Source organism: Hyla sarda, chromosome 2 (assembly GCF_029499605.1).
Source record: "Hyla sarda isolate aHylSar1 chromosome 2, aHylSar1.hap1, whole genome shotgun sequence".
NCBI classification, from domain to species: domain Eukaryota; kingdom Metazoa; phylum Chordata; class Amphibia; order Anura; family Hylidae; genus Hyla; species Hyla sarda.
In genome coordinates, this window is record NC_079190.1 from 82,198,520 (window position 1) to 82,421,670 (window position 223,151).

The 223,151-nt window shown below is 45.1% G+C and overlaps 3 protein-coding genes and 1 long non-coding RNA gene across 9 annotated transcripts; 3 read left to right on the forward strand and 1 right to left on the reverse strand.

Moving 5' to 3' along the window:
• The first annotated feature begins 20,010 nt into the window (after positions 1–20,010).
• Positions 20,011–66,773, forward strand: CCDC65 (coiled-coil domain containing 65). 4 transcript variants are annotated; one of them, XM_056562253.1, is made up of 9 exons: positions 20,011–20,133; positions 27,202–27,353; positions 30,917–31,084; positions 32,887–33,056; positions 36,955–37,093; positions 42,287–42,484; positions 58,835–59,053; positions 61,943–62,095; positions 66,293–66,772. In XM_056562253.1, exons 2-9 carry the CDS (start codon positions 27,213–27,215, stop codon positions 66,608–66,610), a joined length of 1,506 nt encoding a protein of 501 aa, XP_056418228.1. In that variant the 5' UTR covers positions 20,011–20,133; positions 27,202–27,212; the 3' UTR covers positions 66,611–66,772. The 4 variants fall into 4 exon arrangements, with proteins under 4 accessions (XP_056418228.1, XP_056418229.1, XP_056418230.1 ...); XM_056562254.1 differs by having other exon boundaries at positions 20,127–20,250; positions 66,293–66,773; XM_056562255.1 differs by lacking the exon at positions 20,011–20,133 and adding an exon at positions 20,165–20,288 and having other exon boundaries at positions 66,293–66,773.
• A 12,409-nt stretch (positions 66,774–79,182) lies between these two features.
• On the reverse strand, positions 79,183–126,955 carry FKBP11 (FKBP prolyl isomerase 11). 2 transcript variants are annotated; one of them, XM_056562261.1, is made up of 6 exons: positions 126,610–126,955; positions 126,373–126,435; positions 102,416–102,503; positions 94,406–94,439; positions 86,956–87,026; positions 79,183–79,422 (listed from the first exon to the last, which is right to left on the reverse strand). In XM_056562261.1, exons 1-6 carry the CDS (start codon positions 126,853–126,855, stop codon positions 79,205–79,207), a joined length of 720 nt encoding a protein of 239 aa, XP_056418236.1. In that variant the 5' UTR covers positions 126,856–126,955; the 3' UTR covers positions 79,183–79,204. The 2 variants fall into 2 exon arrangements, with proteins under 2 accessions (XP_056418236.1, XP_056418237.1); XM_056562262.1 differs by lacking the exon at positions 102,416–102,503 and having other exon boundaries at positions 126,610–126,951.
• LOC130358690 (uncharacterized) lies at positions 93,379–94,374 on the forward strand. Its single transcript, XR_008889620.1, has 3 exons — positions 93,379–93,580; positions 93,773–93,811; positions 93,967–94,374. It is a non-coding gene; the product is annotated as an uncharacterized LOC130358690 (long non-coding RNA).
• ANKRD52 (ankyrin repeat domain 52) lies at positions 126,367–200,969 on the forward strand. 2 transcript variants are annotated; one of them, XM_056562258.1, is made up of 29 exons: positions 126,367–126,499; positions 167,833–167,916; positions 169,257–169,335; positions 169,443–169,513; positions 171,348–171,548; positions 174,141–174,228; positions 179,936–180,078; positions 180,910–181,122; positions 184,015–184,093; positions 184,183–184,297; positions 184,485–184,567; positions 185,222–185,339; positions 186,371–186,439; positions 187,184–187,324; positions 187,453–187,500; positions 188,798–188,878; positions 189,030–189,141; positions 189,931–190,002; positions 190,364–190,565; positions 190,703–190,790; positions 191,915–192,032; positions 192,142–192,361; positions 192,538–192,625; positions 192,710–192,793; positions 193,714–193,859; positions 193,949–194,031; positions 197,354–197,436; positions 197,618–197,712; positions 198,863–200,969. In XM_056562258.1, exons 1-29 carry the CDS (start codon positions 126,389–126,391, stop codon positions 199,096–199,098), a joined length of 3,351 nt encoding a protein of 1,116 aa, XP_056418233.1. In that variant the 5' UTR covers positions 126,367–126,388; the 3' UTR covers positions 199,099–200,969. The 2 variants fall into 2 exon arrangements, with proteins under 2 accessions (XP_056418233.1, XP_056418234.1); XM_056562259.1 differs by lacking the exon at positions 126,367–126,499 and adding an exon at positions 152,141–152,384.
• The last annotated feature ends 22,182 nt before the right edge of the window (positions 200,970–223,151 follow it).

Sequence of the window (223,151 nt, forward strand, 5' to 3'; positions counted from 1 at the left end):
CACTTTTTTTTTGTGTGCTGGTAATATTTGGGACCACCAAATTTATTAAATGGTCACATAGAATTTGATAAATTTTGTGCAGGTCACATTTTCTGAAATTTCACTCTTCACATTCACCAAAAAGCTAAGCTAAATCTAGGCTGGTGTAGTTTTAGAGACTTTTTAGTGGCTTTGCGCCTTTTTTGCGCCTTTTCACAAAAAGGTGCAGTTCATAAAACCCTTCCAGATCATGTGTATTGCCAAAATCAGTGGATTGCAACTCAAAATCAGCAGAAATGTGTAAACCAAAAGGCGCAAACAAAACCTGCTTGCGCCTTTTTTGCACCTTTTCTAGACACAAAAAACAGTCTAAAGACAATAATAAATGTCTATTTTAGTTATAGTGAAACCCTTAAAAAGGAACTTCGGTGGAAACAAGTAGAAAACAAATGTTTTCAAATCAACTGGTGCCTGAAAGTTAAACAGATATGTAAATTTGTGAATTTCTTTTCTGTCTGACAACAGTGCTCTCTGCTGACACCTCTGTCCATGTCAGGAACTGTCCAGATTAGAATCATATCCCCATAGAAAAGCTCTCCTGCTCTGGACAGCTCCTGACACGGACAGAGGTGTCAGACAGAAAAGAAATTCACACATTTCTCTGTAGTATATCTGTAGTATACAGCAGCTGACAAGTACTAGAAGGGTTAAGATTTTTAAATGGAAAGGATTTGCAAATCTGTTTAAACTTTCTGGCACAAGTTGATTTGAAAAAAAAAATGTTTCCACCTGAGTTCCCCTTTAAGACCTTGCTGCTTTGGTAATGTCTTCATTAGCAGTTTCCATGTTAAGCATGTGTAAAGTGGCAGTCAATGTGTGAAATGACTAGGCAATGAAGAGTGCAAGTGAGATTTACACATGGAAGTAATTACTCTGCTTCCTACTGACACATACACTTCCACTATATACTGAGAACTGAGAGCGTGCAGCTACAGGGAATCCCAGAAACCCCCTTGATAGAAACGTAATATTTCCAACAGATAAACAAGAATACACCATCTACTGGCTGCAAATTAAAGAAATCTGTTTATTTTAAACCTGCAACATTATTTCCCATTTGTCAATAAAATAAAATTTTATTTAATTCATATAAAGTTACTAACATATAAAAAAAAAAAAACCTTACCCCCAATAAGGAGAGAGTGGCACCATTACTTATGACTGATAATAGACATAGATTTGCACTATAATTTATGCCAGGTACTGGTGTCTATTATAGTAAATACAGTGGGCTGCAGTGTCCCTGCCTCCTTTGTCACGAAGCCCCACTCACTTTTTGTAAAGTGACAGGTTTGGCTTAAAGGGACCAACATTTTTTTTTTTTTTTTTTGCAAAAGCACTGTTGTACAAAAAAGTGGGATCTCTTTTTCTTTTTCTTTTTTCTTTCTTTTATACCAAGCTGCACTGTTCATGGCTTTAAAAATCCCCCCCCCCCCCCCCATATCCAAGTATTGTGTATGTATCACTTAAATAGCCATATATATATATATATATGAATATATATATATATATATATATATATATATATATATATATATATGTAGAAAAGTAGGACATCCTGCACTCACCGCTAAATGCAGGATTTGTTGCTCCTATGCAGACAAGCCAGAGGAGCAGGACGTGCGTGGGTGTTCTCTGAGCGCCCATGCACGTCTGCAGTCCTGGTCCTCCGGCTTGTCCGCATAGGAGCATCGAGTCCTGCATTTAGCGGTGAGTGCAGGATGTTCTATTTTTTGGGAGACTCACTGATATTGTTGTGTATCTGTCGCGCTTCCATTCGTCATTCCCACCTGTCTACTGAAATTGAGTGTATATCTAGTGGTGCCCTCCTATATCCTCCTACAGACACATATATATATATATATATATATATATATATATATACACACACACACAGTGGGCTTTGTTTACTAAGAGTGTAGTTTTCTTTGTGGATTTTGATTTTCGACAGGAATTTTCCAAAGGTATTTACTAAGGTTTCCCTACATTTTGCACTTTTCCCTACGTTTTGCTTTTGTTTGTTTTTTTCAACTGTTCTGATCTGTAGGGATTTCCTCAGCTCAAATCCACTACATTTTCTGTGGAAACCTTAGTAAATATGTTGAGATTTTTCAAAACTGTCGGGGACACGCCCCTTATGTCAGGCCCACTTTCTCCAGTGGACACGCCCCTTATGTCAGGCCCACTTTCTCCAGTGGACACGCCCCTTATGTCAGGCCCACTTTCTCCAGTGGACACGCCCCTTATGTCAGGCCCACTTTCTCCAGTGGACACGCCCCTTATGTCAGGCCCACTTTCTCCAGTGGACACGCCCCTTATGTCAGGCCCACTTTCTCCAGTGGACACGCCCGTTATGTCAGGCCCACTTTCTCCAGTGGACACGCCCCTTTCTGTTTTTTCTTGTAAAATGGAGGGTTTTGGTTTTTTGGTCGCAAATTGTGTCGCATGAAACATGCAACACAATTTGGGTGCAAAACCCGACAAAAAAGAGTCGGGATCACGATTGTAAATAAACCCCAGTATGAATACACTAATGCACTTTTGGTATTGTGCACTCCACTCTCTGTTTCATTGGGATGAGGGGTCATGGTACTAGTTGGCGTCACCACGTCCTCTCATTGTAGCTGACCATGTGAATGTTTGATTCCTGGCTGTCAGATAAAAAGAAGGGGTGCCATCAATGAAGGCCCAGTTTGGGATAGTTGTGTGTGCCACAGTACTGCTAAGAGGGGCAAAGAGGAGGAGAGTGTAGTCTGATCAAGAGAGCTTCCTGGAAAACCAGTTATTAGCCTAAGTATTGGTTAGGCCTGGGCCTGTCCATCGTGAGGGTTTTATGGTGCTGGAGCAGCTTCACAGAGGGTGACCTGGAGTTCTGAATGGACTTTGAACATTATAAAGCAGGATCATGTAGTAAGACCGGAGTGTTGTCACCAGTGTGTTTGAGTTGAGAGGGCTAATAAGAGACACTAGGTGGCAAGGGCTTAGAGGACTTAAAGGGGTACTAAGGTGGAAACATTTTTTTTTTTAAATCAACTGGTTATACAACCGATTTGTAAATTACTTCTATTAAAAAATCATAATCCTTCCAGTACTTATTAGCTGCTGAATACTACAGAGGGAATTATTTTCCTTTTGTAACACAGTACTCTCTGCTGACCTCTGCTGTCCATTTTAGGAACTGTCCAGAGCAGCATATGTTTGCTATGAAGATTTTTTCCTGCTCTTGACAGTTCCTAAAATGGACAGCAAAGGTCAGCAGAGAGCACTGTGGTCGTGACAGAAGAGAAATCCAGAAAGAAAAGCATTTCCTCTGTAGTATACAGCCGCCAATAAGTACTTGAAGGATTAAGATTTTTTTAATAAAAGTAATTTACTAATCTGTTTAACTTTCTGGTGCCAGTTGTTTAAAAAAAAAAAAAGTTTTCCACCAGAGTACCTTTAAAGGGCTATTCTGGTTTTTTTTTTTTTTTTCTGACTATGCTACAGGGGCTGTAAAGTTAGTGTAGTTCATAACATAGCGTCTGTACCTGTGTTGCATAGTAGTCTTGCAAGTCTCGTGATTTTTGCCCCGAGGTTTATTTTTAACAGCATTCAAAATGACTTCTCAGGTTTTCCCAGGTTGCAGTGTGGCCTAAAGTGTACCTTCAACACGTTTCCAGGGGAATCCCCTCCGGAAACACGTTGTCCTGCACATCCTGAATCTGTGTAACTAATATTGCCCGTGTATACTACTGGTACATTGGAAATAAAAACTTTACACAGCACTCCTGCAGAAATCGTCTCTTTCATTCCGGTGAAGGGCTTCATAACCAGTCAGATTTTGGGTCCGTCCCCTGCCACAGACACCCGCAACCTACTTCCAGCCCTTTAATAACAAGTTAGAGTTGCTGAGAAGGTGTCTACTGAAAGCACCTTCAGCAACAGCCAGTTTAGGTTGGCTGCACCCTGTGCGAGACTCTATTGCTACACTCCCTTACACTTTTATGGTCTATTTAGATGGTGCATTCAAATTGTAATTTATTACAATTGTTACCACAAATTTTCAGCGAATCTCTATGGGGGGCATTTACTAATCTTTTACTATGTAGTATGGTTTTTACCCTGTTTTTTTCTACTTCATTTTTGACTATGTGCGACAAATTTACTAAATTGCTGCACGGCATTAATAAATTTGGCACACATAGGCAAAAGTGGGAAATTTACTTCATGTAGTAGAAAAAATAGTCTGTTCCTTTTTCCTGCTGTCTGAATAGGTTTGGCTGCTGGTTTCCTTCTGGATCTTTTGTTTTTGAGTTTTTTTTTAGCTTTTTCACGACATCTAAATAATTCAATAACTACAGTGGTCCCTCAAGTTACAATATTAATTGGTTCCAGGAAAACCATTGTAAGTTGAAACCATTGTATGTTGAGACCATAACTCTATGGAAACAGGGTAATTGGTTCTAAAGGCACCAAAATGTCATCCAAAAATAGGAAAAAGTGACAAAGAAAAATAAGTAGATAACTGATATAGATAAAGCAAATCCTTACATATAAAAGTAAGAAAGATCTGCTGGGAGCTGTAAATCACTGTCTATGTCAGTGTTTCCCAAGCAGGGAGCCTCCAGCTGTTGCAAAACTATAACTCCCAGCATGCCTGGACAGCCAAAGGCTGTCCGGGCATGCTGGGAGTTGTAGTTTTGCAAAAAATGGGGCCACCCTGCTTGGCAAACACTGGTCTATGTAGAGGACAGGAGCTTCTTCAGGGGTCCTGTACAGTACAGGCAATGTCCAAAACAAGTAATGGAGTTGCCCTCACCTGGTGTCCAAAAGAGCAGCTAACCCTGATACAGGTAAAGTGTACAGAACATGTAATACCAGTCAGTGCATACACTTCAGTAATACAGGGGTTTTACCAGTGAATGCCCATTTTGATTGGTTGGTTCTTCCAGCCATTGACACGTTTTACAGATCTGGACTGTCTGTAGCATTGTATGTTGAGTCTGGTTTCAACTTACGATGGTCCAGAAAAGACCATTGTATGTTGAAACTATTGTATGTTGAGGCCATTGTAAGTTGAGGGATCACTGTAAATTGTAGTCATGGCTCAGAAGTGGTAAACGGCGTTTAGTGTGTGTGTGTGTGTGTGTGTTTATTACATTTTTTTAACACAGTTTTTTTCTCCCTAAATGTACTTACACTTTTTTTTTTTTTGGTTACTTCTTCTACAGATCTGTGTATCCTGTGGACTCCTTCGGATTCGGTGGACTACTTCGATGACCAGCGTTTTTCTTTGCTTGATGTTAATAAAATGGTTAACGAGGGCTTGTGGGGGAGTGTTTTTTGTAATAAATTATTTTTAAAACCTGTTGTGTTTTATTTTTATTTTACTTTACTAGACAGGCTTAGTAGTGGAAGCTGTCTTATAGACTGAGTCCATTACTAAACCGGGCTTAGCGTTAGCCACAAAAACAGCTAGCGCTAACCCCCAATTATTACCCCGGTACCCAACACCACAGGGGTGCCGGGAAGAGCCGGTACCAACAGGCCCGGAGCGTCAAAAATGGCGCTCCTGGGCCTAGGCGGTAACAGGCTGGCGTTATTTAGGTTGGGGAGGGCCAGTAACAATGGTCCTCGCCCACCCTGGTAACGTCAGGCTCTTACTGTTTGGTTGGTATTTGGTTGAGAATAAAAATAGGGGGACCCTATGCGTTTTTTTAATATATTTAATTATTTATTTAAAAAAAAAAAAACGCATAGGGTCCCCCCTATTTTCATTCTCAGCCAAATACCAACCAAACAGTAACAGCCTGACGTTCCCAGGGTGGGCGAGGACCATTGTTACTGGCCCTCCCCAGCCTAAATAACGCCAGCCTGTTACCGCCTAGGCCCAGGAGTGCCATTTTTGACGCTCCAGGCCTGTTGGTACCGGCTCTTCCCGGCACCCCTGTGGCGTTGGGTACCGGGGTAATAATAGGGGGTTAGCGCTAGCTGTTTTTGTGGCTAGCGCTAAGCCCAGGTTAGTAATGGACTCTGTCTATAAGACAGCTTCCACTACTAAGCCTGTCTAGTAAAGTAAGAAAAAAACACAACAGGTTTTAAAAAATTTTTATTACAAAAAACACTCCCCCACAAGCCCTCGTTAACCATTTTATTAAAATCAAACAAAGAAAAACGCTGGTCATCGAAGTAGTCCACCGAATCCGAAGGAGTCCACAGGATAAACGGATCTGAAATGAGAAGAAAACAAAAAAAATGGGTTAGTACATTTATTATCACCTGCTCACACATCTCCCGCCCCGCACGACTACAACTGCCAGCATGCCCTTACAGTAAGGACATGCTGGGAGTTGTAGTTGTGTGGTGCAGGAGATGTGTGAGCAGGTGATAATAAATGTGACAAGCTTGTCCCCTGCCCCCAGCTGCAGGACTACAACTCCCAGCATGCCCTTACAGTAAGGTGGGGCGGAGGCCGGGCACAGTGTTTCCCAACCTGGGACTTGTAGTTTTGCAACATCTGGAGGCACCCTGGTTGGGAAACACTGTTTTAGGCCAGTGTTTCCCAACCAGGGTGCCTCCAGATGTTGCAAAACTACAAGCCCCAGCATGCCTGGACAGTCAAAGGCTGTCTAGGCATGCTGGGAGTTGTAGTTTTGCAACATCTGGAGGCAACCTGGCTGGGAAACACTGGCCTAAAACAGTGTTTCCCAACCAGGGTGCCTCCAGATGTTGCAAAACTACAAGTCCCAGCATGCCTGGACAGTCAAAGGCTGTCTAGGCATGCTGGGAGTTGTAGTTTTGCAACATCTGGAGGCAACCTGGCTGGGAAACACTGGCCTAAAACAGTGTTTCCCAACCAGGGTGCCTCCAGATGTTGCAAAACTACAAGTCCCAGCATGCCTGGACAGTCAAAGGCTGTCTAGGCATGCTGGGAGTTGTAGTTTTGCAACATCTGGAGGCAACCTGGCTGGGAAACACTGGCCTAAAACAGTGTTTCCCAACCAGGGTGCCTCCAGATGTTGCAAAACTACAAGTCCCAGCATGCCTGGACAGTCAAAGGCTGTCTAGGCATGCTGGGAGTTGTAGTTTTGCAACATCTGGAGGCAACCTGGCTGGGAAACACTGGCCTAAAACAGTGTTTCCCAACCAGGGTGCCTCCAGATGTTGCAAAACTACAAGTCCCAGCATGCCTGGACAGTCAAAGGCTGTCTAGGCATGCTGGGAGTTGTAGTTTTGCAACATCTGGAGGCAACCTGGCTGGGAAACACTGGAATAAAACAGTGTTTCCCAACCAAGGTGCCTCCAGATGTTGCAAAACTACAAGTCCCAGCATGCCTGGACAGTCAAAGGCTGTCTAGGCATGCTGGGAGTTGTAGTTTTGCAACATCTGGAGGCAACCTGGCTGGGAAACACTGGCCTAAAACAGTGTTTCCCAACCAGGGTGCCTCCAGATGTTGCAAAACTACAAGCCCCAGCATGCCTGGACAGTCAAAGGCTGTCCAGGCATGCTGGGAGTTGTAGTCTTGCAACAACTGGAGGCACCCTGGTTGGGAAGCCTGCGCAACTTACCGGCTTCCGTAGGATCCAGCGCTGCACGACACTGCCGCGCGACGATCTCCGACAGCGATCGTCGCTGGAGCCTCGGAAGGGTAAGTGAACCTCTTCGCCGGTCCCCTTCAGCTGTTTAGTTTTGCAACAGCTGGAGGACTACAGTTTACAGACCACAAACCAGGGGTCTGCAAACTGTGGCCCTCCAGCTGTTGCAAAACTACAACTCCCAGCATGCCTGGACAGCCAATGGCTGTCCAGGCATGCTGGGAGTTGTAGTCTTGCAACATCTGGAGGCACCCTGGTTGGGAAACACTGTTTTAGGCCAGTGTTTCCCAGCAAGGGTGCCTCCAGCTGTTGCAAAACTACAACTCCCAGCATGCCCGGACAGCCAAAGGGTGTCCAGGCATGCTGGGAGTTGTAGTCTTGCAACATTTGGAGGCACCCTGGTTGGGAAGCTTGCGCAACTTACCGGCTTCCGTAGGATCCAGCGCTGCACGACACTGCCGCGCAACACTGCCGCGCGACAGTGCCGTGTGACGATCTCCGCCAGCGATCGTCGCTGGAGCCTCGGAAGGGTAAGTGAACTTCTTCGCCGGTCCCCTTCAGCTGTTTAGTTTTGCAACAGCTGGAGGACTACAGTTTACAGACCACACACCAGTGGTCTGCAAACTGTGGCCCTCCAGCTGTTGCAAAACTACAACACCCAGCATGCCCTGACAGCCAAAGCCTATGGCTCTCAGGGCAGGAGCCCGGGCTGACATTACAGTGCAGCCGCCCGGGCTCCTCATACGGTCTCCCCGCTACCCCCCTTGTCTCCCGTCCGGGCTCCTCACACGGCCTCCCCGCTACCCCCCCCCCCCCCCTTGTCTCCCGCCCGCGCCGCTCAGCTCCCGCTGCTCCAAGACTACAACTCCCAGCGTGTCCTCACTGTAAGGCCATGCTGGGACTTGTAGTCTTGCAACAGCAGACAGATGGGAGTTGTGTGGCGCTGGCAGGTGAGAGGGGTGGGATGTAAATCACTGTAGTGACTGTAGTGCCCCGGTAGCGCAGTGAGGGTAGCGGGGAGAAAGTATGTCGGAGCCCGGGCGGCAGCAGCTTTTCCTGCTCCATGTTGGAGCTGGAGTAAATTTAGTCAATTTTTACGGCCGTTGCGACAGTTTATTGCGCAACTGCGACTGTCTCAGTTAATAAATTCCTGACCACTGCAAGTCAAAACTGAAAACTTGCGTAAATTAAGCGGGAAAAAAAAATTTGACTTTCTAGCTCTTGCTAGGGAAAGTCGCACAATTTATAGGGTAGGCGCAATTGCGACAATTTTGCGCCAAAAATAGTCAGAAAAAAATGACTAAACCCCTTAGTAAATGCCCCCCTATATTTTTTTTTTCACTTTAGCATTTTGCAGCAATTGAATGAACATAAACTGAAATTCGGCTCCTACCCTAATGTACCATTAGGGTATATTCACATGTGACTTTCCTGCACACGTTTGTGAAAATCATGACAAAAACTGTGACTATACCACACAAACAGCTCATGTGAATACAGCGATACACATAATATGAGCTGTAGTGGAACTCATTTATTTAAAGATGGTTATTTATAGGTACTTTACACACAGTAAATCAAAACAGACCTAAACAGGTACATATACACACAATGAAGCAATATGATTGGTTGCTACAGGCATCTGGTCAACCTTTCGTCTGCACAGGTTTTAATAACTCTCCCCCACAGAGTGAATTTCCCCCCATCACTGGCTCGACAGGGGTTAGGAGGTGAGAGGCCATGTTTTGCTGTCTCCACTTTTGCCCTGTGTGTGAGTGGACAGGAGAAAAGAAGGTCAATAATGAGAGACCCTACTGTTGATGGCTTGTATGGGAGCAGGAGGTGAGCTGAATAGCAAGACTGGCAAACCTGTGTTCCACTTTTGGTGTTCCACTTTTGCATCAACAGAAATGACCAGCAGTCGCCAAGTATAATAGCTAGCAACATGTACAAATCCTCAGGCACTCTCTAATGGCGTATGACCTGCCTAGACAGCAACAACTGCAACTGCAAGCGGTGGTGATCTGTCTAAGTCGAACAGTTACTATCAGGTGCAATGTAAGATAGAAAGACAGCACTCACCAGTACTTGCAGAACTTCTTTCTTTTTATTGTTTAACGTGCATACAGACAGGTGGCGGGGAGCACAGGTATCGATGAAGGGGCTGTCATGTGTCTGGCAGCAGCTTTCGTATCTCTTCCTATTAAGAAAACATGGACAATCAGTCAAGCCAAGCATTTAAATGGGTTATCCAGGATTCCAAAAACAGTGCCACATCTGTCCTCAGGTTGTGTGTAGTATTACAGCTCTGCTCAATTTGCTTCAATAGAACTAAGATGCAATACTGCACACAATTTGAAGACAAATGTGGCGTTGTTTCTCGAAGAAAGCAACTATGTTTTTGGATAACCCCTATCAGAATATGGGAAAATCTGGGATGGGATATTCCAGATTTTGATAACTACTGGATATCCTTGCTTTTAGTCTTGCCACTTTTCCTACATAGCCAATTGCAGCTTTTTCATACTAAAAATCTGTTAACACATCAGACATCCATGAACACTTCTACACTCACAAACGCATGTGCTGGAAACACAGCCTATCTATAACCACAGATTTACTTAAACAGGGGCATCTATACAAACAAACACAAGCAGCGAAAGCAGGTGCGCAACACAAATAATGCACGTAACATACGGCTACCACCACCTGTCATGGTTTTATAGCCTCTTGTGAATAAAGCTTTTGACCCAGCACAGAAGGGGTCAGACATTTTCTCTTGTTACAACTACCATACAAGTCAATGGTCCTTAATCACTCATTCCCTCAGTGCTCTGTGAGCTTGGTGTAGTATTACAGAAAAAATACTGAAAGAACGGGCTAAAGCAGCATATACTCATAAAAGCAATTCTCCACGCACACAACTGGTAAAGCCATAAAGATTGCTGTTTACCACATTTACGTTTCCTAATTTGAAAACATATAACAACATTTTAAATTGTTAATGTTATTGTTTTACATGTTTTGTATCTACACTGGTCAATAAGTTATATTAACTATATAACTATAAAAATAATTGTAAAGGTCCAGGTAGGACCGAAACGTCATACTGTTTAACTATTGGATTGCTAATAAAATCTAAATCTACTTCACCGTGAGAAGTGGTGTGCGAAGTTTTTTCTTTTATATGTACGTAAGGATTGGGATTCCTAACTTCAGCACCCACAACATTTTTGAGAGTGACGTATTTCTGCATTGTATAAAAATAATTGTTACATATAAACAGGCCTTTACGCCAGGCGCACACATGATATATCTGTCATTTACAACTGTATTTCCTTACTGACAGCTACTTAAAGGGGTTTTCCTGGTTAAATGTATTGATGACCTGTTCTGAGCATATAAGATTGGTGGGGTGCTGAAAACTGACACCTCACCAATGAGCTTTTTGCCAGAACCACGGTACAGGCATTCACAAAAGAACAGAGCTTGAAGCAGACAGCTCCATCCCCTGTGTAGTGGCCATGCTAGGTTACTGCAGCTCAGCTTCCATTCACTTAAATGGGCACTGTTAGATACAAAACCTTTTGATATGTTGTAAAGCATGTATAACCAATAGGCTTTGCAATTGCTTTCATTAGAAAATTTTCAGTATTTCATTCTGAAAAAGCCAGTCAAACAACTGCCCCCCCCTGCCTGCTTGGATACATACTAGTCTTGCTGTGTCCATGCGTCATAACCTATGTCATGGACACACTTCCTTGATTGACAGCTGTGAGTGCAGGGCTCACAGCTGGAGGAAAAATCCTCCCACTGTCCGCTTGGGTCCCGCCACTGTCAGTGAGGACAAGCTGGGAGTTGTAGTTATGCTAATACTAGGGGAGATGTGAGCAGACAGCATACTGAGAGGGGAGACGGAGACCTGCACTGTGAGGCCATGCCCCCTCTCTTTGAGAGGAATTCAGTGAGCTAAATTAAAAGTGTAATAAAATTTTTTTTATAAAGGTGCTAGACATAAAAATTTGATGTACATGGTCAGGATTAGGTACTGAGTGATATATAAAAAAAAATTTTTTGTTGGATCTGACGGGTACACTTTAAATGGGTACTATCAAATATAAAAACGTATATGTTGTACATCTTGGCAAAACAAAAGTTTTTCTTTGCACTAATTTAGGAAGATGTAAGTGATACACTTACCATATTGTCTTTGGAGTACAAACAATCTCAATAATCATTGTGTGTGTGAAAGGGTTACAGAGCAGGGCTGCTATGCCCCTCCAAGAGCAGTGATTCAGCAGAGTGAGCGAGGGGGGAGGAGTCATCACATTACAGGCAAGAGATGGACATACCCCCTCCCTTTGGATTGATGAAAAAGACATTGAGCAGCTATAATATGCAATTTTTTTGTGACATACCGGTGATAGAGATGTAAATTACATGTTCATGATCAGGATGAGGTACTGAGTAATATAACAATTTTTTTTGTGAGATCTGACAGGTACACTTTAAAGGAGTATCCAAAGGAAAGGGGATAAGTTATAGTTAGCGGGGGGTCCGACTGCTGGGTCCCCCCGCAATCTCCTGAACGGGGGTGGAAGCGGCCACTCCAACCCCCGCAGGAAGCCGCGGACGACACGTCCCCTCCATGTATCTCTATGGCTGCCGCTCCGTGCAGGGGTCGGCACGCCCCCTTATAGCAGTCTGCCGGGGCCCCGTTCAGGAGATCGTGGGGGGGGGGTGTCCCCCGCAATCTATAACTTATAGGGGATAAGTTATCTTTCACTAAAGAACACCTTTAAATTGTGTATATTATTACAAACTAGGAGCCAGGTATGGTGTGATGTGCAATTAAAGGGGAAGTCCAGCAAATAACTTCTCTTGAAGGGTGCGTTCACACGCTAGTAACTAGCAACGGGTTTCCCGCTGCAGGAAACCCACTGTGAGTTCCGCTACCATTCATTTGAATAGGTCCACGGACAGTCCGCAAATCTGACACTATTGCCGACTGTCTGTGGACCCATTTAAATCAATGGTAGCGTAACTCGGGAAACCCGCTGCTAGTAATAGCATGTGAACGCACCCTAAAGGGGTTATCCATGATTAGAATAACAGCTCATTTCTGGAAAAATAAAAACAGCACCACACCTGTCCTCACTTTGTGTGTGGTATTGCAGCTCAGCTGCATTAAAGTAAATGTAGAAAAGTTGTAATACCACACAGAGCCTGAGGACAGTGTGGTGCTGTTTTGGAAGAACTTACCTCTGTTAATCTATTTCTGGATAACCCCATTAAAAAGCTGGTCAGCGAGAGGGTTAGTTGTAAAAAATAAAATAAAAAAAATAACTATCATTTACCTTTGTTACTTCTGGGTCAGCGGCTGCAGCGTTGTCCTGGTAATTGGCTGAGAAGGTGTGTGATTTAAAAAAAATAATTTTAGTAACCCCCTTCCTGTCTAAAATAATAATTCTACCTTGTCATTGCCGTGCTACTGTCACCTCTATCTGTCTTTCTATTCTGAAGCTAGGTCATGAATAAATTTAGCCCAGATCACATCTTTAAAGTGTTACTGTCGTAAAAAAAATAAAAAAATTAAAACTGTTGACATTTTTTGGAGACAAGTTAAAGGGTTACTCCGGTGAAAACCTTTTTTCTTTTAAATCAACTGGCTCCGGAAAGTTAAACAGATTTTTACATTACTTCTATTAAGAAAATGTTAATCCTTCCTGTACTTATTAGCTGCTGAATACCACAGAGGAAATTCTTTTCTTTTTGGAATGCTCTCTGCTGACGTTATTATAATAATAATAAATCTTTATTTATTTATTGTTGTCCTTAGTGGGACTTGAACCCAAGGCCCTAGCACCCAAGGCAGCAGTGCTAACCACTAAGCCACCATACTTCCCTTAGCATACATCTGCTATGCACGGTTGCTAAAATGGACAGAGATGTCAGCAGAGAGCACTGCGCTCGTGATGTCATCAGTGTTCCAAAAAGAAAGGAATTTCCTCTGTAGTATTCAGCAGCTAATAAGTACAGGAAGGATTAAGATTTTTTTATAGAAGTAATTTACAAATATATTTAACTTTCTGGCACCAGTTGATTTAAAAGAAAAAAGGTTTTCACCGGAGTACCCCTTTAAAAGTTTTGATTGGTGGGGTCTGAGCGCTGAGACCACCACCGATTGCAAGTAACACTTTATAGGTATATTTACACGTACTTAATCCACTGCGGATTTCATGCTGCAGATTTGATGCTGTTGATTTAATCTTTATAAATCCACCTAAAATTCACAGTGGATTACGTACGTATCAAAAGAAAAGCAACAGATAATCAGAGAAATGATCTGTTTAGGATTTTCCAGTCTATGATTTGTGGCTGACTGGGACACCCAAAATAATGTTATGTTTTATTGTATCTTTCTTTGTGCATGATTCTTTATGTATGTACTGCTATTGGCCAAAGGTCCTCTTGCCTACCTGGCAGTCACTTTCCATCTCATGTTTATAGCCAGATCCACTGATTACATGACTATAGGCATTCGATTTTTGGCAAATCCTATAACTATTGTCGGGATCTCGCCATAGGGCGTACACACAAGTGGGGTTTTACCAGGTCTCCCACCTTAAAGGGGTACTCCGGTGGAAAACATTTTTTCTTAAATCAACTGGTGCAAGAAAGTTAAACAGCTTTGTAAATTACTTCTATTAAAAAATCTTAAAGGGGTAGTCCAGTGGTGAAAAACTTATCCCCTATCCTAAGGATAGGGGATAAGTTTGAGATCGCGGGGGGTCCGACCGCTGGGGCCCCCTGCGATCTCTCTGTACGGGGCCCCGGCTCTCCGCCGAGATAGCGGGTGTCGACCCCCGCACGAGGCGGCGGCCGACACGCCCCCTCAATACATCTCAATGGCAGAGCCGGAGATTGCCGAAGGCAGCGCTTCGGCTCTGCCATAGAGTTGTATTGAGGGGGCGTGTCGGCCGCCGCCTCGTGCGGAGGTCGACACGCCCCCTTCCCGCGGGCTGTCGGGGCTCCTTACAGGAGATCGCAGGGGGCCCCAGCGGTCGGACCCCCCGCGATCTGCAACTTATCCCCTATCCTTAGGATAGGGGATAAGTTGCTCACCACTTAATCACCACTGGACTACTCCTTTAATCCTTCCAGTACTTATCAGCTGCTGTATAACAGAGAAAGTTCATTTATTTTTTTTATTTTTTTTCTGTCTGACCAAAGTGCTCTCTACTGACTCCTCTGTCCATGTCAGGAACTGTCCAGAGCAGGAACAATTCCCCATAGCAAACCTCTCCTGCTCTGGACAGTTCTTGACATGGACAGAGGTGTCAGTAGAGAGCATTGTGGCCAGACAGAAAATAAATTAAAAAAAGAAATGAACTTCCTCTGTATTATACAACAGCTGATAAGTACCGGAAGGATTAAGATTTTTTAATTGAAGTAATTAAAAAATCTGTTTAACTGTCTGGCACCAGTTGATTAAAAAAAAAAAAATAAAAAAAAAAAAATATATATATATATATATATATATATATATATATATATATATATATGTTTTCCAACGGAGTACCCCTTTAAAGGTAATCTAACAGCTAGTTCACCCACACAAAACACAATACATAAAATTATAGTGCGGATGAACCGGATTAAAATGAGATATAACTTACTCCGATCCGTGCCGATGTTCAGGAGATACAAGAAGTATTAGGGTCTGTTGCTAATATGTTACTCCCGTCCTTTGCACAATGGAGGCAGGAGCTGGTATACAGAACTTCCCTGCACCCCCTGCTTCCATATGCCTACCCACAGTGCACTCACATGGATGAAGGATCCTCCATGAATACTTATGAGGTGGGCGGACAGAGTGGACGGAGGAATGGAAACTCTGTATACTGGCTCCCGCCTCAATTGCGCAAAGGACAGCATTAGTATATTAACAACGGAGCCTAATACTACTTGTATCTTCTAAACAGTGGCACCGATTGGAGTAACTCATATCTCAATGGAATCCAGTTCATCTGCAGTATAACCATATGTATTGTTTATTGTGGATGACCAGATGTCAGTTTCCCTTTAAAGGAGTACTCCAGCGCAACATAACTTATCTCCTATCCAAAAGATAGGGAATAAGTTATAGATCGCTTGGGGTCCGAGCGCTGGGGCCCCCGGGATCTCCTGAACAGGGCCGCGGCAGTCTGCAGGAAGTGCAGTTTCGTCCCCAGCAGAAAACCGCAGCAGACACTCCCCCTCCATGGGCGTGTCAGCCGCCGTGCCATGCGGGAACGGAACGCCCCCTTTCCAGCATACTGCCGCGGCACCGTCCAGGAGATCTCGGGGGGCCCCAGCGCTTGGACCCCCAGTGATCTATAACGTATTCCCTATCTTTTGGATAGGGGATAAGTTATGTTGCGCTGGAGTACTCCTTTAAAGGGAAACTGACATCTGGTCACCCACAATAAACAATACATATGGTTATACTGCAGATGAACTGGATTCCATTAAGATATGAGTTACTCCAATCGGTGCCACTGTTTAGAAGATACAAGTAGTATTAGGCTCCATTGTTAATATGCTAATGCTGTCCTTTGCGCAATTGAGGCGGGAGCCAGTATACAGAGTTTCCATTCCTCCGTCCGCTCTGCCCGCCCACCTCATAAGTATTCACAGAGGATCCTTCAGATAGGGTGTAAGTTATATTGCACTGTGATAGCCTGAGGGAGTAGGGTATGGGGAGTGTAGCTGTGCAGCGACTAAAGGGTGCTTGTTAACCCTTGCTATTCGTGACGCCAGGGTGAGGGCTCCTCTGTAATGCTTGTCCTACCACCACCCTTCCCAAGAGCGATAGGGAGGTAGATAATAATGAAATGTCCACAACTGGAGAGTTTTCTGAAACAGTTGTAACTTTTACAGAAGATTTTATGCAAGCTTCATAACCGGAACATTTGCTATACATGCAAGCTTTCTTTGGAGATTGACAAAGGTTGGGACTTTAGCAGTTTAGAGCCTTTAGGTTAATATGCACTGTTCCACTGGATTTAGGGGAATTAGTTGCAGTCCAGTAGTCACGCTAGCTTTAGCGGGGGTAGATTCGAACTCACGGTTTAAGTTCCGCTGAGGCTGGTAGGTTTTAAGGCCTAGCGTGTCTTTGCAAGTTGCGCAGATCCGTCCTGCTAGTCCGGCATCCACGAGAGCAGCAACCCAAGAGAGCGATAATTGACAACAGGTCCCTTATATGAGCAGGGGCTGGACTAGAGCTAATTGGTCCAATGCTTGTGTCAATCACCATTACAAAGGTTTATGGGTAACACGTGACCCAAGGACCTCCAACATACCATAGAGGATATTAACATGGTCACATGACCGAAGGTCCTGTGATATCAAACAAGGTAAGTACTATACATATTATATTAAATATACATTATTACTAAATATATAAATGTGTTAACAGTATAGAATTAGAGTAGAGAAGAGGCGACTAGGGGCTGTCCCAACAGGGGGACCCTACCTGAGCGTAGTTACTTTGACTTTGGGGACCACCACACTAGGTACGGTACCGGGACACCACAGCACTACTGATGTCCTTTAAATGGCTTTGCCAAACTCATACAGCATGTCCTCAGGCAGCTGCAACTAGGACAGTCTTTCCAAACAGTGTGCTTCCAGCTGTTGCAAAACTACAACTCCCAGCATGCCCGGACAGCCAAAGGCTGTCTGGGCATGCTGGGAGTTGTAGTTTTTCAACAGCTGGAGACAAATTGTTTGGAAAACACTGAACTAGTGGGATCTCCTGGTAGGTATATTTATACAGTTCCCACTAAGTTCAATGTGAGCCTTATAAATCCATATGCAGTGAGCTCCCCCTAGTGTTCGCTATTAGAGGAAATGCTGTGTAAAGCGGTGGTTCCTCAGTGTTGCATGCTATAGCCCCACTCATGCCACAACCCACACAACCCACAATTTAGAAGTGTGAATGGGAGTGCGGAATCCCATAGAAGTCTATGGGCTTTCATTTGAGGCAGAATTCCGCAAGCGGAAGTTTTGACCGTGTGAATAGACCCTTTTCGTGTTAATAATATGAGTACTAGAGTGTGCTTCAGTGACAATGCAGAAGTGCACGCAAAAAAAAATGTTCTCTGCTAAACTTCCAGCATTTTGACGGAATTGCTGACAGTACTCCATATAGCAGAGCCTGACGGTAATTAAAAGAGGCCTAAAGGGGTATTTCCATCTCACCCAAAAAAGAAATCCCCTTTTCATAACAAGCTGATCAGCGGTCAGACCCTGCCAATGATCATTAAAACAGAGGTGAAATGTCCTCCTCATTAATGGAGTGCACCATACATTAAAGATCATTGCATCCTTAAAGGGGTACTCTGCCCCTAGACATCTTATCCCCTATCCAAGGGTAGGGGATAAGATGTTTGATCGTGGGGGTCCACTGCTGGGGACCCTAGTGATCTCTCCTGCAGCCCCCCGAGTCATCAGCTCTACGGAGCTAAGTTTGCTCCATGGCTGATGGCTCACGATACAGAGGCCGGCGGTTTGTGATGTCATGGCTCCGCCCCTCGTGACATCATGCCCCGCCCCTAGTGCAAGTCTATGTGAGGGGGCATGGCCACCGTCATGCCCCCTCCCATAAACTTGCATTAAGGGGCTGGGGCGTGATGTCACATGGGGCGGAGCCATGACGTCACGAACCGCTGGCCCCTTATGGTACATCTTTGGCTGGAGTTCTCCTTTAACCTGTTAAGGACAAAGGGTGGTCAGGTACACCCTTGCGTCCTGGTACTTAACGGGGTACTCCGCCCTTAGACATGTCAGATGTCAGATCGCCGGGGTCCCGCTGCTGGGGACCCCCGGGATCTCCACTGCGGCACAGCGCTATCATTACTGCATAGAGCTAACTCGCTCTGTGCGTAATGACCAGCGATACAAGGGCCGGATCATCGCGATGTCAAGGCTCCGCCCCTCGTGATGTCACAGCCCGCCCCCTTAATGCAAGTCTATGGGAGGGGGCGTGATGGCCGCCACACCCCCTCCCATAAACTTGTATTGAGGGGGCAGGCTGTGACATCACAAGGGGCGGAGCCGTGACTTAACGATGCTCCGGCCCGTCATTACGCACAGAGTGAGTGTGCTCTATGCAGTAATGATAGCGGGGTGCCGCAGCGGAGATCCCGGAGGTCCCCAGCAGCAAGACCCTGGCGATCTGACATCTTATCCCCTATCCTTTGGATAGGGAATAATATGTCTAGGGGCAGAGTACCCCTTTAAGTCTTTTATCACATAATAAATCAGAAAAAAATTAATAAAAAGCGATCAAAAAATCCCATCAAAGTAAAAATAGTACTGATAAAAACTACAGATCACGGCACAAAAAAATGAGTCCTCATACATCCCTGTATACGGAAAAATAAAAAAAGTTATAGGGGTCAGAAGAGGAAAATTTTATGCATATGACTTTTGTTAAAAAAAAAAGTTTTAAAGTAAAAAATTTTTTTAACTAGGACAATAATAGAAAAACTATATAAATTGGGTATTGTTTTAATCGCATTGACCTACAGAATAAAGGTAATGTATAATTTTTTACCATAAAGTGCACTGTGTAGAAAACCAAACCCCCCAAAGCATAGGGGATAACATGTCTGATTGCTGGGGGTCTGACCGCGGGGACCCACCGCGATCTCCAGCCCGGCAATGCGGCGTTATGATGACGGAAACCTGGGGATGTTCGCCAGTCATCCAGCACTGCACCGAATGAATGGGGTGTCGCGGCAGAGAACGTGGGGTCCCCAGTAACCGGACCCCCGTGATCAGACATGTTGTCTCCTATATTTTGGATAGGACTAACATGTCTAGCAGCGGAGTACCCCTTTAAGGCCAAAATGGGCTATGTCCAACCCTACTAGCCTGAACAGCTGTCAGTTTCCCTTTAGGGACTATTCACACATACAGTATCCTGCACATATTTGAAGCTGTATTCATTTATTCAGCCATTGAAATTTTCTGCATAAAATCAGCAGCATCAACTACAGGATACTGTAGGTATGAATAGACCCTACCAGTGTTTTCCAAACAGCGTCTCCAGCTGTTGCACAACTACAACTCCCAGCATGCCCGGACAGCCAACGGCTGTCCGGGCATGCTGGGAGTTGTAGTTTTGCAACAGCTGGAGGCACACTGTTTGGAAAACACTGCCCTAAAGGGTCACTTTAAACTTGTATCAGAACTTATTTTCTGAATACATCAATAAAACACAGCTAAAAATATATATTCTGCGTAAGAATCTGCCGCACAGAGCACTGCCTCACTCAGGTCTACTCTAAACCCCGCCGTCACCAGCGTTACGTCATCGCCCTCCGCACACCACGTGATCAACAAAAAAAAACTGCAGCGTTGAACTAACCACGTGACGTGCCCCGCTGCGTCTCCGCCCCCCTTCCGTGGTTAGAATGCCCTGTTGCTAGGAGACGGAGGAAACTTCTCAGAAAGCGCCGCCGTGGACAGGTATGAGGGGAGAAGGAACAGAACGGAGTGTCAGGGGGGATTCGGGCCAGACCATTGCATTCTCAGGGGTGTCATGATAAGACAGGCTGATGGCATAAAATAAGACTGTTATTTATGGTGTGTGCAGATGCTGAGCTATCACTGGGAGGCTCTATGTAAGGGATGTGCCTGGTGTTTAATATTGATGGGTGATGGTTTTCATTGGAATTTAACCTTTTTTTTTTTTTACTTTGGTGTCTTCTGTTTATTCCCAGTCTTCTGAATATTCCTATGCATGTCATTGGGATGCAAGACCTGTTATTACTGGGGTTCTCCAATATATGGTATACTAACAGAGTACCAAGCATTATCCGGTCATCCTACCTAAACCTTGTGGGAGACGAAAAGCAACAATAATGCTGTCATCCTCATATCCCGTCCTCATGTCCTGAACTCCTATCCCGTTCTCATGTCCTGAACTCATATCCCGTCCTCATGTCCTGAACTCCTATCTCGTCCTCATGGCCTGAACTCCTATCCCGTCCTCATGTCCTGAACTCATATCCCGTCCTCATGTCCTGAACTCCTATCCCGTCCTCATGTCCTCAACTCCTATCCCGTCCTCATGTCCTCAACTCCTATCCCGTCCTCATGTCCTCAACTCCTATCCCGTCCTCATGTCCTGAACTCTTATCCCGTCCTCATGCCCTGAACTCTTATCCCGTCCTCATGCCCTGAACTCTTATCCCGTCCTCATGCCCTGAACTCCCTATCCCGTCCTCATGTCCTGAACTCATATCCCGTCCTCATGCCCTGAACTCCTATCCCGTCCTCATGTCCTGAACTCTTATCCCGTCCTCATGCCCTGAACTCCCTATCCCGTCCTCATGCCCTGAACTCATATCCCGTCCTCATGCCCTGAACTCATATCCCGTCCTCATGCCCTGAACTCATATCCCGTCCTCATGCCCTGAACTCATATCCCGTCCTCATGCCCTGAACTCCTATCCCGTCCTCATGCCCTGAACTCCTATCCCGTCCTCATGTCCTGAACTCCTATCCCGTCCTCATGTCCTTAACTCCTATCCCGTCCTCATATCCTGAACTCCTATCCCGCCCTCATGTCCTGAACTCCTATCCCGCCCTCATGTCCTGAACTCCTATCCCGTCCTCATGTCCTGAACTCCTATCCCGTCCTCATGTCCTGAACTCCTATCCCGTCCTCATGTCCTGAACTCCTATCCCGTCCTCATGTCCTGAACTTCTATCCCGTCCTCATGTCCTGAACTCATATCCCGTCCTCATGTCCTGAACTCCTATCCCGTCCTCATGTCCTGAACTCCTATCCTGTCCTCATGTCCTGAACTCCTATCCCGTCCTCATGTCCTGAACTCCTATCCCGTCCTCATGTCCTGAACTCCTATCCCGTCCTCATGTCCTGAACTCCTATCCCGTCCTCATGTCCTGAACTCCTATCCCGTCCTCATGTCCTGAACTCCTATCCCGTCCTCATGTCCTGAACTCCTATCCCGTCCTCATGTCCTGAACTCCTATCCCGTCCTCATGTCCTGAACTCATATCCCGTCCTCATGTCCTGAACTCATATCCCGTCCTCATGCCCTGAACTCCCTATCCCGTCCTCATGCCCTGAACTCCTATCCCATCCTCATGTCCTGAACTCATATCCCGTCCTCATGCCCTGAACTCCCTATCCCGTCCTCATGCCCTGAACTCATATCCCATCCTCATGTCCTGAACTCATATCCCATCCTCGTCCTGAACTCATATCCCATCCTCATGTCCTGAACTCATATCCCATCCTCGTCCTGAACTCATATCCTGTCCTCATGTCCTGAACTCCTATCCCGTCCTCATGTCCTGAACTCATATCCCGTCCTCATGCCCTGAACTCCCTATCCCATCCTCATGCCCTGAACTCATATCCCATCCTCATGTCCTGAACTCATATCCCATCCTCGTCCTGAACTCATATCCTGTCCTCTTGTCCTGAACTCATATCCCGTCCTCATGTCCTGAACTCATATCTCGTCCTTATATCCGGTCCTCATATCTGTCCTCTTGTCCGGACCTTATATCCAATCTTCATATCCTGCCCTCTTATCCCAACCTCATATCCTGTCCTCATATCCTGTTCTTATGTCTCATCCTCATATCCCTTCTTCATATCCAGACCTCATATCCTGTCTTTATATCAAGACCTCATATCAAGGCCCAATATCCCGACCTCATAGTCCATCCTCATATGCAGTCCTCACATCCCGTTTTCATACCCTTTCCTCATATCCTGACCTTATTTCCTGACCTCATATCCCATCCTTATATCCAACCCTCACATCCCATCTTCACATCTCGTTCTCATATCCTGACCTCATATCCCATTCTTATATCTTGTCCTCATATGCCGTCCTCGCATTCAATCCCCCACACTGACTATTCTCTGCACCTTAAAGGGGTACTCCTGTGGAAAACGTTCTTTTTAAAAGAAAGTTAAACAGATTTGTAAATTACTTCTATTAAAAAAATCTTAATCCATCCAGTACTTATTAGCTGCTGAATACTACAGAGGAAATGGTTTTCTTTTTGGAACACAGAGCTCTCTGCTGACATCATGACCACAGTGCTCTCTGCTGACATCTCTGTCCATTTTAAGAACTGTCCAGAGTAGAAGAAAATCCCCATAACAAACATATGCTGCTCTGAACAGTTCCTAAAATGGACAGAGATGTCAGCAGAGAGCACTGTGCTTGTGATGTCAGCAGAGAGCTCTGTGTTCCAAAAAGAAAACCATTTCCCCTGTAGTATTCAGCAGCTAATTAGTACTGAAAGGATTAAGATTTTTTAATAGAAGTAATTTACAAATCTGTCTAACTTTCTGGCACCAATTGAGGTAAAAAAAAAAAAAAAAAGTTTCCCACGGGAGTACCCCTTTAACCCCTTAAGGACGCAGGACGTAAATGTACGTCCTGGTGAGGTGGTACTTAACGCACCAGGACGTACATTTACGTCCTAAGCATAACCGCGGGCATCGGAGCGATGCCCGTGTCATGCGCGGCTGATCCCGGCTGCTGATCGCAGCCAGGGACCCGCCGGCAATGGCCGACGCCCGCGATCTCGCGGGCGTCCGCCATTAACCCCTCAGGTGCCGGGATCAATACAGATCCCGGCATTTGCGGCAGTTCGCGATTAAAATGAACGATCGGATCGCCCGCAGCGCTGCTGCGGGGATCCGATCATTCATAACGCCGCACGGAGGTCCCCTCTCCTTCCTCCGTGCGGCTCCCGGCGTCTCCTGCTCTGGTCTGTGATCGAGCAGACCAGAGCAGGAGATGACCGATAATACTGATCTGTTCTATGTCCTATACATAGAACAGATCAGTATTAGCAATCATGGTATTGCTATGAATAGTCCCCTATGGGGACTATTCAAGTGTAAAAAAAAATGTAAAAAAATGTAAAAGTGAAAGTAAAAAAAAAGTGAAAAATCCCCTCCCCCAATAAAAAAGTAAAACGTCCGTTTTTTCCTATTTTACCCCCAAAAAGCGTAAAAAACATTTTTTATAGACATATTTGGTATCGCCGCGTGCGTAAATGTCCGAACTATTAAAATAAAATGTTAATGATCCCGTACGGTGAACGGCGTGAATGAAAAAAAATTTAAAAAGTCCAAAATTCCTACTTTTTTAATACATTTTATTAAAAAAAAAATTATAAAAAATGTATTAAAAGTTTTTTATATACAAATGTGGTATCAAAAAAAAGTACAGATCATGGCGCAAAAAATGAGCCCCCTTACCGCCGCTTATACGGAAAAATAAAAAAGTTATAGGTCATCAAAATAAAGGGATTATAAACGTACTAATTTGGTTAAAAAGTTTGTGATTTTTTTTAAGTGCAACAATAATATAAAAGTATATAATAATGGGTATCATTTTAATCGTATTGACCCTCAGAATAAAGAACACATGTCATTTTTACCAGAAATTGTACGGCGTGAAAACAAAACCTTCCAAAATTAGCAAAATTGCGTTTTTCGTTTTAATTTCCCCCAAAAAATAGTGTTTTTTGGTTGCGCCATACATTTTATGATATAATGAGTGATGTCATTACAAAGGACAACTGGTCGCGCAAAAAACAAGCCCTCATACTAGTCTGTGGATGAAAATATAAAAGAGTTATGATTTTTAGAAGGCGAGGAGGAAAAAATGAAAACGTAAAAATTAAATTGTCTGAGTCCTTAAGGCCAAAATGGGCTGAGTCCTTAAGGGGTTAACTCATACTTTACCATCACGTTGGTCCAGCGGCAGAATGTTTAAAGATAATCTGATAGCTATTACACCCATACTAAACTCAATATACTGGGTTATAGTGTGGATGAATAGCTGTAAAAAGAAGCGTTACTCACTTATTTACATTATGTATCTTCGGAATCATGCCCAATAGTACTGCCATTGCGCGCATTGGAGGTGTGGAGCCGGCTGGCCAAGCTCCCCTACCTCAAAAATATTCTGTCCCACCCCACCCCCTTCAGTGACGTGAGACCTGTGGACCAGACTTTAGCTAGGTAGCAGCATGCTCATACACGCCCCCCCCCCCCCCCTCTCCTCCACAGGTCTTTCGCATGGAAGAGGGTGGGTCTGGGCGAACTATTGACAAGGCAGGGGAACTGGACGGGCTGGCTCCCCGCCTCCACTGTGTGCTTGAAGAGCAGTGGTAGCGGACTTACTAATGGGCATAACTCTGGAGATAACTAATGTAAATATACGTTAGTTATCTCCAGAGTTATGCCTATTAGTAAGTAAAACTTATTTTTACAGCTCTTCACACGCACTATAACCCAGTATGTTGGATTTAGTGCGGGTGAAATAGCTGTCAGAAATCTCTGCAGCCCTAGAGTGACGGGATTAGGAGATGTGAAAAGGAAGAAGCGGATCCATATCGTCAGATGTTAAAATGGTAGGATTTATTCCAACATACCGACACACAGAGGAACAGATTGGCGGAAGTGATGCGTTTCAAGCGCAGGTGCGCTCTTAGTCATACGTATGGTATGACTAAGAGTGCACCAGCACTTGAAATGCATCACTTCCGCCAATCTGTTCCTCTGTGTGTAGGTATATTGGAAGAAATCCTACCATTTTAACATCTAATGAGCTGGATCCGCTTCTTCCTTTTCACATTGACACACTAGTGTTGTCCTGCACTTGGATCTGTGCTCTGGTTGTCTCGTACAGGGTGAGCTGGATGTACTGCATTTCTTGGGATTAGGAGATGTACCAGAAATTCCATAGAAAATGTTACTTCCCATTCACTTCAATGGGTAGCAAAATCTGTTGCAGCAAATCTGCAGCAGAAAATATGAACGTGTGAACGTACCCTTACTATATTTTTATTTGACATATATCTGTAGCTATTTGGAAATTATGCTGGAACATACATACCTAACTAGTTACCAACATACCTGACTATCTACCTGGCTACCTAACTACCTAGACAGCTACCTACATACTTGACTATTTACCTTGCTATCTAACTGCTTACCTTTATACCTGGCTACCTACCTACACAAGTAGCTACCTACATACCTGAACCAGAAGAATGCAGCAGCACACTGCCAGCACAAAGATATAGGTGAAACATGAATATGCAGTTAAAACATGGACATCTATACAGCTATTGTGTAATAGATGCAAATGTGAAACTATGAAATAGTGAGGCACTTAGCTCGCAAATTTGTCTCCGCCGGCGGTCAAATAGCTTAGACTGTCCCACCGCGATAAGGTGGCCTCATTGGGACGGACCCTACACTGTGAATATGCCTCTGTGTGAACAGTTCAGTAACATGGCAGGGTCTGGAACATCCAAGACACCTTATATACACACCTGATAGAGGTGGGTGGGGTGCAAGGCCAACATGGAGGTAGCCACTCCCCCGTATGTGCAATACAGACAAAGAATAAGTCAGCCAGCACTTTAGTTGATACCAAACTATCCTTGTGCTGGCAGTGTGCTGCTGCATTCTTCTGTTGCTGTATATCTAGCCTAGTAGCGTGCACCTGCAGGCCAGGTCCATATAATAGTTTGGTATCAACTAAAGTGCAGGCTGACTTATTCTTTGTCTGTACCTACATACCTGACTATCTACCTTGCTACCTAACTACTTACCCTTTTTCCTGGCTACCTATCTGCCATACTTACCACCTAGCTAGCTACCTACATACCTGACTATCTACCTGGCTACCTGACTAACTAGCTACATTTATATCTGGCTACCTAACTACCTACAAAGCTGACTATCTTCCTGGCTGCAGGATTACATGTAAATATATTTAATACAATAATTTTGCCAAGAATTGGCTTCTCTCCATCAGGACTATCTATAGACAGGAGTCTTCCTTCTTTCTTTCTATGCAAACTAAAGCAGTTCCCAGAGATGTTTTTGTTGATTATGCCCAATCTCAAGATAGGTCCTAAACATCAGATTAGTGCAGTCTGACACCAGACACCCCACGGATCAGCTTTTTGCCAGGGCCGCAACACCTGCATAAACAGAGATCAGAGACAAAAGCAAACAACCCTGTATACAGTGTATGGTGCTGTCTGCTTCTGTCTCTGTCCCCTATATATGCAGGTGCTGCAACTTTGACAAACAAGTGATCGGTGGGTTTCACTCCACCAGTCAGATCACTCATCAATAAATAACTCCTGGAAAACCCCTTTCAGGGTAGGGTCATACGTGCCGTATTTTGCCGCACATTTTCTGAAGTCAATGGGTAGCAAAATCAGCTGCAGAAAATATGCAGCAAAATATGGCACGTGTGACCCTACCCTTAAAGAATTTTTCATTGAGACCCCCAGTTACCCCAAGAACAGGAATTTTGGACCTGCCACTGGTAGCGATGGCAGTCTATTAATATTATCTGTCACTTACGTAAGTGAAGAGCGACCTTGCATGGACAGCCTCCATTGGTGTATGGGAATAAAACTGTCCCTTATTACTCTTTTATTTCATGTTGACACTAAGTCATGGGCTTTTACTTTTATTTATTTATTTATAAAAAATTTTTGCAGAAAACGCCACCATGCCGAAAAAAGGTGGAAAAAAGTCTGGCAAGTTAAGCCGTATGACTGAAGAGGAGCGATTACTCTACATGCAACAGAAGATGATGGCAGAAGAAGAACAGAATAAAAAGAAAGAAGATATGTTGATGCAGTTCCTGAAGGTATTTGTTCATATGTGTTATTCACAGTCCCTAATAATTGTGGCAGCTATTTGCTAAGATGGAGTCCGAAAATGTTAATTCCTTGTTAAGCTAAAATGAGCGTAGATCAGTCTCTTTGGACTCCCATCATGTTTGAAGAGTTTTCTCATAATCGATACCCCCTGCTCTACTGTCTGCTGCTTGCAGAAGTTGTCACGCCGTTCTGTATTGGGCAGCTTCTCTACATGCTTCTACAGCAGTGTTTCCCAACCAGGGTGCCTCCAGCTGTTGCAAAACTACAATTCCCAGCATGCCCGGACAGCCTTCGGCTGTCCGGGCATGCTGGGAGTTGTAGTTTCGCAACAGCTGGAGGCACCCTGGTTGGGAAACACTGTTCTACAGACTTCATATCCCAGCTGTATTTAGTGTGAGGGCCTCTCTCGCCCTCACAAATCTGCACCATAAGCAGGATACATATGTACTGTAGTGTTTAGCCGGCACTGATGGGCATATAATGAGCAGGAAACAAGCAAAGCCCCCAATGCCACGTGAACTGTGACGTGTTGTCACAGAAGGGAGGGGGTAGGAATGTGGACAGAATGGTGTAAAACAATATGTGAACTTGTCACAGGAAAACTACAGAACTTTCAAGCACTGGCAATTGCATTGAAAGCTACATAAGGTTCTGAAGGAAAGTAAAAAAGCATATTAGTCATATTTTTTATTCCAAAGGGACCCTGTCACCACCAAAACTCCCCAAAGCTACAGTAAATAGTTCAGAAGGCGGTGATTTAATTTAATATTTTTTTTTTTATCTTGCTACTCACTTGTGTCCCCCCCCAATGTAAGCCTGTAAATGTAGGAGTCTAAGTAGTCCCCTCCATTACATTACTGAGATTAAAGGGGGTATCCACCATAAGGTGATTTTAGTACGTACCTGGCAGACAGTGATGGACATGCTTAGGAAGGATCTGCGCTTGTCTTAGAGCTAAATGGCTATGTCATGAGATTACCATAACACGGTGGCTAGCTTTTTGTGAACTGATATTTCCTGTTTGACTTTTCTTTTTTGACTACAAATCCCACAATTCCATTTTCCTTCCTCCCACACATCAGCTTCCCCACCCATTGAAACATAAATGAGCTGCATCCATTCAAAAGACCTGTGGTTTTCAATCAGGGTGCCTACAGCTGTTGCATTAGTTGCAGATTGATCTCTCTCCCACCAAGCGATCGCTCCACCCATTGAAGCAGACAGGCTCCCTGTCATCAGCTGACTAGTGATGTCAGGTCTCGGCCACATTGCAACCTAGGAAAAATCTGAGACAACAGTCATTTTGTATAATGTTAAAAATATATAGTGGAGGGAAAATCACATAAGAAGTGTGAGAAAACCGTCACAAACAGGTACAGACACTATATTATGAACTACACTAACTTTACAGCCCCTGTAGCATAGTCAAATAAAAAAAATTCCTGTAATACCCCTTTAAGAAGTCCTCCTTATGAAACAGCAAGTCCTATTTGCAGGCTTGCAGTGGGTGAATGCAGGTAAGTAGAACGTTCACAATTACAAGAGCAAATGTAAGGTGTGCAGTGATGCATACAGTGTACATACAAGAATATACAATATGTACAGGAGCAGGGACTCCTGTCTATTGCCAAACTCCCTGTTCCTGCACAGTAGTAGTTGACAATGCATACACTGTATTGTAGTGTTCCATGGAAACAGAGTAGCATGCTGTCAATCATGTTGGCATCTGCTACATCTGTGTAGCCCGTTTGAGTGCTCTAATGCAGGATAAAGCCAGTCGGTAAAAAAGCGGAAAGCTAAAATAAGGCTACGATCACACTGCCGGCTGCCTCTGGCAGTGTGAAGCCCGTTATTTTAGGATCGAGAAAAGCCGGAGAAAAAATAGTGCTTGCACTGTTGTTTTTTCCTGGCCTAACACTGACACAAGGAACAGGGCTCATCTTATTTTTATTTTCAGCGAAAGTATTATTACTGCAGGGCGACTGCACTGAACAAAATCTGTCCTCTGTAATCTGTTGCAAGCCGTCCATTGGACTACTGCACTGCTCAGGTTCGGGGACAATACTTGCCTTGTCCCGGGTGTTGAAAACTCACACTGCACCACTGCACTCAGCCTCCTCTGGCCAGCATCCAGTTGCTGAAGTTAATTGAGAAGCGGAAAACAGACAAGACGGACGATGTAGTGGAGTTTGTTTAGCGTTTAATGGATGTTTAGAGCAGTGCTTTTTCTGTAACTCTGGTACAGTGGTCCCTCAAGTTACAATATTAATTGGTTCCAGGACGACCATTGTATGTTGAAACCATTGTATGTTGAGACCATAACTCTATGGAAACCTGGTAATTGGTTCTGAAGCCACCAAAATGTCATCCAAAAATAGGAAAAAGTGAGGATTAAAGAAAAATAAGTAGATAACTAATATAGATAAAGCAACATCGTACATATAAAAGTAAGAAAGATCTGCTGGGAGCTGTAAATCAATGTCTATGTCAGTGTTTCCCAACCAGGGTACCTCCAGCTGTTTCAAAACTACAACTCCCAGCATGCCCGGACAGCCGTTGGCTGTCCAGCCATGCTGGGAGTTGTAGTTTTGCAACAGCTGGAGGCACCCTGGTTGGGAAACAATGGTTTATGTAGAGGACAGGAGCTTCTTCAGGGTCCTATACAGTACACACAGTGTCCCAAATGGAGCCGCCCTCACTTGGTGTCCTAAGGAGCAACTAACCCTGGCACAGGTAAGGAGTAGTACAGAACTTGTAGTTCCTCCCTGTACTGTAGGGGGCGCTACCATTCAGTGCTTGTACTTCAGTAATAGAGGTGATATACCAGTGAATGCCCATTCTGATTGGTCAGTTCCTCCAGTTGTGACAGGTATCACAGATCTGGACTGTCCGTACATTGTATGGCGAGTCTGGTTTCAAGTTACGATGATCCAGAAAAAAACATTGTATGTTTAAACTATTGTATGTTGAGGCCATTGTAAGTTGAGGGATCGCTGTACAGTTAGAAGAAAGGCACTTATGCCCATGGGGTGTGCCTGGTGTATCAGTTTAGATGGGCTGCTCTGTTATAAGAATAGATTTGCAGTAATGCAAGTAAATTAAAGTTAAGAAAAACTTTGGCTACTGAGGGGATTGAGTTTTTTCAATGATTGAAACTATTATATGCACTGGATGATGTCATTCTCCTCACTGTAAGGTTTTAGTTCAGATGATTGATGTGTGATGTTGAGCTCCACAATATGAATCCATCATCCCTGCCATCTCTTATTGCTGTAGAAATCATTTGGCTCCATGCTGCCTGTGGACTATTGCGGCTCTGTGAGAGTCTACAATGAGAACTAGAAATAGCTGAATGATCATCTGATCAATGTCATCAATTGATATTTGCCTTTTTGCTCCATATTGTTCGGCCTTAATAGCGGATATAAAAGAGGAAGTCTTAAATGACTTACTGTAAATCAGGAGACCATTATGAATGTTGCTGAATGCTCTAATGTTGTCTTTGTGTTTCATTATTTGGTATTTTGTTACAATGGTTCCCCTTGTATAGGACAAACTTGCTAAAGAAGAGCAAAGCAGCAAAATGAATCTGAACAAGCTAAACGTACAGTGGCGTTCTGTACTACGAGAGGTGAAAGCCAAAGAGCTGCGCAAAGATATAGAGATTCTCCATCAAACATTTGAAAGAGTTGTGGACTGCAAAGATAATGTCATCAAGGTGAGAATCCGCTAACATTAGTCATTATTCCACAAAAATAGTCACCTCCGCTGTGTGTGCACTGTGAGGCCCTCACACAAACAGTTTGTACTTCACATAACACACTACACAATACTTTTAAAAGCAGTTCTTTATGAAAAATGGACGCGTTACATTTCTTAACAACACACAACATATGTGTCTTAGGCTAAGTTTCCACTTGGTTTTTTTCTGGCACTTTTTGGAATACTGCCGCTGCAGTTTATGAGCCAAAGCCAGAAATGTATTCAAAAGGAATAGGACATATAAAGGAAGCACTTACACTTCTCCTCCCTTATGTATCCACTTCTAACTTTGGCTCAAAAACTGCAGTGGCCGTATTCCAAAAACTGCCAGAAAAAAACCCAAGTGGAAACTTAGCCTTATAGAGTACGGTGCTGTTGATATGTATGAGTTTGCATTACAAGCAATCATTCGCAAGAGTTTGCAGATCAGGCATTGTTACCCTCCAGTCTAATTTCATGTTACCAAGCAGCAGTCCAAACATATTTGAGCTGCTGATCTATAAACAGCACAGTATAGGAATTATTTATTAGCTTGTCTGAAATTACAATGGGAAACAGAATTTACAACAGTTTTAGTTTTTGTAGGGCACATAGAAACACAGAAGGATGGTCCATCCAGTCCGCCCATATCTTATTTCTTTTTTTACTTTTATCTTGGGATAAATATATATTTAGTGTGGATTTTCCAACCACATCTACTGGAAGTTTGTGGGAACATGTGTATACAGTTAAGAACCATTTGGCTTATCTAGTCTGCCCAAAATTCTGAATCCTATGAATAGTCCCTGGCCCTATCTTATATGAAGGATAGCCTTATGCTTATCCCATTCATGCTTAAACTCCTTCACTGTATTTGCAGCGACCACTTCTGCAGGAAGGATATTTCATGCATCCACTACTCTCTCAGTAAAGTCATACTTATAACTGCATACACCCTTTCTCAAAGTTTTGGTTTGGCACTTTGCTGTTCCAGCATGACTGTGTCCCAGTGCACAAAGCAAGGTCCATAAAGACACGAGTGTGTGAGTTTGTGGAAAAACTTGATTGGTCAGAATAGAGCCCTGACCTCATTAAAGGAGTACTCCGCCCCTAGACATCTTATCTCCTATCCAAAGGATAGGGGATAAGATGTCTGATCGTGGGGGTCCCGCAGCTGGGACCCCCGCGATCTTTCCTGCAGCACCTGTCACGCCCCCTCCCATAGGCTTGCATTGAGCGGGCGGGGCATGACATCACAAGAGGCGGAGCCGTGATGTCACGATACCCCGACCCCTGTATCGCCCGTCATCAGCCACAGAGCGAACTTTGGTCCGTTCAGCTCATGAATGGGGGTGCTGCAGGAGAGATCGCAGGGGTCCCCAGCGGTGTCTGATCGCAGGGGTCCCCCGCGATAAGACATCTTATCTCCTATCCTTTGGATTGGGGATGAGATGTCTTTAAATGCCCCTTCAAATAAAGTTTTGTGAGCCAGACCCTCTTGTCCAGCATCAGTGTCTGACCTCACAAATGCTCTTCTGGATGAATGGGCAAAAATTCCCACAGACACCTCCAAAATCTTGTTAAAAGTCTTTGCAGAATAGTGGAGGCTGTTATAACTGCAAAGGGAACACAACTCCATATTAGTGCCTATGCATTTAGAATGTGATGTCCTAAAAACTCCTGTAGGTGTAATGTGCAGGTGTCCTTATACTTTTATCCATATAGTGTAATAATGTATATAAATACTGGATTCAAATAAAATATTATCTCTCCTTCCAGTCTCTAATAAAAGACGTAGATGAGGCAGAAGAGCAGTACACACATGCCCTGCGCAGTCACCTCCAGAACATTGACCAGTTATTGGAGCTGCAGAGAGAGCGCCTTGACCTGCTGCAGGAGGAGTACCAGCAGGAGTTGGATGCTGTACAGAAGGAATTTGATACGGAGAGGTTGGTATATTGCCTGCAGTATATTAATAAAATAAGAGGATACTATAAATGACATGATCCATGGCAAACGGGAAAACATTGTTCCCATAGTAGATTATTAAATCGGTATGTGCCGCTGTATTGGAATTGCGTTGACATTTTTAAGAATATATTTCTTCTAGCCTGCATAAATAGACATTGCTATTGCATCTTCTGAGACATAAAGTGAGCTGCTACACTTTAGTTTAGGTTCAGTCTATGTCATAAATGTATCTGCCCAACTCCCACGACAATGCCGGCTTCTCAGAGACGCCATCTAGAGCAGTGTTTCCCAACTAGTGTGCCTCCAGCTGTTGCAAAACTACAACTCCCAGCATCCCCGGACAGCCTTCGGCTGTCCGGGGATGCTAGGAGTTGTAGTTTTGCAACAGCTGGAGGCACACTAGTTGGGAAACACTGATCTAGAGTGTCATTCTGTTGCCTCGATGACCATCCTTTATGATGGCAGTGCTTCAGTGGGCAGAGATGCCACGCCAATCAGACTTGGTGTTGGCATCCCATGCTCTCTCAAGGCAAAATAAACAAATGGGCGGCTGCTGGCCGCAGCATCTTTCCCAGGACTCGGGTTCTTGAGCTATTGCTGTACTGTATGATCATCCGGACTCTGACTTTCTGCCTTCTGGATCCTGATTTGAACCTTGAGGCGACCTCCTGTTTTGACCTAGTTTCATGTATTGTTTGGATTTTGTCTTGGTTCTGATGCATGCCTGCTGATTCTGACCCCTGGCTTGTTTCTGTTTTTCCTCTGACATAGATGCGCTTGTTTGGCTCTGACATGGTCTGCTTTTGTTGAGCCCCTTAGTCAGTTTAGGGACCTTTTGTTGGGCCCCTTGCAATTGCCCAGTTGAGGGCCTACCGTTACAGAAGATCATTCAAGTAGGTACGCACTTGCCCTGTTTCTCCAGTGGAATTGTATTTCCTCCTATAAAGAAGTGTGTTTTGGAACAGAAGTTTGTTGTGTAAATGGTAAGCCCTCGCTTGCAGGGTCCTCTTTCCCTCTTCATCAGCCTGTCATTCACTTCACTCATGTCTATTGTACTTGATTTTATGTTATGATAATAATTAATAATAATAATAATAATAATAATATATGTTTGCATGTCCCTTGATGGCTTTCCTTCCAATGCTTAAGTGGTTCAGTTCACACTAGCATCATATATTCACCGCTGCAATCTCTTTTTCGATGGATCCATCATGGCATTAGTGTTTTTGATAGCAAGAATAACAGTGTTCAATGCACAGAAAACAGCTGAATAGTTCACTTTTACAGGAGTCGAGCTTTAGTAAATAGGCAAGCCTGTTACGCAGTGAATGGTGCAAACTGCTCCGAGTCCCATCCATAGAGCAATTCTGAAAAGAAAAGGAAAAAAGGGGCGCGCTCCTAGTGTGATACCGTTGGTGTATAGCGGGCACGTGCGAGTTAATGCACCTTACCGTAGTGGGTTGTGCTGCGGGCACAACACCTTTGTCTGCCTTCAGAATCGCATGAAGCCGTTGGTATCCCGAGTCTGAGATCCTAGCGTACGGCGGTGTTAGGTAGGTGGCTTCCTCTGCATCCTTAACCGTGACTGTCAGGTCCGGATTAAACGTGTAGAAAAACCACACCGGAGGAGGCGCCGTATCTCATCCCATTTTTTTCTCCCAATTTCTATAGAGCAATTCTGGACACAGCAGCCCTGCAGAACAGCTTATCGCTGGGGGCTCCGGGGTTTTCGGCACATCACCGATCGGTTACTGATGGTCTACCTGAAGCAGTGTTTCCCAATCAGGGTGCCTGCAGATGTGCCAAAACTACAACTCCCAGCTAAAGGCTGTCTGCGCATGCTGGGAGTTGTAGTTTTGCAACACCTGGAGGAACCCTGGTTGGGAAACACTGACCTGAAGGATAGGCCATCAGTTAATCTTGGATGGAAAAGCTGCTAAACCCCCGACAGGACTTCCTTATCATATTTCTACACCCCTAGCATTTTTAGTGTTCAAAATTTAAAAGACTTTTCTGTAGATAAATTGCTCCAACCCAAAAGGCCTAGAACATGTATCCATGCACTGTACACTTGCATATAGCTTGCATGTTTTATTTACTGCAGAGGCAATATAGTTAACCATTGTACTGTTTTACCACATTTCTATTCATTTATTGAAATATGATGATATAGCTCCTAGAATTAAGCAAGTATACACTAAGATGTGCTGTGGATTGTTCCGCAGTATTGATTCTTTTCTTTCGGGAAGGAGGCTCTTTAAATATTGCATTGCCTATGCATTTCCTGCTATATGACTACTAACATAATCTTTAATCTTCTAGTGAGAACTGTTTCCTAAAGCATTTACATACGTTGGCATTGTATATTGATTTTTAAGTGCAAAAGAACTTTCCTGAATTTATTTGATCGTGTGCTCATTTTATGCGATAAGCCAGCACCAAAGTTTGTGTATGTGCTGACATCTAGCGGGGAGGCAGTATTGTATTTTAGCGGTATCAATTATCTGAAGCTGTAAAATTTTTTTTTTTTAAATGCCACTTGTCTAATCTTGTGTAGGTCTCCCTCATACCATCTAAACAGATTTAAAGGGGTTATCCAGCATAAGGTGATTTTAGTACATACCTGGCAGACAGTAATGGACATGCTTAGGAAGGATCTGCGCTTGTCTTGGGGCTAAATGGCTATGTCATGAGATTACCGGAACACTATGGCTATCTTTTTGTGAATTGGCATTTCCTGTTTTCAGTTTTCTTGTTTGCCTACAAATCCCATGATACCATTTTCCTCCTTCCCACACATCAGCCACCTTACCCATTGAAACATAAATGATCTGCAGACCTGAGGTTTTCAATAAGGGTGCCTACAGCTGTTGCATTACTTGCAGATTGCTCTCTCCACCCATTGAAGCAGACAGGCTCCCTGTCATCAGCTGACTAGTGATGTCAGGTCTCGGCCGCATTGCAAGCTGGGAAAAATCTGAGACAACAGTCATTTTGTATGCTGTCAAAAAATAAATATTGGGGTGAAAATCACATAAGAATTGTGAGAACACTGTCACACACAGGTAAAGATACAATATTATGAACTACACTAACTTTACAGCCCCTGTAGCATAGTCAAATAAAAAAAATCCTGGAATACCCCTTTAATTCTTTGGGGCAGGTATTCCAGAAGACCTATGAAGGTGCTCTGTGGTATCTGTCACCAAGATTCCTTAAAGGGTACCTTTCATCAAAAAAAACTTTTGATATATTATAGATTAATGTATGCAGAATAACTTTCCAATAGCATGTTATTAAAAAATATGCTTCTTTCTATTTCATTTTCCACTCTGAAAAAATGTCCACCTGGGGTCTCCCTACCAGTCCTTTTATTATAGATTTCTGACTCATGCTGGAGTCCTAAATCTCAGACTGCAGCCGGAACACAGACAAACTCCCCACTGCTCCCTTCCATGTTTCTGACACTGCCACTGCCGGCCCGAAGATCACATGGGGGCTCCAGCGGTGGGACCCCCGCGATCTAACATCTTATCCCCTTTCCTTTGGATAGGGGATAAGATGTTTACAGCGGAGTACTCCTTAAGCACTTGACTTGCTTTCACCACTGCTTTCTCTGATGTGCTATGGACCAGATCATATATTTCATGATAAAAATAAATGCATGTATTCTTAAGAAAAAGGTGCTGCTCCATGTGACGGTATTATTAATGGTGCAAGACCATATGTAGACCATATTAGTACGTTTTTACATCCACCATAACAGTAGCTTTTTAGATTTGCCCTGAAAAAAAACAATTATGTTTCCATAGCTCAAAGGGATAATGTGCTCAGTGTGCTTGTCACTTCTTTACTACGTATTATTGTCTTCCACAGAAATCTGATCATTGAGCAGTCCGAGAAGGAAATCTCATATCTACAGAATGTGATGCTGGCCATGGATCAGAATACGCTTGAAAGTGAGAATGAAGCCAAACAAGAATTTCAGAGTATGAGGGATGATATCAAGAACAAGGTAACTGCTGGGATTCAGAGTATTATGTGGAATATAGCAGCTATTGACAGGTTGTAATTATCAGCTGAAGGAGATAGAGGTCTGAAGATTACACGTGGACTTTGCTTCATTTATTAATTTTTTGAAATCACAGTAATGTTTACCAAAACATGTAGCAAGGACGGCATGCCGTCAAGCTAAAATTGCAGTCTATTCTGAATGATACACTGCAAGAGGAGATGAGCAGATTTATTATAGTTTTGTGGACAAAGTTCCAGGATAAGTTGGGATTGATGTAAATCTGCTCATTGCATAGAATGTGTCAGCAGATAAGAACTTTTTTCCGCCTATCTAGTCTGCCCAATATTCTGAATACTATGAATATTCCCTGGCCCTATCTTATGCCTTTCCCATTCATGCTTACACTCCTTTGCTGTATTTGCAGCCACTACTTCTGCAGGAAGGATATTTCATGCATCCACTACTCTGATATGACTGCAGAAACCTTTGCTCCTCTAATATAAAAAGATGTCCTCTTGTAGTAGTTTTTCTTCTTTTAAATATTCTTTCCTCCTTTACCATTTCCACCTCTCACCAGTCCGGTATAATTTATCGGCTATCTCTCTCCCCCCCCCCCTGGCCAAGCAGAAGCCGCTGCAGATCAATGATTTAAAGCGGGCGCTTTAAATCAATGAACTGCAGTGGCTTTTGCAGGGCCTGAGACCGCCGCCGCCACCCGCTTCTCTCCCTTCCTGAGTCCAACCACCACCGCCGCTGCACCCCCCCCTGCCGGTCACTGTGCGCACTGACAGTGACGTCGCGTTGAGGACGTCACTCGTCATTGCGCACAGCAATAGTGCAGGACGCCGCAGGAGCCAGAAGTATCGTGGACCCCGGGAACAGGTCATTATATATTTTATATTATAAAACCGGGGATGGGGGAGGCAATGGGGTAGCGGCGGCGGCGGTCTCTGGTCGGGGGGGCGGGGCATTATCGGCATATCGGCAAGATAATTGCTGATACTGATAACGTCCAAAATCGTTAATATCGGCTGATAATATCGGCCAAACCGATAATCGGTCTATCCCTACTATACACCCATGAGCACTTCCCCCTCTACTGCTAATACCTATCCCTATACACCCAAGCTTTCTGCTAGCATTTCCTTCTGCTCTATTACATTGCCTATCTTTAAAGGGGTTATCCCACAAACATTGTAATTTTTCCTATATGCCCTGGCTGCCAGAATAAAAATATTAACTTACCTTCCGCCGCTCTTCCAGTGCTGCTGGAATTGCTTTCCTGTCATGTGACCCGTCCTTATTCATAGTTTTAGTGCCCGACACGTCACACTGTGGTTCAGCTTATCGCTGGCTGCAGTGATGTCCTGCCTCAGCCGGTGATAGACTGAGTGGCATTGTGATGTAACAGGCCACAGGGTCGGCCTTCTTCCTGTTGCCGTTACATCACACTGCAGCAAAAATACCATTAGTGTATGAACAGTATAAATGCCTGAGCATATGAACAGTATAAATGCCTGAGCATATGAACAGTATAAATGCCTGAGCGTATGAACCGTATACATGTCATGAACATATGAACTGGTAACAATGTCAAAGTGTATAAACAGTATAAATGCCATAAGCGTATGAACAGTATAAATGCCATAAGTGTAAGAACAGTATAAATACCATGAGCATATAAACAGTATAAATGCCATGAGCGTATGAATCGTATAAATGCCATGAAACGTATGAAATGGTATAAATGCCAAAGCGTATAAACAGTATAAATGCCATGAGCGTATAAACTGTATAAATTACATGAGCGTATAAACTGTAAAAATGTCATGAGCGTTTAAACAGTATGAATGCCATTAAGGTGTAAATAGCATAAATGCCATGAGCGTATGAACAATATAAATTCTATGAGCGTATAACAGTGTAAATATCATAAGCGTATGAACAGTGTAAATGCCATAAGCGTATTAAGAGTAAAATGCCATGAGCGTGTGAACAATATAAATGCCATGAGCGTATGAACAGTATAAATGCCATGAGCGTATGAACAGTATAAATGCCTTGAGCGTATGAACAATATAAATGCCATTAGCGTATGAACAATATAAATGCCATTAGCATATGAACAATATAAATGCCATGAGCTTATGAACAGTATAAATGCCATGAGCGTATAAACAGTATAAATGCCATGAGCGTATGAACAGTATAAATGCCACGAGCGTATGAACAGTATAAATGCCACGAGCGTATGAACAGTATAAATGCCACGAGCGTATGAACAATATAACTATGAGCGTATGAATAGTATAAATTGCCATGAGCGTATGAACCGTATACATGCCATGAGCGTATCAACAGTATATATGCCACGAGCGTATGAAACAAACAACAAAAAACGTGGTCTCAAATGGCTGGAGGTGCTCAACCCCAAATGCGGTTGTGCATTTATACTGGGGGAGCAGATCCTGCCCTTGTAGTCCGTTGCTAGGGGCGATCCCCAGCATAAAAATGCATACAATGGAGGATGCCTGCAGCGGACTACAAGTGCCACAATAGAATCCTACACCAGATAAACGGTGTGGATGTGTAACAATTAGAATACAATACAGGAATATGGGTGCACTACTGTGGTAGATGTAAACAATACATTGGCTATCCCTCAACACTGATGTTAAAATTGAGACATTCGCCAGTGTATCCTTATATGAAGGACACACCAGAGCCCGCACACCAACGCCAAGGTTTCTCAAATTGGTGCGAGACCTAACGCTAATCCTACCTGTGCTTGATAAGCAAAACAGGGGCCAGTGGGCAATTACGGCAGCATTCGGTTGACTCACAACTTCCTTCCAGATACCCTCCAGCGTGACTGAGCACACATGCAATGGGAGGAGGGAGGCAAGCTGCAAGCCCCACCTGAGTTGGCTAATATGGGTGCCTGGCCTCACAGGTGCTACCTTAATGCTGCCTTGTAGATATTCAAGGCGCATTAATGTTGGAGTTTACACACCTCCAAATATAAAATTTAAACAAACAACAAAAAAATTTGCCCACTGGCCCCTGTTTTGCTTATCAAGCACAGGTAGGATTAGCGTTAGGTCTCGCACCAATTTGAGAAACCTTGGCGTTGGTGTGCGGGCTCTGGTGTGTCCTTCATATAAGGATACACTGGCGAATGTCTCAATTTTAACATCAGTGTTGAGGGATAGCCAATGTATTGTTTACATCTACCACAGTAGTGCACCCATATTCCTGTATTGTATTCTGAGCGTATGAAACAGTATAAATGCTAAGAGCATAAGAACAATGGAAATGCCATGAGCGTGTGAACAAATAGCAATGCCATGATCGTATAAGCAGTATTAATGCCATGAGCAGTATGACTGCCACGAGCATATGAACTGTATAAAAGCCATGAGCATATGAGCAATATAAATTCTATAAATGTATAACTGTATGCACAGGTTAATATCAGATGTAAATGTGAGAATGTGCGAAAGATATGCTACAAAATTGTCTCATTGGCAGACAAGCCAAGGTGTGCCAACAAATGACATTAGCCTGTATAATAACGTGCCCCTCATAAGTAAATGAGTGACCAGTATATACACAATGCGTGAATCTATATCCTGTATTGTAAGAGCAACGAAGACACAGGGGATTAGACAACATCCTTAATTTTTTTTTTTTTTTAGCATGCCATAGTTAAATATACATGAGAATCGTAGCCACTGTATGCATGGTATAAGACTTGCCGTGACCGAACGCATGATACATGTGTTATGAAGTCTGTATACCCAGTATAAAAAAAACGTATGCAAGGTATATGTGTTGTAATGTCCGCATAATGTAGAGATGTATGCATGGAATAGTGATGTATGTTGTATGGTAGCGTGTCTAAGCTATGTGTACTAGTGAATGTGCCTGGTATATGTATGCATGTACGCTATATGTATGCAAAGTACGAATTATATAACATACCCAAGGTATGGCAACATATCGCAGCCATGTGACTACTTTATGGATGGAGTGATGGGAAAGTACTGTTGTCATGAGGATGCCCTTTGGCATGCCAGCAGCACAATGAAATTGAATATATATCATAGTGAAGAGCTTGTAAAGTATGCATGCATAACATGTTGTTAGGCAGTGTTACTATGAAGTGCCCTATGTGTTTATGACCCTGCAGGCCAAAAACACGTAAAATACAGAATGAAAAAATACTGTGCCCACATCCTGCGTGCTGTTAATGAGAGTCCCCTATGGAGCCAATAATCTGTAGAAGAAATAAAGAGAGTACCTACAGATTACTGACTCTTCGTGGACTGAACGCAAGAGCCAAACCAGCGCTCTGCCCGACACACCAAGGGCAGCACTGGAGCATGGCTAACCGATCACAAACCAACCCCCCCCCCCCCCCCCCCAGCAGAATCAAATACTGGTGACTGTCATCAGCCCCCCAGCAGGAGAAGGGCTGCAAGCAGATCGCAGAAACAGTCTGCTAAGAGGTAATGAATTTCCCTGCACACGGCTCCGGACACCGCAATGCAGCTACCCGGCTGACAGGAGCCTCTGTCACCCCAATCTGTATTTAAGAAAACAGTACACAAGCGGCAGCCTCAGTACTGGAGGACAGCCACGGTCTTACCACATGGGAGGTGGGCGGACAGGCATCACGCAGTGAGGCAGCCAGCGGGCTACGGGGGATGCCAAGACCGTGCCGCCCAACACAGCCCTCAGGAACAGCGAGGCAACGAGACGGGGAGCGGCTGTATGAAGTAGGGGTGTGGCGGGAGATTCAAACGCCAGCCGCAGCCATGCCCCCTTCATCCGCCAAACGGCACGTAAGGCCCCGCCAGTAGGTGCAGGGGTGTTATATACCCCCGCCCCCTACACACCACTCCTGAATGCCCCGCCTAAAAGTGCAGGGGGGTGGAAGATACCCACACCCCTCGCACAAATACAGCCTGATAGGCTTAACACTAGATCAGTGTTTCCCAACCAGTGTGCCTCCAGCTGTTGCAAAACTAAAATTCCCAGCATGTCCGGACAGCCAAAGGCTGTATAAATAAACAGTTGTGTAAACTGGGGGCTCTGGCTATGCTAAATGTGGTGCAATTAGCATTTTAAAAACTGTTGTACATGACTTGCACCACATTTTCAATGTGTTTCTACACTTTCTGTTCACAGAGTTTAGAGGAGAAACATTCCCTTCGTGTAATTCTGGAGGGAACAGTGGAGGACCTGTGGAAACAATTCCAGCAAGCCTTGAAGAACTACACAAACGCCACAGAGGACCGTAAAATTGCATTTGAAACCTTGAAAGCAAAAGATGAAAAAAGTGCTGAAGAAATTGCTTATCAGATGAAAAAGCTTCAGAAGATTCAGGTAGCTTGTTATTAGCTTTCTAGATTACATAGGCTTGTATTCAGCGACGTACTAAGGACATCAGGTCTTACTAAGATTTTACTGCATCAGATTCAAATTGCTAAAAAGAACTTTTTATGGGTTCTATGTCATTAGAAAAACATACTTGTTTTCTTTCAGAAAGAATGGCGGCCTTGTTTGTGAGCCCTGTGTTGTAGCTCCACTTCTTTTCAGTGTATGGAGCAGATCTGTAAGGCTGGAATTCCACTTGTTTTTTGGGGGGAAAAACGCCAAGAAAAACGCCAATTCTGACGCATGGCGTTTTTTGCCAAAAAACACTGCGACGAGATGTTAGCTGTAAATCAATGAAAAAACGCTAAATTATTTTTCCACTTAGCATTTTTCAGTTTGGCGTTTTTTAATCTTTTTGCCGTTTTTTTCACTCTTTTTCAGCTCCTTGTCGGTTTTGCTAAATTGCAGCATGTTGAGCCTATGGCATTTTTCTCCCTGAAATCGTGGTGTTTTTCTCCCATAGAAGTCTATGGGAGTAAAAAAACGCCAAGTAAAATGCCATGTGGGTTTTAACTTTGGCGTTTTTGCAGGCGGTTTTTATTTTTCTTTGGATTTTTGCGATCCAAAAAAGTGATGGAGATACCTTTTTTTAATAAGATTTCGTAGGGTACCATTAAAAAAATAATAATAAAAAAGACACAGTAGTGATGGAAAATATTGTATTTCATGAAATTTTTCTTTTTATAATGAAATTTTTATACATTTTTAAACAGGGATTAATTTATGTGGGCGGACAGGGCACTAAAAATGTACCTGACAATAATAAAAATGTAGTGTGTGTGTGTGTTTTTCACTTTTTATTCTTTATTTTTTACATTTTTAACGTAGTACTGCTACTCCCAGCATGGAACACACTGTTCGATGATGGGAGTAGTAGTACCTGTGCTAATTGACAGATTGCCTGGGTTCCGTTGCGATCCTCCTGTATAATGTATAGATGCGGTCGGCCGCTCTTCTCTGGTCCCCTGCACTGACGTATATATACACATATTCATATTTCCCGCAGAGAGCTGTGATTGGCCAGATGGTTTCAGCCAATCACAGCTCTCTGTGGGAAATAGGAATATGTGTATATATACGTCAGTGCAGGAGACCATAGAAGAGCAGCCGCCCGCATCTATACATTATACAGGAGGATCACAGCGGGTGTCAGGAGTGACATCTGCTGTGATCTTTCCTTAACTGCAGGTACTACTACTACCAACATGGAGTACAGTCTGCTCCATGCTGGTAGCTGTAGTACCTGCATTAATAGACAGATCACAACAGGTGTCAGAAGTTACACTCGCTGCGATCTGTCTATTTATGCAGGTACTACAGCTCCCAGCATGGAGCAGAGTGTGCTCCATATTGGGAGTAGTAGTACCTGCAGTTAAGGACAGACCACAGCAGGTATCACTACTGACACCCGATGCAATCGTCCTATCTATTGCAGAGATGCGGAGCGGCTTTCTCCTGCGCTCCGCATCTCTGCTCTGTACTCCGGCCAGTGATGTGAATAGAACATATTTCCCTCTGAGAGCTGTGATTGGCTGCAACCATCCTGCCAATCACAGCTCTGGGCAGAAAATATGAATGAGTGATGTTCTATTCACATCACTGGCTGGAGTACAGAGCAGAGATGTGAGCGCTATATAGAGCCGTTCCGCATCTCTGCTATATTATGGACGATCGCATCGGGTATCAGGAGTAAAATCCGGGGCGATATGTCTATAAGTACAGGTACTACCTAAAAAAAAAAAAAAGTGAAACACACACTTTATTACAAATTAAAATTCTGTTATAAAAATTTTTCGTTAAATCAATTTTTTCCCATCCCTACTGCATCCTTTTTTTTTCGTACCCAACACAAAAGCGCTAGAGGGGCAAAAAATGCAATTTCCACTGAAATGCAAAAACGCCAGAATATAAGCCGAGGCCCCTAATTTCACCCCAAAATCCCAGGAAAAGTTATTGACTTGAGTATAAGCCTAGGGTGAGAAATACATCATAACCCCTGTCATCATCCAGACCCCGTCATTAACACCCTCATCATCATCACCCTGTCATCATCCCCCCTTCATCATCACCGCCTGATACAGTGGTCTTCAACCTGCGGACCTCCAGATGTTTCAAAACTACCACTCCCAGCAAGCCCGGGCAGCCATCGGCTGTCCGGGCTTGCTGGGAGTTGTAGTTTTGAAACCTCCTGAGGTCCGCAGGTTGAAGACCACTGCGGCCTTCGACATCATCCAGCCCCCCCCCCCTCTCATCCCCTTTAGTTTTGTACTCACCTCCGCTCGTTGGGACGTTAGGGTGCGCTGGTCCGCTCGTTGGGACGTTAGGGTGCTGCAGGACTGTCCGGTGGGGAGGTTGTCCGGTGGTATAGTGGTTCCGGGCTGCCATCTTCACCGGGGAGGCCTCTTCTCCACGCTTCGGGCCCGGAATAGAGGCATTGCCTTGACAACGACGCAGAGGGACGTTGGTAATGAACGTCCCTCTGCGTCGTCGTCAAGGCAACGTGACTATTCCGGGGCCGGGCCCGAAGCGCGGAGAAGAAGTCCCCCGGTGAAGATGGCAGCCCGGAACCACTATCCCACCGCACGACCTCCCCACCGGACAGTCCTGCAGCACCGGACCAGCGCACCCTAACGTCCCGCCGAGCGGAGGTGAGTACAAAACTAAAGGGGGTGAGGGGGGGGGGCTGGATGATGTCGAAGGCCGCAGTGGTCTTCAACCTGTGGACCTCCAGAGGTTTCAAAACTACAACTCCCAGCAAGCCCGGACAGCCGATGGCTGCCTGGGCTTGCTGGGAGTTGTAGTTTTGAAACATCTGGAGGTCCGCAGGTTGAAGACCACTGAGGGCGGAGAGTTCACTCGAGTATAAGCCGAGGGGGGTGTTTTCAGCACGAAAAATCGTGCTGAAAAACTCTGCTTATACTCGAGTATATACGGTATACTTCTCCTTCCTCATGGATCCACTTCTGACTTTAGCTCATAAACAGCAGTGGCAGAAATCCCAAAAAATGCCACAAAAAACCTAGCCTAATAATGAAAGTAGCCGATGGAAAAAGGTGCCACTGTTTACAAAAGAAAATATGTATTAAATATGTATTGGCAGGTCTGGCTGGCAAAACCCTTTTAGGCCTATAAGGGTCTATGGACACATTCAGTGTATGAAAAACATTATTCCCCATTGCACGGGCAGATCATTTTAATTGGATTTTAGGTTTACCCATACACACACACACACACACACACACACACACACACATATATATATATATATATATATATATCCTCAAAAAAGTGGAAGCGGCACTCCAAGATCACATCAAAGTAGTGGTTTATTCACTCATCTGTGTAAGCGACGTTTCGGCTTATCAATAAAGCCTTTCTCAAGGCTTTATTGATAAGCCGAAACGTCGCTTACACAGATGAGTGAATAAACCACTACTTTGATGTGATCTTGGAGTGCCGCTTCCACTTTTTTGAGGATATTACGTTGGGGGTCGGTCTGCCCCTGAAGCTGAGCACCCAGACGGATCTAGAATCCTGTACCACGGTGCTTCTTCTTTGTTTTCCCTTTATATATATATATATATATATATATATATACAGGGATGTGAAAATCCTATCGCCCGACGCCCGGGACAAGTAGTTTTGGGCGCCGGGCAGGTGAATTTTTCATAGATTTAACCCTGTATCGGGCTAGCAGGGACAGACCTTCCCCCTTATTTTTCTTTAGTGCAGTCTGTCCTCCTTCACACAGAAATCCTCCCCAGCCCCGTGAAGTGCGTCCTCTCCTCTCTCCCCTCCCCCCTGCTCTGTGTTTTCCCCATGCAAACTTGCAGCCTCTCCGTGGTAGATGAGGTCCTGTGTGTACAGAGCAGGGGGATGGAGCTGTGTGCCGAGCTGTGTTCGTCCTCGCTCTCCCCCTGCTTCTTGTGTAATGTAGAGCGGGGGGTGTTAAGCTCAGGTGAGGAGGCCAAGCATGCAGGCGGCCGGAAGGGTGGTTGTATATGTATGTAATGTATGATTAGGGGGGGTGTATCAGCGTCGGGTGTATGTATGATGTGTGCAGATGTATGGTGTGAGTGTATGTGTGTATGATGTCTGTGTATATGTGGTGTCCCAGTACCGCATTCTATATGGTACCTATTTATGTATGGGTCTCCATAGCCAGAGTCCCTAGGACGTAGGGATCCCTGTCATCCAGTCTACCCCTAGTGGCCTCTATTCTAGTGTATAAATCACTAAGTTATTCAAAGGTTAATGTAAATAGAATAACATATGTAAATAAATGGTTAATTACTTGTTTCCATAGCGTTGCAGGACCTGCGGGTCATGTGACTAGGTGAACTCTATGGTATTGAGCTTAAGGACCTTTGGAGGTCTGTGGCGTAAGCAATCCCATTACACCATGTAATTGTGAATGGCAGATGTTCGGACAAATCAGATTCGCCACGCCCCCTGCCCATATAAGGGAGCAGCGGCCATGTTTCTCTCTCTTACCTCGTGGGCTGTCATGAGAGAAGGATCTGCGCAGCAATTATCGCAGTGAGTTAGGCCTGAGACTTGCGGCGACGGCTGAACAATCTAATTATAGAGTATATCAATTCCCAGACACTCTGCAGCATCACCGGACCTAATAGTTCCCCTAAATCCCGACGGATCTGCAAATCTCTCCTAAATTCGGAGACTATATCTAGCTCAAGGTCCGCTACAACTGCAAGTCACTAAGAAACCTAAGGACTGTTTGTATGAGACTGTTACTGTGCCGTGGATATTGCAAGCACTTCAGTAAAAAGTTGTTCAAGTTCAATCTCTTTGTGGACCTTCAGTTATTTTATGCACCTATCGTTACTGGGAAGGGCGGCGATAGGCCGGAACATTGATTCAGCATACCAGCCCTCAGCCTGGTGTCACGACTCTAGGGTTAACATTAACCCCTTATATACTTATATCATACCACCACTACCATACACCTCCCAAGGGCTACCACAAAGCCTTTTTGGCGTTGCGCGAACAGGATTCGGGTGTGTGCCTACCATTGCCACTAGTGAAAGTGTACTCCCCCCCCCAGAAAGCAAACTTTATTCATGTGTTGCTGTGTACAATAGCGGTGCTTGTAGTGCACCATACAAGGGTGCCAAGAGAAAAGTAAGGGGGGAGGCGAAGTTTTATCTACAGTTGAAATGTGTAAACTGCGCAACGAATTCATGCTGCAATCCTCTGGTACGGTCGGCACAGGCGGAACTGCTGCCGGAAAAGCGCGCGAAGAAAGCCCATGCTGCGCCACGCCCCGCCCCTGGGCGTGGACGCCAAGTTGCTGTATCCCAGCCGAAAGGGAACTCGGAGATGCAGGAGTAGTTTCTGGAGGGACCAGTAGTCGGGGCTGCACCGATAGCGTCCTTCCTGCCCAGCGCCATTTTGGAGAAGCCCACTATAAAAGACGCCACGCAGAGCAACCTCTTCAGTCTGCAGAGAGAGCCGGAGAGTGCAGACATGGCGGAGAGCAGCGTTCCACGTGGTCGAGTTGGCAAAATGGCGCCGGAAACACGAAAAGTTGTGGCAGTCGCAGCCCAACTTTTTCAAGAGCTTGCTGACCGTCTGCAGCGGTTGTCATTAGACTAAGAGGGGGCCTGCAATCTTCCCCCACTGCCTGATGATGATGACGATTGGCCAGAGACACCCCCAGCGAACAGTGCAGGGACACCTGGAGGTGCGTCACCGGTGAGATTGTCCCCTCACCACAGGACCTGGGGCTCGTGGGCCGAGATCCCGTCGGAGGAGTCTGCTGTGAGTACCCCGCCAGAGGCGGCCTATTCTTCCTCCTCCAGCCCTGAGGTCATTCCTCGATTAAGCTTGCCAAGTGCTCACCAAAATTACCGCAATGGGTGTTCGGAGATGAGCCGGAGCTGATCGAGTACATGCACAGAGTACTTCAACCGTTACCTGGGAAAACACTCCCAATCCCAACTGCAGAAAGGGAAAGGGCCCGTCAAGAAGCCGAGCTGGCCGAATTGATGGAAAAGTTAAAGGCCCGACACAAGAAACTCTCTGCTCCAAAGCACGTACACTTGCCTCATGAAGAAAGAGTTCGGTATCAAGAAAATACCAAAGAAATGGAGGCATTGTACATCCGTAAATGGGATCACCTCCGAGAAGGGGAGGAGCCATTAGAAAGGAGAAGAGCAACTGTGGCCAAGTTCGACAAGGTCAGAGGTTATGGGACACTCCTTGACTGCCACACTGGGCAGACCATCCTCGTAAACCGGCGAGCAGTGCAAAGGCCATATCGCCATAAGAAGTTCAACACCTTGGAGGTGGGTGAAATTGTGGAGCAGTGAGAGTTTGTCTAACCCTGGGGTACCCACAGATGTACCAAGGCCCTCTCGGAGCAGTGAGAGTTTGCCAGTTCTTAAGGTACCAACGAAAGGGTCATGGGTTGCTCCTAATTTGGAGATGGTGCTCAAGCACTATTGTCCCACTGTGATCCCAGCTAGTAAGCCTATAACCCCTTCTCAAGCTGCCTTCCACAACTCCATTCTCACCAATGTGGTGTGGCAAAGCTATGTCAAGTATGATCCTGCCCCTGATGTTGGCAGATATAGGGGAACCAAGAGAGGCACTACAAGAGTGAAGAAGAACATCTTCTGAAGAGACTCTAAAGTAATGTCTTATTGTTTTTTTTTTGTCTAACCATTTTGTCTTACAGTAACCAAGTTCAAGAAAAGTGCCTAGCAGGACTGTGCTAAGTTGTTCCAGTTTAAAGTTCAGCAACGTAACCACTAAGCTTGTGCCTGACTATTAAGTCAAGAGACTCCTAGCCTGTAGGAGATTCATCAAGGACTATACCCGGCTGAGTTGTGGTTAAGGCCGTGTTCACTTTTCAATTGGACTCCTAGTGTAGGTGGACTGCTGATCCTTACACGCCTGCTTCATGTATATACCACCAGCTTCATAAGAACTCTTATGATAAATGTTGCACTTATCGGGTGAATGCACCTGAAATATGTTGGAGTGTTGATAAATGTATAGTAAATTTGTATATGGTTCCGTACACAGAGGGATGTCCTTGTGTCTGTGTACATAAATAGTAAGTAAGGTTTTTACATAGAAAATATAGTCAAATGTCTATGTACATTAAAATAACTCAGAGTTGTACATGGAAAATATCGACGTACAGCACGTGTACACTCCACACTAAAAATATATATAATTTTTGTACATACGAATGTATCATAAACGAAAGGTGTTTAGTAGTAACTCAATAGGGGACACCTCGGCTCCTCTGAGGGTAGTATTACTGTTGTCGCCCATCGCTAGCACCTGTCTCAACCAAAAATTGATAGGGAGGATTCCCTTTCAAATAGTACTTGCACATAGTACCCTAGATTACTCACTTAATGTACTACCTCAAAATTTCTCTAGTACATAAATCAAAATAAATATCTCACTAAAGAAAACACTTAAGGAATTGTAGCATATTGATACCCAATTCCTGCAACAGTTAGGTACACTTCTTCTCTTCTTTATTCATTGCGAGTGTGAGATGCTCTGCCTGGCCAGTAGGTGCTCTTGCTAATACAAAAATAAACATGTAATTCTAGGAATAACCTGGTTGTTTTGAAAGTGCTCTAGGGGTAAGTATCGTGTAGTCGATAGACCCTAGCAGCCACCCTTACTGTGACCAAGCTTCCGGCTAGCCAGTATACCTTTGTGTACTAACTAACAGGTAACTTATTGTTGGCGAATAGAATGAGTGAGATAATACAAATGTCTAGTCAGCTTGAAGCTAACTGTATAGAGAGCTGTACTAATGTCTAGTTAGCCTTATGTACAGAAGTATGTGATAATGTTCCGTTTAGCCTCATCAAAATGTATAGAGAGCTAATAAAATTGTCTTAGGTAGCTATCTAATTGTCTAGAGAGACCAAATTGTCTAGTAAGCCTCAAAATGTATTATACATTTTATAAAGTTGTATAGGAATGTTACGCCGAGCGCTCCGGGTCCCTGCTCCTCCCCGGAGCGCTCGCAGCGTTCTCCTCTCTGCAGCGCCCCGGTCAGACCCGCTGACCGGGAGCGCTGCACTGACACTGCCGGCGGGGATGCGATTCGCATAGCGGGACGCGCCCGCTCGCGGATCGCATCCCAATCTAGTTACCTGTCCCAGTCCCCGCGCGCGCCAGCTCTCTAAGATTTATAGGGCCAGTGCACCGCTAATTGGTGCCTGGCCCAATCAGTGTAATTAGCTCACCTGCTCCAGGCCTATATTACCTCACTTCCCCTTCCCTGCATTGCCGGATCTTGTTGCCTTGTGCCTAGTGAAAGCGTTTCTGTGATTGCCTTACCAGTGTTACCAGACCTTCTGCCGTTACCCTTGACTACGAACCTTGACGCCTGCCTTGACCTTCTGCTACGTCTGACCTCGCCTTGGTCTAGTCCTTCTGTCCTACGCCACTCTCAGCAGTCAGCGAGGTTGAGCCATTACCGGTGGATACGACCTGGTTGCTACCGCCGCAGCAAGACCATCCCGCTTTGCGGCGGGCTCTGGTGAATACCAGTATCCAATCCCTCGCTGACACAGAGGATCCACCTCCAGCCTGCCGAATCATAACAGTAGATCTGGCCATGGATCCCTCTGAAGTGCCGCTGCCAAGTCTCGCTGACCTATCCACGGCGGTCGCCCAGCAATCCCAACAGATCGCCCAACAAGGACAGCAGCTGTCGCAGTTGACCACCATGCTACAGCAACTTCTGCCACAGCTACAGCAACCATCTCCTCCGCCAGCTCCTGCACCTCCTCCGCAGCGAGTGGCCGCTCCTAGCCTCCGCTTGTCCCTGCCGGACAAATTTGATGGGGACTCTAAACTCTGCCTTGGTTTCCTGTCTCAATGTTCCCTACACTTGGAGATGTTGTCGGACCAATTTCCTACAGAACGGTCTAAGGTGGCTTTCGTAGTTAGTCTTCTGTCTGGAAAGGCCTTGTCATGGGCCACACCACTCTGGGACCGCGATGATCCTGCCACAGCCACTGTCCAGTCCTTCTTCGCTGAAGTCCGTAGTGTCTTCGAGGAGCCAGCCCGGGCCTCCTCTGCCGAGACTGCTTTGCTGAACCTAGTCCAAGGAAGTTCTTCCGTAGGCGAATATGCCATACAGTTTCGTACCCTCGCCTCTGAGCTAGCCTGGAACAACTAGGCCCTCTGCGCGACCTTCAAGAAAGGCTTATCCAGCAACATCAAAGATGTACTGGCCGCACGAGAAATTCCTGCTAACCTGTCTGAACTTATCCATTTGGCCACCCGCATCGACATGCGTTTTTCTGAAAGACACTAGGAGCTCCGCCAGGAAAAGGACCTTGATCTCTGGGCACCTCTCTCCCGGAATCCTTTGCAATCTACCCCTGTGCCTCCCGCCGAGGAGGCTATGCAAGTGGATCGGTCTCGCCTGACCCATGAAGAGAGGTCTCGTCGCAGAGATAAAAATTTATGCCTGTACTGCGCTAGTACCGAACATTTCCTAGTGGACTGCCCTATTCGTCCTCCGCGTCTGGGTAACGCACGCACCCAGCTCACGTGGGAGTGGCGTCTCTTGGTGTGAAGTCTGCTTCTCCACGTCTCACTGTGCCCGTGCGGATTTCTCCTTGTGCCAACTCCTCCTTCTCAGCTGTGGCCTTCTTGGGCTCTGGTTCTGCAGGAAATTTTATTTTGGCCTCTTTTGTTAATAGGTTCAGCATCCCAGTGACCCGTCTCGTCAAGCCGCTCTACATTTCTTCTGTCAACGGAGTAAAATTGGACTGCATTGTTCGTTACCGCACAGAACCCCTGCTTATGAGCATTGGACTGCATCACGAAAAAATTGAATTTTTTGTTCTGCCCAACTGCACCTCTGAAGTCCTCCTCGGTCTGCCATGGCTCCAACGTCATTCTCCTACCCTTGACTGGACCACCAGGGAGATCAAAAATTGGGGTCCTTCTTGTCACAAACGATGCCTCACATCTGCTCCCACTTGTCTAACTCCTGAGGTTCCACCCATACCGGCCCCTCCCAAGACTTACCAGGATATTTTCGGCAAAAAGAAAGCTGAGATTTTGCCTCCTCATAGCCCCCTTCCTGGTAACACACTGCCCCGTGGCAAGCTTCACCCTCTGCCCCCCTCCCCATTCCCACTTCTTCTGGATTTCCTGCCGTTGATGAAGTTACCCAGGACTTCTCCATCATCCGGAAGGAAACTCAAGAATCGCTCCCAATGGCCTCGTCTCGTATGAAGGGACAAGCAGACAAAAAGAGGGGGAGACCTAAGGGGGGGGTACTGTTACGCCGAGCGCTCCGGGTCCCTGCTCCTCCCCGGAGCTCGCGGCGTTCTCCTCTCTGCAGGGCCGCGGTCAGACCCGCTGACCGGGAGTGCTGCACTGACACTGCCGGCGGGGATGCGATTTGCATAGCGGGACACGCCCGCTCGCGGATCGCATCCCAATCTAGTTACCTGTCCCGGTCCCCGGCTGTCACGTCCTGGTGCGCGCGGCTCCGCTTTCTAGGGCGCGCGCGCCAGCTCTCTAAGATTTATAGGGCCAGTGCACCGCTAATTGGTGCCTGGCCCAATCAGTGTAATTAGCTCACCTGCTCCAGGCCTATATTACCTCACTTCCCCTTCCCTGCATTGCCGGATCTTGTTGCCTTTGTGCCTAGTGAAAGCGTTTCTGTGATTGCCTTACCAGTGTTACCAGACCTTCTGCCGTTACCCTTGACTACGAACCTTGCCGCCTGCCTTGACCTTGTGCTACGTCTGACCTCGCCTCTGTCTAGTCCTTCTGTCCCACGCCACTCTCAGCAGTCAGCGAGGTTGAGCCGTTACCGGTGGATACGACCTGGTTGCTACCGCCGCAGCAAGACCATCCCGCTTTGCGGCGGGCTCTGGTGAATACCAGTAGCCAATCCCTCGCTGACACAGAGGATCCACCTCCAGCCTGCCGATTCATAACAAGGAAGCTAGAAACTAAAGTATAGATAGCTTCTTCAATTGTCTAGATAGCATTCAAATGTCTAGATAGTATTCAATTGTCTAGATAGCATCAAAGTGTGTTTAGTCTACCTAGGATGTGTAGCAAATGTTCAGATCATCCTGTTCTATATCATCCTGTTCTAGTCCTAGTCCCTAGTCTCAGGGGACAGACGTCGAGGCCGACTTATCTTTAGTAAGGGGGTTTGTGGTGTCCCAGTACCGCATTCTATTCGGTACCTATTTATGTATGGGTCCCCATAGCCAGAGTCCCTAGGATGTAGGGATCCCCGTCATCCAGTCTACCCCTAGTCGCCTCTATTCTAGTGTATAAATCACTAACTTATTCAAAGGTTAATGTAAATAGAATAACATATGTAAATAAATGGTTAATTACTTGTTTCCATAGCATTGCAGGACCTGCGGGTCATGTGACTAGGTGAACTCTATGGTATTGAGCTTAAGGACCTTTGGAGGCCCTGTGATGTAAGCAATCCCATTACACCATGTAATGGTGAATGGCAGATGTTTGGACCAATCAGATTCACCACGCCCCCTGCCCATATAAGGGAGCGGCAGCCATGTTTCTCTCTCTTACCTCGTGGGCTGTCATGAGAGAAGGATCTGCGCAGCAATTATCACAGTGAGTTAGGCCTGAGCCTTGCGGCGATGGCTTAACAATCTAATTATAGAGTGTATCAATTCCCAGACACTCTGCAGCATCACCGGACCTAATAGTTCCCCTAAATCCGGACAGATCTGCAAATCTCTCCCTAAATTCAGAGACTGTATATCTAGCTCAAGGTCCGCTACAACTGCCAGTCACTAAGCAACCTAAGGACTGTTTGTATGAGACTGTTACTGTGCCGTGGATATTGCAAGCACTTCAGTAAAAAGTTGTTCAAGTTCAATCTCTTTGTGGACCTTCAGTTATTTTATGCACCTATCGTTACTGGGAAGGGCAGCAATAGGCCGGAACATTGATTCAGCATACTAGTCCTCAGCCTGGCGTCACAAACTCTAGGGTTAACATTAACCCTTTATATACCTATACCATACCACCACTACCATACACCCCCAAGGGCTACAACATATATATGATGTGTGGATGATGTCTGTGTATATATGATGTGTGTATGATGTCTGTGTATATATGATGTGTGTATGATGTCTGTGTATATATGATGTGTGTATGATGTCTGTGTATATATGATGTGTGTATGATGTCTGTGTATATATGATGTGTGTATGATGATGTGTGCATGATGTCTGTGTATATATGATGTGTGTATGATGTCTGTGTATATATGATGTTTGTATGATGTCTGTGTATATATGATGTGTGTATGATGTCTGTGTATATAGGATGTGTGTATGATGTCTGTGTGTATGATGTCTGTGTATATATGATGTGTGTATGATGTCTGTGTATATGTGATGTGCATATGATGTGAGTATGATGTCTGTCTATATATGATGTGTGTATGATGTCTGTGTATATATGATGTGTGTATGATTGTGTATATATGATGTGTGTATGTGTATGATGTTTGTGTATGTGTGTATGTAATGTATGATGTGGGGGGGGGGGCAGCGGCGGGTGTATGTATGATGTGTGTATATGTATGGTTTGAGTGTATGTGTGTATGTGTATATATGATGTGTGTATGTGATGTATGATGGGGGGCAGCGGCGGGTGTATGTATGTATGATGTGTCTGTATGTATGATGTGTATATGTAATGTATGATATAGGGGGCAGTGGCCGGTGTATGTATATGTGTATGTATGATATGTGTGTGCATGTATGTTTTGTACAGGGGCAGACTGACAAGTGCTGCTGCCAGTTGTGCTAATTTTATTTTTTTATTTTTAGTGGTTTCTGGCCACCCGCACTATATTGCACCTCCAGAATCCCCCCCCCCTTCATACTCGCCCGACAACCAAGAGCCCCACGGATGCACGCAAACACGCCCGAACCAAAACTACAACTTCCAGCATGTTGCACTAAACTGTAGAACTATAAAGTGTAACATGCTGGGAGTTGTAGTTTTGGTTCGGGTCAGCTGCAGAGCCATAGGCTGTATCAGGGCATGCTGGGTGTTGTAGTTACTAACTGCAATTCCCAGTATTCCTTGACACAGCCTATGGCTCTGCAGCTGACACGAACCAAAACTACAACTCCCAGCATGTTCCACAATAACCTTAACTGGACTACTATACAGTGCAACATGCTGCAACACCCACAACCATAGGCTACATCAGGGCATGCTGGGAATTTTAGTTATCTAATAACTAAACTTCTAGCATTTTCTGACACATAAATTAGAATAAATAAAATGCATCACATAAACTGGAGAAGCAGAACACCCCCCCCCCCCCCCCAGTAACACAGTATTGTTCAGTGGTTTCCAATCAAAAGACTCCATATATAAGCCCCTATGGAAAAATAGTGATTAAAATATTTTAAAAAGTGCGTATATATGTGAATAAGCCCCTTTCCTAATAAAAGTTCCGATAATAAATGGTTCCGATAAAAACTACAGATCACGGCACATAAGATTACCCTCATACATTCCTGTATATGGAAAAATTGGAGTTATAGGGGTCAGATGGGGGGGGGGGGGCTTGCCTCGGGTGTAAAAGGATCTAGCTACAGCTCTCCCGCCGCTAATAGCCTGGCATGCTGCGATCACCGTGGTCGCTATTAAACCATTAGATCACCGCTGTCTAAGTTGACAGCAGTGTCTAAAGGGATCTTATATCCATCCCTGGTGGTCTAGTGGGGGGGATCGTACTATTTTGGTTGAAATTGTTTCATCTACCAGGACAAGTAGATTGTGTTCCGCTTTATTCCCTTGGACAAGTAGTTTTTTTTTTATTTCCACACCCCTGATATATATATAAAATGTGTGTCTGCATATACTGGTGTATGTGTATGCATATATATATATATATATTATTATTTTTTTGTATACAGTTACATAAACTGACTAAGACAGAAATCGCTTTCCTTATAGTAGCACAAGGCATACCCAGTCAGATATCCAGTGAAATCTCATATATCTTACACCATCATAAAAAAAATAACAGATTCTGTTATTTTTTTTCACTCACTAAAAGTTGACTCTTGAAAGGTGAAAATGTAAAAACAAAAAAAGTGCTTGGTTGTTAAAGGGAATCTATTAGCTGATAAGAGCTGCAGACATCATTTGATAACTGAAAGGTACAGCTGAGGCTATCCAGGTTGGGGCACTTAAGCAGCTCGGCGCCGATTCCTTGACACTTGGCTAAAAAAAAAAGACAATGGTATAAATTTGGCAACCACCATCCCCTCCAGGAAAGATACAGTTTGCTTTTATACCCTAACAGCTTTTATACTCTACATCTACAGATTCCTTGAAAGTATACAGTTAGGATATGTTCACACTACGTAATTAGTGCGGAATTCCGCGCGCTAAATTGCCCGTTGGAATTCTGCTGTGTAATCTCCTAACATTAGTGTGAAGGGGTCTTCCGCGGACCCGTTCACACTGCGGAATTTCAGCAGCGGACAGTTCCGTTGCTGATATTGATCCACACATAGAAAGAACATGTTCGTCAATGGTGACGGTGCAGTGCCGTGCGGTCCTCCAGATGGAATCTCCGCTCATGGAATTCTGCGAGCGGAGATTCCATTCAAAATACGTAGTCTGAACATACCCCTAGGGAATAAAAATTTATAAAAAATTCCTACATTTATAATTTACTGAATAGCTGAATGATTTAAGTACCGTATTTATCGGCGTATAACACGCACTTTTTAGGCTAAAATTTTTAGCCTAAAGTCTACCTGCGTGTTGTACGCCTATAAGCCGCTGCAGTTCAATGATTTAAAGCGGGCGCTTTAAATCAATGAACTGCAGCGGCTTTGCAGGTGCAGAGACCGCCAGCGCTGCCGGCTTCTCTGCCCCTGCCTGTCTTGGGGTCTAGAGCCCTGCTGCCGGCCCTTCTCTCCCCCTGGCTATCGGTGCCACTGCCCGTTCTCTCCCCCTGGCTATCGGCAATGGGGCAGCGGCGCCGACAGACAGGGGGAGAGAAGGGGCAGCGGCACCCATTGCCGGCGCCACTGCCCCGTTGCCTCCCCTATCCCCGGTTGTATAATTACCTGTTGCCAGGGTCGGGTCCGCGCTGCTTCAGGCCTCCGGTGTGCGTCCCCTGTGTCATTGCTATGCGCTGCGAGACGCAATGACGTCACTCGTCATTGCGCCACGCCATGCAGTGAATAGCAACGATGCATGGGACGCACACCGGAGGCCTGAAGCAGCGCGGACCCGACAACGGCAACAGGTAATTATACAACCGGGGATGGGGGAGGCAACGGGGCAGCGGCGCCGGCAATGGGTGCCGCTGCCCCTTCTCTCCCCCTGGCTATCGGCGCCGCTTCTCTCCCCCTGGCTATCAGCGCCGGCAATGGGGCGGCGGCACCGATAGTCAGGGGGAGAGAACGGTCAGCGGCGCCGATAGCCAGGGGGAGAGAAGGGGTGCCGGCACCGATAGTCAGGGGGAGAGAAGGGCCGGCAGCAGGGCTCTAGACCCCAGGAAAGGCAGGGGGAGAGAAACGGGCAGCAACGGCCTCTCTCCCCCTGCCTTTCCTGGGGGTGTATCGGGGTATACGCATGCACACACACGCACCCTCATTTTACCAAGGATATTTGGGTAAAAAACTTTTTTTACCCAAATATCCTTGGTAAAATGAGGGTGCGTGTTATAGGCCAGTGAATGGTATACCCCGATAAATACGGTACTAATCTTAATCCATGTAAGAAACGGAGCACTCACCTCGGACACTATAAGATGCCGAAAATCTTCTTTATTGAAGAAACATGTGAGGCGACATAGCAGGGAGGTGGAGGATGGTCAGGAACGGGAGGATGCTGCCGGTGGGCGACGGTCCGTTATCGCGCTTCTCGCGCTTCGTCAGGCCCCACGAAGTGCGAGAGGCGCGATAACGGACCGTCGCCCATCGGCAGCATCCTCCCGTTCCTGACCATCCTCCACCTCCCTGCTATGTCGCCTCACATGTTTCTTCAATAAAGAAGTTTTACTTCCTCTTATAGTGTCCGAGGTGAGTGCTCCATTTCTTACATGGATTAAGATTATATGGACTGGCTCTTTATCGTGAGCACCACAGACACAGATGCACATTGTTACTGTGTAGCTTGGACTCAATTGCCATATACAGATCTACAAGGGATGTATATACCTTAGCTGTGCCCAGTAACCCGCTCCTCTGAACTGAAATTTAAGTACTAACCACTCCTTCTTTTATATAGGAAACCATAACAACCTTGAGGAATAAGATAGCAACTCATACTCGTGAAAGTGAAGAGCAGAACCGGCAACTACGGGAGGATAAGGAAGTGGTGCACAAGCAGTTTCAAAAGTTAAAAAGCCAAATGAACCAAGCAAGAGGTGCAGAGCATAGCCGCCTCACCACCCTGACAGTGCAGAGCAATGCTGCGCTCAAGCAACTGAACAGAGTTATAGAGAAGGTATTGCCACATATGAATATATACATAAACATGCGACAGACAAAATTCACTATTAAAAGTAAAGTTTATTTATGTAAATACAATTTTTTATATTATTTATTCCACATTTTTTAGACACACTGGGGGAGATTAATCAAAACCTGTGCAGAGGAAAACTTGCCCAGTTGCCCATAGCAACCAATCAGATCGCTTCTTTAATTTTTAGAAAGGCTTGTGAAAAATGAAAGAAGTGATCTGATTGGTTGCTATGGGCAACTGGGCAAATTTTCCTCTGCACAGGTTTTGATTAATCTCCCCCACTAAGCAGCATCTAATATACATTTTCTGGTAGTTCTGTTTTACAACAAACAACACAGAAGGAAGAGATTATAGGGCTGTTCTTTTTATATGATTTGGGAGAGCTTTTTTGTTATACTTTGGACGTGTTTACATGGTGAAATTGTGTACAGATTTTGGCATGTATTCTGCATCAAATACAAATTCTGTTCCAATACCACATTCCGCTTGGGGAGATTTATTAAAACCTGTGAAGAGGAAAAGTGGAGAAGCTGCCCATAGCAACCAATCAGATCGCTTCTTTCATGTTTAAAAAGGCCTCTAAAAATAGAAGAAGCAATGTGATTGGTCGCCTTGGGAAACTGCACCACTCTTCATCTACAAAGGCTTTGATAAATCTCCAGGATCTGTGTGCAGTGGGAAAAAAAATAGAGGACATAAAGGTTAGCCTCATTGCCTGGGGGTAATCCGCATCCAAAATCTGTGCGGAATCCATGCCTGTCAAAATCTGCAGCAGAAATACAAGCATATGTCTTAGGATTTCTGATTTTAATAAGCAACAGATTTTTCTGATAGAACAATCTGCTGTCAGCACAGAGTCTTGGACCATGTTCAAGGGATTTTCCGAGCAGAATCTGGTGGAAAAATTTAGTCATTTGGGGAGATTTATCAAATCCTGTGCAAAGGAAAAGTTGTCCAGTTTCCCCTAGCAACCAATCAGATTGCTTCTTTTATTTTGCAGAGGCCTTGTTAAAAGAAGCGATCTGATTGGTTGCTATGGACAACTGGGCAACTTTTCCTCTGGACAGGTTTTGATAAATCTCCCCCATTGCTTTCAATGCAACGCTGAGCGGGAGAATTTCTGCTATAGAAACATCCGCCACGGAAATGCCAATTATGGCCTCCGCTGAAAGAATTGACATGTCAAATGTTTCGGCGATATCTGCTCGAAAATGCATTGCCGTCTATGGAGACAGTACATTACCAAACGGTCCCGCTAATTTGCGGAATCTCTGCCAAATTTCCACCTTGTGAACATGGCCTTATTGATGATATTTCAGACAACACTGATTTCTTATACACATAGGGGAGATATATCAAAACCTGTCCAGAGGAAAAGTTGCTGAGTTGCTCATAGCAACCAATCAGATCGCTTCTTTCACTTTTGAAAAGGCCTCTGAAAAATGAAAGAAGCGATCTGATTGGTTGCTATGGGCAACTCAGCAACTTTTCCTCTGGACAGGTTTTGATAAATCTCCTTCATAGACCTTATCATATTCTCTTGTAGGCATTTCTGGCCAATATCAGACAGCAACCTCATCCAAGTTTTATATGGATTCTGTACTGTGTGAAATGTATTATTTTGTAGTGGTGTAGCTGGCCTATACAGAATTATCTGTGCTAAGAGAATGCAATAAAAAAAACAATAATGAAAAGAACCTCAACTTCAGTCATTAAAAAGGTGCACAAGTTGAAGGGACATTTTGTTGCATATTTGCGGCTGCGTATTTTCTACCCATTAAAGTCAATAGGCAGCAAAATCAGCTGTAGAAAATACGCAGCAAAATATGGCAGGTATGGCTCTATCCTAAATAGGAGAAATGCAGCGAGAAAATGCAATGAATTAAAACACATTATTTTGGAAAACCACAACAAACATTGCATGAACATCACATGAAGCAAAATATGTAATTCTACAGTTTTTTTTTTTTTTTTTAAACTGTAAATTTTTATTAAAGTTTTACAAAAGTGACGAGAACATCATCCAACAGCTGATGAGGGAATGCAATCCCATAAATCAGTAAAAACAACTGGTCTTAAAGGGGTACTCTGGTGGAAAACTTTTTTTTCTTTTTTAATGAACTGGTGCCAGAAAGTTAAACAGATTTGTAAATGACTTCTATTAAAAAATCTTAATCCTTTTAGTACTTTTTAGCAACTGTATGCTACAGAGGAAATTCTTTACAGCATAGGTTTGCAATGGGGATTTTTCTCCTGCTCTGGACAGTTCCTGATACAGGCATCAGGTGTCAGCAGAGAGCACTGTGCACAACACAAAAAGAAATTAAAAAAATAAAGAATTTACTCTGTAGTATACCGCTGCTAAAGAGTACTAAAAGGATTAAGATTTTTTTTTAATAGAAGTAATTTACAAATCTGTTTAACTTTCTGGCACCAGTTCATTTAAAAAAAAAAGTTTTCCACCGGAGTACCCCTTTAATAGAGTGAAATATCAATGAGACAAGTCTCAATAAAGCAGAAAAAGCTAATAAAGCTAAAAAGATCAGAAGAAGAAAATTCAAGTTATAACACAGTTTGTGGGGGGGGGGGCGGAAACAGGAAGACGAACTGACAACAAAAGAAGAGAAAAAACAATGATTGGAGGAAAACCACAAATGGAAAAAAGAGGGAGGGAGAAACAGAGAAAAAAAAGAGGGGGGGGGGGGGATGAAGGAGTTCCGGATGGGGAGATGAAAAGAAACTCATGGGGGCTGTCTGTAAATTCTACAGTTTTTTGAGCTTTTTTGCAAAGAAAAAAGTATGTGTGAAGGCCCAATTTTTTTTATTTTTTATTTTTATAAAATAAGTTGTCATTGCTGCTTCTGTGTACAGGGAGAGCAGATTCTACGCTTGGCCGAAATGTGTCGTAAACTGGAAACTGAGGAAGAGAAAGTGTTGCCCTTCTACCCATCTTCCTTAAATGATGCAGAGAGAGAGGAAGCGGAGAGAGTCAGCATGGAGAAGCCTTCTGAGCAGCTGGCAGAGGTGAATAAATGTGGTTGCAACAATGTATTAATGGTTAGTTTATAGTGGTTAAGAAATCTCCACCAGCACCAGTAAAGATGTAACGTAAAGATGTAACACCACTGAGCACCAGTAAAGATGTAACAGACACAACATACACTTTTACAGTAATGAGCATTAGAGGGCCCCTGAAGGAAAATTTTCCACTTGGTTTTTGCCACTTGGTTTCCACACACTGTGCCATGATGGGAGTAGTAGTTTGTGTACTAATAGACAGATCGCCCTGGGTGTCAGGAGTGACACCCGATGCGATCGTCCTATCTATTGCAGAGATGCGGAGCGGCTCTATACAGCGCTCTCATCTCTGCTCTGTACTCCGACCAGTAATGTGAATAGAAATTCACATCATTCATTCATATTTTCCGCCCAGAGTGGTGATTGGCCGCATGGTGGCAGCCAATCCCCTCTCTCAGCGGGAAATATGAATCAGTGATGTGAATTTATATTCACATCACTGGCCGGCCAGTTTTGGACTTTGGAATTTTTTATACATTTACACCATTGACCGTGCGGTTTAATTAATGTTATATTTTTATAGTTCAGACTTTTACGCACGCGGCGATACCACATACCATATTTATCGGCGTATAATACGCATTTTTTAGGCTAAAATTTTTAGCCTAAAGTCTATCTGCGTGTTATACGCTGATAAGCCGCTGCAGTTCAATGATTTAAAGCGGGTGCTTTAAATCAATGAACTGCAGCGGCTTTTGCAGGTCCAGAGACCTGCTGTCGCTGCCCGATTCTCTGCCCCTGCCTATCCTGGGGTCCAGAGACTGCCAGCGCCGCTGCCCCATTGCCTCCCCCATCCCCGATTTTTCTGACCCCGCAGAGGCCCCCAGGAAAGGCAGGGGGAGAGAGGCCGTCACTGCCCGCTTCTCTCCCCCTGCCTTTCCTGCGATCTAGAGCCCTGCTGCCGCCACTGTCACTCGAATTTGGGAAAAGGGGGGTGTTTTAAACTTTTAATAAGGAAGGGGTTAATGTGTGTGTTTTTTTTTAACTGTTATTTAACTTTTTTTTTTACACTTTATTAGTCCCCTTGGGGGAATTTTAGGAGGAATCATTAGATTCCTCATACAGATCAATGTGGTTCCAAAGAACCACATTGATCTGTGTGTTCTGCGCTCCATTGATAAACCCTGGACCTGCCAAGCTTTATCAATGCAAAAGCCTGGACCTGCATGGAAGCAGCTCCGGCTACCTACATAGTGGATCGCCCCCCGTGATCGCCCTGCAGGGGGGCGAGCCACCCCACTGGACCACCAGGGAGTGTTTACAGGGTTCTTTAGACGCCGCTGTCAACTTTGACAGCGGCAATCTAAAAGGTTAATAGTCGATCGCAGTGATCGCAGCATGTCGGCTATTAAAGCCGGCCCTTAGCTACAAGAATCAGCTGAGGGCCGGCCGGTATGACCCGGGCTCGAGTCGGAAGCCCGCGCCATACCTGGTTAAAGGCACATGGACGAGTATACAGGTCTATTTTTCACCAAAAAAAAAAATAACATGCGTCAGAATGGGTGTTTTTGTTTTTGTTTTTTGGGGCGTTTTTGCTAAAAGCGGAACCCTAGCCTCACAGCTATGTATGCTCTGATGCCCCTGCAACTCTCAGCAATATTCAAAGGGGTAGTTCAAGGAACGGATATGGGTTAAGTGTCTGATTGGGGGTCCGACCGCTGGGACCCCTCCTGATCTTATCTGTGGACCCCAGTCTACTTACACATCCTTGAAGCAGAGCGGCCCCCTACCTTCCTGGATGAATGCAAATGGATGCACAAAGAAGAGCTACTGTAGCACATATGTCTGAAGTTACTGCTGGATATAATAGAAAGATGTCCCCCCTCGGCCAGTGATTGGCTGAATGGCAGGGTGATGCAATGGGCCTGGGCACTAGGAAGAAGACCAGTGCCAGGACTCAATACATCACACTGCTGCCCAGTCTATCTCTGGCAGAGGCGGGACACCGCTGCTGCTGGCGATGAGCCAAATAAATGGAGCTACTAAACTAGTACATGGATTGCAGGAGAAAACTTACCAGGAAAGGCTAAAGGACCTTAACATGTATTGAAGAAAGACGAGACAGAGGGGATATGATAGAGACTTTTAAATACATAAAGGGAATCAACACAGTAAAGGAGGAGAGTATGATAGAGACTTTTAAATACATAAAGGGAATCAACACAGTAAAGGAGGAGAGCATATTTAAAAGAAGAAAAACTACCACAAGAGGACATAGTTTTATATTAGGGGCAAAGGTTTATGTAGTAATATCTGGAAGTATTACTTAACTGAGAGTAATGGATGCTTGGAATATCCTTCTGTCGCTGCAAATACAGTGAAGGAGTTAAAAAATGCATGGGATAGACATAAGGCTATCCTTCATATAAGATAGGGCCAGGGACTATTCATAATATTTAGAATATTGGGCAGATTAGATGGACCATATACAGGCAAAAAATAAATGGAACACTAAGATAACACATCCTAGATCTGAATGAATGAACTAATCATATGAAATACTTTCGTCTTTACATAGTTGAATGTGCTGACAACAAAATCACACAAAAATTATCAATGGAAATCAAATTTATCAACCCATGGAGGTCTGGATATGGAGTTACACTCAAAATCAAAGTGGAAAAACACACTACAGGCTGATCCAACTGTAATGTAATGTCCTTAAAACAAGTCAAAATGAGGCTCAGTAGTGTGTGTAGCCTCCAAGTGCCCGTATGACCTCCCTACAATGCCTGGGCATGCTCCTGATGAGGTGGCGGATGGTCTCCTGAGGGATGTCCTCCCAGACCTGGACTAAAGCATCCGCCAACTCCTGGACAGTCTGTGGTGCAACGTGGCATTGGTGGATGGAGCGAGACATGATGTCCCAGATGTGCTCAATCTGATTCAGGTCTGGGGAACGGATGGGCCAGTCCATAGAATCAATGCCTTCCTCTTGCAGGAACTGCTGACACACTTTAGCCACATGAGGTCTAGCATTGTCTTGAATTAGGACGAACCCAGGGCCAACCTCACCAGCATATAGTCTCACAAGGCCTCTGGCAAGCACATGGAGGGCTGTGCAGCCTCCAAAAGAAATGCCACTCCACACCATTACTGAACCACCGCTAAACCGATTATGCTGAAGGATGTTGCAGGCAGCAGAACGTTCTCCACGGCATCTCCAGACTCTGTCACGTCTGTCACAAGTGCTCAGTGTGAACCTGTTTTAATCTGTGAAGAGCACAGGGCGCGAGTGGCGAATTTGCCAATCTTGGTGTTCTCTGGCAAATGCCAAACGTCCTGCACGGTGTTGGGCTGTAAGCACAACCCCCACCTGTGGACGTTGGGCCCTCATAGAGTCTGTTTCATGGAGTCTGTTTCTGACCGTTAGAGTGGACACATGCACATTTGTGGCCTGCTGGAGGTCATTTTGCAGGGCTCTGGCAGTGCTCCTCCTTGCACAAAGGCGGAGGTAGCGGTCCTGCTGCTGGGTTGTTGCCCTCTTGCGGCCACCTCCACTTCTCCTGATGTACTGGCCTGTCTCCTGGTAGCACCTCCATGCTCTGGACGCTTCGCTGACAGACACAGCAAACCTTCTTGCCACAGCTCGCATTGATGTGCCATCCAGGATGAGCTGCACTACCTGAGCCACTTGTGTGGGTTGTAGACTCCGTCTCATGCTACCACTAGAGTGAAACTACCGGCAGCATTCAAAAGTGACCAAAACATCATCCAGGAAGCATAGGAACTGAGAAGTGGTCTGTGGTCACCACCTTGCGGGTGTCTTGCTAATTGCCTATAATTTCCACCTGTTGTCTGTTCCATTTGCACAACAACATGTGAAATTGATTGTCAATCAGTGTTGCTTCCTGAGTGGACAGTGTGATTTCACAGAAGTGTGATTGACTTGGAGTTACATTGTGTTGTTTTAGTGTTCCCTTTATTTTTTTGATCAGTGTAGTTCTTTACTGCTGACACAATTTTTGTTTATTAAAGCTCAGAACATAAGTAACAAAGTTTACTTGTAGATATATTAGAGACAGGTGAAAAGATAAAATATATTATTTATTTATATTATATAATTTTTTTACTATATTTTTTGCTAAACCCATCTAGTTACAATAGCTCTAAAAATGCTTTGGTTTCTCCTTTCTCCTTCAGTTGATGCTGGACTACACTGCACTAGACCTGTTTTGGAAGCGATACAACAAGGTCCTCCTTGAACGCTGGGCACTTGATCGTGAGAAAGCCGTCCTTTCTCAAGACAACCAAAAACTGCGCATTTTGCTTAAGCAGTACTTGGATGGTATCTCTGTAAGCAATGAGGTCCTCACCCAGCACAACCCGCTACTAATTCTCAACAACCGCAGCAACCTGCCCCAGAAAGGTGCCCCACAAGTTCCTGTTACTGACAAGAGGGTCCAGCGTCCTGTACATAACATCATTGAAGCGGCTCATGTGGTCAGCCGTACACTGTGATAGGCATCTTCTCTACTCCTGACTTTGTATTGAGAATGGACTTGAACAAGAATTAAAATATAAATGGAGAAAGAAAAAACTATGTAGATATGTGCAGCTCACAACTATTACGCACCGAGGTCAAACGGGGCAAGCAACTATACCTTAATTGCTAGAAAAGGAAAACCAAAAAATACAGTGTAGCCCGGACCTTCTAGGTGAGTATAAAATGGATATACGTGGATCGTGCTTCAATAATAATTATTATTTATTTATAAAAATAAGATTTCAACACTTCTCACAGGGCCCTTGTGAGAAGAACATACATATTAAAAGACAACCTAACAATGTATTAGGCAATAGTATTAAAATTATAAACTTGGCATAGAGTAATAGAATAAAATAGCAGAGTAAGATCTGTACCATACAAATATATTAGAAAGTTGCTCTTCTAGATGTTTAGGGTAAATATGTCCCTTTTTAGATACAGTAGCAAACAGTCTGTATTATTAGAAATTGTTACCGGTCTGTAAATTGTAGCTCAGGCGGTGGATATTGCTCCCGCAATAGCTGAGTGTCCGTGGTGTGCACAGTTCACTGTGCGGTGCTTCCAATTGTGAGCCTGGTCCAGTAGGATCTGAGCGTGGTGGCAGTCGCTGTCGGATAAGGCGCTGGCAGGCGCCGAAGATCGTGATGGTGTCCGGGGACTGCTGGCGCTGGCGTGCGCTAGAGTTGGTATTCCTCACCGCTTTGTTAGTTGGTAGACAGGACCATATACTGGAAGGCTGGAAGTTCACCTCGTGGTGCCGGCGTCTGACGTCAGGGCCGGGATGGCTACACCAGGATAGTTGCACCGGGATGGATCTGAACTGCTGAACCGGGTAGGTAGCAGAGTGAGAGCACTAGTGATGGTACAGTTCATGAAGTGTAACTGGCCATAAAATTTGGGCACAGTTCAAGTACTGCTATGCCAGTAGATAACGACTAGACGCGTTTCAGGGTTGTATAGTATAACCCTTTCCTCAGTAGTGATGACTACTGAGGAAAGGGTTATACTATACAACCCTGAAACGCGTCTAGTCGTTATCTACTGGCATAGCAGTACTTGAACTGTGCCCAAATTTTATGGCCAGTTACACTTCATGAACTGTACCATCACTAGTGCTCTCACTCTGCTACCTACCCGGTTCAGCAGTTCAGATCCATCCCGGTGCAACTATCCTGGTGTAGCCATCCCGGCCCTGACGTCAGACGCCGGCACCACGAGGTGAACTTCCAGCCTTCCAGTATATGGTCCTGTCTACCAACTAACAAAGCGGTGAGGAATACCAACTCTAGCGCACGCCAGCGCCAGCAGTCCCCGGACACCACCACGATCTTCGGCGCCCGCCAGCGCCTTATCCGACAGCGACTGCCACCACGCTCAGACCCTACTGGACCAGGCTCACAATTGGAAGCACCGCACAGTGAACTGTGCACACCACGGACACTCAGCCATTGCGGGAGCAATATCCACCTCCTGAGCTACAATTTACAGACCGGTAACAATTTCTAATAATACAGACTGTTTGCTACTGTATCTAAAAAGGGACATATTTACCCTAAACATCTAGAAGAGCAACTTTCTAATATATTTGTATGGTACAGATCTTACTCTGCTATTTTATTCTATTACTCTATGCCAAGTTTATAATTTTAATACTATTGCCTAATACATTGTTAGGTTGCCTTTTAATATGTATGTTCTTCTCACAAGGGCCCTGTGAGAAGTGTTGAAATCTTATTTTTATAAATAAATAATAATTATTATTGAAGCACGATCCACGTATATCCATTTTATACTCACCTAGAAGGTCCGGGCTACGCTGTATTTTTTGGTTTAAAATATAAATGTGTTTACTAGAGATGAGCGAACTTACAGTAAATTTGATTCGTCACGAACTTCTCGGCTCGGCAGTTGATGACTTATCCTGCGTAAATTAGTTCAGCCTTCAGGTGCTCCCGTGGGCTGGAAAAGGTGGATACATTCATAGGAAAGAGTCTCCTAGGACTGTATCCACCTTTTCCAGCCCACGGGAACACCTGAAAGCTGAACTAATTTATGCAGGATAAGTCATCAACTGCCGAGCCGAGAAGTTTGTGACGAATTGAATTTATTGTAAGTTCGCTCATCTCTAGTGTTTACTTTTGGGATTGTATGATTCATAATAGATCTGTGAATCCTACAAATTCTGGAAAACTACAGGAAATAAAAATAATGAAAATCACTTCTTAGTATTTGTATTTTATATTACCATCTTCTGGTCCCATCTCTCCCTGGGTCAGGAGGAAAAAAGTAAGTTAGCTGCAAGGAGGAAAGTATTGTTATTGATATGTGGCGTGGTTGGTTGTATATGGGTGTTTATGCCAGTCACTGGTAGATATGAAACTTTTTCTTTCACTTTACTAAAAAGTTATGTAGCTGTTGCAATTTGTATGATGCAATACAGTAATCCAGCAAGCAGAGGCTTCTTCATAGGAATAAAGTCCAGAAGGAAATCAATGAAGGTAGAAAAATGTATTTGATACTTTTACAGCGTAAAGCTCTGCCTAAAATAGCAGAACGGCCCCCCTAATAAGACCCCCTATTAGGGCAGAAGTTCTCTTCTGTTAGGCAGAGCCTTATCACCTAATAGGGCATTCTTGGTACTCCTTGTTATCCTTTTCTTTGGGATTTTTCAACTATAAGTAAGCGACCTCTATATCCCTATAAGGAGAAGCATCATAGATTCCACTAAACCTCTAAATATATCAATGCACATCTCTATATCCATTAATATTCTACACCCTAAAACCTATTAAAGGGGTACTCCACCCCTAGACATCTTATCCCCTATCCAAAGGGGGCGTGAGCGTGACATCACGAACCTCCGGCGCGGCATCGCAAGTGATCTGGCACGGAGCGAAGTTTGCTCCGTGCACTTGATGACCGTGACCCAGGGCAGGACCCCCGCGATCTCCGCTGCAGCACCACAGTCATCAAGTGCACGGAGCATACTTCGCTCCGTGCCAGATCACTTGTGATGCCGCGCCGGAGGTTCGTGATGTCACGCTCACGCCCCCTCAATGCAAGTCTATGTGAGGGGGCGTGGCGCCCATCACGCCCCCTCCCATTAACTTGCATTGAGGGGGCGTGGCCATGATGTCACAAGCCTCCTGTGCTGCACCCGACGTTCTAAACGAATGCCAGCAGGGTGATCGCAGGGGTCCCAGAGGTGGGACCCCCACGATTAGACATCTTATTCCCTTTGGATAGGGGATAAGATGTCTAGGGGCGGAGTACCCCTTTAACTGTTTATTTTGAATAGGGATTACTAGGGTGTCTAGGAGGTTCCAGCACAGGAGTCCTGCAGATATCAGGCAGGGACATTACACAGGGACTACAAAGGATTTCTAGCACCTGCTTTGTATTCCCCTTTTTTTGACAATACATGATTCACCTGTTATTTGTTTAGACGATTTTATGTGGAAGTAATAAAGGTTATGTTTTAAACGTTGGATGGTTCAATTGTATTTGTTTGTATAGTGGCCAGAGGTTTAACCGATAAAACTATAACTGCCTGCAGTCACCACTCTTAGGGCAATGTGAGGCATTTCATTTCCCACCACTGCCCCCTCTATCAATTGAATTAGAGGGAACAAGTGAAATAAATTATTAGAAATGGCCTGAAAATGTTATGTTCTAATATATACTTTTAATTTTATAGCCACATAATTGTTCTCAGCCTCAGTCCTGTGTAAAACCTGTACGGGAAGAATGAGAACTGTTCATCTTGAGGCCTTTCCAAAGGTTTAAAATAAAGATGAAGAAGCCTTTCAGGTAAGCCACTAATAAAATGGCAGAGACAGTAATCTGTTAATACAGGCTTTTCCAAAATGACTATGAATCATAATAAGGTGCCCCATTTTTTTTATTAGGTGAAGACTAAAGAAGATGCAAACATATTAAACTTATTTGATTGAGCAACTTAACCCTTAATACTGACACTGCACAGTCTGCATTATGAGAATCCATTTCAATAACAAAAAACAGGGTACCTGTCAGATGCCACAAAAAAAAAAAAATTGCTATTCAGTACCTAATCCTGATCATGTACATCTAATTTTCATCTGCCTCTATCACCTATATTCATTATAAAAATACCTCTTTTCTTTAGCTCACAGTGTTAGAAATCCTCATTGGTGCATCTGCTCATGCAGCCTTGTCTATGAGTCATCTCTTGTCTATGACTCATGGACAAGCCTGATGCTGCTGCAGGACTGGTTAGTGTCCCAGTAGGCATGGGGACCCCTAGTGGTGGGATTTTCAGGAGCCGTTTTCTTTATTAAATATTCAAAAATATAAACATATTACAAAAGGTGTTTTTCAGTAACAACATACATGTGATTTTGTAGGTGTGCAAAAGAAACCTTTGGAATAACCAGAATTTCTGCATTGTTTTTTAGTTAAATTTGGTCTGATTATACTCTGTGTCACAATTATAGATAAACACAATCAAAGTAACGTAATACCACTAAAACAGTGGTGTTGCTTATATCATTTATGGAGCAGACGGCCACAGAAAAAGTGAAACCGGAATATTATTTAGAATTTTTCGGCTTCATCCAGTCAAATGGGTCAGGGATGTCAATAGCATTTGGTTCTTCAGATCTCTATGCGAATGCCACATATAGACGCAGATGCAGCTGAATGCGATGATGACGCATATTGCTGTCAGTTCCCTGCTCTGCCATTCACACAGAAAAGCTGTAGGTACTGCAGCCTTTGAATTGGATCCCTAGATAATTACCCTTTGTGCACCCCAATGCCAAGCCTTACTGTAACCACTTATAACAGGTGTTTAATGTGATAATATTCAAGAGCATTAGTGTAGTGGTGTTATGTGACTGTTATATGGGCACTGCGTGGTGATATTATTTGTTATTTTGGTCTTTATGGTACATATACAGTATATGGTCTTGGCATAATATTGTATTATTTACTAGACATTAGTATTTATTACAGAACAGTTATTTTGGGGGCCCACACCCCTGATGTTTTTTTTTAGATCATTAGCAATGCCCCATGCAAATGTTTAACTCACTTCTCTCTTAATTCCACTCCCTTCTCTCCTAATTCCTCGTAATCTTCCATGTTAGAACTTTAAAGGGGCTGTCCAACATGTGGTCCTTTTGAAATAATGGGACCTAGCTATTGTAATCCTGGCAAATAGGTTGTTATCATAGGGGGAGTTCTGGAAGGGCACACAGGAAAGACAGAATTTAATGGTGTCTATTCAAAGAAAAGGGGACTATCTTGTATATTACAAGGCAAAGCTACAGTCTCTGGATCAGGAGATGCATTTTACAGGGGTTCTCCCATAAGAACATTTTAAAATATTCTTACAATACACTAATTGGGAACTTTCCCACTATTTCTGAAAAGTTGGATAGGTACAGTACTGTGAAAATGTTTTAGGCAGGTGTGAAAAAATTGTTGAAAAGTAAGTACGCTTTCAATAAGAAGTGTAAATAATAAAATGCAAAGTAAATGAGCAGAAAAAAATGTAAATTTCATTAATATTTGGTATGACCATCCTTTGCCTTCAAAACAGCATTCATTTTTAGGTACACTTGCACAATAAGGGATTTTGTAGGATTATAGTCATATGTAGGTTGAAACACAGTCAATAGCTCACACAGAAACAGCAGAGTAGGAGGCTTTAAAGGGGTACTCCACCCCTAGACATCTTATCCCCTATCCAAAGGATAGGGGATAAGATGTCTGATCGCGGGGGTCCCGCCGCTGGGGACCCCCGCAATATAGCATGCAGCACCCACCTGTATCTGCTTCCAGCAGGGCTGGAGGTTCTGGCTCCTGACCACGGGAACGGAAGATCGTGACGTCACGACTCCGCCCCCGTGTGACGTCACGACCCGCCCCCTCAATGCCAGTCTATGGGAGGGGGCGTGACGTCACGATCTTCCGTTCCCGAGGTCGGGAGCCAGAACCTCCAGCCCTGCCGGAAGCAGATACAGGTGGGTGCTGCATGCTATATTGCGGGGTCCCCAGCGGCGGGACCCCCGCGATCAGACATCTTATCCCCTATCCTTTGCATTACAAATTTTGGGGGTCTTTTTTTTCTTTTTACCACTTGGGAAAATAAAAAGTATGGGGCAACACCAGCATGTTAGTGTAAAAAAAATTTTTTTTTTACACTAACAGGCTGGTATAACCTCCAACTTTTCCTTTTCATAAAGGGTAACGGGAGAAAAAGCCCCCCAAAATTTGTAGTGCAATTTCTCCCGAGTACGGAAATACCCCATATATGGCCCTAAACTGTTTCCTTGAAATACGACAGGGCTCTGAAGTGAGAGAGCGCCATGCACATTTGAGGACTAAATTAGGGATCGCATAGGGGTGGACATAGGGGTATTCTACACCAGTGATTCCCAATCAGGGTGCCTCCAGCTGTTGCTAAACTCCCAGCATGCCTGGACAGTCAGTGGCTGTCTGGAAATGCTGGGAGTTGTTGTGCAACAGCTGGAGGCTCCGTTTTGGAAACACTGCCGTACAATATGTTTTTCATTTTTATTTGGGGTGGGGGGGGGGGGGACAGTGTAAGGGGGTGTATATGTAGTGTTTTACCATTTATTATTTGTTAGTGTAGTGTAGTGTTTCTAGAGTACATTCACACTGGCAGGTTCCGGTGAGTTTCCCGCTAGGAGTTTGCGCTGTGGCGAAAAATTTGCCGCAGCTCAAACTGCAAGCAGGAAACTTACTGTAAATCTGCCCCTGTGAATGTACCCTGTACATTCACATGGGGGGCAAACCTCCAGCTGTTTCAAAACTACAACTCCCAGCATGTACTGACAGATCGTGCATGCTGGGAGTTGTACTTTTGCAACAGCTCGAGGCACACTGGTTGGAAAACCTTCATTTAGGTTCTGTTACCTAACTAAGTATTTTCCAACCAGTGTACCTCCAGCTGTTGCAAAACTACAACTCCCAGCATGTAGTGATCGCCGCATGCTGGGAGATGTAGTTATCCAACAGCTGGAGGTACGCAACTACAACTCCCAGCATGCCGAGACAGCGGTTTGGGCATGCTGGGATTTGCAGTTTTGCAACATCTGGAGAGCTACAGTTTAGAAACCACTGCACAGTGATCTCCAAACTGTGGCCCTCCAGATGTTGCAAAACTACAAATCCCAGCATGCCCAAACAGCAAACAGCTGTGTGGCATGCAAGGAGTTGTAGTTTTGCAAGATCTGGAGAGCTACAGTTTAGAGACCACTGTATAGTGGTCTCAAACTGTAGCCCTCCAGCTGTTGCAAAATTACAAATCCCAGTATGCCCAAACAGCTGCCTGGACATGCTGGGAGTTGTAGTTTTGCAACATCTGGAGGGCTACAGTTTAGAGACCACTGTATAGTGGTCTCAAACTGTAGCACTCCAGATGTTGCTAGGCATCTCACCGGCTTCCGTAGGATTCAGGGAGCCGCATAGCCGTCCTCTTCTGCCGCTGATCTCCGCCACCGATCAGCGCTCCGCCGCCAAGGATGGGTAAGTGGACTTTTTCGCCAGTCCTCTGTCAGTTTCCCCGTCCTTCCCCACCTATTGTGGGTGGGCAGGAAGGGGAAACCGAAAGTTAACCCACCCCACCCACGATCTGCTATTGGTCGTTGCTTCTGGCAACCAATATCAGGGATAGGAGGGGTGGCACCCCTGCCACCTCACTCCTATCCCTTCAGGGGGATCATGGGTGTCTTGGCAACCCCGATCCCCCTTATTTTCCAGGTCACCACAGACCCGTTGTTAGAACATATGGGCCAGAATTATTTTAAACAATCATACTGTATGGCGTCATGTATATGAAAATACTTTTCCTTATATTCTTAATAGTAATTAGGTATGATTTATCTATCAATATTATTGTGATTATTATTAGTGGCATGTTTATGTTATGTGGTCAGTATACCATTTATAACCTATTTAGTTTTCCTGCATCTATAAGTTAGTATGTATGTAATTTGGTGGTCTGATTTCATCCCATGAATGGAGTCTACAGTTATTTCTTATCTGATAGATTTATAATTGTAAGAATAGACAGGACTGAGATTCTATTCATTATTTTAAACTTGGGAGAGACCATTAATGTCAGATTCAGATTGAAGACTTGGGAAATCCTGAAATGTCTGCTAGGTGTATATGCTACATGTCGAAATCTGATCCAGCTAATTATATTTATTGCCCATTAGTTGGAGAGATGACTTGACATGATATATCTATATCTTAGGTAATGTCTGCTAATTTTTAGGAGAATATTTTTGCAACTCATGGACAAGAGTGCCCTCTCTGGTCAGTGAAATAGTTACATCTGGATGAGACAAGTGCCTAGCACGTTTTTGTTCTAAAGACGTGATTGGTTGGTTTCTTATCTGATCAAGATAAGAAACTTTGTTTTAAACTGAAGTGTAAAGGGAGAGTGGACAATTCTTTGTTCCTTCTTTTTGGAGAGATTCCTGGATCATCTTTCTGCTGAGTGAACAGGCTCATCTTATCCAATCTGCATATACCCACTGGCATTTCAACTTTGTGGTAACTATAAAAGAACTGTAATATCTTTTTGATTATTGTTGGCTATTCTATAGTAGGGAGAGTTTGTACTTAAGGTAATTTATATCTTCCCATCCACAAATTTTGGATGAATTTATAGATTTCTGTCCAGGTACAACTTTAGTGAATCTGCAGACACTAACATCTATCTGAACAGAATAATTTTAATTATATTTGTGATTCACATTTTCCAAAATAAATAGTCTCAAATTATAGAATTAGTAGGGACATTCCCCTCTGCATAGCCATCAATAATTTATATGTTATCATTTATCAAGGCAAAGTTTCATTCATAATATCTGTAAGCGGGAAAATCACTGTTGCATGTATTAACATATCTTGTATTTCATATACTCATTTCTTATGTAGACCAACTGCATATATGCTATATACCGTTGATATCTATGCTGCCATCTTGTGGTCAATTTTGAATACCATTGTGAACTAGGGCGGTATAATCCCATCTAGTGGGCAAATTTAGTATGGTAAAATGACATCATATTGATCTGCATATTTAATCGTATTTTATATTTTAATTAATTGTATATCTATTTTTACATATTTTATTGTTGAAATCTTTTTTGTGCAACGATATTCCTATCTTCCAAATATTAACGAATAATAGGTATTTATTGTGTTAGCCTCTGAGGATCTCACTTGTTTAAATTATTTTTTATTCACAATCCTCATTTTTATTTTTGAGAGATAAAAGTTTATTACCGTATATACTCGAGTATAAGCCGAGTTTTTCAGCACGATTTTTCGTGCTGAAAACACCCCCCTCGGCTTATACTCGAGTGAACTCCCCCACCCGCAGTGGTCTTCAACCTGCGGACTTCCAGAGGTTTCAAAACTACAACTCCCAGCAAGCCAGGGCAGCCATCGGCTGTCCGGGCTTGCTGGGAGTTGTAGTTTTGAAACCTCCGGAGGTCCGCAGGTTGAAGACCACTGCGGCCTTCAACATCATCCAGCCCCCTCTCACCCCCTTTAGTTCTGAGTACTCACCTCCGCTCGGCGCTGGTCCGGTCCTGCAGGGCTGTCCGGTAAGGAGGTGGTCCGGTGAGGAGGTGGTCCGGGCTGCTATCTTCACCGGGGAGGCCTCTTCTAAGCGCTTCGGGCCCGGCCTCAGAATAGTCACGTTGCCTTGACAACGACGCAGATGCGTCGTTGTCTAGGCAACGGCTCTATTCCGGGCCGGAAGCGCGGAGAAGAGGCGCCCCCGGTGAAGATAGCAGCCCGGACCACCTCCTCACCGGACCACCTCCTTACCGGACAGCCCTGCAGGACCGGACCAGCGCCGAGCGGAGGTGAGTACTCAGAACTAAAGGGGGTGAGAGGGGGCTGGATGATGTTGAAGGCCGCAGTGGTCTTCAACCTGCGGACCTCCGGAGGTTTCAAAACTACAACTCCCAGCAAGCCCGGACAGCCGATGGCTGCCCGGGCTTGCTGGGAGTTGTAGTTTTGAAACCTCTGGAGGTCCGCATGTTGAAGGCCGCAGTGGTCTTCAACCTGCGGACCTCCGGAGGTTTCAAAACTACAACTCCCAGCAAGCCCGGACAGCCGATGGCTGCCCGGGCTTGCTGGGAGTTGTAGTTTTGAAACCTCTGGAGGTCCGCAGGTTGAAGACCACTGAGGGCGAATGATGAGAAGAGGATGATGAAGGGGGGGGGGGGTGTGGGGATGATGAAGGGGGGTGGGGATGATGAAGGGGGGGGGGTGTGGGATGATTACAAGGGGATGATGAAGGGGGGATGTGTGGGATGATAAGGGGATGTGTGGGATGATGACAAGGGGATGATGAAGGGGGGATGTGTGGGATGATAAGGGGATGTGTGGGATGATGACAAGGGGATGATGAAGGGGGGATGTGTGGGATAAGGGGATGTGTGGGATGATGACAAGGGGATGATGAAGGGGGGATGTGTGGGATGATGACAAGGGGATGATGAAGGGGGGATGTGTGGGATGATAAGGGGATGTGTGGGATGATGACAAGGGGATGATGAAGGGGGGATGTGTGGGATGATAAGGGGATGTGTGGGATGATGACAAGGGGATGATGAAGGGGGGATGTGTGGGATGATGACAAGGGGATGATGAGGATGTTAATGACGGGTCTGGATGATGACAGGGGGGGATGAGGTATTTCCCACCCTAGGCTTATACTCGAGTCAATAACTTTTCCTGGGATTTTGGGTTGAAATTAGGGGTCTCGGCTTATACTCGGGTCGGCTTATACTCGAGTATATACGGTACTTTATCTTCTTCGCGTATAAATTATATAACACCGTATGACCCGGAATCGCGCAAATTGCAGGTGTGAATTCACCTGCTATTTGACACGATCGCCGACATGGGGGGGGGGGGGGGGGGGGTTTGTCTAATGACCCCCCCTGGGCATGATATCGATTAGCAGGCACCCCGGTCCGGTCCCCGCCCGCTGTTGAGCAGGTACTGAAATTCCCACGGCCGTACATGTATGTCATAGGTCCTTAAGTACCAGGGTCCCATGACGTACCGGTACGACATGGGTCCTGAAGAGGTTACGAAAAAAACAGTTATCATCCGTTCTTACCAGTTATTGCATCCGGGTTTTCTTCATCCATTAGTGTAAAATAACGGCAGTGAAAAAGCAGGATGATACCTGTAGTGTGAAAGGGGCCATACATGGAAATATTTGGACAAGGTATGTCTCAATTTAATTGTCATAAACGGAGCCAGTACAATGGGTGTTTTTCAATAACCAAAGAAACCGTAAAATTGTCCCTGTATTGGTCAATATCTAAATTTATTGCCTGTTCATGTGTCTATAATCTGTCTATAAGAGGCAAGTCTACATTGCTTAGGAAAGCTTTGGATTCATCACGGCAAAGACTTCAAAGATTTGACCTGAAAGAGTTTTCCAATTAAAACTCATCCCTGATCTGCACGATTGGTCATATTTGTCAGATTGTTGGATTCCAACCAGTGAAACCCTCACAGATCATGAGAACAGGGGTCCCAAAGCCCCTTGGTTGTGTGGTATCACTACATTCAACTCTATGGCTCCAATGAATATAGCCAATAACAGCGTTAAAGGTATTATCCAGCATTAGAAAAATTGTTGCAGGTTGTGTGTGGTTTTGCAGGTCAGTTCCATTAAAGTAAATGGATTTTAAAAATGATGTTGTGTTCAGATTTACTATAGTTTACCTCTTGTCAGTATAGAATGAAGGCATAGAATAATGTAATACAGATGGTATATGCTATGGGATGATGGGGAAGTGAGAACTGCATTTCCCCATAGATAGCTCCGGTTTGTAGAGGAAGTATACTAGCTGTACATGTACTTCTCTAATGGAAACATGGCGGTTCATTAAAGGTGAAACTACACTTAGTAACATAATATTAAAGGGTACCTCTCATCAAATAAACGTTTGATATATTTTAGATTAATGAATGTTGAATAACTTTCCAATAGCATGTTAATGAAAAATATGCTTCTTTCTATTGTATTTTTCCCGATCAGTCCCGTCAGCAAGCATTTCTGACTCATGCTGGAGTCCTAAACACTCAGAGCTGCCAGCCTGCTTTGTTCACAGCCAAACAGGCTGTGAACAAAGCAGGCTGGCAGCTCTGAGTGTTCTCCTTTGTGAACAAAGCAGACTGGCAGCTCGTAGTGTTTAGGACTCCAGCATGAGTCTGAAATGCTTGCTGCCAGGACTGGTAGGGAGACCCCTAGTGGTAATTTCTTCAAAGTGGAAAATTAAATAGAAAGACGCATATTTTTTAATAACATGCAATTGTAAAGTTATTCTGCATACATTAATCTATAATATATCAAAAGTTTTTTTTGATGAGAGGTACCCTTTAAGTAACAGGTGTAAACACCAGAGCATTTAGCATGTAATATCCTCCAAATAAAAGCTCTAAAGTGGGCATCTCCCCAAACCCAGATGAATAAATGAGACTTGTGTCTTTGAGAAAATTACAGTTTTTTATTTCCTTTTTGCTTTGTTCTTTTTTTCTTCCTTCAGTTTCTTCTTCGATACAGTTGGAGACTTGGCCTTGGAGTAGAGATGGTAACCTATCAGCCCGAGAAGGGTGGGCACTAAAGCAATGCAAAGCATGGGGAGCACGTCATTTACAAGAGTCTGCCACTGCGTGGGCTTAGACAGGGATATGACTTCAGTCTCAAACTGTAGCACTGCATCACCTGTAGAGAAAAACACATATGTCTAACATTGCTATGCACATATATGAAATAACATAAAATACAATATTATAAATATATAACAAGTTCTGCTTAATTAATGCACATTGTTACAAACAAATTAAATATCTGGGCATTACAACAATGAAGCTTGTGTTTAAATCAAAATTTCCCCATAGAGGAATTCTTGGGGAATTTCTATAATCACTAATAACCTGGTGCATCAGCTCAAAGCTACAGTAATGTCCAAAAATATCCAAAAATAATGTTTACCCTGTAAACTATCAAACTTAAAGGGCTACTATAGTAATTATAGTAAAAAAACAAACAAGTTTTGACATATTTTCCTTGACATATTCTCCCCAACTGCCTATCAAATCCGACCTTTTCCTTTCATCAGTCTATACAGTGAAAAAGTCAGATTTGGCGGCAGACCGAGGAGCGGTGCATGGGGCCTTTTGATGGCAAGAATAGCTTAACCCCTTAAGGACTCAGGGTTTTTCCGTTTTTGCACTTTCGTTTTTTTCTCCTTACCTTTTAAAAATCATAACCCTTTCAAATTTCCACCTAAAAATCCATATTATGGCTTATTTTTTGCGTCGCCAATTCTACTTTGCAGTGACATTAGTCATTTTACCCAAAAATGCACGGCGAAACGGAAAAAAAATCATTGTGCGACAAAATCGAAGAAAAAACGCCATTTTGTAACTTTTGGGGGCTTCCGTTTCTACGCAGTGCATATTTCGGTAAAAAAGACACCTTATTATTCTGTAGGTCCATACGGTTAAAATGATACCCTACTTATATAGGTTTGATTTTGTCGCACTTCTGGAAAAAATCATAACTACATGCAGGAAAATCTATACGTTTAAAAATGTAATCTTCTGACCCCTATAACTTTTTTATTTTTCCACGTACAGGGCGGTATGAGGACTCATTTTTTGCACCGTGATCTGAAGTTTTTATCTGTCTGACTTTTGTTTTGATCGGACTTTTTGATCACTTTTTAATGGTATAAAAAGTGACCAAAAACTTTGGAATTTTTTTGCGCGTACGCCATTGACCGTGCGGTTTAATTAATGATATATTTTTTATAGTTCGGACATTTACGCACGCGGCGATACCACATATGTTTTTTGTTTTTTTTACACTGTTTTATTGTTTTTATGGGAAAAGGGGGGTGATTCAAACTTTTATTAGGGAAGGGGTTAAATGACCTTTATTAACACTTTTTTTTTTTTAATTTTTTTTGCAGTGTTATAGTTCCCATAGGGACCTATAACACTGCACACACTGACCTTTTACACAGATCACAGGCGTGTATTAACACGCCTGTGATCAGCATTATCGGCGCTTGACTGCTCCTGCCTGGATCTCAGGCACGGAGCAGTCATTCGTCGATCGGACACCGAGGAGGCAGGTAAGAGCCCTCCCGAACAGCCCGACTGAGCAGCCGGGTCACTTTCACTTTAGAAGCGGCGGTCAGCCGGCGCAGGACGTAAATATACGTCCTGGGTCATTAAGGGGTTAAGGTGCTTAACCTCTTAAGGACGCAGGGCGTATGGATACGCCCTGCATTCCGAGTCCTTAAGGACGCAGGGCGTATCCATACGCCCGTGGGAATTCCGGTCCCCACCGCTAGCCGGTTGGGGACCGGAGCCGGATGCCTGCTGAAATCGTTCAGCAGGCATCCCGGCATATCGCCCAGGGGGGTCATTATGCCAATTCAGTCCAGCGATCTGCGGCGATTCCGGGTCAATCGGGTCTCCAGTGACCCGGAATTACTGGCTGATCGGGACCGTCTCTGACGGCCCCGAACAGCCAGAGCCTGCAGGGGTGAGGTGGCACTGGATTACCGGCCGACCAATCAGGGCGCCTGCTGCGGGTGTCACTCCCGCACCCGCTCCGCCCCTCTTCCGGAGGACGTGAGCGGGAAGACGACCCCGGGTGCTGGGGACCCCGATCCCCGCGTCCATGTTGGGATCGGGGCCCCAGGAGCGACAGCGGCGGCGAGGGACAGTCCTGCGACGGAGCAGCAGCAGGAGGTGAGTTACAGCATCCTGCTGTTGCTTAGCAACAGCTCCCAGCATGCAAAAAGGGCATGCTGGGAGCTGTAGTTATGCAACAGCAGGAGGCAGACCACCACAACTCCCAGCATTCCCTTATGCAACAGCTGGAGGCACATTTTTTCTATGGAAAAGTGTACCTTCAGCTGTTGTATAACTACAACTCCCAGCTTGCACAAACAGCTAAAGTGCATGCTGGGAGTTGTAGTGGTGCATCTGCTGGTTGCATAACTACAACTCCCAGCATGCCCGTTGGCTGTCAGTGACTGCTGAGAGTTGTAGTTTTGCAACAGCTGAAGGCACACTGGTTGTGAAACTCAGAGTTTTTTTTACCTAACTCAGTGTTTCACGACCGGTGTGCCTCCAGCTGTTGCAAACTACAACTCCCAGCAGTCACCTTACACCATGCACCGTACATGCTGGGAGTTGTAGTTTTGCAACAGCTGGAGGCACACTGGTTTTGAAACACTGAGTAAGGTCACAAACTCAGTGATACATAACCAGTGTGCCTACAGCTGTTGCAAAACTAAAACTCTCAGCATGTACAGTCTGTCAGCGCATGCTGGGAGTTGTAGTTTTGCAACAGCTGGATGTCCCCCCCCCCCTTCCCAATGTGAATGTACAGGGTACACTCACATGGGCGGAGGCTTACAGTAAGTATCGGGCTGAAAGTTTGAGCTGCGGCAAATTTTCTGCAACAGCTCAAACTTCCAGCGAGAAACTACTGTGAACCCCCGCCCGTGCGACTGTACCCTAAAAACACTACACTACACTACCACAAAAAATAAAATAAAAAGTAAAAAACACTACATATACACATACCCCTACACAGCCCCCCTCCCCAATAAAAATGAAAAACGTCTGGTACTCCACGGTTTCCGGAACGCAGCTGTTGCAAAACAACTACTCCCAGTATTGCCAGACAGCCACTGACTGTCCAGGCATGCTGGGAGTTTTGCAACAGCTGGAGGCACCCTGTTTGGGAATCACTGGCGTAGAATTCCCCTATGTCCACCCCTATGCAATCCCTAATTTAGGCCTCAAATGCGAATGGCGCTCTCACTTTGGAGCCCTGTCGTATTTCAAGGCAACAGTTTAGGGTCACATATGGGGTATCGCCGTACTCGGGAGAAATTGTGTTACAAATTTTGGGGGGTATTTTCTGCTTTTACCCTTTTTAAAAATGTAAAATTTTTGGGAAAAGAAGCATTTTTTTACATTTGCAATAGGCGTGAAACGCCTGTGGGGTATTAAGGTTCACTTAACCCCTTGTTACATTCCCCGAGGGCTCTAGTTTTCAAAATAGTATGCCATGTGTTTTTTTTTTGCGGTCCTGGCACCATAGGGGCTTCCTAAATGCGGCATGCCCCCAGAGCAAAATTTGCTTTCAAAAAGCCAAATGTGACGCCTTCTCTTCTGAGACCTGTAGTGCGCCAGCAGAGCACTTTTCACCCCCATATGGGGTGTTTTCTGAATCGGGAGAAATTTGGCTTCAAATTTTGGGGGGTATTTTCTGCTTTAACCCTTTGTAAAAATGTAATTTTTTGGGGAAACCAAGCATTTTAGGTACATTTTTTTTTTTTTTTTTTTTACATATGCAAAAGTCGTGAAACACCTGTGGGGTATTAAGGTTCACTTTACCCCTTGTTACGTTCCCCCGAGGGGTCTAGTTTCCAAAATGGTATGCCATGTGGTTTTTTTTTGCTGTCCTGGCACCATAGGGGCTTCCTAAATGCGGCATGCCCCCAGAGCAAAATTTCCTTCAAAAAAGCCAAATGTGACTCCTTCTCTTCTGAGACCTGTAGTGCGCCAGCAGAGCACTTTTCACCCCCATATGGGGTGTTTTCTGAATCGGGAGAAATTGGGCTTCAAATTTTGGGGGGTATTTTCTGCTTTAACCCTTTGTAAAAATGTAATTTTGGGGGGAAACCAAGCATTTTAGGTAAATTTTTTTTTTTTTTTTTACATATGCAAAAGTCGTGAATCACCTGTGGGGTATTAAGGTTCACATTACCCCTTGTTACGTTCCCGAGGGGTCTAGTTTCCAAAATGGTATGCCATGTGGGTTTTTTTGCTGTTCTGGCACCATAGGGGCTTCCTAAAGGTGACATGCCCCCCAAAAACCATTTGACGCTCCTTCCCTTCTGAGCCCTCTACTGCGCCCGCCGAACAATTAACATAGACATATGAGGTATGTGCTTACTCGAGAGAAATTGGGTTTCAAATACAAGTAAAAATTTTCTCCTGAACCGGTCCCTGAAAAAAGGCGAGTTTCAAAATTTTGTGAAAAATTGGAAAATTGCTGCTGAACTTTGAAGCCCTCTGATGTCTTCCAAAAGTAAAAACTCATCAATTTTATGATGCAAACATAAAGTAGACATATTGTATATATGAATAAAAAAAAAATTTTGGGAATATCCATTTTCCTTACAAGCAGAGAGCTTCAAAGTTAGAAAAATGCTAAATTTTCTAATTTTTCATCAAATTTTGGGATTTTTCACCAAGAAAGGAAGCAAGTTACCACAAAATTTTACCAGTAAGTTAAAGTAGAATATGTCACGAAAAAACAATCTCCGAATCAGAATGATAACTAAAAGCATTCCAGAGTTATTAATGTTTAAAGTGACAGTGGTCAGATGTGCAAAAAATGGCCGAGTCCTTAAGGTGAAAAAGGGCTCAGTCCTTATGGGGTTAAAGGGGTACTCCGGTGGAAAACTTTTTTTTTTTTAAATCAACTGGTGCCAGAAAGTTAAACAGATTTGTAAATTACTTCTATTAAAAAATCTTAATCCTTCCAGTACTTATTAGCTGCTGAATACTACATAGGAAACTATTTTCTTTTTGGAACACAGTGCTCTCTGCTGACATCAGGAGGACAGTGCTCTCTGCTGACATCTCTGTCCATTTTAGGAACTGTCCATAGCAGCATGTGTTTGCTAGGGGATTTCCTCCTACTCTGGACAGTTCTTAAAATGGACAGAGATGTCAGCAGAGAGCACTGTGCTCGTGATTCAGCAGAGAGCTCTGTGTTCCAAAAAGAAAAGAATAAAGAAAATAATTTCCTCTGTAGTATTCAGCAGCTAATAAGTAACTAGAAGGATTAAGTACCCGGAGTACCCCTTTAAGTAGTGTGAAGTGGCCTCCAGACTCTTTACCAACAGACGATGGTGGTGGAGAGAAGAGTCGGACATGCTAGATTTTTGCATTCTGCACTCAATATTCCATAATGGCAAAGTGAAAACAAATGACTAAACTCAACTATTGCATTGACATAAGCATTTACTCAACAGTTAACGCACCAATGGCAACAATGAAACCCTACAGTCTTCTAAGGTATGATATATATTGCACTGACAGAAAATGAGATTAAAATATAACATTTAATTATTTCAATGATAAAAAGCTCCAAAAAACATTTAAAAAAAACACATACAAATGTGCCGCCATCTAAGTGTCCACGTTATAGTGTAATATCGCAGCAATGTCTATAGTCAGTCCAGGACTCACATCAGGTCACAGGTGAAAAATATTATCCTCATAAGATTATGTACTTCTGTATCATATAGTAGGCTTCACAGATACACAGATGATGTGTAATCCATGAGTCCATATGTCTATTGCAGCAACCCCTTATTATGCATAGCTTGTTAATACAGTTCTTGTAATCAAGGATGTGGAATACCTATCGCCCGACGCCCGGGACATGCAGTTTCAGGCGCCGGGCAGGTGAATTTTTCCGGCCCTTAGTCCTGCTTCGGGAAAGCAGAGCTGGACCTGACAAGCGCGGAGGCGCTCAGCAGTCTGTATGCAGCGGGCTCCGGACTCGCGCCCACTCCATATTGTGCAGCCCTCAGCTGTTCTCAGTAGCCGGGGCCACCGCCCCTCAATGCAAGCCTATGGGAGGGGGCATGATAGCTGTCATGCCCCCTCCCATAAACTTGCATTGAGGGGCGGAGCGTGAGGTCACATGGGGGCGGAGGCGTGAGGTCAAACGCCGTCGGCCCTGTGGTCGCCGGTAATCAGACCCCGGAGCGAACATGCTCCGGGGACTGATTACAAACGGGGTGCCGCGTGCAAGATCACGGGGGTCCCCAGCAGCGGGACTCCCACGATCAGGCATCTTATGCCCTATCCTTTGGATAGGGGATAAGATGTCTAAGTACCGGAGAACCCCTTTAAAAGACACATTAACCCCATCCATGTTAAAAGTTCAAATCACCCCCTTTTCCTATATAAAAACATAATAATAATAAACATATTTAGTATCGCTGCGTGCGTAATTGTACGAACTATTAAAATATAACATTATGTATCCCATACGGTAAATGACATAAATAAAAAAAATAAAAAACCATAGAATTGCAATTTTTATAAGATCCCAGAAAAAAAATGTTAAAAAGTGATTAAAAAAAAGTCAGATCAATACCAAAATGGAACCGATACAAAGAACTGATTATGGCGCAAAAAATGAGCTATCATACAACCTGGTATACGATGTCCCGGCTCGGCAAGTGAGAGGCTGAGTGCACTGTCATGTAGGGAGCTCTGGCTGGCTACTTACATGACAGTGCGCTCAGCCTATCACCGGCCGAGGCGGGACATTGAGTGGCCGGTGATACGCTGCCGGCTCTGTGACATTCCTGTCCCCAGGAAGCAGCAAGAGGATTGCGGCGGAGAACCGTGAGGCCGGTACCTGAGTAATGGGGGAACGTAGGAAGGTGAGTTAAAGTTTAGTTTGTTTATTTTTGCAGCCCGGGCACAATAATATGTAATATTCATGCAGTACAGATGTCCTTTAATACATTTACCACACCTATTATATGTGCATGACAAGAATTAGGTACTGAGTAACATATAACTTTTTGTGTTGTCTGGCTTTGCTCTCTTTTGAGGCACACATTCATCTTTTATCTATTAAAATTATCCTAATTTTAGAGTTCTGCTATTTCAATACTGATGGGGGATATTCTGGATTAAATAACAATTTTATTAAAGGGGTATTCCAGGCCAAAACTTTTTTTTATATATCAACTGGCTCCATAAAGTTAAACAGATTTGTAATTTACTTCTATAAAAAAAATCTTAATCCTTCCAATAGTTATTAGCTTCTGAAGTTGAGTTGTTGTTTTCTGTCTAACTGCTCTCTGATGACTCACGTCCCGGGAGCTGTGGAGTTCCTATGGGGATATTCTCCCATCATGCACAGCTCCCAGGAAGTGACATCATCATTGAGCAGTTAGACAGAAAACTTCAGAAGCTAATAACTATTGGAAGGATTAAGATTTTTTTATAGAAGTAATTTACAAATCTGTTTAACTTTCCGGAGCTAGTTGATATATATAAAAAAGGGTTTTGCTTGGAATACCCCTTTAAGCAGTAAAAAACAAAACAAAAAAAAAACCCTTATACAATAAGAGATTCAGCTCAACATGTCATGGAAAAATAGGATTAGAAAGGATCATGTATTTACCTGGTATAGAAGGTGGGAATCCTCTCTTTCCATAAGCCAAATGAGGGGGGATGACCACTTTACGTTTCTCCCTGATAATAAAGTAATCACAGGATTATTGAGGTGGTACACGCAGCATCCAAATGCAGTGGTGTCCGCTTACCTCCGGAGCCGAATCTCCGACACACCTGTGCTGTCACGGACCCGCCGGTCCCGCCCCGGCTTCAACAGCGTATAGAAGGAAGGATTGTCCGGCACCAGGTATGCTCTAAAAGATTGCTTTTATTCATGCCATAGCAAGGAAACAGACATCACAGGACTGTGGTTATCTGACGCGTTTCGCCGGCGAAACGCGTCAGATTACCACAGTCCTGTGATGTCTGTTTCCTTGCTATGGCATGAATAAAAGCAATCTTTTAGAGCATACCTGGTGCCGGACAATCCTTCCTTCTGTACACGCAGCATGGTATTAATCGTAGCTTCGATCCTACTGTGATACTGATAGAAAATGAGTTCAATCATAACACTAGCACTAAAGAGGAATCTATCCTGCTGTAATGGAGGTGTGGAAGACGCAACAGCAGATTGTTGGAAATTCCAAATACAAGCTGCCCTGGGAGCCACCGGCGGGAGATGGTAGGTGTCACTGTGTTAAAGTCTGATCAGGCTTCATCTCAAGTTGGTATCCGCAGAAAAACACTTAAAAGGAACCAATCAGCAGATTTTAGCAAAGCATTATATATGCTAAAATCATTATCCTCACCATCCCCGGTGGACGTTTGTGCCCCCAGGGATGGTGAAGATATTAAGTTATAAAGTCCCCCCGGCCGCCCGGCAAGTAGTCCTGGGCGGGGACTTCTACTTACAAGCACCCGTTGCTCCACATTGCTCTGGCCGTGGCCCTGACGGCTTGAATGGCGGCTCGCGTCACCGCTCTGCTCCGTCTTCTTAAGGAGCAGAGCGATGATGCGAGCAGTCATTAAAGCCGCCGGGGCGGGGCCACGGGCAGAGCAATGTGGAGCAACGGGTGCTGGTAAGTAGAAGTCCCCGCCCAGGGGACTACTTGCCGGGCGGACTTTATAAGTTAATATCGTCACCATCCCTTGGGGCACAAACGTCCCCCGGGGATGATGGGGATAATGATTTTAGCATATATAATGCATTGCCAAGTGTTATATATGCTAAAATCTGCTGATTGGTTCCCTTTAAAGGGGTACTCCGGGGGAAAATTCTTTTTTTAAATCAACAGGTGCCAGAAAGTTAAACAGATTTGTAAATTATAATATAATTTTATATAATAATATAATATATAAAAATCTTAATCCTTCCAGTACTTATCAGCTGCTGTATACTATAGAGGAAGTTATTTTCTTTTAGAATTTCCTTTCTGTCTAACCACAGTGCTCTCTGGTAACACCTCTGTCCATGTCAGGAACTGTCCCAATGCAGGAGAGGTTTGCCACAGGGATTTTCTCCTGCTCTGGACAGTTTCTGACACAGACAGAGGTGTCAGCAGAGAGCACTGTGGTCAGACAGAAAAGAACTTCCTGTGGAGCATACAGCAGCTGATAAGTACTGGAAGGATTAAGATTTTTAAATAGAAGTAATTTACACATCTTTTGAACTTTCTAGCAACAGTTGTCTTTTTTTCTTTCCCCAGAGTACTCTTAAGGTTTATGCTTTCCCCAAACTGCAAAGAGCAACATTATCTGGATGAGCAAAATACCCCACCAAATTTTATGGAATAAAATATAGCTACATCAGTATAAGGGTGCATTCACACCACGTTTGTGCAATACGGCTGCAGGATCCGGTGGGGAAATGTAAAAATCATCCGGACCCGTGCCGCAATCCATTCATTTGAATGAGCAGAACTGAGTCAGATAGTCAGATCAGTTTTATTGCCGGACTAAAAACTGTGGCAGACCATGATTTTCAGCCTGGCAACAAAAACCGGCTACGGTCCAGAATGGAGGGGGGCACGGGTTAGCCGGGGATACGGCAGCAGACGGTTTTTAAATTCTCCCTTCTCCCAGACGTTTTGCACTAACGTGGTGAGAATGCACCCTAATAATATGTTACTTGCAGAGAGTTTTCTTACTCTGACATTCAGGGCACAATACACAATCGAGTTGTTATATCATTTCCTTATCCTACTGAAATGGATTGTTGTCTAGAAACCCTTTCTGAGCCCAAATCTATGTCTATGGGGGGATAAGTTTAACATACATGGAGGTAACAAGTAGTATAACTCAGATTCCTGTCTGCTTACCAAGTTCTCCTCAACTAGAGTTCATACCATCCAAACCTTGAGGGGTTCACAGACCTTTTGTCTTCTAAAACACAGAGATTCCAGCTGTTGCCAAACTACAACTCTCATCATTCCCAGACAACCTTTGCCTGCCTGGGAATGATGAAGGTTGTAGTTTAGCAACTCCTGGAGGCTCACTGTTGCAAAACTACACTCCCATCATCCTTAGACAGTCTTTGGTAAACTGTTGCTTAAAGGAATATTATTTGACTACGCTACGAGGGCTGTAAAGTTATTGTAGTTCATAATATAGTGTCTGTATCCATGTTTCATCTGTGTGGTCTCACAATTGTTATGTTAACAGCATACAAAATGAGTGTCATCTCTGGGTTTTCCAGGTTGCAATGAGGCCTAAGAAATTACATCACTAGTCAGGTGTTCAGAGGGAGCCTGTATTTGCTTTAATCGGTGGAGCGACCGCTGGGTCGGAGGGAGATCATTCTATTTTTGCAACAGCTGGAGACACCCTGGTCAGAAAACACAGGTGTGTTTCAATAGGTGGGGTGGCTGATGTGTGGGAGGGAGAAAAGTGACCTCACACTTACAAACAAGGAATCATGGGATTTGTAGTTTAAGGAAACAAACTTCAACACAGCCATTTAGCTCCAAGAGAAGCGCGGATCCTTCCTAAGCATGTCCATTACTGTCTGGCAGATCCGTACTAAAATCACCTTATGGTGGATAACCCCTTTAACCCCCGTCATTCCCACACAGCCAAAGGCTGCTTGAATGCTCACTCAACACTATTCTCAACCTATTCACTGTCTTATGATAATATTGGATGAAATCATAACTGTAAAAATCTATTTGCCTTAAAATACCAGCATGATGGATGAAAATCCCCAGGCGACTGTCTGACAGCAGATCCATTGCTCTGGATCAGCTAATCTAGACTACTAGCCAAGAATAGCTTACAATGAAGACTATGATCTTGGCAAGTCTATCTTTAAAAATCTCAGGCTTGTGCAGTTCTGTGCATATTATAGAGTAAACTCTATTGACACGTAGTATTCCTTGTTTATGTCTCTACAATTCTTTGTATATGTCTAGTACATACAGTCATGGCCATAAATGTTGGCACCCCTGAATTTTTTCAAGAAAATTAAGTATTTCTCACAGAAAAGGATTGCAGTAACACATGTTTTGCTATACACAAGTTTATTCCCTTTGTGTGTATTGGAACTAAACCAAAAAAGGGAGGAAAAAAAGCAAATTGGACATAATGTCACACCAAACTCCAAAAATAGGCTGGACAGAATTATTGGCACCCTTTCAAAATAAGATTGTTTCAAGCATGTGATGCTCCTTTAAACTTAGTCTTTGCATTGTGTGTTTGTGTGTGCCACACTAAGCATGGACAACAGAAAGAGGAGAAGAGAACTGTCTGAGGACTTGAGAACCAAAATTGTGGAAAAATATCTCCAGAGATCTAGATTTGCCTTTGTCCACAGTGCACAACATTATCAAGAAGTTTGCAACCCATGGCAGTGTAGGTAATCTCCCTGGGCGTGGACGGAAGAGAAAAATTTATGAAACGTGTCAACGCAGGATAGTCCGGATGGTGGATAAGCAGCCCCAAACAAGTTCCAAAGATATTCAAGCTGTCCTGCCAGCTCAGGGAGCATCAGTGTCAGCGCCAACTATCCGTCGACATTTAAATGAAATGAAACGCTATGGAAGGAGACCCAGGAAGACCCCACTTCTGACACAGAGACATAAAAAAGCAAGAGTTCATTTTGCCAAAATGAACTTGAGGAAGCCAAAATCCTTCTGGGAAAACGTCTTGTGGACAGATGAGACCAAGATAGAGCTTTTTGGTAAAGCACATCATTCTACTGTTTACCGAAAACGGAATGAGGCCTACAAATAAAAGCACACAGTACCTACAGTGAAATATGGTGGAGGTTCAATGATGTTTTGGGGTTGTTTTGGTGCCTCTGGCACTGGATGCCATGAATTTGTGCCATGAAAGGCACACATGAAGGCATCATGAAATCTGAGGATTACCAACGCACTATACAGCCCAGTGTCAGAAAGCTGGGTTTGCATCTGAGATCTTGGGTCTTCCAGCAGGACAATGACCCCAAACACACCTCAAAAAGCACCCAGAAATGGGTGGCATAAAAAAACTGGACAGTTCTGAAGTGGCCAGCAATGAGTCCAGATCTAAATCCCATTGAACACCTGTGGATAGATCTTAAAATTGCTGTTTGGAAAAGGCGCCCTTTCAATAAGAGAGACCTGGAGCAGTTTGGAAAGGAAGAGTGGTCCAACATTCCGACTGAGAGGTGTAAGAAGCTTATTGATCGTTATAGGAAACGACTGATTTCAGTTATTTTTTCCAAAGGGTGTGCAACCAAATATTAATTTAAGGGTGCCAATAATTTTGTCCAGACCACTTTTGGAGTTTGGTGTGACATTATGTCCAATTTGTTTTCTTCCCTCCCTTTTTTAGGTTTAGTTCCAATATACACAAAAGGAAAAAACATGTGTATAGCAAAACATGTGTTACTGCAATCCTTTTCTGTGAGAAATACTTAATTTTCTTGAAAAAAATGTCAGGGGTGCCAACATTTACGGCCATGACTGTATATCTGTATGGACATATTTTGTTTTCTTTAGGTACTCTAAACTACAATGGTGGCTTTTCCAATTAGTTCTTCATGAACCATAACATAATGGATTTTTTTTGCATATGCATAAAGTGGTATTGAGCTTTCCCCAGATACGTTTGCTATAATAATGTTAGAACATTTAAAAGACAAATTTGCATACCAACCACAGAGTGTGAAATACGTTCAATAACACGAGATTAAATAATGTCAAGCAAGACAGCGGCAATGATTTCATTTCATTGCAATCTGACTAATTCCACAAGAGACATCCATGATTCTATTTATTATGGCTTGGTCCAATGCTCGCTGGCTTTCCCTGGCATGGAAAATGATTCGCCATTAGAAAGGCGATGTGTTTTATAGACCAACGACCTTTTAAGTCCTGCCAGGGCTGTCTGGGCGAATCAGTCATTTGCTGTTGACACAGTGTGATGGTTGGAGTGTGAAAAGAACAAACATCCGAGATCGGGCTTTATACTATGCACACAACAGTTTTGTCATCTACATATAAAATACCATTTATTGTGACCTTAAAAGAGCTGGTTAAAAGGTTATGGAGATAAGCTGAGGAAGGAGACTATGCTAGAACTGAGTGCATAACATTGAGATTCACTTGATACAGGGTGCAAATTTGTGTGCATTGTTTTCCATAGAAAACCACTGTGGCCACCTTGGTGACTGTCCATTCTGTCGTAAAGTTAAATATTAAGGGGCCTCTCTTCAGATACAAATATTTTTCACAATGGATACTCACCTCACCCTTTCCCTGCCGCAGTACCTGCTTATCTTTACTTCCTGATCTCATCTTCACACACAGGAAATACTTGCTCAGCCAATCTGTGAATGGCTGAGTATTTCCAGTGTGCTCAGCAAGTAGAGGGTCCGAGCAGCAGCAAAGAGGGATCAGTGAGGTGAGCAACTTTTATTTTTCAACTAGTCTGTTTCCTTTAAAGGGGTACTCCCATGGAAAACTTTTTTTAATCAATTGGTGCCAGAAAGTTAAACAGATTTGTAAATTACTTATATTAAAAAATCTTAATCCTTCCAGTACTTTTTAGGGGCTATATACTACAGAGGAAATGTTTATCTTTTTAGATTTCTCTGATGTCATGACCACAGTGCTCTCTGCTGTCCATTTTAAGAACTGTCCAGAGCAGGAGAAGATCCCCATAGCAAACATATGCTGCTCTGGACAGTTCCTAAAATGGACAGCAGAGAGCACTGTGGTCATGACATCAGATAAATCTAAAAAGATAAACATTTCCTCTTTAGTATACAGCCCCTGAAAAGTACTGGAAGGTTTAAGATTTTTTAATAGAAGTAATTTACAAATCTGTTTAACTTTCTGGCACCAGTTGATTTAAAAAAAAAAAATACGTTTTTCACCGGAGTACCCCTTTAATGGAAATCTGTCATCAGTTTCTGCACTAACCTGTTGGTACAGGCAGCTGGTGAAGGTGACACTGATGACAATGGTACTTACCTCATCCTGCTCCATGGGCTGGTTCACCGGCTATCTTTTTTGGTATCTTCCGCTCTGGGGCCGACTTAAAGCATAGGTAGAGCTTCGTGATGTCACCGCTGCTGTTTTCTAGCAGCGAGACCCAGCAGAGAGGCAGGAGCGGTGACATCACAAAGCTCCATCAATGCTCCAAGTAGGCCCCAGAACGGAAGATACAGCAGAAGATAGCATGTGAACCGGACCACGGAGCTGGATCAGGTAAATATGGTTGTCATCATTGTCACCTGCACTACCTGTCTGTACCGACAAGTTAGTGCAGGTGACACTGATAACAGATTTCCTTTAAAAAAAAGTTTTGCATCCCCAGATGACCCCTGACATAGTGAATATAAAAGTTGAACATTTTTTTTGATAAAATATTACATTTTGACATCGATTTTACCTCCACAGCCGTATTATACAGTTCATATTTCTAGCTCAGCGTTACAGGTAAGAAAATCCTTAGATAATGCAAGTCAGCAACATCCCTCATCTCGAACAGGTTTGAGGGGGTCACAAAAGATCCAACCTAGCTCTACCATTAAAACACTTTCCTTTTACGACAGGATCCTGTATATATCACTCTGTCTATTATTTATTTCCAGGCAACCTAGCTATGTTGTTCAAAGATATGTTGCCTAAATCTCCCGGATTACAGAACAAAGAGAAGACGGAGAGAAGGAGATGTAGGAGCTGACATTTGTGTTTCTGGAGGAAAATCTCATCAAGTGCTTTAATCCACATGATACTTTCTATAGATGGGAATATCAAATACTAAAACTTCATAAAAGCCAAGACGGTGACAACTCAACAAAGGGAGACAGACAGCGGAATGGCAATTTATGTGGAAGCCACAAACAGAATGGATGGCTTTGTGGGTTGTGTTGCATATCATGTAAAAGATTAGATGTGATAGGATATTTATTAAACATATTACCGTAAACCCAATTCCACAGCAGAGTACTATACAATAAAGTAGTAGGTTAGTGAAAAGGATCATCATACTGTGTGTTATTGACATTACACTGGTTCCAATATACTCACCCAACACACATTCCTAGAAGGCTCTTTTCTAGACCTGTGAATATAGAAAAAAAAAATCTCAGTTCAATGACTATAGAATTTCTGAATTAAATACATGTTCATTTGCTTTTAATATATTTATTAGCTCATAAATGAAAGAAAACAAGATAACAGTAGAGCTTACTGCACACTGCTTTATTACTGAATGTAAGGTATGCCTGTCATTTCAGATAACTTTTCAGGATAAGTTGTCATGTGTATGTACATGATGAGGTTTTTTTTTACTATATTTTCCCTCTGTAAGCTGGGCTAGCAGGTGGAGACTAGCTGCTATGATGTCTCCTATACGCCGCACATACAGAAGAGGGGGTATCCTATTCCACTACAGCATTCCCTCAGAAGCAGCAGCATCAAGGATATTATAAAACAGTACTAAGTAATCTATGCATTCTTTCTGTCTTCTTCTGGCACTCTTTAGCCAATCCCCCCTACATTTTTATAGGCAGCATATAACTTAATCCTTCAGTGAGCTCCTTTTTAAGCTGTGAATGATAAAATTAAAGTGGATGGCAAAAATGGTGCCTAATAAGAAAAAAAAAGTGGCATTTGTCTGATACAATACATTATTGTTTGTACTATTGATTTTTGCAATCAACAGAGGCCATTTAATGTATAAAAGTATGCAGTAAGCTCTTAAGCTCCCTCTAGTGGGGGTTGTATTTAGTCAGAACTTTATGTTTTAGGTCTATGACTTTGCAGGGAATTTAGAGCCCTATATAGGAGCTTGGAACTACATAGATATAAAAAAAAAAAAAGAGAGCCTATTCATATATGTTCATAGTACCCTGGTTAACTACTGCGCCACTATCTCAACTGCAATGAAACCCCACTACTGTGCAGGCATTATTTGATATCCTAGAATTTGAATTTTTAATGTAATAGTTGTAGGTCTGTTCATTTGATTGTCCTTGATGAACATGTGTCTTTTTTCAACAATACTATGTAGTATTCCTAAAATTATTATCACGTCAAAAATGGGTGCCAAAATGTGGCACTTTTTGGGGCCTCTGCTTTCGCAGAGGTCATGTCCATTACCTTGTGAGCTCCATCCCTTGGTTAATTAAGGCAAAAAAATGTCTTAAAAATGTGGCCTAAATCATGTAAGACAATTTTTTTTTTTGGTGCAAATTGCACAACATTTTAAGATTTTTTGGCACATGCAGTTTTATTCCCCACTCCAATGTTCCCCAGTGTTCAGGGTGGGGTCACTGGTTGCCATTGAGTCCAGGTGTGTGGACTCTTAATTAGCAGCTGATAAACAGCTAGCCCTTTGCATTCACTTCCAGGCAGTGGAGGAGAGGGGTGGTATCTGGTAACTATAAAAGCAAGTACACTAAGCGATTGTTTGAGCTAGTGATTATGTGTCTGTATACAAGAGTATGAAGTATACAAGTGAGTGCAAATATAAAAGTGAGAGGGACTTAAAATTAAGGGAATACTGTAAGAAGTATTGTGAGCACTGAGTGCATTTTTGTGAGTTTTTTCCCCCTCTTTCTCTGTCTGGGAGGAATACAGGTGGAGAGTGGGTGGAGTAGTTAAATAATTAGCAGCTGATAAATTGCAGCTGTTTGCAGCCAGCTAGCCCTTTGCATTCACTTCCATGAAGTGGAAGAGAGAGGTGATATCTGGTAACTATAAAAGCAAGTACACTAAGCGATTGTTTGATCTAGTGATTGTGTGTCTGTATACAAGAGTGTGAAGTATACATGTGAGTGTAAGAATAAAAGTGAGAGGGAATTAAAATTAAGGGACTTTAAATTCAGGGAGTTTAATGGAAATATGTCCAGTGTGCATCTTGCACAATGTATGCAATCCTTAAATAGCAGTTTAAGGGGCATATTGTTGTGCGAGATGTGTGCAAGTTGTTCATTTGGAAGCCCAGATCCTGGATCTAGAAGAGCAACTGGCAACACTGAGACGCATTGACAACTTGGAGAGGAGTCTCCTGCTCACTGAGCAAGTACTCTCTGGGGTATAGGTGGGGGAAGATAGTGGGACAGAGGTGCAGGACAGTCAGGCAGCTAGCTGGGTTACAGTTACAAAATGGGGTAGAGGGAAAAGTGTCAGGGAGGCTAGTCCTGAACTGGCACACCACAACAAGTTTGCCCTGTTGGCAGATGAGGGGGATGCCATTTCAGAGCTTGCAGTACTGCAGAAGGACTCTGTCTCTGACCGCCAGGGGGGGTGTCTGCTCCAGTAAGGAGGGAGGGAGGAGTGCAGGGCAGGCCAGACAGGTACTGGTACAGGGGACTCAATTATTAGGGGGACAGACAGGGTGATCTGTCACAAAGACCCGGATCGCCGAACAGTGAGTTGTTTTCCTGGCGCTCGAGTTCGGCACATCGCGGATCGAGTTGACAGGTTGCTGGGTGGGGCTGGAGAGGACCCAGCAGTCATGGTACAAATTGGCACCAATGACAAAGTAAGAGGTAGGTGGAGTGTCCCTAAATATTATTTCAGGGACTTAGGCCGCAAGCTTAAGGCAAGGACCTCCAAGGTAATATTTTCTGAAATATTACCTGTACCACGAGACACACCAGAGAGGCAGCGGGAGATTAGGGAGGTAAACAACTGGCTCAGAAGCTGGTTTAGGAAGGAGGGGTTTGGGTTCATGGAGAACTGGGCCGACTTTGCTGTCGGAAACCGGCTCTACCGTAGGGACGGGCTGCACCTCAATGGGGAGGGTGCAGCAGTGCTTAGGGAGAAGATGGCCAGAAGGGTGGAGGAGTGTTTAAACTAGGGACTGGGGGGGGACCTACAACATAGAGGGGGAAGATAGTGTAAATAGAGAGGGGGGACTTATTAATATACCTGGGGGTGGAGCGGAGGGAGGGCTTAGAATATTTAATAGCGATAAGGCTTCATAGGAAGAAAAAAGATACACCATTGAATTGCATGTTGACTAATGCCAGAAGTCTGTCCAATAAAACAGAGGAACTGGAGTGGTTGATGTCTGAGGAGGATTATAACATAGTGGGTGGAGACTTGGTTGGACGATAGCTGTGACTGGGCGGTAAACATACAGGGTTATAGTCTATTCAGGAAGGATCGGACAAAACGGAATGGGGGAGGAGTTTGTCTTTATGTGAAATCGAGTCTGAAGGCCGCACTGCGGGAGGATATATGGGAGGAAAACGATAATGTGGAGTCATTATGGGTAGAAATATATGGAGATGAAAATAAAAAAATTCTGTGCAAGTAGAAGGACGCCTAGGAAATAGTGATCAGAATATAATACATTATAATTTGTCATGCAATAAGGGAATCTCTTGAGGGGCCACAAAAACAATGAACTTTAGGAAGGCAAAGTTTGATCAACTCAGAGAAGCCCTTAACAAAATAAATTGGGATAATGTCCTAAAAAACAAGAATACTGACACTAAATGGGAGACTTAAAAATATCTTAAATTCTCACTGTAAGATGTGTATACCTTATGGGAATAAAATGGTCAGATATAAAAGAAAACCAATATGGATGAATAAAAATGTTAAGGGGGCAATAAATGGCAAAAATAAAGCATTTAAACTACTAAAAAAGGACGGCAGTGAAGAAGCATTAAAGATCTATACAGAAAAATGTAAAATATGTAAAAAACTGATAAAAGCCGCAAATATAGAGACAGAAAGACTCATTGCCAAAGAGAATAAAACTAACCCCAAAATGTTTTTTAACTATATAAATAGCAAAAAGATTAAAAATGAAAGTTTAGGAGGAAATTATAAACGGGGATCAGGAAAAACCAAATATATTAAACAAATTCTTCTCCGCTGTATTCACCGAGGAAAATTATATGCCAGGTGAAATACAGCGAGATAAGGTAAACTCCCCAGTACAGGTCGACTGTCTAACCCAGGAAGAAGTACAGTGCCGCCTACAAAAAATCAAAATAGACAAATCACCAGCTCCTTATGGCATTCACCCCGTGTTCTAAAGGAATTATGTAATGTAATAGACAGACCCCTATTTTTAATATTCAGGGATTCTATAGTAACAGCGACTGTTTCCCAGAATGTGGTACCAATATTTAAAAAGGGGTCAAAGATGACCCTGGGAATTATAGACCTGTTGGTTTAACCTCAGTTTTATGTAAATTGTTTGAGGGTTTTCTAAGGGATGCTATTTTGGAGTATCTTGATAAAAATAAATGTATGACTCCATATTAGCATTTCATTTTCCTCAGTGAATACAGTGGAGAAGATTTCCTCCTCATCATTTTTTAAAGGGCCTACACTTTCATTTTTAACCTTTTTGCTATTTATATAGTTAAACATTTTGGGGTTAGTTTTACTCTCTTTGGCTATGAGTCTTTCTGTCTCTATTTTCATGAGGGATCGATCCTGTCAAACTAACCTGATCAGCTTTTATGAGGAGGTGAGCTCCAGACTGGACCAGAGGAAATCGCTGGATGTCGTATATATCTGGATTTTTCCAAAGCATTTGATACGGTGCCACATAAAAGGTTAGTATATAAAATGAAAATGCTTGGACTGGGGAGAAAGTGGGTAAGTAACTGGCTCAGTGATAGGAAACAGAGGGTGGTTATTAATGGTACTTATTCTAATTGGGTGACTGTTACTAGTGGGGTACCACAGGGGTCAGTCTTGGGTCCTGTTGTATTTAATAATGACCTTGTAGAGGGGTTGAATAGTAAAGTAGCAATCTTTGCAGATGATACTAAACTCTGTAAAGCGGTAAACACTATAGAGGACAGTGCACTGTTACAAATGGATCTGGATAGGTTGGAGGTTTGGGCTGAGATGAGGTTCAACACTGATAAATGTAAGGTAATGCACATGGGGAAGAAAAATTCGGGCTGGGATTATGTAGTAAATGGGAGAACACTTGGGACGACTGATGTGGAAAAGGACTTAGGCGTTTCAGTTAATAGTAAATTTAGCTGTAGTGACCAGTGTCGGGCAGCTGCTGCTAAGGCAAATAAAATCATGGGGTGAATCAATAGGGGCATAAATGCCCACGACAAGGAGTAATTCTACCGCTGTACAAATCACTAGTCAGACCACACATAGAATACTGTGTACAGTACTGGGCACCAGTGTACAAGAAAAATCTAATGGAGCTGGAGAGGGTTCAAAGATGGGCAACCAGGGTAATACAGGGAATGGGAGGATTACAGTACCCAGAAATATTATCAGAATTAGGGTTATTTAGTTTAGAAAAAAGAAGGCTTAGGGGAGACCTAATAACTATGTATAAATATATCAGGGGACCGTACAGAGATCTCTCCCATTATCTATTTATACCCAGGACTGTATCTATGTTATGCGCTTCGGCCACACACGCTGGCCGTGAGCACATGGTCCCCTTACCTTCTGCTGCCCACGGGACTGGGACTCACATCGCGGGACGCGCCCGCATGTGAGCCCCAGTCTGTCACTCTCCGGGCGTTTCTCCTGCCTCTCTGCTCCGGCGCACGTGTCCCCATCCCCTAGGGCGCGTGCGCGCCGGAGCTTTAAGATTTAAAGGGCCAGCACGCTCATTAGTGTAATCCACCTGTGGCTCATTTATAAATTCCTCCACCCTCCTCAGTTCCCTGCCAGATCTTTGTTGCCTTGTGCCTTTGAGAAAGTGTTCCCCTGCATTGCCTTGCCGTGTATCAGATCTCTTGCTCTTGTGACTTGACCTTGCTCCTCTGCCGCCTGCCTACTGAACTCCTGCTTCGCTTTGACTACGCTACTGTGCCGCCTGCCCTTACCATCTGCTATCCAGACTACGAGCTGCCTTATTCCTCCTGTGCCTCGCATCTTCTCAGCCGCCTGTGTGGTCGAGCCTTGCCAGGGGTAGCGACCTGGGTGCTGCCTGCCGCAGCAAGTCCATCCCACTTTGCGACAGGCTCTGGTGAAAACCAGCAGCACCTTAGACTCCGCTCCCTGGTACGGTCCGAATCATCTGCCACACAGGTCCAGCGGATCCACATCCACCAGGGTTCCTGTCTTTAGAAACGTGAGTGTTACAATCTACAACAAGGGGGCATCCTCTACGTCTTGAGGAAAGAAGGTTTCTACACCAGCACAGATGGGTGTTTTTTACGGTGAGATGGTGGAATTGTCTGCCAGAGGAGGTGGTCATGGTGAACTCTGTAAAAGAATTTAAAAGGGCTATGGATGCATTTATGGAGAATAATAACATTACAGGTTATGGATTCTAGATCTATATGGACAGAAGGTTGATCCAGGGATCTAATTTGATGCCATATTTGGAGCCGGGAATTAGTTTTTTTACCTCGAGTATGAGGTTTTTTTTGCATTCATATGGATCAACTCAGTAGGGACTCATTAGGGTTATAGGTTGAACTTGATAGACTCTGGTCTTTTTTCAACCTTATGAACTATGTTACTATGTAAATACCCATCAGAATGGCTGATGAAGACCATAGGGTGACGCCACCCAAACGCCATGGCAGTTGAAATAAATGGGCCCAGAGTCTGTCCGAGCACGGACATATCGGCATGTCATTTTGACAGTTTCCCAACGTATCCGTACCTTGAAGACATTATTCGTTGGGTGAACGAGGCCTAGAAAGTGTTGCGGGACCCTGCTCCCTACACCTGCTTCATGCTGCCCATGGTATGGGCAGCATATAAAAGGTGACAGTCTCAAAACCTCCTTTTAACATGTCACTGGGGTATATGGTCACTAATCAAATGGAATTCTGTTTCGACAGGATGCATTCCTCAATAAGGTTATGTAGGATTGTAAAAGCATGACAGTTTTTTTCCTTTAAAAACAAACAAACAAAGTGGAAAAACACCCCAAAATAAATACACCACCCCTCTCCACAGGTTGAGCATGGTATCACAACTCAGCTACATTGACTTTAAAGGGGTATTCCGGTCTTAAATATCTTATCCCCTATCCAAAGGATGATGTCTGATTGTGGGGGGGGGGGGGGGCCCGCCGCTGGGACCCCCTGCGATCCTCGTGAAGCACCTGGTATTCTGTGTTGGGCGCTTCTCCCGAGACGGAGATGTGATGTTATGCCGATGCCCCCTCCATTCATGTCTATAAGAGGGGGCGTGTTTTCCTTCCTTTATAGGACTTGATCTCTCATATTTCCAACCCTTCTCCTAGTACTTCTTCTATTTTTTGTCTGTACAATAAAAGGGTATAAGGAAATAGTGTGGAGATAACACTACATACACATGCTCATTCCCTGTATGGGATACAGCCTCATATATTCTCCGTGTCTGTAACTAGACCCGGTTCTGAATAGATTTTTTTTGCAGATTCTGGGTTTGCGACACAGAATTATTAGGTGTCTACTGAGCTATAAACTAATAAAAGGGGTTTTACCACCAGGGAAACTTATCCTCCATCCACAAGGTTTCCTAAGGGATGAACTTGAATCCCACAGACAATAAATGGAAAGAGACGTGAGTATGCATACCGCAGCTCCATTACGGGGGTCCCAGCGGTCAGACCCCTGCCATCAGACATTTAGCCTATATCCTGAGAATAAGGGGATAAATGTCCATGGTGGCATAACCCGTTTAAGACAAACGAAGTACACATCAGAAGAAAACATTCATATGTGTAATAGTATACCTATAGACTGTAACAGGACACTTCAGACTGCATAAATGTTGGCACTTGGAGAAATGGAAAAAATAAGTTATATTTACTTGGGGATGACAAAATAATCCCTACTCTACATGCTAAAAGTTAGAAACATGGCGACCAAAAATGGCCATACATAGAACAAATAAACTAAGGTTAAATGATAAAATGGTTGTTAACTATCATCATTATGTACAAAGTACAAAGGGAACTTTTCTAACATGAATTGTTCTATTGGCATGGTTCATACATGTACACAGATCCAAGAAAAGGCCAGTATTTCTTTGTTCAGCTACTGCGCCATTTAAGCCTTTTCCATACAAGTGGTCCAACACTACTACTATATGTAGTGGTTTTGAGTAAATCCTGAGAAACATACTGGAAACTCAGATTACCTGGTATCACTTGTTTCTTCCCAAGCACCACCACAAGTGGATCCCGAGATAGGGAGCTATCGATCACGCGGCCATCATCAAGTCTTCCCTACGGACACAAAGAAACATATTCAATGTTAATCCTAATGAAACACAATAGGGGCAAGTTACCAAAACTATCTATGCTTTAGTGCAAACTTAGAGAGACAGTCTTCAAAGCATTAAAGGGGTACTACCGTGCTGAAAACTTATCCCATATCTAAAGAATAGGGGATAAGTTGCCTGATCGTGCTGGGTACCGCCGCTAGGGACCCCCGCGATCTCGCACGCAGCACCCCGCTCTCATCAGGCCCTGGAGCGAACATCCGCTCCGGGTCTGATGACTGCCGATCAAGGGGCCGGAGTATCAATACTTCACAGCTCCGCCCCCGTGTGACGTCAGGCTCCGCCCCTCAATGTAAGTCTATGGCAGGGAGCGAGACAGCAAAGGATAAGTTTTCAGCATGGTAGTACCCCTTTTCAGCACGGTAGTACCCCTTTAAGTGGTGGCTCAAGCTGTTTGATAAGTCTGGTACATTGTCAGGATTCGGCTGGCTGGAGGTGGATCCTCTGTGCCAGAGAGGGATTGGCGTGGACCGTGTCGGTGGACCGGTTCTAAGTTGCTACTGGCTTTCACCAGAGCCCGCCGCAAAGCGGGATGGTCTTGCAGCGGCGGTAGCAACCAGGTCGTATCCACCGGCAACGGCTCAACCTCTCTGACTGCTGAGATAGGCGCGGTACAAGGGATTAGACAAGAGCAAGGTCGGACGTAGCAGAAGGTCAGGGCAGGCAGCAAGGATCGTAGTCAGGGGCAACGGCAGGAGGTCTGGAACACAGGCTAGGAACACACAAGGAAACGCTTTCACTGGCACAATGGCAACAAGATCCGGCAAGGAAGTGCAGGGGAAGTGAGGTAATATGGACAGGGAGCAGGTGGAAGCTAATTAGGCTGATTGGGCCAGGCACCAATCATTCGTGCACTGGCCCTTTAAATCTTAGAGAGCTGGCGCGCGCGCGCCCTAAGGAGCGGAGCCGCGCGCGCCAGGACATGACAGCCGGGGGCCGGGACAGGTGAGTGACTTGGGATGCGATTCGCGAGCGGGCGCGTCGGCTATGCGAATCGCATCCCCGCCGGCAGTGTCAGTGCAGCGCTCCCGGTCAGCGGGTCTGACCGGAGCGCTGCAGAGAGAGGAACGCCGCAAGCGCTCCGGGGAGGAGCAGGGACCCAGAGCGCTCTGCGTAACAGTACCCCCCCCCCTTAGGTCTCCCCCTTTTTTTGTCCGGTAATTGCTTCACGTGGGACGAGGACACTGGGAGCGATTGTAGGGTTTCCTCATCAAAGGCAGGCAGTTCAGAAGGAGTGGGAATGGGGAGGGAGGGCAGAGGGTGAAGCTTGGCACGGGGCAGAGTGTTACCAGGACGGGGGCTATGAGGAGGCAAAGCATAGTCCTGATAGGCCTTGGGGAGACCAGGTGTAGGAGGAGGCACTGAGGCTTGCCTGACGGGACTGGGAGCAGACGTGAGGCATTTCTTGCGGCAAGCAGGGCCCCAATTCTTGATCTCCCCGGTGGTCCAGTCAAGGGTGGGAGAATGATGCTGGAGCCATGGCAGACCGAGGAGGACTTCAGAGGTGCAGTTGGGAAGGACGAAAAATTCAATCTTTTGTGATGGGGTCCAATGCACATTAACAGGGGTTCTGTGCGGTAACGCACAGTACAGTCCAACTTTACTCCGTTGACCGAGGAAATGTAGAGCGGCTTGACGAGACGGGTCACCGGGATGCAGAATTTATTCACAAAAGAGTCCAGAATAAAATTTCCAGAAGCACCAGAGTCCAAGCAGGCCACGGCTGAGAAGGAGGAGTTGGCAGAAGGAGAAATCCGCACGGGCACAGTGAGACGTGGAGAAGCAGACTTTGTACCAAGAGACGCCACACCCACGTGAGCTGGGTGCGTGCGTGCGTTTCCCAGACGTGGAGGACGAATAGGGCAATCCACCAAGAAATGTTCGGTACTGGCGCAGTACAGACATAAATTTTTATCCCTACGGCGAGTCCTCTCTTCATGGGTCAGGCGAGACCGATCCACTTGCATAGCCTCCTCGGCGGGAGGCACAGGGGTAGATTGCAAAGGATACTGTGAGAGAGGTGCCCAGAGATCAAGGTCTTTTTCCCGGTGGAGCTCCTGGTGTCTCTCAGAAAAATGCATGTCAATGCGGGTGGCCAAATGGATAAGTTCTTGCAGGTTGGCAGGAATCTCTTGTGCGGCCAGCACATCCTTGATGTTACTGGATAGGCCTTTTTTAAAGGTCGCGCACAGAGCCTCGTTATTCCAAGATAATTTCGGAAGCGAGAGTACGAAATTGGATGGCGTACTCGCCTACTGAAGAATTACCCTGGACCAGGTTCAGCAGGGCAGTCTCGGCAGAAGAAGCTCGGGCTGGTTCCTCGAAGACACTACGGACTTCAGCGAAGAAGGACTGGACTGTGGCAGGATCATTGCGGTCCCAAAGCGGTGTGGCCCAAGACAGGGCCTTTCCAGACAGAAGACTCACTACGAACGCCACCTTAGACCGTTCTGTAGGACATTGGTCCGACAACATCTCCATATGTAGGGAACATTGAGACAAGAAGCCACGGCAGAGTCTAGAGTCCCCATCATATTTGTCCGGCAGGGACAAGCGGAGGCTAGGAGCGGCCACTCGCTGCGGAGGAGGTGCAGGAGCTGGCGGAGGAGATGGTTGCTGCTGTAGCAGTGGCAGAAGTTGCTGTAACGTGGCGGTCAACTGCGACAGCTGCTGTCCTTGTTGGGCAATTTGCTGCGATTGCTGGGCGACCACCGTGGTGAGGTCAGCGACAACTGGCAGCGGGACCTCAGCGGGATCCATGGCCGGATCTACTGTCACAATTCAGCTGGCTGGAGGTGGATCCTCTGTGCCAGAGAGGGATTGGCGTAGACCATGTCGGTGGACCGGTTCTAAGTTGCTACTGGTTTTCACCAGAGCCCACCGCAAAGCGGGATGGTCTTGCAGCGGCGGTAGCAACCAGGTCGTATCCACCGGCAACGGCTCAACCTCTCTGACTGCTGAGATAGGCGCGGTACAAGGGATTAGACAAGAGCAAGGTCGGACGTAGCAGAAGGTCAGGACAGGCAGCAAGGATCGTAGTCAGGGGCAACGGCAGGAGGTCTGGAACACAGGCTAGGAACACACAAGGAAACGCTTTCACTGGCACAATGGCAACAAGATCCGGCAAGGAAGTGCAGGGGAAGTGAGGTAATATGGACAGGGAGCAGGTGGAAGCTAATTAGGCTGATTGGGCCAGGCACCAATCATTGGTGCACTGGCCCTTTAAATCATAGAGAGCTGGCGCGCACGCCCTAAGGAGCGGAGCCGCGCGCACCAGGACATGACAGCCGGGGGCCGGGACAGGTGAGTGACTTGGGATGCGATTCGCGAGCGGGCGCGTCCCGCTATGCGAATCGCATCCCCGCCGGCAGTGTCAGTGCAGCGCTCCCGGTCAGCGGGTCTGACCGGGGAGCTGCAGAGAGAGGAACGCCGCGAGCGCTCCGGGGAGGAGCAGGGACCCGGAGCGCTCGGCGTAACATACATTTGTAGACTGTTTAGACCACCTACTAGTAGGCATACTTTGTGCAAGAATCATTCACCAAGTTATGGTGCATTTAGGTTCATCCGCAATCTGAGCTGTGGTTGGTTGCTATTGGTTGCAGCTGAGCTGTGATTGGTTGCTATGAGCTAATTAGACAGTTTTGTCCTCATAGAGACTGATAAATCTGGGCCTATGTGTTGACATCAAAATACAATGGATTTATGGATGAATCATTGTGATTGTTTATAAAGTATTGTGTCCACAAAATGGTATAATAAAATAGGCTATTGTTATATTTGCATTACAAAAATAATAAACTAGAAATATAATTATAATATATGTCTTGCAGATCTGGGGTTCTGGGTTCAAATCTGACCTAAGTTAACATCTGTATGGAGTTTGTGGGTTCCTCCTGTGTTTACATGGGTTAACTATGTGTACTCCTTTTCCCTCCCTCTCTCCAAATACATACAGATAAGTTAATAGGTTTCCTTTTGATTTAGCACTTGTGTGAGCCTCAATGGGGAAAAGGTGAGTGATGATAATCTCTGTACAGTGCCGCAGAACATGTTGTCACCATAGGATCAACTAGAAATAAGTCTGTCGCCCCCTTGTGTATCAGTTACAGTATTAAAGGAGTACTCTGGGATAGGAGGGTTTAGGCAAATTTACCAGTCTGTCAAGGATAAAAAAAAAAATCAAGCATTTACCTACTTCCCGCCGCCTCCATTGTCTCGCTGCAGTTTGCGGTACGCTCCTCTTTTTATTTCCCTGTGGTCAACACGTCATGCTGCAGCTCAGCAATCACTGACTGCAGCAATATTCTGCCTGTAATAGCTGGGCTGCAATCTGACGTATTAAGCCCTGGCATCAGTCTTCTTTCTGGTGTCGAGGCTTAATATGTCAGATTGCAGCCCATGCGGAACATCGATGCATGACATGTTGACCACTGGGGACTTGGTCACACCAGGGACTGCAGCAAAACAACTGAGGCAACCAGGGGAGCAGCGTGAGGTAAGTAAATGTTGTATTTTATTTTTTTTTTTATCTCTGACAGATTGGTACTCCTTTAATATCTTAAGGGAACCGGTCATCACTTTCATGCTGAACGAACGTGTCATCAGGGTGGTCCCCTGCAGTTTCTCTCTGCCCCACCAGCCTTGGTTGATAGATCTCTCCCTATATCTGAGCACGGAGAGCTCTATCAATTAAGACCAAAAGGGGGCGAGGAGAAGCTGCTAGGGACTGCCCAATAACTCGTTTTTCGAGAAGTATGGAAGTGATGACAGGTTTCCTATTTGACAGATTTGACAGATTTTGGGGCCGTTTAATTTCATCATTTTCAACGACACATCCCGTTTTCACACCACAATGTGCGGCCAATAATAATGATTTCTTTGGAAGTACAAAACATGGGCTCAGCCAACGTACAAACCTGATGATTGGCCCGTGTAAAAGGACCATAAGCCTAGGTTCAGAACTGCCTTGGTGCGTCCATGGAAGGTTCTGTCCAAAATACCAGACAAAACAGCACAGCACGCACATTTATTTTGTTGGGATAACTGGCAGACACATGCCATAAGCCTGACAGACCCCATTAACCCCTTAAGGACCCAGCCAATTTTCACTGTAGGACACGGCCATTTTTTGCACATCTGACCACTGTCACTTTAAACATTAATAACTCTGGGATGCTTTTACCTTTCATTCTGATTCCGAGATTGTTTTTTCGTGACATATTCTACTTTATGTTAGTGGTAAAATGTTGTCGATACTTGCATCATTTCTTGGTGAAAAATTCCAAAATTTGATGAAAAAATTGAAAATTTCAAATTTTTTTAACTTTGAAGCTCTCTGCTTATAAGGAAAATGAATATCCCAAATAAATTATATATTGATTCACATATACAATATGTCTACTTTATGTTGGCATCATAAAGATGACATGTTTTTACTTTTGGAAGACATCCGAGGGCTTCCAAGTATAGCAGCAATTTTCCAATTTTTCTCAACATTTTCAAAATCGACATTTTTCAGGGACCAGTTCTGTTTTGAAGCGGATTTGAAGGGCCTTCTTATTAGAAATACCCCACAAATGACCCCATTATAAAAACTGCACCCCTCAAAGTATTCAAAATGACATTCAAAAGGTTTGTTAACCCTTTAGGTGTTTCACAGGAATAGCAGCAAATTGAAGGAGAAAATTCAAAATCTTTATTTTTTACACTGGCATGTTCTTTTAGACCCAGTTATTGAAATTTTACAAGGGGTAAAAGGAGAGAAATCTTCCTGAAATGTGTAACCCAATTTCTCTCGAGTAAGGAAATACCTCATATGTGTATGTCAAGTGTTCGGCGGGCGCAGTAGAGGGCTCAAAAGTGAAGGAGCGACAGTGGGATTTTGGAGAGTGAGTTTTTCTGAAATGGTTTTTGGGGGGCATGTCACATTTCGGAAGCCCCTGTTCTGGTGCCAGAACAGCAAAAAAAAAAAAAAAAAAAACACATGGCATACTATTTTGGAAACTACACCCCTCAAGGCACGTAACAAGGGGTCCAGTGAGCCTTAACACCCCACAGGTGTTGGACGTGAAAATTATTATTATTTTTTTTCACTAAAATGCTAGTTTTCCCTCAAATGTAAAATTTTTACAAGGGATAATAGGACAAAATGACCCCCCAAATTTGTAACCCCATCTCTTCTGGGTATGGAAATACCCCATGTGTGGACGTCAAGTGCTCTGCTGGCGCACTACAATGCTCAGAAGAGAAGGAGTCACATTGAGCTTTTGAAAAGCAAAATTTGCTGAAATGGTTTTTGGGGGGCATGTCCCATTTAGGAAGCCACTATGGTTCCAGGACAGCAAAAAAAAAAAAACCCACATGGCATACTATTTTGGAAACTACACCCCTTAAGGCACGTAACAAGGGGTCCAGTGAGCCTTAACACCTCACAGGTGTTTGACGACTTTTCGTAAAAGTTGGATGTGTAAATTATAATTTTTTTTTCATTAAAATGCTAGTTTTCCCTCAAATATAAAATTTTTACAAGGGGTAATAGGACAAAATGCCCCCCAAAATTTGAAACCACATCTCTTCTGAGTATGGAAATACCCCATGTGTGGACGTCAAGTGCTCTGCTGGCGCACTACAATGCTCAGAAGAGAAGGAGCGCCATTGAGCTTTTGGGAAAAAAATAGTTTGGAATGGAAGTCAGCGGCCATGTGCGTTTACAAAGCCCCCCGTGGTGCCAGAACAGCGGACCCTGCCACATGTGACCCCATTTTGGAAACTACACCCCTCACAGAATTTAATAAGGGGTGCAGTGAGTATTTACACCCCGCTGGTGTTTGACAGATCTTTGGAACAGTGGGCTGTGCAAATGAAAAATTAAATTTTTCATTTTCACGGACCACTGTTCCAAAAATCTGCCAGACACCTGTGGGGCGTAAATGCTCACTGTACCCCTTATAACATTACATGAGGGGTGTAGTTTCCAAAATGGGGTCACATATCGGTATTTATTTTTTTGCGTTTATGTCAGAACCGCTGTAAAATCGGCCAACCCAGTGCAAACCACCAATTTAGGCCTCAAATGTACATGGTGCGCTCTCACTCCTGAGCCCTGTTGTGTGCCCACAGAGCATTTTACGTCGACATATGGGGTATTTACGTACTCAGGAGAAATTGCGTTACAAATTTTGGGGGGTCTTTTTTTCCTTTTAACGCTTGTGAAAATAAAAAGTATGGGGCAACACCAGCATGTTAGTGTAAAATTTTTTATTGTTTTACACTAACAAGCTGGTGTAGCCCCCAACTTTTCCTTTTCATAAGGGGTAAAAGGAGAAAAAGCCCCCCAAAATTTGTAGTGCAATTTCTCCCGAGTACTGAGATACCCCATATGTGGCCCTAAACTGTTTCCTTGAAATACGACAGGGCTCCGAAGTGAGAGCGCCATGCGCATTTGAGGACTAAATTAGGGATCGCATAGGGGTGGACATAGGGGTATTCTACGCCAGTGATTCCCGAACAGGGTGCCTCCAGCTGTTGCTAAATTCCCAGCATGCCTGGACAGTCAGTGGCTGTCCGGAAATGCTGGGAATTGTTGTTTTGCAACAGCTGTATAGTGGTCTCAAACTGTAGCCCTCCAGCTGTTGCAAAACTACATATTCCAGCATGCCCAAACAGCTGTCTGGGGATGCTGGGAGTTGTAGTTTTGCAACATCTGGAGGGCTACAGTTAGAGACCACTGTATAATGGCAACTCACCGGCTTCCGTCGGATCCAGCCGCACGTCATCGCCGCCTGCCGATCTCCGTCGCCCGCCCGGATCGGTAAGTGGATCTTCGGCGCCGGTCTCCTTTCCTTCCCCGTTCTGCCCCGCTTATTGTGGGTGGGCAGGACGGGGAAAACGAAAGTTAAAGGGTAGCTCCCACCATCCTATTTATTTTTTCTTTTTTTTGCTAGCTCATTTCCGCCCCCGCTATGGCACTAGCCCGTTCACTCCTCCCCCCCCCCCCACCCCGCATACCCCGTTCCCTCATTACACTTGCAGTTACTGCAGGGACAGCGCCGGCAACGAGGCGGCGGCGGCGATGTGCGGGAGGAGTGGCCTCCCAGCCAGTGGCCGGGGAGCCAATGCGCTTGCTCCCGCCTGTCTGATTGACAGGCAGGGAGCGAGTGCAGCCTAACTGAAAAAGGACTGATTGCCACTACAAAATCAGTCCTTTTTCAGTGGCCGGTTTTTAAATGTAAATTAAACCTTTTTAATGAAAAAAAAAAAAAAATAAAAGTATATTAGAGATATGTTGTAGTACATAAGTACTACAACATATCAAAAAATAAAGTTGGTGACAGTGCCCATTTAACCCCCCCCCCCCCCGCCCCCGATCTGCTATTGGTGGTCGCGTCTAGACCACCAATAGCAGGGATAGGAGGGGTGGCACCCCTGCCACCTCACTCCTATGCCTTCAGGGGGATCGTGGGTGTCTTAGACAACCGTGGTCCCCCTTATATTCCGGGTCACTATAGACCCGTAATGACCCGGAATCGCGCAAATCGCAAGTGTGAATTCACTTGCGATTTGCCGTGATCGCAGACATGGGGGGGGGGGGCTGATGACCCCCCTGGGCGTTTGCACAGGATACCCGCTGAACGATTTCAGCCGGCGTCACGGTCCGATCCCCGCCCGCCGGGCGCCGGAATTCTCCATGACGTACGCGTACGTCTTGGGTCCTTAAGTACCAGGTTGTCATGACGTACGCGTACGTCAAGGATCCTTAAGGGGTTAAAGTCAATGGGATCCTTTGGGCACAGTGGATCCACTTGCCCTGTTTTTTTAAACATTCTTTTGCTCTGAAGAGGAAGCAGATAAAAGATTAAAACAACACAGAGTCTAACCAGTCGCATCATAGAGAAAAGTACATTTTATAAATGGAGATTTCCGCTCTATATGGCTTAAAATCATGCGCCCGTCTCTGCCAGGTTGTCCAAACACTCCACAATAATTACCCAACGTGAAGCCATCGCTGCAGTGAAATACAATGGCCTTACGCTTTAAAGGAGATTTTATCCTCTGTTTACTGCCGCAATTACAATATTTATAGCTATAACAAGAGCCAAGGAGCAGCCGTCTTTCCTCCGGTTATCATAAAACAGGTTGTTACGGCAATTACCTGCTTTTTATTGAACGCTATAATGAGACAGAGATGGACGTCTTATCTCATACAAGATGGAGCTCGGATCACCATTTGTTTCCTGCAATATGTATCGTAAATGGAAGATATATGTTACAGAAGTGACGTCATTACATGGCCGCCGCTATTACGCCATAGTGAGACCATGTACTTTCACACTGAAACATGCCAGATACACCTGAATAAACATGGACGTACATGATGGGTTACAATAATATATATACAGTCACCCCACAACAAGCAAAGCAATTACAGAAACATACAATAATGGTCATTGCAAAGAAGTCGGAGAACATTCCGATTCAGAACACTCCACAATATCACAGTTGGATAGGGGATAAGATGTCTAAGCGCCGGAGTACCCCTTTAAGGCCAGGACTGGTAGGGAGACCCCTAGTGGTAATTTATTCAAAGTGGAAAATTAAATAGAAAGAAGCATATTTTTTAATAACATGCTATTGGAAAGTTATTCTGCATACATTAATCTATAATATATCATTTTTTTGATGAAAGGTACCCCTTAAGGCTAGGTTCATATCTGCTTCAGAGGCACCTGATTCCATTTGACGTTGGCAAACTGAGCCGGCTGAATCGCTACACAACAGACATGGATGGAGTATCATAGACCCCCACTCACTTTAATGGGATCCGTCGGGTTTTCGGTTCGTATGTGCCATTTTGCAGGCATCTAAGGGTCTATTCACACGGCAGAATTTCCGCGGCAGAGCTCCGCCTCAAATTAAAGTCCATAGACTTCTATGGGATTTCGCACTCCCATTCACACTTCTGAATTTCCGCAAGCGGAAATTCAGAAGTGTGAATGGGAGTGTGGAAACCCATAGAAGTCTATGGGCTTTAATTTGAGGCGGAATGCCGCAAGGGGAATTCTGCAAGTGTAAATTCTGCCGTGTGAATAGACCCTAACGGAACAAACAGATACTGCATGGTGTTTTTTTTTTTGTTTTTTTTGTCCCATTATTCAAAAACAGGATCTGTAACTTAGCCTAAGTTGATATTGGGAGTAGAAATAAACTGATTTCTTGGCTGGTGATGGTATCTAGGCCTGATATAAATGAAGATTTTGCAGCCCGGTGCACGAAGAAGAAAAACCTCCTTCTCAAGCACCGCCATAATCTATATCTTTTTTTATGTCAGAACGGCAGCAGTGCAGCAATCTAGATGAAAGCCGAAAAAAAAACTTTCATGTGTTCATTCCATCTTCTATTGTCACTTCCAGCAAGTCAGCACAATTGAAGGCTGGCATGAAACACCCGGAGATTGCTTGGCGTGTCAATATTAGGGTTTCTGGAGGGGTGACTAGACACCCAGATATAATACACACGATGTGACAGCAGATAATTACCCCTCAGTCTGAAACATCACACTGCAAGTTATTCTTTCATATTCATGATGCTTGAGTTATGGCCTATTTTGGGGGGAAAAAGAAAATGATGCGCCATCAATTCCTGACATCATCTTATACAGATTCTGAGCGGAATAGGTGGTTTTATTACAGATCAACCTTTAATAATAAATTACCTTCAGGTCAACAAGGGTATTGTCAGTGAATCCATTTTACCTCCAGATATATTCTGTTCTGCTCCGAATAGATAACAAAATACTTTTCCTAACAATGTAAATCCCCATTTTCTAACCCCTTAACTGACCCACGACTGAGATATATATATTGGAATAGCATCAAAAAGGTATACCACAGTGTGCCAGTGACATGGCAATTAGGGATCGAGCGATTATCGGTTTGGCCGATATTATCGGCAGATAGTCACGATTTTCGACATTATCGGTATTTGCAATTACCTTGCCGATAATGCCCCGCCCCCCCACCCAGAGACCACCGCCGCTGTCCCATTGCCTCCCCTATCCCCGGTTTTATAATTACCTGTTCCCAGGGCCTGCGTTACTTCTGGCTCCTGCGACGTCCTGCGCGCTGCGCAGCGCAATGACGAGTGACGTCACAGTCATTGCGCACAGTGACAGCTCAGGACGCTGCCGGAGCCAGAAGTAGAGCGGACCCCGGGCCCAGGTTATTATAAAACCGGGGATGGGGGAGGCAATGGGGCAGGGGCAGTGGTGGTTAGACTAGGGAGGACCCCAGGACAGGCAGGGGGAGAGAAGCAGGTGGCGGCAGCTGTCTCTGGCCCCGCAAAAGCCGCTGCAGTTCATTGATTTAAAGCGCCAGCTTTAAATCATTGATCTGCAGCGGCTTCTGCGGGGCCGGGGAGGGGTGTGTGTGAAATAGCCAATAACTTATACCGGAATATCGGTATAAATTATCGGCTATCGGGGGCGTGGCTTGTGCAGCGGTCTGAGCGGTCGCATGTAGCGGTAGCTCCCGCATCGAACCTGGGATATCTTTCTCCTGTTTAGTATCCTGACTCCCGAGACACCACCTGGACGTACCGGAACCATGGGGCGCACTAATAAGGTTGACCAGAACCGGAACAAAGATAAATCTGCAGTGGAAAAGCTGCAGGAGTTTGCACGGGGCCCTGTCCAAGATGGCGCCGGCAGCGCGGCCTGCACGGCCCCGGAGGATGTGGAGGACGATTCTCCTGAGTCCGGAAGCCCCGAGGACCCCGGCTCGGACCTTACCTTGAAGCAGGTGACAGAACAACTACTCCAAGCGATCTCGTCCTGCCAGACGACGCTCACAGGGAAGCTGGAGGAGGTGAAGGTGGACGTGGGCCTGCTGCGTCAGGACCTGCAGAATGTACGAGGCCGGTTGGTGCAGGTCGAGGACCGCGTCTCTACTCTGGAGGATACGGTATCCCCGATGCCGAATACTATCTCCATGTTGGAAACGCAGCTGTCCATGTGCAAACAGAAGCAGGATGATCTGGAGAACAGACTGCGAAGGAATAATGTTCGCATCATTGGACTACCTGAGCGGGCTGAAGGTCAGGCGCCGGCCATATTTGCTGAGCGGTGGTTCCGTGAGTTGTTCCCCAATGCCCCATTCTCCGTGGCGTTTACAGTTGAGAGGGCCCATAGGGTCCCGGCCCGGGCTCCACCACCTGGGGCCCCTCCTAGGCCGTTCTTGGCCCGTATCCTGAACTGTAACAACCGTGATTTATTGCTGCGTCAGGCTCGACAATTAGGGGACATCACATTTGAAAGTATCCTTTTTCCCAGACTTTTCTGCTGATTTACAGAAAAAGAGGGCAACCTTTGCTACTGTGAAGGCGCGTCTTCGAGAATTGCAAATTTCTTAGTCAATGGCATATCCTGCCCGCCTGCGGGTACAAGATGGAGATCGAGCGGTTTTCTTCACTGATCCAGCGGAGGTGTTGGAATGGCTGCGCAGAAGGAGAGGAGCTTCCCCACGCATGGTGGCATGAGTGATCCTGCTAGTCCTGATCCCTTTATTCATGTTTGCTCCCCGTTACACAGCGCCCTGGCCCTGATGGGTGGTAGTTGAAGCCATTCCCGGTGGTGGGAGGGAGACTCCGCTTTATTGATAACATCCCGGGTTCACCCCCGTATATAGAAGTCACCTTTATTACATCTACAGACTATGGTGAGCTTGTTATAGCTGGTTGAGTACTGGACTTGGGTTTTTGACTATGTGTTTTCGTGGGATGCTACGGTATCTCAATTTTTGGGTTTTCAATTGGTTAATGGTTTTGGACCGCACTTATGATTTTTTGCTGGGGAATGTATGGTATGTGTTGCTTCTGGGGGGGGGGGGTGGCCTCGGGGGGGGGGGGGGAGGGGAGGTGGGGGGGTCTTGACTTTCTGTTTAATGCTCTTTTTTGTTTTCTTTAATGATGGCTGCTTATAGAGTGATGTCCTGGAATGTTAGGGGATTGGGGTCCCCTAAAAAGAGGGTACTAGTTTCTCATATACGGAAATTTCAACCACAGATAGTGTGTCTACAAGAGACGCATCTCGTCCCATCCAGGTGTCACCTCCTGGGGAGGCCGTGGGTGCAGTGGCAAGCTCACTCCTGCCACACGTCCTTCTCACGGGGTGTCTCCCTGTTGATACATAGATCCCTTAGATGGGAGCCCGTTACTGTCAAGGTCGACCCCTTAGGTCGTTTTATATTGGTTCACGCCTATGTGAATAATGACCCCTTAATCCTGATTGGTATTTATAATCCCCCGCCAGCTACGTTAGAGGTGTTCCACATAGCAATATCCTTTGCAGCAGCGTACCCGGGTGTTAGATGTCTGTGTTTGGGGGACTTCAATCTGATTCCAAATATGTCTATAGACCGCCATGTGGGGGGTCTGGGTAACCCTTCCGGGGGCCCCAGTCCCTTCGCGGCTCTCATGCTCGAAGTGGGTTGGATTGATTTATTTAGGGTTAGGCACCCAAGTGCAAGAATATATTCCTGTTATAACTTAGGGCATAACTCTCTATCCCGTATAGATCACGCTTTTGGATCCTCCGCTTTGGCGGGGGTGGTGTCCGAGATTTATTACCATACCAGAGCTATTTCTGACCATTCACCCGTTACTTTCAATTAATGTCCCTTCTGTTTCTGTTCATAGAAGATGGAAGGTGCATCCTTTTTGGCTGCAGCTTTTAGATCCGGTGGACAGGATCCCTGACCAACTGCAGGTATTTCTGGGGACACAGGACTGTGAGACGGACCCTGGTATACTGTGGGAAACTCTGAAAGCATACTTGAGAGGTTGTCTTAGATCATCCATCTCTTATCTGAAGAGGGAAACCTCAGTCAGAGAGGAGGAACTGGCGGAGCGGTGTGCTGGATTGGAGGCCAGGTACACGGAGGATCCTACAGACGCTCATAGGGAAGCTTGGCTTGCCATGGGTAGGACATATTTACTAAATGAGAAAATGAACCGTAAGTTGTTTTTCTCTAAACAATTCTTCTTCGAGCATGGCAACCAGTCCAGCAAGCTTTTAGCTCAACTGGTGAGACAGGATAAGGCCGCACCCCCTATTCTCCGCATTTTATCCTCTGCTGGGACGGTTCTACTGGACTCTACCAGTATTGCTGATAGGTTTGCTGACTTTTACATTGACCTATATAGATCTAGAGTGACGTACTCGACTTCAGACCTGTTGGACTACCTGGCGAGGATTACATTTCCCAGACTTTCGGACGTGGATAGGGAGGACTTGGACAGGGACATCACGACTGACGACATCGAGGAGGCTGTGACTGGGATGACTGGGGGCAAGGCCGCGGGTCCTGATGGGCTTCCTTTGGAGGTCTATATTAAGTATCTTCCTCAGGTGGCCAGCAGTTTGCAGTCTATGTATAGCAACGCATTTGTGTCTGGGTCCTTACCGGCTTCTCTATGTGAGGCTACCATAGTGGTTCTCCTTAAGCCCGATAAGGACCCCTTGGATTGTGGGTCGTACAGACCAATATCGTTGCTGAATATTGACTACAAAATACTCACAAAGATATTAGCATTGTGCCTGAATAAATGTATACGGACCATTATTCATGAAGATCAGTCCGGCTTTATGCCGGGCAGATCCACTACTGACAATATAAGGAGGGTCCAGACGGCGGTGCAATTGGGGTCCGCATTGGAACAGGACTGGGCTTTGGCCTCGCTTGACGCGGCCAAGGCCTTTGATTCAGTTGAATGGCCTTATCTCCTGGCAGTACTACAGAAGTTTGGCTTTGGAGCTAAGTTCATTCGCTGGATACGTATTCTTTACACGAATCCCAGGGTGCAAGTATGTGTTAATGGGATTTGCTCTACCCTTTTTTAGTCTTGGGAGGGGTACCAGACAAGGGTGCCCGCTCTCGCCCCTGTTGTATGCTATTGCGGCGGAGCCCTTGGCTATCCAAATTAGACAGGACCGGGATGTTTCCGGTATAGTGTATGGTGGTAGGGAGGACCGAATCGGTTTATATGCTGATGACATGGTCTTGTTCTTGAGTAACCTGCGGTCCTCACTCCCTCTAGTTATATCTACGATAGATAGATTTGGTGTATACTCTGGTCTTGTTATTAACTGGTCCAAGTCCTTTTTGCTTCCTCTTCGGCCTTCTGGGTGGCCCGCTGTTTTTGCGGGCCTCCAGGTGGTCGAACAGTTTAAGTATCTGGGTATCCTGGTCCATAGAGATATGTCTAATGACTTTGCATTAAACGCCCTCCCACTCCTCTCCTTGATTAAAGACAAATTTAAGATCTGGGGTACTTTGCCTCTGTCTGTCCCGGGCCGGATAAACTTGATCAAAATGATCATTTTGCCTAAATGTCTCTACATTCTGGAGCATGCTGCTACTCCCGTGCCCATGTCCTTCTTTAAGTCCCTCCATTCGCTTTTACCTTCTTTTATCTGGGGCAATTCCCGGTCTAAATTGAAGTTGGTAACTTTGCAGCGCATGAAGGCCCGGGCGGGTTACGCCCTCCCGGACTTCCAGGCGTACTACTTGGCTGGACAATTGAGGCTACTTCGCTCATGGGTCAGGGCGAAGCCACTACCCAACTCGGAACACCACCTTGCCCATTATGCTCATCAGACCCATTTAAGGGCCTGGTTGGACAGGCCTTCCTCTGGGAGCGGTAGACTCTTACCTTTACACCGCCTGGCCTCGCAGGTGTGGACAACAGTCAAGAAGCTTCATGACTTTACGGACGTAGCCACTGACCTTCCGCTTTGGGATGCCCCATATCTGACGCACTTGACAGCTGACTTAGACCCGACCTTTTGGAAATCCCATGGCATTAGAGAATTGTCTCACCTGTACTCGGATAATATTCTTTCTTCCTTTAACCAGCTACAAGGAAAATTTGACCTACCTAGAACGGCTTTTTATAAATACCTGCAGTTGCGCCATGCCTTATTGACTCAATTCCCCCCGTCTACAACTAAAATCTCTGATTACCCACTGATAGGAGTAATCAGGTCTCAAGGTCCTGGGGGGTTAGTTTCTGTTCTTTACTCTCATATTATTGAAATTAAGCAAGCTCGGACGCCTCTCCCTGCTGAAGCATACTGGAGATCCCATATCCCTGGTTTGACTGAGGAACAGTGGAGGGAGGCTCAATCGTCTCACACACTGGTGTCCCCCGCTGCGAATAATAAGATTACCCAACTCTATATTATTCATAGTTGCTATCTCACACCGATTAGACTACATCGAATGGGTAGGACTCAGAGTGACCAGTGCCACAGGTGTAGCTCTCCCAGGGCAGATTTTTGGCACCTTATTTGGTCTTGCCCATGTGTGCTATTTTTGGAAGGAGGTCACATCCTTTCTCTCCTCATTATTAGGTAGAACTGTCCCTCGTATACCCCTGTTTTGTCTGTTTGGTATTATTGATGAAGACAGTTGGCCTTATTTCACTAGAGTTTTGCTAAGAGAATCACTGTTCATGGCCCGTAAGGCCATAGCTTTAAGGTAGATGGATCCTAGACCTCCTAATGTGTCTATGTGGAAGAGATTGATAAACAATGTATTACCATTTGAACGCTTGGTATAGAAACATAGGAAATGCGAAGCAAAGTTTGATAAGGTGTGGGGTGTGTGGTGCGCTTCTACTGATACTCTGTTTACAGCCCACGACTACTATACATCTAGGGACGCATTGCTGCCTCGCACTCCACCCTGAGACGATTGTTAATTGTTGTCTACCTGGGGACCCTCCCTTTGATCCCCCCCTCTCTTCCTTCCCCTCTTCGTTCTATTCTTCCTTTTTAGTGCTTTCCCCTTCCTCCCTTTGGCCCTCCCTGTTTCCCCCTTCTTTTTTGTTTAGTTCTGCGTTAACTGATTCTTTCGTTTTCCTTACTCTTCCCATCCACCCCCCCCCCCCCATTTCTCTTTGTTTTGACAGTGGCAGTGGCTTGCGGATAGTGCCCATAGTTATTTCCATCTGATATATACGATACATTGGTTTTCTTATGTCACGGAGCACTCCTACGTATTATTTACACTGCACCTGACCGCTGTACTATGCTTTTATCTCTGTACATCAATGTCTCCCCTGCGTGGGAATTTTGTCGTGTGTAAGCATGGCTTGTGCGGAGCCATATGTTTTGGTTTTACTGTTTTGTTATCTTTATTTCCTGTTCAATAAAACAAATTTTAAAAAAAATTATCGGCTATCGGCCTGAAAGGTCACAGATTCTCGGTATTGGCCCTAAAAAATCGATATCGGTCGATCCCTAATGGCAATAGACAAATGTAGTCACAAATGGGCTACTTTTGTCCTATGGCCATGTTGTTGGCATGTCACAGTATACCTTTCTCATAGTATTCCAATGTATATTTGCAACGAGAATACTGTGTTACACCAGTATACTTTTTTTTTTATTTTTTTGTGGGACATGCTAGTAAAGCATGTACGCCATAAAATACGCAGTCATTTGGTCTAAGAGATCCTTTGGCCATCCTGCTTATGCTTTAAAATATCTTTCTGATGTATACAGTACCTGCAACATAATTATGGACAAAGCAGAATGTGAATGTCCCTTTCCCACTAAGTGTATACCTTAGGCTATATGCATGTCAGCAAGAAATTTCCTAGCTTAAAGAGTACCTGTCATGATCTTGATAAACTTTATTTTTACTATTTGTTAGTTTTCTACCTTGATATTGCTCTGCATTTTCTGCTCAGTCAGATACTCCCAGTCACAGACTGGGAAGGGGCGTTCCCCAGCAGGCGTGACACATCTGAAGCCATACAGGGGAGAACTTCCTCCCTCACTCTGCTACACACAGCCCAGAGCAGTTCAATGGGATAAGGCTTCACACACCCCCTCAGCATTTCCTGATTTTGGACTTCTGCTAGGCTAGCAGGAGTCCAAAGTCTGTGCAAAAGATGGGGGAAAATGTGCTATGGAGACAGTAGGGAGACACCTACCAAATAAAAACATAGAACACTTCTTTTTTTCTTTTTTAAACAAAAGTACATTAGAAAGATTTTTTATTTACCATAAGGAGTGCAATAGAAGAAAATAGTTTTAATGAGAGTGCCCATTTAATTGTCAATTGAATGAGCAAATGTAGTCCTTTTTCTATGTCTATGAGAACCTACGCTAGGTTATTAGAAAACTGTATACCAATTTAAGAAGTACTCCGATGCAGGAACACTTTATCCCCTATCCAGTCCTGGGGACTGCCGGGGTGCCATGAAGGAGATCGGACACTTATCCCCTATCCTTTGTTTTTGCAGCAGATTACTACTTCCTAATATTTATGGAGCAGCCCCAGTGTAACGTCCGCGTCATGATTTTGACAATAGACGTAAATTTGGGAATTGCAGTTTATACCAATCTCTAATGCCCCAAATCTGATATTCCACTACATTGGTGGAATATAACGCCGCTTCGGCCACTTATGTGTGCGTTGCCTATGCACATAGAGAGCTCAATTTCTGTTTTCCACTGCATTTGTCATGTAGCTTTCAGGGCTCTCACGCTGTGCATAGCGCTTATGTCAAAGAAACCTACAATCTGCATGAATTATCATACGCTGCCAAATGTGAGATTAAGTGCTGTACTGTGTTACTATTAAAACAAGCATTTGCCTGAAATCCGTCTGATCCACAATGCCTGCTCCAGTAATCCCTTGGACTATTCAACTGAAAATCCCTTAAGGTGTTGTAAAATGATATAGATATTTTGGGGGGCAAATGTGCAGTGAATATTTTGCTTTGACAGAACGTCTGGCTATAATATACAGAATTGTTCTCACTGAGCGCCAATTAATAATTAATACCATTTGGTAATAGAATGAGGCAGTGTTTTCCAAGCAGTGTGCCTCCAGCTGTTGCACAATGACAAATCCCAGCATGCCCGGACAGCCGAAGGAGGCACACTGTTCGGAATGAGGAAATAAGTGGTTGGGGGTAATATATAAAACTATTAGTGATGTATACAGCTGAATAATCTAGAGCTGCCAATCAGATTCCAATGGACTTTCAGCAAATGAAGGTTACCAGAAATCTGACAAGGAAAATCTCAGTCAGCGGCCGCCTGGGTAGAAAGCTATGCGTGTCACCAAGAACCGTGGGCTTATTTTACTGACGGGGGAAAGAAGATGGAAGCCACAGGTGGATAATGGAAGCCATCAGGAGACGGACAAGGGATGTGATGTCTCCCTGACCAAGTATTTCCTTACTTGACCCTTTGCCAATCTGCTTGCTATGCATCAGAAATTCTTAGGTTGTGCCTTTGTGATTACCGGAATTATTACTCAGAATAACACCTATAGGCAAAGTAAGACGCTACACATTGATCCCCTGGTGACCAAACGGCTCAGATCTGAGAGGGGGCTGTCTAGGTGGGATGATCCTTTAAAGAGTACCTGTCAAACTAAACTTTTAATATATTGTTCATTATGTAATTATAAGACACTTTGCTATTTACTTGCTGTTAAAATTTTTTAACCTTTATGTTTTTAATATGATTGAAAAAACGGCCACTAGGTGGCTCTGTTCTGTTCCCTGCACAAGTCAAACAGTTAGTTTGGTCTCCTCCTGGCCTGGCAGAAGACCAAACCCAGGAAGTGCATGGCGAGGCACAGCTCTTGCAGGCTTAAGTGACTTCATGTCTGCTGGGGAAGGCCCACTTTCTCCTGCCAGGAGCTCACACAATGTGAGCAAGGGGAAAGGTATGATACATAGCTTTTTAAAGCTCTGAATATTTTTTTAAGGGCAGGAGGGGTGTAAGGAGTAGTTAGAGAATATAATCTGAGTTAGTTTAGAAAATATGGTTTGATGACAGGTTCTCTTTAAATACCTCTGCAAAATGAAATAAGCGATCTGATTGGTTGCTATGGACAACTGGGCAACTTTTTCTCTGGACAGGTTTTGATAAATCTCCCCCATAGCTTCTAAATCCAGTGGACTAAAAACGGACGGATCCTAATTTATGTGAGGCACATGAAAACGCAGGAGATCATGTCCCCATTAAGCCTAGAGAATGTGCAAACACTTTCTGATCCTACTTAATCCTCAGAATGCAGTAAAAGTAGCGCTAGTTAGGGCTAAGTTCACACAGCTGTTGTGCTCCGACCCGGTCTTTTTTTTTTTCCCACCGAACGGACCATAAACTGGACAGAGGACAAGTGTCGGTTCCCTACAGAATCTTGAATGGTGTCTTTTAGGTGTCTTTTTTTCCCAAAAAAATAAATAAATAAATAAAAAAGGGATGCAGTGGGGATGGGAAAAAATTTATTTAACAAAATGTTTATTTTTTATAACAAAATTTTAATACATTTTTAATAAAAAGTGTGTGTGTGTATGTTTCACTTTATTTTTTAGGTAGTACTACTACTCCCAGCATGGAACATACTGTTCCATGATGGGAGTAGTAGTACCTGTACTAATAGACATATCGCCCCGGGTGTCAGTCCTGACACCTGATGCGATCGTCCATAATATCACAGCTCTCTACGGTAAATATGAATAGATGTGTATATATATGGCAGTGCAGGGACCATAGAAGAGCGGCCGGCCGCATCTTTAGATTATACAGAATGATCGCAACAGACCCAGGGCAATCTGTCATTGAGTACAGGTACTACTACTCCCATCATGGAACAGTGTGTTCCATGCTGGTAGTAGTACTTTCTAAAAAATGTAAAAAATAAAGAATAAAAAGTGTAAAACACACACACTACATTTTTATTATTGTCGGCTACATTTTTAGTGCCCTGCGCGCACACATAAATTGATCACTGTTTAAAAATGAATATAAATTTAGTTATAAAAAAGATACATTTCGTTAAATACAATTTTTTCCATCCCTACTGGATCTTTTTTTTAATTATTTTTTTAAATAGTACCCTACAAAATTTTATTAAAAAAAAGGTATCTCCCTCACTTTTTTGGATCGCTATAGTCCAAAAAGAATAAAAACCGTCTGAAAAAATGCCAAAGTTAAAACCCACATGCTGTTTTTCTTGGGAGTTTTTTTTACTCCCATAGACTTCAATGGGAGAAAAACGCCACAACCTCAGGGGGGAAAAAAAACATCGGCTCAACATGCTGCGATTTTGCAAAACCACCAAGGAGCTGAAAAAGAGTGAAAAAACTCCAAAAGGATTTAAAAAAAAAAAAAAAAAACGCCAAACTGAAAAATGCCGAAAAAAGTAGAAAAATAATTTTGTGTTTTATCATTGATTTACAGCTAACATCTGACCACAGCATTTTTTTGGGCCGAAAAAAACGCCATACGGCAGTATTGGTGTTTTTCTTCAACCCCTGGGATCCCCGCTGCAGCGCCCCGCTATCATTACTGCACAGAGTAAACTCGCTCTATGCGTAATGACCAGCGATACAGGGGCCAGAGCATCGTGACGCCACGGCTCCGCCCCCTTGTGACGTCACGGCCCGCCCCCGCAATACAAGTCTATGGGAGGGAGCATGGCGCCCATCACGCCCCCTCCCATAGACTTGTATTGAGGGGGCGGTCCGTGACATCACTAGGGGCGGAGCTGTGACGTCACTATGCTCCGGCCCCTGTATCGCCGGTCATTACGCACAGAGCGAGTTTGCTCTGTGCAGGAATGATAGCGGGGTGCTGCAGCGGAGATCCCGGGGGTCCCCAGCGGCGGGACCCTGCGATCTGACATCTTATCCCCTATCCTTTGGATAAGGGATAAGATGCTAGGGGCAGAGTACCCCTTTAAGTGAACATCACCAATGTACAATCCCACTGGATAAATCAAGAGAAGCCCGCCTCTTGATAAATCCAGGTGCATCTGAGGCTGCCAGTACAGCAGGAGTAGAATTGAATGCCAGCTCAAGGCTGGCATACATTTCATCTACAATTTACGCCTACTTTGTGCAAAATTACGCCTCTATGTGTAACTTCCCACCCACTTTGTAGCAAATGTCACCAGGTATTTGTGCAAACCTTGGGATTCCTTTGTCACTCTGCAACCAAACAGTGCAGCTGAATGAGTTAACTATATGTGTAATATGTGAATATATATATATATATATATATATATATATATATATATATATATACTGCTGCACATTCTGTCCGACATTTATTATGCAGTTCACACCATGCTTCGATGTAAACTCCGCTTCACAAGTAGAAATGAGTGAATGGAATACAGTAAGATGTGCTGAACCCAAACATAGTATGAGACTGCATTGTCTCATTCCAGATTTCTCCAGGGAATCCAAACACTTAGAAGGTGGAACTATGTTTACAAGATTGAATGAATCCATGACCGATGCCTTAGATTTGGATTCAACAAGCTTTAAGGCAGGGTCACACTTTACGCATCTGCAGCGTGTTTTACGCTGCGGATCCGCCAATGACCCGACCCTACAGTGTGCCTCTAAGCAGTCTTCCCCCTGTGTCCTGCTTGCAGCAGCAATCCGCCACTACAAGCCGCCACACAGGGACCTGCAAGTCGCCACGCACATGCAGAGTGTACTCAGACATTGCGGAGCGGGCGCGATGTCTGAGTGTACGGCGCATGCGAGCGGGGACTCATGTGTTCCTGTGTGGCTGGGCTGATTGTGTGTGTGTGTATATATATATATATATATATATATATATATATATATTTATAATCTCTACACACACACAAATTCCAGTCCCTTAGTGCACAGGTAACTATGTCAACCAATCATGTGCCAGCTTTCACCTTCTCACTCAGTGTTCCCCAACCCACGGCTCTCCAGCTGTTGCAAAACTACATACAATTCCCATCATGCTTAGACAGCACTTGATGGGAGTTGTAGTTCTGCCACAGCTTAGGGAATATGTACTCTTGAAGTTTCTGCTGTGATTGGTTGCTGTGGCAACAAAGACAGTTTCTCTTCTAAACAGCTGTCATGTATCCCCCCGTCTTCCATTGTTCTAAGTCAGTAGTAGAGATGAGCGAACTTACAGTAAATTTGATTCGTCACACACTTCTCGGCTCGGCAGTTGATGACTTTTCCTGCATAAATTAGTTCAGCTTTCAGGTGCTCCAGTGGGCTGGAGACTCTTTCCTAGGAATGTATCCACCTTTTCCAGTCCACCGGAGCACCGGAAAGCTGAACTAATTTACGCAGGATAAGTCATCAACTGCCGAGCCGAGAAGTTCGTGACGAATCGAATTTACTGTAAGTTCGCTCATCTCTAGTCAGTAGTCTTCAAACCGTGGACTTCCAGCTGTTGCAAAACTACAATTCCCAGCATGCCCGGACAGCCAACGGCTGTCCGGGCATGCTGGGAGTTGTAGTTTTGCCACAGCTGGAGGTCTGCAGTTTGGAGACCACTATTCTAAGGCGAATAAACGAAAGCCGTCATCTGATTGGTCCTCCTGTCCTTTAATCCAAGCTATAAGTATGACAGCCAATCAGATCTCTGCTTTCACTTCCTAAGTAACAGTTAGCAGAGGAAATCTGCTCTCTGATTGGTTGTCTCTATGCACTTCAAGTCACCATGTATTTGTACCAGCCAATCAGATCACTCTAAGTGAATCTTAGGAAAAGGCAGCTGTCATCTGATTGGTCGTCACGCAGCGCGTTTTCCGTTAGTGATGAAGTATAAGAGCGATGACAACACGTAGTATTTTTTTTTTTGTCCCCCCCCCCCCCCCCCCCCCCTGTATAACGTAACGTGGTCTCCTCCCCCCGGGGTGTAGCGCAGGCCGGAGTGCTGACGTGTGATTGTTGTTACAGATGTTCGCGCTCAGGCCCCAGATGTGGCCTCGCCGTGTACTCACCGTATAGTGGAGCTGAATGGTGTCTCCCCAATCCACCGTGTCCTCACACGACTCCGGCTTCACCTGTAGGAGAGGAGAAGGGGGTGACACCGAGAGCAACAGGAGAGAGGGGACACATAGGGGGCAGGCAGGATCACATGCACAGAGGCATAGAAGTGAGTGCTGGTATATAGGACACCGTGCACACAGGTATATAGGGATGGGGACATCACACGTGCACCGGGGTCCCGTACTCACCAGAGTCTCAATGACCAGGTCGGTGGTATTGTCACCATCGTCCTCCTCGGCGTCCGCCCGGATCAGTGCAGATGAGGAGAAGAGGAGCAGCAGCAGCAGCGGCGCCCGGAACATGGTGCACACGGGATGGAGAGAAGGTGACAGCTGCCGGGGACACAGAGAAAGAGAGAGGACCGGGGAGCGCTCGGAGCGTGGCAGAGAAAGAGGGAGTGGCCACCGGCAGGTACCGCCCCTATCTGCCTCCATGGCCCCGCCCACTACACCTTCACTCGCCTCCGTGCTGTGAGCTGTGCCACCTGTGCACTAGCAGCGACCTGCTGCCATACTGTGGACCCAGCCAGGGTGCCGCCAGCTGATGCAGAACTACAACTCCCAGCATGCCCGGAAAGCCGTTGGCTTTCCGGGCATGCTGGGAGTTGTAGTTTAACAACGCGCTGGTTGGGAAACACTACCCTATTGAGATGGGTGACACGTCTGGGTGTACAGCTAGGTCTAAATAATGGAAGAAGAGGGTGATACAGGTCAGTTATTTGGTCAGGATTATTTTCTGCTTTAAGACCTGACACGTCAATTCATGTAGCAGAAAATAATCGTCATCAGGACCTTCCGTTGGCATCAATGGGGTTTTAATTCCTCGAGGATTCCAAGCAGAAACTGGGGCAGAATCCACATGGAAATTCTGCAGGAATCTGCCTCAGGTTACCTAGTGGGCACTGCTTTCCTCGTCAGGGCTGGTGCAAGGATTTTTGCCACCCTAGGAAAAAAGCTTATATTGCTTCCCTCTTGACTTTGCCCATTGGCCTCCCTTACTACTGGGGTGACACACTGTAACAAACCTCTTCCCCATGTAATCACCTTACTACTGGGGTGACACACTGTAACAAACCTCTTCCCCATGTAATCACCTTACTACTGGGGTGACACACTGTAACAATCCTCCACCTCATGTAATCACCTTACTACTGGGGTGACACACTGTAACAATCCTCCTCCTCATGTAATCACCTTACTTATGGGGTGACACACTGTAACAAACCTCTTCCCCATGTTATCAACTTACTACTGGGGTTACACACTGTAACAATCCTCCTCATGTAATCACCTTACTACTGGGGTGACACACTGTAACAAATCCTCCTCCTCATGTAATCACCTTACTACTGGGGTGACACACTGTAACAATCCTCCTCCTCATGTAATCACATTACTACTGGGGTGACACACTGTAACAAACCTCTTCCCCATATAATCACCTTACTACTGGGGTTACACACTGTAATAAACCTCCTCCTCATGTAATCACCTTACTACTGGGTAGACACACTGTAACAAACCTCTTCCCCATGTAATCAACTTACTACTGGGGTTACACACTGTAACAAACCTCCTCCCCATGTAATCACTTTACTACTTTGGTTACACACTGTAACAAACCTCTTCTCCATGTAATCACCTTACTACTGGGGTTACACACTGTAACAAACCTCTTCCCCATGTAATCACCTTAATACTTGGGTGACACACTGCAACAAACCTCCTCCCCATGTAATTACCTTACTACTGGGGTTACACACTGTAACAAACCTCCTCCCCATGTAATTACCTTACTACTGGTGTGACACACTGTAACAAACCTCCTCCCCATATAATTACCTTACTACTTGGTTGACACACTAACAAACCCTTCTCCTCATGTAATTACCTTACTACTGGGTTGACACACTGTAACAATCCTCCTCCTCATGTAATAACCTTATTACTGGGGTGATACACTGTAACAAACATCCTGCTCATGTAATTACCTTACTACTGGGTTGACACACTGTAACAATCCTCCTCCTCATGTAATAACCTTATTACTGGGGTGATACACTGTAACAAACCTCCTGCTCATGTAATTACCTTACTACTGGAGTGATACCCTGTAACAAACCTCCTCCTCATGTAATCTCCTTAAAGGGGTACTCCGGTGCTTACACATCTTATCCCCTATCCAAAGGATAGGGGATAAGATGCCTGATCGCGGGAGTCCTGACGCTGGGGATGCCCGTGATCTTGCACGCGGCACCCCGTTTGTAATCAGTCCCCGGAGCGTGTTTGCTCCAGGTCTGATTACGGGCGACCGCAGGGCCGGTGGCGTGTGACTTCACGCCTCTGCCCCCGTGTGACGTCACGCTCCGCCCCTCAATTCAAGCCTACGGGAGGGGGCGTGATAGTTATCCCTTATCCACAAGAGAGGGGATGACAAGCTGATCGGTTGGGGTCAGATTAAAAAAACAGAGAAAAACTGTCAGCTAGCTTTTCATCTGTTCTCTACGGGGGTTCCAAAAATTGCTGAGCTCTAACCCCCTTTGAGAAAATAGGTATGATCTTTTTCACACCACAATTTGTGCCTTCGGGAAAAGGTAAAAATCACATTCCATGAGGGGGCACAGTCCTTGTGTGGGCTCAGTCCATGTGTGGGCACCGGTGACCCTTGCCTAGTCTGTAGTATACACACTGCCAGGGCCGGCGTTAGGGGGTGGCAAACCGGGAAACTGCCAAAGGCCCCCATACACCAGAGGTCCCCCTGGGAGGGCCCCCAGTGTTTGTAGCTGTGGGAAGCAGTGTAGTACTGCAGCCAGCAGCATCCAGGATTGAGCCTCGCTTCAGAGTTCATTAACATAGTGCTGGCAGTGAGAGGCTCCTTTAACACCCCCCTCCTGCCCCCCCCCCCCCCCCTCCTGTTGTTAGATGTCGCACAATTTAGCTGCCTGTTGGACGACGATGAGGAAGTTAGTCTGCAAGCACCAGGAGGCATGAATATCTAGCAGCTCCTGAAGTATTTACTGCACCCATATTCTCCGCCTCCCTGCTCATTCAGTGAGCGTTGGCTAGACGAAGTGCGCTTGGCGCACCCGCGTATGAGTCTCTTGTACCTTCCGCACATGTCACAATAAAGAATTCCGAGCTGATGTGGTGAGTGCGGTCTTCTATATTCAATCCTCCTTTGACCATTGTTATGTACACATTTATGATACACAGCTCAAAAAACTAAAGGGAACACTTAAACAACACAATTAGAGTAGAGATGACCGAACTTACAGTAAATTCGATTTGTCACAAACTTCTCGGCTCAGCGGTTGCTGACTTTTCCTGCATAAATTAGTTCAGATTTCAGGTTCTCCTGTGGGCTGGAAAAGGTGGATACAGTCCTAGGAGACTCTTTCCTAGGACTGTATCCACCTTTTCCAGCCCACCGGAGCACCGGAAAGCTGAACGAATTTATGCAGGATAAGTCATCAACTGCCGAGCCGAGAAGTTCGTGACGAATCAAATTTACTGTAAGTTCGCTCATCTGTAAACACAATATAACTCCAAGTCAACATCTTTGAAACCACACTGTCCATTTAGGAAGCAACACTGAATGACTATCAATTTCACATGCTGTTTTGCAAATGGAACAGACAACAGGTGGAAATTATAGGCAATTAGCATGTCACCCCAATAAAGGAGTGGTTCTGCAGTTAGTGACCACAGACCACTTCCTATGCTTCCTGGCAGATGTTTTGGTCACTTTGGAATGCTGGCAGTGCTTTCACTCTAGTGGTAGCATGAGACGGAGTCTACAACCCACACAAGTGGCTCAGGTAGTGCAGCTCATCCAGGATGGCACATCAATGCGGGCTATGGCAAGAAGGTTTGCTGTGTCTGTCAGCGTAGTGTCCAGAGCATGGAGGCGCTACCAGGAGACAGGCCAGTACGTGGAGGAGGCAGTAGGAGGGCAACAACCCAGCAGCAGGACCGTTACCTCCGCCTTTGTGCAAGGAGGACAAGGAGGAGCACTGCCAGAGCCCTACAAAATGACCTCCAGCAGGCCACAAATGTGCATGTGTCCACTCAAATGGTTATAAACAGACTCCATGAAGGTGGTATGAAGGCCCGACATCCACAGGTTGGGGTTGTGCTTACAGCTCAACACCGTGCAGGACATTTGGCATTTGCCAGAGAACATCAAGATTGGAAAATTCACCACTGGCGCCCTGTGCTCTTCACAGATTAAAGCAGTTTCACACTGAGCACATGTGACAGACGTGACAGAGTCTGGAGACGCCATGGAGAACGTTCTGCTGCCTGCAACATCCTCCAGCATGACCGGTTTGGGGGTGGGTCAGTAATGGTGTGGGGTGGCATTTCTTTGGGGGGCTGCACAGCCCTCCATGTGCTTCCCAGAGGTAGCCTGACTGCCAAACTCTCTCCTAGGACTGTATCCACCTTTTCCAGCCCACCGGAGCACCTGAAAGCTGAACTAATTTATGCAGGCTAAAGTCATCAACTGCCGAGCCAAGAAGTTCGTGACGAATTGAATCACTGTAACTTCGCTTATCTCTAGTCAGCACATTCAACTATGTAAAGACGCAAGTATTTCATACGATTAGTTAATTCGTGTGTTATCACAGTGTTCCCTTTTTTATTTATTTTTTGAGCATTGTATATTGTAATTATTGTTTCCCAACAAGGGTGCCTCCAGCTGTATAGGCTGCACGGGCATGCTGAGAGTTGTAGTTTTGCAACAGCTGGATACACGCTGGTTGGAAAAAATATATATATTTTTTTCTTTCTTATGATATATACACACACGCACAGTAGTGTATTTTGGGGGGGGGCAATCCAAACTTCTGTGTGTGTGTGAATATACATATATTGTATGGCATCCGGCATCCATTGTTTCTGCGCGGCGGATAAGGGAACGCAAGCTGTATTCCTCTGTCCGGCGTGTCCAACCATCCCATGTCAAAATTGAGATGCTGAATGATTGTGAACTGTCCCATTAAAAGGAGGGAAATTGTGCCAGAAGCCTGATATATGTGAGTATAGCCTTATTCGGTCTGCAGGGTGCCAGCGTATAGCTGGTATCTACCACTATGGCCCTCATTTACTTAGAAAAACGGGTTGTAAGTCTATGTTGCTTTCTTACCCGACTGCTTTTTTCCCCTGGTATTTATTATTATGTCGCATCCTGTTTGTCGCACGTGGGTTTTGTTGGTTTTGGTTTCCAACTCCTCTGAGTTGTCGGGAAAAAATCCACAACAATTCAACAAATTGGGGTTGGAAAGCTTTATAAATACAGTGATCCCTCAACTTACAATGGCCTCAACATACAATAGTTTAAACATACAATTGTTTTTCCTGGACCATTGTAACTTGAAACCAGACTCAACATACAATGCTATGGACAGTCCAGAACTGCGAAAGGTGTCAATGGCTGGAAGAAATTACCAATTTGAATGGACATTCACTGGTAAAACACCTGTATTACTGAAGTGCATGCACTGTCTGGCTGTATTACATGTTTTGTACTACTCTACCTGTGCCACAGTTTGCTGCTCCTATGGACACCAGATAAGGGTGGCTCCATTTTACGTTTTTTAGGACACTTCGTGTACTGTACAGGATCCTGAAGAAGCTCCTGTCCTCTACATAGACAGTGATTACAGCTCCCAGAAGATCTTTCTTACTTTTATATGTAAGGATTTGCTTTATCTGTATTAGTTATCTACTTATTTTTCTTTAATCCTCACCGTTTCCTATTTTTGGATGACATTTTGGGGCTTCAGAACCAATTACGAGGTTTCCATAGAGTTATGGTCTCAACATACAATGGTTTCAACATACAATGGTCGTCCTGGAACCAATTAATATTGTAACTTGAGGGACCACTGTACGTGGGAAAGCTCAGAAATGTCGGGTTAAGTCCCCTTTTTCGGGTTTGGGAGAATTCAAATCGGGTCTGTGGGGAAAAAATGTTGCATTGTGTTGCAGACTGGCGCACGATGTCTGCGACATGTTGCAGACAAAGATGCGACAAAAAAAAAACAAAACAAGTCGGGTTTAGAATAGTAAATGAGGGCCTATATGTTACTGTATGTGAGAGTATTGCTCTGTGTATAGGGTTTTTATTTAGGAACAATATAGCGGTATTGTGTGTGTGTGTGTCTAGCAAATCAAATATTGTGTGTCTACAGTGACATAAGCTTTGTGGCTTGTCCTCCTGATCTTTTAACCCTTTCAGGACACAGCATTTTTACGCTTTTGGACTTTCGTTTTTTCCTCCTCACCTTCTAGGAATCATAACGCTGTCAGTTTTCAACCAACAGACCTATATGAGCCCTTGTTTTATGCGCTACCAATTTTACTTTGTAATGACATCAGTCATTTCACCACAAAATCTATGGTGAAACTAAAAAAAATTATTATTTGTGGGACAAAATTGAAATAAAAGGGCTTCCGTTTCTACGCAGTGCACTTTTCGGTAAAAATTACACATATTTATTCTGTAGGTCCATACGGTTACAAGGATAAGCAATTTATGTATATTTTATTTTATTTTCCTACGTAAAAAAAAATTATAACTACATGCACCAAAATTAGTATGTTTAAAATTGGCATCTTCTGAACCCTATAACTTTTTATTTTTCCACATATGGGGATGTATGAGAGCTTATTTTTTAGCGACGTGGTCTGTAGTTTTTATTGGCACCATTTTTGTCTTTATGGGACTTTTTGATCGCTTTTTATACAAAATCGCTTTTTATACAAAATCGCTTTTTATACAAAATCGCTTTTTATACAAAATGACCAAAAATATTCAATTTTGGACTTTGGAATTTTTTTTACGTATACACCATTGACCGTGCAGTTTGAGTAACATTATATTTTTATAGTTTGGACATTTATGCAAGTGGCGATACCGCATATGTTTATGTTTATTTTTCTTTACATTTTTTTTAATGGGAAAAGGGGGGTGATTAAAACTTTTGTTAGAGAAGGGCTTAAATGTTTTTTAACTTTTTTTTTTTTTATACACCATTTTTTAGTCCCCACAGGGGACTATTACATGCAATCTTCTGATTGCATACATTGTTCTGTGCCATAGCATAGCATTGATCAGTGTTATCGGCGCTCTGCTGCTCCAGCCTGCTGAGCAGGCATGGAGCAGCAGATCACCCATCGGACTGCGAGGAGGCAGGTAGGGACCCTCCCCTGGTCCTCCCGGCTGTTCGGGATGCCGGAGGTCCCGAACAGCCTAATTGAGCTGCCGGAAATGGTTTTACTTTCACTTCAGATGCGGCAATCAATTTTGATCGCCGCATCTAAGGGGTTAATGCCGGACATCACCATCATCGGTGATGTACGGCATTAGACACAGGTCCTGGCGGCTGATAGCCTCCGGGACCACCCGGCTATGATGCGGGGTCAGCCCATGAGCCAGCGTCATAGCAGGGGATTGGGCGCAGGACGTACAGGTACGCCCTGAGTCCTTAACCCCTTTAGGACAGACCCATTTTATCTTAACAACCAAGCTCTTTTTTCTTTTTATTTGACTGGGTCTCTTTAAATGGTAATAACTTTAGAACACTTTATGTGATCAGAATGATTCTGATATCCTTTTTTCGTGACATATTGTACTTTATATAAGTGGTGAATTTTTGTTGACACATGCAGCATTTTTTGTGAAAAGCTCCAAAATATTGTGAAAAACTAGAAAATTTGGGTCATTTTATTTTTTTATGGTGTACACTGTGCGGTAAAAGTGATGTTATATTTACTCTGTGGGTCAGTACGATTATGACGATACCCATTTTATATAGCTTTCTATGTTATTTTTCCTTTTTTTTTTTTCATCCAACGCCATTGAATGAGGGCTTTTTGTTTGCAAGATGAGCTTTTTCTTACTATTTATTGGTATAATTTTTGCTATACGTGCTACCTTTTGATCTTTTCTATTTTGCTATTTGTACCAAAATTTTGCACTTTGTTGGGATAATTTTCATTTAACCCCTTAAGGACTCAGGGTTTTTCCGTTTTTGCACTTTCGTTTTTTCCTCCTTACCTTTTAAAAATCATAACCCTTTCAATTTTCCACCTAAAAATGCATATTATGGCTTATTTTTTGCGTCGCCAATTCTACTTTGCAGTGAAATTAGTCATTTTACCCAAAAATGCACGGCAAAACGGAAAAAAAAATCATTGTGCGATAAAATCGAAAAAAAAACGCCATTTTGTAACTTTTGGGGGCTTCCGTTTCTACGCAGTGCATATTTCGGTAAAAATTACACCTTATCATTATTCTGTAGGTCCATACGGTTAAAATGATACCCTACTTATATAGGTTTGATTTTGTCGCACTTCTGGAAAAAATCATAACTACATGCAGGAAAATTTATACGTTTAAAAATGTCATCTTCTGACCCCTATAACTTTTTTATTTTTCCACGTACGGGGCGGTATGAGGACTAATTTTTTGCGCCGTGATCTGAAGTTTTTATCGGTATGATTTTTGTTTTGATCGGACTTTTTGATCACTTTTTATTCATTTTTTAATGTTATAAAAAGTGACCAAAATACGCTTTTTTGGACTTTGGAATTTTTTTGCGTGTACGCCATTGACCGTACGGCTAAATTAATGATATATTTTTATAGTTCGGACATTTATGCATGCGGCGATACCACATATGTTTATTTATTTTTTTTTTACACTTTTATTTTTTTTATGGGAAAAGGGGGGTGATTCAAACTTTTATTAGGGAAGGGGTTAAATGACCTTTATTAACACTTTTTTTTTACTTTTTTTTTGCAGTGTTATAGGTCCCATAGGGACCTATAACACTGCACACACTGATCTCTCATCCTGATCACAGGCGTGTATTAACACGCCTGTGATCAGCATTATCGGCGCTTGACTGCTCCTGCCTGGATCTCAGGCACGGAGCAGTCATTCGTCGATCGGACACCGAGGAGGCAGGTAAGAGCCCTCCCGGTGTCCGATCAGCTGTTCGGGATGCCGCGATTTCACCGCAGCGGTCCCGAACAGCCCGACTGAGCAGCCGGGGTACTTTCAGTTTCACTTTAGAAGCGGCGGTCAGCTTTGACCGCCGCTTCTAAAGGGTTAATACCGCACATCGCCGCGATCGGCGATGTGTGGTATTAGCCGCGGGTCCCGGCCGTTGATTAGCGCCGGGACCGACGCGATATGATGCGGGATCGCGGCGCGATCCCGCTTCATATCGCGGGAGCCGGCGCAGGACGTAAATATACGTCCTGCGTCGTTAAGGGGTTAAATTTTATAGTACAGGTCATGACGGATGTGTCAATACCTATTATGTATACGATTTGTGTTTTGGTTCTTTTTTGATGACAATAGAGGGTTTTACTGGGAAAGGGGCATTTTTATTTTTTTTTACACTTCATACATGTATTGAACAACCTTTTATTATTTTATTTTTCACTTTTTACAGGTTATACTATGCTGCAATACATTTGCACTGCAGCACAGTATAACCTGATCTGCTGCAGGCTGGATCTCACAGGTTTCCATAGCAGGCAGACAGGAGGTCATCATCGGACTTCCTGCTGCCATAGCAACCAACAGCGACCCACGATGGTGTTGCGGCACTGTCATTGGTGAGCGCACTTCCCATGTCAACACCATAGATGCTGTGATCAGGATTGATCACTGCATCTATAGGGTTAATGCTGCCGGGACCGGCGCAATCATGGACCTTGCAGCTGTGCCGGGTCCTCGGCTGTGATTGACAGCCGGGTCCTGCTGCCGATCTCCTGCGCTGTCCGCGGCAGTGCAGGAGATCGCTTGGACATATGCATACATCCCAGCGCGTAAACGTGTCGGGTGCTGGGACGTATGCATATGTCCTATAGTGGGAAGGGGTTAAGAGGTTAATAAACTTGCAACACTCTTGGCATGCTACATCCTCAATTAACTAAATGTGACTGACTTGTTAGTGCAATATTTTGACTTATGTGCAGAGCATTGCACCCTAGTGTCTGAAGTACGTGGGGGCATGGAGCAAATTTATGTGAATGAATCTGCAGTTCATATGTTCAGCTGCCTCTTTATTAAAGGGGTACTCCGCCCCTAGACATCTTATCCCCTATCCAAAGGGTAGGGGATAAGATGTCTGATCGCAGAGGTCCCGCCACGGGGTATCTCTCCTGTAGCACCCACTTGTCATTAGCTGCACAGATCGAAGATCGCTCTGCGTCTGATGACTCACAATACAGAGGCCGGAGTATCGTGATGTCACGGCTCCACCCCCGTGTGACATCACACCCCACCCCCTCAATTCAAGCCTATGGGAGGGGGTGGGGCGTGACGTCACAAGGGGGTGAAGCTGTGACGTGACGATAAGACATCTTCAATGTCTAGGGGGCGGAGTCCTCTTTACTACTATTGGCATCAACAAAGGAAGTTAAAGAACCTCTGGAATCCCTACTAATCAGATACTTATTACCTATCCTGTGGAAAGATCATGAGCTTAAAGGGGTACTCTGCTGAAAAAATCTTATCCCCTATCTAAAGAATTCACTGCAGCACCCCTGTCATTCGGTGAACAGAGCGAACTCTGCTCCGTGCCTGATGACTGGCGATTCCAGCCTCCACACCCACTCCATTCACGTCTACTAGCCGTCACAAATGCGAGAGCTGCAAGCTTCCGTGTTATGGACGCCGCCGCTGCCAGCCCGGAGATCGCAGGGTTTCCCAAGGGCGGGAGTACCCTGATCTAACATCTTATCCCCTATCCTACAGGCAGTGGTATCACAGGTAGGGGCTGCTCACATTAGGTTCTGGCTGTACACTGCAGGTTACTTATAGATATCATCAGGCATTATATGTGCAAACAGCATAGACATAGGGTTCAATAAACCAATTTGCATGACACCAAAGCATAGTAGACAACACTTTTGTGTCCCACAAATAAAATGCATTTGTAAAACAGGCCAAAAGTAGCCACAAAGGGGTAAATTTTTATTTTATTTTATTTAAATCATCTGGTGCGAAGTTAAACAGATCTGTAAATCTGATAAGTATTGGAAGGATTACAATTTTTAAATAGAAGTAATTTACTGTTTAACTTTCTGCACCAGATGATCAAAAAAAAAAAAGAAGTTTTCTATCGGAGTACCCCTATAAATTGACTAGGTTTGGTCTATTGAACCCAGTGACTATGAGTACACTACTGTATATGTTGCAATACTTTTGTACAGTATCCTTAAAAAGTACCTGTCATATCCTACAAAAAATGTTGTATGTTACTTAGTTCCTAATCCTGATCATGCACATATAGAGGGAGATTCATCAAAACCTGTGTAAAGGAAAAGTTGACCAGTTGCCCATAGCAACCAATCAGCTCGCCTCTTTCATTTTGAAAAGGGCCTGTGAGAAATGAAAGAAGCGACATGATTGGTTGCTATGGACAACCGGTTAACTTTTCCTCTACACTGGTTTTAATGAATGTTTATTTAATAATGTTTATTTGTCTAGCACCCATATTTCTCTTACCAATACCTTCTTTTTTGTGCTCAAATCAATTTTCATCCTGTGCTCTTGAAGGGGTATGTCTGTCTCTTTCCTTCACTCTGCATGACCCATTTTTCTCCCTGAGTCTGCTGGGCAGTGCTGGGTCTCTTCATCCAATCACTGCAGCCTGTTCTGTAACCCCCTCCTCTGAAAGGACAGGAGTGAGCACAAAAAAAGGAAAAAGGCTGTCTCTTTCCTTCACTCTGCATGACCCATCTTCCTCCCTGAGCCTGCTATACATTGCTGGATCTCTTCATTCCATCACTGCAGGCTGCTCTGTACGCTCCTCTGATAGTGAGCACAAAAAAAACAAACAAATGGTGAAGTTATTCTGTTTTCTACAACCTGAATATAAAACTGGCTAAAGTCAGTTGTACCACAGTCTGTGTGTGCCTGCTGAAGAGTGCCTGCCTACCCCAGGAGAAGACTGACCTACCTAATATCTTACAATATACACTGCTCAAAAAAAAAAAGGGAACGCTAAGATAACACATCCTAGATCTGAATGAATGAACTAATCGTATGAAATACTTTCATCTTTACATAGTTGAATGTGCTGACAACAAAATCACACAAAAATGATCAATGGAAATCAAATGTATCAACCCATGGAGGTCTGGATATGGAGTCACACTCAAAATCAAAGTGGAAAACCACACTACAGGCTGATCCAACTTTATGTAATGTCCTTAAAATAAGTCAAAATGAGGCTCAGTAGTGTGTGGCCTCCGCGTGCCCGTAAGACCTCCCTCCCTGGGCATGCTCCTGATGAGGTGGCCAATGGTCTCCTGAGGGATGTCCTCCCAGAACTGGACTAAAGCATCCGCCAACTCCTGGTCTGTCTGTGGTGTAACTGTGCTGTCCCAGTACGGCATATGTTCCTACAGTCCTGTCAGGTTGAGTCCCTGTACGTCCTCAGGGCTTTCCTGCAGTATTCCCCCATAATGTTAATATGTTAAATATTAATTGCAAAGGACCTTTGAAGTGGTTCACATGATTGTTAGTCACATGATAATATTTGTTGTCACATGTTTAAGTCATATTTTTGTTACCCAGAGAGCACCAGGTGACCTGCAGCTAGCCTATGGGCTCCTTGCTCAGCCCCCCTTTATAAGAGGGGGAGGTACTACAATCTCTATCTTGTTTTTCACTCTCGGCTGAGGTCAAGACCAGTCCAGACATCTCAGGGTCAGTGTCCAGCACATCTGGAAGCCTCAACCTAAATAGCAGCCACAAGTCAGTAAGTCAAGTCATCTTTATTTGCTGTCATCATCTTCAGTCAAGTCAATTGTAGTCAGCGTGGCCTGCACCTATAGTCTCTCAAGTCCCTGCAAGTCCCAGCAAGCTGTGAGGTCCCCTGTGTTACTGGTCACCTCTCTGGGATCCTGGTCGAACTGTATAGACTGTACCATCTGTCTACCTCAGTAAAAGCTACTGTTAACCTTAACCTGGCCTTGGACTATTATTTGCCCTGCCTAATCTACGACTAGCGGTATTACCTCCGGGTGGTTACATAGGCAAACAACGCCCGGGCATCACGAACATGAAGGGGTTAACACCATCTACCCCTGGGCAACACCATCTGCCCATTATACCTCACATCACACCCCAAGGACACTACACAACGTGGCGTTGGTGGATGGAACAAGACATGATGTCCCAGATGTGCTCAATCGGATTCAGGTCTGGGGAACGGGAGGGCCAGTCCATAGCATCAATGCCTTCCTCTTGCAGGAACTGCTGACACTCCAGCCACATGAGGTCTAGCATTGTCTTGCATTAGGAGGAACCCAGGGCCAACTGCACCAGCATATAGTCCCACAAGGGGTCTGAGGATCTCATCTCGGTACCTTATGGCAGTCAGGCAACCTCTGGCAAGCACATGGAGGGCTGTGCAGCCCCCCAAAGAAATGCCACCCCACACCATTACTGACCCTGGTAGCGCCTCCATGCTCTGGACACTACGCTGACAGACACAGCAAACCTTCTTGCCACAGCTCGCATTGATGTGCCATCCTGGATGAGCTGCACTACCTGAGCCACTTGTGTGGGTTGTAGATTCTGTCTCATGCTACCACTAGAGTGAAAGCACCGCCAGCATTCAAAAGTGACCAAAACATTAGCCAGGAAGCATAGGAAGTGATAAGTGGTCTGTGGTCACCACCTGCAGAACCACTCCTTTACTGGGAGTGTTTTGCTAATTGCCTATAATTTCCACCTGTTGTCTGTTCCATTTGCACAGCAGCATGTGAAATTGATTGTCAATCAGTGTTGCTTCCTGAGTGGACAGTGGGATTTCACAGAAGTGTGATTGACTTGGAGTTACATTGTGTTACATAGTTACATAGTTACATAGTTAGTATGGTCGAAAAAAGACATATGTCCATCAAGTTCAACCAGGGAATTAAGGGGTAGGGGTGTGGCGCGATATTGGGGAAGGGATGGGTGTTGTTTAAGTGTTCCCTTTATTTTTTTGAGCAGTGTTGAAAAGAGAAGTGGACAGTCTATAGAGCCCAAGTTTAGGTCTTCCTACTGATTTCCCATGAAGAAATGCAGTGGGATTAGTTCCAACTTGGCACTAAAAACAAAGTCATAGTAGGTTTGTTTACATGCCGACAAGTCGTCGTGCCCACAGGTCTCTCCACTGCCGTCACCTGCTTCTCATGCACCTGCTCACAGTCCTGGCTCTTTGCATCCTGCCATCCTCCCCGGGCTGTCATTTACGTGCTGAGTTGGCATGTCTACTTGTCTCCTGTTAAACACGCCAGCTCCTCCATACTGCTCCAGGTCTTTATCCTCCCAGTAAAGGAGGCAGGGAGCCATGAAAAAGAATTCATGATGCACTGAAAATTCTGTGGGAGAGCTCTCGTGCTACTATGCTGTATATTATTAATAGCACAACAATAAGGGTTATGTTGATGTACATTTAAACTTTACATTTACTTAGAGCAGTGTTTCCCAACCAGACGGCCTCCAGCTGTTGCAAAACTACAACTCCCAGCACGCCCGGACAGCCGAAGTTGTGAGTTGTAGTTGTCGGCGTGCTGGAAGGTTGTAGTTTTGCAACAGCTGGAGGCTGTCTCGTTGGGAAACACTAAATTAATGGGATCTAAAACACAATCTATAGAGTCTGAGTGGAGTTTATACTGAGAGATGTAGAACAAACGAATCCAATATGGATCTTGTTTTTTTTTTGTTTTTTTTTTAGACAAGGTCACCAGACAATGGTCTAAACGCAGTCGTGTGATTTATTTTACTTTCCATTATCATTGGGAAAAAAACATATTTACCTGCATCAGTCGGGTAAATCGAGTCTCAGGTTCACACAAGGTCGTAGGCTCCTAAACTTCTATTTGCATCCTTTATTTGTTCTTATACTTATTCACTTATACTTATTTGCAGAGCTGTGAGTTGAACCTTTAGCAGTGACAGCAATTGAAAACCTGGCAAATAGTTTTTAAAATTAAATAATGCTACTTACTGAGCTGTCATCGACATATACCCAAGTATCTCAGTAAAACCAGATCCAACAGTACAGTCTAAGGGCTGTATTACAACTAACAGCCTGTTTGGCCACCAATCGCTTCATATAATAGGGCCCTATAGCCATGTTCACACAACGCAATTTCCATGCATAATTCCACAGAAGAAATTTCTTTGTGTGAACATGTCCTTAGGGCGACTCCGGGGTCCGCAGAAAGAATAGGAATGTCTGTTATTTCTGTAGAGTCCACATGGGAATGCATTTTCTTCTATGAGATGACACATTTCCAAGCGGTCCTAGTGCCGGCATGTACTGCTGGCTGTCCGCTGTTAGTGGAATGTTGTTGTCGAGTAAAATTTAGTATTTTCTATTGTCACCAGGCTGTCTCATAAAATAAACACTTTAACTCACCTTCCTCTGCTCCCTCGTAGCTCCGGTATCGGGGCGCTTTGTCTGTGGTCGGTGACTCTGGCGGGACACCACTGTCAGGGTCGGTTCTGCCTATAGACAATATAGGCAGCCACCTAGAGTGCCCTCTTGATATGGGCACCACTCTGCCTGCTGCAAGAAAGTTAGTAGCCAGCCAGCATCAGAAGCACCCGCTCATCCGAAGCACCCGCCCAGCCAGCACCACTGTCGATGCACGTCCCCCCCCCCCCCTCCCGTTACCATAATAATCAGCTTTCTTCAGCCTGCTGGAGGAGTGCAGTGCCACCTCCGAGGCAGACAGGCAGGTCAGGTCCATCCAGCATCCTGACAACTCCATACATCTGTCCCAACCCCCCTCCACTCCTGTGTGATCACGTCTGTCTGCCTTGGAGTACTGCTTTCAGCAGCGAAGTGCTCCTCAGAGGTAGACATGCTCCCCTCCGCTGCTCCTCGGGCTATAGTGGAGGATCGATGAATCGCTAGTCTGCGCGAAATCCACCTGTTGTTTGCCTCTGAGCGCACACCTTCTGCAGTCCAGCATCCCCAGTTTATCCCGTAAGAGGAACATTGAGTCAATAGCTGGACAGTGAGTGCAAGATTTTCTATGTGTTTTCCTACTCGAATTCTTGCTATAGTGAACAATGATGACAGTACTAACAGCTAAGGGGGCCTTGTGTGCGGATTCTTACAGCATGTGTAAGTGCACAATTATGTATGTTACAGCGTGTCACCCCAGTAGTATGGTAATTACATGAGAAGGAGGTTTGTTACAGTGTGTCACCCCAGTAGTAATGTAATTACATGACCCCAATAGTAAGGTGGGGTGTTTGAAAGGCTGGCAAAAATCCTTGCACCAGTGGCCAGTGATTGGTTAAAGGGGTATTCCAGGAAAAAACTTTTTTTTATATATCAACTGGCTCCGGAAAGTTAAACAGATTTGTAAATTACGTGAAGGGTTTGCAAGAACAGGTATAACACCCGGCACTGCTGTATCCAGTCAGCCAACTAAGATATGCGGGATAGGCTATGCTGCTGTGACCTCGGAGTGGACCCTACCTGCTGCATGGAGGTGCAGACCAATAGGTAAAGTAACTTGTATCAGCTAGTTGAACGAAGTTGAAAGAAGTCGCACTCACCATCCAGGAGCAGTATTCAAAGTCTTGTCCTTTATTCACACCGGCAGAGTGGAACAATAAAACACGGTCACGCACGAGGGGAGCGAGAGCAGCCGCTCTCAGGATGCGGGGGCACACCACCAGAGGCAACTTGTCTTGTATACTTGTCTTTGTAGCCCAATTTCTCTCGAGTAAGGACATACCTCATAAGTCTATGTAAATTCTTCGGCGGGCGCAGTAGAGGGCTCAGAAGAGCAGGAGCGACAAGGGGATTTTGCAGAGTACGTTTTTCTGAAATGGTTTTTGGGGGGCATGTTGCATTTAGGAAGCCCCTATGGTGCCAGAAAAGCAAAAAAAAAAAAACACATGGCATACCATTTTGGAAATGTGTGTTTCCCCCCAAATTTCACATTTTTGCAAGGGTTAATAGCAGAAAATACCCCCGAAATTTGTAACCCCATCTCTTCTGAGTATGGAGGTACCCCATAAGTTGACCTGAAGTGCACTACGGGCGAACTACAATGGACAAAGGCAAATCTAGATCTCTGGAGATGGACTTGTAACCTTGAGATTGTTGATATTTTTCCACAATTTTGGTTCTCAAGTCCTTAGACAGTTCTCATCTCCTCTTTCTGTTGCCCATGCTTAGTGTGGCACACACAATGCAAAGACTAAGTGAACTTCTCTCCTTTTTATCTGCTTTCAGGTGTGATTTTTATATTGCCCACACCTGTTACTTGCCCCAGGTGAGTTTAAAGGAGCATCACATGCTTGAAACAATCTTATTTTTCCACAATTTTGAAAGGGTGCCAATAATTTTGTCCTTCCCATTTTTGGAGTTTGGTGTGACATTATGTCCAATTTGCTTTTTTCTCCTCCCTTTTTTGGTTTAGTTCCAATACACACAAAGGGAATAAACATGTGTATAGCAAAACATGTGTTACTGAAATCCTTTTCTGTAAAAAATAATTAATTTTATAGAAAAATTTCAGGGGTGCCAACATTTACGGCCATGACTGCATACATAGTCACGTAAAGTGATACACCTGCACTTGCGCGGCCATTGGCTGGCACAATGACACAATGCTAAGGGGCTGGTATGCAATAATTTCCAGGGCTTGTTTTTATCCCCAGTCCGGCCCTGCCCCCTGCAGGTAGAGAAAAGCACAGTATAAGGCAGCAGAAGCCTGCACTGCTGTCACTGTGGTACATTACACTGTTTATCGTCGGACTAGCTGCTTCTGTACAATAATAAGTGGTGATGCGTATTGCCACTCACTTTAGATTTTTAGGTGGGGTGGTGGGGATTAGGTGAGCGCGAGGCCCCTGCAAGCACGAGGCCTTAGACGGCCGCCTAACTTGCGTAATGGAAGAGCTGTCTCTGAATATTACGAATCATACTGTTACTGACCAAATCCTGTATACTGAGACCAATATTACTAATAATACCAGTATACAAGGAGGAATATTATCACTATACATGTTACCATCATATTGTTACCGACCAAATTCTCTATACTGAAACCAATATTACTAATACCAGTACACAAAGTAGAATAATTCCACCACACCATGACTATCATTAAAACCTCATAGTATATAGTAGTGACTCCAGCTCTATACAGGTGCTGCATTTTAAGTAATTACAGTGCAGTTACATCTACTGACTCACAGGAGGCATTATCTTTTACTTTTCTTCTCTGTCTTGCTTAGACCACCATGAAGTCCTCTTCCAACCATGACTTGTCTTCACACATTCTGCCCGACAACAAACATATTGGGGGAGATTTATCAAAACCTGTCCAGAGGAAATGTTGCCCAGTTGCCCATAGCAACGAATCAGATCGCTTCTTTCATTTTTAACAGGGCCTCTGCAAAGTGAAAGAAGTGATCTGATTGGTTGCTATGGGCAACTGGGCAACTTTTCCTCTGGACAGGTTTTAATAAATCTCCCCCATTATTCTCCACACATTCCCCACCTGTCTCATACCTTCAGTGCCAGGGGTGTACCTAGAGCATTTGGCACCCAGGGTGGACCCTTTGTTTGGCATACCCCCACCCGGGGCAGACCCTGTATTTGCAGCCATCCCCCCCCAACCCAAGAAACACGCACAAACTTTTTTCAATGTTTTCAATAATATTTATTGCCCAAATGCAGGAGTTTTGCAGAAGGGGGTCAGGATAGGGGTTTTGTAGAAAGGGGCTGGTGAAAAATGTCTAGAAAACTCCTGCCCTGCCCCTGTCTAGAAATAACTGGTCTTCCTCCTTCTAGAAAACCCATGCCCTTTCGTTCCCCTTATACAAATACCCTGCACACCCCTTAACCCCTTAAGGACGCAGGGTTTTTCAGTTTTTGCACTTTTGTTTTTTCCTCCCTATCTTTTAAAAATCATAACCCTTTCAATTTTCCACCTAAAAATCCATATTATGGCTTATTTTTTGCGTCACCAATTCTAATTTGCAGTGACATTAGTCATTTTACCCAAAAATTCATGGCGAAACGGTAAAAAAAAATCATTGTGCGACAAAATCGAAGAAAAAACGCCATTTTGTAACTTTTGGGGGCTTCCGTTTCTACGTAGTGCATATTTCGTTAAAAATGACACCTTATCATTATTCTGTAGGTCCATACGGTTAAAAGGATACCCTACTTATATAGGTTTCATTTTGTCGTACTTCTGGAAAAAATCATAACTACATGCAGGAAAATTTATACATTTAAAAATGTCCTTTTCTGACCCCTATAACTTTTTTACTTTTCCATGTACAGGGTGGTATGAGGACTCATTTTTGGCACCGTGATCTGAAGTTTTTATCGGTACCATTTTTGATTGGACTTTTTGATCACTTTTTATTCATTTTTTAATGGTATAAAAAGTGACCAAAAATACGCTTTTTTGGACTTTGGAATTTTTTTACGTGTACGCCATTGACCGTGCGGTTTAATTAATTATATATTTTTATAGTTCGGGCATACCACATATGTTTATTTTAATTTTTATTTACACAGTTTTATTTTTTTATGGGAAAAGGGGGGTGATTCAAACTTTTATTAGGGAAGGTGTTAAATGACCTTTATTAACACTTTTTTTAAACTTTTTTTTTGCAGTGTTATAGCTCCCATAGGGACCTATAACACTGCACACACTGATCTCTCGTGCTGATCACTGGCGTGTATTAACACGCCTGTGATCAGTGTTATCGGCGCTCGACTGCTCCTGCCTGGATCTCAGGCACGGAGCAGTCATTCGTCGATCGGACACCGAGGAGGCAGGTAAGGGCCCTCCCGGTGTCCTGTAAGCTGTTCGGGATGCCGCGATTTCACCGCGGCGCTCCCGAACAGCCCGACTGAGCAGCCGGGTTACTTTCACTTTCACTTCAGACAGGGCGGTCAGCTTTGATCGCCGCGTCTGAAGGGTTAATACAGGGCATCACCGCGATCGGTGATGTCCTGTATTAGCCGGGGGTCCCGGCTGTTGATAGCTGCCGGGACCGACCCGATATGACGCGGGGACACCGCGTGACCCCGCGACATATTGCGGGAGCTGGCGGAGGATGTAAATATACATCCTTCGTCATTAAGGGGTTAATAAAATAAAAACCATTAACCCCCCCCTTAATAAAATAAAACTCAGCACACTCTCTAATAAAACCCATTAACCCCCCTTAATAATCCCTTAACCCCCTTAATAAAATAAAACCCTGCACACCCTTAATAAAATAAAACCCTGCACCCTCTTAATAAAACAAAAACCCTGCACACCCCCTTAATAAAATAAAACCCATACACACCCCCTTAATAAAACCCATTAACCCCCTTTAATAAAACACCTTAACCCCCTTAATAAAACCCCTTAACCCCCCCCTTAATAAAACCACTTAACCCCCCTTAATAAAACACCTTAATAAAAGAAAACCCTGCACCCCCTTAAAAAAATCCAACTGCACCAAATAGAAACAAATCCAAATACCCCTCAATTAAATGAATAAATCCTGCACCCCCCTTAATTACACCCCCCCCCTTAATTACATCCCCTGAGGAGAGGCTCTCAAGTGTAATGGACTGTGCTTTTATACACTGCTAAGTGTTGACACAAGAAGCACTCCTCTGTGCTCTGTCCTGATAGCACTCCTCTGTGCTCTCTCCTGTTTGATAGTACTCCTCTGTGCTCTCTCCTGTCTGATAAGACTCCTCTGTGCTTTCTTGTCTGATAGCACTCTTCTGTGCTCTGTCCTTATAGCACTCCTCTGTGCTCTCTCCTACTCCTCTGTGCTCTCTCTCCTGTCTGATAGCACTCCTCTGTGCGCTCTCCTGTCTGATAGCACTCCTCTGTGTTCTCTCCTGTCTGATAGCACTCCTCTGTGCTCTCTCCTGTCTGATAGCACTCCTTTGTGCTCTCTCCCGTCGGATAGCACTCCTCTGTGCTCTCTCCTGTCTGATAGGACTCCTCTGTGCTCTGTCCTGATAGCACTCCTCTGTGTTCTCTCCTGTCTGATAGCACTCCTCTGTGTGCTCTCCTGTCTGATAGCACTCCTCTGTGCTCTCTCCTGTCTGATAGCACTTCTCTGTGCTCTTGTCAAGGATGGCTCGAGGAGAGGCTCTCAAGTGTAATTGACTGTGCTTTTATACTGTAACGCCGAGCGCTCCGGGTCCCGCTCCTCCCCCGGAGCGCTTGCGGTGTCCTGTTCATCCTTGCAGCGCCCGGTCAGAGCGCTGCTCTGTGTTCCCCCGGCGGGGACGTGTCTGCCCGCGGGTCGCATCCCGATCTTCTCACCTGCCCCGTCTTCATGCTCAGTCCCGGCGCGCATGGCCCCGCTCTCTAGGGCGCATGCGCCGGGTGTCTCAGATTTAAAGGGCCAGTGCACCATTAATTGGTGCCTGGCCCAATCAGTTTCAAATCACTCCCTACACATAAAAACCCCCTTCCCCTTCCTGTCCTTGACGGATCTTGTTGCCCTAGTGCCAGTGAAAGCGTTCCCGTGTGCCTATTGCCTGTGTATCCAGACCCTTTGCCGTTGCCCCTGACTACGAACCATTGCCGCCTGCCCAGACCTTCTGCTACGTCCGACCTCGCCTTTGCCTAGTCCTTGTGTACCGCGCCTGTCTCAGCAGTCAGTGAGGTTGAGTCGCTATCGGGTGGAACGACCTGGGGGTTACCTGCCGCAGCAAGTCCATCCCGCTTTGCGCTACCAACCCGGATCCTGACATATACACTGCTAAGTGTCGACACAAGAAGCACTCCTCTGTGCTCTGTCCTGATAGCACTCCTCTGTGCTCTCTCCTGTCTGATAGTACTCCTCTGTGCTCTCTCCTGTCTGATAGAACTGCTCTGTGCTCTGTCCTTATAGCACTCCTCTGTGCTCTCTCCTACTCCTCTGTACTCTCTCCTGTCTGATAGCACTCCTCTGTGCACTCTCCTGTCTGATAGCATTCCTCTGTGCTTTCTCCTGTCTGATAGCACTCCTCTGTGTTCTCTCCTGTCTGATAGCACTCCTTTGTGCTCTCTCCTGTCTAATAGGACTCCTCTGTGCTCTCTCCTGTCTGATAAAGCACTTCTCTGTGCTCTCTCCTGTCTGATAGCACTCCTCTGTGCACTCTCCTGTCTGATAGCACTCCTCTGTGCACTCTCCTGTCTGATAGCACTCCTCTGTGCTCTCTCCTGTCTGATAGCACTCCTCTGTGCTCTCTCCTGTCTGATAGAACTCCTCTGTGCTCTGTCCTTATAGCACTCCTCTGTGCTCTCTCCTACTCCTCTGTACTCTCTCCTGTCTGATAGCACTCCTCTGTGCACTCTCCTGTCTGATAGCATTCCTCTGTGCTTTCTCCTGTCTGATAGCACTCCTCTGTGTTCTCTCCTGTCTGATAGCACTCCTTTGTGCTCTCTCCTGTCTGATAGGACTCCTCTGTGCTCTCTTCTGTCTGATAGTACTCCTCTGTGCTCTCTCCTGTCTGATAAGACTCCTCTGTGCTCTCTCCTGTCTGATAGCACTCCTCTGTGCTCTGTCCTTATAGCACTCCTCTGTGCTCTCTCCTGTCTGATAAGACTCCTCTGTGCTCTCTCCTGTCTGATAGCACTCCTGTGTGCTCTCTCCTGTCTGATAGCACTCCTCTGTGCTCTTGTCAAGGATGGCTCAAGGATATGCTCTCAAGTGTAATTGACTGTGCTTTTATATACTGCTAAGTGTCGACACAAGAATTATACACCAAACATGCCTGTTGGTATAAACTCTTTCTCAGCATACTCGCAGCTTTCCCAAAAGGAGTTCTGTTTAATCCAGGAAGTAGATTTAGTTTTTACATTTCACAAAGAAGGAGGTTTAGTTATTTCGTCAAAATAAGCATGTTACATTTTGATTGGTTGTTTGATTATTGCGTCCGTATATATTAGCATATCTAGTGTCCATTAATTTCTTGGCAGAAGTTCCTCTACAGGGAAATTCCAGAGTTATCTGTCCTTAAGATATTTTGTCTTTCACTTCTTATCTCGGCCATGCTGGCTTCATGGCAAGGCCTCCATCGTAGTCACGAGCAGATTGCAAGCTAGTTTATGGGTTAAGGGGTAGGTATCAAATATATTTTTCCATCAGCAATGGCATATTAGTAATACTATATTGATCAGTCATCAGAAACATAAGGGTCATCCCTATCACTCGATCCTGTCTGAAACCACTCCTCTGTGCTCTCTGCTGTCTGATAGCACTCCTCTGTGCTCTCTCCTGTTTGATAGGACTCCTCTGTGCTCTCTCCTGTCTGATAAAGCACTCCTCTGTGCTCTCCTGTCTGATAGGAATCCTCTGTGCTCTCACCTGTCTGAGAGCACTCCTCTGTGCGCTCTCCTGTCTGATAGGACTCCTCTGTGCTCTCTCCTGTCTGATAGGACTCCTCTGTGCTCTCTCCTGTCTGATAGTACTCCTCTGTGCTCTCTCCTGTCTGATAGCACTCCTCTGTGCTCTCTTCTGTCTGATAGCACTCCTCTGTGCTCTCTCCTGTCTGATAGCACTCCTCTGTGCTCTCTCCTTTCTTATAGTACTCCTCTGTGCTCTGTCCTGTCTGATAGCACTCCTCTGTGCTCTCTCCTGTCTGATAGCACTCCTTTGTGCTCTCTCCTGTCTGATAGCACTCCTCTGTGCTCTCTCCTGTCTGATAGGACTCCTCTGTGCTCTCTCCTGTCTGAGAGCACTCCTCTGTGCTCTCTCCTGTCTGAGAGCACTCCTCTGTGCTCTCTCCTGTCTGATAGCACTCCTCTGTGCTCTCTCCAGTCTGATAGGACCCCTCTGTGCTCTCTCCCGTCTGATAGGACTCCTCTGTGCTCTCTCCTGTCTGAGAGCACTCCTCTGTGCTCTCTCCTGTCTGATAGCACTCCTCTGTGCTCTCTACTGTCTGGTAGCACTCCTCTGCACTCTCTCCTGTCTGATAGCACTCCTCTGTGCTCTCTCCTGTCTGATAGCACTCCTCTGTGCTCTCTCCTGTCTGATAGCACTCCTCTGTGCTCTCTCCTGTCTGATAGCACTCCTCTGTGCTCTCTCCTGTCTGATAGCACTCCTCTGTGCTCTCTCCTGTCCGATAGGACTCCTCTGTACTCTCTCCTGTCTGATGGCACTCCTCTGTGCTCTCTCCTGTCTGATAGCACTCCTCTGTGCTCTCTCCTGTCTGATAGCTCTCCTCTGTGCTCTCTCCTGTCTGATAGCACTTCTCTGTGCTCTCTCCTGTCTGATAGCACTCCTCTGTGCTCTCTCCTGTCTGATAGGACTCCTCTCTGCTCTCTCCTGTCTGATAGGACTCCTCTCTGCTCTCTCCTGTCTGAGAGCACTCCTCTGTGCTCTCTCCTGTCTGATAGCACTCCTCTGTGCTCTCTCCTTTCTGATAGCACTCCTCTGCGCTCTCTCCTGTCTGATAGGACTCCTCTGTGCTCTTTCCTGCCTGATAGCACTCCTCTGTGCTCTCTCGTCTGATAGCACTCCTCTGTGCTCTCTCCTGTCTGATAGCATTCCTCTGTGCTCTCTCCTGTCCGATAGGACTCTTCTGTACTCTCTCCTGTCTGATGGCACTCCTCTGTGCTCTCTCCTGTCTCATAGCACTCCTCTGTGCTCTCTCCTGTCTGATAGCACTCCTCTGTGCTCTCTCCCGTCTGATAGCACTCCTCTGTTCTCTCTCCTTTCTTATAGTACTCCTCTGTGCTCTCTCCTGTCTGATAGCCCTCCTCTGTGCTCTCTCCTGTCTGATAGCACTCCTTTGTGCTCTCTCCTGTCTGATAGTACTCCTCTGTGCTCTCTCCTGTCTGATAGCACTCCTCTGTGCTCTCTCTTGTCTGATAGCACTCCTCTATGCTCTCTCCTGTACAACATATAACATATTTATGTATTTGACAGTCCCCATTTAACTGTGTTGAGGGGAAAGGGTAGGGGGATGGGGTGGTGGTAGATAGGTAGGTAGTATGTTATTTCCCCAGTAGGTGGTGCCCCTAGGTAAGTAATTTGCCCAGTAGGTAGTAGGTAATGCCCCCCATTGATAGTGCCCTCAATAGGTAGTGCCCCCAGTAGTTAGTTCCCCGGTAGGTATTGCCTCCAGGTAGGTCATACTCCTATCAGGTAGTGCCCCCAGGTAGGTTGTGCCACCAGTAGATAGTGCCCCCATGTAGGTAGGGCTCCCCTGCAGGTGGCACTCCCACTTTTGGGATGAACTAGAACATAGACTGTGAGCCAGACCCTCTCTTCCAGCATCAGTGTCTGACCTCAAAAATGCTCTGGATGAAGCGACATAAAGAGGGAAATTTATCAGAACCTGTGCATGTTTGTTTTTTTGAAAGGCCTTTTAGAAAAGAGAGAAGCAATCTGATTGGCTACTATGGGTAACTGGTGAGCTTCTCCTCCGCACAGGTTTTGATAAATTTTCCTCAAAGCCCCACATAGTCTTGTAGAAAGTCTTCCCCGATGAGTGGAGGTGGTTACCGGAGGGACCAACTCTATAGTAAAAGATTAGAATAGGACGAGGCGGAAGTCGGTTTCAGTCAGCTTGTGTTACGTGTCTTTCTCACATTACTTTTGTCCATAATACTTTACAGCCACCAGATGTCGCTGTCTCACCCCGCTCTGCAGATGTTTATGCGTTTATCGTGCGCTCTGCTTATCTTTCATTAGAGGGCGCTAAGTATAAGCCCAAACTGTTTCGTAAAGCATTGGTGTACTGCAGCGGCAGAGGGCGCAGTGAGCGCGAGCAGTAGGCGGGATCTGGCTTCCTGCAGCAATAAGAAAAAGGATCGTGGAGAAGGCGCATATCGGGCGCCTGCAGCCGTCTTGTGTTATCCGTCTTACGGGAGAAAGCGCCTCATGACGGGACCTCCATGCTGACTGACCGCAGGACATGGGAGTCCTCGAAATCACTGACCAGGTGAGGAGCGCGGTGCGGGGCTGTGGAGCGCAGGGCAGGCGACCTGAGCTGTGCGGCCTAGCTGCCCTGTAGGCCCTGTGTGAGCGGTGAGGCCTGCGCTGTACGGGAGCCGCGGGCGCAGAGGTAAACAAGGCCCCTCCCGGCCCCCGGATGGCCCCGCATCCACCGCCTGCACAGATGAAGGCCTCAGTACCATCGCCGGTGATAGCAGAGGCCGCTATGGTCACCGCGGCCGGGTAGGGATCGTGTATCTGCCCCGACGAGTAGGGATTATGTGTGTGACTCCGCCGGGTAGGGATCTTGTGTGTGTGTGTGTGTGTGTGTGACTCCGCCGGGTAGGGATCCTGTGTGTGTGACCCCGCCGGGTAGGGATCTTGTGTGTGTGGTAGGGATCCTGTGTGTGTGTGTGACCCCGCCGGGTAGGGATCCTGTGTGTGTGTCCCCGCCGGGTAGGGATCCTGTATGTGTGTGTGTGTGTGTCCGCCGGGTAGGGATCCTGTGTGTGTGTGTCCCCGCCGGGTAGGGATCCTGTGTGTGTGTGTCCGCCGGGTAGGGATCCTGTGTGTGTGTGTCCCCGCCGGGTAGGGATCCTGTGTGTGTGTGTCCCCGCCGGGTAGGGATCATCTGTGTGTGTGTGCCCCCCGCCAGGTAGGGATCATCTGTGTGTGTGTGCCCCTCGCCGGGTAGGGATCATCTGTGTGTGTGTGCCCCCCGCCGGGTAGGGATCATCTGTGTGTGTGTGTCCCCGCCGGGTAGGGATCATCTGTGTGTGTGTGCCCCCCGCCGGGTAGGGATCATCTGTGTGTGTGTGCCCCCCGCCGGGTAGGGATCATCTGTGTGTGTGTGTGTGCCCCCCGCCGGGTAGGGATCATCTGTGTGTGTGTGCCCCCCGCCGGGTAGGGATCATCTGTGTGTGTGTGCCCCCCGCCGGGTAGGGATCATCTGTGTGTGTGTGCCCCCCGCCGGGTAGGGATCATCTGTGTGTGTGTGCCCCCCGCCGGGTTGGGATCATCTGTGTGTGCGCCCCCCTGCCGGGTAGGGATCCTGTGTGTGTGACCCCACCGGGTAGGGATCCTGTGTGTGTGTGTGTGATCCCACCGGGTAGGGATCCTGTGTGTGTGTGTGTGGTAGGGATCCTGTGTGTGTGTGTGACCCCGCCGGGTAGGGATCCTGTGTGTGTGTGTCCCCGCCGGGTAGGGATCCTGTGTGTGTGTGTCCCCGCCGGGTAGGGATCATCTGTGTGTGTGTGCCCCCCGCCGGGTAGGGATCATCTGTGTGTGTGTGCCCCCCGCCGGGTAGGGATCATCTGTGTGTGTGTGCCCCCCGCCGGGTAGGGATCATCTGTGTGTGTGTGCCCCCCGCCGGGTAGGGATCATCTGTGTGTGTGTGCCCCCCGCCGGGTAGGGATCATCTGTGTGTGTGTGCCCCCCGCCGGGTAGGGATCATCTGTGTGTGTGTGCCCCCCGCCGGGTAGGGATCATCTGTGTGTGTGTGTCCCCGCCGGGTAGGGATCATCTGTGTGTGTGTGCCCCCCGCCGGGTAGGGATCATCTGTGTGTGTGTGCCCCCCGCCGGGTAGGGATCATCTGTGTGTGTGTGTGCCCCCCGCCGGGTAGGGATCATCTGTGTGTGTGTGTGCCCCCCGCCGGGTAGGGATCATCTGTGTGTGTGTGCCCCCCGCCGGGTAGGGATCATCTGTGTGTGTGTGCCCCCCGCCGGGTAGGGATCATCTGTGTGTGCGCCCCCCTGCCAGGTAGGGATCCTGTGTGTGTGACCCCACCGGGTAGGGATCCTGTGTGTGTGTGTGTGATCCCACCGGGTAGGGATCCTGTGTGTGTGTGGTAGGGATCCTGTGTGTGTGTGTGTGACCCCGCCGGGTAGGGATCCTGTGTGTGTGTGTCCCCGCCGGGTAGGGATCCTGTGTGTGTGTGTCCCCGCCGGGTAGGGATCATCTGTGTGTGTGTGCCCCCCGCCGGGTAGGGATCATCTGTGTGTGTGTGCCCCCCGCCGGGTAGGGATCATCTGTGTGTGTGTGTGCCCCCCGCCGGGTAGGGATCATCTGTGTGTGTGTGCCCCCCGCCGGGTAGGGATCATCTGTGTGTGTGTGCCCCCCGCCGGGTAGGGATCATCTGTGTGTGTGTGCCCCCCGCCGGGTAGGGATCATCTGTGTGTGTGTGCCCCCCGCCGGGTAGGGATCATCTGTGTGTGTGTGCCCCCCGCCGGGTAGGGATCATCTGTGTGTGTGTGCCCCCCGCCGGGTTGGGATCATCTGTGTGTGCGCCCCCCTGCCGGGTAGGGATCATGTGTGTGTGACCCCACCGGGTAGGGATCCTGTGTGTGTGTGTGTGATCCCACCGGGTAGGGATCCTGTGTGTGTGTGTGTGGTAGGGATCCTGTGTGTGTGTGTGACCCCGCCGGGTAGGGATCCTGTGTGTGTGTCCCCGCCGGGTAGGGATCCTGTATGTGTGTGTGTGTGTCCCCGCCGGGTAGGGATCCTGTATGTGTGTGTGTGTGTCCGCCGGGTAGGGATCCTGTGTGTGTGTGTGGCCTCGCCGGGTAGGGATCCTGTGTGTGTGTGTGTGTGTGTGTGTGTGTGGCCTCGCCGGGTAGGGATCCTGTGTGTGTGTGTCCCCGCCGGGTAGGGATCCTGTGTGTGTGTGTCCCCGCCGGGTAGGGATCCTGTGTGTGTGTGTCCCCGCCGGGTAGGGATCCTGTGTGTGTGTGTCCCCGCCGGGTAGGGATCATCTGTGTGTGTGTGCCCCCCGCCGGGTAGGGATCATCTGTGTGTGTGTGCCCCCCGCCGGGTAGGGATCATCTGTGTGTGTGTCCCCGCCGGGTAGGGATCATCTGTGTGTGTGTCCCCGCCGGGTAGGGATCATCTGTGTGTGTGTGCCCCCCGCCGGATAGGGATCATCTGTGTGTGTGTGCCCCCCGCCGGGTAGGGATCATCTGTGTGTGTGTGCCCCCCGCCGGGTAGGGATCATCTGTGTGTGTGTGCCCCCCGCCGGGTAGGGATCATCTGTGTGTGTGTGTGCCCCCCGCCGGGTAGGGATCATCTGTGTGTGTGTGCCCCCCGCCGGGTTGGGATTATCTGTGTGTGTGTGCCCCCCGCCGGGTTGGGATCATCTGTGTGTGTGTCTGCCCCTGCTGGGTAGGGATCCTGTGTGTGCCCGCCCCTGCCGGGTAGGGATCCTGTGTGTGCGCCCCCGCCGGGGAGGGATCATCTGTGTGTGTGTGCCCCCGCCGGGGAGGGATCATCTGTGTGTGTGTGTGTGTGCCCCCTGCCGGGTAGGGATCATCTGTGTGTGTGTGTCCCCGCCGGGTATGGGATCCTGTGTGTGTGCGCCCCCGCCGGGTAGGGATCATCTGTGTGTGTGCGCCCCCGCCGGGTAGGGATCATCTGTGTGTGCGCCCCCGCCGGGTAGGGATCATCTGTGTGTGCGCCCCCGCCGGGTAGGGATCATCTGTGTGTGTGCGCCCCCGCCGGGTAGGGATCATCTGTGTGTGTGCGCCCCCGCTGGGTAGGGATCATCTGTGTGTGTGCGCCCCCGCCGGGTAGGGATCATCTGTGTGTGTGCGCCCCCGCCGGGTAGGGATCATCTGTGTGTGTGCGCCCCCGCCGGGTAGGGATCATCTGTGTGTGTGCGCGCCCCCGCCGGGTAGGGATCATCTGTGTGTGTGCGCGCCCCCGCCGGGTAGGGATCATCTGTGTGTGTGCGCGCCCCCGCCGGGTAGGGATCATCTGTGTGTGTGCGCCCCCGCCGGGTAGGGATCCTGTGTGTGTGTGTCCCCGCCGGGTAGGGATCCTGTGTGTGTGTGTCCCCGCCGGGTAGGGATCATCTGTGTGTGTGTGCCCCCCGCCGGGTAGGGATCATCTGTGTGTGTGTGCCCCCCGCCGGGTAGGGATCATCTGTGTGTGTGTGCCCCCCGCCGGGTAGGGATCATCTGTGTGTGTGTGCCCCCCGCCGGGTAGGGATCATCTGTGTGTGTGTGCCCCCCGCCGGGTAGGGATCATCTGTGTGTGTGTGCCCCCCGCCGGGTAGGGATCATCTGTGTGTGTGTGCCCCCCGCCGGGTTGGGATCATCTGTGTGTGCGCCCCCCTGCCGGGTAGGGATCCTGTGTGTGTGACCCCACCGGGTAGGGATCCTGTGTGTGTGATCCCACCGGGTAGGGATCCTGTGTGTGTGTGTGTGGTAGGGATCCTGTGTGTGTGTGTGACCCCGCCGGGTAGGGATCCTGTGTGTGTGTGTCCCCGCCGGGTAGGGATCCTGTGTGTGTGTGTCCCCGCCGGGTAGGGATCATCTGTGTGTGTGTGCCCCCCGCCGGGTAGGGATCATCTGTGTGTGTGTGCCCCCCGCCGGGTAGGGATCATCTGTGTGTGTGTGCCCCCCGCCGGGTAGGGATCATCTGTGTGTGTGTGCCCCCCGCCGGGTAGGGATCATCTGTGTGTGTGTGCCCCCCGCCGGGTAGGGATCATCTGTGTGTGTGTGCCCCCCGCCGGGTTGGGATCATCTGTGTGTGCGCCCCCCTGCCGGGTAGGGATCCTGTGTGTGTGACCCCACCGGGTAGGGATCCTGTGTGTGTGTGTGTGATCCCACCGGGTAGGGATCCTGTGTGTGTGTGTGTGGTAGGGATCCTGTGTGTGTGTGTGACCCCGCCGGGTAGGGATCCTGTGTGTGTGTCCCCGCCGGGTAGGGATCCTGTATGTGTGTGTGTGTGTCCGCCGGGTAGGGATCCTGTGTGTGTGTGTGGCCTCGCCGGGTAGGGATCCTGTGTGTGTGTGTGTGTGTGTGTGTGTGGCCTCGCCGGGTAGGGATCCTGTGTGTGTGTGTCCCCGCCGGGTAGGGATCCTGTGTGTGTGTGTCCCCGCCGGGTAGGGATCCTGTGTGTGTGTGTCCCCGCCGGGTAGGGATCATCTGTGTGTGTGTGCCCCCCGCCGGGTAGGGATCATCTGTGTGTGTGTGCCCCCCGCCGGGTAGGGATCATCTGTGTGTGTGTCCCCGCCGGGTAGGGATCATCTGTGTGTGTGTCCCCGCCGGATAGGGATCATCTGTGTGTGTGTGCCCCCCGCCGGATAGGGATCATCTGTGTGTGTGTGCCCCCCGCCGGGTAGGGATCATCTGTGTGTGTGTGCCCCCCGCCGGGTAGGGATCATCTGTGTGTGTGTGCCCCCGCCGGGTAGGGATCATCTGTGTGTGTGTGCCCCCCGCCGGGTTGGGATCATCTGTGTGTGTGTGACCCCGCCGGGTAGGGATCCTGTGTGTGTGTGTGACCCCGCCGGGTAGGGATCCTGTGTGTGTGTGTGACCCCGCCGGGTAGGGATCCTGTGTGTGTGTGTGTGTGACTCCGCCGGGTAGGGATCCTGTGTGTGTGACCCCACCTGGTAGGGATCCTGTGTGTGTGTGACCCCACCGGGTAGGGATCCTGTGTGTGTGACTCCGCCGGGTAGGGATCCTGTGTGTGTGCCCCTGCCGGGTAGGGATCCTGTGTGTGTGTGTGTGTGTGTGTGACCCCACCGGGTAGGGATCCTGTGTGTGTGTGACTCCGCCGGGTAGGGATCCTGTGTGTGTGTGTGACCCCGCCGGGTAGGGATCCTGTGTGTGTGTGTGTAACTCCGCCGGGTAGGGATCCTGTGTGTGTGTGTGACCCCGCCGGGTAGGGATCCTGTGTGTGTGTGACCCCGCCGGGTAGGGATCCTGTGTGTGTGTGTGCCCCCGCCGGGTAGGGATCCTGTGTGTGTGTGCGCGCCCACCAGGTAGGGATCATCTCTGTGTGTGTGTGTGTGTGTGTGACCCCACCGGGTAGGGATCCTGTGTGTGTGACCCCACCGGGTAGGGATCCTGTGTGTGTGTGTGACCCCACCGGGTAGGGATCCTGTGTGTGTGTGTGTGACCCCACCGGGTAGGGATCCTGTGTGTGACCCCACCGGGTAGGGATCCTGTGTGTGTGTGTGTGTGTGTGTGTGACCCCACCGGGTAGGGATCCTGTGTGTGTGTGTGTGTGTGTGTGTGACCCCGCCGTGTAGGGATCCTGTGTGTGTGACTTCGCCGGGTAGGGATCCTGTGTGTGTGCCCCCGCCGGGTAGGGATCCTGTGTGTGTGCCCCCGCCGGGTAGGGATCCTGTGTGTGTGCCCCCGCCGGGTAGGGATCCTGTGTGTGTGCCCCCGCCGGGTAGGGATCCTGTGTGTGTGCCCCCGCCGGGTAGGGATCCTGTGTGTGTGCCCCCGCCGGGTAGGGATCCTGTGTGTGTGCCCCCGCCGGGTAGGGATCCTGTGTGTGTGCCCCCGCCGGGTAGGGATCCTGTGTGTGTGCCCCCGCCGGGTAGGGATCCTGTGTGTGTGCCCCCGCCGGGTAGGGATCCTGTGTGTGTGCCCCCGCCGGGTAGGGATCCTGTGTGTGTGCCCCCGCCGGGTAGGGATCCTGTGTGTGTGCCCCCGCCGGGTAGGGATCCTGTGTGTGTGCCCCCGCCGGGTAGGGATCCTGTGTGTGTGCCCCCGCCGGGTAGGGATCCTGTGTGTGTGCCCCCGCCGGGTAGGGATCCTGTGTGTGTGCCCCCGCCGGGTAGGGATCCTGTGTGTGTGTGTCCCCGCCGGGTAGGGATCCTGTGTGTGTGTGTGTGTGTGTGTGTGTGTGTGTGTGTCCGCCGGGTAGGGATCCTGTGTGTGTGTGTGCGCCCTCGCCGGGTAGGGATCCTGTGTGTGTGTGCCCTCGCCGGGTAGGGATCCTGTGTGTGTGTGTCCGCCGGGTAGGGATCCTGTGTGTGTGTGTGTGTCCGCCGGGTAGGGATCCTGTGTGTGTGTGTGTCCGCCGGGTAGGGATCATCTGTGTGTGTGCGTGTCCGCCGGGTAGGGATCATCTGTGTGTGTGCGCCCCCGCCGGGTAGGGATCATCTGTGTGTGTGCGCCCCCGCCGGGTAGGGATCATCTGTGTGTGTGCGCCCCCGCCGGGTAGGGATCATCTGTGTGTGTGCGCCCCCGCCGGGTAGGGATCATCTGTGTGTGTGCGCCCCCGCCGGGTAGGGATCATCTGTGTGTGTGCGCCCCCGCCGGGTAGGGATCATCTGTGTGTGTGCGCCCCCGCCGGGTAGGGATCATCTGTGTGTGTGCGCCCCCGCCGGGTAGGGATCATCTGTGTGTGTGCGCCCCCGCCGGGTAGGGATCATCTGTGTGTGTGCGCCCCCGCCGGGTAGGGATCATCTGTGTGTGTCCCCGCCGGGTAGGGATCATCTGTGTGTGTCCCCGCCGGGTAGGGATCATCTGTGTGTGTCCCCGCCGGGTAGGGATCCTGTGTGTGTGTGTGTGTCCCCGCCGGGTAGGGATCCTGTGTGTGTGTGTGTGTCCCCGCCGGGTAGGGATCCTGTGTGTGTGTGTCCGCCGGGTAGGGATCCTGTGTGTGTGTGTCCGCCGGGTAGGGATCCTGTGTGTGTGTGTCCCCGCCGGGTAGGGATCCTGTGTGTGTGTGTCCCCGCCGGGTAGGGATCCTGTGTGTGTGTCCCCGCCGGGTAGGGATCCTGTGTGTGCGCCCGCCCCTGCCGGGTAGGGATCCTGTGTGTGCGCCCCCCCGCCGGGTAGGGATCCTGTGTGTGCGCCCCCCCGCCGGGTAGGGATCCTGTGTGTGTGTGTGTGTGTGTGTCCCCGCCGTGTAGGGATCCTGTGTGTGTGCCCGCCCCTGCCCGGTAGGGATCCTGTGTGTGTGTGTGTCCGCCCCTGCCGGGTAGGGATCCTGTGTGTGCGCCCCCCCCCCCCGCCGGGTAGAGATCCTGTGTGTGCGCCCCCCCCCCCCCCGCCCCGCCGGGTAGGGATCCTGTGTGTGTGTGCGCCCCCGCCGGGTAGGGATCCTGTGTGTGTGTGCGCCCTCGCCGGGTAGGGATCCTGTGTGTGTGTGGGCCCCCGCCGGGTAGGGATCCTGTGTGTGTGTGGGCCCCGCCGGGTAGGGATCCTGTGTGTGTGTGTGTGTGCGCCCCCGCCAGGTAGGGATCCTGTGTGTGTGTGTGTGCCCCCGCCGGGTAGGGATCCTGTGTGTGTGTGCCCCCGCCGGGTATGGATCCTGTGTGTGTGTGCCCCCGCCGGGTATGGATCCTGTGTGTGTGTGTGCCCCCGCCGGGTAGGGATCCTGTGTGTGTGTGCGCCCCCGCCGGGTAGGGATCCTGTGTGTGTGTGCGCCCCCGCCGGGTAGGGATCCTGTGTGTGTGTGCGCCCCCGCCGGGTAGGGATCCTGTGTGTGTTCCCCCGCCGGGTAGGGATCATCTGTGTGTGTCCCCGCCGGGTAGGGATCATCTGTGTGTGTCCCCGCCGGGTAGGGATCATCTGTGTGTGTCCCCGCCGGGTAGGGATCATCTGTGTGTCCCCCCGCCGGGTAGGGATCCTGTGTGTGTGTGTGTGTGTGTCCCCGCCGGGTAGGGATCCTGTGTGTGTGTGTGTGTCCCCGCCGGGTAGGGATCCTGTGTGTGTGTGTCCGCCGGGTAGGGATCCTGTGTGTGTGTGTCCGCCGGGTAGGGATCCTGTGTGTGTGTGTCCCCGCCGGGTAGGGATCCTGTGTGTGTGTGTCCCCGCCGGGTAGGGATCCTGTGTGTGTGTGTCCCCGCCGGGTAGGGATCCTGTGTGTGTGTCCCCGCCGTGTAGGGATCCTGTGTGTGCGCCCGCCCCTGCCGGGTAGGGATCCTGTGTGTGCGCCCCCCCCCCCCGCCGGGTAGGGATCCTGTGTGTGCGCCCCCCCGCCGGGTAGGGATCCTGTGTGTGTGTGTGTGTCCCCGCCGTGTAGGGATCCTGTGTGTGTGCCCGCCCCTGCCCGGTAGGGATCCTGTGTGTGTGCCCGCCCCTGCCCGGTAGGGATCCTGTGTGTGTGTGTGTCCGCCCCTGCCGGGTAGGGATCCTGTGTGTGCGCCCCCCCCCCGCCGGGTAGAGATCCTGTGTGTGCGCCCCCCCCCCCCCGCCCCGCCGGGTAGGGATCCTGTGTGTGTGTGCGCCCCCGCCGGGTAGGGATCCTGTGTGTGTGTGCGCCCTCGCCGGGTAGGGATCCTGTGTGTGTGTGGGCCCCCGCCGGGTAGGGATCCTGTGTGTGTGTGGGCCCCGCCGGGTAGGGATCCTGTGTGTGTGTGTGTGTGTGCGCCCCCGCCGGGTAGGGATCCTGTGTGTGTGTGTGTGCCCCCGCCGGGTAGGGATCCTGTGTGTGTGTGTGCCCCCGCCGGGTATGGATCCTGTGTGTGTGTGCCCCCGCCGGGTATGGATCCTGTGTGTGTGTGTGTGCCCCCGCCGGGTAGGGATCCTGTGTGTGTGTGCGCCCCCGCCGGGTAGGGATCCTGTGTGTGTGTGCGCCCCCGCCGGGTAGGGATCCTGTGTGTGTGTGCGCCCCCGCCGGGTAGGGATCCTGTGTGTGTTCCCCCGCCGGGTAGGGATCCTGTGTGTGTTCCCTCGCCGGGTAGGGATCCTGTGTGTGTTCCCTCGCCGGGTAGGGATCGTGTGTGTGTGTGTGTGTGTGTGTGTGTGCCCCCGCCGGGTAGGGATCCTGTGTGTGTGTGCCTCCGCCGGGTAGGGATCCTGTGTGTGTGTGCCCCCGCCGGGTATGGATCCTGTGTGTGTGTGTGCCCCCGCCAGGTAGGGATCCTGTGTGTGCCCCTGCCGGGTAGGGATCCTGTGTGTGTGTGTGTCCCCGCCAGGTAGGGATCCTGTGTGTGTGTGTCCCCGCCGGGTAGGGATCCTGTGTGTGTTCCCCCGCCGGGTAGGGATCCTGTGTGTGTTCCCCCGCCGGGTAGGGATCATGTGTACATATTCTGGTCTGTAGGGATTGTGAGGGAGATCACTTATAGCTGCCAATCATATTGCTTCTTAAATCTTTTTAAAAAGGCCTGAGAAAAATAAGTGATCTGTTTGGTTACTATTGGCAACTGCACAATTTTTTTTTTCTCTGCACAGGTTTTAATAAATCTCACCCTGTGTGCCCGGCCGTGTAGCTGTTGTGTGTGCATGTCCAGATCATCTGTGCATGCATTGACCGTGTACAGAACGGTTGTTAGCGAGCATGCGTGCCTGCTCCATAGGGTGGTCGCGAGCGTGCCCGCCTCCGCTGCAAAAGAGGGTCATGAGCTTGCCTGCCCACACATTTCGTGCCTGCTCACCTGCTGCATAGGGGGTCATGAGTGTGTGCGGCTGCCCCTGTTGTTTTGTCAGTGTGCATGGTGAGAGTATTCGCTGACATCAATCAGTGCTTTTATTAGGACATTAACTCTAGGTGGACTGGATGACACCACTTTGTGACATTTAGGTGTTAATGTCCGGGATCTGTCCCCCCTCCATCTGCTCTAAAGCAGGTTACTCCTGATGGGAGTAATTATATCTCCCAGACTACAGACCTGTGTTGTCCCTTTGCTGCTTATGTAAACAAATTATGGAGTTGTGCTCTATTGTTCCTAGGAAAGCTGGATGACGATCACAGTAGGTCACACATGGGGGCATGCTGATAGTTGTAGTGTTGCAACAGCATGAAAGCTTCAGTTTGGGGAACACAACTAATATATATGAGCAAAGCTTAGTTGGGTGCTGTGCACACTCCCTGGCACCCGGGTACAGGCATTCACAGCCCCCAGCTTTGCATCTGTTGATACTATATTATAGGGATTGTTTGCCACCACAGTTATGGATTCTGGGACAAAAAATCGATGGTGGTTTTTGGGGTTGGGGGGTGTTGGCCGTCATCATTTTCATTCATTTGTTTTTTTCTTTGAGATGCAGGAAATACCTGCTCAGCCAATCTCTGGCCCGCCCTTGGATGTTGATCATAGGGCTGGACAGTGGGCAGTATACCGGTTCATACCGAATACCGAAATTTTTGGGCTGCACGATATGAATATTTCCCCATACCGCAATACCGGTTTGGCCCCTCCCCCTATGGAATGAATTATCAGCCCAGCGCAGCGCTGTCCCCACATCAGGGAACTAATCATATTTGACCCACCAGCGCTGTTCTGCTATCTCCCCCCCCCCCAAATCATGTGACCCGCCAGCGCTGTTCTGCTCCCCCCAAATTATCAGCCCAGCGGGGTACTACTCACATATGTCACCCGTAAGCATTGCTCTCCTCCTCTTTGTTGCGGGCCACCGGCGAGGAAACTCTATACTGTACGCCAGTGGTCTCCAACCTGCGGACCTCCAGATGTTGCAAAACTACAACTCCCAGCATGCCCGGACAGCCAGCGGCTGTCCGGGCATGCTGGGAGATGTCGTTTTGCAACAGCTGGAGGTCCGCAGGTTTGAGATCACTGCTGTACGCTATATCCCTATGCCGTTGGCTGTCCGGGCAGGCTGGTAATTGTAGTTTTGCAACATCTGGAGGTCCGCAGGTTGGAGACCACTGGCGTACAGTATAGAATTCCAGCGCCTGTGGCCCGCAACAAAGAGGAGGAGGGCAGTGCTTGCGGGTGACATGTGAGTAGTACCCCGCTGGGCTGATAATTGGGGGGGGGGGGGAGCAGAACAGTGCTGGCGGGTAACATGATTGGGGGGGTGAAAGAAATACCGTTATATACCGTGGAACCGTCATAAGTTACAAAAATACCGTTATACACACATTTGGTCATACCGCCCAGCTCTAGTTGATCGGCTGAGTGTTTCCTGCACATCGAAACAAAAGCAAAAGTTCTTTGATCAAATGGGGGCAGGTGATTCAGAAGCCACCTAGAAAATAAATAGAGTCCTATCTACCATACGTGCACTGCACTCCATTTGGGGATAATCTATCATCTCTGATGCACACTATATTAAGCATACATTCAGCCGCCTCACCCCAGTCTTATCTTCACTTTCATCACAAGGCCGCAATGATTCATCGTGATGTTTTATTTATGAAAAGATGTTTGGACCATTTGATACTTATTAAAACATTTGGCAACTTGTATCCTCTAACAGAAAGCTGGAAACAAGGACGGGTTTTCCCAGGAACAGCACTTGTCATCTATTCAAAGGATATTTGGGGAGGTTTATCAAAACCTGTTTGCCCTTAGAAACCAATCAGATCTCTTCTTTATTTTTTGGAGGCTTTTTAAAAAATTAAAGAACCAATCTTAATGGTTGCTATGAGCAATTGCACCACTCTTCCTTCCCTTCCTTTTTGATAAATCTTCCCAATTGTCTGCTCTTAAAAGGGTACTCTGCTGAAAACATCTTATCCCCTATACAAAGCCCCCTCCCATAGACATGAATGGAGTCCAAGCTTTGGTGTTGCTGATGCTGCTAGCCTGGAGATCACAGTGGTCTCCAGCAGTGGGACCCCCGCAATCGGACATCTATATGTTGAGATGTTTTTCGTTGGAATACACCTATAAAATACAACTATGGTCAGGGATGTGCACTGCTGCGCCATGGTGTGGATGTGTGGCAGTGCACATGCCCGACCCCCGATCTACTAAAACAGTGGACACATGACCCATGTCCTATGGATAGGTGAGACTTGTATCTCAATAAACCTCTACATTTTGATATATATATATTTTTAGATTTGTCACCAAATTTTTTATATATTCTATATGTAATTATAAGACACTTTGCTTTTTACTTGCTATTAAAATTCTCAACCTTTTATATGTTTTTAATGTGATTGAAAAATGGACACTAGGTGGCTCTGTTCTGTTCCCTGCCACAAGTCAGTTAGTTTGGTCTCCTCCCGGCCTGGCAGGAGACCAAACTCAGAGAGTGCGTGCGGAGCATGGTGGGGCACAGCTCTCGCAGGCTTCAGTGACATCACGCCTTCTGGGGAACATCTACTTTCTCCTGCCGAGAGCTCACACAATGTGTAAAAGGGCTCTGAAAAATAAGAGACGCAATCTGATTGGTTGCTATGGGCACCTTTTCCTCTGCACAAGTTTTGATCTCTCCCGTTGAACTTTACCTGTACCTATTGCAGAATTGCAACAGTTCAAGGTTAAACTACAACTAAACCTGTGTCTGGAATAATAAAGGAGCAGTTCAGAGTTAAACAGCCGATTTCTTTAAACAAAAAAAATTTGTCAGGTTCTGTATGGTATCACTGATCAGTCCCACTGATCATTCCAAAGGATAGGGGATAAGATGTCTGATCACGGGGGTCCCGCTGCTGGGGACCCTCGCAATATTGCATGCGGCACCCACCTGTTTCTTGTCCGGAAGCGCTGGAGGGTCTGGGTCGCGACCACGGGAACAGAAGTCCGGCCGTTTTTTTTTTTATGTATTTATTTTTATTCAGCTATTTGTACCAAAATTGACGATTTTTGCGTTTTTTTTTTTTCTATGGTGTTCACCGTGCAGGATAATTCACATTCAAGTTTTATAGTACAGGTCATTACGGATGTGGCAATATCTTATGTATATGATTTGTGTTTTTTGTTCTTTTGTGAGAATACAGGGCTTTTATTAGGAAAGGGGCATTTATTTTTATTTTTTACACTTCATACTTTTATTTAAAGGGGTACTCCCGTGGAAAAGGTTTTTTTTTTTGCTGTCCATTTTAGGAACTGTCCAAAGCAGGAGAAAATCCCCATAGCAAACATATGCTGCCCTGGACAGTTCCTAAAATGGACAGCAGAGGTCAGCAGAGAGCACTGTGGTCATGACATCAGAGGAAATTCATTTCTTTTTTGGATTTCTCTTCAGTATCCAGCCCCTAAAAAGTACTGGGAGGATTAAGATTTTTTAATATAAGTGATTTACAAATCTGTTTAACTTTCTGGCACCAGTTGATAAAAAAAAAAAAAAAAAGTTTTCCACGCGACTTCCCCTTTAAGAACCTTTTTTATTTTATTTTTTTACACTTTTTACAGGTTATACTATGCTGCAATACACTTGTACTGCAGAAGAGTATGGCCTGATCAGCACACTGTTCAGCCTGTGCGATCCAGCCTGTGGCTGGATCTCAGTCTTCCGTAGCAGGGAGACAGGAGGACATGATCTGACCACCTGCTGCCGTAGCAACCAACGGCGACCTGCCATCGTATCGCCTCACCGCCGTTGGTGAACAGGGGGAGTGTGCCTGTTAACACCATAGATATGTGATCAGGATGGATCATGGCATCTATGAGGTTAAAGGGTAGCTCCCACCATCTTTTTTTTTTTTTTCCTGCCTATTGTCCATCTATCCCTAACCCCCTCCCTGCCTTTAATTTTTATTTTTTTTACTATATTAAAAATGGATTTTTGTCTGCCTGGTAGTGTGCTCATTACCAGGCAGACTTCCCCAGCATGCGCGACGTCACTGATGCCTGCTGGGGCCGACACTTCCGCCCTTAGTTCACCTATACAGGGTTCCTCCAGCTGTTTCCCCACTACAACTCCCAGATTGCCCTGACATCTATTGGCTGTCAGGGCATGCTGGGAGTTGTAGTGGGGAAACAACTGGAGGCACCCTGTGGTGAAAACAATATATCTTTGCTATGGCCCCAACCCGCTCAAAACCCCGCCCCCTCCCCCCACGGCGGCGGCCACCGCGCAATCTGCTCTACCCCCCCAAAAAAAAAACAATTACTGAAGTGCCGCCACCCGCTCTATCCCAGCACACCGAAAAAAACTAAATACCGAGGTGCCGCAACCCGCTCTATCCGCGGGGAGGCGGGGCCGGTGTGCGAGGACAGGGAGCCGCATCCTCTGTGCTCTCAGTGCTCACTCCCGCCTGTCTGACTGACAGGCAGGGAGCGAGTGCAGGCTGATTGGCTTACTGAATAAGAACCGATTGCCCGGCCGGCATCGGTCCTAATTCAGTCGTGACGTCACGCCGGCCACTAGGAGGGAGACACCTAGTGGCCGGTTTTCAAATATAAAATAAACTATTTTAATTAAAAAAAATGAAAGTATATTAGAGATAAGTTGTAGTACATAAGTACTACAACATATATATAAAAAAAAAAAAAAATTGGTGACAGTGCCCATTTAATGCTGCCGTGACCGGCCTGATCGCGGCTTCGGCAGCTGCGGTGGGACTCCGGCTGTGATTGACAGCCGGCTCCCACCGACTATCTCCTGCGCTGCCCGCTGCATTGCAGGAGATTGCTAGGATGAATGCATAGGTCCCAGCGCGTGAACGTGTCAAGTGCTGGGACATATGCATACATCCTATAGCGGGAAGGGGTTAAATGAATAGCCAAGTTTTAATACCACACGGAATCTGAGGATATGGGGGGGGGGGGGAATGGTGCTGTTTTTTTATTTTTTTTTTTTTTTAAGGAAATTTGCTTCGTTTTTCTATTCTGGCTTGATTGTTAGCTCTTCCTTTACCTGAACAGGGAGATCTCTATTAATGAAGGCTGGTGAGAAGTCTGTATATGACACAATATAGATATGCTTTTATACTCTTTATAAGGGGGCTTTGGGGGGTAGGTAAATTATTGTGATTATGTAGCCAAAATGTAGCCCCGGGTTTTCTAAAGGGGTATATGCAAATGTTAAACTTAAGATGTCCTACAATATAAGGGTTTTCTTCTTCATTTTAGCATCCACTGGTCCAAGCAATATTCAATCGCAACCTAGAAGAAGTACAATTACTGTTGAGCCAAAAGGAAAATGTCAACGTTTTGGTAAGCATCAAACGCGTTACTGAGGTGGCTCGTATAAAAGTGAATTGATTCCTTTATTTTTTTCATACAAAATAAAAATTTTTTTTTATCAAATACACATCATAGTATACCCTTATACCTGTGCTTTATCTGGAAGTAGAGACATGTCACATTGCCAAAATGCCATCCAGCAAGTCACGTTCATGGATGCCTTTGTATAGAACAGTGTTTCCCAACCAGGGTGCCTCCAGCTGTTGCAAAACTACAACTCCCAGCATGCCCGGACAGCCTTTGGCTGTCCGGGCATGCTGGGAGTTGTAGTTTTGCAACAGCTGGAGGCACCCTGGTTGGGAAAAACTGATGTAGAATATACACGTTCACAAAATGCAGATCCACTGTGGGTTTTCTGGAGCTGCTCTGCAATGGATTTTTTTGTGCAGAAACACTGCAGACTTTCTGTATTAGATCCATATTGTGTGAATCACTCTTGACTCTTGCAAAACAGTCAAAGCTGAAAAAGCCAAAATGTCTGTAACTCAGAGGCATATGATTTATGGGGATTAGATGAAGCTACTGCTCATCTTTGCTCTCCTTTTATGTAGTCTTGCAGCTTATAGGGGTATTCCGGTGGAAAATATATATATTTTTAAATGAACTGGTGCCAGAAAGTGAAACAGATTTGTAAATTACTTCTATTAAACATTTTTTTTTTTATCCTGACAGTACTTTTTAGCAGCTGTATGCTACTGAGGAAATTCTTTTCTTTTGAATTTCTTTTTTTTAGTTGTCCACAGTGCTCTCTGCTGACACCTAATCCCCGTATCAGGAACTGTCCAGAGCAGGAGAAAATCCTCATAGCAAACCTATGCTACTCTGGACAGTTCATGACACGGACAGAGGTGTCAGCAGAGAGCACTGTGGACAAGACAAAAAAGAAATTAAAAAAGCAAAGCATTTCCTCTGTAGCATACAGCTGCTAATATGTACTGGAAGGATAAAGATTTTTTTAATAGAAGTAATTTACAAATCTGTTTAACTTTCTGGCACCAGTTCATTTAAAAAAAAAATTTTTTTTTCCACCGGAGTACCCCTTTAAAAATAGAATAATGCACATTTTATTGTGAATTGTGTGGTTTTGCAACCCAGTCTTTGACACCATGATACGTTCTTTGTCTTCTTCCTTTATGAATGTTGCCTAAATCTACCATTGCCACCGCCTTTTAATATTATTGCCTACAGGACATGTGGCCTGTCAGTCAAATACCTGCCCATTTTAGCATTCATGATGTTTTAGAATTAGAACACTAGGAATCCTGATGTTTTAAGGTTTTAAAGAAAATTGGAAATCACTATTTTCACAGGACCAAGAGAGACGCACTCCCCTGCATGCTGCTGCCTACTTAGGTGACATCCCTGTTATGGAACTATTAATACAGTCAGGTAAGTTAAACACTGTTTGGTTATATTGTAGCTAACAAAAATGGTATATGTCGTCACATTCCTCGTCTGCTTAAAAAAGTAACTTTAATTTCTTATCTCCACTTTAGGTGCTAATGTTAATGCAAAAGATTCAATCTGGCTTACACCTTTGCACCGAGCCGTAGCTGCACGCAATGAGGTACATTTTTTGTATATTTCATAGATTGCAATATTATTTAGCAGCTGTACTTTTGAACACCTTATGGTATGTGTATTTTCTAATATGCTAAGAAATACATTGCTTTCCTGCCAGTCCCCTCTATCGTTTACCAAACACAGCTCCATACTTGGCGGATTGCTGTGGGTGCCTAATTTTGTAAGGATCACCTCTTTAAAGGGAAACTGACAGCAGGTTAACCTCATCTAAACCCAATACATTGTTATAGTGAGGGCAAAATTTGGAAATAGCGATTTTGCGCAATGGAAGTGGGACCCAGCATACTCAGCATCCCTGCCTCTATCCCCTCTGCATTGATAGGCCTGCCCACCTTATAATAATGTAGGAAGTGCCAAGGAGCAACTCGGCTCACTCACCACACCGTAATGTAGTCCTGGGCTTCATAGGGAGAGAGCAGTCTGGAGCACGAACATACGGGCTGCTTCCCGTTAATGGCATATAGAAAGAAGGTGAAAAGTTAAGCTCGCTGACCAGAATTATGCACTGCCATGATTAAGGGCTCTTCTGCATCCCGAAACGCGTCGGCGCAATGTTTTTATTCATCATTTAGTTAATTTTGTCCTCATGGATTTTAACCGTCCACAGTAAAGGTTACGTTTTATTTTCTGGTCAGCGAGCTGAACTTTTCACCTTCTTTCTATCTGCCCACCTTATGCTCACATGGGCAAATGGGTCCCAATCTGTTATTGCATTGTTATCAGATTTCATGAGTTCCATATTAAACTTCAGCTGATGCAAAATTGTGGCCGCAGGCTGATTTTTGGTGATTAGATTGTAGTCTGAGGAATTGCTGATCAATAATATAAAGACAGTCCATATATATATATATATATATATATATATATATATATATATATATATATATATACACACATACACACACAGTGACCCCTCGACTTATGATGGCCTCGACATATGATCATTTCAACATATGATGGCCTCTCAGAGCCCATCGTATGTTGAAGGCAGCCTCGACATATGATGCTGCTGTGTGTCGGGGCCATCGTACAAACAGCTATCTGACAGCGCTGACAACTTCAGCAACTGACAGTTGTTTAATGTGCCCCGTGTGCCCCGTTCTGCCTCCTGTTACTCACATGCTGTCCTGCTAACTCATACAGGCTTCCACTGTGAGCTCCGTGTAAGCCCCCCCCCAGTGCAGCCATAGCCAATAGCCTGCAGCATCTTGCTGCAGGCATCCAATGAGCTGCTGGCTGCCCGCCCCTTCCTTTCCTATAGAGCTGTAGTCGGCAGGATCGTAATGGAGGACATTCTGTCCCCCCTGAAGGTATTTAAAGAACTGTACAGTACTGTATGCGATGGCACACATCACATACAATACATATACACACTATACACCCCATACATCAATGTTTCCCTATCAGTGTGCCTCCAGCTGTTGCAAAACTATAACTCCCAGCATGCCCAGAGAGTCAATGGCTGTACATGCATGCTGGGAGTTGAAGTTGTGCAACAGCTGGAGGCACCCTGGTTTGTTAAACACTCCCCATACACTCCACATACAATGGTCATCCCAGAACCAATTAGCAGTTTCCCATAGAGATATGGATTCAACATACAATGGTTCCGAGGCCCCAGAACCAATTACCATTTTTACATAGACCTATGTACTCGACATATGATGGTTTCAACATATGATGGTTCTCCTGGAACCAATTAATATATGTTGAGGGACAGCTGTGTATGTATATATATGTATGTATATAATTTTTTTTTTTTTTTTTACATTTGTGAACGGTGTCCTTCATTTCATGCACAATGTTGACTGTTGCAGAGGGCAGTCTCTCTTCTTGTGAAGCACTCTGCCGACGTCAATGCTCGGGACAAGAACTGGCAAACTCCACTACATGCTGCAGCTGCTAACAGAGCAACTAAATGTGCAGAAACATTAATGGGAGCGGTGAAAAATGTCAATATAGCAGATCGGACAGGGCGTACTGTACTTCACCATGCTGTGCTCAGTGGCAGCGTAGAGGTATGTTTTCATAAAAGGAGTTTTCCAGACAAACGTGACTGACCTCTGCATAGGCTTTTAAAGTTGTTTGCCAAGGCTACGGCTCCCTTCCAGAATGGGGGAGATTTATCAGAACCTGTTTAGAGGAAGAGTGGTGCAGTTGCCCAAAGCAACCAATCAGATCGCTGCTCTCATTTTTCACGGGCCTCTTTATAAATAATAGGCAATCTTGTTGCTATGTACAATTGCACCACTGTTCCTCTACACAGGTTTTGATAGATCTCCCCCAATGTATGTGTGTCTTATTACTGCAGCTCATCTTCATAAACACTGCACACCACCTACACAGTTTAGGAGCACAGGCTCCTGGCTCCATACACTGTATGTCCAGTTGCCATAACTACACTGCTCAAAAAAAATAAAGGGAACACTAAGATAACACATCCTAGTTCTGAATGAATGAAATCATTGTATAATTTTTTTTTTATCTTTACATAGTTGAATGTGCTGACAACAAAATCACACAAACATTATCAATGGAAATCAAATTTATCAACCCATGGAGGTCTGGATATGGAGTCACACTCAAAATCAAAGTGGAAAACCACACTACAGGCTGATCCAACTTTGATCCTTAAAACAAGTCACAATGAGGCTCAGTAGTGTGTGTGTGGCCTCCACGTGCCCGTATGACCTCCCTACAATGCCTGGGCATGCTCCTGATGAGGTGGCGGATGGTCTCCTGAGGGATGTCCCCCCCCCCCCAGACCTGCACTAAAGCATCCGCCAACTCCTGGACAGTCTGGTGCAATGTGGCGTTGGTGGATGGAGCGAGACATGATGTCCCACATGTGCTCAGTCGGATTCAGGTCTGGGGAACGGGCGGGCCAGTCCATAGAATCAATGCCTTCCTCTTGCAGGAACTGCTGACACACTCCAGCCACATGAGTTCTAGCAGCATTGTCTTGCATTAGGAGGAACCCAGGGCCAACCGCACCAGCATATGGTCTCACAAGGGGTCTGAGGATCTCATCTCGGTACCTAATGGCAGTCAGGCTACCTCTGGAAAGCACATGGAGGGCTGTGTGGCCCCCCAAAGAAATGCCACCCCATACAATTACTGACCCACCGCCAGACCGGTCATGCTTGAGGATGTTGCAGGTAGCAGAACGTTCTCCACGGTGTCTCCAGACTCTGTCACATGTGCTCAGTGTGAACCTGCTTTCATCTGTGAAGAGCGCAGGGCACCAGTGGCAAATTTGCCACCAGTGGCGAATTTTGTTGTTCTCTGGCAAATGCCAAACGTCCTGCATGGTGTTGGGCTTCAAGCACAACCCCCACCTGTGGACGTCGGGCCCTCATACCACCCTCATGGAGTCTGTTTCTGATAGTTTGAGTGGATACATGCACATTTGTGGCCTGCTGGAGGTCATTTTGCAGGGCTCTGGCAGTGTTCTTCCTGCATTGATTTGCCATCCTGGATGAGCTGCACTACCTGAGCCACTTGTGTGGGTTGTAGACTCTGTAGAGAGAAAGCACTGCCAGCATTCAAAAGTGACCAAAACATCAGCCAGGAAGCATAGAAACTGTGAAGTGGTCTGTGATCACTACCTGCAGAACCACTCCTTCATTGGGGGTGTCTTGCTAATTGCCTATCATTTCCACCTGTTGTCTGTTCCATTTGTACAACAACATGTGAAATTGATTGTCAATCAGTGTTGCTTCCTGAGTGGACAGTGGGATTTCAGTTGTGTGATTTCCCCTCAATACAAGCCTACGGGAGGGGGCGTGATAGCTGTCACGCCCCCTCCCATAGGCTTGCATTGAGGGGCGGAGCATGACGTCACACGGGGGTGGAGGTGTGACGTCACACGCCGCCGACCCTGTGGTCGCCGGTAATCAGACCCGGAGCGAACACGCTCCGGTGACTGATTACAAACGGGGTGCCGTGTGCAAGATGATGGGGGTCCCCAGCGGCAGGACTCCCGGGATCAGGCATCTTATCCCCTATACTTTGCATAGGGGAAAAGAGCACCGGAGAACCCCTTTAAGTGTTCCCTTTATTTTTTTGAACAGTGTATGTTGGATAGCTGATTGGTGTGGGTGCTGGGTTTGGCACCTTTCCAATAAGCCATTGGTGACCTACACACAGGATAGAAAATGAGTCACATTTGCCAAAAATAAAACCCAAAAACCTTTAAGATATTTAGATACGGTTTGCAAAAGTGTGTGTGTGTGTGTGTGTGTGTATGTATATAATAAATATATATATATATATATATATATATATATATTATATAAATAGGTTTTTTTTCATCGTTCTTTTACATTGAAAGAACCAACTTTTTCCCTTGCTAACAAGTGTTTTATGAATGTCATTTAGGGCATTGATAATTGGTGACTTTGAACCAGTAGTTCTCGTGTGGCCGCTGTTCTATTCACTGCTATAGAACTGACGCAATCTTTATCCCAAAGACTAGTAGTACTCAGGGCCCACCGTTCTCAAGATCTATCCACGTTTATCACATATCCTATATATGAATGATAAAACCCCCTTTAATGCTAAAATTTATGTAGGGTTTTGTAACAATCCATTTCTATGTATTTTTGCAGATTGTTGTAATGCTTTTAAACAGAAGGGCACACCACAGTATCTGTGATAAGAAGGAGCGGCACCCTATTATGTATGCATCTTACCTTGGTATGTATGACAAATTTTATACTTTAAATATTTACTCCAATTTTGCATATCTATTTATTTACTTATATATATTTTGTTTTTGGATGACAACTACAGGGGTATTTCAACACACACACACACACACACACACACACACACACACACACACACACACACACACATATATACATACACATATGCACACATATATGCATGCACACATAAACACACACACACACACGCACACATATATATATATACACACACACACGCACACACATATATATATATATATATATATATATATATATATATATATGCACACATATATACACACATATATACACACACACACACACATGCATGCACACATATATACACACACACACATGCATACACACAAATATATATACACACACACACACACACACACACATATATATTATACATACACACCACAGAAATATACACATATATATATATATATATGTATATATATATATATGTATATATATATATATATATATATATATATATATATATATATATATATGTGTGTATATGTTTGTTTAACAGATAACAATAACTATTGTTTCTCTATTGGCTCCATTGGGGGACACAGACCATGGGTGTATGCTGCTGTCACTAGGAGGTTTGACACTATGGCAACAAAAAGTCTGCTCCTCCCAGCAGGATATACCAGCCTTTAGGCCCTGAGCTAATCAGTTTTAGCTTAGTGTCTGAAGGAGGTGGAGATGGTCTGGAATTCTCCAGACCAGGGCTTATGTTTTATTATTTTCCTAGTTAGGGATGTTAGTTTTTTTATTCCTTTTTCTTTCATGTTTTCAGGTGGTGACTCAGGAACTGTGGCTCACTATTTCCCCATTGCGATTGAGGGGGCACAGACATTGCCTATAAGTGCTGTTAACCCCCTCTCGCCAACAGTCAGTGCCTGGGGTTGTACCTCATGGGTCCGGGTCCCCCTATTCCCTGCTCGCCTCGCTCGCACATGGTAGCTCGGCGTGATGCAGGGGACAGAAAGCTGACTGAACACCTCACACCATTAGGGAAGTTCTTCTGACTGAGGTGAGTATATATTCCCTTTCTCCCTTAGGTGCAGACTTGCAACCTCTGGAGACCCATAGTTTTTGGCCCACCTTTCAGGGTCTAATGAGGCTGGCCTGGACAAAGGGGCTTTATCTTTATTTCTGGGGCGAGCAGTGGCATTTTTGGATGAAGGGGCACAGTTATTCACATGCACTTAAGCTTATGTGTGTATGTGTGTGCTTTTCCTTGTGCGGCTGACAGCCGCGGCGTTTATACTGTGCGAGCGCACGAAGCGCCGACTTTCACTTTGGGCAGCAGACTGCTGCCGGCGTATGGGAGTCTCGCCCGCTCACTTCTCCGCGAGCGCATATATACGAAAGACATGTGCGCTCAGGGCAAGGAGCGGGCACCATTACTGTATTTCTTCTCGGCACTTCGGCAGCCGGGGCGCTTTAGCTCCACCCACAGGGCCGCCGGAGCTTACTGAAGGCGCAAATTGTCTTCCAATCAGCGCTGTGCACGCGATTGTAGGTGGCAGGGGCCAATCAGCAGTGCCCCTGCTCCTGGCACGCCCCTCTCTGGCTATTGGCTTTTTTCTTTTTTTTTTCTCTCCCTCTCTATTTACACTAGAGTGGAGTTCTCCTCGCAGCAGCTGCCCTGGGGACACAGACTCGGGTGAGAGTTCTTTTTTCATTATGTCCGTACCCAGAACCGTTCCTCCTTCTAAACAGACAGCTGGAGCGTTAGTTTCCTATTTTGTCTGTAAGAGCTGTAATTCTAAAATGCCTGGTTCTGCTGAACCCACTTGCTCTGCCTGCTCCCCCAGACCCCCTGGCACCCCCGGTTGCTCTTTCAGTCCCGGTGGATTTGGCCGCCCCTCCAGCCTGGGTTTCTTCCCTATCCCAGTATATGGCTGACTTGACTCAAGTCTCCTCGGTGGCTGAGGCCTCCCGTGACGTGGTGTCTGCCTTGAAGAGGTCGGCCCTACGCCGGCCCTCTAAAGGGTCCCGCTCCTCTTATCCACATGCTTCACGCTCTCACAAGCGTACTAGGGGTATTTCTTCTGACTCTTCCATTGAGTCTTCAAGTAGACGTGGGTGCTCCCCGCCCCCCCCCCGTGTCATCTGGTCACAAACTTCGCTCCTCCAGAGGATGTTCCCAGAGTCGCCGCTCTGCCTTGACAGAGCCGCGTACCCGATCAGGGTCGCCCCCCTCCAGGGCTGCCTCCACTCGTTCACATTCTCCTGGTGAACTGGCGGATAAGGCTTACAAATCAGCATCTGACTCAGAGGACTGCTCGGATACAGTTGAAACGGTGAACTCATTGGTTGCGGCCATAAGAGACACCTTTCACTTAGAGGACCCAGGATCTTCAGACGCGACTCCTGAAGTATCCTTTCATCGTGCTAAACCAGCACCTCAAATGTTCAGCTCTCACGCTGAATTTGACACCCTTCTGGAATCTGCATGGAGACATCTGGACAAGAGGTTCCCGGGAAAGAAGAAGGTTCAAGCGCGTTATCCATTCGCCAAGGACGTTGTCTCAAAGGTGGTTTCCTCTCCCTCGGTGGATCCACCAGTTTCCCGCCTCTCTAAGGCTATGACACTTCCGCTTGCAGACGCGGCTGCCTTCAAGGATCCGACGGACAAGAAGGTGGAGTCCTTAGCGAAGTTTGCCTCAGAAGCAGCAGGCTCTTCTCTGCTTCCCACCTTCGCCTCTGTATGGGTGTCCAAGGCCCTATCGGTGTGGTGCTCATAACTCCGTCAGGGTATCCTGGCGGGATCCTCCCCAGAAGACCTGTCTGCTTTGGTTCTCCAATGCTCTAAAGCTGGGGACTTTCTGTGTACAGCTTCTATGCAGTCAGCCCGTTGTGCTGCCTTTGCTGTTGGTCACCTAGTGGCCCTCCGCTATTCCATGTGGCTTAAGGCGTGGGATGCGGATGCCGCCTCCAAAAGGTCTCTCTCACCGAGCTTCCTTTTACTGGTATCCGTCTTTTTGGCAAGCACCTTGACGAGATTATCTCTGAGGCGACGGGGGGTAAGAGTTCCTTGTTGCCTCAAAATAAGGCTTGCTCTACTTCCCAGAGGAAGTCCTCTTCCTTCCTGTCCTTTCAGACTTTTGGCCCTAATAAAGGGTCTGGTCAGGCGCCTTCGCGGGACAGGAAGGCTCCCTCGTTCCGGGGGCGCGCCCTTCTTGGAAGTTGGACACCAACCGTTCCGGCCGTTTTGCGGCCAAATCGGGCAACCGCAAACCCACTTCTGCATGAAGTGAAGCCCCCACCCGCAGATTTTTCTGAGACATCTGGACCACACACATTCAGGACTCCTGGGTCAGGGACGTGGTGTCCAACGGATACCGCATCGAATTTGCCTCCCTTTCGAGGGATCGATTTTATTTATTTATTTTTTTTTTTCAGTCCCGGGCCCCCCGGTCTTCTTCTCTTGCGAAGCAGTTTCGGGAGGCCCTCCAGTCCCTACTTCTCCAAGGAATCATTGTCCCCGTTCCTCCAGGGGAACGTTTTCGGGGTTTCTATTCCAATCTTTTTGTGGTCCCCAAGAAGGGCGATTCTGTGCGGCCAATCTTGTACCTCAAGCGTCTCAACCGTCATCTTCTCATCCGCCACTTCCGAATGGAATCTCTCTGTTCAGTAGTGGCATCCATGGAACAAGGGGAGTTTCTTTCTTCGGTGGACATCAAGGATGCCTACCTCAATGTTCCAATATTTCCCGGCCATCAGCGGTACCTCCGCTTTGCGGTTCCGGAGGGGCATTTTCAATTTGGGGCCCTCCTCTTTGGTCTGGCCACTGCTCCTCGGGTCTTTACCAAGATCCTTGCGCCAGTGATAGCCCTGTTGCGGTCGAGAGGAGTCTCGGTGATCCCTTACCTGGACGACCTTCTCATCAAGGCTCCCACCAGTGTCCACTCTCACTCTCCAGACCTTGGATCGCTTTGGGTGTATGGTCAACTGGGACAAGTCTGTCCTCACTCCCACCCAGTCTCTGATCTTCTTGGGACTTCAATTCAACACGGCCTCTGCCCGGATTGGCCTTCCGCTGGACAAACGTCTGACTCTCCTGTCAGGAGTCCACTCCCTTCGGGCCCAGGTCCCAGTTTCCATCCGCATTTGCATGGAAGTCTTGGGTCGGATGGAAGCGGCCATGGAGGCCGTACCTTTTGCCCAGTTTCATTACCGCCCCCTTCATCTGGCGATTCTCTCTTGATGGGACAGATCTCCTCTGTCTCTCGATCGCAAGATTGCTCTCCCTCGTCGGATCCGTCAGTCTCTGCTCTGGTGGCTCCGCTCCCCCCTTCTTCTTCGGGCGATCATTTCTTCCCCTCCACTGGCAGGTGGTTACAACAGATGCCAGTCTGTCGGGCTGGGGCAGTGTGTTCAGGGACTGGACGGTTCAAGTCTCCCCGGGAAGCCCTCCTTCGATAAACATCTTGGAACTGAGGGCGATTCTTCTTTGTCTTCATTGGGAGTCCCTACTTCAAACCCGCCCTGTCCGCGTCCAGTTGGACAATGCCACGGCCGTAGCTTACATCAATCGGCACTCGCAGGTTGGCAGCCATGGCGGAGGTGACAAAGATTCTCCTCTGGGCGGAAAACAAGTTTCCGGCCATTTCAGCGATTCACATTCCGGGTGTTCTCAACTGGGAAGCGGACTTCCTTAGCCGGTCCTCAGCTGACCCCGGCGAGTGGTCTCTACATCCGGGGGTCTTCGCGCAGATCTGCGACCTCTGGGGCATTCCAGACGTGGACCTCTTCGCGTCTTGGCACAATCGGAAGATTCTTCTATTTGTGTCAAAGTCCCTGGACCCACTGGCTCTAGCCTTGGATGCCCTAGTGATTCCTTGGGCTGGGTTTGCCCTACCCGATCTGTTCCCAGGGTTCTGAGGAAGCTCAAAGCGGAGGGCGTTCCCGCCATACTGGTAGCTCCAGATTGGCCCCGACGTAGTCAGGCTCCGTTGCGCCTTCTACTTCGTCCGGACCTGCTGTCTAGGGGTCCTCTTTGCCACCCCAATTTACAGTCGCTGCATTTGACGGCATGGCGGTTGAGACCGCGGTTTTGAGAGCCTGCGGTTTCTCTTCCCAAGTCATTCGCACCATGCTCAGGGCACGTAAGCCCTCCTCGGTGAAAATTTACCACCGTACCTGGCGGTCTTATTTTCGTTGGTGTGAAGCTCAGGTCTGGTCTCCTGTTACTTTTTCCGTTCCCCGTCTTCTCTACTTCTTGCAGTCGGGATTGGAACAGGGGTTGTCTCTCAGCTCCCTTAAGGGTCAAGTTTCGGCCCTTTCTATTTTTTTTCAGCATCCTATGGCTTCTAATTCTCATGTCCGGACCTTCCTTCAAGGAGTGGCGCACGCTCTAGAGATGAATTATGAAATTAATCAGTATAGAATGTTAAATTTATGTAGATAGGAATACTTATACCTGTAAAACATAATGTTGTTTTTTTGTTTTTGTTTTTTTTATTCACAGATTAAGGGATTTCAAGACTTTTCAGTTCTTATTTTATATCTTTAAAATGCTGAATAGCGGCTTTATTCGATTATTTGTGGCACTGGCAATTTTGACATCTTGGTTGCATTGCGGTAATCCTGCAGGTTTACCATCATATACAGATGACACTTTGAATTTGTACCTTTTTAAAGTGAAGGTCTTTATTTTTTTTTAGGACACCTGGAGATTACCAAGCTGCTTATATCTCGGGGAGCTGATGCAATGTCAAAGGATAAGAACGGTTATACACCTCTTCATGCAGCTGCTTCCAGTGGAAGGATAGACATTATGAAGTATTTGTTAAAACTTGGTGTGGAGGTAAGAAGCAATGAGTTTTTATTTTTTTTTATTTTTATTTTTGTTCCCTTCCCCATTCTTGGTTCACACACAATTGTAGAATGCCAATTACCATTTGGCTAAAGCTCACTTGCTTTACCAAGAATTTCCTTGGTTTTCGGATGTGTTTTTATTTTTATTTTTTTGCGCCAATCCCGTTTTTGCAGGTGTATCCTGTGGGAAAACAGGAAAATTCTGTGGCCAATATGTGTCATGAGAAAATTATCTGTTTTAATCAGGTTTATATGATTTTATTCCATTTTTCTTATATGTATATTTTATAATGATCCTAAAACCTTGAAGTTTCTATTCTGGCCACTAGGGTTAAAATGAAGTTGAGACTTCCTGCTGTTTACAGATCATTTTCCAGTTATGCCATTCTTAACAAAACAGACGAGGAGTACAGTGAAAGGTGTAAGATACACACAATAACGTTTGCTCCGAGAACAGACTACTTCCTCCCTGTTGAATTACCTCTAAATGGGACGGGTCCTGTCCATTTTAGCCTGTTTGAGTCCTGCTGTAAGGCATGTCACTAAATGCTGTTGCACAGCTCAACTCTGATCGGGCAAGATGGCAGCCCCCATAATAATACACAAACATATAAAAAAAAAATTCATAAAATAAAATCTATTAGAAAAAAAGAACATGTTTCATTATTTGTCCTTAATCAAAAAAAATTATCTAGGTGGCACATTCCCTTTTAAGTCACTTAAATCTTCTGTGCTCTTTACAACCTAAGGTGAGAATAACCCTTTAACACAAATTGCTACTTAAATGGCTTTTACTAATCTGCTCTTTCTTGATTTTTAGATTGATGAACCCAATTGCTTTGGAAACACTGCCCTTCACATAGCCTGTTACATGGGTCAGGATGCTGTGGCTAATGAACTTGTCAACTATGGCTCCAATGTCAACCAGCCCAATGAGAAAGGCTTCACCCCTTTGCACTTTGCTGCTGTTTCCACAAATGGGGCATTGTGCCTGGAGCTGCTAGTCAACAACGGAGCTGATGTCAATTACCAGGTATGTGTTTGTTTTTTTTGAGCAGGCTGGATAGGTGCTAAATCTTATTATGGGTGAGTCATTTAAAAATGGCAGTGTCTTAGGTTTCCATCTGGTCAGTGGGCTGTCATCTAAGGGTTTTTATATAATGTTGTAGGGAGCTATGAAGCCTGTGTGAAAATGTATCATCATGCCACTATTGTTCTGTTGTTAGATTTATATTGCTTTTACACGCTGTTCTTCTTGCGATCCTGTGACTCGCATTCCCTTTTTATTGCCATTGCCCTCCATGGTGCATGGCAAATATCTGATCCGTAATTCCATACAATGTATATAAAGATGTAAGGGGTGGCGTTTAGAGGCGGAGTTCTTCCCCTTTTTCTATATGATGATACCATAGTAGTCACCTTAAAACCGGACAAGGACCCACTGGACTGTTGTACATACCAACCCATATCCTCGTTAAATCTAGACCATAAGATTTTGACTAAAGTCCTGGCTTTACACCTGAACCAAGTAATACTTTTTATCATTCACCCTGATCAGACAGGCTTTATGCTTGGAAAATCCATGTCAGATAATATCAGGAGGGTCCAGGTAGTGGTGCAGATGGAAACAAAGCTGGGGGGCAATTGGCACTGAGGGTGCTGGATGCTGCCAAGGCCTTTGACTCAGTTGAGTGGTCGTACTTACTAGAGGTGCTCCGTTGGTTCGGTCCAAATTTCTGCAAATGTATCTCAATGCATTACCATGATTCAGAGGCGCAAGTCTTGGTGAATGGTATCTGCCCTTTTCTATTTGCCCTGGGACGTAGTACTCTACAGGGGTGCCCCCATTCCCCACTTTTGACTGCAGTGACAGTGGAGCCCTTGGCGCTCAGAATTAGGCAGGATGGGACATACTCTGGTATGTGTATTGGAGGTAGAAAGGAGAGTATAGGCCTATATGCAGACGACACTGTGTTCTTTATCGAACCCAGAGGTTGCCTTGCTGTATGCTATCCAGTTGATGGACCGGTTTGGTTACTTTTTGGTACATCAATTGGAATATATCGGCTATTATGCCCCTTCTAGATAAGGTATGGCCTCAGGTTATGTGTGGTCTCCCTGTCATCTCTACATTCAAGTACCTGGGAATATTTATTAATCACACTTCATTACATGACTTGGAAATAAATGTCCTTAAACGCATCCCATATGTTAAGAAGTTCAAGGTTTCGAGCTCTTTCCCGTTGGCCATTGCTGGCCACATTAACTTAATCAAACTAGTTATTCTGCCCAAGTGCCTGTACATACTAGAACATTCCTCAGTGTCTGTCCCTAAGACCTTCTTCACCACATTACATTCCCTTCTCTCTCAATTTATTCGGGGACCCAACAGGCCCATGGGGAGATTATCCACCCTCCATCACCCCAAACTCTCAGCAGGGGCTGCCATCCCTGACATTTATCTATACTACCTAGCGGGTCACTTGTGGTATATTTTGTGATTGGGTGCGGCGGGAGCCCCTGCCGGGACCGTGCAGTCCTTAGCGAGGTTCCTTGATCTGGAGTCTCTTAGGCCTGTGTTGGAGGGAGCCCCTGAGGTTCGTTGGGGCCTTCTCCCCTACATAAATTAGCCATGCAGGTATGAAGGGTAGCTAGGCAGCTACGTGAATACACTGATGTCCCATCTGATCTCCCTCTGTGGCATAACCCACATTTCCCACACCTGAAGGGCTCGCAAGATACTCCTTTTTGGACCACAGCTGGGGTATGTGCCTTAGAACCTGTATATACTAATAATGTCCTGAAGTCCTTTGCTCAAATGCAATCTTATTTAAACATACATCTGGAGGCCTTTTTCATGCACCTGCAGCTGCACCATGTGCTTAATCCTGGAGGTGGCCAACCTATATCTGCATACCCACTGATAGAGATCCTAGATGTCTCATGTCCATCTTATATACTCACCTCATCCAGGCTAAGATTTCCAGGACAACTTTACCTGCTGAGCAATATTTGCTGTCTTGTATGCCCATGATTTCTAAAGGGGAGTGGGAGGAGCAATAGTCTTCTTACATGCTAGTATCCCCAGCTGCCAATAATAAATTGGTCCAATTGTACATCATCCACTATAGATATATTACCCCCCCCCCCCCTTTGACTTCATAGAATTGAGACCCTTGTCATCGTTGCTATGCACCTAAGGCTGATTTCTGGCATCTCATTTGGACATGCCCGTATATTGCATCTTTTTGGACTTTTGTACTGCAATTACTGTCTACCATAGTTATTCCTCCTCCCCCAGTGGAAACCCTGACTTGTCTCTTTGGGATCCTGGATGAGAATGTTTCACCTCACCACACTCGCACCCTACTTCGGGAGGCGCTGTTACTTGGCAGGAAGGCGATTGCTCTTAGATGGATGGACCTGAGACCTCCTACTAGGTGGAAGAAATTAATAAATGCTATCATACCCTTCATAAACATAGGAAGTGCCCTGCTAAATTTGATAAGGTGTGGGGATCTTGGTGCTCCTCCCCCATGACGCAATACATATTGCACCTCTGGCGGACCTCCCCTGCCTGCCCATTAATATTGTTTATTTTGTGCTGGAAATTATTCGTACTACACGCGGCTAGCTTGTGGTGACTTATGTATTGCCCTGTGCATCAGACTGGTGACTCTCAAGGTGGCGATGGAAAATGTTTATTGACCAGATGTACGATTTGGCACCGGGATAGCCAGATGTACCTTCTATTACTGGTGTATGTATTCCAATATTGGCATTGTATTCCGTACACATCTGTCCTTACTTATAAACTGTAGTGTCAAAGTTTTTTTTATTTTTCAATAAAACAAAAAATGGATTTTAAACTAAAAATGTATTTAAAAAAGTGGATAATTTATTTTTTACCTAACTTTTTGTGCAGAGTAAAGAAGGGAAGAGCCCGTTACATATGGCTGCCATACATGGAAGATTTACTCGCTCCCAAATCTTAATTCAAAATGGTATGTCCCTGTTTCTTTACATATTACATAATTCTCTGATCCTAGAAGTCTCTCCTTGCCGAAGTTATAGCATTCCATCTCCTCCACAGGTGGTGAAATTGACTGTGCTGATAAATATGGCAATACTCCTCTGCATGTTGCTGCTAGATATGGGCATGAGCTGCTAATAAGTACATTGATGACAAATGGTGCTGATACTGCAAGGTGAGATTAGAAATGCATCAGATTAACAAATAGGAAAATCCTCTTTAAATATACTAGTGCCATAACGACTATAGCACAATTAATATATACCTTAATGCTTATTGTATATACTTATAGGTTTGTACACTAAATGCACATTACTGTTAAGTGGCATCACTGCAAGCATTAATCCTTAAATTTTTTACAGACGTGGTGTTCATGGCATGTTTCCCCTGCACTTAGCTGTTCTGTTCGGGTTCTCAGACTGTTGCCGAAAGCTACTTTCCTCAGGTAAGTGACTGACTTATGAATAAAAATGACAAGTATTACAAAAAAATAGATTAGATAGGATTATCAAAAATACAGAAAAAATTATGCACAAATGAACAGCAAATAGAAAGAAAGTTAACAAAATCTTTATTAGAGTATATCATCGATTAAAAAACAATAGTACATATACATAATAAAAACAAGGCACCATGGGGTTGGAAGGTAATGTCTGGCATACTTGTCCCCTCTGGTCCTTGGGTCTGGTCCCTTTGTTTATTTCCTCCTTGCCCTCGTGCTTGCGTTCAGCAGTATTTTGGTGCGACTTTACTTTTGATATCTATTCTTATTGCCATCTGACCTCATACTTATATTTATTACCTCTCTATACTTAGTTCCAATCCCCACCTACCCATCTGTAGTCTTTTTCGGTGCCTTGTTTTTATTATGTATATGTACTATTGTTTTTTAATCGATGATATACTTTAATAAAGATTTTAACTTTCTTTCTATTTGCTGTTCATTTGTGCATAATTTTTTCTGTATTTTTGGTGGTGCTTCTATCATGCACATTACTTACCTCTTTGAGGTATAGTCTCTTATGTAGGTGTTTATTAGATAAGATTATGTAGAATTTTTTTTTTTTTTAAACCATATGAATTACATCCCCCAATGTAGGTCAGTTGTACAGCATAGTGGCCTCATTGAGCAACGAACATGTGCTGTCTGCCGGCTTTGATATCAACACACCTGACAACCTCGGGAGGACCTGCCTCCACGCTGCTGCTTCAGGAGGGTAAGTTAATACAGTGGTCCCTCAACATACGATGGTAATCTGTTCCAAACGGAGCATCGTTTGTTTAAACCATCGCATGTTGAAGGATCCGTGCAATGTAAAGTATAGGACAGTGGTCTACAACCTGCGGACCTCCAGATGTTGCAAAACTACAACACCCAGCATGCCCGGACAGCTGTTGGCAGGTTGTAGACCACTGTTAGAGAAAGTTGTACTCGCATGTCCCTGCCGCTCCGGGCAGTCACCGCTCGTCACCGCTGCCCGGGATGTCGCCGTCCATCGCTGTCGCCGCGTCCCCGACGCTCCGGCAAGGCCTCTGCTTCCCCGGTATCCGCGCTCTCCGTCGCCGCCATCACATCGCTACGCACGCCGCTCCTATTTGATGACGTGATGGCGTGCGTAGCGACGTGATGACGTCGATGGAGAGCGCCGGAGCCCCGAGGACAGATAAGTGATCGTCAGCGGACCACACGGGGCACCGTAAACGGCTATCCGGTGGCAGCTGAAGCAGTCTGCGCTGCTGAACAGCCGTTTATGCGATGGCCCCGACATACAAAAGCATCGTATGTTGATGCTGCATTCAAATTATTGTATGTCGCGGCCATCGTAGGTCGAGGGGTCACTGTACTATAGACTATGCAACTGTCTCCATTTGTGTCTATGATTTTTAAGATCTTACATGATATGTCCATAGAATTGTCTTGGGAGGTCTTGCCACATGGTTCTGGTTTGAATTAAGCCAGCTAATAGATTTACCAAACAGCCCAATACACTTAAATCTTATTCATTTAAAGGCGATACAAACGTAACTTAGACGACAGTCTAAGAGTGACCGTTTTAGTAAATCTGGGCTCCTGTGTAAACTTTAAATAAACATCTGGCTGAACAGTTTTTTTTTTTTTGTTTTTTTTTTTTGTTTTTTTTTTGGGGTGGGGGAGACATTAAAATCAGATATGAAAAACATGTCAAACCCCTATGTGTAAATACATTTATGTGATTGTGTTTCTTAAAATTCTTAAACTGTATTACAGAAATGTTGAATGTCTTAATTTGCTGGCTAGCAGTGGTGCTGATCTGATGAGACGAGATAAATTTGGAAGGTAAGTGTAAATCTGTCATGTAATGCAACAGTTCAAACGTACACACACAGGCATTCCTTTATAGTTTAAAGAGAGCCCTGGTGTTTTCAGCCAATTATGTAGCAAAAATATTTGAAAGGTAGAAGTAGCTGCCTGTAAACCTTAAAGCACTACAGCCATTTAAAAAAACAACTTTTGACATGTCTGCCAGGAAGGCAAGCCGCTTTGCACTTCAGCCGCTTTGCACTTTGCACTGGCTGAAAGAGATCCATGCATTTCTCTGCATTGACTTCTATGTAGAGAAATGAAATGGACGGACCTCTCAATTGGTCGGGAAGCAGAGCGCAAGGCTTCCCCAGAAAATAACTCTGTGCAATGAACAACTTTTGACATGTTGAATAGAAATGTCAAAATAACATTAATGCTTATGCAGAATTATAAAACTACATCCCTTCCCCTTACACCCTTCCCTTCAATTCCCTGGTTGGACTTGATGGACATATGTCTTTTTTCAACCATACTAACTATGTAACTCTTTAACACCCTGTCAGTCGGACGGATTTGGGGAGTAATAGAATCCTGTAGTTACACTCAGAGATCAACACTATCAAAGTTTGTCTTTCAAATCCTATTGAGTTTGCATGGGGCTTACAGGGCTGAACGCATATAGCTAAACAGTAATTAAATGATCAAATGTGAGCATGATCTAATTGAGCTTTGAATGAAATAATAATAATTTATATATATTTTTTTTAAACCTTGTAGGACACCGCTGCATTATGCTGCTGCCAATGGCAGCTACCAGTGCACAGTGACTCTGGTCACTGCTGGAGCCAGTGTTAATGTGGCAGACTTCAAAGGCTGCACTCCCTTACACTATGCTGCTGCTTCAGATACCTATAGGAGGTGAGTGCATATTGAATAAGTTATGACCAGTCCCCTGATCTACCCTGCAAAAATAATCACACTAACTTGCATTTACTATTTTCCACAATGTAGTTTTATCAATTAATTGAAAATTCATTGTTTTACAGGGTTCCCCAAACTGGCTTTAAGTCTACAAACCAGACAGAGCAGTCAAGGTAATACACTACTCTTGTCCATTTATAGGGTCTATTCACATGTAGAGGCAGTCCCACCGCTTGTAGCGGTAAAGTCCTGCTGTAGAAACAGTGTCTGCTCGTAGCAGATGAGCAGCAGGAAATCAACCGCTACGGGCGGACACACATGGCTCGCTCTTATGACTGCCGTCAGCACAACCGCAATGTGAAATAAACTGCGGATGTGCTGTGTGTGTCACTACCCTTAAAGGGAATCTGTCAGATGTAAATAAAGCATAGAGCTGACTGCAGTGCTGGAAACCTGTTAGGCTATTAAAGTGAAATCACCTAACTCACCTTTTTTATTTTTTATTTTTATTTTTTTTAACATTACTCAATGTAATCTCATTAAGTCATCACCTATTATATGTAATGGCCAAACCAGCAATCGTTCTATCTGGCCATACATTCCAACCATGTCATGCATAAAACTGCCAGACAAGCTTCTTTTTGATCTTGCTGTAATAGAGCGTATTTAAAATGGTTGTCTAGACAGCACACACGAGAGGATAAGATGTGATTAGGAAGAACTGTTAATAAGAAAGGAAAGAAGCTATACATAGACACTTTGTAGGCCCCAACATATACATCCTACAGTATCCTGTAATATATACCACAGTATAGGCATGCAATGGGATACATCGCCTATAGTTTTCAATTGTAAAAAGCCTACTATACGATATTCTGTACACCTTTTATACGTGATCAGGCTTGTTCAGTGGCCTCTTTATTGGAAATAGTGGATCACTGGCTCCTATCAGCGGGATCAACACGTGTCGTTTGTACACCTATGATGTCAAAATACTTTGCTAAACATATGTAATTTGCATTTTTATCAAAGCATAGGAGTGATCTTTATGTTTTGTCAGTTTTAAAGGGGTAGTCCAGTAAAAGATAAGTTATCCTCTATCCACAGGAGTCGCAGGGGGAACCAACCGCTGGGACCCCATGATCTTCTGAGATCCAGCCTCTCTGGGTGTCTCCGCTCTCCCATAGAAATAAATGAAGCATGTACTGACTGCAGCACACTCTCTTCTTAGAGAGCCGAGGACCAGTTCACGAGATTGTGGGGGGTCCCAGTAGTCAGACCCCCTGCACCAGATACTTATCCCCTATCTTAGGGGATAAGTTGTCTTTCACTGGCCAACCCCTTTAATATTGATACATAGAATGGAATTTACTTATGAGGTTAAGGGTGTCTGTATACATGTACAGTAAAATGTTTAATAAACCAAGGTATAACAGTTCACCTGATTTATGTTGCATAATGCCTCTCTAGAACGATGGACTCCAATACTGGGAAAGGCCAGGAGTCTGAGGAAGAGGATGAGAAAGCTTCGCTAGAAAAAGAGGCTTTCTTGTAAGTGTTTGCTTCTCCTGTATGTTATGTTTAGGAAAAGCTTCAAAGAAAACCTCGCAGAGAATTTCTCTTCAAGATGTTTTGTGTTTTTGTACTACACAGCTCTCCTTTTTTTTTTTTTAGTTTTTAGTAACATTATTATTTTTCACAGTGCCTTAGAATTTCTGCTGGATAACAATGCCGACCCTTCCCTTCGAGATAAACAGGGTTATGCTGCTGTTCACTATGCAGCTGCATTTGGCAACAGACAGAACTTGGAACTAGTAAGTAAAAATTGTACCATAATGTACAAAACATTTCTATCAGTCAATAGAAACAAATTAGAAGAAAAACATTTCTCAGTGTCTGGCTCTAATCTTGAAAAAAAAAAAAAAAATCTAGGTGACGCATTCCCTGAGCATGGGCTAAGTAGAAGTGACGGAAGCAGCAGAGCATGTTTAATGGGGTACTCTGGCCACAGATATCTTATCCTCAATCCAAAGGGGGGGGGGATTTATCAAAACCTGTCCAGAGGAAAAGTTGCTGAGTTGCCCATAGCAACCAATCAGATAGCTTCTTTCATTTTTGAAAAGGCCTCTGAAAAATGAAAGAAGCAATCTGATTGGTTGCTATGGGCAACTCAGCAACTTTTCCTCTGAAAAAGTTTTGAATCTCCCTCAGGATGTCTAATCGTGGGGGTCGTGGTGTGGCATAACTTCTCCGGCCACGGAAATCTGGCGTTCTAAACATACTGTTTAGAATGCCGGGTGCTGCACGGAGATCGCTGGGGTGGCCTTTGGATAGGGGGTAAGATGTCTGCGGGTGGAGTGCCCCTTTAACTCAAATGTCAATTTGCATACTTGTTCGGTCTATTCAATGTCCTTACCAAGAACAAATTGTTGAGGCGGAGCAGCAGACTAGGGGCACAGGGATAGATGGAATCTGTTTTAGTCATCTGTAGGGGAAACACCTAAACATAATGTTTTCATACAGCAAAGGACTGTAGAGTATCACAGTTACTGCCCATATTTAACATCTGCTAATTTGCTAATATAGTTGTTTATGATCCGCAGCTCCTAGAGATGTCATTTAACTGCCTGGAGGATGTGGAAAGCACTGTACCGGTTAGCCCTTTGCACTTAGCAGTAAGTATTTTTGCAAGTATCTAGCTTTTCATAGGCATAGTTATGACAAGTATAACCTAAATTGGCCAGTTGTAAATATGCAGATAGGGTGATAATCTTATCATACATAGGTAATGTACATAATAGATCATATACAGATTTATTTAAAAACAAAGCCGTTGGAAGCCAAAAAAATTGGTGTATTTTATTCCTTTTATACAAAATATTAACTATTTGAAAGAGCGTGAAATCTATATTCTTATTACAAAATGTGGGACCTGACAACATATATTTATTTTATCGTGCACCTGCCTCCTGATAGCAGCACTAAAGCAATGACATTACTCAATTCAAAACTGAAGCAAATATTAAATATTGACAGGCCTACAATGGTCACTGCGATGCCCTGAAGACTCTAGCGGAGACGCTGGTAAATCTGGACGTTCGTGATCACAAAGGCCGCACTGCGCTTTACCTCGCCACGGAAAGGGGTTTTACAGAGTGTGTGGAGGTTCTGATGAGCCATGGGGCCTCTCCTCTCATAAAGGACCGCAAGAAGAAATGGACACCATTACATGTAGCAGGTAGGTTATCTTATATATTGGTTGAATACCAACTGTGCTGTATTGGCATTAGTTTTTTTTTTTTTTTTTTTATGTATAGATACTTTGCATTCAAGCAGACCTACGTTTTTAACTATAACTTTTTCTTCAATCCACAGCTGCCTCTGGAAACACTGATGTTCTTCACCTGCTGATTGATAGCAGTGAGAGACCGGACATTACTGATGTAACAGATTCACATGGGCAGTAAGTTCTTTTTCTGAAGTTTGTGTTTAAAATTTTTTTTCACAAATCTTTTTATTGATAGAAAAAAGTAGAATAACAGAGAACAAATTGGCCAATGGTAGTGATGGATTTCATTACAAGGTATACATATGCATGTGATGTCGTTGTTGGTAAGTGTGGATCAAAATAATCATCGTAGTCATAGGCCATCTATAGTATTTTCGGAATAAAGTATTATAGTAAATAAACAAGGAAATAACAGTGGACAATTTCAGGACCGGTCAATTACATATGCTTAGTACATCGATATGTGGGTGTGGTTTAGAGGGTCCTGGTTCGTCTATGAAAACCGCTGAACCAACTGAATTAACATGGTAAGAACAGTTATCAAGCAAGAGAGTGGCCCGGCCAGGCCATGGGGTGAGTAATCCAGGGAAGCATTAAGAAAGTGTGGGGGGGGGGGGGGAAATTGAGGGTAACATGTGATTTGAGTGTCGTTACTGTTACCTAATGATCAAGTGGTTGTCAAGAAGATGTAGCAGTGTGGGGAAAGGCCTGATGTTTATACATGAGCCATGGCTTCCAGATGCGATCAAAGGTGTCATGAGTGTGGGAATGCCAGCTTGTCAGTTCCTCCATGCAACATATCTGGCTGATTTTGTCAAGCCATTGGTTGGAAGATGGTGGGGATGACTGTCTCCACAGCAAAGGTATTAGAGTTTTTGCAGCTGCTAGCATATGTGTAGGCAGGGAATTAGCTGTTAGCCTGTAGGAGGCCGTGGGGAGGGCCAGTGCTACTGTGGCCATGGAGAGAGAGAGAGCAGTTACAAACAAAGTTAATCGTTTCTTCAATTTCCTTCCAGAAGGGTTGAATTTTGGAACATGACCGCCAAATGTGTTCAAGTGCTTTTAATTTTTTAACATTATTGGATAGATAATAGAACATGGTTGGGTTCACACCTTCGTTGTAACTTCCATTGTTCTGCTGTTAGGTGCAAATCAACAAATTTAGATTTATTCAAAGACAGAATCTGCAGAATTCTAAATGTAATTTTTTTAATTAATTAGCTAAGCAAGATATCTAACTTTATTAAACAAATATATACTGTTTATTGAAGTTATATTATGTTTGGTTTTATCGCAAGAACCCCTCTCATGCTTGCTGTGATGAATGGACATGTTGACTGTGTTCACCTGCTGCTGGAGAAAGGAGCCACTGTAGATGCTGGAGATAAGAGAGGAAGAACCACACTACACAGAGCGGTGAGCAGAGCCTTTTCTCTTACATGGGTGACATATCGTTGATGTCTGATGGTTGGAAAGATTTATTTTTATTTTGAGTTCTAAGTATGCTTTCATGTATATATTGCAGTCAGTAACTGGTTGTGAAGACTGTGTGGGAGCTCTGCTGGACCATGATGCCTTTGTGCTGTGTCGGGATTACAAGGGACGCACACCTATTCACTTTGCTTCAGCTTGTGGGCATGCAACACTGGTGCATGTGTACTTGCAGGCTGCACTCTCTACAGACCCACTGGATGCAGTGGTGGATTACAACGGATACACTCCCATGCACTGGGCTGCTTACAATGGTGAGTTCTAGGGTACTTTTACATTTGTAAAGAATTGCCCAACATAAGTATAATTTGATGATGTTTTTACTTGCCAGTTATCGGGAAGGGTTTCTAATGCATGTGAAAGTTGATCCAAACCCCCTTTCTCTTAAACAAGCACAAACTACATGTAACAGTTCTGGCTTTGTTTTCAGGGCACGAAGATTGTTTGGAATTGTTACTTGAACACAACCCATATGCTTACCTCGAAGGAAACCCTTTCACCCCTTTGCACTGTGCAGTGTAAGTACATTTTTTATGCACCTTTTTTTGCAATTTAAAAAAAAAAGCTTTCAGTTTGGTTGGAATAAATTCTTAATTTTGCAGAATTAACAGCCAAGACGGTACGGCTGAGATGCTTATAACAGCATTGAGTGCCAAGATTGTGAATAGCAGAGATGCCAAAGGAAGGTTCGTATAAACAAATACGTCTTACAGGTGAAGTTACAGAATTTATGATGGCAATCATTTTTTTTTTCAGAACAGGGATAGGTAGAAGTACAAAGTAATTCTTGAACCCAGTGTAACTAGCTTATAAAGATACAGTGGATTAGCTTAAATGGGCACTGTCAGATACAAAAACTTTTAGGGGGGAGATTTATCAAAACCTGTCCAGAGGAAAAGTTGCTGAGGGGCCCATAGCAACCAATCAGATCGCTACTTTCATTTGTAACAAGGCCTCTGCAAAATGAAATTGGCGATCTGATTGGTTGCTATGGGCAGCGCAACAACTTTTCCTCTGGACAGGTTTTAATAAATCTCTGCCATTTGTTGTAAATCTTGGCAAAACCTTAACCTTTTTTTATATACTTCATCAGCAAATGTTATTTCCTTTTTTTTAATAGAAATGATGGCTTACAAAATAAAGTCTGTCTAAGCTAAAGCACAGGCATGGACAAAGTCCAGTAAGTGAGGGTGGGTTAGTACTCCTCTGTCTGATAGCACTCCTCTGTGCTCTCTCCTGTCTGATAGCACTCCTCTGTGCTCTCTCCTGTCCTATCAAACAGGAGAGCACAGAGGAGTGATAGCCCACCCTCATTGACTCAAAACAAAGGATTCAGGGTCAGAAGCACCCTACAGCCACGGCCTTTGGTTATACACCAAAAACCTGCTGACTGGTCTGCTTTAAGCATTCATATGCTCTAAATGTAAAGAAGGGAGTTAAACAGCTGCCACACACCTCTGGTGGCAGCTTATCTCCCGGGGGAGAAAAAGGATTGGGTAAGTCCTGCTACTTGATCCTTATTTACTTCCACCATCTGCTGTTGAAGAGTCAGGGGCTGTGATTCAAAAAACATTATTTCATTTGTGCTGCATATTTGTTTGTCTAGGACTCCTCTTCATGCTGCAGCCTTTGCTGACAACATGAATGGTTTACAACTACTGCTGCACCACCAAGCGGAGGTTGATGCCGTTGACCAGGCAGGTCGGACACCACTGATGATAGCAGCGGAAAGCGGGAGAACTGCAGCAGTTGGTAAAGTATATAAAGTATATTGTCACTTTATAAGATTCACTGTCTGATATATAAATCTGCTTTTCTGATAACTTCTCCTACTGTTTTAGAGTTCCTGCTGTTTCACATGAAAGCAGATTTAACTGTGATGGACGGAAACAAGAACACTGCTCTTCACCTAGCCTGCAGCAAGGTACCTGGATTCCTCACTTTTAGGGTCACTAGATGTGCAATGTTTAATAATTAAATTCAAATTATTTTTCAAATGCAGTTTTATCTTCTATTGTTTATTTGATTATATTACAATATTAATTGGTTCTCAGACGACCATTGTATGTTGAAACCATTGTATGCTGACACCATAATTCTATGGAAACCTGGTAATTGGTTCTGAAGCCCCAAATTAATCTAAAAAATATATACAATAGGAAAAATTGAGGATTAAAGAAAAATAGCTAAATACTAATACAGAGGATGCAAGTCCTTACATATAAAAGGAAAGAGCTACCAGAAGCTGTAAATCACTGTCTATGTAGAGGACAGGAGCATCTTCAGGGTCATGTACAGTACACAGTGTCACAAAAAAGTAAAATAGAGCCACCTCCACTTAGTGTTCAAAGAAGCATCTAACCCTGGCACAGGTAAATAGCGCAGAACATGTAGTACCACCCTGTACAGTATGAGGCGCTACAAGACACCAGTCGGTGCATGCACTTCAGTGATACAGGGGTTTTACCAGTGAATTCCCATTCTGATTGGTCAGTTCTTCCAGCTATTGACATGTATTGCAGATCTGGACTGTCCATAGCATTGTGTGTTTGGTTTCAAGTTAACATGGTCAAGAAAAGTACATTTTATTTTTTTATGCTTACACCAAAATCTCTTTCTTGGATGATCCATTGGGGGACACACAAACCCTGGGTATATCTTGCTGACACTAGGCATACAAAAAAATATTTTTTTCCCCGCCTACTGACTCTGAGCTAATCAGTTAAGTCCAAAGCAGTAGGAGAGGACTGACAGAAAAAGAAAGCCAGCAGATGTCCAAAGGAACCAGACAAAAAGAACCGAACACAAGCTCTCGGACCGAAAACTGAACCATAACCACAAACAAATGGGTGGGTGCTGTGTCCCCCAATGGATCCTCTGAGAAAGATTTTATGGTAAGCATAAAAAAATCTACTTTCCTCGGTCGTCTCCATTGGGGGACACAGAGACAGTGGGACGTGCCAAAGCAGTCCCCGGGGTGGGAAAAATACCCAAAACAGAATCAGGCAAAAGACTGAGCCACTGCCGCCTGCAACACCTTGCAACCCAAATAGGCGGATGCAAGAGGGTGCACTTGGTAGAACTTGGGGGGAAGTATGCAAGGATGACCAGGTGGCCGCTTTGCAGACTTGTAAGGCCAAAGCCCTATGGCGCAGCGCCCAACAGAACGCGTGGAATGCGCAGTGACCTGAAAAGGTGGGACCTTCCCTTTACACCGGTACGGTTCCGAGATGGCGAAACGGATCCACCACGAGATGGTCGCCTTGGAAGCCGGAAGACCCTTGTGACGACCCTCTGGAATCTCAAAGAAGGAGTCACCCTGCTGGAAAGAGGTGGTGAAGGAGAGAGGAGAGGAGCGTGACCTACGGGAAGAATGTCTATCCCAAACACATGACTCTGGACGAGAGCCTGGCAAAATTACTTTAGGGCGCTTGTGGGAGCGCTGGGAGGTGGGGGGGGGGCGCTGGGAGAGACCGGGTGGGACTCCCTGGGGTTCGTGTGCAGGGAAGACCACTCCAACGCCAAGCCACTGATCTGGAGACCCTAGCCAGGTCAGAAATAGACTGAGAAAGGGAGAAAACTAAGCACAATTACCTCAAAGCGCAATGCATGGGGTACAGAAATCCCAATAACAGTGAGTTGCCCTAAAACTTTACATTTTATATAATTTTCTAATAAAAGTTTAAAATGTAGTTGAATGGTGCTCAACGTGAGTTAAAATTACATGTCACACATGTCCAACCTATTATATCAGCAGGTGGAAAAGCAACTTTCAGTATCTAGATTAGGTGGTAGATACATATTAAATCCCACAATAATGAGGACTCCAGATGTGACTGCCTGGTACTGACACGAAGCTAAAACTGCCTAGTGTCAGCAAGATACACCCACGGTCTGTGTCCCCCAATGGAGACGACCGAGAAAAGACCACTGTATGCTGAAAATGTTGTACATTGAGGCCGTTGTATATTGAACCTGCTTTCTGATCTGTGACCAGCAAGTTGTGACATGTGGCATCCTTCTGTATTGGGCTGTATCTGCAGCATGCATGATTGTCATATCCATAAAAACAAATGTCCAAAGTTCATTTTTAGTCCCCACAATATATGTAAACTACCTGTTTGCTTAAACCAAATGTTCTTATGGTTTGCAATTTAGAGCCAGTCCCTGTGTGAACCCTGAAGTATAACTGCAGTCAGATGAACATGTGTATGTGTTGAGGTTTCTAGCCATGTGGTGTTATTTTAGTAGTACAGTGATCCCTCAACTTAAAATGGCCTCAACATACAATGGTCTTTTCTGGACCATTGTAAGTTAAAACCAGACTCAACATACAATGCTACAGACAGTCCAGATCTGGGAAACGTGTCAATGGCAGCAAGAACTGACCAATCAGAATGGGCAATTTACTGGTAAAACGCCTGTATTACTGAAGTGTATGCACTGACTGGTGTCTGGTAGCGCCTCCCTACAGTACAGGGAGGTATTACATTTTCTGTACTACTCTTTACCTGTTTCAGGGTTGCCTGGCACACTAGATGAGGGCGACCCTATGTTACTTTTTTAGGACATTGTGTGTACTGTACAGGACCCTGAAGAAGCTCCTGTCCTCTACATAGACCAGTGTTTCCCATGCAGGGTGCCCCCAGCTGTTGCAAAACTACAACTCCCAGCATGCCCGGACAGCCTTTGGCTGTCCGGGCATGCTGGGAGTTGTAGTTTTGCAACACCTGTAGGCTCCCTGTTTGGCAAACACTGACATAGACAGTGATTACAGCTCCCAGCAGCTCTTTATTACTTTTATATTCAAGGATTTGCTTTATCTATATTAATCTACTTATTTATCTTTAACTCTCACTTTTTCCTATTTTTGGATGACATTTTGATGCCTTTAGAACCAATTACCAGGTTTCCATAGAGTTCTGGTCTCAACATACAATGGTCGTCCCAGAACCGATTAATATTGTAACTTGAGGGACCACTGTATAGGTTTGGTGCTTCCAAATTATGAAAACAAAAGTCAAGTATTAATCCTAAATTTGCATATTTAAATAACTGCTAAGGTAAGGGATGTGTAGTTGATTGAGTTATCATATTCAATTTAGAATAAGTGTACAATGTATGGGTGGAGTCTCTAGGATTTACTGCTGGCATCCAGTCCTTATTAGAATAGGAAGTTATGAAATATGAAAATTATTTTATACATTAACAACGTTTATTTTACCTCTGGTTGTTGCCTTTTCCAGGGTCATGAAAAGTGTGCCTTGCTGCTTCTAGGGGAGACCCAGGACACTGGCCTTATCAATGCAACAAATAGCATGCTGCAAATGTAAGTCATTGTTTTTCTCACTTAACACTTCACCTTGTGTAACGATTCCACTATGCAGCTGTTTATAACTTTAGGTTGTCCATAGCAAACTCAAAGAAATCTGCATTTATTTGACTATTGTTTTACTTCACTGACTTGTAAGCAATATGTACAATTTCGTCTTACATTGTTTTTCTGTTAGGCCGCTCCACATTGCTGCCCGAAATGGGCTTGCATCTGTTGTCCAAGCTTTGCTTACCAGAGGAGCTACGGTTTTGGCTGTGGATGAGGAAGGTGGTGAGACTTGTATTTCCTTATCTTATGTGTTTTCGCTTCTCTCAACATGCAACAAACCATTTACAAGGGAATTTGTAACGTCTGCTAGTTTGTATTATGCCACACACCATGTAACTATGCTAATACAACAACTCAATAACCCTTTCCTGCATCGCTTCATTAAAGGGGTACTCTGGTAGAAAACTATTTTTTTTTTTTTTTTTCATATGAACTGGTGCCAGAAAGTTAAACAGATATGTAAATTACTTCTATTAAAAAATCCAGTACTTATCAGCGGCTGTATACTACAGAGGAAGTTGCGTTGTTCTTTTCTGTCTGACCACAGTGCTCTCTCCTGACACCTCTACTGTCCAGAGCAGGATAGGTTTGTTATGGGGATTTGTTCTTGCTCGCGGGACAGTTCCGGACATGGACAGAGGTGTCAGTAGAGAGCACTGTGGTCAGACAGAAAAGAGCAACTCGACTTCCTCTGGAGCATACAGCAGCTAATAAGTACTGGAAGGATTAAGATTTTTTAATAGAAGTAATTTACAAATCTGTTTAACTTTCTGGAGCCAGTTGATATGGAAAAAGTTTTCCAACAGGGTACCCCGATAACATTGGATGTATAGACATGCAAACACCTCGATCATCATTGACCACATTGTCACCAAGGGAGTTGTAGTTTTGCAACAGCTGGAGGCGCCCTGGTTGGGAAACACTGCGCTAGAAGGACGCTACCTGTATGTAAAAGAAAAAAAAAATCTGATCAATCCCATGCTGTACATGGGGCTGGACGTGCCCCACTGTAACTCCAGTGAATGCAATCTCTTACTGTTCAGCATGACACCAGACACATGTCATGCGGGGCTTGCAGTCCTTACACAGAGCTACAGGAAAGATGCATTATGGGAAATGTGGTGTCAGCATTCCTCTTTTCAGAAAGTTAAGAAAAGCAATAGCTAATGTTTAGAAACGGTAAAAGAAAAGTTTACCTTATGTACTGAACATAATGTTAGCATTTGCAGGTCACTTGTATTGTTTAAATTCAAGGTGTGATTTTTACACTTAACTGGGAAAAGTGGAATGTCTGTACTGCCATAACGGTTTGTTTGACAGTGTTTTTTTTTTTGTTTATTTTGTTGTTGTTTTTTTTTTGTTTTCTTGACAGCAGGTCACACCCCAGCCTTGGCCTGTGCTCCCAACAAAGATGTAGCAGATTGCTTGGCACTTATCCTATCCACCATGAAGCCTTTCCCACCAAAAGACGCCATCCTACCCTTCAGCTTCAATCTCCTGAACAACTGCGGTATTGCTGCCAAGACTGCCCTCCCTAACGGTGGCAGCTGTCCCTACACCAAGGATCGGCATAGTTCCATTGCCATGGATGGCTGCTACTCTGAGTAGCTTCTCCCGCCTTGCGGGTTACCCAAAACCTTACTATAATTTATTTAGGTTAATATGTATAGGGCACTTTAAAGGAGAACAAGACACATCATTTTGCAGAGGTATTAACTGTGCCTGGGCTTTCTTCCTATGTTCACCTGCTCTCTTGAGCTGTCCTGGCTTGCACTGAAGCTTATTTAGTATTGTACCTTCTTTGTATTTAGGAAGGGGCCCAGGTCAGGCAGAATGGAGTTTGCATATGGGGTACGATTTTAATGTGTGGTTCTATAATCGGCTATCATTGCTTCCTCCCCATTTTTTGGTATAAAGCTAAAAGGAAGCCTTCTGTATTGGTCTTTTAAAGGTTCACCCTGTGCAATTTGTCTTTGCTGCTGTAAGATCCTGGAAGCCATTATACAGTTGAAGGGTCACCAGGCCTTAATATGTGTTTCAAGGGCATCTTAAGATTTTTCTATGGGATTACAGGATTAAGTGGCACCTTATGTTTGAGTTCAAGTCACTAGGTCAGTAGCACCCTTTACCTTATGTCATAACCCTTTTAAAGCTGTTGCTAGATGCTCCTCTTGCCTAATGCCTAGCAAAAGCTGGGCACCACAAAATTGCTTGCTTTTCTCTTTATGCAAATGAGGTGCTGCACTTAGCCAGCTAATGGACCCCCAGGTGACATTCCCACTATGCACTGCTGCAAAATCCCCCCTCCCAGGTAGGCACTTTAGTGATCCTCTGTTCTAGTGCTTTACTCCTTTTCTGGTCTTCCCATCATCTGACTACACTAGAGGTTGTTCTATCTGCCGTGTCATCAGTATTTGAATTATTTATACTAATCTTTTAATCTTATATGAGACTGTAGTATTTATTTGCAGTCTGCAAACCTAGCTTGTTTAGGCTGCAGATTTATGTTCCTTCTGTTCTTTCTCAGATGCCTATTTTTTTTTTTTTTTTGCAGTCTATTCAGATAATTTGGCACTTGAATAACTCTTTTAACCAGAAGTGATGTTCTGTTAGGCGTGTCAGTTTTGCGTATGAGGTTATATATTGGTAGATGTTTACTTGAGCTTATATAAGTGTTTTGCATTTGTTTTATTATCAGAATGTAAGAACGGTGCTTTTTTTTTTTTTTTTGCTTTTTTATTTTTTTATTTTATTCTTGATAATCTTTGTATTTTAATCATGCAGGTTATTTTTCTATCCATAGATGAAATATTAGACCTCATCCAAACCATTGTCCTGTATAATGCAATAAGACAAGGCAGAGTTTAGTGTCTGCAGGTTTCCATGACTGTTACAAAGTTTGTTGGAAACATGGCATTAGCTAATATATACTTTTATTTTATTTTTCTTGTCCCATTGTACACATCAAATTGTCACTTGGTACATATTTTATCAGTTTATTTATATATATATATATATATATATATATATATATATATATATATATATTAAATCAGTTGTTTGCCAAATTTGGCAAAAGGGATCAATTGCTAATAGGAGAAAAATACAGGTGCTATTAATTTTATAGGTGTGGGGTTGGGGTTGTTTTTTTTTTTTTCTTTGACCTTTTACTTTTTTTCTGGTCTAGAATTATTTTGGAAGGCATTTTATTTTTGCACGTCCTACTGCATTTCACCAGCAAAAACAATTCAGGGGAAAAGTTATCAGGAAGAACTATATTTGGGTATTTCACAGATGAGCCCAGAGAAAAGGGGTAAAGGGATGTATAGGATATCCCAGGACAGTGTTGAGGGAAGTGTTGGACGTTCATCTGTGTGATCTAGAGTATATTGACTCAGCACGGGCAGTCTGTTACATTTCAAAGGTGATCAGCTTAAGGGTCCTATTAGATCAGTGGTCTCAAACTGTGACCATCCAGATGTTGCAAAACTTCAACTCCCAGCATGCCCGGACAGCCGATGGCTGTCCGGGCATGCTGGGAGTTGAAGTTTTGCAACATCTGGAGGGCCACAGTTTGAGACCAATGCCCCGATACAAGCGCTGATCTAATTGACTGCACTCATTTAAAGAGCCTTTACCAGGCTCAGTAGTTGTCATTCATGCAGCCCTTTATCTATTTGCTAAAACATTTGTGGTCCTTAACTTTATCGACCGCATAACCCATTCACCAGGGAAAGGGGCAGCCAAATAACATTAACCATAACTGGTATAGACCAGTATATGGAGGGTTAATTTAGTTTGTTTATTTCCAATAGATTCCCTTTTGGAAATCCAAAAAAACCCTAATTTCCCATATACTACTTAATTGTAAATTAAAACTCCCATAAGCTTTATTATATACTACACACTTTTATATTAAAATCAAACAGCGCTGTTTGCTCCATTTGCTCTTTGAAGTATTGAATTTCCAATGCAGACTTCTCTGCTACTTTTGTACTTCTTGTTTATAAATGGACTACCCTGCCTGTATGCCTGCAGGTCACACAGGGTTAATTGATGAGAGCAGCAGCGCTATCGTAATTAAAATATCCACTCTGCCCCCCTCAACATGTTTCGCTACGACGTAGCGTTATCAAGAGGTAGCGGGCAACTGGGAGCCAAATAACATTAGTCTCATGATCTGAGCGATCACCCAATGTAGTTGTTTTTGCCCATTTAACAGCTGTTGTGTTATTTACACAGGGCAATAAACGTCCCATGTAAAAGCCCCTTAAGCTACTAATATCTATTTACAAAATATACAATTACACTTCATTTTCAAATGCTTCATTTATATATATATATATATATATATATATATATATATATATATATATATATATATATATATAATATGCTTCTATAATGTATAGCTAATATATAGTATATTACAGTGGGCTCCAGTTTCACATATCATCTCATTCGGAATGAATTTCTTTTTTGGTAGTCAATATGGCTATGACGCAGCTTTATAGTTTATAGAGAGATTTATGCAAGTGAAGTAGTTGAACCCGTGGTGCGTATTTTACTGCTTGCTTGGGTTTCACTGTAGTGTCTTGTAGGGGGGGGGGGGGGGTTATTGCATAATTTACAAGTTTTCCTGCTTATCTTCATGCCAGTGTCTTGTAACATAAATGCTTAGTAGCTCATGTCCCGTAGAACTTTCTGTAAATTAAAGAAATAAAAGCTTTTCATATGTCCTAGGGACATGGCAAAAGTTTTTAGTCAGGGTTTTCAGTCTCTATCTCAGTGTTTCCCAACCAGGGTGCCTCCAGGTGTTGCACAGTTACAACTCCCAGCATGCCCAGACAGCCTTTGGCTGTCCAGGCATGCTGGGAGTTGTAGTTTTGCAACAGCTGGAGGCACCCTGGTTGGGAAACGCAGCTCTGTCTGATGACTTGAACGAGCTCGGAGAGGCACACTGCAGCATGTTCCTCTCCCCACTCTCTGAGACCTGGATGGGCCCATAGACTTGCATTGCTGGTCATGTGACAGAGCTTGTAGGGAACGTGCATACTTCTCCCAACTCATTCTTGTGATCGGTCTGGGTGTGAACACTTAGACCCCAAGAGATAAAAACTTATCTGACATATCAAAAGTTTTTTTTTTTTTAATGCCAATACCATGTAAAGTAAAGTTGGCTTCACATGGTGGTAATACAGCCGCTTTTTAGAGACCCAATGACTGACCACCTTGCCTCTATAACACAAAGTTTCGCAGCAGTTATACAGGTTATATAGGGTTCAGCTCATAGATTTGGGTCCCCTCAAAATTCATACTAACTACTCAGTGTAGTTAAATATTTTGTAAGTTCAGAGAAAAAGGTCCAAATTTAACCGCATAAGTGATCACCATAATTAGTGGAACCTAGTGGTGTCCAGTTTATTTATTTTTGGGCTAACACAATAGTTTTTAGGCCATTTTTAGACCTATTAAAAAGCATTTAGAATGAAAACTTTTTTTTTTTTTTCACTGCATCATTGTTAAAAATTGTTCATACTCTTTCACCGCAAGTAGATTTAAAATTCTTTAGTGAGTAAATCAGTTCTCTGAAGTAATCTGCTTATTTTTCCTTGACAGAGGTTGTTTTGCTGGCCTCTGGAAATTCAAGAATGTCTGTGTTTATACAAACCAGTTTCATGTTAGATTTCCTTACTATCACAGGGCAATTTAAAACAGGGATTAGATAATCCTTTTTCTATGTATATTTTCCCAATATCTTTAAAGCAGAACAGTATCGGGTGGAGGGCACTACTGACAAGTGTCCTGTGTGCGTAGAAATTTGTCCTTTTAAATGGTTTCTTCTATTAGTACCATTATAAATATAATAATTGAAAATAAGTAAAAAATGAAAAATGAATTGCTCAATGCAAACTTTTTAACCATATCGTGTTGATTTTTGGCTTTTCAGACACACAGTTTAGTGGTGATGGAGTCATTGTGGCTGCCTCTTAACAACATTCATTCTTTTGGCCATGACAAAGCTTGGACTTGTTCACACAGGGCACTTTACTATATTTAGAATAATGCATTATTTCACAATTGATTCTCACATTCCTATCAATGTAAAAGTGCAGATGTGTATTCATAGTTTATTACAGTAACACTGTGAGAACATCTGTCAGCGAATGCCACACATAGTGTGCACATAGTAGAGCCATGTACACAACGCCTGTGTAGTAGGGATCAACAGATTATCGGTTTGGCCGATATGCATGATTTTGGATGTTATCGGTATCGGCAATTACCTTGCCGATAATGCTCCGCCCGCTTTAAATCATTGATCTGCAGCGGCTTCTACAGGGGGGGGAATAGCAGATAACTTATACCGGAATATCGGTATAAGTTATTAGCTATCGGCCTGAAACTTCAGATTATTGGTATCAGCCCTAAAAAATCAATATCGGTCGATCCCTACTGTGTAGTGGTACTTAAACCTTAAATGGGTTATCCAGGAAAAAACTTTTTTTTATATATCAGCTGGCTTCAGAAAGTTAAACAGATTTGTAAATTACTTCTTTTAAAAAATCTTAATCCTTCTAGTACTTATGAGCTTCTGAAGTTAAGGTTGTTCTTTTCTGTCTAAGTGCTCTCTGACACATGTCTCGGGAACCACCCAGTTTAGAAGCAAACCCCCATAGCAAACATCTTCTAAACTGGGCGGTTCCCGAGACAGGTGTCATCAGAGAGCACTTGGACAGAAAAGAACAACCTTAACATCAGAAGCTCATAAGTACTGAAAGGATTAAGATTTTTTAATAGAAGTAATTTAACTATCTGTTTAACTTTCTGAAGCCAGTTGATATATAAAAAAAAAAAGGTTTTTTCCTGGATAACCCCTTTAATCTGGCCATACACTCTCAATAGCTGTCATCTGACAAGCTGTCTCTCCGGATCTCACCATACACAAGAATGTTCTGCACAAGCTGAACATTCATGTGTAGTCTATGTAAAAAGAAGGGGTAAGATGCTGCCAGACTGTTTTGTTGAAAGCTTAAAACAAAGGGTTTAAGTAGTTAAATTCCAATATGCTTAAACCTTTTTTACACAGACATCATCTGGAGACCCCCATATGCTTTGTAGAGTCAGCTGAACTTGTATAAAGTGTGTGGGGACCTTTAAGTATTAGTCATGAACAACTAATAAAACACTGGATTATGAGACTGGTATTACCTTGGTCCCTCGCCAGATACTGGATTAATAAGAAAAAATCTTCAGCACTGCAGGGTTTTATTTTTTTTTCCTTATTTTAATTTTTTTAATTTGTCTTAATACTAAAAAAGAAAAATCGAGAGATAGTGTTACTTATCATTCATTGACTATTAAAGCATTTTAAGGCTGGAAGAAAAAATTGGAATAACATTAAGGAAAGTCTATTCCTAGAAAGCACCTTCCTTTTTTTTCCTCTTCCCTCCATACCATTTGTCTTGGGCGGAGGTTTTGCACTAAATGTAACGTTTGTTTTGGTTGTTAAAAAAAATAAATTGATTCCTTTAGAATTGGGAATAAAAAAAAGCAAATTTGTAATGTAATTCTCAGTGGAAAGGACAAGACGCCCACAGATGATCACATGTAATCACTTAATGTCTATGAGACGAACGTTTACTATGAAGCAAAACACACACTGTAGTAAATCTCCTTATCAGATTTCCCCTTTTATTTATTGTTAGTGTTACCTTCTTCAGTCGACACGTATTACCTCAGTTTCCTGTTGGTGTTAAAACTTGAATGGCTTTCCCCTCTCCGTATGTACTGAACGTCACGCAGGCCAGTTTGCATTTAGTTTCCTGCACTTTTTATTTTCTTGCATTTCTATGGTGTGCCTTCTTAAAATGTAGCATATTCTGTAGACTTCATTTTTGAGCAGAGTGAGAGAGAGGTGTGTACATGTCTTTAAGGGAATTTCCTGTCAATTGGCTTTTCACCTTAAGAGAATAGGGAAGACAGTATTTTAGGGCTGCCTATAGCAATATCATGTGACTTTATACATTTCGAGCTTTCATCACTGTTAAAAGCACGTGGGTCCAAAGATGTCGAGTGATGGTGTTAAGGGCTAAGACATTTAGGTGTTTTCTCTTGAATTGACTATTCCTTGCGCCTCCCATGTTTAGGCATTATTTTGTAAGCTTGTTTTGATGAGTTTTTGTGTTTTTTTTGGGGTATTACAATGTACTTTTTGCACAAGATGATGGGAGATGAATCATTTATTGTGTGCTTTCTTTGTCTCTTGCACTCTTAATGCTGCCTTTGTAGGATCTCCTGTTCATTTCACGAGAGGAACGCACAGTAATGAATTTTTAGCAATTTTCTTTTGCTTTTCCTGCTTACGGTGCCCTCTGTTGGCATTCTCCATGCTTTTGTTGCAGTGTGTATGGTGAGAGCAAGTCGGTGTGCATTTTTTATTTTCTTCCTTCTTGGGCCCCTCTTTCCGCATGAGAAATTTAGACAATCAAGAGTTCTGTGAAAAGGGCTTTTAGTGTATTTTCTTTTGGCCTAGCTGTGCTAACCCTCCTTCCCACCCCCTTCTCTCACTGGCGGGGGCATGTTGCAGCAGTTTGGCCCCCTCCATTCTTCCTAAACATATTTGGCAGTTCTACCTGGTCTTGTTCTCCTTTAATGATGTTATTAATGTGCTTTAGCAGCACAGCTTGACAATTCTCAGTAATAATTTTAAGTGTTTCTTTTTTTGGGGGGAGGGGGTGCCGGGCATGGGATAAGCAAAGGAAGATGCATTATTTTGCTATCAAAGTTGTTGTCTGGTTACCTGAGTGCGTTGTTTACAGGGCTGTCCTGAAACTTCCATTCCTGTTCCCCCAATCCCACCCTACCTCCAGACTGTGCAGCCATTTTCCTTGGGTACTTTTGTCTTGCGGGAATGGTTACCTAATTTCTCCAAACCCTTGGATTTTTGCTTTTTACACAGCAATGTATTATGCCAAAGTACCCTCTTTTTATTTTTTTATTTTTATTTTTTTCTGTCCCAGTGTATTCCAATTTATTTCGATCTGTAAATTGAACACTTGGGGCTGGTTAAAAACAATTTGTTCTAGACCTTGCATTAGGTATTCCCCTGTTTGTGCCACTCTTATAATGGAAGTTTCTTTCAGCTCCTAATGCAAAGCACTTGCTTCATTAATAAGCACTTTCTCATGACTCTGTCACTGTTCCTGGTACCCAGAACCCATTGCCGATGCGGTGGAACGAGGGTCCGTCACTATAGTGCAGAGTTAAGGGGTATAAGGGTTTGATTTCCCTTAAGAACACAAGTGAAGGGAGGGAATGAAGGAGTTGATCTGTCCTTCACTGCTGTGCTCACTCTCAAGTGGGGAAGACGATACATACGGAGATGTTGATGTGTTTAAAGCGAATGGGAAATAATTAAAAGAATTAAAAAAAAAAAAAGACAAAAAAATATCTAAACAGCACAAATGCATTTCACAAACAGGTTTACTTGCACTGCCACTGTATAAAAGAAGGAGCTACATCCATACGGATAGCTGTCGTGAGCCATATTGCTGAATGTATCCTCTGACGTAATATACCAAGATATTAAAATGAAATTGAAATGTGGTTGCCACTTCTTGGTTAATAGTTGTGTTGCCATTTGTTTGAATTAAGGTTTCATGCCAGCTGCAAGAAAATGCTGAATTTTATTTCTTATTTACCACTAACAGTTGCATTATTTTTATATTATTTTATTTTAAATACGCAGGCACAATTGTATGTTCCAAACTTTGGGTCCAAATAACATATGAATATGGTTAAGTGCAGCACTCTGCTTCTTTTGTCTTCTCTTCAGAGGCCTGTTAAAAGGGTATTCCAGGCCAAAACTTTTTTTTTATATATCAACTGGCTCGGGAAAGTTAAACAGATTTGTAAATTACTTCTATTAAAAAAATCTTAATCCTTTCAATAATTATTAGCTTCTGAAGTTGAGTTGTTGTTTTCTGTCTAACTGCTCTCTGATGACTCACGTCCCGGGAGCTGTCCAGCTCCTATGGGGATATTCTCCCATCATGCACAGCTCCCGTGACGTGACATCATCATTCAGCAGTTAGACAGAAAACTTCAGAAGCTAATAACTATTGGAAGGATTAAGATTTTTTAATAGAAGTAATTTACAAATCTGTTTAACTTTCCGGAGCCAGTTGATATATATAAAAAAAAAAGGTTTTGCCTGGAATACCCCTTTAAGCTTTATAATGTTACTAAACGCCTCTGGAGAATGCCAAGATGTCATGCCCAATTTGTTAAAGCTGTGGGAGAGGCTATTGTTGCAATATGAAATGAAAAACTCTTCCCAAACTGGACCAAAGCTGGAAAACTACTAACGTTTTCATAGATGAAATTGTCAAAATGAAACTTTAATTTGAACACGGTTCAGAAGCACACACAGTGTTTGAGTGTCAATATATTCTATATGCATTTGAAGTGGACGGCCAGAAATGTTGGCATGGTTACTGCGATTAGCCTACAAAGCCATTCATGTGACTTGTAGCCATGTTTCTGGCATAAATCAATCTGTCCTAGCAATACTTTTAAGAAGTGTTCATTTGATTCTAAGGTTTGCATCTTATTTCAATATAAAGTATCCATACAGTGGTCCCTCAAGTTACAATATTAATTGGTTCTGGGACGACCATTGTATGTTGAATCCATTGTATGTTGAGACCAGAACTCTGGAAACCTGGGAATTGGTTCTGAAGCCACCAAAATGTCATCCAAAAATAGGAAAAAGGTGAGGATTAAAGAGAAATAAGTAGATAACTAATATAGATAACGAAAATCCTTACATATAAAAGTAAGAAAGAACTGCTGGGAGCTGTAATCAATGTCTGTCAGTGTTTCCCAGCCAGGGTGCCTCCAGCTGTTGCAAAACAACAACTTCCAGCATGCCCGGACAGCCAATGGTTGTCCGGGCATGCTGGAAGTTGTTGTTTTTGCAACAGTTGGAGGCACCCTGGTTGGGAAACAATGGTTTATGTAGAGGACAGGAGCTTCTTCAGGGTCCTGTACAGTACACACAGTGTCCTAAATGGAGCCGCCCTTACTTGGTGTCCAAAAGAGCAGCTAACCCTGGCACAGGTAAGGAGTTGTACAGAACTTGTAGTTCCTCCCTGTACTGTAGGGGGCGCTACCATTCAGTGCTTGTACTTCAGTAATAGAGGTGATTTACCAGTAAAATGCCAATTCTGATTGGTCAGTTCCTCCAGTTGTGACAGGTATCACAGATCTAGACTGTCTGTAGTATTGTATGTTGAGTCAGGTTTCAAGTTACGATGGTCCAGAAAAAAACATTGTATGTTGAAACTATTGTGTGTTGAGGCCATTGTAAGTTGAGGGATCACTGTATATAGTTTAGTTGAAAGAAACAGGATGACTGACGCCATCTTTGTTCACTTTTTTTTTCCCTACAATCTCAGCCTGGAAACCAAAAAATAAATAAAAAGCAAAACCCAAACTTGGACTTTATTGTCCCTGTGATCTACATCCCAATGCTGAGAGCACGGTGAAAATAAGTGAAGTATGGACCATTTATTATCTTAGTGCTGTAATAATGATGGGGGCTTATAGATGTAAGTACAGTGATCCCTCAACTTACAATGGCCTCAACATACAATAGTTTCAACATACACTGGTCTTCTCTGGATCATTGTAACTTGAAACCAGACTCAACAGACAGTCCAGATCTGTGAAACGTGTCACAACTGGAAAAACTGACCAATCAGAATGGGCATTTTACTGGTAAATCACCTCTATTACTGAAGTACAAGAACTGAATGGTAGCGCCCCCTACAGTACAGGGAGGAACTACAAGTTCTGTACAACTCCTTACCTGTGCCAGGGTTAGCTGCTCCTTTGGACAATAAGTAAGGGCGGCTCCATTTGGGACACTGTGTGTACTGTATAGGACCCTAAAGAAGCTCCTGTCCTCTACATAAACCATTGTTTCCCAACCAGGGTGCCTCCAGCTGTTGCAAAACTACAACTCCCAGCATGCCCGGACAGCCAACGGCTGTCCGGGCATGCTGGGAGTTGTAGTTTTGCAACAGCTGGAGGCACCCTGTTTGGGAAACATATACAGTGATTACAGCTTCCAGCAGATCTTTCTTACTTTCATATGTAAGTATTTACTTTATATTAGTTATCTACTTATTTCTCTTTAATCCTCACCTTTTCCTATTTTTGGATGACATTTTGGTGCCTTCAGAACCAATTACCAGGTTTCCATTGAGTTATGGTTTCAACATACAATGGTTTCACCATACAATGGTCGTCCTGGAACCAATTAATATTGTAACTTGAGGGACCACTGTAATCGGACAACTGCTGAGTATGCAGAACTAATCCTTGGGTTATAGCAATATATAGAGGGTTAGTCTTATTTGAGGGTAGGGGGGAAGCATAAGAGTTGTGCTTCCAGTAGAAATCAATTTTAAGTTCACCTTATATTACTTAAAGCACAAATGGACTCTTAAGTATGAATGCTGAGGCCAAGACTGACATTGCTGGTATTATGCACTGGTTTAGATACATTAAGCAGCTCTTTATAACATTGGCTATTTTTTTTTCCCCCCTGTGGAATGAATTTTGGCCAATTTTTATGGCAAATAGAAGGCACCAGGCCCATCGTTCAGATTGCCTAACCTCTGTACATTCACAATAGTTCACAACTCATTTGACCATAGTGTGACAAACAGGGATGCCTTTGCTTAAAAACCAAAGCAACAACATAAAGCTGTTCTAGAACATAGAATGTCTCCTATCTATCCTCACTGCTGCAGTGACCCGTCACCCATAGTTGGATTTTCTTTTTTTTTTTTTAAACATAAAGTACAACCCCGGTCGCTCTCACGTCTGGGGTTTCTGGAAGTGTCTGTAGGAATAAATAAGCAAAAACATAGCTAAAAGCCTCAAAGGATGAATGCTATATAGTCGCGGGATTGGAAGCACAAATAGCTTAGATTTGCATGGAATGTGTTTACTAAAATCCGTCAGCGACAGTCTCCTGCAGTAAGAGGTTCTCAGCTCCTCACTACCTCCATCCCTTCCCCCATTGCCACTTCTCTTATGTTTGCACATGCTCTCTGGTGACACGTCCAGCGTTTTGGACTTACATGTGGCAATAAAGTAAAGATGAAGTCCTGTTGCACTCATGTAATCCTTTTTAATGGGGTTTTCCTAATGGAGGCTGCTTTTCTTTATATGTGTAAATATCTAGTTTCCCTGTCTGTAAATGCTGCACCCTTCATATTTAAAAGTTGTAACTTAACCTTGAGCACCCTCCTCACCCAGGGCTCGGGCTCATGTAACGGACCTCGTTCTTGGATGTCGGGTGCATAACATTGAACTCCTGACAATTCTTTTCCCTTGATACCTGGCAGCAGATGTGCACAAAGAAAATAACACTTACTGGAGTCGAGTGCTTCCAACCCCTTCCATAGTGTGTTTTCATGATAGTGCCAGTTTTTTCCTCCCAGTTTAGTCCGGTGATTTTCATTTTTTTGCTAATGGCTTTTTTTTTTTTTTTTTTTTTTTTTAGCATTTCTGAACTTGCTGCTCATCTATCATGAATATTTGTATGCTTGCAGTTTCTCATTAACCTCTTCCAATACGTAAGGAATTGAAGCCTTATTCATACCAGTACTACTTCAGCGGTTTAGAGTGAACCAGCGTTAGGCAGAACAATAGAGGGCCACTTAATGCTGAATTGCTGCTCTTGATGTGTTTTTTATTTTTTGCATAGCCAAACTGTAATTTTATATCCATGTTAGGCTGGGTTCACACCACGTTTTGTTAAATACTGTTCCCGTATACAGCTGGGAGGAGGGGGGGGGCTTAATCACGGCGCCCGCACGCAGCCGTATTCGGGACCGTATTTAATGTATGTCTATGAGCCGACCGGAGTGAACCGCAGCCTCCAGTCGGCTTCGTTTTCGGCCGTATGCGGTTTCCCGACCGCAGGCAAAAACGCGGTCGACCACGTTTTTGCCTGCGGTCGGGAAACCGCAATTAAGCCCCGCCTCCCAGCCGTATACGGGAACCGTATTTAACAAAACGTGGTGTGAACCCAGCCTTAGGGTGGGTTCACACCACGTTTTTGCAATACAGTTTTTAATCAGGTTTTTTATTTTTAAAAAAACGAATTCCTCAAAACCTGACTAAACTGTTTAACGTGTGTACAAAGTTTTATCTGTATATGGTTTGAAAAATGATGTCCGGTTGCATCCGTTTTTTTAAGAAAAAAACATACGATTTGAACTTTTCACTCCATTCTGAATAAAGTTTCACTTGTTTGATTGAAATTCCAAGAAAAAAAACTGTGCAAAGTCAAAAACCATATGGTGAAAACTGGATGGAACCGTACGCACATACAGTTCTGTACGGTTCCCATTGACTCCCATGTTAAAAAGAAAAAAAAAAAACGTGTACGGTTTAATACGGTTTTTCACCCGGACCAAAAACCGTGCTAGGCCACGGTTTTCTGTCCAGAAAAAAAAAGTTAAAAAAATGTGTGGTTTGAAAAATGGAGACAACTGTATACAATTTGGTGCATACGGTTTTGAATGGAAAGTCTATGGCCACGGTTTGCTGTACGGTTGCATAGGTTTTTTAAATTAAAAAAAGTATCCAAAAACTGTATAGAAAAATCGGGGCGTGAACCCACCCTTAGTGCATTTCCCACTTCAATTGAGGACTTTAAGGATCTGTTCACATGCCGCCAACTTGTTGCAGAAATTGAAAATCATACTTGTTTTGCATGGGTTTTTGCAAGACCCGTTGAAATTAAAGGGGCATCTCTGCAACACGGCTGCTGCGTGCGAATATGCCTTTAATAACCAAGTCCATACAGAAATGTTAATAGAAATAATATAAAATGCTACATGATTGAGTGCTTCCATTTGGACTGGTCTTACATTTTCTGTGGGGAACAGCAGCTTTATAAGGGTTTTTGCTGTTGGAGCATCATGGGCTTTAGCTCATCTTCTGTTTACCCGCACTATGAATTGTGCCATAGAAGAACAACTCAGGGATGTTTCATGGCAAATGATCTCTATAGAATCTTATGTGGCTTAACCTTTGGGGAATTATCAGCTATAGCAAGGATAGAAATGCCTCATGGTGCTGGGGGAACCCAGTAGTTATCAGTCATGTGTTTTTTATTTTATATATATATATATATATATATATATATATATATATATATATATATATATATATATATATACATACCTATAATCTGCTTATATTTGTCAATCTAGGTTTTAGTGATAATTTTAAGTATTTAACATACATACTAGTCAGAAAATGTATTCAAATGGGAAGCATTCATATTCCATATAATCCACTAGGTCAGTGGTCTCCAACCTGCAGACCTCCAGATGTTGCAAAACTACAACTCCCAGCATGCCCGGACAGCCAACGGCTGTCCGGGCATGCTGGGAGTTGTAGTTTTGCAACATCTGGAGGTCCGCAGGTTGGAGACCACTGCACTAGGTATATATCTGGTAAATTGTGGAGATTAGGTGTGACGTGGTATTGATGTATTAGGACTGAAATAATTAAACCTTTTTATCCTTAAATTTTTTTAACTCGAAAGTTAGAATTATAAGCTTAAACTCCTTGTTATTATCTAATAAAAATAATAATGTGGCCCTTTTTTTATTTTTATTATGATTAATATATATATATATATATATATATATATATATATATAAATATAAATGTTGTTTTTTTTTTTGGCTAATAAAACATTGGTGTTCTGGGGTTCATAATACAGCTACGTGTAGGAAGATTTAGTAATATATATATATATATATATATATATATATATATATATATATACCTCTGTTCATAAGCTTTTATTTACTAAATTACTGTAGTATCTTGCTGGTTCATGTGGGTTACATGGATCGGTCTGTTAAATGCTCTGACAAAGAGCCTTACTTTTAAAAACAAAAAAAACTAAAATTTTAATTTGTGACCCTTAATGCTAAAGTTAAACTTCGGTGCCCACAGTCAATAATCCATAAGGATCTTCTTGCAGGTTGTCACATTTTCAAGTGCATCCTCTATGGCAGTGGTCTCCAAATTGTGGCCCTCCAGATGTTGCAAATCTACAATTCTCAGCATGCCCAGACAATCGTTGGCAGTCCGGGCATGCTGGGAATCGTTGGCGGTCCGGGCATGCTGTGAATCGTTGGCGGTCCGGGCATGCTGTGAATCGTTGGCTGTCCGGGCATGCTGTGAATCGTTGGCGGTCCGGGCATGCTGGGAATCGTTGGCGGTCCGGGCATGCTGGGAATCGTTGGCGGTCCGGGCATGCTGGGAATCGTTGGCGGTCCGGGCATGCTGTGAATCGTTGGCGGTCCGGGCATGCTGTGAATCGTTGGCGGTCCGGGCATGCTGGGAATCGTTGGCGGTCCGGGCATGCTGGGAATCGTTGGCGGTCCGGGCATACTAGTTTTGCTACATCTGAAGGGCCGCGGTTTAGAGACCACTGCTCTATGGCAGTGGAAAATTACACATTTTTAGATAACATTTTTATATTGAAGAAAATGGTTTCTCCAGTCTGAATCATGTGACTGTGACAGAACTTGCATTTTTTTTTTCTTCATTTATGGAGGAAATGAACATGGCTGAAAACTGAATTTTTCTTTTCTCAGTCTCTGGTCATTAAAAGCATAATCCTAGAGTATGTATGTAGTGATATTATAAACTAACTCATTTGAAGAAAAGTCCCTAAAAAAAAAATTACTCAAATCTGGATAAAATGTGTATATACATATAAATGATATATATCTGTATAAAATGTGTGAGTGTATGTATATGTGTATAATATACACACACATTATAAAAATTATATTACATAAAATGTCAGACTTCTCGTTTCGCAGGCAGGTACCCTCGATCTGGCCTACAGTTCTGCATTTGGCCACTAAAGTACTCAAGTTTAAGGCTAAAATATTCATTACCATCATATCTGAAAGAAAGAAAAAAAAGTTGATTAACCACTTTCAGGTCGGTTCCTGTGTATGTTTTTTTTCCCCTCTAGGATTGTGTTATTACTTTGATCTCAAGTGATTGTCTGACTAAATGATTTTCCAGAATATTGGAGAATTATTTTCAGACTTTTATATACACCCCTTACTCGGTACATTTGTCATTAGTATTCAGTATAGTGTTTTAAGCCTTATGAAAGCAGGAGCCAGTTTGCCTTACCCAGGGCTTGTGGCAGTGGAGCTTTTCATTAATCATTTTGAGTCCTGACATTATAGGTAACATCAATTGGCTGCTTTGACCCTTCCAGTGACTATATGATCACATGGCAGGTATGACCTGGGCCTTCTGCGTTCCAGATTTGTGTGTTCTTAAATAATTTAAACACCTTGAATTGATGTTAAATCTAGAGATGAGCGAACTTACAGTAAATCCGATTCATCACGAACTTACAGTAAATCCGATTCATCACAAACTTCTCAGCTCGGCAGTTGATGACTTTTCCTGCATAAATGAGTTCAGCTATCAGGTGCTCCGGTGGGCTGGAAAAGGGGGATACAGTCCTAGGAGACTCTTTCTTTCCTAGGACTGTATCCACCTTTTCCAGCCCACCGGAGCACCTGAAAGCTGAACTAATTTATGCAGGATAAGTCATCAACTGCCGAGCCGAGAAGTTCGGGATGAATCGAATTTACTGTAAGTTCGCTCATCTCTAGTAGAATCATTTGGCTTAACTTTACATATGAAATAGGCAGAAATGGGCAGCTATTAAACTAATCTTAACACCAAATATGACACTGCTTGGTGTGTGTGAGCTTATTATCAGAGGGAACCATAGTTGCTTAGACATATTTTTTTTGAAACTGATGGTCATGTTAGTTTTCTATATTTTGGGTTCGAAGTTAGAAGAACAGATTGTACTGGACCATGTAGATATAGTAGGCTGATTTCTTTGCACAACACCTAGACCTCTTGAGACCTTTTACATTTTATGTGCGTGCGTGTGAAAGTTTTAGGGGCATTAATGGCTGTAAGTACTCGATGTGTCGATGTGGTCTGAGTGGTGATGACTAGGAGTGTAGTTCTCACTGAAGTTGCAGGATGAATTTTTATTGCACTTTTATGGCAGAAACCAGTTTTCTGCTGGATGTTTTAAGCTTTCTTTTCAATGTTTTCTGTAACAGAAGTCCAGTTAGGTTGGTAAGATTGTTTTACTTGTGTGAGTAATAGTGTTGTAGACTTTGGCTGTAGTGGCTGGCATCTTCTAGTAGTCTGGCATTTCCATCTGGCTTGCATGAGTCAAGATATTGTGAATAGTCTTCTCCGTTTTATCTGGAAAGGCATATTTCATTTGTGTAGAATCACTGTTCTCTGGAACAGAATGTGGTGTAAGTGCCTAGGAGAGGAGTCTGTCCTGCAGCGCTCACAAATCCATTGAGCCAGGTTTTAGCAAGACAGTAACGCAACCTAAAAATGCTAACTACCGTGTAATCTCTAGGTGAATCTCGAAATGGGTTCTGACTTGTGTCCTTAGGAACTGTTTTCAGGAATACATTTTGTTCCCTTATCAAGCAATTTAAATGCCTATTCCTTAAGATTTTGTGGTCTCTTTTGTGGAGACTTTAAAATTTTAGATTCAAAATGCACTAGTTTTTGAAGCGAACTTGAATTTCGCTTCATTAGTCAAACAAAGCAATTTGTTGTAAATATTCATTCGAAAACTTTTTATTTTGGAGTTGAGGTAAAAATAAAAAAAAAATATTTAACAGGCCTAACATTTCTCAACCTTTCTAGATATCGGCTAGATCCATCCACCCGGGTCTTCCTTTGGGATTATTGTTGGGGGTGACACAAATCCCACTGGATACTGGTGGCGGTAACATCTAGACGTACCTACACATATGCATAGATTCCATTTTCGGGCTTAGAGTATGAAATCTATTTTGCCTCAAGCAGAACATTTTAATGTTGTCTTATTGTCTTAGTTATATTGTACAGTATTAGTAGTAGTGAACGTAGTATTGAAGCCTTTTCCGATTTCAAAATAACCTACCCCAAAACTCACATCACAAAATATTGCCAGACACCTTTTTGCCTTGACTCCTACAAACAGGTTAAACCTGGACATGGGGAAGCTAAATCTACTTTTTGTTTTCTTCTGTTCTATGAGGTGTTTCTAATAAGATGGGCCTCTGTATTATTACCTGTAACCCTCTTATTTCCTGGTAAAAAAAAAAAAAATCATTTGTGAGTGGGGGATTTTGTAATCCTTATTTTAACGTTTGTTTTGTCGCATCCCATGTATGGCAAATGGTTAGATTTTTCTGTACTTGTATTTGTCACTTGTGTTTTTTTTACAGCTGGGTAATATTGCTGTGATGGCTGCTCACTGCCTCATAGTTAGGGTATGTCATAGTAATGCGACTACTGAGTGCTGGTGTGGCCTCCCTTGCTGTGGCTGTGCCTTTCTACCCCCACTTTCAAATATTCAGTCTTCTAACAATATTACTCTTAATGTCAAGGCAAGGGTGGGACAAGGGAGTATGAGTGTGCAAAATGCATTATTTTTTTTTGTCCTCCTAACTTGTGGGAGTTATAAATTGGGGATCTCTAAACATAAGAGTGCATTCAAAACTTGATCTCTTTTTCTATAAAGTTCCCTGCAACCAAGTCCTGCTGCTCATATTGTGGCTTTGAATCAATTCTGTTTATTAAAGAGCTTTAGCTTCTAATGTGTTCTGTGCTTTCTTTTTCTTTGCCTGGGTCGCCATATAAGAAACCAATATTATTACAAACTGTAGGACAAAGAACATGAAACATTAAAACACTATTAGATCAGAAAAAAAAGATTGCAGCCTAATTCTAAAAACAGCACCACGATTCCTCATAGGCTGACTGGTTTAACTGCCATACCAAATGTGGACTATGAATAACGGGGGCACTGTTCCGGAAAGTATGGCGCAGTTTATATATTTTTTTTGTGTAATGGTGAAGTCACACACATGCAGTGATCCAGCTCAGTGAACTGGTTTCAACCGATGACAAAGTGCACCAGTTGTCTATGGGTCCGGCACCCATTACCTTGCTGTAGGTCGGATGGGGGAATGCCGCAATGTGAGATCCAACATAGTGATTGAGGCTCCGGATAACTCATTGGTTTCCCTTCAATGCTTTTCTACAGCGCCGGAGGGAAACTGAGCTGAGTCGCCGCAGATATGTTACTGTGCCTTAAAGCGGTATTTCAGGATTTTATTCTTAAGCCCATGATGCCAAGTTATATTACTGTGTAATACAATTCTATTACCTCCATGCATCGCTTTTTTCTGTTTTCATGTACTGAACCCATACACTGAAATGCTGTAGGGCATTTTTTATTTTACTGTTCTCTTCCCAGCATTCCATGGGGCCAGAGACAATGTCACATGGTCTGAGTGTGTGGTTATGCTGCAGTGGATGGGTGATTTGCAGGGTTAAAGGGATTTACTGAAGTAATGCTATCCACCCACTGACTGCAGCATAGCCACACCCCATGGAGAAATGTGACTTATGACATATTGTCTCTGCTTGGAATGCAGGGAAAGGTCAAAGACAACAGTAAAATAACTAGAATTTACATCATGGTCTCAAAGGCTGAAGAAAAAAAGAATCCAGGAATCCCCTTTTAAATGTATTGGTAGAAACAATGTGTAAGAAAACCAAAAATGATCTCCTGTTAAATCTTGGAGAAGTCTAAAATATCAATTTTAAAATTTTAAGTGGTGTTCATATTTCCTTTATATAAAGACACCCTCTTTCTAGATGTACCACTTAATCACCCTGTAGATAGGCACTTCAACCAAAAGTTTATATTACAGTAATTTACCATGTGAAATGTTCTAGAGTTTGGGATAGTATTGTGATTCTCTGCAGGGTGGGTGCTGGAGGGAGCCTTAGTGCTTGAAAACATCTAGCAATATGCCATATATGATGCAAAAAAACACCCTTTAAAGTTCACCTTTTCTTAACATTTCTGCCTAATCTCTAGTCTGTAATACTTTTCAGCATTGATGTTTGCAATTCACCCATTTTAGTTTTTATCCTCCATTTATCCAGCCTTAAGGTGGCTATACATCTTGGATAAAAGTACACTGCTCAAAAACATAAGAGGAACACTAAGATAACACATACTTGATCTGAATGAACTAATCGTATGAAATACTTTCGTCTTTACATAGTTGTGCTGACAACAAAATCACACAAAAATTATCAATGTAAATCAAATTTGTCAACCCATGGAGGTCTGGATATGGAGTCAAAATCAAAGTGGAAAACTACACTACAGGCTGATCCAACTTTGATGTAATGTCCTTAAAACAAGTGTGTGTGTGTGTGTGTGCGCGTGCCTGCCTGCCTGCCTCCCTCCCTCCCTCCCCGTGCCTGTATGACCTCCCTACAATGCCTGGGCATGCTCCTGATGAGGTGGTGGACAGTCTGTGGTGTGACGTGGCTTAGTGGATGGAGTGAGACATGATGTCCCAGATGTGCTCAATCGGATTCAGGTCTGGGGAATGGGTGGGCCAGTCCATAGCATCAATGCCTTCCTCTTGCAGGAACTGCTGACACTCCAGCCACATGAGGTCTAGTATTGTCTTGCATTAGGAGGAACCCAGGGCCAACCGCACCAGCATATGGTCTCACAAGGGGTCTGAGGATCTCATCTCGGTACCTAATGGCAGTCAGGCTACCTCTGGAAGCACATGGAGGGCTGTGCGGCCACCCAAAGAAATGCCACCCCCCCCCATTACTGACCCACTGCCAAACTGGTCATACTAGAGGATGTTGCAGGCAGCAGAATGTTCTCCATGGTGTCTCCAGACTATCATGTGCTCAGTGTGAACCTGCTGTCATCTGTGAAGAGCACAGGGCGCCAGTGGCGAATTTGGCAATCTTGGTGTTCTCTGGCAAATGCCAAACGTCCTGCACGGTGTTGCGCTGTAAGCTCAACCCCCACCTGTGGATGTCGGGCCCTCATACCACCCTCATGGAGTCTGTTTCTGACCGTTAGAGTGGACACATGAACATTTGTGGCCTGCTGGAGGTAATTTTGTAGGGCTCTGGCAGTGCTCCTCCTTGCTCAAAGGCGGAGGTAGCGTAGCGGTCCTGCTGCTGGGTTGTTGCCCTCCTCCACGTCTCCTGATGTACTGGCCTGTCTCCTGGTAGCGCCTCCATGCTCTGGACGCTACGCTGACAGACACAGCAAACCTTCTTGCCACAGCTCGCATTGATGTGCCATTCTGGATGAGCTGCACTACCTGAGCCACTTGTGTGGCTTGTGTAGGGATCGACCGATATCGTTTTTTTTTTTTTTCTAGGGCCGATACTGATAATCTGTGGAGGTTAGGGCCGATAGCTGATAAGTTATACCGGAATATCGGTATAAATTATCGGCTATTGGGTTGTAGACTCCGTCTCATGCTACCACTAGCATTCATAAGTGTCCAAAACCAGTCCGGAAGCATAGGAAGTGAGAGGTGGTCTGTGGTTACCACCTGCAGAACCTCTTTTATTAGGTGTGTCTTGCTAATTGCCTATAATTTCCAACTGTTGTCTGTTCCATTTACACAACAGCATGTTGTCAATCAGTGTTCCTGAGTGGACAGTGTGATTTGAGTGAAGTGTGATTGACTTGGAGTTACATTGTGTTGTTTAAGTGTTCCCTTTAGATGAGCATTCGTTCAACCAAACTACACTGCTCAAAAAAATAATCAATTGCTCATTTTACAGATGCAGTCATACATGGTTTAGTCCATATCCTCTTCAGGACACAGGGCGTATGGATATGCCCTGCATTCCGAGTCCTTAAGGACCGAAGGCGTATCCATACGCCCGTGGGAAATCCGGTCCCCACCGCTAGCCGGTTGGGGACCGGAGCCGGATGCCTGCTGAAATAATTCCCCCCATGTCGGTGATCGGAGAAAATCTCATGTCAATTCAGACATGCGATTTTCTCCAAGTCCGGGCTGATCGGGTCTCTGGTGACCCGATCACCTGGAAAATAGGGCTGATCGGAGCTGTCAGCAACAGCCCCGATCAGCCTAAAGGATAGGAGTGAGGTCGCAAAGCTGCGATCTCCTCCTATCCCCTGCCATTAGCAGAACGGAGTTCTGACCAATGGCAGGACAGGGGGTTGCCATGGCGATCCCCCCCGTTCTGCCCGCCCCTGGATGTCGAGGGGCTCTGGAAAGAAGATGCCTGGGGACCTGGGATCTTCGCTGGAGCCTGCTGGATCCTTGCTCAGGTAGGGAATCGACGGTGGGGGGGAATTGAAAGTGAAAGCAAAACTATCTTTACTGTGGTAACCACTAGGAAGGCCAAATTGCACTCCCAGCATGCCCAGACAGCCAAAGGCTGTCTGGGCATCCTGGGAGTTGTAGTTTTTCAACATCTGGAGGGTCACAGTTTGGAGACCACTGTTACAGTGGTGCCCAAACAGTAGCCCTCCAGATGTTGCCAAACTACAACTCTCAGCATGCCTCGACTGCCCAGGCATGCTGGGAGTTGTAGTTCTGTAACATCTGTCTCTTCAGACTTAGCAATTTTCATGACATTTTTGAAAATTGCTGCTCTACTTGAAGCCCTCTAATTTTTTCAAAAAGCAAAAATATGTTCATTTTATGATGACAACATAAAGTGGACATATTGTATTTGTGAAGAAAAATAAAATTTATTGTGAACATCCATTTTCCTTACAAGTAGAGAGCTTCAAAGTTAGAAAAATTCTAAATTTTCAAAATTTTCATCACATTTTGGGATTTTTCACCAAAAAAGGATGCAATTAACGCCGGAAATCTACCACCAAAATAAAGTAGAATATGTCACGAAAAACAATCTCAAACAGAATATTCGGTAAAAGCGTTTTTGCGTTATTAATTTGTAAAGTGACAGTGGTCATAATTGCGAAAAAGGGCTGCGTCCGTAAGGGGATATTGGCCATTACAGTTGTTTAGTCTGACCACACATTATCAGTGACACTGACTGAAGGATAAACAATCTTCTTTGGTCCAACTCCTTTCAAAATATTTGAAACATGGCCAACTTTTAAGATAACTGTGTATCAGTTGGCAAAAAAAGTATGTTATTCTTATGTTTGAATGGACCCATGTGGCAGAACTCATTAAAAGAACTTTAGTGGTGAATATTACGGTCACATTCAGTCCAAACCCCTCAAACCCCTCAGGTGTAACATATTGGCTCCTTTAATAGGGAAAAAAAACTCCCTCATACAACTTTTTTGCAGATCCCACTCTGCCGGACAGCATGGTTTTACAGGCCTACATCCCCGGGACAATCCCTGGACTTTCCTTCTCCTGATGTGCCTAGACCAGCCTGCCAATAGCTGCAGCTTCACTGAGGTATTTCTGTGCAGGTGTTCCTGCAGAGCCTATTGCTTCATCTGCATGTGGGCCGTCAGAGTTGCTGAAGCCTGCAGTGACCATACAGCCCGGGGAACGGGAGCCAGGTTGCAAGTTGAATTGCGGACCAGCAGTGAGCACTAGTTGAGATCCCGGGACACCTGAACTTCAGGGCAGTGTTCACAGCAGCTCATATTAACCCCAAAAGTACAGTATAAGAGTATTCTCAGGTCTTCTGCAGTTACAAAGTGCTCCTTATGACAATCAACACCCTGATGTACTTTCAGCTCTAAAGGGAACCCCTTTAAGTAACAGTTTTACATTTAAATGGCAATCTCTTTCCATTAAGTACTTGGGTGTGAGGCCTTCTTTTAATCCTGCTGAGTTGCTCTCTTTAATTTTGCCCCAAACCCCCTCCTCCTCCTCCTCCTCAACTGCAACAAGTCAAATCTGACTTCCTTCAGACGCCTTCTATTCTTTAATGGTTTGGGCGGATGAATGTGGTCAAGATGGACATCTTGCCTAGGTTCCTATGCCTTTTTCAAACTGTCCCGATAGGAATCCTGCAGTGCTATTTAAAGTCCCTTCGTACCTTGTTTACCAAATTGATAGGGGGATCCCTCAGACAGATGATTAAGTACAAGTCATATATTCATTGCAGACACATAGGTGGAGCAAGTGTCCCCATTTTTGCACTGTCATAAGGCAGCGGATCTTCAGTGGCTTCTCGATTTGTACTTATCAGATCTACTAAGCAATAAGTTTGAATTGAGGGTGCCCTCTGTCCACTGGCACTCCAGTCAGTGCTCTGGATCTATCCAATACAGTGCCCTCCTTTTTGATGTGTTTTTTTTTTTGTCTGGGACAGGTCGGTACAATCTTTAGGGCATCTCTCCTATGTCCTCGTTTTGATTAATTGCGCTTTTCCTTCTGTGGTGGATTATTTTTGATTTGGAAGGCTTCTAATCATTCCTGCCTTTGGTGATGTCTTTTTTTTCAGAGTACAGAGTGTACTCCTTTCACTTCACTACGCGAGTCCTTCTCAGGGTCGACCCGCTCATGATTACAAATATACACAGCTTTGGTCTTATTTGCATTGCCAATTTCCTCAGGGTTATGTTGTACTTTCCCCAACGGATTGTCTGCGGCCCCAGATCTCTTCGACATAAAATCCTGTTACATAAGCAGAATAAAGTCCGATGCATTTACTCGTATGTATGAGTTGGTTGC

Bases quoted from the DNA above. Each gene is read 5' to 3' on its own strand.
- FKBP11 (XM_056562261.1), bottom strand. From the start codon at position 126,855: ATGGAGGCAGATAGGGGCGGTACCTGCCGGTGGCCACTCCCTCTTTCT. The intron at 126,436-126,609 runs GTGAGTACGGGA...CCTCTCCTACAG, and splicing joins ACCTGGTCATTGAGACTCTG to GTGAAGCCGGAGTCGTGTGA. The intron at 102,504-126,372 runs GTGAGTACACGG...TTGTGTCCGTAG, and splicing joins CCATTCAGCTCCACTATACG to GGAAGACTTGATGATGGCCG.
- ANKRD52 (XM_056562258.1), top strand. From the start codon at position 126,389: ATGGTGTCTCCCCAATCCACCGTGTCCTCACACGACTCCGGCTTCACC. The intron at 184,568-185,221 runs GTAAGTGACTGA...CCCCCAATGTAG, and splicing joins CCGAAAGCTACTTTCCTCAG to GTCAGTTGTACAGCATAGTG. The intron at 187,325-187,452 runs GTGAGTGCATAT...ATTGTTTTACAG, and splicing joins GCTTCAGATACCTATAGGAG to GGTTCCCCAAACTGGCTTTA.
- CCDC65 (XM_056562253.1), top strand. From the start codon at position 27,213: ATGCCGAAAAAAGGTGGAAAAAAGTCTGGCAAGTTAAGCCGTATGACT. The intron at 27,354-30,916 runs GTATTTGTTCAT...CCCCTTGTATAG, and splicing joins TGTTGATGCAGTTCCTGAAG to GACAAACTTGCTAAAGAAGA. The intron at 59,054-61,942 runs GTATTGCCACAT...TTCTGTGTACAG, and splicing joins TGAACAGAGTTATAGAGAAG to GGAGAGCAGATTCTACGCTT.